This window comes from Canis aureus, chromosome 13 (assembly GCF_053574225.1).
Source record: "Canis aureus isolate CA01 chromosome 13, VMU_Caureus_v.1.0, whole genome shotgun sequence".
In the NCBI taxonomy this organism is placed as follows: Eukaryota; Metazoa; Chordata; class Mammalia; order Carnivora; family Canidae; genus Canis; species Canis aureus.
The window spans coordinates 67,989,086-68,277,443 of record NC_135623.1 but is presented as its reverse complement, the minus strand read 5'-3'; the positions used below and the strand labels follow the sequence as shown (position 1 = coordinate 68,277,443).

Here is a 288,358-nt window from a genome sequence, read left to right as displayed (position 1 = left end):
TATGCCTATCTAAAAATCAAAACATACTTATATTCTTAAAAGCAGGATAACCATAGCATTTATTGTCTGAACTTGCATACTTTCGAGATTCAAGGGGGACGCTATTAATAATTATGCCAGGACAGCAGAGTAGACTGAAACGGTTTTGCCCAAATCAAGTCTTAAAAACTCATCTCACCTAAAAATAACAGTTGATCAATTTGGCTTTGCATTATGCTCCATTTTCTACTGATATTGTAAAAGGGGAAAAAAATTCCTTTGCCTTGCTTTTTTTTTTTTTTGCCCCTGCACAATGAGGAATGCTACAATTAACTTCTTTTCCAGGAAACAGTCCCACATAACTGATAAATGTGAAAGTAAGTCTGATTGTTTATCCAGTCTTAAGTCATAGAGACCCCATTTAGAATCCATACTTAGTTTCTTAGCCCAGCCAGGGCTAGTTGGTAAATAAGGCCCTAACAAACTGTTAGCATTTGGATTTGGCCAAAAGCAAACCAGGCCTTGGAACTGCCCAAGTGCGGTGGACCACAGCCTCTCCCCTCTCCCACAGCTCTGGAGATTTCCAATGGGCTGAGGCCTCTGTCCAACAGCAGAGCTGAAGCCATAAATCAGACTTTCCTTGGAATCATGGGGAGAGGACTGGGACCGTTACTGGCCTATTTTTATTCTCAACAAAGACCTTTCTATCCTGTTGAGAGACCATACTTTCAGATTAAAACAAAAAGGAACGCATCGTCTGAGCGCTGTAGGCACTTACTGTGAAGAAAGAAACGCAAAAATCACTTTGAAGTAATCACGTTTGCCAGGATTACGTACGGCTTGAACCTCCATTCCAGGTCCCTTTCTGTTCCCAGCACTCGCTGCCGTTACCCACTTACCACGGCCAACAGCACAGATGTCCAACCCGGGCGCTAAAGGCAGCAGGGGTTCTGCGGGCTGGGTTCCTGCCCCTCAATCCCAGCACTTCCTTTACTCTCCAAAAAATGTGAAGATCAAATATTTCTTAGTAGTGATCATCACTTAGACCTTTTGTAGATGTTGGAAAAACTCTCCTCTTTGTAAATGTTCTTTTCCCCCTGTGATCTGCTAAGAAGTTTCTCCCACCCTCTATACGTAAAGCAACATTTCGTTTAACTATGCAGCACATTTTTTATGGACTCCATGGCCTGTAGCCCATAATTCTAAAGCACTGAAACAGAGACGCCAGATTTTAGATATATTTCACTCTCTTCCTGAATGGAAGGTTCGGAGAAGCAGGTAACATTTTAGAACGCCGTTTGCAAGAAATCCCTGGCTGGCACCTGAGTGTTGAAATATGAAGGAAGGCCAGTGGTGCGATCACACACTATTAAAACCCTATGAGTGAGTAGGGATTAGTCCCTTCTTCAGGACCACCACTGTGCTGGATAAAGCCACTTTAAAGTGAATTTTCTCACCTTGGGAAGACAAGTTCTCCAGTACCCTATGCGTCTTTCGAAGTATGATTTATCGCCTCTAATAGCGCTTAAATATAGGATGAAATTATCCGATCATTTTTCAAATAAATTTGTCAGGAAGGTATAAATCATCGCTCAGTAAGAGACAAGGAAGCTCATAATATCCTGCCCTGCCTCCATTCAGAGTATGAATCAATCGATCATGCTCAGAATGAAGTGAGCAGCTTACAGGCCTCACACTATTCAAATGAACTTTAGCTTGTGAATCACGCAACTTTCTCATCCACTCTCAATAGTCTTCTGTAAGTTTGTGAAATATGTTAAATGCTAAAGGGCGAGGCCACGGAGCACCGTCACACACACACGCATGTATACGTACATGTGTTTATGTGTGCACGTTGTGTGTTCCCACACGGAGACACAGGATGAACTGGGATAGAAGTACAGAATCAATAGGTATAGATACCTGGAGAGGGTGTCTAATATACATTAATAAAACAAATATAGAGACAGATGTTTGAATGGATTAATCACAAACAATCCAAAAAAAAGGGGGGGTGGTGTTTAGGGCTAAAACCATTACTGACCAGTGAATCACATGATGCAGTGCTTGGTGCCTGCCAGCTGAGCGAATGATCCTTTCCCTCCCAAGCCTGCGAGGCTCTGTGGCGCTACGTTGTTGAATTCGGTTTTCCACACTTCTAAAGGATATGCTCAGTTAACGGTCAGGAGCTCTTAACCTTGGAAAGTGTAAAAGGCTCCTGGACACCCGAGATAGGCAACCTAAGTCATCTCTTCAATAATAAGAGTCACTCGGTGTTCATTTGGGTTTTTAAGGCCTGAGGATTTTTATGTGTTCAGAGAACTTTTCGAGTGATCATAAAACTGAGCCTAGAGCTGCCTCCAACAGTTTGTGTTTCCTCTCAGCATCACGACTGTGACTAATCCCCTAAATTAATTTAATTTCATACAATGAAGCATCTCAAAATACAGAGTAGAATCATTTTCTTGAAGATGAGCCAGATCGTATATCCACTGTTCCTGAATGCTGTGAATTCATCTGGGGACACTTAACATTCCACAGTTCAACAACCCTGGCAAATTTTTATTCCTAGGGAGTAGTAAACTTTCACTTTCCTTCTTAGAACATTTTATATCTGAATAGAGTGTATGCCCCAGGTTTTTTTTCTTTTTTTTTCTTTTTTTTTTTTTTTTTTTGCTTTCTTGTCTTATTAATAACTTACTTTTAAATAGAGATAGAGACACTCAAGTGAATCCCAACAGAAAGGAACAATAGACACCAAAAAGGCTTCTTTTCTTATTTTTCCATTTCAAGTATTATGGGCTTGGGTTTTTTGTTGTTGTTGTTGTTGTTGTTGTTATTTGTTTGGTTTTGGTTTTGTTTTGGTCATTTAAAAAATACTTTTATGGAACTTGGCTTGTTCTCTACATATTAAGAAATGGATGAGAATTTATGTTCTAAAGCATAATGTACCCACACAGCAATGCGACTGGAAAATACTTTCTTACTGATCTCTGACTCTCAACAATTCACCCTAAGCTACAAAAGCAGGTAAAATAAATTATGAGGAGCAAAAGAGAAGGTAATAAATTTTCCATAATGTAATTATTACAATTGGGTTACCTACCTACAGAAAAATGCAAGTTTAAATGTCCAGTGTTCCAGATGCTGGTTTGATAAAAATCTGAAAATTAGCTTTTAATAAAAACTGGTAGTAATTTAGCCTAAGGTATGCCAGTGAACCGAATGAACATTATTGAAACTTATGGGAAAATGTTCTCTTGGAAAGGAACATCTCAATTTTTCTAAAAAGTATTTGGTGAACATTTCTCTAAAAGTTTCATAATTTGACTCATTATAGAGGCCCTTCAGTCACCCTCAAATTATAGCCAAAACTCAAAAAACAAAAAATAACTCCCTTCGGTTGCCAATGCTGCGATTGCTCTTCCTGTTCCAACCCCCTTGCTATCTAAGGGGCTCCCTGAGGCAAACATCTGAATCCAAGGAGGCTTCCTTCAGACCTGAGACTGTAGTTGCCCAAAGTAAAAACTTAATTTCTCCCCAGATTACTTCCTAGGAATCGTATTGTTTATTTTTATAATACGGGCAAGCTTACCTGTCTCGACGTAACTCTGGCTAATTGACTTGGTGTCTATTTCCCCAATCATGTTCCGCTATCCTAACCCTTTACCTCCCTGGGCCTTACTATTCACGGCTCAGCAATTTGAGAAGAGAGTGAATCTAAACTCCTCTGGGTAACCAGGAACCCCCTGCTGAATTCTGGGGAACCCAGCCCCTACCCTCCCACCCCCCAACCCCCCGCCAAGGTTTAGTAAATGCACAGTTTGCTAGATAGTACCATCCGGCCTTAGGAAACAGCGTTTTCTCATTTTCTTTCTTTCTTCCTTCCTTTTTTCTTTTTTTTTTTCCTTCCAGTTTACCACACCATAGAACTCTAGTGAAGAAATAGCTCTCCTTTTTTCCTCACACTAGAAAGAGTTTCTAGTTCCTTGGATGTGAAAAGATTTGGCTCCACTACCTAATAATGGTGATCCCTATATACTTAAGGCTTTTTGTTGTTGTTGCTACTCAAATTATTCTATTTTTCGGCAGAAAGTAGGATCAAAAACTAAGCAGAAGACAACGTCATCGTTATTGGAAGCATTGAAGAACATGAACAAACAGCTATTTTCAGCCGTCCTCTAATTTTTCACTGTTCCTACAAACATGTCAAAAGCCCTGCAGGGCCCCCACAACATTGAAATAAATATGTACATTCCAAGTAATACTTTAGGAAGAACATGCTATAGGACCACCCTCCTCCACAAAGGACACAAGAGCGACTCTTTTTGCACTGGGAGAGGAAGTCGATTCAGGTCTAGGCCTCCCAGATGTGCGAGAGCCTGAGAATCAAGACGCTGCGAGGTCCCCATGTGGGGTTAGCAGACCTGCTCTCATGCTTCGGTGATGCCACTTCACTCGCTGTATGGGGTGGGCCACGGAAAGGGCGCAACGTATAAAATCTGATGGAACTCCCCAGAAGGAGAACTACCTTCTAGAAGCAAATCGATTGACGCCTGCCTTTGGTTATAAAATGACAGCCCTCAGCTCATCATCAGGGTGGTTAGAGAGAGAAAAAATAAAAATCAAATGTTGCCACCTCAAAATAAGTGAGGGTTTCCCACAGCAGCAGAGAGGGAGGGGATGGGGGCAACGGTAGGGAGGAGGGCAGAGACCCGTGGGCAGGGCAGTGGGGGGGAGCCCGGGCCAGCCAGAGGGCAAGGGCCCGCCTGCGACTCCAGGGCACAGAACCGTCCTCGACCAGCGCCCGGGCAAAGGGAGGGCTGCTGGGATTTTAGGACCAAGGAGGTTTGATAGTCACTGTGAAGGATTCCTTTGCACGTAGGCTGTGCTGTACAACCGCGACAGCCAAGGGGGCCGCCGAACCACGCTTTCCAACCTGTCCACGGCCTGACAAATCCCTAGCGGCCTGCCTCCCACTCTACAGGCCTGGGGTTCAGGAAATGCCAAGAGGCTGCCTCCTGCTGACATGGAGAGGAACGGAGGCCACCGGTAGTCTGAGGAGAAAGAAATGCCAAAGAGAAAAATGTAGAGGAAAACGTGGCTAGGAGAAATTGCCAACAATTTGTGGGGGACGCGCTGGGTCTTCAAGCCATTTTTACTGAAATAATCAAGGGACCATGTTCCTCCAAACCCTGCGACTTGAGGAAGGCCAGGCAGCTGGCCTCTGCGCTACGACAGGGAGTGGGCGCTTCGGGGTCGTGAGCCCAGGTGGCACCCATTAAGCCAAAGGAGGGCACGATGGTGTATGTGGCTCTTCTGGGGCTCACGTTAAAAGCACACAGCTGCATCTTCTCTCAGCCCACCTACCCATAAAAATACAGCTTAAAATAGCAGAGGCCTCTCTAGGTTAGTAGAGAATGTGATCATTCAGGAGCCGTAAGCAAAATAATCTGCTCTTGTCAAACTGTATCTAGAAGGCACTATCTCTAAAACCCTTCAGGCCACTAGGCTGGTAATAAACCAGACTCATAAGTTAATTAATAGGGAGGCACATTTATGTATATACAGAGAGAAATAAAAAATGTTGGTTCCTACAGCTGCCTACCCTCTACCTACAAGAACTTAAAAATAAAGGAAATAATACGGTGCTGTGGAAAATAAATGGTAAATTCAATCCACAATGATCCAAAGCAGAAATAGTGCCAGAGTCACTTAGAGAGATGTAATAACACAACCCAAGAAAGAAAATATTAGAAAAGGATATTTTCAAAGACGGAAGTTGTGAGAACCTACTGGAACATTTGCTGAGAAGATGGTACATTCATCCTTAAGGCCTCAGCTTGTTGAATCAATGGATGAGAGGTACCTCAGGCTTCCTCAGTTGGGCATCTTGAAACGTTCAAATCATGGAACCAACTCCACAATTACTCAACAAACAAACTCTTGGGTAAAGTTTGGCTTTCCATGCAGCTTGTTTGGAAGGAGTTAAAACATTACTGTAGGTTAATAAATTGGCCGTTCTGTTTATACATCAGGGTTTGGAGTTCATAGTATAAGTTTCTCCCTGAGAGGCAAGGCCACTTCCAGGGAGCTGAAAAAACAGGCTGCTGAGTCTGGAAAGCTGAGGGCCAAGTTCTGGATCATTACAAACAACTCAAATAATAACCACCCCGAGAAATACCTCGGGAGGTAGCAAGAGAAGCTCCATCAGGTGCGAGCCTCATTGTTCCAAGGTCTACCTTGAGATTTAACACGAAAACACCGAACTAGCACGCATCATTCTCTAAATCTATAATGACTCAAACTACTGCTATCGAGTATTCTTACCTCAAATAAAGAATTAGAAAATAAAAAAGTAACTATATTCCATACAGTGCAATAAGCTATCAAAAAAACAACAGAAATGGAATGGCTAGATTAAAATATAGCCCCCCAAAAAGCCCTGAGAAATTGAACTCGTCATTTTGATTTAGTTTGAAAACTAATATTTCTTCATCTGTTACTATGGTACCGTTTCGCTAACCGTAACATAATGAAGTAAGTTTAGGTTTTCCGTTTTTTAAAATATGTTATGTTCAGAGATCTAGGTAGCACCTTTGTGATGTTTTTCTATTACTTCCCAAGTAGAGAAAAACTCTGTTATCTGGGAATAACATTATTTTTGGCTTGACCTTGTGTGGAAGACTGTAATGACACATGCAGCTGTTGAAATGTAAATGAGAAATAGGTTAACCGCATTTGGAAACTACACTTTTTCCTCCAGCCTTCTTCTGCTCCTTTCATTTGGCCTGATAAGCTGTCCTTAACCTCTGTTTAGCATAGAACACTATTAGGCATAAGCGATTTAGCTTAATTTCTGATATTTCATATTAATTATTCTACTTTCATGGGGTGGAATTTAAAAAAGATCAGATAGTCAAACTAAAATGTGTATTAAATGCTATTCCATCGAAGGATACACGAAACACAGTTTATTTCCTCGTCTGGAACAGTAAGCGTCACTCTGTGTAGAAGTCGTGTAAACTGATGTGAAACGTCCTCCCATCTCCAGTCCGTTTCACCCACTGGCCACAAGAATCAAAACAGCAGTCGCAGGGCTTTGAGACCAAAACTCATGGAGTTTAACACATAAAAGTGAAATACAGATTACAAAACTTCCTTAAAATCTGAAAGCATTTCTTTAATGACTTATCCTCAAAGTGCCAGTCGTTATTTTGGTGGGGGAGACACAAGTTCCTGGAGCTTGTATTCTCGCATGGAGATAGACCCTAAACCAAATAGAATGTGTTGTCTGTTAGGTATGATCCACGATAAGGAGAGAAACAGAGAAGGGAAAGCATAAGAGTTTTGGGGTGGCGGGTTTTGCAATTTTAGATAGGAGAGTAAGGAAGACTTTACTAAGAAGAAGACATTTGAGTAAAAAAAAAACTAAAATAAAAAAAAAAAGGTTGGGGAGGAAGCTATGCAGGTTTGGGGAAGATCGCTCTAATCGGAGAGAACAAGTGCAAAGTTACAGAGATGGAAGCAAGCCCAGCTATTTCAAGGAATAAGAAGCAAGTCTGTGTGTCTGGAGCAAGGTGAAGAAGGCATGAGTAGGAAGAGGTGTGGCGAGAGGGGAAGCAGGCCAGGGTGAGAACCAGGGTGAGAACCTCTAGGACCTTCTGAGTAGCAAAAGGACTTGACTTTCTGCATTTTGAAATGAGAGCCATTGGAAGGTTTTGAGCACGAGTGCCATGATCTGACTTCTCTTTTAAGCAGATTTCTCTAACTGCTGTGTTAGGAAGATAATGAAGGAGTCAAGAGACCTACAGCTGGAAAATGCTGGATTTGGAAAGCAGCTCATAAAATAACTAGTGATTAAAAAAAATTATATGTATTTATGTGTGTAGTGAGAGTATATTAGGCTTCTCCAGAGGAGCAGAGCCCATAGGATGTACGTATACATGACCACGGAGTCTGAGACTCCACGATCTACGCGATGAGTTGGCGGGCTGGAGACCCAGGAAGAGCCTGATGTTTCAGTTCAAGTCTGAAGGCAGGAAAAAAGCCAAAATTCCAGTTCAAAGGCGTTCATGCGAAGAGAATCCTCTCGTACTCTAGGGAGTGTCAGCCTTTTTTGTTCTAGTCAGGCCTTGAAATGATTGGATAGAGCCCAATCACATTAGGAAGGGCGCTCTGCTTACTCCGTCTGCCAATTTACACGCTAATCTTATCCAAAACAGTCTCACAGAAACACCCAGAATAATGTTTGACCGAATAGCTAGGCACTCCAGGAGCAGTCAAGTTGACACAAAAAATTAACCATCACAAGCGCACCCCTTGTCAACATGGCCTCACACACATCTCCAAGATTATTTGGAGATTAAACTATACCTAATCTCCAAATGCAGATAATAACGGGTCATTATCCCATCTAACGTGATAAACTATCTTGCATACAACCAGGTATGCACTAACCCTTCCCCCAAAGGAAGAAGTAAAGTCCTTGAGTGATGTTTACTCTTCTTGTAACTTAATATTATGCTATAAATCGACAATACTTAAATACTATGATATTAAGTCAATGCATCTCATATCACCTGATAAAGGGGTAAGAGAAAACAAAGACATTCATTAAGAATATTGTTGTGAATATTTTGTTTTTGTGAATGTTCTTGTGTATACACACAAATACATTATTTGCAAATGCATATACACACGCATACTCACAAAATAGGGAGACTATATTCATGACAATCACAGTCCTCATTTCTGTAACTGGTCGTATGGTCATAACTGGTTTTTAGAGCTACTTTTCCTATTATTCATTCTGTATTTCTTTTGCCCTCATCAAGCCTCCCAGCTGGTCGTGATTCTTTATCTGATGAGGTAACTCAGAATTTCATTCCTAAAGCGTCTGGGTCAGTAGTAGTCCTGCCTGGACTGTGTTGTAGTTTTTCATAGACCTTAACCACAGGGCACGGTAACATCAAGAAATGCCCTAAAGGAACTCTATTCCAGACCTACTCTCCCTTACCCCCACTGTGACGTAATAAAGCGATTTCTTCAAGGTGGTCAGGATCATTCATTCCAGTCAGCACAGTAACTCTGTTTTGTCTATTGATTCAGAGGCCTGAGGCGCCCAAAATAGCCAGCCTTCAGTCTTAACTTTAAGTTCAATGAAATCATCGTGTCCCCTGATGGAAGCAGTCCTCCCTCTGGAACTCGAACCCCTAGGCCAGCAGAGCATAAAGGGCGTGTGAACAGGAAGCAAAACTTTTGCTATGAATCACTAGAAGTAATGATGAATGATGCCGCTCCCATTTCCACCCGTTGATTCCTGGACCCATGACTCCTGGCTATTGAGAAACAGAAAAATTGGACACTGATGCAGAGAGCATGCAGCCTTCTGGAAAACCTTGCCCCAGCCCTGTGAGGTATTGTCATCAAGCTGGCACTAGAGTTGAGTCCTCCTCAATGGCCGTTCCAACCTTCTGTCAGGTGAGCTGCTTTGAGGAGGTTGGGAAATATGCTAAGGCCAGTGAATTTTATGAACATAGGCCCACTTCATTTTCTACGAAGCGAGTTCCTTGATCAGAGGCAATGCGGTGCGGAACTGCAGTAGATAAGGCATTCTATAAACACCTGAATAGTGATTTTGGCAGAATCATTGCCCTCAAAGAAGGCAAATTTGTTTCCAGTGTGTCTATTCCAGTTTTAAAAAAAAACAAAAATGCTGCCCTTTTCATGAACAAAGCAGAGTAATGTAATCGACCTGCCACAGGTAGCTGGATAATCACCCCGAGAGATGGTGCCATGCTGGGGACTTGGTGTGGATCTGAGCTGTTGTCAGATTGGGCACTCAGCAGTGGCTATAGCCGGGTCAGCCTGGGTGAGTGGAAGTCCTTGTGGCTGAGCACGTGCATAATCTCCATCCCTGCAACTGTGGTAATGAGAGGGATGGTGGGGGAAAGCGGGGGACTAGCATCCACAGCATGGGTCATCCTGTCCATTTGGTTATTAAAACTCTCCTCTCTCGAGGTCATCCTTTGGTCTCATGCCCATGGGACACAAATACCCTCACATTTTTTGGCATTCGGAGAAGTCTATCCACATATCTCTTTACCAAGCTTCCTTCTCACTAAATTTTCTAATCACGTTCCTTCCAAGTCTCCGACCATCCAACTAAACCATTGGCAACAGCCCACGGATTGGTATATGATCATGCATCTGTTTCTCCTTTCACGTAAAGTGAACAGCCAGGTGCACTATTTGGAGTTCTGCCTACTGGGAGGATTTCCCTTCACTGCTGACCTTCAGGGATGTCCCAGAAAGGGACAGGAGGGTTACAACTGTCCACTGAAGGTGGTGCCTGCACACCATACTGAACCATCCGCAAACCAGGCCTAAGTTCACTCTTCCTCTTCAGCTGATCACAGGGAAATCCTCATGAGGCCATAGGTACAGGCTTAAGAGAAGGAAAGCAGTATAGTCGGAGTGGGGACCATAGGCATTTAAGCCACTTCTTTCATGTAACTTGGTTGGGTCTTCAGGGCTTGGTCAATCATAATCATATATGTATCACTTCTATTGGGCAATGGAGTGCTGCTGTGTACACAACTCTATGGCTTGGTGGATCATAACACGCAGTTCATGATGGGCAGGTCACATGGTAACTTGGTGACCCACAGAAAAGCATTCAATCTCTAAGAGCAGTCTAAAAGCTGTTTCCTAAAAGAAGAGTAGTTATCTGTGATGGATGACAGGGCTTTGCTCCAAAATCCTAAAGGCCTATGCTGCAATTTGCCTATAGGGGCACCAAGCAGCATCTCTATCCGCCATTGCCACTTCAAGCACCATTGGATCTACTGGATCCTATGGCTAAGGTGGCAAAGCAGCTTGTACAGTAGCCTGGACCTGTTGCAAAGCCTTCTTTGTCCTGTACTTCACTCAAAACCAGCACCTTTTTGGATCACTAGATAATGAGCCAGAGTAACAGACCCGAACGAGCACTGTGTTGCTTCCGAAACCCAAAAAGGCCACTAGGCATGGTATCTTTTCTTGTCGTGGAAGGGGCCAGAAGCAACAACTTATTCTTGAAGTTATGGAGAACCTTTACCAGGAACATTTGCCAGATCAATAGCTGTATTCCAGTATCAGAAGATGTGTTAATTTGTTCAAGCAATGAAACCACCTCTGGTACAGCAGCTGCGATTGGAGTCACCACCTGGTTAAGCTTATGAAAATCCACTGCCCGTCTCCAAAATTCAATTGTCTTCTGCGCAGGCCGAATAGGCTAGTTGAATGGGGATGTGATAGAAATCACCACTCCTGCATCTTTCAAGTCCCTGATTATAGGCTAATCTCTGTAATCCCTCCAGGGATGCAGTGTTGCTTTTGATTTACCATTTTCCTTGATAGAGACAGTTCCACTTGCTCTCCCACCAGGATAGCCTTTACTCCCCAGGTCAGAGAACCAGCGTGGGGATTGTATCACCTAAGTCTGTCTAGTCCAATGATGCATTGTGGAACAGGAGAGATAACCACAGGATGAGTTTGGGGACCTGCTGGGCCCATGGTGGGACGGACAGGAGCTAAAATGCCATTCAGCACCTGACCTTCATAAGCCACTACTAGCAGACCACAGTGATGTTGTGGGTCTCTTGGAATCAAATCAGAATCAGTATCTAGTAGTTCCTGAAATGTCTGATTACTTCCTTTTCCTCAGCATACAGCTACCCTGAAAGAAAGCTATAGGTCCTTTTGGGGAAGGCTGGAGAAAGATTAGCAGCGTTTTTTGGCAGTGTTCCAGGATTCTTCCTCAGGGGGACTTGGTCTTCTCTTCATTCAAGGAGCTTGAGGTCTGGCTCAAGTCTGGGAATTTACTGAGGGGCCATATTCTGTTTTTAAGAGTCAGTTTAGACCTTCGTTCACTTAAACGAAAACTTTTCTGCTTATATGTATCAGGTAAGAATTCAGTAGGCTTCCTATCTGTTTCACTTCTAGGAGCATCATGATCGACTAGCCAACACCATAGATCTGTGTGAATCGGATTATTCTGATTGCCTTCACTCTGCTCTCCATTACACTAACCACAACCACCTTGCCTTTGGTGGTTAAGTGCTGCACCTTGACTCCTACCACACAGAGATCCAATTACTGCCATGCATTTAGGTTTCCCAATCCAGGGACCTCAGTTCCCACCATGAGGTCCGTCCTACAGAGAAGGGTGGTCACAGAGCTCTTCAAGGATGCTGGGGCTCCCCTCACAAATTTATTTCTCAGAGTAGTGGTGAAAAGCATGACTTCTGGGCCCTCCCAGAGTGGGTGAGGGGGTCTTAAATGACAAATCCATTCTAATGTTCTAATTTCCCTGAGCCCTTGAATCCTCTACATTAAACGAAGGCAGGAGGGGCATTTCTAACTCACTCACTGAGTCCACCATTTGGTCCACGTCTCAGCAACAAACTGTTTGACCCCTTTGAACTCCCAAAACTACCATATTAAATGCATAATGTCTGCTCAGTCAGCCCCTGTCAAAAAATGCAGCCTGATCCAACTCAACAGTTCTACCGTTAGCCCAATCCCAAGTATCCATTCCCGCGAACGTTCCCCAGATTTCTATCTGTAGAAATAGAACGCTTAAGCAGTTATTGTCAAGTGCAGCACACCTCCCTGTGAGTCACACTTCGTGCCTCACCTTTAAGGGCCTGGCTGGGGGGCAGCCCGGGTGGCTCAATGGTTTAGCGCCTCCTGGAGACCCGGGATAGAGTTCCACGTCTGGCTCCCTGCATGGAGCCTGCTTCTCCCTCTGCCTATGTCTCTGCCTCTCTCTCTCTCTCTCTCTGTCTCTCATGAATAAATAAATAAAACCTTTAAAAAAGGGGAGGAGGGCCTTGCTGGGACTTGAGTCTAGTTATGGGTCTAGAAGCGAAGACGGCTGGTGGGAGTGGGTCCTAAGGAAAATCAGCATCATCTTGCAGGCAACCACCTTAGGGAAAGCCACTACTGCTTCTTCAGGTGATGCAGAGTTAATCCCCTCAGTCAGGGTGCGGTGGCCTCTTCAACTAGCAAAGAAGACTCATCAGAATTCAGGGGTTCAATGTCCCCAGTTTTGTCAAAGTCTTCCCACACATTCCCATTCTCACTTTCCGGATCCCATCCTTCTTCCATCAGTGCTCTTACTTTGCAAGTGAACATATCGCAAGGCTGGGATTTCACTTGTATTACAGTTCAGCCAGCTGCAGGGTGAGGTTCTGGGTTGGATTCATCAATCTCACCCTGCAGCTAAAGGAGACAAGGGGCTCCTCCTAGGAATACATCGAAACTTGCAGGTCACTTATGCACCTCAGCTGGGAATTTATATCTCTGAGCTCATCCTTTGTTTTCACCATTTTTTCCAGAGACATGAGGAGCAATCAGCCAACCTCATTATATTTATTTGTTTGACAAAAAATAGCCAACAATATTATACACATAGTCACCCAGATACTTGCTTCTGGGCAGTGATTGATTATCAGTATCAAATGGTAATATTTTGTGTATCTCTATTGCCAGATCATGCCAGAGTATTAGTGATCTCCTTACTACTGGAAATAGAGTCATAATTAATCATAGTAGAGAGCCAATCCCAAAAACCCCAGAACCAATTCAGAAAACTCATCCTTAAAGTTCTATTTCTCTAGAATCACTCTTGGTACCAAAAACTATAGTAGTCAAGGTTCTTTACAGAAACAGAACTAATTTTATACACATATAAAATATATATTATTATTATAAATATGAAATAATAATTATTATAAATTTATGATATATATAAATATAGATTAAATATATCTATCTTAGAAAAGGGGAGAAAGAAATTTATTATATAAAATTGGCTCACATAATTATGGAATCTGGCACAAGTCCCAAGACCTGTAGGGTGAATCGGCAAGCAGGAGCCGGAGAAAAGCCAGCGACGCAGCTCCAGGCTGAAGGCTGGCAGGCTTCATGTGCAGGAAGAGTTGATGTTTCAATCTGAGTCTAAAGGCTGGAAAAGGCTTCTCTCCCAGTTCAGAGGCAGTCAGGCAGAAGGAGTGCTCTCTTGTTTAGGGAAGGGTCAGCCTTTTTGTTCTCTTCAGGCCTTCCACTGATAAAACGTGGTCCACCCACATCGGGAGGCAATCGACTCTACTCTGTCAACCTCAATGTTAATATTCTCAGAAACACTCTCACAAACATGCCCGTGATAATGTATGGCCATATAGCTGGGCGCCTTGCGGTCTAATCAAGTTGACACATAAAATTCACCCTAACGAAGAGGTTTTAATGATTAAAAAAAAAAAAAATGAGCAAACATTTCTCCCTCATACACATGCTACATATATGCAGGCAAACCTCATTTTATTGTGCTTCACTTTATCGCATGTCACAGACACAGCATTTTTTTTTTTTTTTTTGCAAACTGAAGGTTTGTAGCAACCCTGCATCAAATAGGTCTATCAGTGCCATTTTTCCAACAATATATTTCATTTCATGTTTCTGTGTCACATTTTGGTAACTTTCACAATATTTCAAACTTTTTCACTATTGTTATATTTGTTAAAGTGATCTGTGATCAATGGTCTCTGATGTTACTACTGTAATTGTAACTGTGGTGTTATTATTGTAATTGTGGGGTTCCGCAAACTCTGACCGCCATAAGATGGCAAACTTAATAAATGTGTCTGGTCCAGTGACGAGCCTTTCCCCCATCTCTCTCATTCTCCTTGAGCCTCCCTATTCCATGAGACACAATAATGTTGATATGAGGCCAATTAATAACCCTACAATGGCTTCTAAGTGTTCAAGTAAAAGGAAGAGTCACATGTCTCACCTTAAATCAAGAGCTAAACATAATTCAGGTTAGGGAGGAAGGCATGTCAGAAGCCAAGACAGGCTGAAAGCTAGGCCTCTTACATCAGGCAGCCAAGTTGTGAATGCAAGGAAAAGTTCTTGAAGGAAATTAAAACTTCAATGCCCGTGAACACACAAATGATAAGAAAGTGATACAGCCTTGTGCTGATATGGAGAAAGCTTCAGGGGTCTGGATAGAAGATCAAAGCAAAGCAACAATAACATTCCCCTAAACCACAGCCTGATCCAGAGCAAGGCCTCACTCTCGTTAATTCTGTGAAGGCTGAGACAGGTGAGGAAGCTGCAGAAGAAAAGTTGGAAGCAGAGGTTGGTTCATGAGATTTAAGGAAAGAAGTTAACCTCGAAGTTCAGGGTGAAGCAGCAAGTGCTGGTATGGAAGCTCCAGCAATTTATCCAGAAGATCTAGCTCAGATAATTAATGGAGGTAGCTCCACTAAACATTTCCAATGCACATAAAGCCTTCTATTGGAAGAAGATGCCATCTTGCACTAGAGAGGAGAAGCCAATGGGAGTCAGGTTGAGTCCCATCTTAGAAGATAATGAGGCTGGTGACTTTAAATTGGAGATAATATTCAGTTTCCAGTCTGAAAATCCTAGGGCCTTTAAGAATTATGAGGAATCTATTCCACTTGTGCTCTATAAATGGAACAGCAAAGCCTGGATGGTAGCATATCTGTTTTCAACATGTTTATTGAATATTTTAAGGCCACTATTCAGAACTACTATTCAAAAAAGAAGATTCTTGGGCAGCCCCTGTGGCTCAGCAATTTAGCACCACCTTCAGCCCAGGGCCTGATCCTGGAGACCCGGGATCGAGTCCCACGTTGGGCTCCCTGCTTGGAGCCTGCTTCTCCCGCTGCCTGTGTCTCTGCCTCTCTCTCTCTCTCTCTCTCTCTCTCTGTCTCTCATGAATAAATACATAAAATCTTAAAAAAAAAAGAAGATTCTTTTCAAAATATAATTGTTCATTGACAATGCACCTGGTCACCCAAGAGCTTGATGGAGATGAACAATGAAATTAATGTTTTCATGCCTGCTAACACAACGTCCATGGATCAAGGAGTCATTTTGGCCTTCAAGTCTTATTATTTAAGAAATACATTTTGTAAGGCTAGAGCTGCCACAGATAGTAATTCCTCTGATGGATCTGGGCAAAGTCCACTGACAACCTTCTGGAAAGGATTCACCATTCCAGATGTCATTTAGAATATTTGTGATTTGTGAAAAAGGTCAAAATATCAGCATTAACTGGAGTTTGGAAGAAGTTGATTCTAATCCTCATGGATGACTTTGAGAGGGTCAAGAATTCAGTGGAGAAAGTAACTACAGATGTCGTAGAAATAGTAAGAGAACTAGAATTAGAACTAGAGCCTAACATGTGACTGAATTGCTACTATCTCATAATCAAACTTGAAGTAATGGGGAGCTGCCTCTTATGGATGAGCAACAAAGGTAGTTTCTTGAGATGGAATCCACTCCTGGTGAAGATGCTGCAAAGATCGTTGAAATGACATCAAAGGATTCAGGATATTACATAAGCTTAGTTGATAAAGCAGCAGTAGGGGAGAAGATTGACTCCAATTTGGTAAGAAATTCTACTGTGGGCAAAATGCTATCAAATAGCATCACAGGCCACAGAGAAAGGAAGAACCAATCTATGCAAAAAACTTCATTATTGTCTTATTTGAAGAAGTTGTCACAACCACCCCAATCTTCAGCAACCACCATCCTGATGAGTCAGCAGCCATCAACATTGAAGCAACATCCTCTACCAGCAGAGATTACAATTCGCTGACAGCTCAGATGATGTTAGCACTTTTTTTTGGCAGTAAAGTGTTTGTTAATTAAGGTACGTACATTTTTGTTAGACATATGCTATTGCACACTTAACAGATATAGCAGAGTATAAAAATAACTTTTATACATACAGGAAAGCAAAAAATTTATTTGACTCGCTTTATTGGATATTTACTTTATTATGGTGGTCTGGAAACAAACCTGCAATATCTCCAAAATGTGCCTATACTCAAAACTGATTCATAATCTGCATATTAATTCTGGTATCCAATTTAAAGCAAATGCCTCCTCTTATAAATATATATTTAGTATTAATATCTCTTTCAGAGCATGTCCCTGACATTATGTGATAAAATAGTATTGTGAAAAAAAAATAGTATTATGAAATGTTTATTATGATTTCTCTCCAAGAATGATATTATTACTAAGTCTGAGAATGATTTCACAATCTTTTCAGCTAGAAAATACCTTACATGTTTTTAATATATGAACTAAAAATTTAAATCCACTTTTAGACTATTATTTATTTGGGGGACAATGCAATTTTTTTAATTTTTTCCTTTTTATAGAAATAATGCACTGGTCAGAGGTTTTGCTGCATAATTTTGAAAATTATATAAAACTCTGTGGGTTCTTTCCACTATTTGAAAAAGTTCTATAACACACAAGAGACCAGGGTCAAAAGGCCCATTGATCTAATGAAGTCTGATTTTCAAATATTCATGAACAGGTCTCCTAATTAGTTTGCTCTTTGGCTATCCTTACAAATCATCATAATTGTAATTTCACTTGTCCCAGTAGCAAAAGATTCACATTCCGTGATGAAACTGTAATTTCATGATTATAAGTAGTTAATGATCATAAAATATTTTTAATTACAGCAATTGTACTATCATTTTGTTATTAATCTTTTTAAAAGATTTTTATTTATTTATTCATGTGAGACACACAGAGAGAGGCAGAGACACAGGCAGAGGGAGAAGCAGGTGGGGGTGGTTTGGTGAGGAGCAGATACTGACCTCATTGTGCCCTGACACTGCTGTACCCTTCTACATGGAGAGAAGAGACTCAGGGTCTCAATTGGGAATAAAAATAGGTTCTCAAAAAAAAAAAAAATACTTGTCATTAATTTAATACTTCAGCAAAGTATATTTTAATTGTTGATCCATCTTGTGAATTCAGGATATACTTAGCGCTATGGTCTCAACAACAAAAATAATAGGATTATTAATAAGCAAAGAATAATATACAAATGATGTGATATAAGTTATTTAAATAGACTAATTCATTGCTTGTGGCACATATACAATTCTAGAAAACGTAATGATTATTCAGAACATAAAGAAATTTCTGTTATGAAAATCATTATTATTGTTTTATTTCAAATTTATGAAATGTATGCGAGCAAATATTTCATGTTCTTCTTCTGAATTGCCTAAACTCCTATGAATCACCCATAAACCATCAGGGACCACCCGTGTTCCGTGGACTGTGCTTTGAGAAACACTGCCCTCGAGGTTCATTGCAGATACTTTAGGGAACGCACCAAAAGGCAAGGGGAAGGAGAGGCTGGAAGAAGAGGAAGACATCTGATTTCAATAAGAGGATTCAGCTTTCACCTAATTTACATATTGGGTTGGTGAGAAATTTTTCTATTTCAAGAAATGTTTCTACTGATAAAAAAAAAGTTTAAAAAGCATAATCACTAACTTTGTTGAGAAGAGGAAATATCAGTCAATTGAAGATACATTACTTGGCAATATCCTATTATTAGCTAGTTATAGAGCTAGAAGAAGGATTTAAGTTCTCTTAATTCAAGACAGTGGTCTTTTCACTGTGTCATGTTCTCTTCTTCAGACAGGAAAAAACGGGAAAGGGGGTAGGATCTTTTGGGAGCAAAAAGCTCTTAAAACCATAGAAAGAGGGATGCCTGGGGGGCTCAGCAGTTGAGTGTCTGCCTTTGGCTCAGGGCATGATCCTGGGGGTCCTGGGATCGAGTCCCCCATCGGGCTCCCGCAGGGAGCCTGCTTCTCCCTCTGCCTGTGTCTCTCTCTCTCTGTGTGTCTCTCATGAGTAAATAAATAAAATCTTTAAAAAAAAAAAACTGTAGAAAGATCTAAGGATGTGACTAAAGTAAATATCATATAGCATATGGAATAATACATCTGACATGAGCAAAATAAAGGGAAGAGAAATACATGAAACAGTTTTTATATTATTTCTCGCTCTGAGAAAAGAAAGAAAATTAAGACAACTACTCCTGTTACACTGTTTCAGAAGTTAAAATCTACTTGAGAGATTGATTATAATAGATTAGCAGAATTTGATGTACCAAACTGATTGTTCAGTAAACCCAATGGATCCATCATCTCTTGCATCCATCCATTTTTTTTTTTTTGCTCTGATTTAAGTTATTTCTCTGGAAGACGTAGGATTCACTTGTGAGAGTTCCATTCTCTGAGCGTATCATTTCCCAGCCAGAACTACACTAAAAACAAGCATCAACTGCTGACCTTTTAAATTCATCACTCTTTGTAACTCCAATCACAGAAAAATACTTAGGAAAATGTGGCTCTTTCATCTCTGTGTGGTAGTGGATACATAGCTCTTCCTACAGAAGCTGGCAACCCCCAGTTCCTTTTCTCACTTGTGAGAAATGCTTTGAAAAAGCCATTTCCAGCCAAAGTTCTCAGCCTTCTATTTCCTCCTTTACTTAAAATGAGGAAATGATTTGTAGAAAGGGGAAAAAAAACAATAAAAGGATTCATTTATTGTCTACTTAGCTGGTCTGAATTATCTCCTGATCCACATCTTTGCTGACTTTGGGAACTCCTTGAGTCCATTCTCAGCATTCGACAGAGCCAGCTATTTTGCAAATTTTCATTCTCATAACCAACCTGGGAGTTTGTAAGACAAAATGCTAAACTTGCTTCAACAGATGCCAGATGCTAAGGCTAAAATTACTATATAGAAAGGAGCCAAGAAACAGATAAAAGTCTAAATTGTGTGCGTGTGTGTACATGTGTGTGCGTGTGTTGGCATGTGTTGAAACATGCGTTCAAGACCACTATGTTTCATTTATTCCTACATCAAATTATCTTTGTAACCATAGTTATCTGACCTAACACTGAAGTGTCTTTGCATTCCCCAAGTAACAACAGATTAGGAAGATCTAAAATTTATTGACCACTTTTCACATGCCAGTTGTGCTGGGCATTTTATGTGCATTGTCCTATTTATTCCTCACCTTAGGCTACGAGGTGGACACACTTTGCAAATGCTAAATGTGGAACTTAAATAAATTAAATAAGTTTCCTGAGGCCACATAGCTATCCTTAAAGTACAGAGCCTGGATCCAACTCTAGGTCTAACTAGCCAGTCCATAATCATATTCTGGCCCATAGCAGATAAGGATGCTGCAAGAACATTACTCATTAAATTGCCATTTCTTCTTTATAAAAACTCATATATCACTGCTGGTCTTAGCATCAGGACTAATTGAGTTTCTTCTAAGCAAATGATTATATTGATGAATATATCCTTATACTATATGGATAGTATATGGATTATAGGAATATTATATATTGAATTATAATAAATACATCCTTATATTACCTACTGAAAAATGCACAGCCAAACTCATAGCCCTCTTAAAACAGTGAAAAAAACCTTTAAGAACTTACTCAGAGAGAGAAAAAAAAAAGAACTTACTCAGTCACATCTTCCTGACATTTTCATTTTGTTCCTATTCCCATATTCTTTGAGTCCATTGTCTTCATTTCTATAATGTGTTTTTCATTTTATCTTGTTTTGTTTTCAGTGTCCATAATAGCTATATCAATGGTTTTCTGGAACAGAAAGGAGATAAATGTATAAAAACCACATAAACAAAACTGGGATGATAAGAGTCTCGAAATGTGAAAGATACTATGACAGAAAAGGTATCACCCGAAGATGAAAAAATTATTGCATATGACTGACATATGGATAACTGACAAGTGTCAACATGAGAAATATTTTTAGAGACTAACAAGTTGTTGGTAAGATTCCTTTCTCAGATGGTAAGACTCCAATTTATCACAAAAGAGCTTTGCCATCTCAAGAGAAAATTGTACATTTTAACCCAGCTTTTCTTCTGAAGCTGTCTGGAAAACATAGAAATGGAGATCAGCGGTGAGGATGAGGGAAGGCTGATAAGACAACATGTTACTGCTGATATTTTGTGAGGTTTTCCCTTCAATGAGCACAACAGGTGAACCGGGTTGGGTTTTTTTCTCTCTAAAACTTTTTATTGGAGTATATCTTAGCGTATAAATGAACACTTGCATTACTCTTCTCTTTAAACAAATTAAATAAAATTGCAGAAAACTCCAAAACAAAGAAGCTCCACTTCTTCCTTTGGCAGTCCCTAGAAAACCAAAATAAGGCCATTTTTCCAGTATAAAAAAAAAAAAAAGATTTATTTACTGACCATTTCAGCAATGATAGCATTTTGTAATTATTTGATATTTTGAGATCATCAATAATATGACATTACAATATGTCAATATTGTTCTCATTACAATAAAAGAAGACCGTGCAAATTACCAACAATTAAAGGCTTTTTCTTTTAATATACTCTACAGAGTATATTACAATTAAAGTCATTAAAGGATAGTGAGTATATCTATGTGAACCAGTACAGAAAAAGCTCCAAAATTTATCAGATTTCTCTCCTTCTCTTAATATATATCCTTTATGATATCTTTCTAAATAGGTAAAAATCACAAAAATTTAATGTTCTACTTTTTTTGACAATCACAATATCCTCTCTGCAACTTTAATTTATAAAGTTGGCATTTTAACATATTGTTGAATAATATGTATATATTGCATTGACCAGAATATATCCCCCTGAAAAGAACTCATTCTATTTATTATGCTAGATTAAAGAGTACCAAAATGACTTTTATTTTTAAAAGTCAAAATGACTTTTTTTTTATTAGAAATTTTCTAAGGCAGAATTATGCCCATAGAAAAACTCATAACTGAATCCATTTCAAAGAATAATAAAAGTTCTGAGATGAGCTATTGGCCTTTAGTTCAGTACTTTCCTTGGACAGCTTACATCCGGATTCTAAAACTTACTTTCATCTAATTAAAGTGTTCAGCTGAGAACATTTTCAGTAAATGTAAAATAAAGGAAATGTGTCTGAGGATTCTCTGACCATTTAATCATCCACATTTGGCCAAATCCTTAGAATGAAGGTCAATGAGTTATCTGAGACCTCCTCCGCATCACTCACGTTTTCTACCCAAACCAATCGATCCCAAGATTCTTATAAAAAGGAGCGAGCATAGACAGCCCAGACTAACCTGGCCCATTGGAATACACACTGAAGAGCTGTCTAGAAATCCAGCCTACTAAAACAAATACCCAAAACCCAACGTGGCTTCTTTCATTTCTAAACTCATCTTTCTTTCTTACAGATAGACTTGTTTTCTTTACCGAGGCTCTTAGATGAAACTTCTTGGAAAGAATTCAAGCCTGGGCTGAATGTGGCTGGCGTGGGCCTGTAGAGGGATCCCTCCATGACCACCGAGGCCAGCGCTACCTGTGGACGACCACAGCAGTTGTGTAATTAGGCTCAGCATCACGTGAGGAGCAATTTCTGATGGGAAACGAAGCCTCTACTTGAAATGGCCAGGGGCACTGGACAAGCAAAATGTAATTATCTGAGCTGAAACCCAGCTGACAACTCAAACAGCAAATGCCAGGGGGTCTTGAAGGATCAGATGCTTCATCTGCGTCAGGACTTCAGCCTTCAGCATCCTCTACTCCCTGTCCCCCAGAGTGGACAGAGCACTTAACACCCAGCCACCAGCACCGCTTAGTTTGGCGGCCAACTCCTGCCAGCACGGCGGAGGCCAGCTTTCTACTAACCGAGTAACTGAGACGAGGATCCAAATATCTAACACCAGATGAATTTTGATTCTTTCCAAACTGGGAGGATTATATAATTCTTCCTTCCTGCCCCTCCTAACCCAGAGAGAACCAGTTTTCCTTGCTTTTTAAGGTATACAGTTAGAGATAGGACAGCTCAGATGGGTCTTTTTCTGGCGCCCAATGAAGACATTCATTTAATTTACGTCTTTTGTAAGCTCATATGTTAAGAAAGAACTCTTGGGCCTTTAAGCCGCAGTCTCTGCTTTTTTTTTTTTTTTTTTTTAAAGTCAGAAACAAAGTGGACAGATGAAAACTGGGATATGATCGGAGCCACGCCAATGTTTGGTCTCAGGATTTTCTGTGCCTCTAGTGTGCTTAGTGACCACAATCACTAAGACAGGCTCTTTGCCCTAAAAAAATAAAATAAAATAAAGATAAAGATAAATAAAAATAAATGAATAAAAAATAAAAGTTCAGAACTTTTTGAGATATTAAGAGCTAGAGGTAGAAAAGATTTTCCAGTTCAATGATCTTATCCTGGTGAAGGCCTATTTCTTATCATATATACACATACACATTCCCCATTTTAATTTTCAATATTTCAGCTCATATTGGCTAAAATACCTTTCCCTAGGAGTATCTTTTATAATCAGTCTTGGCTATTAGAAATTTTTCCTGGTACTTTACTTAGCTCAATTATTCCTTTGTTTACCTTTATGCTACTAGTCTTAATTACACCCCATTGGACTTCTCTAAATAATTCTTTTCTTTACCCTTTGATTCATCACAGGAAAAACACTGTTCACATACCAGACATATTTATCATTCTCCTTCACATCACTTTTTTTTTTTACTTTGGATGGTCTCCCAAGTGCCCCTTTAAGACAGTGACCAGTGGTCCTGTTTTGTGCCTGTTATCCCAGCATAATTGTTCACACCAGGGGATTGATTTGAATGAGGAATAACACAATTACTTTAATTTTATAGCAGACAATGTACTTGAGATCACTGTCACACTCTGCAGAAGAGAGGATGAAACTAAAGCTAATGTCCACTCTTTTATGTTCTACTTTATAGCACTCATCACAATGCTAAGATATTTAGAATCAATTATATAGCTATTTGTTTAATATCTGCTTTCTTCTTTAGACTGAAGCTTCATGAGAGCAGGATCATATTTCTCTGAATCTTTCCACCATTCTCGGGACCAGCACAGTGACCATCACACTATGGGTGATCAACAAATATTTGTTGAGTGAAGAAATAAATAACTTTGGATCTCAGAAACTCACAGAGCCCCGTGTAGCCGGCAATCTCCTCTATCTTCTCTGTATTACTCCAGCCTCTCACCAACCTCATTTTTGGTTTGGTTTGGTTTTATAAAATTATTTGTCCTCTATTTGCTTGGATGTGGCTAATTATTGACAAACTTTGTTCCTGCACTCCTGAGATCCTGAAATTAAACCGAAAGGAATTTTTGGTATTGGATTACTGTTTGTCAACTATTCAATAGAATGAACACATCTAGAAATCCCAGATCCTATAAGCGAAATTAATCTTATTTAAAATCTTATAACCCACCCACTCACAGCACATCCCACTCACAGCACATCACAGCACAAAAAAAAAAAAAATCCTAGATTTTTTTTTTCCCCAATTTCCAAAAGATGTTTTCCGGCATTTATTCATCTCCAATAGCTCCTTTCTCTACACCCTTTTCGCAATCCTGTATTGACTCCATCACAACCTGAGAAATGTATTTGCTGAATCCCACTGCCTTTCCTAAGTAATGTGCTCTTTGTTTCTTCCTTTCATTGCCAGACTCTTTAAATTACTGGTCTTTGCTTTCATTGAAAATGTCCACTGGGACATGCTGCTAGCTCGCCCCAAGCTTATTGGACATGTTGCTTGTTGTCTTCTGGTTGCCCGTTAGCTTTCTTCTCAATAGTGCCACCACAGAGTTCTTCCAGTCAGCAAGACTCAAGGCTCTAAGATGGTCTTTGGGTCACCCTCTCCTTCACCCTTAGGTCCAATCAACCAAGACTTCCATTCTCATCTTCATCCCCACTGATGACACCCCAGTGCTGACCCTGATTGTCTAACCTGTAGAATCTATTGCACACGAGTTCCTGAGAGAAGCCTCATAGTTTTGAGTCCAACCTGCTTATTTAAATGTTACCTTCAGGCGCCTTCAGCCCAGGGCATGACCCTGGAGACCCAGAATCAAGTCCCATGTTGGGCTCCCTGCATGGAGCCTGCTTTTCCCTCTGCCTGTGTCTCTGCCCCTCTCTCTCTCTCTCTCTCTCTCTCTCTCTCTGTGTGTGTGTGTCTCTCATGAGTAAATAAATTTTAAAAATCTTTTAAAAAAATGTTACCTCCCTCATGTACTAAGCATCATCCCTGACTTCAGCTTCTGTTCTATCCTCATTTTTCCCTTTCTTGCCCAGGCTGCCTCTCTGAAGTCATTTCCTCCATATCCCAGCACCTTGCTCACTCCATCCCCACTGGCATAATCCTACCTCAGGTTTGGTGTACTAACTGTTCCTTTTGCCTAAAATGCACTGTCCCTTTATGTCATAGCTTGCTCCTACCGTGTTCAGGTTCCTGCTTCCTTATCAAAAAAGACTGTGTCTCATACTCTGTCACTCTCTATTCTCCGACACTGTGCTTACTGGCTGCCTATGATGTATTTATGTATTTACTATTCCAGCACCCCTACTCTCTAGGATGCAAACTTTATGAAAAGGGAATTTTCTTTCACTTTTTTATCTTTGTTTTCTGAACTATCTCCAGAAACTACAACAGAATAGGAGCTCAATAAATATTTGTTGGATGAATAAATTGCTATTTTGTACCTGTTATAAAACAATGAATTCTAATATTCTCATGTTCTCCATTATTCTGGGATCACCATTTCCTTTCCGTGCTGTAGTATAAATGTAACTGCTAGATGTTTTTACAAAATCCAGAAAGTTAATGCGTCAGAGGAGGAAGGAATTACTTAGCTTCTTCTCAATGATTTTCCCCTCTTGCATCAAATTGTTATACCAGGTTTCCCTTCAATACCTCTGGTTGTTATATAAGCCATAACCCTCACTCATCCTCACTCTTTCAAATATACTTTCTTAGAAAAAGTGGACCAGACTCTCAGACTTCCTTTATATGAACAAAGGAAAAATTTTTCTAAGATTATTTGTTTGAGAGAGAGAGAGAGCAAGGGAAAGGGGCAGAGGGAAAGAGAAACTTAAGCAAGACTCTGTGCTTCATGTGAAGCCCAAGACAGCCCCAACTCATCTCATGACCCTGAGACCACAATTGAGCCAAAACCAAGAGTTGGAAGCTTAACCTAATGCACCACCCAGGTGCCCCCTAAGAAGGAAATGTAATAGGGTCCCCCAAATAAACAAATGAACCTTGCTACCATCCCTGTGCATTGTTAATATCTGACAATTTTCTTCCTGCTCTAATAGGTGATTAAAAACTAGTAATAGTGATTAACATGAGTTATTTACTAATTTCCCAACACACGTTCAGACCTTGCAACAACTCGATCAAGTAGGTGCTGTTATTAAAGTTCCTGGTAACAGAGGAAGAAAATTAGTATTAGAAATCTAACTAACTAGCTTAATGCCATGACACACGTTTGTGAAAGAGTCAGGAATCTAGCTGAGACCTGTCTAACCGCAGAGCCCACCACCCTATACTACTTCCATCATAAAGTACACTAAATCTCTTTTGTATCAAGTGGGAAGCAAATTAATGAATAAATGATCAATTGTGTCTATTTTCTATCCTATTAATGATGTTTAATAATCTATTTTCAAGTTAAGTCAGTGGAAAGACTGGTTTTCAACCACGGAGAGCCACAAGTGCCCTTTGCCAAAGATTTGGCAGAGGATGTTTCTGAACTGTGTGGGAGGCATAACTCCATAATCTTTAATGTCTCTGCAAGATCAAGTGATGCATTCTGTGATTCTAAGAGGTTCTTATAAAGTGGAAAATTTGGAATCATAAATGACTGGCTATCGTCTACACAAAAAGAAGTAAAATTAATCTGAGTTGGTCTTTTTATGCTCTTCTAAAAACGAAAGAATCATTTTAGGATGAACCCAGGAGATAACAATCTGAATATCAACATTTTGAACTCTATCAGCTTTAATTCATTTTTTCCTTTAAGTTTGCACTTTTGTAGCACTGACTTTTCTCAAGAGTCAGAGAAAATAACAATGGTAAATAATGAGCACTTCGTGTTCCTGAGACAAACTACCCAGTGCTAGAAACGCCGGCTTCGGCATGTGCTGAGAAAGCATCCAGATGTTAGCCAGCTGAAACAATATGTCCCAGTGCATCTAAATAAAAAAATTATTTTCATCTAAAAATTGGAAATCGAAATAGCGTTCTGGATTTCTAATAGGAGTCAAGAAACTCCAAATGCTAATGAATCTGTGAACCTGCTTTTGTCAGAAGTATCTATATTTTTACTAGAACACTGAAAATGAACAAGTAAATACAATTCTGGGTATGATAGCTTAACAACTCTGATTTCTGAACCTTGAGTTAATAATCATAAAGATGCCTAATATTTCTTTGGTTAATTATGTGTGATTTTCTCATGCCAGATCCTGACCATGGGTTGCTTAGAAGAGTGAAATCATATGCTCCAGTACAAGGAGATGCAGGAGAGATGAGGAGAGACCCGTGGAAGAGCTGGGAATGGGAAGGGGCATCCCCACACTCCTCACAAAACTCTCTAAGAGGGGAAAATTAACAAAACTGTCAGACAAACAGAACAAAATGCTGAGGAGCCCTGAAAACTTTAGAAGTAGGCTTTGGTTCTCAGGGTCACAGAAAAACAATAGGCTTACTCTCATAGAAATCAGTTGAAGGAAAAATGGGATTCAACTTATAAATTGAAACGTAAAGCATGGATACTTCGGTGTTTGACTAGAGCTCATTGCCATCTGATGAGCTAAGATGGACTAGAGCATGTTTTTCAAAGTGTGGCCCATGGATTCCTAACATTAAAATTATAGGGGAGTGGATAAAAAGAATAAAAGTAAATGCCAACTTCCGAGCCTCCCATCAGACCCATGAACAAACAGTCTAGAAGGAGAGCTCAAATGGTCTGTATTTTATAATAATACACCAGTAATTTTATTTGTACTACAGTTTGAAAATTTAGGGGGCTTGAATAATATCTTTAGGTAACAAATATTATTTAGAGAAATCTAAAGTGCAAGGCTATGATTAGAGCCAGCTTAGCATGTAACTTTATCCCCTAAATACTTTAATAAAAAAAACAACTGACTGAAAGACCCAGTGATTAAAAGGATTCAAATGAGAAATACAGTAGGAAGAGAAGAGGGATGTCAAAATGTAAGAAATTGAAAATAACTTCTACCTGACAGCATTTCCAAGGTCCATCTTTGGAATTTTCTCTCTAATATTTGGGGTATTCCGAAGTATTTCTGATGGTCAGATATGTGAAAGATCATCTCACAAAATTCTCAAATTTTAGGGTTAATATCAGGAAAAAGCAAGATTTTTAAAAAGCAAAAAAGTACAAGCACATATAGGTGCACACAGGGTCATATTCTGTATTCAAGTCTTTGAAGGTCAGTTTCATAAACCAGCCATACTGACCTGAAACCAAGTCAGCCCAAGGAAATCTATAATTCGACAAGTCAAAAAAAAATGTATTATATGATCAATTTAATAGAATTTCAAGTGGAATAGAGTTTGTAACATCTATTTCTTTTTTCATTTCCTAGTCATTCACATCAATGGTCTCCACAGCAGAGTATGCAAGAAACTGGAGTAAAAAGGAACATCTACTTACATTTATTTTTCATCTTAAAAGAAATCAAGCTTTCCTTACATTTAAAATATAGATTAGTGTCTCTATAACTTAGAAGTAGAAAATGTGCTTATTGAGATACATGCTCATAATGTTTTTACTTATAGGGATGCCTGAGTGGCTCAGCAGTTGAGCGTCTGCCTTCAGCTCAGGCATGATCCTGGGATCTGGAATCAAGTCTCCTACTGGGCTCCCTGCAGAGAGCCTACTTCTCCTTCTGCCTGTGTCTCTGCCTCTCTCTGTGTGTCTCTCATTAATAAATAAATAAATCTTTAAAAATATATATTTTTACTTATATAGATGCGTGATCCGAAGACTTTGGAGCCCCTTAATTCATTCAAATTTGTAGTAATTTAAACAGTTCTTTCTTGTAAAAACGTATATCTCTAAGCTTATGGTTTTCAGATATCTGAATTTTATATGAATATAAATTGTATGGCATATATTTCATATCCATTCAAATATGGGTATAAATTATATTAAAAATCTTGGGATACTCCCTTTGGGTCATTGTAGACTAATTTTGGTTCACATGCTCAAGAAACAAACAATTCAATAGTATGATACTTGCATAAAAGCTCCCAACAAGTCACATCTCTAACAAAATATCTTCCAACAAAATCATGCTCCAACCATATAGTTTAGTAGTTTAGAAAATATAGACAAAGGAAAAAGTCCAGTTCATTGATTTCTCCAGCCCTCATAAAATGTCAATATTCACTCAAGTTACATACAAGACATCCTGGAATTTAAATATTGCAGTCTAAAACACCAGAGTTATTAGATCCTGCATATGATAAATTCTCTTCCCTCCTTGACATTTCTTATCACCAGAAAAGCATGTGAATAATCTAAAGATTCGTCCCAACAATTGACCAATTTCTTTTATGGGCAAGAACCACCTTTCACTTGTTTTAAATCTCACTATAATATCTGTCCTCAACAGTAGTGTCAAGACAAGTTGATGTCATGGTCACGTCATTGGAGAAACAATTTGTGCTTTCTGCCTGCCACCATCCCCTCTCACTCTTCTAGTGCAGGATCCCTCTTTTTTGTTTTATAAACTACCTCATGGTTTGCTTGGGTCTGCTGTTTCCCCTCCTAGGAGTGGGCACATGACTTGAGTTGCTCAGAGCTTCCAAATTCCTGGACACATTTATTAGCCCAGGGATGGACAATTATTTAAACAAGTTCAACAAGAATCATTTTCAGGATTGAAAAAATACTGGGGAACTGAAGGAGGATTTCTTTTCCTGCCAGGATCATTGCTGCTAAAAACTATGCCAGCTTGGTGATACCAGAAACATTTTTTGCTACCAAAGGGAAAAAATCTGCTTAAGATAAATCAACACAGGGAAAAAAAGAGCTGAGAGATGGAGGGAAAGAGTGCCCAGCTTCACCCTTTACTTTTACATTGCATGGAGGTAATAAAATTCCATTTGGGGTTGGATTTTCATCAGCTGCAACTAAAAAAGTACTATTAACACTAGGATGATACACTAGAATATATTCAGGTAATTACTATAATGTTATTCCTACTTTCTAGATACATTTTCTTGAACAGGGAAAAGGTAAACCTCCAAATAATCTTAAATCAATCGCACGACTGTGGCTGCATTTCTCAAGTGTGTCAAACATGTGACCATCATCCATTAAACATCTCTATTCACACACACACACACACACACACACACACAGGTCACAGAGTTTTGCCCTAAAGTAGCTTAACAAAGAGCACTACATAGAGTTGTGTATCCAGCAAGTACAACTGACTGACCAACAATAATATAATGCTTGAATTTCCTCCAGTAATACCTACCCATTAGGTAACCTGTTTATTTCTCCTTTGGCATTTATTTTCTTCCCTTCTAATTTTTTATTGTCCTATACAGCTTCTTCTAGGCCATACCAATGAATCCAAATCTTTACAATATTTTGAGATTTGACAACTTTTACCTACTGAAGCTTACAGAATGGAAATAACCATTGATCAAAAAAAAAAAAAAAAAAAAAAAACACCAACCTCAAACATTTGTTCAAACCCGAAATCAATTTGAAATATTATGCTATGTCAACTATATAAGCACTTTTCTTTGAAGAAAGCCGCCAGCAAACGATTTCACCTTTTCTTAGATTATCTATTACCGGCATTTCTTAAAGAATAGGGCCAAAGGGAAGCATTCCTTTAAAAGCGAAATAGAGTAAAATCTCTTTTAGATCTTTTTCAGTAGTAAAAGCTGGTTCTTCTATGAACCTCCATCTCTCTGCTATGATGTATTATTAAAAATGGAAAGACATTGTTGATGGTATGTATTGTATCAATAGCATTGTGGGATACCATTTATTTCACTTTAAGGAGAGTTTATTTCATCTTGAGCCAACTTGGAAAGCCTTTCAGAGGCCATCAGCACACTGGCTTTCTTCATATTAGATAAAAGCAAGGACACTGTGTATACACATTGATCTGGAGTCATTCAAAGACTGGGTTAGGGAAGAGAGAATTTCCTTCCTTGGTACAGAGGAACTTTCATATCATATCAATACCTTCGAAAATCTGCAAAGGCCTTTTTAAATCAAGAATGTCAGTGGGGAAATTTCACCTTTTCTGAGGTAAACTGGAAACTTGGAGACAAAGTTTAATCGGAACAAAAAGGAATAAAATAAAAATAAAGTTAATTTCAAGAAAATAAAAATAAATGTCAACTTTAAATGTCAATATATTCTATAATATAAATAGTGAAAAACTGAATTTAAACCATACCAATTACTTGAGAGTATCTTTAATTAGTTATTTGTATTTCGAAAGTTGTACGTTAATATATACTGTTCACTTAATAGAGTGCTAAGCATAGGACTCCAAAAAGGATACTTTTCTGACAAACTTTGTATTTAAATGGCCAGATAATAAATACTTTAGGCTCTATGAGGGCATCCAATCTCTTCTAAACTCTACAATGTATCATGAAAACATACATTACAATTCACAAACAAATGTGTATGTTCCAATAAAACTTTATTTACAAAATCAGGTACTGGGCCAGATTTGGCCCACAGGTTGTAGTTTGTCAACTCTGTCTCTATGCCAAATTCTAAATTGCTATATAAGCTGTAAAGGATAATAAGAGTAGTTTATATGTTTAATAAATTGAAACATTTTCCTTAGAATCATATGAATTATCTAACTTTACCAATAACAAGTTTTTTTTTATTTTTACCAAAAGGTGGTCTTCTAAGGCTTAGTTTTCTTAAGTCGAGAAGGGGAGAGGATATTTTGGTAAAGAAAATGAGCATTATTGGTCATGATCTGCTCTGAAGCCGACCAATTCTGCTTTTGTCTACTTCATATATTTGAGTTGTGCAAAATCTCATTAAAAATGACTCTACTTGGGTGCCTGGGTTACTCAGTCAGTTAAGTGTACATCTCTTGATTTGTGTACAATCTCAAGGTTGTGAGATCAAGACCCACCTTACACTCTGCTATGGACAGGAAGCCTACTCAAGATTCTTTCCTCTCCCTCTGCCTCTGCTCCTCCCCACCCCTCACTCTCTTCATAAATAAATAAATAAATAAATAAATAAATAAATAAATAAAAAGAAAGAAAGACTCTACTCAGAAAGGTTGGAAAATCACTGCTCTAAATTTTTTTGGGTAAGTTGGATCCAGCCCTATTTGCCACAAGATAGTATACTGTTGACCCTTGAACAACAAAGGTTGGAATTGCATGGGTATACTTATACACAGATTTTTTACAGTATGGCACTTAAAATGTAGTTTTTGCTTCTGCTTTCTTAATAACGTCTTCTTTTCTGTACCTTACATCATTGTATGAATATAGTATAGAACAGAAAAAAATATATAAAATATGTGTCAATCAAACATTTATGTTATCAGTAAGGCCTCCAGTCAGTAATAGGCTATTAGTAATTAAGTTTTGGGGAAGTCAAGTTATATGTGGGCTTTCAATTGCATGGAGAAGGAGTCAGTGTCCCTAATTCCTATATTGTTCAAGGGTCAACTGTGGATGTCTTAAGATCAAAGGGACAGATGCTTGAAGTGTAAAGTGAATCTTGTGTATAGGAAACTTTAAGAGATCATTATTTGAGATGAAATGAAGATCTAGGCACATCCAGTGTCCTAATAAAGAAGCCAAGAGCACTGAGAAATAACAATAGAAGACAGATGCTAGCAGTGTCAATACAAGGACACAGTCACCCTAGTGCTTATTGCTGGCTTGTGAGGAATATTCCATCTTTAGCTTTTCAGACGCTGATTCTTATAGGCAACATGGAGCAAAGGCTGCAGCCTTTCCGCAGTGCTCAGATCACATGTGACAGCCATAATTGAGTAAGCAAAGGGGGTGCTGAGAAGAGGGTAATGGGCCATGCAGACAGAGGGAGAGCTGAGCAAGTACTAAGAGATGATTCCCACTGACAGTGATGTGAAACTGGTAGATGTATATTGAGTTTCAAACATGCTTCCGATCCAGAGATTGAAATTACTATTATCATTGTGACAGATCTGCAAAAGGTGACTATTGTCCAAAGACCGCCATGCAACAAGAATTAGAATTTAGGATACAAATTCTCCCTTTTAGAAGAAGGAATTGATATATGTGATGGAATTTGAGGTAAACAAAATACTTCTATTTATATTACAATATATAAAAATATTCACTCACTGACCAGCTCTGGAACTCAAGAGTTTTGGAAAAGAATTACAACGCTGATACCCTGATTGTGTAAAACAGTATAGAGGTTCCTCAAAAAAATAAAAATAGAAATACCATATGATCCAGCAATTCCATTACTGTATATTTACCCAAAGAAAATGAAAACACTTATTTAAAAAGATATATATATATATATATATACCCTTATGTTTATTGCAGCATTATTTATAATAACTAAGATAATGGAGGCAACCCAGGTGTGAATTAACAAATGAATGGACAAAGATGTGGTATATTATACATACATATAATGGATATATGTGCATCATGGATAAAGAAGATGTGGTTTATATATATTATGTTTATAATGTGTATGTCATACCTAATATACGTGTTCCATTATACATATTCCATATACATATATGTATGTATGTGTATAAAAGAATGAGATCTTGTCGTATATGACAACATGGATGAACCTTAAGGGTATTATACTAAAGGAAATAAGTCATGAGCATTAAGTAATGTATAGAATTATTGAATCACTATGTCATACACCGGAAACTAATGTAACATTGTATTAACAATACTTCAATAATAAATTTTGTTTAAAGAATTTTAAAAAACTGAAACCCTGAGTAAACACAATTTTATCATCTTCCTAACTCTCACTTTCAGGCTCTCTGTTTATCTTTGTTTGATTCATACTTCACTCACTAACAACATTTATCTACCTCATAGAGAGAATAAAAATAAAAGATCTAGAGGTAGAGCAGCCCCTAAATATGATTCCCTGAAAATGGAGAGAATTCTACTCAGTTGGACAAGTTTCAGCTTCTTTGGATCTCAAGAACTGAATGAGAAAATCAAAGGAATACAGGTATAGGATTACCTCTGAGCCAGGACAGTAGGGAAAGTTGCTCTACAACTTTCATCTAAAGCACTGGACACGTGCTTTGGTTAATGTGCCGCCAAGTGAATGGTAATGCTTAGTCTAAGTTCTTAAAATCTAAATAGAAGGGCTTTCTATAAACATGATTTATGGATTCAAAGAAAATGTAGTCCAATACTCCAAGTTAACAGTAATGTCCTAGAAAACTATGTACTAGAATAAATGTGTAAATATTAACTGCCATTAATGTAATATGTTTGTATGATATATGTTATATATCATATATATGTTATTATATATTTATTATGTATATACATATACAGAGAGTTGAGAGCAAAGGCTCCCAAGCTTTCTCTATTCAAGGCATCCTTAGTGTTTCAGTAACTTTTCCATGGCACCCCTAAGCCGAAAGAAATGACTAACAATTCCATGTTTTATCTTGTCAGGAATCACTAAAAGCCCAGCTTCATGATGTTATGACATCAGCAAATGGAAGTAAAATGATCCAGTGTTGACACTGTGAAGTACCTCAAGATTCATGTGGTGATCAACTATCTTTACCTTGAAATTCTAAAATATCTCAGTGGCCTTCCCCTGAGTTTGATGCAACCCTGGGAGCCCTGAGCACATAGTTCAGAAACCAGGGAATGATTTTGTACCTAATCTCTCATCCCAATTTAGTCACACGACACTGAAAGCTAGCAACTTAACACTCTCATTCTCTGCTCAATCTTAAATTGACCATTCCTTCAAGTTTAAAAAGTAAATAAACTTGAAATTGACTTTACTTTGAGGTTTCCAAGAAAGCCCGTGGTTCTCTCAGACACTATCCCTCTAACCATCTTTCTTCTTCAACAGGAGAATCTCAACTGACCATCATAATTTATCGAGGAAAAAGCTGCATCTGTCCTGCAAAGGTCACAGTAGTTATTTTTCCCCAGGAGCAAAGCTGATGAAACAGATGTAGATTTATTTTCTTCACTCTGAATATATCCCTTCACTGAAAAATCTCAACGGTCTCCTTCGCTGATCAAGATATTTCTAAATTAATAATCCCTCACCACACAAGTAGCTTGTCATTCACACGTGGTTTCCTCATATGTTTTATTTTTTTTTAATATATTTTTTTAAATTTTTATTTATTTATGATAGTCACAGAGAGAGAGAGAGGCAGAGACACAGGCAGAGGGAGAAGCAGGCTCCATGCACCGGGAGCCTGATGTGGGATTCGATCCCGGGTCTTCAGGATCGCGCCCTGGGTCAAAGGCAGGCTCCAAACCGCTGCGCCACCCAGGGATCCCTCCTCATATGTTTTAATGCATATTCTAAGATTTCTTTTTTTTTTTTTTTTATTCTAAGATTTCAACAACCCTAACTAACACAAAGAGATCATGGTTTCCTCTGGCTAACTTATGTTCTTCATCAAGTGAGACTCTTGAAAATAAAATATTTTTAAAAGATAATGATTCTTCACAAAATATAAGAATTGTCAAATACTCTAATTTTTTTTTCAAATAATCTAATTTGACTAGAGAAGAATCCTGCGTGCCTACGAAGAAGATGCCTAAGAGTGTGTGTTCGTGTGTGAGTATGTGCTTGAGCACACCCACACGCGTGCATGCCCACGAGAGAATTAAGAGAGAACAAGGATACTTATATTCCTTACAGGTATGTGAACGTGAACTTAGGACAACGTTAAGGTGATAGGATGAGTGTAGGCACGCAGGGAGAAGGGAGGAGTCTACATGCAAAGTGTGGGCCAAATAATCGCAGCAGGCCAAAAGATTTTCTCCAAACACGGGGAGTTTTCAGATGGATCTAAAGTGATTCAATCAAAACATGTTAAATAACAATGATAACCAGGGGCAAATTGCAACATTCCGAAGCAATCTGAATTAAACTACATCCTCCTTCCTCCACACATTCCTGGGAGGCTTATCACAACAGCAACCATGTGCATTATAAACACTATCACCCTTCAAATGGACAATTGGCTTCTTCCCCTGCAGTAATGTGATTTGAGACTACCTCGGCTCCAACAATCGGTGAGATGTTTTGCATTAACTTTTGCAGCACGGATATCCTCCGAAGGCAGAGACAGGATCCTGTTGCCTTCACAATTAGCCAAAGTGCCAAAGGCAACACCTCTAACGAGGGCCACAGGAGGACATCACTTGGTATCGATAGTTTCTCTCCAGTACAATTCCGAGTGCGCTTGCCAGCGTCTATGAAACATGTCAGTGCACAAGACCAACAAATCATGAGAGTGTATGGGGGATTAATTACTGGGTTCTGTTTATTTAAACACAAACTTTCAAACTGAAGGCAACTGGTAGAGCGATCAAATACGGCATTCATCACATGTAGAAAGATGTTTGAAATGGATATAAAAACATGACTACCTTGCAATTTAAACTTAAATCTCAGTAAATACTCATATTTAAGAGCCCACAATAATTACTGGATGCATAGCCTTAAGTGAGACTAGTACCGTATTCATGCATTGAGTAAATGCTGATACTACACTGTGCATTTAGTAAACACTAATTAGTTGTCAAAAGCAATTCTTCTTAACCTCTTCACGGTGTAGTAAAGTACGGGTAATGCATATCACATAAAGTGACTGAGGGTGGGGTCTGGAAGATGCAACAAGCAAAACTAAAGCCAGATGTCGGTGAAATGATCCCCACACTGGGTCTGTCTATCTCTTCCCTTGCTATTTCTCTATTATTATATTACGAAACTCCACATGGCAGAGAGCCATTATAGTTTAGTAGTAGAACCACCCAAAAGAAACAGATTTCTAAACTTTTTTTCTAACCTACTTGGAACTTCCTAGAAATAGTAGCAGTAATATTATAAATCCCAGAAGTTTTAACATGTAAGTATTCACTGTAATCCCCCTTTTCCTCTGGTAACTCTAAAAAAAAAAAGTGTCATGAAGACTGATAATGCTTTAAAAAAAAAATTGTTTTCAAAGAATTTATAACCAGAAAACCGCAGACTTTAGAACAGCTGCTATTGGTAAATAGTCCTTTACTGACCTCTTTGTTTTAAAGTCTTCCTTTATAAAATGGAGGTAGAAATAGTGCCAACTTCAAAGGGTCATTGTAATGATTAAATGAATTACTATATGACTACAAATTCTCATAGACGGGTATGTCTCAGAATTTAGAGTTATAACTTTTAGAGAGATAACATTGTGTATATGCCATGTGTTAGGTGACACTATAATCAATCACAGTATTTCTGCAGAGTCTGTAATATATACCTGGATAGGATAAAGATTATAAATTTAAAAATGCCCACTCAGGACAGTTCTTGCCACCAAATTAGTTCAGACCATGTCAGATCTTGCTGCTAATTGAGCTTAAAACAAAACTTTTTGAATTTTAGGATCATAGACGAAAATCGCAGTCCCATATACATAGAACACTTAGACACTTAGCACAGAATCTCACATATAGGGAGCATTAAGCATATGTTTCTCAATTGTTGTATTTTATATTATTATCCAATTTGGAACTCAAGAAGTTTCCTTCCTTTTCTTCCTTCTTTCCTTTCTTCCTTCTCTCTTTCAACAAATAAATATCCAGGGCATTTTACTTATAAAGCACAGTACCTCATGATGAGATAATTTGCCAAGGGTAGCACTTCCATAAAATACAGTTCCTTTCCCGGTAAGATTCCTAAAAATATTACTTTGTATAGCTGCATATGTTTTCTCTTGCCAAAACCAAAACTTAAACACTTTCTATAGCCATCCATACTCCACAGCTATCACCCATACATTTATAAAGTCAATAATTGGGTTAAATTAGTAACTAAATAGCAGTCATTTAATGGTGTTACTATAATTGTTGACATAACTTTGATTACCAGGGTTTTCTCTGATCCCCACTTGTAACAGGAAAAATGAAAGCTCTTCTGGAAGATTCTTCATAATTAAACTATTCTTAAAACGAATTGACTAGGGCTGCCTGAATAGCTCAGCAGTTAAGTATCTGCCTTCAGCCCAGGGCGTGATCCTGGGGTCCCGGGATTAAGTCCCACGTTGGGCTCCCTGAGTGGAGCCTGCTTCTCCCTCTGCCTGTGTCTCTGCCTCTCTCTCTGTGTCTCTCATGAATAAATAAGTAAAATCTTGAAGAAAGAAGAAGAAGAAGAAGAAGAAGAAGAAGAAGAAGAAGAAGAAGAAGAAGGAGAAGGAGAAGGAGAAGGAGAAGGAGAAGGAGAAGGAGAAGGAGAAGGAGAAGGAGAAGGAGATGGAGAAGGAGAAGGAGGAGAAGGAGAAGGAGAAGGAGAAAGAGAAGGACCTAGAGTAATACTCCATACTTATCTGAAGAATTTCAATCAAAACCAAATCCTAAAAAAAAATAAAAAAATAAAAAAAAATCCTTATTGAATAACATTTTAAGAGTTAAAAACTACAAACTCCCAACTATAAAATAAACAAGTCATGGGGACATAATGTACAGCATAGGAACTACAGTTAATAATACCACGTTGTATATTTGAAAGTTGCTAAGGGAGTAGATCTTAAAAATTTTCTTCATAAGAAAAAAAAAGTGTAACTATGTGTGGTGACAGATGTTAACTAGACTTGTGATGATCATTATTTGTATACCTGAAACTAATATAATGTTATATGTCAGTTATATCTAAATTAAAAAGAACAAATCCTTATTAAATAACATTTTATACTCAAGAGATGAAAATCTTCAAAGCATTCCCCATTAATTCCATAAGAGAGTTACTTATGTTTGGTCCAAATCTGTAGAGAAAAAACTCTTAGGGCAAAATGCTAAGTATGTCTTTTAACATAATAACAACCAATCATAACCTCAGATTCTCTCTAAATCCAGTTCTAACTTCCAAACAGGACAGACCCTTCTGCTGAAAGCATTTGCACCATTTTTCCCAGTTATTCAACTGCTCTACTAACATGGTTGAGATCTAATTAAAAGACTAATCTCAGGCTTTTTGCATTTATAACTAACTGCCTATATTGAATATAATTCTCTGAAATGAAGATAATAAATCCTACCTCTAGAGTTACTATGTGGATCCAAGTCAGTCTCAACGCACATTTAATTTCAACTACTACTTGCCCAATAAAGATATGAAAAGGGCTGTGTAACCTGTTAAGCAACATAACATGGTAACATGTCTTACTCTTTTTTAAAAAAAGATTTTGTTTATTATAAAGAAAGAGACAGAGAGTACGAATATGGGGAGGAGCAGAGGGAAAGGGAGAAGCAGACTCCCCACCAAGCAATAAGCCCTACTGGGGGTGGGGGCGGGGGACTCCACGTGGAGCCCCACTAGGGGCTGATCCTGGACTCTCAGATCATGACCTGGGCCACATGCAGACAGTGACCAATGGATCCACCCAGTGACCCCATGTGTTTTACTCTTAATCTACTGCAAATAGTGAAAAAAAATTGATGTAGATAATTACATTTATACATTTCCGTTAGATGGGGACCTGTGGAAGATTCATCTTAAAATTCTTTAATTTGTGAGAATTTTGTGATTTTCTAAACAGATAGATAGAGACTATTTTGCATGTATCATCTTATTTTACTCCCCCTTAAGGAGAAAGTTCCTAAAGAAATCTAAGTATCATCCTTGAACTTCAGATTTACTGATAGACCAAAGGTCAGATAACAAGATTTATGTGACTGCCAAGGTTGTTCCTAGCTGAAGCAATGTGCCTCCCTAGAGATGAGACCTAAATTCCCTTGAGGTCCCAAGGTATCTCTAGAGCACGCAATTCAAGCAATTGGAGTGAATCAGATTTTATCCTCAGGTAAGATGAGAATCACCCACTCCACTTAGTTTTGCAATTGCACTATTACTATATTACACATTTATATGATGGCATAGTATAAATAGCAATAGAAATAAAAAGAACAGAGCTACAATATATGGCATATGTGATAAATTCAACAAAAAATATTGAACAAAATGGCAAGTTTCGGAATATATACAGTATATGTATATGCCATTTAAAATATATACAATATTCTATATTATATATATATATAGTAGAATTATGAAAACTTAGGTTAAAATAATCAAGAAAATTCAGCATGGCTTATTCCTAGGATTGGAAAGGGCTGAAGGACATAACAGAAGGGACACAGGGAGGGCTTTAACCAAATCTAAGATACTTAACTTCTTAAAAAAAAAAATCTGATATAATTATAACAAAATACTAACATTTGTTCAAACTAAGTACGGATGACCATTTGCATATATTTGCTTCATAAATTGTTATACTTTTATATAAAAATATTTCATAGTTTAATTTTAAAAATGAATGAATATGTGCATGGCAAGGGGAAAAAGTAAAACAAAGGAAGAAAGCATGTTACTCCTAATGCATTTTCTCTTGGAAACTGGCAACTTATACACATCCCTCTGATTTCCTAGTAATCTTTTTATTAGCAAAACAATGCCAGATTTTTCTGAAAACCAAAAGAAAACACTATAATATTGGACACTTACTATGAATCTAATTCTATACTGCACGCTCTCATTTAATCATTCCAAAAATTTTGTGATAGTCGTTATCATCCACATCTGGCAGGGAAGGAAATTCAGAAGCCAAGTAATTTGTTCAGGGTCATACAACTGAGGCAGAACTGAGCATCAAACCCACCCAGGTGTTGACCCAGGGCCCATTCTCTTTGGTCAGTACTGCATCAGGAAACCCTAAAAATCAGAGGCAGAAGTGAGCAACCCAAGCAAGTAGGTTAGAATGGGAAGAACAGGAGAGATCATTCGAATTGAGTCAGTTAGAAGCCAGCTTAGGGGGAGAACTGCTTTTAAAAGATGAGATCTGAGCCATGCTCTAAATGAGATGTCTTTAGTGACTTAGAAGAATAAAATGGAACACAGACAGTGAAGCAGAACGGGAGGGTGAACTCCTGGGAGGGGAGGTTCATTTTCTCAGAACAAGAATGGAGAGTGCAACTGACACAAACAGGAAAACAGACAAAATAGAGAATAGGCCTAGTGGAAATTTAAAGAGAAGAGATCCAAATCAGAAGAGAAATTAAACGATAGAAAACATATGAAGACTATTAAGACAGAAAAATAGGCAGATTGAAGAATCAAGCATTAGCTTCTGAAACTTGAATCAAACCAAACTCTGAAGGCAGAAAGGAGAGCTGAATCATCTGATTTCAAAGGTAGGAAAATTGGAACAAATGATTAGGTTGAGGAAAAAAATGGGGAGCAGAATTGTGGTTTGTTTATTTTTAGAGGTTAAATGGAATATTCTTTTGAAACATGTATTAAAAGCATCTGATTCCACATAAGGAACTTTGAAAAGTGGAACAGGGAAAAGAATTCTGCTTCTGTTTCCTGAGCCTTCTGAAAGTACTTAGGTGGGTGTGTTTGGGTGGAAACATGAGCTTTTTTTTGAACACCCTTCTGATCCTCCCCCACCTCAACCTGAAATCCTAACGCTGTGTTCATGACAACACAATCATTTCTCCAGTAACTAAAGAGCTGTCAGCAAAAGAGGATTATTACTTAAGTTGAGAAATAAGCAACTAAAAAAAACCGTAAACCACAAAGAACAGGTTCCCATGCCAATATTGAAAGTGACAAAGCCAAAGCAATGCAAATACGGAAAATGTTACATGCTGGGCAGCCCCAACTGACCATCTAGTGATTGGTTTCCAAACTTTAGGAAAAGATTTCTCCAATTTAACCCAACAGAGTCAGACTTTGATATATTTTGCTGACTCCTCAGATACAGATTTATTAATGGGTATCCACATTCAATGGGAGGCATCTGGTTTGTATGCCTTCCCACCCACCTGTGATATATTGAATTCAAACTGGACCATCTGGGCGCTCTGTGATAAGAATTATGAATTCTTTATGAAGGTTTGAGATGGTCCAAACTCCACCAACATAAATAAATGAATCACAGTTTGTTGAATGAATGTGGCCCAGGAGTTCTGGGGGGAATAATGATATATTACTATTCCAGGAAAGCTATCAGACCATTTCCCAACATGGTAGTAGGAAAGCTACCACATGGTTTCTGCAGTTAGCTCACTTTCCTTCTCTTTGCTAATTCAGTTTAGAGTACCTCACCCTTCTCTTTTTTTTCCACTTTTTGCTACCAATAGAGAAGAGTTTTAATATTATTTACAACAAATTGTTTACATATTCAATAAGTTATAGAATAAGAAAAAAAAAACTTGCAGCAGGTCTGCTATCTCATGCCAAAGAAAAAAATAATTGGAAAAAAATGATTTATCTACCTTACCTAATTATTTATTCTAAATAAAAGAATCTATGAATAGTCCACCTTACATTTTTTAGTCTTGAAAACATGTTTTAGGCCCTGTGTTTCGATCTGCCAGATAGCAAGTGATAAATTGATAGGGGACATGCTGGTATCATGAAAGCAATTTACTTCCAGTAACAGTAACTACACTACTGGAGATTTATAGTCTTCAAGGAATATTTTCAATAATTTTTATCCCATCATTTGTATAATTATAAAATAAACTTAAAATTTAGGATTTCTCTAATGCTGAATAGATTCATTCTATAAAATGTTGGAATTTTTCATTCCTCAAAATTTTGGCAATTTAGGAAGCCAGATTAACTCTGTTAAGCCAGTAGGGTCCACTTTACAAGAGAGAAGCTTTTGCTACATCTTAAAAAGTTAAGGGGCTTCATTGAATGGTTCCTTGGAAAGCAGTGGCAGAAAAAGTTAGTATGGTTATTTCAAAAATGTAGAATTGAAGTCATAAAATCTAGAATCTAATCTAACCCTAGCTATTTTTACCAGCCAGGTGACCTTGGTTAAATAAGTCAGTATATTGTTTTCTTCATCAGCAAATCAAGGACACCAACCACACTTCTCTCACCAAAAACCAAGTGAAAAACACTATGTTTAGATAGATCCATCTGTGTGCATATGCATGTACATAGGATTGAAAGGATTTCTGTGTATATGTGTGGGCAATAAAAATGTAAAAATTCAGACAAACCGTGAGTCCCAAAGTCAGAAAAAGCCAGCAGATTGGCAAGTGAAAATGCACGCCAAAACAGATGCAAAAATGGTAGCAAGAAAGGGGTGCACATTTGGCAGAAAGATGGTTAGATTTCAAGACATCAAGGTTAAGGCAAGAAAATGAGAGAAATTGCAGGATTCCTGATGTCCATCCACAAAAACAAAACAGTGACGGAGGTGAGACCAAACTCTTGATGATACTAAAATAGAGAAATTTGTCTAGTGGGGCCTTAAAAAAACGTGTGCACTATATAAATAAAAATCACCAATATCCTCCCAACCATCTCCTTGAATTCATAAGATGATAAATTTCCCAGGGCTATGTATTGTATTGAATCTTAGCACAGGTCAACACAGGATCATAAAGTCAAATCAGTTTAATAGAAGCAACTTTTTGGTGTCTCAGAAACAGTGTGGTGCAGGTACACAGCTCTTTATTGGCTGGTGTTAATACATAGAAGTGTATTTACCTCGAGCAGCAGATTTCAAATACGTGGGTCTCAGAATCCCTTCATGTTTTTGAAAATTGCTGTAGCCCCGAAGGGCTTTTGCATACCATGGTCATAAATATACCAATATTAAACACATTGAAAATTAAACTGAGAAAATTTTAAAATGCAAAAATACATCAGAGTGATGATATCTTCACATGCCATGTAGCCTCTGGAAAACCTCACGGTACACTCATGAAGGAATGAGAGGAAAATGACAAATAATACCATAGTGTCATAGAAACAGTTTGACTTCGCAGGCCTCCAGAAAGTGTCTTGGGAAACTCCAAGAGCTTCAGACCATCCCCTGAAAAGAGCTAATCTAGAGAAATTGTAGATCTATGTATGCACCCTTTGAGCAAGGCTTCATCAATATTATTTCTTGGAATCAAACCTTTAATAACTAGGCAGCAGGAAATGTGAGCTTATACCTCCGAAAAAAAATTAGATGGCAGGTATTTTATGTTTCTAGTTGTGAGAAATTCCCTCTACTTACAGGATCAACTGAAGAACATTTTCTTACTAAAATTAAGAAGCCAAACCAAAAGTAAAACAACCTTACCTCCATCTGAAGAGAGACCAAGACAATTTCTCACAAAATTAGTTGGGATGTTACGGCCAAGTGTTCTCCACTGGACAAAACCATATACGTACAACGTTAGTAGTTATTACACTCACTCACCACGGCCATAAAGAACACATTTAACTAAAGCACTCAGAGAATATTTAACTGTAAGCAATGCATCCCCCTGGTAAATCCTACAAATTGTCAGACATAGTCCCGTAGAGTGGAATGAGTGAACCTGAGAGAACTAGTCAATACTCCAAGTAAATGTTGGAAGACGTCTCTTGAAAATCATAATTTTGATTTTGGAAGAGTCGAACTTAATTCATGTTTTACAAATACTAAATTGTCTTTGAACCATTCTTGAGTGCACAGTGATACAGTGATATCGTGAACTGAGGGAAACCTCTTAATTCTGCAGACTGGAGTGGAGATAGAACTGGAAGTGCGCCTCGTTTATTCAGAAATAATATTGTGGTTTTTACAATATAAGCCTAACAGTTCTGATTCGAAATATCTCCAAGAAACACTTTAGCTTGTTTCTAAATCAGCTTAACTAGATAAAGAATTTCCAGGATCAGAGGGGGTTTGGTGGGCGGGGGGTGGGGGGCTAGAAAGATAGCAAGGACTTCACAGCTGGGCAGTAAAATGCTTGCATATCCCAACTGGAATCTGGGGTGCCTTGATCTCACACTCCAAATTCAGGCTACAGAACATCCGCACAATCAGTTTTAATGTTTACCATATCTTCCTAGTCAAATTTATCATTCTTGTTTCCAGGGTAATGAGAACTTTATAAATAAAATTGAATTTGATTGAATTCTGAGTAATGTCTTCCAAATTTCAATTACCCATGACTCTCACAACCAGCAGTCCTCATGGTATGAGTCAGTTGGAGAATGAGCTCTACGTTTGATAAATCCAAATTAGATAACATTGGCTTAAATTTAAGAGCAAATCATTAGTGAAAAGTAAAAAAGGAGACTACTTGTTCCAAGCACCAGAGGCAGAGTTCTGAGCAACCCTCACATAGCAACAGATCAACATTGGGATCCAGCTTATCTTTCCTAAGACTTTCTTATTTTTTCCAGCTTTATTTAAATATAATCGACATATACTATGGCATAGGTTTCAGGTTTACAACATAACGGTTTGCTACACATCTATACTACAAAATGATCACACTATAGTTACCTGCTGTGAATGTGTGTGTGTGTGTGTGTGTGTGTGTGTGTATGTGTTGAGAATTGTAAGGTCTATTCTCAGCAGTTTTTAGGTCATACAATACATGCGTGTTAACTGGGGTAACCTTCCTACACGGTATATCCCCAGAACCTATTCATCTTGTAACTGGACGTTTGTACCTCTTGACCACCTTCAACCATTTCTCCCAACGCACCCCCCCGCCCCCCAGTAGCCACCTGTCTATTCTCTGCTTCTATGAGTTTGTTTTTTTAGATTCTACATAAAACTTATTTCACTTAGCTTTTGCCTTTCTCTGTTTAACTTATTTCACTTAGTGTAATACCCTCAAGGTCTGTCCATTTTGTTGCAAATAGCAAGATTTTCTTCTTCTTTGACCAAATAAGGTAACATTGTGTATACATTTCACATTTTCTTTGTTCAGTCATCCATCAGTGGTCCCTTAAGTTGTTTCCATATCTTGGTTATTGTAAATAATACTGCAAGGAACATGGAGTGCAGCTGTCTCGTCAAGATCTTCATTTCCTTTGGATATATACCAAGGAGTGGAATTGCTGAATCATATGATAATTCTATTTTTTAATTGTTTAGTGGCTGCACCAGTTCGTATTCTCATCAAAGGCACACAAGTATTCCCCTTCCTCACATCCTTGTCTGCATTTGTTATCACCTGTCCTCTTGTCTGTAGTCATTCAAACAGAGGTCAGCTCAGGTGATATCTCATCATGCTTTTGATTTGCATATCTCTGCTGATGAATGAGGTTGTATACCTTTTCATGTAACTGTTGGCCATTTGCATGTCTTCTTTGGAAAACTGTCCATCCGGTGTCTTTACTTAGTTTTAACCAGATTATTTTTATATTATTGAGTTGTATGAGTACCTTATATATTTTGGATATTAACCTTTTATGAGATATATGATTTGCAAATGACTTTTCCCATTCTACGGATTGCATTTTCATTTTGTTGATTTTTTTTTTTTTAGCTGTGCAGAAACTTTTTAGTTCAATGTAGTCACATTTGTATATTTTTGCTTTTGTTGCCTATACTTTAGGTGTCATATCCAAAAAATCATTGTCAAGACCAATGTCAAGGAGGTTTCTTCTAACAGTTTTATGGTTTCAGGTTTATATTCAAGTCTTTAATCCATCTTGAGCTAACTTTTGTGAGTGGCATAAGAGAAGAGGTCCAGTTTCATTCATTTGCATGTGCATATCCAATTTCCCCAACACTGTGTACTAAAACACTATCCTATCTTCACTGAATATTGAAAATATTTGTCAAATATTTGTTGACCATAAATGCATGGGGTTATTTCTGGGCTTTCCAATCTGTTCCATCACTCTGTGTGTCTGTCATTATGTCAGTACCATACTGTTTTGATAACTATGGCTTTGTAAGATAGTTTGGAATCAGGAAGTGTGATGCCTCCAGCCTTGTTCTTCTTTCTCAAAATTGCTTTGATTATTGTGGGTCTTTTGTGCTTCCCCATGAATTTTATGATTTTTTTTTCAATATCTATAAAAAAATGCCATTGGAATTTTGATAGGGATTGCATTCAATCTATAGATTGCCTTGGGTAGCATGAACGTGTTAACAATATTAATGTTTCTGATTCATGAACACAGGATATCTTTCCACTTATTTGTGTCTTCTTCAGTTTCTTTCTGTAATCACCTCTGGCTGAGAGAGTCTGCCAAGCTCTTTTCCCTGGCGGGATAGTACCACTGGTTGAACTTCCCAATTCATCAGGACTGCAGGTGGGCTCTGCAGTTACTCCTGGCTGGGTGGGACTTCAGCCTGTGTTCCCCAACCAGACAGTGTATGTGGCTGCACTCCATGTTCAGACAGGGTGCAGGCAGGGCTTAGTGGTTGGATGGGGCCTCAGATTGTGCTCTGGCATTAGGCAGACCACAGGTTGTACCCCAAAGCTGCGTAGGGCTGCAGACTGGGCTTTGCAATCAGGTAGGCTATAGGATGTCTTCCATGATGCTGAGCATCTGTGGCCACACTTCCCAGAGGGCAAGATTAGACATTATTCAAGGAAGTTGAGTGTGGCTTCGCATTTGTTCTCTGCCTGTGTGGGGCCATAAAATGGACTCCATGGCAGTGTGGCCCTTTTGCTGGGGACCAAGTCAGGCAGTACTGTTAGCTGAGCTCTCTGGCTAAATAAGGTGACCAGCTCAGCTCTACAGATAGCCTGAGACACTGGCTGGGATCTCTACTCAGACACTGTTGTAAATAAGAACTGAATCTACCAAGATCTGAGTGCTGGTTGTTGAAAGCCCTGCTCCCCTTCTCCGTCTCTATCTGATCCCCAGTGGTCAAGCCCTGAAGATTCCCCCTGTGATCCCTGTGAGGTGAGATTTAAGCAGGCATCCCAGAAAGCATGTGCCAGTGTTTATGAAACTGGATGTCTACTTTGGGCTCTCTTTTTGCACCAGAAAAACTAGAGACCCAGGGCAGCCCTCTCAGTGCAATGCTATGCCAGCCTGCGGGAGGAAGTGAAATTGTTACTCTTGCTCTTCTAATGGGGTCCTTTCCCATCTCTGTGTTCCAGGAGGGTACTTCAGCCTTGCTCTTGGGTTTGGGGATTTTCACAATGGTGTCTTGTATATGAATACTTGCTAGTTGGTCTTCTGGGACTGAAACTGGAAATGACCTATGCCACCATCTTAATGATATAATCTAGTTGGGTTTTTTTTTTTGTTTTTTTTGTTGTTGTTGTTGTTTTTATTTCCACAGTAGGCCTTTAAACTTTCCACTCTTCTGGTGCTCCACTGGTGCGGGGTCTGAAAAGCATCATGTATTTTATTGCTTAGCTCAAATACATCCTACTCAGGTACCCACTCTCTTGACTTGGTGGAAGATGTCTCAAGACTCCCTTACTCTTTTCAACCATTAATTTAGACAAGTACAATTAGATAAGCAACACTGTATAAAATAAATAGTTGTTGATTATAAGAAATGAAAAAGTTAGAAAAGCATAAAAAATATAATAAAAACTGTACTAAGAGCTAATCTTTAGCATTTTGATATATATCCTTCTAGACTATATAAGTATATATACAGATAGAAATTAATATACAAAAAAAGAAATTAATATACACATAGAAACTAGAAGATAGTAGTGGATGTATTCATTTATACAATTAGCTTGATGCTGATATTATGCTAGCATCATGCGAATTATATATTAGCTGTACTCATTTTTTTAGCTGTACTCATTTTTAATTAAAATTCTATAAGAAGCATTTTTCAATCAATAAGCATCTTTAGAAATAATTTTTAACTGAATAATCATAATTTTGATTTTTTATTATTAACCATTTGGGTTATTTGAGAATGCTTTGCAACTGTAGATCACTTACAAGTGTATAAATAAAAATTAACATGTGTATCATTGAAATAGCCCCAGAAAGATGATAGTATAACTTGACTTTATCCTTTGCTCTGAAATGATGGCCATGCTACACTTTAATATATGAATAAGTTAACTTGCTGGAGAAAATAATTTGTTTGAAAATAAATGGTTTGACACCTAAACAAGTCAGCTAAGTTTTCTATAGAGTAACAGAATGACTATAGAATAACTACCCATTTTTTCCTTAGTTAGTGTGGTTTCCTAATGAATTTTTCTAAGTGGTTTGTCCTGTCTAATTTTATCAGTCTAATAAGAATCCATGCTTCAACTTTCTCACTGCTTTAGGCAGAAATTCCTGTGAACATGTCAAATGCATGAGTGAATGGACAAATTGGCATAGTGGGAGAGCACACACACAAAAGTGAGATGATGGCTGACCGATTTCCCTAATTACTGGAGTTTTAATGAGACGATAAAGCCCTTGCTAAGGATTTCCTAAGTTTTATTAGAAGTCAACACTCTTTTTCTATTTGCAAAACCAGGGCAGCTCAAACCGACTCACAAAAGGACAGTGTCATATTCAGTTTACAGTTGATGGTCATAGTTAGTGCCAAATGAAGCACTGATGCACACGCTGCCGAACATGCAAACAAAGCGAAACACAACAAAACAAAATTGAAAACGGGGAAGTGATCTCACATGGTAAGCACGACAAAACGGTGAGGCCCAAATGACTGGATCTCACCTCTCCTTTAAAATAGTAGCCCTGAGTCTTCACTCATCTGAGCATCTGATCCCACAAAAACCACTGAATCAGGTTAATTCTCTTCTAATTCTATCATGACACATCCCTCCAACAACTGAAGATCTGAAGAATGTGCTCCTTTCTCACCTAGAGGATTTGTGTGTCACTTAACTTAATCCAGTTGACATCCTTTGTTCATTAGGCCTACCTTCCTGCTATTAGTTACTTACTATAGTTAGTTACTTACTGTTATTACTTAATATCTTAAATATCTTTAATAAATATCTACATATTATCTCTAAACCCTGATTCTTATGATTTCTCTTTACAAGTTGCTCTGATGTGGTTTCACAGCCACGAAGAGTTATTTTTTTCCAAATCAACGGAACAAGAAGAGAAAAATTATGAAGTCAGCAATATATCTCCTTTATTTCTCCATATTTCTGAATAACTCTTACCTTGAGACACAGGGTGCTTAGTGGCTCTTACTATTAGTTCAAAACTCATACAGCAGGGGGTCGCACTTCAGCTCCCTGCCCTATAGACAAAGTGTAGACAGGTACGCCTGTTCAAGAAAATTGCCTAGCTTCAGACTACTGTGATTTAGTTTTATGATCCTTAGTTCTCTAGTTAATCTAAAAAGCAGGATCATTTGACATGAAGGTGTAGTAAGTGATTTACATAGTCATTATCCCAGAGAGAAGGTGGCACTCTCTAATTTCTTACCCCAAAGACTGGTTATTGATTTTATCAATTGCATAAATGATTTTTAAACTTTTTAAAAGACTTTACTTTGTTCTTTATAAAATGCATAATTCAAAATTTGCTAATAATAGGCATTTACTGAATGTCATTTTAGAAGGTGTGAAATGCATACTTAACTTCTTGTAACCAATTACCAAAATCTATTTGATGTGCACAAAATACTGGCTTTGGGGGTAGGCTCATTTATTGAGTGTTCCTCCTCTCAGGAAAATCCTTTGGGGGTGGCCTTGGTGATCATGTTTGTTCAGGCAACACTAATTGGCTCCCACAGCCCTAGAAGATTATGCCAGGGATAGACATCTGACTTACATTCTCTCTCATAGGAATTTGGAATTGAGACCGAGAGAAAATAGTTTCCCTAGTTTGTAGATGGAACTGAATATTTAAACGTGGGTGGCATGGGACAGCCATGTTTGTGGAGAAAACCATGCTACACACAGAGTGAGTTTTGAAGATACACACAGAAGGAAAAAGAGACACAAGGCCATTAGATCACAGTTCGAGAGGCTGCGAGGAGAGCTTGCTTAGTTTCTAATGGTTTTCTAATTCTTGATTCCAAGGTCTTTGTGGTATGATTAACTCCTAGATACTTATATTTCCTTTTCATTTTTAAGATCACATAAAAGAGATTGTGTTTTTTTGGTTGGTTGGTTGGTTGGTTGGTTGGTTGGTTGGTTGTTTTGTTTTTGTTTTTTTGTTGTTGTTTTTAGAACTGAAAGGACACTGAAGTTTATAGCTATAGAAATGATGATATTTTCATTTTGTGTATCATATTTTTCAGTTCAACAATTCTACTTGGTTCACTATAATTTCCATTTTTCTATTGTTTCTTTTTGTTCCCCGATTATATCCATCCTTGCCTTTAATTTCTTGAATATGTTTGTAAGAGCTATTTTAAAGGCCTTGTCTGCTAAGTACATTATTTCTGTGACACTGCATCTAGTTGGGGTCTTCTGCTATTTTTTTTCTAGCTGTGGGTCACTCACATTTCTTTGCTTCCTCACGTATATAGTGATTTTTTATTGTGTGCTGGATATTATGGGTGTACACTGTTGCGTGTCTAAATTTTATTGTCTTCCTTGAGTTTTAAAGTTTTTTCTGCCAGGCAGTTAATTATTTGTAACTCTGCCAAATCTTTTAAAAGGCTTGTTTGTGAACTTTGTTAGGGTGGATTCAAGTCATCTTTGCACTAGAGATAGATTGGCTCTCTTCCGAAAGGGTGGTCTGCCCAAGAACTCTACTGAGATTCTGAGTGTTCCCTGAGATCTCGCCCCTCTTTTTGATTAGTCAGAAATTGGGTATCTCCCAGCCGTTTGCCAGCTGCAGAAACCATTGCCTTCACAGCTTCCCAGAAGTTTTCATTCTCAATCATGGTTTTTTTGCTTGCCTATTCTTGTGGAGTTTTGTCCTGAGCACGTGAAACTTGAAGTTTTATGAACTCCTTTTCTTTGTAGTGTCCTTCATTCTGGTAACTTTCCTCAGACAAACCAGCTCCTTCATTATCCCAAACCCTGATCTCTGATGCACCAGCTCGGCAAGACCACTGGGTTCCCCTACTGGCACAGTAGATCAGAAAGTATCTCCCAACAGAAAGTCAGGGCCGTAATTCAGTTCCTGTTGTGTATTACCCACAACTGAGGAATCGCCTTCCTGCACCTTTTATCCAGACTCTGAAAAGAATAATTTCATATCATCTACCCTGTTTTATGATCACTTACGGTGGGTATCTAGTCTGGGGCCAATTAGCCTGTTACAGAGAGCATTTAAACAGACTTATTGTAAAAAATGTTCCTTAAAATTAATGTTATCTAGAATGAATCTATGTATTGACTGTATATTTTGCTTACTTGCTTAAACAAAAACTACGGCGTTTTTATCTTGCTTAATATTGGGTTTCCTCATACATTTTTAAAATTATATTAATAGATTTATTGTGACTCAGAGAATTTCATTTACGTTGATGTTATTTTTGTTTCCTCTATGCTTCTCCTACCCAGCCCAAGGGCTGTCTTTTCAGTACCAGGTCTTGTAAAAGTATTTTGGGTCACCTGTGCGGCAGTGATATATCAAATCTAGACACAGAGCATATGGGTATTTTCATTCATTCAGTCCCGATCACAATGATCTTTGAAGGTATCTTAACACCCTCTTATTGGCCAAATCCCAACAGTGTGCAAAGCTCTCATCACTGTCCCCAAGAACCTGTTAGTGCCATTTGCAATGCAGGAATAGAACTCAAAGTTACTATTACATGCTTGTGGATCTAAATCCCTATAGGTCAGCCCCTTCCATCATTGGTCCACAGTAAGATTTATCTAGTTTTTGACAAACTCTTTTATAATTTATCTATAATTGCTATGTACTTGGAGAAAAACACGAAATCACTGAGCCATCCTGACCAGAATATACCAAGCAGACTTCTTTCTCTGAAGTTCCCATAATTTAAACATGAAGCACATAAGCAGTTTTGATTTTATAGGCTAAAAGCCTTCTATAAAAGAATCAGAAAAAAATAATAAATCATCAAAGAGTGCCCTGACCAGAAAGTAATACCCTCTGTATAAAAGGAATAGAATCAGCATATGAATTGTAACTAAAAAAGTTTTTAAACCTCAAAACACTATCACTTTAGTTTTTTTAAAGTGTTCTCCTCTCTTGGGGGGATGAGCTCTGTGTGTTATACTATTTCTAAGCAAACTGAATTTAAATGAAATATTTTTAAAAATAAGTAACATAAAGTTATCTCCTTTCTGTACTCACAATGAACTGATGTCAGTGAAAAAAAAAATGAAGTATTAGTTAGAATTACGATCATACGATTTATGTTTTGACACAGGTAGGCATAAATTTCAAAATCCGTCCACCGCTACATATCCTCCAAGGTATAAAATGTTGAACCTGAAGAAAGTGATTCCTACTGACTCTCCACCTCTCCACCCCTCCTGGTCTCCATATAGACTTATTGTGTCAACAGGCAATTACCATGATGTTGTGGTAGCCTTTGAGTTTATTACTACTAGGCAAACTGTTCCAGAAAGAGTCATTGGCCAAATTAAAACACTCAAATCACAGCTTATTGAATAAATTTAAAACAAATAGTGAGAACCAAGAGAAAGATATGGGATACGTTAAAACACTCAGGACCAGATGTTAACTAGACCTACTGTGGTGATCATTTTATAATATATACAAATACTGAATTGTTATGTTGTACACTTGAGACTGATATGTTGTATGTCAATTATACCTCAATAAAACATAAACACACACACACACACACACACACACACACACACACACGACAGGGTACAAATGGTGTAGAAGGACCACACTACCTGAGTGTTTCACTAGGCAATGTGTATGTACGCTCCTCACTGCCTCTCCTTCTTACCCCCCAACCCCCCTCAGCAGCCAGTAAGGTTATAAATACCAACATTGAGACTGAGTAACAGAGCTTGGCAGATGAAAGATGTCTGGAATAAATACAGTCTTTTTCTATCAGAAACAAGTACTTGCCACAACTCTAACTCACCAATAACTCGCTGAGCAGCCATAGCTTCGATGTGTTTGTTTTGGGAAAGGATACACAGGATCAGAATGGGTGCCACCAATGGATGCCCAGTGGTGCTATCACCTGAAAGTCACGAATGTTCAGTAATTTTGGGGGGTTCTTCCCCCTTTTATTGTATGTATGTCTCATATATAAATGCTCTCTTTATTAACTCTTTTGGCTTATTCTACGTCTAGTTATGCCTCAGAATTGACTTCCTTACTTATTATCAATAGTGACTTTCATTTATCTTCCTGATTGATTTCTCTTATTCTCTACAGCAGAGTTGAATGTTCTTAATGCAATAAACATTCATTTAAATGTTTTCCGAAGTCCTAATAATTTCTAGTAATTATTTCACATTGATTATGCCAGGCATTTTAGTAGAGCATCACATAGTAGCGTATCATATAGTAAGGTGTCATATACTCTGACGGACGCACTTGGCTGCCTATCCGACAGTCACTTGCTTCCACAGGAACAGGACCCGTTTGAAATAGTGTCCCACCATCACCCTGCGCTTATGGTGCTTGACTCCGCTCCAAGCACAGGAGCAATGTCGCGACAGGTCACAGCTCACTGAAGCAACCTCTTGTCCTCCCAGCCAGGAAGTGGCATTTGACACAGTCCTAACCAATAAGATCAAAGGGGATCTGCTGCGGGGATTCTGGAAAAGATATTCCTCACTGATAATAAGAGCTTAGTAAGAACTAACTATTCCCTTATTTGGACATTATTTTACCTTTATTTCACACTTAAATCTGCAGTAGCCTCTTAGGACTGTAGTGACAGTTTATGAAAATAAGTCAAAAAGATGAGAATGGCAGAGCAGAGAATTTGATAATTCTGTTAAGCCACTGAATTAACCCTGGAATGATCCAGTCTCCAATATTCTTGTTATATAAAATTTTCCTTAATGTTTATGGTACTTATGATGGAATTTTCTGTGTACAGATTTTTTTAAATCCTCACAGATATAAAAAAAAAAGATGCCATTTAATTCTCCCAACACCCCTAATACCCTAACATAACAAAACTTATAAGTTGTAGGTCTATGATTTTTTTTAAAGATTTTATTTATTTATTTATTCATGAGAGACACAGAGAGAGGCAGAGACCCAGGCAGAGGGAGAGGCAGGCTCCATGCGGGGAGCCCGATGTGGGACTCGATCCCAGGACTCTGGGATCACAACCTGAGCCAAAGGCAGATGCTCAACTACTGAGCGACCCAGGTGCCCCATACGTAGATCTATGATTAAAATACCACTTTATCTGCTTCCAAAACTCATATCCATAAATGTCACGTTAAATCAATTTGCTAATAATATATTTGATACAAACAGTTCAAATCTTTTCATCATCCTTGGTTCCTATAAGAGGATCTCTTGACTATTAGTTCCTGTTCTCGACTTCATTTGTGTCTTAGTGTTTTCTCACCATCCCCAATCTCTTAGCTGAGCTAGTGGTCTTGTCACTCTTCTTTTCCCTTACCCACCTTCCATTCCTTCGAATTTTTGAGATTAATGACACTAAGTCTGATAAGGTATATAAGATGCACAGCCGGCTGTCATCTTTCCTTTATTAATATATTCATTCATTCATATTTTTCTTTTCATTTTGTCTTAGACAAACCACATCATTGATCCCTGAAGACCTCTACTACTACTAACTAGTAGTTACTAGAACAACTGGTGTCTTCTTTTGCAACTGGACCTTTTTCATATGCTAAACGCAGCCCAGGGGGGTGGAAAGGCCTGCAGAGGAAGGTGCTCCCTTAGCAGAAACCTTCTGTGATACTCTGGACGGCACCGGAATCTTTCCTAAGTGACCTTGACTGTCTTTCACTCTTTTTTTCCCCTTAAAAAATCAGTTGGTGATTCACTATCAGTTCCTTTCGGGCCTTACACAAAACTTCTTCAATTCTAAGTGGCGGAACTTGTGCTGTTCATCCAGAAGATGACAAACACGCAGCTGAGTCACGTGGATACGAGAGGCGACCTTGCAGAAGTCCCGGCACATTTCCTGAGGCACAGAGCCCTGCTCCCTGGGAGATGCTCCTCTCCAAGAGTTGAGTCAGACTGTCAGGAGGAATTAGCAGTAAATGCGACATTCCTTATCCCTTCAGTTTTCAAGAGGTGAGATGGAAGATGCAGCCTCTCTGTCGAGGGAGATTTGTCTTTTTGTGTAGTGAAATCAACCGAGGGGTCACAGAGAGGCCTGAGAGGACACATTTGAAAAAATCCTATATATATATATATATATATATATATATATATATATATATATATTTTTTAGGCGGGGGGAATATCAGAAAGGGAGACAGAACATGAGAGACTCCTAACTCTGGGAAACGAACTAGGGGCGGTGGAAGGGGAGGTGGGGGGAGGATGGGGATGACTGGGTGATGGGCACTGAGGGGGGCACCAGATGGGATGAGCACTGGGTGTTATTCTATATGTTGGCAAATTGAACACCAATAAAAAATAAATTTATAAAAAAAAAGAAAGAAAAAATACTAGCTAACATTATACGTACGTGAGGTCCCAAACATCTAAAGAGGAGCCAAGGGATCCCTGGGTGGCGCAGCGGTTTGGCGCCTGCCTTTGGCTCAGGGCGTGATCCTGGAGACCCGGGATCGAATCCCACGTCAGCTCCCGGTGCATAGAGCCTGCTTCTCCCACTGTCTATGTCTCTGCCTCTCTCTCTCTCTCTCTCTCTCTCTCTCTCTCTCTGTGACTATCATAAATACATTTAAAAAAAAAATTAAAAAAAAAATAAAAATAAAAATAAAGAGAAGCCAATAATAGTACATACATATTTGGCCGACGGCGCCAAATACCACTCGGTGCTCATCACTTTGAGAAGAGGCCTTCGGGTTCCCGCTCAGAAGCCATCACTCTTACTTTAGGCGTTTTTATAATAAATTGGGTTAACTTGTTCTTGGTTCCTAACAAACGAAACTCACAATATCCGAAGGAATGCATTATTTAGAGAAGAGGAAGGACTCACTAACGGGCACCTGGAAAGCAAGGGCAAGAAAACAGACAAACGACACACAGAAGCGCCACTTCGCAAAAGCGTGCGAGCCTCTGGCCCTTTATGAAGTGTCAGCAGATCATCAAGCCTTGAAATCGTCGCTATTTTATGGCTCAGAATCATAATTAATATTTGACTTTACAGTCACAAGAAAAATCAATAAATGTAATATAAATGATTTTGCAGCTTTAGCAGTGATGGCTGAAGGAGTAGCAGTGACAAAAAATCCATGTAAAATAATTTCAGTAAGAAAATATCCATCACTAAAAAGATGAACAAATTATATTCAGATATATATCATTGACCAAAACTAAGCATGGACCTAGGTAAGTATTCCTCAGCCATAAAAATCCTAGGAATAAAAGCAATAAAAATAATAGGAATTTCAGGTGACAAAAGACTGGATTTATACAGTCTGTGATGTGGGGAAGGGGGAGACAGCGGGACATCTCCCATCAAGCGGGATGTGGGGACATCGCTCTCCCCACAGACGAACAGAGAGCTCCCCGCGGGCAAAACCAGGCCTGGGGGGGCCCGGCAGGTGGGGGACAAACTGCAGCTGCGGGCCCAGGGCTCAGGGGTTGAGAGGCTGCCTTCAGCCCAGGCCCGACCCCGGGGTCCCCGGATCAAGTCCCGCATGGAGCCTGCGTCTCCCGCTCCTGTGTCTCTGCCTCTCCCTGCGTCTCTCATGAATAACATAGAAAAAAGAAACTTACGCAGCTCATTGAAGCAAGAAGCCTGACAACAACCAAACAAGAAGAGAAGGGAAACAGCTTCCCTTGGCCTGATTCATCCTGCTCCCCACCCCAACTTGCCCCACCCCAACTTGACCCCCACCCCAACTTACCCCCACCCCAACTTGACCTCCACCCTAACTTGCCCCACCCCAGCTTACCCCCACCCCAACTTGACCCCCACCCTCGCTTGCCCCACCCCAACTTACCCCCACCCCAACTTGACCTCCACCCCAACTTGCCCCACCCCAACTTGACCCCCACCCTAACTTGCCCCACCCCAGCTTACCCCCACCCCAACTTGACCCCCACCCTAGCTTGCCCCACCCCAACTTACCCCCACCCCAACTTGCCCCACCCCAACTTACTCCCGCCCCAACTTGACCCCCACCCCAACTTGACCCCCACCCCGACTTGCCCCACCCCAACCTACCCCCACCCTAACTTGCCCCACCCCAACTTGCCCCACCCCAACTTACTCCCACCCCAACTTGACCCCCACCCCAACTTGCCCCACCCCAACTTGACCTCCACCCCAACTTGACTCCACACCAACTTGACCCCCACCCCAACTTGCTCAGAGCTGGAACTTCCCAGCCAGGAAAGCAGCCCGCACTTGGAAAAGAAGAGAGGACCGAGCGAGGGGCTTCCGCAGCGGTCCTGGCACCGCGTGAAGGGCCTGCTGAGGCCTTGCTCAGCTCCTGGCAGAGCCCAGGCGTCGAGGCGGCTAGAAATCAGGAAGAAGAGCAGGGGTTTCTCGGAGCAGCCGCTCAGCAGGAGTGATGGGGGTCCCGTGCCCCCTCCAAGGACAAATCCGGACCCGCCCCAACCAACGACCCCGCGGGCAGTGCAGCCACTGCAGACACCTGCGGGCTCGGCCAGCGGCACGACCTGGGCCCCTGGGGACCTCGATGACCTGCCCCTGGGTCACCGGGGACCTCGTCGGCCCTGCCCTGGGTCACCGGGGACCTGGACGGCCCTGCCCTGGGCCACTGGGGACCTCGACGGCCCTGCCCTGGGTCACCGGGGACCTGGACGGCCCTGCCCGGGGCCACTGGGGACCTCGACGGCCCTGCCCTGGGTCACCGGGGACTTCGAGGGCCTGCCACAGCCCTGCTGGAGCCCGGGGTCAGCCCAGGCCCAGCACCCCACTAGCGCGGGACACGGCGGGGATCTCTGCAGCAGCCCACGACCCCCCCACCGCCCACTCAGCGCCCCCCCCACCTGCACAGGCTGCACCCCCCCACGCCATCGCCTCCCTCCAGGGACCTGCGACAGTGGGGACGCCCCTGGACACGCCCAGCCTCCCCCAGACCCCGATCAGCCAGCTGCCCTCGCTGACCCCGGTGCCCCCCAGACCCCGAGGGCAGGGCCATGCGGACGCGGAGACACCTGCGCTGCGGGGAGCCCACCGTCGGCCCCGCCCATGCGTCCTGCCCGGGCCGCCACCCGCCTGGGGTCTGCGCCCCCCCGGGGCCCCGCACCGTCCCCGCAGACACACTGTGCGCACACCCCTGGCTCTGCCCATGGCCCCGGGCCCCCTGCTGCCTACCTGGGGTCTGCACCCACACGGGCACCTGCACCGCCCGCAGACACACTGTGCGCACACCCCTGGCTCTGGCCACTGCTTGCCTGGACAGGTCCCTCGCCTGGACCTTGAGGCACTGCTGAGGACCCCCGCAGCCCGGGACCCAACTATGCCACAGTCACATTGCCAATAAATAATAAAGATTCCCAAATAAATCCAAATGAATGAGATAAAACCAACCGCTGGTGGAGTAATAAGATCACTGAGTACGAAGAGCATGGAAATCAGGCATGTTAGAAGAAATAAGGAATTTAAATAAAAAACAAATTCATATCAGTTTCAAGCACAAAATCATATTTGTTCATATGGGATAACGTATCACCCACATTGACTGAATATAGACAAACTATCATTCATCTGTTTGCACAACGAAAAGATATTTTCAGGTTTAGCAAAACCCTGGAAAATACTAAATAACTTTTTATAAAAATCATGAATGTGCATTCCAGAGGACTAATGATTGCATTTAAGAAAGAACACACAGGTGAAGAGGCTCCTGGGGGCTCAGCCTTGAGCCACTGCCTTGGGCTCAGGGTGTGGACCCTGGGTCTGGGGAACGAGTCCCACAGCCAGTTCCCGGCACGGAGCCTGCCTCTCCCTCTGCCTGGGTCTCTGCCCCTCTCTCTCTGTCTCATAAATAAATAAATAAATAAATAAATAAATAAATAAATAAATAAATAAATAAAATCTTTAAAAACAAAACAAAAAAAGAACACACATGTGAAGACACTATTATACCACAGATATATAATGACAATTGAACCTCTGCAGGATGAGAAGATTGATAGGAGGAGAAATGTTAACAAATATCATTATTAAACTTTTTGTGTTAAAATTAAGTCATAAAAGAGTATAGCTGGGGATGCCTGAGTGGCTCGGCGGTTGAGCATCTACCTTTGGCTCAGGGCGTAATCCCAGGTGACGGGATCGAGTTCTGGGAAATGAAAATACTTCGATTATGAGGGTTTTCACAGGAAAAAATTAAAAAGTAAAATTAAATTAGGATATTCAAAGAATTCAAAATGTTTGACAATGTTTTTTTTTAAGGATCACAAGTTAATATTAAGTGTCACACTGTAGATCAATCTTTATTTTTTTTTTTTAAACAAGAATAAATTGAATACCAAGAGGTTGACCCAAATTACTTTTTGTGGAAAAAAAGGACATCGTAGCGTAACAAATTTTAAAAAATAACACCAAAATCATTTTAAAAATACCCCCCCCCAAAAAAAACCCAACTCTACTAATTACTTAACATCTCTATAATACTTCTCTTTTATATCTGCTATTCTTTCTTAAAATATCTGTTATTCTTGATCATCTCTTCATAGATGATTTTTTTGTTTTGATTTAATCCATTTTAATTCACATACCGTAACATGTACGTACATTAACTGGACCAGTTCTGAGTTCGACACTACAAAACCCAGGCACAGAATAGTTCCATTGTCCCCCAGGAATGCCCTCCATGACCAGCCCCTCAAAACCACTAACCCATCTCTCTCTTCCCATGACTCTACGTTTTCCAGAAATTGGAATTGGAATTGGTGTCTTGGAGGCCTGCTACTTCCATTCGGCCGAACGCATTAGAGGCTCCCCCGTGGCGCTGCATCCGGCAGGAGTTTTCTCCTTCCTATTGCTCGATGGCATCGCAACGTGTGCAAGTGCCCTACGTGTTTATGAATTCCCCCTTTGAAGAACATTTGGGTTATTTCCAGCGGGGAGAATTATCAATAAAATACCTGTAAGGTTTTTTGTGGGAACACACGCTATCTCTTCTGAGTGTAATACTGGGGCATAGTTTCCAGGTCGTGTAGTAGGTGTGTGTTGACCGCTCACAGGACTTCGCAATTATTTTCTGAAGTGTCTGTCCCTCCTTTTGCATTTCCACGGGCAGCATATGGGAGCTCCACTTGTATTTTCTCGCCAGCACTTGTCTGGGGTTTTTGTTCATCTGTTTGTTTTTCCCATCCTAATATGTATGTAGCGCTGTCTTACCATTTTAATCTGCATTTGTCTAATGACTAGCCTTTTTATGCATTTATCTGTCAGCTGCGTGTGCTCTTTGGTGAAGTGTCTAATCTGATCTTTTACCCATTTTTAATTGAGCGTCTGCTTTTTTAGTATTACTTTTAAGAGCTTTCATGTAAACTCACTACATCTTTATGAGATTTGAAATATTTTCACCCTGTCTTTGGTTTGTCTTTTCATTTTCTTGGAAGCAACTTTTGCAAAGAAATCTTTAATTTTGATGAAGTTTGACTTATGCATTTTTTTTTAAGATTTGTTTATTTATTCATGATAGACATAGAGAGAGAGAGAGGCAGAGACACAGGAGGAGGGAGAAACAGGCTGCATGCCGGGAGCCTGATGTGGGACTCGATCCCGGGACTCCAGGATCACGCCCTGGGCCGAAGGCAGGCGCTAAACCGCTGAGCCACCCAGGGATCCCCGACTTATGCATTTTTTAATTGTGCTTCTGTCATCGCAAAGACACCAAATAATTAATTCTAAGAGCTCTAAATAATCCAAGATCACAGAGACTTTCCCCCGTGTCTTCTCCTAAAAACTTAACAATTTGAGTTTTCATCTTTAAGTCTATGATCTGTTTGAGGTTAATTTTTGTATAGAGTGCAAGGCACAGGTCTGTTGGGGGTTTGTTATTGTGTGTGTTGTGTTTTTCTGTTTTTGCTTTTGTCTTTTTGCCCATGGATGCTTAATTATCTTAGCACTTGAAAAGACTCTCTTCTCCATCGAATTGCTTTTGCACTTTTGTTAAAAGCCCTTGACCATATCAGTGGGGTTCTGTTTCTGGACTCTCCATTCTGGTCTGTTGACCAATGTGCCTATCCTAGGTGTCTACGTGCTACCCTAGTACCACACACTCTTGATTTCTGTAACTTTATAATAAGTCTTAAAATTGAGTTTTCCTAGTATTTTTCTTCACATTCAAAGCTCTTTTGGCTGTTCTAGTTCTTTTTCCTTCCCATATAAGTTTTGGAATCACTTTGCTACTAGGTACATAAGAAACATTATTTCAGATTCTGATTGGAAGTGCATTAGATCTATAGATCACCTGAGGAAATTTGAGAGGTTAACAATACTGGATCTTCAATCCAGGAACATAGATTTCTTTCTATATATTTGCATCTTTTTAAAATTTTTTCTATCAGTCTTTAGTGGTTTTTCCAGCATACAGATTCTGTATGTATTTTGATAGATTTATACCAAAGGATTTTATTTTTTGGCATTATATTTTTGGAGGTTTTTTGGTACCATTCTCATTCAGTTTTCAATTATTATTGCTAATATATAGAAATATAATTTTTTTTGTACATTTACCATGTATCCTGTGACCTTTCTAAACTCACTTGTTAGTCATGAGGGCTTTTCTACAGATTCCTTAGGAATATGTACATAATTCTGGAGTGTATAAATAAGGAGAGTATCATTTCTCCCTTCCTAATTTATATACTACTTAATTGATTTTTCTTACATTATTGCTCTGCCTAGGACTTTCACTATGATTTTGAACAGTAGCAATGAAAGAGGGCATCCTTGCTTTGTTCTCAATTTTAGTAATTCAATCTTTCACCATTAAGTCTGACGTTAGCTGTTGTGTTTGTTGTTTGGTTTTTTTGTTTTGGGGTTGTTGGTTTGTGTGTGTGTGTGTGTGTGTGTGTGTGTGAATGCCTGTATTAGTTTGCTCAGGCTGCCGTAACACAGTACCACAGTCTAGATGACACGAGCCAGAAGAGGGTATTTCTCACAGCTCCGAAGGGTAGAAGTCCAAGAACACAGTGTCCGAGGTCTGACTTCTGAGGCCTCTTTCCTTGGCTTGCACATAGCTGCCTTGTCATTGTGTCCTCTCACGGCTTTTTCTCTATGTATCCAAATTTCCTCTTCCTATAACAAGGCCCTTCGTCAGATTGAGGAAGTTCCTTGCTATTCCTAGTTTGCTGAGAGGTTTTTCATGAACGGATGTCAAATTTTGTTAAATGCTCTTCTGATTATATGATTTCTCTTCTTTAGTTTGTTGATGTAAATTATAGTCATTGATTTCTTTAATGTTTAAATAGTCCTGCATTCTCAGTATAAACCCATCAGTCATGCTGCATTATATTGTATACTATTGAATTCGATTTGCTAGCATTTTGCTAAAGATGTTTGCATCTGTGATCATAACAGGTAACGATCTTTAGCTTTTATTTTTTTTTTTGTAATATCTTTTTTTTTTTGTAATATCTTTGGTTTTGGAATCAGGGTAATGCTAAGCTCATTAAATAAGTTGAATTTTGTGTTTTCTAGAAGAGATTGTGTATGAATGATATTATTTCTTCTTTTAGTTTGGTAAAATTTGCCATTGAAGCCATCTAGGTCCAAAGCTTTCTTTGTTGGAGGTGTTCATGGATGAACTTCTTTGACAGAGAACCCTTCCAGTATAGCAAAGTTTTTTACTACCATTTCCATAGAAGAGAAAGAAAATTCAGCCTTTTTTCCAGTGTGTGGTTCGTGGATATTTGCTATTTTATTACTGATAGTTAGGATGCAGAAAACGTGAGCCTTCGCACATTGACATGTTCACCATTTGCAGTACCGCTACAGGTTTTTGTCCCTCACCCCACGAAGTCTGATAACATTTTATACAATTTTTAAACAATTCTCATCAAAGAAGAAAATGTGTGGTGTTATTATGAATGCTACTTTATTTTATACTTTATTAAATATATACTCTATATATTTATAAAAGAACACCTTATAGTTTTATTTATATTATTGTAATATATATACAATATACATTTTATTTTCAAGTGTATATCTATATTCATGATATAACCAACCGCTAAACCACAAAAAAAGTTAACTAAATATAATACATGGGTATATTGGGGCACCTGGGTGGCTTAGTCTGTCAAGTGTCTGCTTTCAGCTCAGGTCAAGATCCTGAAATCCTGGGACTGAGCCCACTGTTGGGCTCCCTGCTAAGTGGGAAGTCTGCTTCTTCCTCTCTCTCTACCCACCCCTCACTCATAGGTGCATGCATGCACGTGTGTGCCCTAATAAGTAAATAAAATCTTTATAAATATGGGTATATTAATTCTTACTTTTAATACATTGACTACAATATATCAATTTGTAAATTAAAAGAAAGATATCTGTAAATGTTTAAAAATATTTCCTAATAAAGTAACTAAATTGAAGAAAAATCCAGAATTGAGAAAAAAATGAAAACACTGAATGTAAATACAATAAATGCAGTTAAAAATTTTTATTAAAAATAATTTTTTAATTTACATTCTCTTACTATTTAATAGGCAATTCAACTAAAGTTCTAAAAAAATTGTGGTTTAAAATTTAAAGAATATGAATACAAATATAATAAATTGGGAAATCAAAATGAGAATGATAAATTTCTAGCAAAATTTAATATGAACTCTCCAGAATTAAGCTGGAAACCTTACAAAAAACTATTTCACTGACAAAGTGAAAAAGTCATCCAAGAACTGCTCCCAACCACAGTTGGGGAAGGAAGTCAATTAAACCTGACAAGCCCTGTAGAAAAATCTTTCATTCAGGCTTTCAAATTGATGATTTCCTTGTAATTCCCACTTAGAAGCCTAGAAAAAAAAAAAAAAAGTCTGAAATTACTTAATTTATTTCACAAAACAAATGTGGTCTTTCACACTCAAATCTGTTTAATGCCAAAACACTCTATCTCACTTATGAACATAGGTGTGAAAAATCTATTTTTAAAATGATGAACTAATATACAGAATTTAATTATACGATATAAAATAACCCACTATAACTAAGTGTGGTTATCTCAGAGATGCAAAAATTTCCCAATAGGAAGAAGCAGTTTTAGGTAGCATTTTAGTTCAACAAGAAAAAATGTATATAATAAATTTAGCAGATGCTGAAGAGATTTAGGAACAGACTGAGACATGCCCAGGACCTGTCAAGAAGCCCCAGAGAGCAGAAGACTGGCATGAGGGTTCCAGGAGCCCTTGAGAAGAGGTCGCTGGCCTGTGTTTGTCTCTGAGTGCGGGGAGGCAAGAGGAAACAATGGCAGCAGAGTCTGGGAATAAAGGCAGCTGATTAGAGCTGGGATAACGGCCAATAGCAGATTGTGCTCAAGAAAGTTGGTACCAAGAGGAAAGAGAACATGAGAATCACTGTTGATGAGATGGATGGTGGAAACCGAGTAAGGGCCAGCAGACTGATAGTCAGGAGGCAGATCTACAAACGCAGGCCTAGGTCACTCAGGTTTTTCCTCTCAGGTGGTCTTGTGGGCTTTTCTTGGCTAGAAGAATCTTCCTAAAAATACTGGACTATGCCAGAAAAGTTATCTGATAAATTCCAATACATCATTCCCCATGTTCAGTAACATGATAGAGAATACCTACGTTAAATATTGAAATGGCATCTTAAAGGTGTTTCCTTTAAATAAAAATAGAAGCTTAAATTTATTAATCATGTGTTTAAAATTCTGGTTTTGCAATCAATGAACAAATGAAAGTTCTGGTTATAAAAGAAAATGAACAGAAATACTGTAAATACGGAAAGAAAAGCAATCATTTTTAATTATAATTTTATCTGTAAAACCTCCCAAATCAACTAAAACAAATTATTAGAGGGGCACCTCGGTGGCTCAGCTGGTTAACCATCTGCCTTTGGCTCAGGTCATGATCTCAGAGTTCTGGGATTGAGCCCCATGTTGGGCTCCCTGCTCAGTGGGGAGTCCGGTTCTCTCTGTTCTTCTGCTCCTCCCTCCCCTTCACGCTCTCTCTCTCTCAAATAAATAAATAAAATATTTTTAAAAGAAAATAAAACAATTTATTAGAATTATTCCAAGAATAAGATATCCAGATTTTTAAGAAAACACACATCAAATATGAGTCATATGATTTGAAATATTAAGGGATTTTTCTTTTTTATTTGGAGAAGTAAAGAATGCACACTTTATTTCTGGATATGAATGCTATAGACAATAAAAAATCAGCTAAGTTAATGTTTAATGTAATGTTAATAGGTTTAATGTAAGATCAATCAATTAAAAATAGGTATATAGATAGAGATACAGACAGACATAACTATAGACATAGATGTATTCAAATAAAGATATAGCTATAGATTTGTTTGATCAAAGAGAAGCCAGAAATATTAGGTTATTATATAAAAGAAAAATTTTAACATTTTATTTTACATTTTAATATTTCAGAGCCTAAATATAAATCTAATCATACAAATTTATTATATGATAAAATATCTGCAGAAATCAATGAAAGAAGTCTTTTTTTTTTTTCCTTTGAGTTAGCCAGCTATAAGTTTGGGAGATTTTTTTCTGTAATATATGTCATAAAACAAAATGCAATTCTCTGTGACCACAAAATCTTAACTTCCCACGCTTCCTGCTGTTGCTACAGAATATGCCCTTTAATCTCATCATGATCCCTAGTCTCCTCATCCCTGGCATCATTTCATTGGCTTCTCTGTGCATTTGGGGGAAACAATTTAAAATCGCTAGCAGGACAGGAAATTTCCCACTTCGCACAGTGCCAGTCTTGATTGAAATCTAACTACCAGTTTACGTTACGTGAGAAAACATGTGTAAATGCACTTTATAAACTGCAGGTCACTACATGCATGCTGCCTATTTTTTTAAAGATTTTATTTATTGATTGATGAGAGACACAGAGAGAAGCAGAGACCCAGGCAGAGGGGGAAGCAGGCTCCATGCAGGGAGCCTAATGTGAGACTCGATCCCAGGACCCCAGGGTCATGACCTGGGCCGAAGGCAGATGCTCAAGCACTGAGCCCCCAGGCGCCCCCATGCTGCCTATTAATCTCATTTCTTGATCATGGTCCCAGGCCCCTAAAAACTGCCAGAGACACTGACAAACCTCAATGGGAAAAACCCAAGTGCTCCAAGATCACATGGGCACGCTGCTACCTAGACACCGTGTCGTCTCCCTGGGTGGAACGATGTCCATCCTCCTCCCACGTGATTTTCACACGCCCTTTGCTATCCTTCGGTAGCCAATCCCATCCGTTATCTTTGATCCTAGGCAGGGGACCTCATTGCCTCTGTGAGCAGTACAACGGAGACCCAAGGAAACAAGCTCCCTGGCTTTCCCCATCTCGCGCCGTGTCTATAAATTCCCACTGGGTATCAGCGATCCTCTTGTTGGCTTTGCCATCAGAGGGGGAAGAGGTAATACCTCTCCTCGTTGCCGAAGTTCACTCACGCTATTCACTTTTGGCCCCACTCTGAACATCCCTGGGATTTGTTCCAGCCCTTTCTGCCTCTCTCCCTCATACGCTTCTTTACTGCTGATTTATTTCCCTGTACCTCACACCCTCATCCCTTCACCATAGAAATCACCTTCCCAATCATCAAACCTCTTGAAAGTAGTCTCCTCCTAACCTTGATTCACATCCACACACTCTTCACAGTTCACAATCTGGCTTCTCCTGCCACCGATTTTCTGAAATTGTGGATAAATCCTTAGCACCAAGTCCAATTACCTTTTCTCACTCTTTGCCCTCCTTGGCCTCTCAACAGCATATTAGGTTTTCCTTATTTTCTGGAATACAGTATCTTTCTTGCTCCCGCGAAAGACATTTTTGGGTTTCCTTCTCTGATTCATTTTCCTTTTCATTTCCCCTAAATGCTGATGTTTTCACCAAGACTGCATTTCTCCTTCATTCGGAGAGATTGTACTCACTCACTGCATCTCCACAGTAGCTTCGGTTGTTCCTCTTTAGCAAAAGCTACCATCCCCATAGTTCCACTTTCCTTATAAATGTTATCTATGTCATCCTGACACCTCAAACCCAGGACAGACAAAGTGAAAGTCGTATCTCTTTATCCTGTGTCGGATGAATCTCAGAGAAATGTACTCTTCTCCTTGAAAATATTTGCCAACTCAACTGTTTGTGCATAAACTTGATCTAGAAACTCAAAGCCACTTTGCCTCTACTTACACGCTGCTTGAGTCACACAAGACTCCTCTGATTGGACAGACACACCTGGGATTCCCAACTTTTCTGGGTTTTCCATGTTCATTCCTATCAGTCTCTCCACACCACCTCCTTTAAAAAGGCTTTTTTTTTTATTACTTTGACCTATTCATATTTTTCTTTTATCAAAATTAATATATACCTAGCGCCTAAAATTTGGAAAATACAAAAGGATTTTTAAAATAATTAGGGGCACTGGGTGGCTCAGCAGTTGAGCATCTGCCTTTGGCTCAGGTCATGACCCTGTGGTCCGGGGATCGAGTCCCGCATCGGGCTCCCTGCATGGAGCCTGCTTCTCCCTCTGCCTCTGTCTCTGCCTCTCTCTCTGCATCTCTCATGAACAAATAAATAAAATCTTTTAAACATATATATATTCTTATTAACTGCTCTATAGTTGTGCATAGCATGAATGACAAAAGGTATTTACCCTGTTCCCTATTTCTTGATATTCAGTTTGATTCTAATTTTCCACAACGACAAATAATGCTGAAATTAATCTCTCTGTGCATGTCTAACAATCATACTTGCCATCATTTACTCACTGCTTCCTCCGTGCCAGTCACGGTGTTAAATACCTGCATTACCTCCCTGAGCCCTCACTCTCGTGAGGCCCATTCCATACGTGAGGCAGGAACAGCCTAGAGGGGGGTAGGTCACTTGCCCAACGCCAACGGGTGCGTGCAGAAGGCAGGGTGTGGCCTCGACTGCTCTGACCTACAAAGTCTATGCCTATAACCACTTCACACACTGCCGTCTCAGGCTACTGACAAGTACGCATTCCCCAAAAAGGAATTTCTAAAACGAAAAATATTGACATTGGTTAAATGTCACAAAACGATTTAAAACTTCAGGCCAAGTCACTCCCACTAGCTGTCTGCAGGCTCACGCTCGGGCCTTGTTAACCGTAGCCAGTTTGCTGTTGGGCAAGGTATCCTATTGTTGTCAGGGGTGGAGGCTTTCCCGGCTGCACTGGGGTCTTGGGGGCACTGGGAAGGCCTGAACCCCTTCTGCGGGCAGCGCTTCCTCACTGTAAGGTTTCTGAGGTGACATGTGCTTAAGGAGGAATACTGAGAGAGAAGCAAGGATCATTTTATTACTTCTCACTGCCCAAGAACCCTCCGTGCTCTTGTTCTGAGAATTAGGGCTTAGAAAATGCCAGAGACCTAAGCACGAATCCATTCCCCACTAATTGGATTTCTAATCTGGAGATCTTATGATCTCTTGGCTCTCCGTGTGGACGGAAAAAATGGAAGACTTGCTTTAAGCCATTTGTTTTTTTCGTTCATTCCAGAAATTTATTAAGCACCTACCTTCTACTAGGTTTGCTCTGGGAGCTGAGGATACGGCAGTGAACAGGAGTACACCGGACTCCTTCCCTTTCTCAAGCTCACATTTCACAGATGAGGTCGACATTTGTCATTTCCTGGTTTACATGTTTTATCTGTGGAACAAACAAAATTGTATTTTATTCAAAATTGTATTTATTTTGTATTCAATATAAATCATGTAAAATACTATATATTTAAAATACATATAGTGTACATGTAGTGTAGGATGTAATACGTGGTCTGTGTAGGGACAATTCCCTACTGTGTTAGGATTATGAAGAAAGTAAGTCGAGGCAGGGAAAAGAGAGTGATGTGGGCTCCGATCTTCTATAGGTGGCCAAGGTGGGCCTTACTGAGCCACAAGCCTGACAGAGGGAGAGATAAACTTGGGAATTTAAAACAAATTCTTCCCACTGCATTTAACTCATATTCCTTCGGTTATTAGTGAGGTTATATATGTTTCCGTATGTTTCTCGGCAATAATTACTTATCTGTGTCTGAACGTGGTGGTGGTGAGGGGAGCTATGGCCCATCATGAAGTCCTTTTTGATCCCTAACCAGAACTGACTTAATCTTACTTGGAAGTTAAGGAAGATTGTATTTGCGTGTCTTGTGTGCTTATGATGCTCCGCTTAGTACTTGAGGTATTTTTTGCTCATTTTATCTTCAAAGTGTAAATCTTCTGGGGTCCGCAATGATTTCCTTAATCTGTATCACCCTTTCCAGCTGTTGTATGTGGTGGGGAATAAGTCTTTCCTGAATTATGCGGGATCATGAGCGGACAGGGATTTGATCGCAGATAACCTGCGATTAGATGGTCTTTTCCAGGTCTTTAGGTATTTTTGCTTAACTCTGTTATATGAGCTTAGTAATGTGACTGTGTATGGATCACAAGGAAATTTGTCACATTATTTTAAATTTTCTTGATGTTAAGATACAAGTTTATTTCAATATAACATAGTCCTCTGATTTCTAAATATTTCTGCATAAATATTTCTTCCTTCCTGTGATTGGTTTTCTCTCTCTCTCTCTCTCTCTCTCTCTCTCTCTCGATTTGCATTTGCCCTTTGTCCACACGCCGATGTTATCTATCTAGGCAGTGACTGCTGCAGTCACCAACCCACTCTCAGGGTCACTACGAGGCCCCATCTTCAGCATTTCCCCCTTATCCCGAACTGGTACAAAGGCCCAAATAACATTTACAAACACAACAATGTTAAATTCAATTAATACGTTATTTTAATGACAAGGATATCCACATCGAGCGCACAAGATGAAACCACGTGGCTTACCTGGCATTGGCCTAACGCTGGTTTCTGCCCCTCTCCGGGGGTAGAGTCCTCCAGGGAAGGCCCTCATAAACCAAAACGACAGGAAGCAAAGAAGGAAAGGCAGAGAATGTTTTGAGTGTTGCCAGATTCAAAAAGTATAACCTGTCTTAAGCTCTTCTGACACCTTAGGAGACCTCCTGCGAAGGGATGCACAAAATCAGCGGAGGCAGAGCCCAGATGCTCGCACACACAATTGGCAGCTGGCAGCTGAGCCTAATTCCCAGGGGAGCAGGGCCACACTCACTGCCACCGGGGCGCTTGCTGCCTCCGTCAGGGCTCCCCGGGGAACCAGTGCTGAGCGCTGCTTTCACTCTGAGCCTTTTTCATAAAAGCAAAAAATCCTCTTCAGGTTTCTTTCAGTTAACGAAAACAGGTACCAATGTAGATCTCTCATAAAAGCAAAGTGGCCTAATGCGATCTTTTGAAAAGTGAGGGATACTCACTATATAAAAATAAAATGTCGTGGGGCCCCGGGTGGCTCAGTCGGGTAAGCGTCTGCCTTCAGCTCAGGTCATGATCCTCGAGTCCCAGGATGGAGCCTGCATCAGGCTCTCCGCTCGGGCGGGGGAGTCTGCTTGGGTTTCTCCCTGTCTGTCTCCGTCTCCATCTCTCATAAATAAGTAAAATATTAAAAAAAAAAAAGTTTAAAAAAATTACAAATAAATGTTGTAATGAAGGAAACATGTTACTAAATAAAGCCAAGCTCCTATACTATTAGAAATGGTGAGGTTAGAGCCTGTTTGCCTCTTAGCATCACAGTGTCTAGAGAGTCCGACTTTCGGTGGTCCTTACTGCCTATGATCTTCCAATACACTGATGATAAAACCGGAAAGAAGAGCGCGCCTGAGTGGGCTCAGAGTGGGCCGAGGCCCGCAGGGGTGTGAACAGCCCAGGCTCAGTGCCAGCAGGGGCCACGTAACCAAGCGCGGAGGCTCCCCCCCTGCAGCTGGGACACCGGCAGCCAAGGGATCCGGAGACAAAGGGGGTCAAAGGGAGCCAAGTGGGCCAAAGAGGTGGCTGCTCTGGACCCCCTTCCAGTGCCGATCGGCCACCGACGGCGGCGTCTACATCCTGCCGTCAGGTCAGGCAAGCAGGCCCGCTGCAGAGAAAACACAATTTGAGTGAGGTGTGTCCCTGTTTCTGTTACACGAGGAACTCCACCGTGAAGCAGGAATCAGCTCCTCCTTCCAGGTGGTGGATCCACCTCTTGTGAGGCAACCCAGGGCCTGTCACAAGGCAAATGTAGCATCGCAGAAACGCAGACTCTACCTCCCTTAGCCGCAGGCTCTGGCCTTCAGGACCCAAACCCGAAGTCTAGAGCAATCACTGCTACTAAAGAGAAGGATCAGAGCGGTCGCTGCTCCCTGGTCTAACTCCCTGACCAGGGCTTCTGACAGCACACCCACCATACCAAACTGGGTCTTCCCTAGGCTCTCTGGCACCGGCGGGGAGATAGGCCGCCTGGATTCGGGCCCCTCCGTGCCACACCACAGCCTCCCCAGCCTCCGGATGTGCCCTGGCGACCTAGGACCCAGCTCCTAAACACAAAGGTCTCGCCACTGGGATGGAGCCCGGTTGGCACCTGGCCTCACAGAGCTGGCTGCCCCAAGTAGACCCCCTTGGGCTGCACCGGGGAGGACTGCTGCGGGGGGTGGGGGGGGGATGCAAGGTGCTGAAGTCCTCAGCACAGCAGAGCTGCCCTCCAAGACCCATAGCAGGAGTGGGGGCCCGGCCTCTGCAGTGGTCTTTCTCCCCCCAAGAAAACGTCAAGAGAAAGTGCACCCGGGACCAGAAATCACCCACTTGCAGACAATAGGTGCTTTTTCTGGGAGTCCAATATGCTGTCCTGCAACTGGATGCAAGTCCTGGTAATCGTATGCCTAAAACAGAGCTCTGAGCCAACCACTGACTTTTTTCCTCACTGCTTAAATTTAGGAGACTGAATGAGAGGCTCCTTTTCTTGGAGATTTCAAGGTCATCACTACCCATTGATGTCTGTGTGTGCTTGCTCTGTCTAAAATGACGTTTCTGATTTTCATTCATCAAGTATTGAAAGAATGTACATTTGTCACAAAGGTCTTATGCTCAGCACTGTAGAGGATACCAGAATGTACACGAGGCACGCAGAGCTCACCACCCCTTCCATTCATAGATAGGGAGCAAAGGAGTTTGACAGTTTTATAGAAATACGGACATTTATTTTAGGTACAGGCCTGTACCTAAACTCAGTATCTAGGAATAATTAATGTATTCAGTTCTGATGTCTGAGAAATATTCTGACACTGTGAGAAATACAGTATAGACAATGACCTATCCTTACACACATTCGCACAGTCTACTACAATTCACCAGACTAGAACTGAAAACGATGTTCTGTTTCGTTAACTGCACAATTATCAATTATCTCAAGACCACCCATGTGGATCAGTTCTAATTCAATGGAACCAACTGAGAACAACAGGTAAGTGAAGAGATAAAAATGAGTAAGAAAGGAAACTCTCAGATCACACGTTCTTGACTTCATAAGGGTCTCGATGACGCACACAGACTGCACCAACAAACTACGGGGCAATTTGAAATTACCAACATCCATCCTTAGAAAATATACTCATGACTTTGTACATTGTGTAGCACACTTATAAGAAAGAATTACAAAAAAAAAAGAAAGAAAGAAAGAATTACAAAATTCTTTTTAAATATCAACGTTAGAAAATACTAGTGTGCTATTCCAACTGTATTAATGAATAAAATATAGTATTTAAGAACTGTAGAAATAGCTATATCTACTCTGATAATTGTGTTGAAAAACATTCAGATAGTCAGACATAAGTATAAGCTCAAATCTGCACCGGGTCATTCTTCTACTATATCTACTTTAGTACAGAAAAAGACCTCAAATATCTGCTCCAAATTTTTGCTAAGATCAGAATTAAAGAATTCACATGAGGATCCACCAAAAAGTCAATAGAAAAGAAAAATAGGTGAATGTGATCTCTTTATGAATAAGTTCTGGTCTAATTTTAGAAATGTGAGGTATCTATTACTTTCTAATGTTTTTAATATTTGCACTCCAACGTTGATTTTCCTCCTTATCCCGAGAACCCCTCAAGTGTGACGGGATAAACATTTATTAGGCAACGACCTAGAGTCCTGTAAGTCTAGAGCACGCCAAATGATTCTAATTTACCTTTTGACAGATTTAATTCATGATTATTATGATGGGCTGAACACTATCACCCTCAAAATTCTTTCCCACCCAGAACCTCATACTGTACCCTTACTTGGAAATGGGATCTCTGCAGACATCATTAGTTAAGGAACAAGATGAAATCATACCAGATTAGGGTTAACCCTAAACCCAGGGAAAATGTCCTTACAAGAGTCAGAAAAGGACCCAGACAGGCAGAGGGAAAAGGTCATATGATCAAAGACGACGGAGGTTAGTTACGCTGCCGCAAGCTAAGGAATGCCAGGAGCCACCACCAGCTGGAGAGGCGAGGAAAGAGTCCTCCCCACTGGCTCTGCCAATGCCCCACTTTCAGACTTCTGGCCTCCAGAACTGTGAGAGAATAAATTCCTGTTATGTTTGTGACAATTTGTTACAGCGGTCACAAGAAACTAACACAAGGGACATGATCCACTTCGGTGCCTAAGTCCACTGACGGAAGTTTAACCTACAGGCAGACAGACGTATTCCCCTTACTACTGGGACCTCAATTTGACACAGTATTGAATCGATTATACATAGTGTGTAACAATGGTGCCAAAAAAATTAATTATTCTCCTAAGACTCTTAAGTGGGGAAAAAAATTAGTTCAATAAAATGCATAGAAGGATCTTTATCCACCTCTATTTTATGTGTTCTCCCATTTAAATATTTTTGAAGTCAAAGCTAATTTAAAAGTTATCTTAAAGTTCAAAGTTAAGCAGACTTTATAGAATAACCTTTTTCAAAATACTATGTATGTTAGTCTCAAGTTGGCCTTCACGCTCTACAAGATGTGATGATCAAACTGCTTTTTTTAATTTACATATATGGTACTTTATCTTCTCTTCAAAATCATCAAAGAACGAAGCGTAAGTTCCACCCTACACTTGCCGTAGATGAAGTGATCTCGACTGTCACTTTGCAAGTTGAAGCCAAGAGTGACTTTATTTATTCCTCCCTAATGTATCTTGTCATGTATGAAATGGCTCCTCCAGACTTTGCCATTCTCCCATTCTTTTCCCGTCCACGGGCCAATAAAGGTTGGCTCCACTGGGGCTTCCTCAGGGTATCCTGCTCTGTCAGAATGTCAAGGCCAGCAGGGTTCCAGTATTACTTACCCTTTATGGGCTATTGTTCCCACCAACTGTACTGTTGTTTTACGTTGTCATCTAAAGGGCATGCTAAGATTTATGGCTAATTCAATGGTCCTAAGCCACAGTAGCAAGAAGGAAATTATAGAGCTGGCCATAATTGGCTGCCTACAAAACCTACCCGACCAGATGACAAGGCCTACGAAAATTAAAACCAAAGTGGCACTGCCTACCATTTGAGATTGCTATAAACAAAAGAGATACACCCGGCTGAGAATTCCAGAAGTCAGAGAAACAAAGAAAAGTCTTTGTTCTTTAAAACAGAACCATGACAAAGTTTCCAGAAGGTAATCATATGGTGACTCTCATAGGCGAACCTAAAGCAGAGAAGGACAACCTTTCAGTTGCAATTTTTCATATTGTCCGAGAACAGGGAGAGTTGTCAGCATTCAGCGAAGTGAGCCCCCGAGTGCAGATGGTTGAGTCCAGAAGAAGGTGCTGGCAGGGGCGAGGCCGAGAGAACCCTTAAGGGAAACGGTGCCCCCTGCCTCGGAGTCCTCTGCTCCCGGAACACGCAGAGAAGAACAAAATGACAGGACAGGTTGCTCTGCAGAGCGAGTACACACCTCAGCACCACAGTCTCCATCTCTCAAGCACCGAAGGGTCCATTTTATGAGAAGGAACAACAGCTGGCTCCTGTCCCATAAAATGTCAGAGCATATGCCTGGAAAGATAAAGTGCCAATAGAACTAAATGGGGCCCCATGAGTTTCTGATATCTGCCATGAAATATATTTTTAATCACTTGATTTTGTTTTTTTTTATTTCTGCTTCGGCTAAATTACTACATGCTTTAGGATGTTGATGAGCTCTGCTTTACACTGAGTAGATGTTTGGATGATAACCAAAGTCCTTATGTGAGTTTTTTGAGATCCTCCATAATCTGACCCCTTCAAATAACTTTCATTTTTTCCCCCCTCCTCCCCTTGACCCTGAGCTCCAGCAAATCTGAAGACGTCCAGGTTTGGAGGCCACCAAAACTGCCAGCATGTCAGGTTACAGTCATTCCTGTCTTCAAGGACATCAACAAGAACTGCAGTAAGTACAGTAAGAGCTACATACAGACAAGGACAGGACCCTTGACCCGGTGTGGGGCCCAGAGAAGGCTTTCTAGGAGAAATGTCCAGAGCAGCATCTGAAAGGAACCAAGGGTTTGCCAATGTAGGTTGAATGCACAAGTTTTCTTTCCAGAGGGAACAGCCTGTGCAAATGCTAGGAGGTCAGAAATTCCTTGCAAACATGACAAACATTCTTTAGATTACCCACAGCTTCAATCTGCCAATGGTATCTAAGTGCCATTTACTGTGGATGAATTTGAGATGGATTCTCGACATGAGTTTTCCCCTCCTATACCCACGCCAGCGTTAGGACACAAGACACAAGCCTACACAAATGAGGCGTGGGATGCATACGTATCATTTTGTGAATTGCTAACCCTAAGTACAGGATGCTTCCCTAAACCGTAACGCCAGGCCCCATGTGGCTCTGTTAATTGTTTGATTTCACTCACTGTTCAAATTATTCTCACTCTTCATTAGATTGAAGGCCTGTGGTCTCCATGAAAGACATGCCCTGAAAGCAAACTTGGCTTTGAGCAGCTGTTTCTCTTCTGTAATCTTTTACATTTCATACAATTCAGGTTCATTGGTCTCCCTGGCAATACCCTCATTTGAAAACACAAAGGCAGAGCAGGAACAATGCCATCAACCATGCGTGTTAAAAGCATGACATCTCCCCACCTCCATTTTGGCCTGACCCCTCTCATTTATCATCCCTTGGCCTCATTCCCAAGTTCTTCTAGTCATCCCCTAAGCTACTAGAAAAATATGTTGGATGAGAACTTGGCAAGATATGGTCCTTCTTTAGCTAAATATACATGTGTAATACACATATGTGTTCAGAAAAGAAGTAAGCAGAACTAATTTCACATACACTACAGTGGCACCACATCTGTTCTCCATAAATGTCAGTTAAGGGGGAGAATTAGCTTGGACTTGGCCCAGAGACGAGAAACTTGTGTGTTCAATTCCTGGCACTTTCTTTTGACTGACAATGTGATGCTTCACAAATATTTTACACTTTCGGCCCTCAATTTTCCTCCTCTGTAATGTCTACTGGTCTCTATTCTCCCTCCCACTGTGTGCACTTCCTAATTTCTATGCATAGTTTTCACTGATTTTGATGGGTGTTCGAGTTGGAGGGAGAAAGATGGTACATCTGCATAAAACAATGGAGCTCCTGCTGGTTTGCAAAACTACTCGATTCAAGTTCAGACATGAGGTACAAATATTGTCCATGTAAGGCTATTTTTAATGCCAAGTTCTGATGCTGAAATATGCTCACATTTTTACCTATCACTTATGGCATGCACTTTCTACTCCAAAAGATAAAATGTTACAATTCTAGAAGTTTTCTAGGAAATAATCAACATTCTTCAATTTAATTTTTAAAATATATTTCTTTTACTCAGGCTCACACACAAAAACATAAATCAGTCCATTTTTTTTAGGCTCCAACGGTATAAATAAATTGTGATTCTAAGTATCTTTATGTGCTGCCTGGCTTTTAAAAAATTAAAGGAAAAATTTGAAATAAAAATGAAAATCTGTGGCAACACTTGCCTTAGAAGAGCTCAAAGAAATTTATAAATACTTCTTCAACCATTTCTGGTTTTCTAATTTAAAATGATGCATCATGCAGGAGTTATAAACAATTGTTTCTTATAAAATTACTTCCCATACAAAGCTCGGTATCAGCCCTTATAAGTCATTTCCTATGACTTCTGAATCATTTGGCGAGTAGTTATGCATCTGTGCGTAACTGAATGACCTAAATTACTTTAACTTCTGATTCATCACGCCCCCATCCTATTTTATATTTAGCTGTATTTGATCCCCAAATGTGAATGTCAACAAGGAGCAAGGTCATACGTAAATAGTCTCCAACCTATAGTTTTATTGTTCACATCTCCCAAAGACATTTTTGCATCTTTTCTTCTCCTAAATTTTTCTTATTTTAAGTTCTAAGCCATATGGTTTTATCAGGTAAACATACAGAATCTGAAGGCTGGAAAAAAAGTCTCAAGGTTGACTAGTTTCCATCAACTACTAATGTGGGAGTATCTTCTTAAACTCCCTGGAAGGTAATCCAGACACTAAACAATTCTAGGATGGTGGATCCACAAAATCACAAAGAAGCCAATTTCTTGTGTTCCCAAATTAAGACTACTTGCCCCTCCCAGTGCTTGACGGGAACAACATCCCTACAGGCCTTTGCATGACCTGCTCCCTAACTACACTGAGGTATCTGCTTGAATGTCACCTTGTCGGAGAGGCTTGCCGGTCACACTCTCCTCACCTACCCATCTTTATTTTTCTTCTTATTGCTTCTTGTCACTCGACATTAAGATACAGATCGATGTGGGTTTTCATTGATTATCTGATGCAGCACAGAAAATAAGCCCCAAGAAAGGAGAGGCTGTATATTATTACCACTGTATTCCCAGCTTCTAGAATAATGCCTGGTATATAGTAGGTGCCAGAAATAGTTGCCAATTGATTGAATATTGAGCGTAAATGGGCATCCCTGTATCTTTTACCCACTGACCCAAGTTCTGCTTTTTGGAATCAGATGAGAGCAAACATTCCTCTACCTAATAGCCAATATTCAGATATTTAAAAGCACTTTTCTATTTTTTTTAGGATTTATTTATTTATTTTAGAGAGCAAGAGAAAAAGAGAGAGAGTGGAAGAGGAGCAGAGGGAGAGAGAGAACCTCAAGCAGACTCCCTGCGGAGCACAGAGCCAGATGCCAGCTCAATCTCACCACTCTGAGATCATGGCTGAGCAAGACAAGAGTTGGACTCTTAACCGACTGAGCCACCCAGGCACCCCAAAAACACTTTTAAACTCTTTCCTTTCAGAACTGTAGTACATGGCAGTAGAAAGCATTTTCAAGAGGATGATTTTTAGAATGCAATTTAATCACCTCAAAGCAACCAACCGGCAAAGTAAATTTGAGAAGCAGGACTTGGGATTCAAGATATTAGAGATAACATTATGATTTTTTTTTTTTTTTTAGGAAAAAAATTAGGGAGCAGGGAAGAAATCTGGTCTATTGCTATTTTCTCTATTTAAGGGGTGGTAAATTAGCAAAAGTGAATTACCAGGTCAAGACAACAGCTTTTTGATGGTATATTAGATATTAGACTCAAGATATTAGAGATAACATTGTGATTTTTTTTTTTTTAGGAAAAAAATTAAGGAGCAGGGAAGAAATCTGGTCTATTGCTATTTTCTCTATTTAAGGGGTGGTAAATTAGCGAAAGTGAATTACCAGGTCAAGACAACAGCTTTTTGATGGAATCCTATAAATTCCTATAACCTGTTGGAATAGTGTTCCATGTTACCTAGGGAATTAACCCATAGTTTCTTTATCTGTAAATTGAGGAGCTAGACAAGACGATGTTCAAACTTCCTGACAGCTTTGAAATTAACAGCCAACGTCCATCTAGTTAGTACGTGACACCTGTAAGGAACACAAGTCTTCTGCTGATATTGGAGATACGGAGGTGGGGCTGAGGACCTGAGCTACATGAGAGTTTGAGAATAGCCTTTCTCAGACGTGAGCTAGGGAACTTTAAAGTAACTTAAAAAAGAGGACATTGTGCATCCATGAAGAGCCCATTTAGGGATATGGAATTAGAGTCAGCTAGCATCTCACAGATTGGAGTCTTTCTCCACTATGTTCTATGGGACGGGAGGGAGAGAAGGGAAAGCACATGGCGTGACTGGCCCAGGTCTGAGGCTGGTCAAAATGGAGGCCATGACATTTTAAGATAGTCATGAAGTCGGTGTTCTGGTCATGAGAGTACTTCTTGGGATAAGGACGAATGGTTGGTCAAACTGAAAGAAATGCAACAGAGTAAATGAATAAGTTTGCTCAACAACACAATATCTTACAGGAATTTGAAATATGCCCTGCAACTGTTTACATTCATGGATATATGTAATGTATAGTCTCCATTCCTTGCCTCACCTCTTTAAAAAAAAAAAAAAATATCATCCCTGGCTTTCAAAGTACTTTAAATACTTGCACTAGACTAAAATTGTCTCTAAAATCCCACTCTTTTTTGGAATGTCATAACTTTTTATTCTACTTTTTAATGAATCTATATTTGGAAGATTCTCTTTATCTCCTATTCGGGAGTCAAGAAAATGTTGTCAGAATGACCAAAACTGGGTATTGTGTAACATCCTTTATATCTGATATGTGTAGCGCAGTCTGGTTTGACTTTTTCTATGCATCTTCCTTACTAAAGAGAGTAGAGCTAATTTCCAATGACAATGATGGAGGATGATACTGACATGGATAAATTCTATCCACACGCCTCATTTTTAACATTACGACCTCCTCTTCAACTGACTTTTATATGCGTTTCTATGACTCGCAAAATAATTGGGCTTTGAGGTCTTATCTACCTACCAAAAAGGCAAGCAGCCAGGAGTAGAAGAAGGCCAAGTGTGCAGAGTTGACCACATAGCCTGTCTTCAGCACAACCGTGCCCTGCCTTCCTAACTGCTTATAAAAGCCGTACCCACATTCTTCATCCTTTGGAAAGTCAGCTAGCAAATACTAATTAAGCAACCTTCCACACTGACCAAATTCTTTTCATTTACCCTGCTGATTTTCTCCTGAGATTACCTCCATCTTCTCATTGGAAAATAGGTCCAGCACTAGGAACTCAAACTAGTATTATCACAGCATATTTTTTCCATGTTTCTAGTCCTCTTTGCAGATCTCCATTTATTATTACCATTTTCTTTTTTCAAAACAATGAGTACTTCTCTAATGACTGGACTGTGGCCCCGACTTCTTCACCTTTCCTTCCTTACAAGTATCCACAGGACCCTGTCACCAAAATATTTACTGATGGCAGCAATTCCTTCCTCATGTCCCCAGTGAGCCTTCTTCCCCTCTGCCAACACTATCTACCATCAGATAAAGACATTGTCACCTGGAGGAAACCCATTTCCTGTCTGCAATTTGCTGAGTCACATCTTGCCACTACTCCGCTATCATCACCCAACACTTGTTTTCTATTTGCACTATTCCCTACAAAAAGTGTTGTCTGCTCATTCGACTCTTTATGGTTTCCTCAGCCAAAATACAAAGTTCAACTTCTGCAATGTGGGTGCTTCCTTTAACTTCTCACTGGCCATCAATCAGATCAACTCTTTTCCTATCTACTCACCACCCATGCCTTCACTGTTGGCTCCATTATCTGTGGGAGCAGCATAAGTAAGTGTGGTCATTCCATACTTCACAGGAAGGAAAACTGAGGCCTTGACAGGATAGTTAATTACCTAAGATGGTAGTAGACTAGACAAGCGTTCATACGCTGCAGGTGGTGGTGACTCACTCACCATGAAAGGAACATTGATGTGTTCAAGACAGAAACTGTTGGATAACATCTTGTGAATGTATTTTACCAAGAACTTAGGTGAACACATTCCTGATTTTCCTCTGGTCTCCTCCCCATCTGAGCACAGATGTTTATAAAGGTTTAACTCCTTCCCAGAGCCCAGACCGGAGAATGATTAAAAACACACACACACACACACACACACACACACACACACAAAAAAAAAAAAAAAAAAAACCGGAGGCCATATTCGCCAAGCTCCCTCTCTAGAACTCAAGCATCCAGCCTGTCCCCAGGTCTTTGTGCATGAGAATCATCATCTTCTTTAGAGTTGCTTGAAAGGCACATCTTTCCTATTATTTCATCCTCAACATGAGGAGGTCTTCCCCTTCTAAATCTCCACTTCTCTCTTTTCCATTAAAAAATAACTTGCAACAAAGTCCAAAATAAAGTATTTCACTCAGAGAGCTCTCAAATCGATGGAGATTATCAGTGTCCTGCTTTACGAAACGCTGTGCCATGCTCATATTGTTCTGCTTTAGGTATTCAACTTCCTATTTCCTTAGATAACATGATGACTAACATCCAATAATATTTTGTTTAAACGAGATTTCATCTTAGGTAGCCTATCTGATGGTGCCCCACATTATGCCATATGTAACCTGAAAACTTTCAGAATACATGATAGAATTTGGATTTCTAGGTAAGAATGATTTGTATTCGTTTTCCATTGCTGCGTAACAAATCATCACAAACTTAGCAGCTTAACAAAAGACCCCTTTATTAACAGAATTTCCGAGGGTCAGGACTCCAGCACATTTCTGTTTGGCCCTCTGTTTATGGTCTCACAAAACTGCAAACTGTCAGCCAGATTGGGACTTCATCTGAGGTCGAGGGTGTTCTAAGCTTCTTGGTTGTTGGCCGAGTTCAGCTCCTTGTGGTTACAGGACTGAGGTACTCTTTTGATTTCTGACTTCTACCTGAGGCCCATTCTCAGCTCCTGGAGGCTACCCATGGTTTGCTGCCATACGGCCTTCCCTACATTGTGGCAGATTGCATCTTCGAGGCCAGTAGGACAGAGCCTTTCTGGCTTTCCATCTCTCCCTCCAGACTTCTAACACAAGGTCTTACATAGCATAAAAGAATCATGGAAGTGACTAGCCCATCATATTCACAGGTGCTGCCCACCATCAAGCAGAAGAGGTTGTATAGGAAATGTCCACCTGTTGGAGGAGAGCAGGGAGGACGTGTCTCAGAGCCCACTTTAGAATTCCATCTAGCAAAATGGTTTGGACAGGTCATGCATTTTTTCCAAGGTTATCCCAAAGGACAACCAATTGAGTTTTTCCGAGCTTATCCCAGAGGACAATTAGTTGAGTTAGACAAGTCACGAATGCAGCAATTGCTATTGTCAGTGGGCATTTTCCCAGTACTGGGACCCCAGCAGGATGTTCAACTGCCTGTGAGAGGCTAACTAACTGCTGTTCACAAGTTCTATCACCATTCCAGAAGTCTACAAGATAAAGAAAATCCAATCACTTACTTTTTAAAGTTTTTATCTGTTTGAAAGAGGGAGACAATGAGAGAGAGCATGAGCAGAGGGAGAGGGGGAAGCAGATGCCCCAATGAGCAGGGAGCCCAATGTGGGGCTCAACTCCAGGACCCTGGGATCATGACCTGAGCCAAAGGCAGATGCTTAATTGACTGAACCACCAAGGTGCCCCTCAATGACTTATAAATAGGTACTAAGTATTTTCATCTTAAAGCTTTTGAACATGGGGGATTCTTTGTGCTGATAATTCTAGACAAGCTTTGGGGGGAAAATTCAGAAGATAGACTTTCAAATAGTCTAGTGCTTTTAAGGCTGCTTTGGGCATGAATTATCAATAGCCTACTATAAACCTTTTTCCATAAAATTTTAAGTTTAGCCTGAAAAATTATGATGTTTGAATGAAAGCAAAATAATGATAGTCTTCCTTGTTAGAGTTCTAAAAATGCAAGCTAGCAAAGCTTACAATTACTCGGTCTGTGGTTGCATATGCGGATAAAAATTAATAAAAATGTGCCAGGAAAACATATCCTATTTGCAATGTTTAACTTCCCATTAAGCAAAATGTAACATTACTTCTGTTTGATTTTTTCTAGTTATTAGATAAAACTTTCCACAAATCTTACTAGATTAAAAGACATATTTTGCCCATAGTACTTGTGTTTTGAGCTTTAAATATGTATGGTTTTGATAGCACTAGCTAAGTCGATGAAGACAGCGAGCTAATGCTGTTTCCCTAGACCCTGAGGTCGATTGCTGTCAGGTGTAATCGTCCTTCCCCAGGGTCATAGACCCTAAGTCTCTTGCTGCCAACTGCCAATCCATGCCAACCACTACATGGTAGTGGTACCATAGGAACATGGTAAGAAGAGGCAGATTTAGCACAAATCCACTCTGTATTACCAAGAAATAACTCCATGCCTCTGTTCAATAGATATCAAAGCAGTGTCTTCGTCTTTGAAAATGAGGCACCATATTCATATTTGAACCTTAAATCAGATGCTACAGGTTTCTCTTCATTAGGGTTTTCTAGTTTGTGCAACTTCTGCCAATTCAGTCAGAACTAAGAATTTTGGCAGTTTTTCCCCCTCCTCCACTTGGATTTGGGAGGTTCTTGCTGCACTATGGGATCTTTCACCGTGAAGCAAATCATTCCAGGCAATGTGTTCTATGGGGACACCTGAGCCAGAGATGATGCTGGTGCTCAGAAGAGCCTGCCTTGCTGGCACTGTTCTTGGCTCTTCAAGAACTTCTCAACAGTGTCCAGGTTCTCAAGCAGCATCCGCTCCTATCCAGGCCTCCTGAGGATCTCTGCAGCCAGTCTCACAGCTCCCACTGCATTCTCCGCATTCTGTACTGTCTGTGGCTCTGGCTCACGGCAGATCCAGAAAGCGCCTTCAGACTGCTCTTAGCAAATGTTTGGTTTTATGCATACCCTCTCTCTGTGGCTTTTATTTCATACCTATACAGATCACAGGCTTGAACCTTGGTCTTTGAGGATGTGCTCTCTGTGTCTAGTTTCTTGCCATTTTTCTAGTGTGCATGTGGGAGGGGAGGAAGTAAGAGGGGGCAGTCTGGGCAGTTCAGGCTTAGACTTGAAGAGGGATCAATCAGATGACATGGAAAATAATGTCAGCATATTTTCTAGATATGGGAATATTCTGGGAGAATATATAAGAAACTGTCAACAATTGTCGCCTTTGGGGAAGACCAGAGAATTGAAGAGATCATTGATTATGCATCCTTTTGTCCTATTTGAATGTGTTCTGTTCATTTTACAAATGTTTGTGCATTTAATTTTTTTTCAATTAAAAATGAAAAAAAAAAGTAGAAAAATAATAAATACTCAACAGGAGCCCTGTGCCAACCAGTTAGATTTAAGAAGAGAATAGACAAGTCCATTGATGTGAATCGACATCAGTTAGAGCTAATGTGACAAACCACCTCCCCTTCTGCAGAAAGGAGCATTTCTCCTCCATTCAAACAAAACCTTGCCAAGCACTCTTCTGGGTGCCATGAAAATTCACACAAAAGACATCATACCATTTTCATTCCCCAGGAAGCAGAGATGTGACAAACATGGCAACCAGAGAGTAGAAGTTGAGGCAGTTAGTGCTTAAATGCCAGAGAGTTGTTTCTGGCACTAAATGCACAATAGTTGGAATCCTACTGTTAGGACTTGAACCGCATCCGCCCTAAAAAAGGTATATTGGAGTCCCACTCCCAGTACCTCAGAATGTGGCCTTATTTGGAGATTAACATAACAATTAAAATGAACCCATCCTTCCTACTCAACCACAAACTGGCCTTGAAAAGAGAAAGAATGGAGAGCCATGTAGATAAAACCCAAATGTGTTCATTGTAGCTTCCTTTCTCATCGGTGGTTTGCAACCAGAGGAGACACGCCATCCAGGAGACATTTGCCAATATCTGGCAACATTTTTGGTTGTCACGACAGGGGGGGATTGCCACTGGCATCTAGTGGGCCTAGCGGCCAAGGATGCTGCTAACCACCCTACAGTACACAGCTAACCCCCAACGACAAAGATTCATCTGGCCCAAAACATCAAAAGCGCTGGCTGATAAGCTCTGTGGCTGATGACATTAAACCAAATTTTTCTTTCTACATGATGTATTCGTGCAGTATTACATAATACATACATAATAAATGGTATTTTCATTCAACCACTAGTTGAGTGCCTACTATATTCCGTGTGCACATAAAAGGGCATTTGTTAAAATATATATTCATTCTGTATCCGAACAGCAGGCACGACATGATCTATCGTACGTGACAAAAAGTGACTCTTCTCCGAGCCCCATGCCCCCGTCTGCTTGCCGCCCCCTTATTTATTTAACTAACGTGAGGCTCACTGTTGTGTTGCAGTTTTGCAATCTGGTTAAAGCGATACATCCTCCCCTCCATGTGCCAACTGCAAAATCATCTCTAATAAATTAGCACATGTCTGAAGGAAGAGCCGCTCAGACGCTGGTTTTAGATTCCCTGCGCTTGTAAAGCTCGTGGGAGGTGACTCGGGCCGAGAGAAAAGAAATCAACAGACAAGCTGCCACCGTGTTCTGATCTGATGGGGCTGAGGACACATGCTCCGCGGTTTCCCTCGCGGGTCTCTGTGCAGTCTTCCCCGTATAGTACATCTGTCTTCCTATTCCACAAAGGGACTAAAGCCTTTTTTCCCTCCATTTGAAATATGTCTAAATCCTTTCATTCAACTGTCAAAAAAGTAAAATACTGATTTTCTTCTTTAAAGAATGTGTAATGTGTTAATAGGTCTTTTTTTTTTTTATTTCTTTTGAAGGGCTTGGATTTAAATCCCAAATTGAGCTGGCTGCTGAAAAGATGTCTTGTAGTTTCATATAAATGCCTGATGGTCTTTTATCCACATTAACCATTGTATATTTGAACTTGATGGACAGTCTTTTGCAAAAAGAAAAAAAGGGGGGGCAGGTTTTAAATTACCCCGAAGATCAGAATGAAATGCACGGGCAGCCCTACTCCATGCATATTAGCATTTACTCATTTATTCATTTATTCCCTATACCTTAGAACAGTTTCCTGCGGCATTTGAGTTCGAGGAATCCGTCTGAACGCTTCATGCTGTTCATGAAAGGGGACTATTTTTTCCCCCATAAATGTTTTAAAGCCATTGGCCTGACTCGCACGGACTCTAAATTGACGAGTTTTAATATAAGACTTCACAGGTGAATGGTCTGTCGAAGACCAAAGTTGGCTGCATGTAAAAACCTAACTGAGGAACAAGCATCACCTACGTTAGGCACAACAGAGCTGTGTACACACGTGAGATATGACAAGCACGTGGCACCACTCTGCTGGACTGTGATGCCATCGCAAAGTTCTTTCAGAAGCCGCGTGGAGAGCCTAAAGGGAGCTCTCCATCCCCGGAAGAAGAAGGGCCACATCTTTGTGGTTCTGCAGGTTGACGATGGTTCTGTTGCAACCTTGGAAAGCTGCCAAATAAAGGAAGAGAAGAGACTTAAAATGCCACCCAGAGGAACCCTGTGGGGTCTGTGCCTTGCCTTGCGTGCCTGCGTGCGTGGCTCCTGGGGCTCGGGCCCTGTGAGCTCTTCTGTCAAATACCAGTCTTGCTTCCAAAATACAGGGTTTCCTCGGGGTGGGGGGTGCGGGGGCAGGAAAGAGGTAGCTCTTGTCACGGAGCGGGTCGTGAGCCAACAGAAGGGTGACCGAGTCGCACGGCGTGTGCTTCAGGACGAAGGCCGTGAGCATAAACTAGGTGGGGCTCCTCGGAGCCAAACAGCAGCAGCACCAGAAAGACAGTTATTTGCAGGCTTGGAACTGAAAAGCGAATGAGAAAATGGAAAGACCAGACAGCGGGTGGGGCAAAGCTTGGAGGGGGCGGCCTGCGGCCTGCGAGGAGGAGGAGGAGGACGAGGAGGAGGAGGAGGAGGAGGAGGAGGAGGAGGAGGAGGAGCGCGGGCAGAGACTCCTGGGGCGGGGGCTGGGGCTGGGGGGCGCAGGGGAGGGAGCGCTCCCAAGCAGAAACGTCAACCAGAAACAGGGAGTTACGGGACAGGGGGACGGGGACGGCTGAGAGCCCCAGCAGACAGCAGAGCTGCGGAAGAGCTGGGGTGCACGGAGACGGGGGAGCCCGAAGGGCCCTGAGAGCCAGCCCGGCCGAGGAGGTGCGCGGGCCCCAGAGCGGCCTGGAAAGGCCTGCGGAGCCCACGGGGTAGTGGGAGCCGGGACCTGCCATAGGTTCCCCGGGAGATGGGACCGACGATCTAACACCAAACCGCCGCCCCTAGAACACTCTTCTCATTTGTTCTTAGATTCGGGTGAAACTAAGTCAGGCTGATTATTCTGGTTCTTGGCAAGGCGCCCCTTGGGTTCAAGGATCACTTAAGGTCCCCTTCACTGGGCAGGCAGAGTGGGAGCCGTCGGCCGCGCTGGGAGCAAGGCCAGGCCAGGACCGCTGCCCCTGCCTAGTGGTCGGGGTCAAAGGTCAGGTGGCTGAGCAACCGCGCCCCAGATCCGACGGCTGCCCGGCAGCCTCCGGTGCCACTCGGTGACCCCCCTTCTGTGGAAGGCAAGGGATTCTCTGGCCCAGAGACGGGCGGGCCAGCTCCTTCCTGCCCCCTCCTGCCAGAGCGCCCTGGTCTCGGCCGCGTCCATCCCGACCTTGGCCCCGCTCCTGTGACCCGGAGAGCACCGGGCCTTGGGCCATCGGCAGCACCCTGGGCACCGCCCCAGAGCTCCCTCACCCGCCCCCAGCACCTGGCGGCCACGGAACAGGCCCCCCGGGTCCCTAACCATCAGCGCGACACTAACCATCAGCGCCACCAGAGTCCTCCCGACGCCCAGAGGGGGCAAGCGCCTCTGCCGTGGAAGGCCCACCAAGGCCTCGTGGGAGAACCAGACGTGGAGTTGGGGGGATGCCCCTCAAAAGGCTGAGATGTCAGACAAACTAAGGCCTGCTTGTTACAGGGGGGAGGGCCCGAATAATCCAAAGGGCCACATGGGGAAAGCAAATGTTTAGGCAGGAGCCTAAGGTCGCCTCCAGGACCCCTGGGTGGCCCAGCAGTTGAGCCTTCGGCCCAAGTCATGACCCCGGGGTCTCAGGATTGAGTCCAGCATCAGGCTCCGTGCATGGAGCCTGCATCTCCGCCTCTCTCTCTGCGTCTCTCAGGAATAAATAAATAAAATCTTTGAAAAAGAAAATTAAGGTCGCCTCGAAGACGGTACTCTGTGAAGCAAGCAGAAGAGAGCAGACCATCCGGGGGGCTGGGGCCTAAAAAGGAGACCTTGGCCTCCCCAGTGGAGCAGGAAAGTTAGCGGCAAAGGAGGAGCCAGGGGAGGCACCTGAGCACAGGAATGACTTCAGCAAGACCGTCTCAGCACTGTTTTGAATGGACTGGTGCACACCTCCAGGGCTACAAAATTCAGTGAGCAGAATATTCTAGCCAGGTAGGTATACACTGTATTGGAAAAGCTTCTGATGGTAAGATCTGTCCTCTTTATCTCCATGGCACCTAGCACATTCTACAAAGACACTAACTGTTTTGTAATAAGCAAAGATTTAGGAAATGAATCGGGAACACCCACAGAACAATGAAAGCCAAAGGGCGATCCATGCCAGGTGCCACGGCCTGGTAAAGAAAGACCTTTCCAGAAAGGCTGGAAAATGGCCAGTGGATTTTACAGCAAGAAGGTAACTGGTAACAATGGAGAGAAAAATAAGTGTTTAATCACTGGGTGGCAGGAAGAGGGGAGGCAGAAAGTCTTTACTCCCAGTTCAAGAAACTTGAAATAAAAAAGGAAAAAGATTCTCCGCTAAGAGGTAAATAACGAAATTTTTTTCTTTTCTTACAAGGCTTTGTCTCTCAAAAAGGACACCTGAGAAGGATTTACCTGATGGGAAAACCTAGTGTTCAAGGACAATGAAGGCTCCAGCGAGAAAGCAGTCAACTAGATAAAATTAAATAGATATAATCCAGTAATGAATATTTGTTAAGCCCTATTATGAACCGAAAACTATGCTAAGCAATGGAGATATGAAGAAGAAAATAGTTTCTGCCCACACAGGCTCTATAATCACAGGAAGAATCAGATAGGACTCACACACAATTAAAATGCAATAATGACTTTAATTAAGGATGTACCACTTACAAGAGAGGAGAAGGAAACAGAGGCAGCCCGGGGGAGTTATAGAAATTGCCGTGGACCCACTGTCTCTTTTTTTGTGTTAATTGAATTCTTCTGCTTTTGCAGAATCACTCCACTCCACAGGGTTTGGTGAGATTGACCAAGCTCGCCAGCTCCAAGGTAGTTACAGGAGCCTGGGCCAGCCAATCGGAATAATACCTCCTCCAGTGATTAACCTGGGGATGGGCTTGGCATCCAGGCCCGGCCAATCAAAATCCTCCCCAGAATATTGTTTAACTGTGAGTAGCAAGAAGAGCCATTTTTTCTTTTAAAAATGACATATGGCGGTACCAAGCAAGCCTTGGCTGCAGGGGGTTCCCTTTGCCAGCGCAGAGAAGACACTGCCTGATAATGAAGACAAACAAGTACATATATATATATGTACTGTATATATATATATATATATATATATATATACACAGCAGAAAAAGATAATAAAAAAATATTTCTAATAACATTTAAAGACCCTTAAGACTTTTTATGCAGGTAGCATAATTAAGAACAACCATGCAATCTTCATACAATCTTATTAGACTATTTAGTTTGACAAAAGTGCTCTGAAGTGGCTACGGATTGAATGTTTGTGTCCCACCCACATGCCCCCAAATCCATAGACCGAAGCCCTAACCCTGTATGGCTCTGATTAGCTGGCCCTAGATCCTATAACTACTTAATGATGTTTGGGGATGGGGTCTACGGGAAGTAATTAGGGTTAGTTGAGGTCATTTGGGCAGGACTCTGGTCTGATGGAATTAGTGCTCTCATAAGAAGAAACATCAGCAAGCCTGTTCTCTCTCTCTCCTCCCCCACATGCACCAAAGAAAGGGCATGTGAGGACACAGCAAGAGGGCAGCCATCTGCAACCCAAGCAGAGAGCTCTCACTAGACACCAAACCTGCTGGCAGTTTGATCTTGGACTTCTTGTCGCCAGAGCTGTGAGAAATACATTTCTGTTCCTTAAGGCACCAGTCTATGGTATTTCGCTATGCCAGCCCCACCTAATTATGCTAAGTTTCAAATACATAGTCACCCAGAACCTTATCTATTATAAGTATTTGAGTGGCAGCATCAATGGTGATTTGTGTCTAGATCATGCCATGGACCAGCGATGCTCCCTTTATTGCTGGAAATAGGATCATTGGTGCCTTTAAATCTAATAGAAGTAGAGAATCAATTCCAGAGGCCTAAGAACCAATTCAGAGAATTCATCCTTAAGATTCCGCTTCTCTAGAACCACTCTCTGTACCAAAATAGAGAGAAAGAGATTTATTTTAAGGAATTGTCTCATAATTGTGGGAGCTAGCAAGCGGGAAATCCGTATGGCAGGCTGGCAGGCATGCAAGAGTTGATGTTGCAGTCTTGACTCTGAATCCCATAAGGCAAAGGGCTGGAAACTCAGCTGAAGTTTCTATATTGCAGTTTTGAGACAAATCCCTTCTTCAGGGACTTGTCTTTGCTCTTAAAGCCTTCGAGTGATTGGATGAGGCCCACCCACACAACAGAATGCAATCTGCTTTGCTTAAAGTCTACTGATTTAAATGTTAATCACGTCTAAAAAGTACCTTCACAGTGACACCTAGAACTGCTGTTTGACCACACCTCCGGGCACACAGCCTAGCCAAGTGGACACATAAAATTAATAATCATCTCCCACAAAAACTTCTCCACAAATGTTCACATCAGCTTCATTCATAGTAATTCCAAACTGGAAACAACCCCAAATATCCACCAGTCGGTGAATGGATAGATTGTGGTAGAGTCATACAGTGAAATACTGCTCAGTAATAACGAGAACAAACTATTGATATAAGCACTATGGATGAATCTCAAAATCATTATGCTGAACGAAAAGCCAAAGAAAGAAAGAATATACACCGTATAATTCCAGTCAACGGTATTCAAGAAAATTCAAATCAGTCTATGGTGACAGAAAAAAGTGGAACAGTACTTCCCAGAGATTCGAGGTAGAAGGGGGAATTAATTATAAAGGGACATAATAAAACTTTGCGAGGGTGATGGAAAGGGCAATTATCTTGGTTGCGGCAATGGTTTCATGGTGTAACCCTACGCACAAGTCATTGTGGTAGGCAGCCTCAGAGAGGCCCCCACAATCCCCCTCCTGGTCTTCATATCCTTGTGGAACTCCCTCTGCTTAAGTCTAGGCTGCATTTAGTGACTCGCCTTTTTTTTTTTTTAATTGACATACAACTTTGACCTTTGCCTTCATGGTTCTATACGGCTAGTCAAAATATTAAGCTCGTCGATATGAAAAAACATGGTAGTCGATCCATCAAATACCAGAATATGCTGAGACCATTCAGTAACTGTTCTATTACCATAATAACAGAGGAAGGGGGAGGAATAGCTTCCTTAGTGATTCTGATAACGTCTGTCCTGGGTAAAGCAGGTGTTGCATAGAAGACTAGAGGAACGTATAGAGGCAGAAAGGTCATTTTTCCCAAATGCCCAGCTTCTGAGTTGCCCCAAGTCCCAGAACGTGGTTTTGTTTTCTCTTCCCAAGGGAATTAAAGAGGAGCTTGTCTTTTTTATAAGTCGAATTCATTGCTTAGTAACTTTGCTTTTTATTTATTTAAAGATACTCCTCCATGTGCTCACTCATAAGCACACAGTACTTTTTTCCTCTTCCTAGTCTCACTCCCTGAGTGAGCTCATGCACACCCACTAATTTAAGCACCATCCTCTTGTTTACCCTCAGATTGCAGCCCTGACCCCTCTCTTGAGCTTTAGAATTCTATACACACTATTTGACATTCCTTGGATATCTAATAAGCATCTCAAACTGAGTAACTTCGAGAAGCCTTGCTTCCCTCCTAAAGGAAATCCTTCTTTTCACCCCAATATTACAGTACCGTCACCCAATTGACCAAAAAGTCTAGGAATAATAGCGGATTCTCTCTTCTTGCTCACCTCCACACCCAATTCATTACGAAGTTAACTTCATTCTATCACACATCCCAGGTCTCTCTGGTTCTCATCACCCCCTACCATTGCTCATGTTCTCCAGCTGCACCTACAACACTTCTCGACAGGGCAGCTAGAGTGAGTTAAAAAGAAAAAAGAAAAGGAGAAAAGAAAAGAAGAGTAAATCAGATCCTACCACACCTCTTCTCTCCATTTAACAACAAAATTTAAGATCCTTATCTTGATAGCCTCCGCAAGCGTTTAAACCACCACTACCTACCACTGTTTCTGGCTAACTCCCTCTGGTTCCCAGCTCTGCTAATTTTGGACCCACCATGGTCGACAGAGATCTCAGTATCATTCACTGTCCTTCCCCTCTCATCTCCTCGTTCACTCCTCTGACCAGCTTGAAATCTTTGACCAGTAATTACCATCAGTTTTTTGCATATACTTTCAAATTCCTTCTCTCCTACTTCATATTTACTTGGCAACCTTCTACTCTGGGTTACGTCTGACTCAACTGTTTTACCTTGTCTGCATCCACACAAAGCAAATGGGACCAAAGAAAAGCACGTGCCCAAACCCATGATTCCTCTAGCATTAGGAAGGCTGTTAGTGCCGCCTGGCAACCCTGCTGTGTGCCTTTGGCCCTTTCCCTTTTCCACTCCTCCAACCTCTCAAATAAGACCCAAGAGTCCTATTTCTCTGAGAAAATAGAAGCAATCAGAAAATCTTCATAACCTTCCACCATTATATCCACCGAGCTACTTGTATCTATGCCCATAAATTGTCTCTTCTAATAACGTTGGATAAATTGTCCATGATTTCAGCAAAGCAAACCAACTCTTTATCTATGCATTAGATCCCATTTCCTCTGATCTACTCAAAAAACATCACTTCATGTCTCTCCCACTTCTTTCCAGGACCATCATATTTTCCTTCTGTGCTGGATCTTTTCCAATAACACATAAACATATAATTATTTTCCTCCATCTTAAAAAAATTCTGTTTGGTCTAGAATGCTCCTCTAGTTACTGCTCTATTTCTCTTCTCTTTACAACAAAATACCTCAAAAGAGTTCAGTCTTCAATATTCCTCTTTTCAATCTTTGAGCCCACTCTGGTCAGCCTTTGCAACTACTGAGTAGGGGAAACACACGCGTTCTGTGTGCTTCTCTCGCTCTCAGACGACCACCACATTCACAACGCTCTGGCATCAGATGTGTGGGGTTTTATTCCCAAGATATCCCCCAACAGCAGCTGAATGTCCTACAATTTAAATCATTTCTGACACTGTCTACCTGGAGATAACATTAGATCCCACAGGTTAAGGACTCAGTCCCACAAGACTGTCTGCCCCCTCTCCAGATACCAACCACAAGTCTCCAGTTGTCACCCGTATCTCTGACAACCACCTATAATTTGGCATTCCCATAACCCGCTCTTTGGGTTCCATTACTTGCTTGAATGGCCCACAGAACTCAGGGAAATACTTCCTTAGATTTACCAGCTTATTAAAGGATATGATAAAAGATACAGCTGCGCAGCCAAATGAAGAGCTACACAGGACAAGGTCTGGAAAGGTCCCAAGTACAGAAGCTTTTGTTCTCGTGGAGCTGGGATCTGTCATCTTCGCAGCATTGAAAAATTTTCACCAACCCAGAGACTCTCTGAACCCCATGCTTTGGGGATTTTTGTGGAGGCTTTCTCACTTAGGCATCATTGATCATAAGCCCTTTGCCCCTTCTTGAAGGAAATGAGGCAGGGGTGAGGAATAGCCGAAAGTTCCAAGCGTCTAATCGTGACCCGCTCTTTTCGGGTAACCAGCTCCCATCCAGGAGCTAGCTATTCAGGAGGCCACCCAGAGTCACCTCGTGAGAACAAGAGACACTCTTATCACCCAAAAAAAATCCCATGGGATTTAAGGGCTCTGTGTCAGGAACCTGGGTTGAAGACCAACTATCAGACCTAGTGCTCTTATAACGTAGGAAATTACAAAGTGCTTAGCTCTGTGCCAGGAGCCAGAGGCAGAGACCCACACATATTTTCCCGATTATTTTACAACTACCATCCCCCTAAAATGGCTCTTAACCTCATTCCCAACTTACCTCTAAGCTATGAAGATTCACTGCTCAGTTCTCCGCTTTCACCTGACTTCAGCAGTATTTGAGGCAGTTCTTTACTTATCCCCTCATTAACACTCAATTTAGTTAATGTCTGGCAAGCCACACGCACCTGCTGCTCCTCTTCTTCCTCCGTCTCCCTTACCTGTTCCTCCTCTTCTCTCCAATCTACTCATATTGATGTACTCTAGGGTTGAGCCCCGGGACCATCTCTCTCTCTGACACTTGCTGCAATGATCCCATGTGGCTTCAGGGCCTTACACATCATCCCTATACTGATAGTTCTCAGATTTATAACCTTGGGCAGGACATCTCTGATCTCCAGACTCACACACCCAAACACACCTACTCGATAGCTTCACTTAGACGTCCGATAGGCATTTAAAGCTTAACATGTCCCAACCTGCGCTCTTGATCTTCCCTCTTAAACCTTCTTCTCAAAAGACTTCTGCATCTCAGTACACATCAACTTCATCCTTCCAGGACCCTAGGCTACAGTCTTTCTCTCTCTTACACCACACATTCCCTCTCCGCGTGCCATTTCAGTAATAGGGAAAACCAAAACCCGTAGAATGGCCTGCAAGGTCTTAGGTGATGTGTCCCTATTAGTGCTCTGATCTCATATCCTGCTACGTCCAAAGTCTTGCCTTGTTCACTCCATTCCAATACATGGGTCCCTTGTTTCTGAAACAAGCCAAGCACCACAGGATCTTTGTACATGCTATTCTCTCCCTACCTCATTCTTTCCCCAACTATTCACATGGTTCAATCCTTTATCTTCTTCAGGATTTTTTCAAATGCTATTTAAAATTGTAGCCTCTAAAAAAAAAAAATTGTAGCTTCTTATCCCCCACAATACTCCCTACTCCTCTTTTCTGCCCTATTTTTCTCCATAGCACTTACCAACTTTAGTCATCTCTGAATTCACTTCTCTGGAATCTCCTCAACTCCTTTACATCTGTGCATGTGTGTGTATGTGTGTGCATGGGTGTGTGCACATGTGTGTGAGAAAGGAACAGACCACACTGGATCCAGTTCTCTCATCCGAATGCAAGCAGAGTAGAATGAGAGATTTACTTCTGAGTCTCTCATAATTCCCTAGTCAATGACCTGGTTAGTCTAGAAGTCTAAGGAATAGTTTGTAATAATGATTGTTACCACGATTTTTGCAGATGAGACTGTCTCACAGAAACTTTAAGTGACGTGCCTAAGGTCACTCCACCAATAAAGGAGGCTGAGCCACAGCTTCAGCCCAGGACTTTCTGACACCAAAGCTCACAGACAAAAATCACTTTTCTAGGCCATATTGTCCTAATACTGTGTTAATCATGTAACAAATAACATCCATGCAAAGGCAACGTAACTAAAGGTTATTTTGCCTACACCTGCTTTCATACATGGTCTGTAATGCACCTCTTTGTCCTTTTTCCATAATATGTAATCCTCTGTAATTATAACCTGGAAATACCATCCATTCTAGACAGACCAACTGTTTACACCTTCAACACAACAAATTTTTATTTACCTTAACAACCTGCTTTATTCTTTCTACTGTGCCTATGATGCTCATACTTGCCATGCTATTAGTTGAGGCTAAGGTCCATCTTTCACAGCCAGCCAAGGCCAAACAACAGACACGGACCTGCACTTTGTGACACTGAACTGTGACTTACATTATAAGTTTCTCCAGACTTTATTTGGGAAATAGCTAAAGATATCTAAAGCTGTGTCCCAGAAATATTCCGACTCCCTCACCTCCCTTCACCCATCCCCAGATTGATGACATTGATTGCTGCTTCTCAGCGGGGAAGCAACAATAGACAATGTTGCTGACACCTCATATGAGATGCACTACGAACCCCCGTGGTGAAGGCCAGGGCCAGTTCTGTCTCTTCTGATCAGGTCCTTTCCTTCCCTGCTTCGCACTTGGCACCTGTTCCCAGACAGCTGGCTAACACCGAGCTGCTCCTGAGTACAACTGCCTATACAAACACCTTCTATTTTATGGAGAAAGAAAGCTTTTGCAATAATAGGGGTTCCTGTGGTCTGGAATAGATAACAGTCATTTTGTAGGTACTTCGTTCCCCCATCTCAGCATACACATATGCACTGAGCTTTGATAGAAAAATCCTTGCCTAAATTCTTTGCTCTATTGACCCAAGAAGCCTGAAAGTTTGCTCTTTCCTCCTTTTTCCTTGATTTTAGCACTGAACCCTTCCTGAATTTATTTTAAATGTAAATATTTCTGAAGGAAGTAAAATTTTGTTAGTCACTTTAGTGACACTAAAGTGTTAGACACTTTACTGCTGTCTCGTTTATCAGATGTTTTCATATGACAGAAGGCATACAGTTGGCAACAGGATATCTTAAGAGAGGGTTGGTTCATACCTAAAAAAATAAAAGTGGGAGTACTAACCCAGAAAAGGGAAATCAGAGATGCAAAAAATAAATGTGGCCTTCCTCCAAAGCTCCTACCACCTGTTAATTGTAGGAAGGAAGGAAGGAAAAAAAGAAGAGAAAGAAAGAAAGATCCAATATAGTTGAAACTTAGACCAACCTAGTAATTTTAACAGACCCCTTAGTAGTGCTCATGATCTCTTAGAAAACCACACGTGCATCCACATACACACAGAATCCCAAGTAGCCAGTGTCTGAGTGTATAAACAGGAGGGGTACAGTTCACATAACCTCCTGGTGTGATGGAGAAGATTGGGTGTTAGTATCTAAAGCTGCCAGATATCATTCCGGCCTCCAGTCATGGAGATCACATGATCCACTCATTTTGTTCATGAAATGCCCTTGACAAGCTCCTGCACTAAGACACATCTTGACTCCCACTAATTCATGAGGTCTCTCTAAAGGCCAAGCCTTGCATTCAGACCACACCAAGGCAGTCTACTCTGCAGCCCTAACTTATATATAGTAGCTACTTCCCCCAGAAAGAGCAACATCCCCATCCACACCCTCAGCTGTATCTAAGATCCATTATGTCACCCAAGAACCAAGTTGTAAGTGACCATCCCACAAGAAGCAGCCTCTTTTCCAGAGTCCTAAGGTACAATGACCACAGTAGCTCCATCCCCTTGGAATCTCTCCTAACACACTAAACATGGGGAGAAAAATTAGGACACACAAACCTAAACACTGTACATTCTTTTCTCTTCTCCTCCATTTTCAGCAAGCCCGGACCTAGAAGGGATGGACTTTCCCCTCCATTATATTCTCCTCTTATTGAATCCAACCTCTTGGCTTATAAGGGTATTTTCTCTGTACAGTTGAAGAACTCAGTGAGATTATTCTTCAAGGATTAGATGTTGATATTTTAAAGGGAAAAATAAAGAGGTTCAAAATATTCAAGAAAATGATCTGATTGGAAAGGATATTATCTCGCAGCATGTTATTTTGCATGTCAAAAGCTTAATGATCTCACATTCATCCTATTTACATTTCTCCCATCATAAATCCCCTTAAGTGAATAGATAGATATCTGAAGACAATTAGGGCAAAAATCAGTACTCAGAATAGAAAAAGTCAAGCAAGTCAGTGATTTTCAAAATTATTTCAATGTGAACAGAATTTCAGAGAGAAAGCCAAAAAAATTATGTAATAAATATTCCTTAAGAAATATGTCCTCTCAACTAATTAAGTTAAAATTTTGAGAAATAGAAACGTATCTTATATTTTCATGGAAATGCAATGAACCCAAAGATTTTTTTCTTCAGTCTTTTAAGGATTAGGTTTCAACAGGACTCAATAATACTTTTCTATCCCATATTCAACATTTCTTTTCTCTAATAATAGCTTGAGTCCAATGTGTCTTTTCAAATCTTTCCTGACCCTTTCCTCACCCACCATAATAACCTCTGAAAAATTATTGTTCCGTCTCCAGGAACTGGCCCACCCTCCCCTTTCAGATACCTACTGCTTGAAAAGTAGGTGTCAATTGTCAGTTTCCATTCCCACCTCAACCCTTCCCAGGACTAAGTTACTCTACAGAACTTACTGGATCCTTGCCTAAAGACCTTGGGGGCAATCTGCATGCTTTGTACTTTTCCTCTGTGCACAGGGCATAGCAATGCCTTGAATTCTAGAAATTTATTCAGATTCCCTGACATCAAGGGAATTACCTCAAGCAGCTGTCTGGAGCTCACACAACCCCGATCACTCCCTATGGAACACTAGAAAAGACTTCAACCATCTTAACTTCTGTTTGTCCAGCCCCTATCAGTAGTTTACTTTACTTTCACTGAAATTGTCTAAGGATTCACAAGCAGTTGGCTGTAAGGAGAAAAGATCCTATATAAATACTCACATTGTTTTTTTTCTATTTCCTTCTTGCAAGTACACTCGAAAGGACAGGATTTCACATAGGAAACACTGAATGATAATATTTGGGGAAAACCTGCTGACTTTGTAAGACGCAGTTGGCCAAAATTCAGGTCAGAAATACCCAGGGAAGTAAAAGGCTCCTAGAATTACGGGGATGAGGTTTCTGCAGGCAGTGAAGCCCTCTGTAAAGGACAAGGGATATTTATGCTTACAAAGGAAAAAATGGAAACATTAGCAAGGCTGCAGGCAGCCCAGGAGTGTGGTGTACAGGTATGCCAAAAAGTAACTACAGTGTGATTTTGCAATGAGTAAAGAGAAAAAGGACCTTCAGACATAACAATAATAGGAGAAGAAGAAGGAAAAAGAAAGGGGAAAGGGAAAGGAAAGGAAAGGAAAGGAAAGGAAAGGAAAGGAAAGGAAAGGAAAGGAAAGGAAAGGAAAGGAAAGGAAAGGAAAGGAAAGGAGATAAAGACAAGAAAATATAATAACTATGTAGGGAGAAATTCAGGAAAATAAGATCCACACTCTATTATTGAAAGGATAATTTTCAGAGATGCCAGTTAAGAGATATCTAAAAGAAAATCCTTTACTAATGGACTTTGGAGAGTGTTCTGTAGTCATTTAGTCATTAACATTATTGATAATTATAAACTGCTGAGCCCAAGGGTAAAATCATCACTTCTTTTGTTTCCTGAGGGCATAAGTACTACAGGGGACATTCATTTATTTCCTTCTCAGGGAATATGAAAAGAAACATGTTTTTGCCCTATTAAACTCACTGGAGAACAAGTCCCAGTTGGCCAATATTGTAATATATGGAAGGACCTGTTTGATGTTTAGACTATTAACATTTCATAGCCAACAAGTATCTTAAATGTTCTGATGGGTTAAGAAACAAAAGCTAAATGCCAACCTAAGGTCATATCTAGTCAGGTAGACAGATGAAGTTTTAATATCCGATGTTTGTGAGTGGTGACAGGGGCTATTTCAAAAGAGTGTTATGAAGGGTAAGTGAAAAAAAATCCCACTACCTTCTCAGCCCCGTCTGCTGGTGCCAGGCTCTGAGCTAAGGACTGGAGATGTTAAGGTGACTCTTCATGAAGTTCAAGGCCCAAAGGAGAAGACAGGCATGAGACAAGCACTTACAAATAACCACACACTTTGAAGACATACACATGGCGATACGACAGCGCCCAGCTGGAGCACCTATTCTGAGGGTCCTGGAGAATGATTATAAAGAAATGGATGCCTCAAAAGCAAATAGGTATGTTAGGAACAGAACTGCCATCTATAGAGATTAAATCCTAGTTTACGACCAAACAGAAATAGCTTTTGCCTCTTCAGCTCCTCAGAGAGGTTGAGCAGAAGGAGGAGGAGTGGCCTTTGGGTTTGGAATGTCCCTGTCTGGACCCAGTGGATCTGTGATCCAGCATTTAAAATTGGAACAGAGCCCAGGCTTCCAGCTGACAGGTGTGTGTCCAGAAGGGCGAAGGAAGGCCTGTCCTGCGTGATATTTTACATGCTTCACTCTTAAAACTCTTTCCTTAATGCAAATTTCAGATGTAAAATCACCACTTCCACTAACTCCTTGCCAGAAGAATTAATTATGCTAGTAAGTGCTGGTCACATAGCCAGGATGTGATCTCAGAAGCTTCTGAAAATCAAACACATTCTCTAAAGCTTTCCCTGAATTAGGGAGCTTCATCTTCAGTAATTTTATTACTGAGCATTCAGGTCTTGCTAAGAGGCCTGGTCTTGGGTTTACTCCCAATGGGCACAGGACATGGGCCTAAATAAAGAAAGAATGTTTCTTTATCCTTCTAAAAGTGTTTCAAGAGTCTTGCATACATGACAAAGTTGAGATAGAGGAGCCAGAACAGAAATTCCCTCTAGGCTTGGAGATCCTGACCTTGCTTCAGTTCAGCATGTAGGACAAGGAAGTATTTTTGCCCCGGAGCTGCTTAGTTCTGAGACAAATACATATCACATCATCAAGGCTACTTGATAGGGGCTAGAATGGGAGTTAGATCAGGAAGGAAGTCATGATGCAGTGATGTGATCTAGAAGGTAATAGACTTAATACTTTCTGTATGGGGAGTGTGAGGGAGGGGAATGTTGTGTTTTACACAGTCCTATCATTCATACACTACGAAATAGCACCTGAGGATGTGTTCATCTTTTGGATTTACAAAACAAGCTCTAAAAGCCCAATGTAGAGACAAGGCTTTCACTTGAGAAAGCTAAGCTTTGCTCCAAAAAGAATTTGTGTAACCCGAGGAACCAAGATGGAAGACTAGAACACTGAGATTTAAAAAGTTAACTAGAGCACATGAAAGAATGCAGGATAGTACAAAATAGCCTTTTACTCCCCACTAGAAGGAGAAAAGACCCTTCTTGGATTAGGGAAAGATGCGGAAGAAAGCTAGAGAGAGTTGAGACATTAGTACAGAGCCTGTTCCCTTCCTCCAGATTGGGTTTGAAATTTCCAAAACATGTTAGAAACACCAAGATAGGTTTATGATTCTCATACCAGAATATATGAGAGGAGACTGCTCCTCCTCCAACTGCACTAAGGCAGAGCTCAGGAAGGAGAGGATAAAGGAACTTGGGGGGAAATCTTGATTGTTCCTTACTTTGGACAAGCTACCTACAGAGCACATCATCATATGAATGTTCCTTTTCTTTTTCTGCCTTGCTCTTAAACATTGGTCTTTGGAACGCATAGTTACCCCATCTTCAAGATTTCAAGTGAAGGAACTCCACCTAGAGCAACACTTTCAGTCTCTCCAGCCCCTCCTCATTCTTCTTCAGGAGAAGCATGAACTATGTTATTGCTGAGTGTGGGAGAGGGACAAAGGTCTGTGACCTCTGGATTTTTTTTTAAGGTTTTATTTATTTGAGAAGGAGAGAGAAGAGCATGAGCAGGAGGGGGAGGAGGGGAGGAAGAGGCAGACTTCCCACTGAGCAGGGACACACACACACACACACACACACGCACACACACACATGCACACACACAGCCAAAGGGGCTCAATCTCAGAACCCTGGGATCATGACCTGAGCTGAAGGCAGATGCTTAACTGACTGAGCCACCCAGGCACCCCTTCCTCTGGATTTTTATCCAGAAAGTATGCTTCTGGGCTGACTTAGATGACTATGGTGGTAGACTGTGTGGGAGTGTGAGGTGGGGGATATATGCATATATAGAAGTATCTTCTGGGACTTGGGAGCCAAAGAAGGCTCATCATTACCATGAGGATAGTATTTTTCTTATATTGGGTAGTTTAAAACTTGTTATTATTTCTTAAGAGGTCTTCATATTCAGAAACAACCTTTTTTTGTAAACATTATGTGGTTGAGCACTATCGCTATGCAAGAGGCCTGTTGCATGTGGATTGTGTTGACTAGTGAATGAATGCTTAATGGTATTACATATTTAATAGCAAACCAAATGCTAGCCAAGTGCTCTGTTGTGTTTACCTGGGAGAACAGAGTGGGAGAGAGTACATTAAATGGATGAGTAAGCAGGTTTCCACTCTTGATTTCGCTACCAGAGCCATCAGCACTTTTTCAAGCATATTCTTAAGAACCTAGATGGCACACCATTGCTAATTTTCTATACAGTCAGAAGCACCTACTGCCTGTGAATTAAAATCTGGCAGGTAAGAGAAATGACAGAAATTTCAAAATTTACAGATGTTGATATCAAAGATCTTCAGAGGTGCAGAATGCTGTAAATTACAAAAGCCTACAAGACCGTTATTACTTGTTCTGGGAGACCAGGGCCTGCTGCGGTATTCTTAACTTCTCTATCAAGAAACAATTAAGGAGATACACACCATCTTGAAATCTCCAAATGAGACTAGCAGAAGAAACTGCAGACAGATGGCCCAGGTGCAGCATCCTAAGAGCAGCGCACACTGCATCGCAATGAAGGAAACTATTACCTCACTGAGTATAATTTAGAACTGTGTTTTCATTAAGTCAAGAGATTTCAACATGTTTGCCTTAGCACGCAGTTCAATGTGAAGATGTCTAGATCTCACACTGAAGCCCTACAATTTAAGCCACAGGGTTCTTCAAAACAGATATTTCACAAAAGTAATAGGGACGTCTGACTGATTTCCCAATTTTTCACAGCACAGAGATCCAAGAAATCTCATTCACAAGATGGTGTTTTTACTGGCGTCCCCAACTGACAATGACAGCAAAGATGAAACTCAGGGAGCCTCCAAACCTAGTTCAAAGGTTCATGATCCGTTGCATCCTTCTAATAGCACTGCAGGGTACTATGGGGGATGTATACGTTAGTCACCCCATGAGAGAGAAGAACTAGGGTTACAAATGCTATTTTAATTCTTTAAGGCAAAGGCAGGAGCCAAATCCCAATCTCTTGATAACTCAGTATCAACTCACATTCTCACATTGGGTTGTACAAAGCGCAATGGAAAATGATTCATTTGATCTTTGTAGGCAACCAAATTAGATTTTTTTTTTAACTTGAATATCCATTTAACACCATCCAGGTCAAATTGAGTGTTAAAGGCTGTGTCTACACAAAGGAAACCATTGCACTTAGACTTAATTAAACAACAACAACAACACTAGAATATAGGAAATTGATTGATTCAAGATCTTAATGTATTTACCTTAATGCTCTCATCAATTTGCTCTCTCCATGTTGCAGTCTTAGGATAAACAATTGTTTTGTTCTGCTTTGTTTCCTTATATTTTGAAGCTCATCACGTCAACAGTGAACAAGTCACAGCATGGAGCTGAAGCTCTGCAGCTACATCTCCGACTGCACTTGATGCTGACCACATGACCCCCTCCTGTCTTGGATCACACCATGCCACTCTTCTGTTTGTTATTCTCCTCCTCCTCCACCTTCTAGGAATATTATTTCTCCAGAGACCAATTTGTGAATCATGCTGCCTGGATTCAAATCCCAGATCTGCCACTTACTTGAGTTTCCATTTCCTTACCTATATCTCACGGTTATTGTAAAGATTTAAGAAGTCAATGCTTATAAAGAACTTGGAACCATGCCTGGCAAATGGTAACTACTCAATACATGTTCATATAGTCATCATCATCATCATGCCATGATCTCCTCTCAAATGTAGGCCATGTATCCTGACCCCCAGTTTTCATGTCAAGGAACATCACCTAGAGTTAACATTTCCAGTTCTTTTCAGCCTGTCTTCACGTCTTTCCCATTAAAAAAAAAAAAAAATTGAGTGGCTTACTTGATGATGAGCTTGGGAGAGAGGAAGCCCACCTTTTATCTAATCTGCCTGCATGCATAGCCAATGTTCTGATTCACTCTCCTTTCAAAAGCCAGGGTAAGCAACTATGTCTAACTGCTGGGTGAAATATTCACAAAGCTTTGGCCTCAGAAACAGCCATGTTCAGCCAACTTTATCAGCAATCAAGGTAGTATTTCCATCGCTGTCTGTCTGACCCTGTGTTTGACTCCATATGGGTATCAAACTCTGCAGGGGAAGAGCAATGTTCCCCGTAGGTCAGCTACAGGCTCGGTAGTACCCGGCAGCCCGATTGTGTCCTTTCTCCTGCATGCTCAATCCACTATATCAAGTTCCATCTCTCTTCTGAGGGCACAGCTGTGTATCCACATCTGGGACAGAGCTGCCCCAGCACTTCAAACACTGTCCAAAACAGAATTCACATCTTCGCTCTGGCTACGACCGCCTATTCCTGACCTTAATGTCTCTGACATTCACCTTATCTCCCAAGCCAAAATCCCTGGTGTTTTTACTCTTGTTTGCTCACCTCACATGTTCAATTTTACTTCCGTTATGTATCCCATATTCTTTCTCTCCTCTTCATTTACTCTTCCACATCCTTAATTTAGACTCTCCTCATTTTGTATACATTATAATCTCTTACTCTTTTGCACTATCACCAATCTTTCCCCCTTCTCTCCATTTACCAACTGCTAGAAGAGTGACCTTGCTAAAACAACAGCAACGACAACAAAATAATCCAATAGCTTTCCTAAGTTAAGTGTGAACTCCTTGGAGTAACACTTGCCACTATTTCAACCCTGTCTAACTCTCCAGCCCAATTCTTCATGACTAATCTCCTCCAGGAGAGTAATCTGATATGCCTTATGTCTTGGCCATACTGCACCCTTTCAAGAATACTGAGATTTAGTCGCATACCTATTTGGAGGTTTAAGTAGAAAAATAATAAATGTCATCAAGATAAAATTAATCCTATCGGGATCCCTGGGTGGCGCAGCGGTTTGGCGCCTGCCTTTGGCCCAGGGCGCGATCCTGGAGACCCGGGATCGAATCCCATATCAGGCTCCCGGTGCATGGAGCCTGCTTCTCCCTCTGCCTGTGTCTCTGCCTCTCTCTCTCTCTGTGACTATCATAAGTAAATAAATAAAAATTAAAAAAAAAATTAATCCTATCATCACTAAAAATTTCATCCCACCTATATGAATAAAGATCTTTGAGTACATCAAACATGCATTCAAATTATGGGTTGAACGATGTTTTCCTTTATGTCACATTAATTTTAGCATCTCTTGTAAGTGAAAAGAAATCCAACAAGTTAGTCTCAAGTCCTAGTTCACACTGTCCTCATCATGGAGCTCACCAGGCTCAAAATGTGGTCTTCCAGGCCCCTAGGCATCCTATGGCTGTTCCCTTTGTCTGCAGTCTTCTTTCCTAATCTCTACCATACCCCAACCATAATCCTCACAGCACCCATTATTGGCTCTATTAGGACCCTAAATACATGCTCTTGAAATGCCTCTTTATTTTGCCTGTCTGCCCCCTCCAAACTCATTTAAGTCAATATCTCATTGACCAGTGAGTCATTAGCACTTACCATCACTCTTGCACGTAGTAGGTGTTCAATAACAGCTTATTAAAAAATTAATGAGTAAAGTGTTTACATTATACCACACATTATGGTAAATATAAGAGATAGAACAATGAGGTAGAGGGACACAAAACCAAGCAAAATGTACTATACTGACTTTAAGAAGTTTACAATATACTTTGGAGAACAAAATTAAGTGATACACACCAGCTCTATTAATGTTTTTTCCCTATTTTTCAAATAATATCAACAATACTTCTTCAATGTATTTGGATGCAGAAAAAAAAACATGAAGAATTACATTTATTGATAACAGGGAATTCAATGGAAAGTCAATCATTGTTTTTGACAGTTTATTTCAGAATTGTTTATTGCCTTTAGTGACTCCTAATTGGGAAAAACTGACCGTTCCCTTCAGCAGCCATAGCTACCATTGTCCTTATTTTATGTGAGCCATACATGTGTGCCAAAGCTAGTTTTATGTGCAGTGGGTTTATGTTTCATTAACTTTGACAATAGCTGTTGATCTTTTTCCCCATGCTCTTAAAATTTCACTCTTGCACATACCTATAAATAATGTTACCCTGTCTTGGAACATGGACTCTGAAACACGTCATCTTGAAGCTAATCATAGATCATGCTGCTGTCACTGATTCCAGGCTTCAACTCTTAATAGCTTGATAAAGCTGTGGCTTTAAGTCCACCACTGGTTGAGTACATTACTAGGGCAATGTCCCTGATTTTATCCACACTAAAAAGTCATCTTTGAGTCATTTCACTTTTTGAACAGAACATCGTGAGCATTTTCCACCAAAACTTAATTAATCATATTTTAATCAGGCCCTGTTACAACTTGCATGCCAGACTGTTCTAGGAAAAACAGTAGGTTAGTCAGCCAGCTAATAAAGCTCAACTGGTAAATTGCTGAGTTTACTTCTTGCTGCATGGATGATACAGTCAGACATTTCTGGGTCCTCAGACATGACTCAGAGGCTGCAAATGTCCTGCAGGCACATTCATAGACAACTTACCAAGGACCATTGAGACACTTAGACTCCTTTTTCTTTTCTTTTCTTTTTTTTTTTTTTAACCTATGTCTCTAAAAAGCTATAAGGATTGGGAGAAATCAGTTGTAAGGCCCTTTTACCTGATGACAGCATGATTGCATTGTGCTGGTCGTGAGCCAGGAAAGAGGAGAGTGGCCATGGTCAACCAGACATGGGGTCCCTGGAGGTTTGTGCCTGGACTCGCAACTAACCCATTAAGTTAATTCAGCACGTCCAACATAACTATTTAGGTTTTGAGAGTACTAAACGTAACCAACTCAGAGAATAGAATTCCAAAGAACATCTAAAGATTGCTAACCACTAATTTTTTCTTACTAAGCACGTCTCCAACTTGTGAGCATTGCCAGTTGACTTTCTATCCTCTCAGAACTTTGAGTCAAGGTAATAATAGATCTTCTACACAGACATGACTAATATGCCACAAACTCAAGGTCTCCACTGTGCTGTTTGTGAGAAGGTATAGCAAAGAAAGAAGAAAATGGAAAGATTCTGAATATTTCGCAAACACGGTCTATAAATTTAAAATGCATATACAGAGCTTAAAAATTGTTATAGATCCTGTTTGGTAAACCACTCTATGAAAGACCGGTCCTTTGTTATTTAGATAAAGTTTCCCAAATATATCAAAACGTCTCAACAAGACATGCTACCTGAATAGATGTGTCTGGAGGGAACACACAAGCTAGGGCAAGAGGCAACTTAAAAAGAACAATTAAATGTCCTAATAAACCAAGTAACAGTTGCTACAAGGATTATGGTCGGGGAATGGAAAAGGTTAGCAAAGGCTCTTTAAAAGAAGTGATGTCTATCTCAAGACCAGAAGGTCAAGAGGACTGTGAAGGTGAAAATTTCAGGGAAAAGAGACAGCCCACGCAATTCCTAGAAGCCAGATTGTGTTTTGAGCCTGGGGAGTTCCATGGTTCTCACACAAGTTCCCCCAAAAAAGTCCACTAACTATATTGGCCAAATACATGGGGGCTTTGTTGGAGAAACGTGTCTTTTAGGTCTTTGGACCACACAGGAGACCTTGGTTAAACTGAATTCCAGTCTCTAAAGCAATGCATTCGCAGCAGGCTCTAGTATATCACATTCCCCTGCCCAAACCTCCCCCTCCCTACTCACACATAAGATTTCCAGATTTTTAGAAAATTGTTAACCTAGAACCAAAATCCAGACACTTTACAGTTTAAGCAAAATACCAAACTTTTTTCTTAATCCTCCATCTTAAGATACGCTCTCCACTGGTTTTTCCTCTGACATAATTATAAATCCACATTACAAAATGAAACGACTGTCTCATTACCGGCCACCTTCTCAACTGGAAATTAAACATTTCTTTCTAGTGGCATTTCTGTAATTGCTTTTAACTTGATACATTTGCCTTTCTTCTCTTTGACCATGAATTCAGTAAGAGTTAGGCGCTCCTCTTAAATGTCTTTGCATTCCTCATGGGCATAATAAAATTTCTTAAAAACAAGTAACAAATGAATGCTGTTGATTGAAAAGACATACGATATAACTATAATGGGTTTTATTCAGAGCCCAAAGCTGGAAATAAGCTTTCCAGCCAGGAAGGACAGAAAAGCTTCGAGAATAACAGATTTCTTCACACCTTCATTTTGTATCTCAGCAAAAAATACGATAGTTTTTAAACCAAAATGATGACCAGAACTATTTCAGATATTTCAACCCTAGATCTCAAAGCAAAACTAAGAGAATTTGTAATGAAGCATACAGAATCTTGCCTGTGTTACAAACACTATTGAAATTTGATCGTAAAAATGAAAAGCTTGAACATCCATATTACCTAAGCAAAGACTTGGATATGCCAAGAAAACCACATTGTACTCCTGCTAGATACATCCCATCCCGCGTATGTGTGTGTATGTGTGTGTGCGATTAGTATTCCTACTTTAAATGTACACCTATGAAAAAAATACAAAATAAATGTATACCTATGTTTCTTAAAGACCCAGAAATCACTACTAAGTTTGAATCAAAAAGTAGCCTGTAATAACAATCAAAATTAGCATTTATAGAGCGCGCACTCCATGCCAGGTACTATTCTAATAAAACTCTGCATATATTAGCTCAGTGTATTACAACAACTCTATACATTAGCTGCCCTCAAATCTTTAAAGATGAAGGGATGGAAGCACAGGAGTTCAGGTCTCTTCTCAAGTAACACAGCTAATATTTGGCATGGTGGGAATCTAACCTAGCCGGTCTCCAGCCCCCACTTAGCCACTATACTAAAATATTCTTAAAAAAGAAAGACACGATTTCTGAGAAAGGAAACCAACTCTTTATCCAAATGATTACACAGTAATCTCCCAGCATTGAACTAGATGGCCAGACAGATGATGTGATGTTTGATAAAGGAAGGGATCACCGAAGAAAATATTTTGAATGTGTCTAAAAGCTTAATGAAATAAAATGTTTATTTAAAAGGAACTAATTGGGGAAGAAATATCTCAGATTATTCTTTTTTATAGGTTAATATTTAGCACAGTAACACATAGCTATAGTTGTGACCAATGTTTTAACGAGACAGTTCTCAGAGCTGCCTTTTCTTCTTGCCTCTGCGTCTACGATCTCAGGCAGCCACTGGCAACTCGGCTTTTGCATTGCTTACTTCTCTATTTCTAATGCTATACTATTATTGTTTTCTTTTCTTGACCTTATCAACTGATTTCCTACTGTGTAATATATGTCTTCATGGTTGGTGAGCATCCAATATTGCTGTTAAGAAAAACCAATGTCATTCTGACTCTTGGTCCTTCATATTTGACCTTTCTCTCTGGGTCTTTTTCTCTCCCTCTCAAAGGTTTTAGGACATTGTCTTTTTTCCCCAGGCTCAAAAATTTTAGAACGATGTCATTTTATGTGGGCTTTCTTTGAAATGGCACTCCATGCACCCTTTCAGAATGGAAAAAAAAAATGTTATTAGGTCCTAGGGAATTTTCTTATATTACTTCTTTGATGATTTTCTCCCTTCCGTTTTCTCTTTTCATTTTGGATCCATTTTAAATATTCAACCTCATGGACTGATTCTTGAATATTCTTATCTTTTCCCTCCTGTTTTCAACTCTGTCCATATTGTACAAGATTTCCTCAAGTTCTGCTTCTAAACTTGCTATTTATTGTTCTGTTCTCAGTCATGAAAGCTACATTCTTTTATCTCTCTGAGAACAGCTTTTGTGTTTTGTGGTTGTTTTTTGTTTGGTTGGGTTTTTTTTTTTTTTTTTTTTCTGTTTTAGTTCTGTTCTCTTACTTGCATTATCTCCCGTTTCTGAAAGCCCTGTTTTTTCCTAGTTGTTTTGGTTCCTCTTTCTGTAAGAGCCTTTTCTCAGATCCCTGGTACCATTGACAGTCTAGTGAGAATTTACACTTAACAGTGAGATGCTAAAATTCAAATAGAAGCTCTTTGCTTGTTAACAGGTAGCTGTCACTGAAGGGTTTTCAGGCTAAAATCCCTCTCTTAGTAGGGGGCTCCCAAATATTAGTACCACCAAGACTTTTCCCTTAGGCCAGTTGAGTCCTCCCAGGAAATTACCTAATCTCAGGCCTGGAGGGGCAGGGGGGAGGTCAAGGGTTGGCTGGTATCTCTGTACTGTTTCTCTAATTCTTTGCCTAAGAAGAGAAGGGAAGAAAATAAGTGCACAAAGCTCACCATGTTTAACTAGAAGACAGACACGTGAGACTTTATTCTTCATTTCAGGAAGTTAAGATAACTTAAAGGGAAAAGAAAATAGCTTTTTATTTATCCTGTTTTTCTTAGGCAAAGATTATTTATGACCCTGAGTCATCATGTGAGCTCTTCAAGCCAATGCTTTTTAAGATACAAACTTAACAAACTCTATTAGGAGTGATGGTTAGATTCGGCAACTCGAACAACATAGGAATTGCAAAGATTTATCAGTAGCCCCTTTTAATTGCTGCTATCCCAAAAAATGGAAGAAAAAAGTTTGATGTTTTTTAAAAAATGAATAAATACATAACAGTTTGCCTTCCTCAGATTTGTGCTGCACTGACTTCTTTAATTCAGAGTAAAATGTCACAACAGCATTTTGCATATTCCTTCCAAATGTTTTAATAACTGTTTTATATATTCTCTTTTATAATTAACCCATCTTTCTTTCTTTTGCATCTATGTTATGTCTCTCTTTTGCCCCACAGTTGTCTTTTCTATGAAACAGAGGAATAATGCCTAGTTTTAGAGCCAAGATGTTCAAGTAATGCTCCAGAGGTAGTTCTGCCTTTAGGAGAATCCTGATCCAGTGGTTCAAATCATGATAATTTCTTGTAGAGTTTAAACCCTCTTCACCTTTGTGATGCTGTCTCCTACCACTCACCTCCTTGTTCATTCCATCCAACCACGCTGGCCTCCTCCGCATATCTTGAACACATGAGCTCATTCTATAGCTTTTACCATACAAATTATGGCACCCCAGTTTCTGGTCAGTTCCTAGACTGGTGTACAATCACGTGGGAATAACATTAATGTGAGATAAAGCATATATGCAGATAACCATTACTTGATTTTTTAAAGTAAGCTCCATGCCCAATGTAGGCCTCTACCTCACAATCCCAAGATCAAGAGTTGCATGCTCCACTGACTGAGCCAGCCAGGCGCCCCAACCATTATTTAATGAAAATGGAATGCTTTATTTTAAAATTATATAATTGATGACTTTTTAAAAATTTTTACCTTTGTTTCACAAACTAAACATAGAACCAGATTTAAAGCTGTAAGTATATGCATAGATTTTTGTTTTTAAGAGTTTTGTTTTTACTTGTTTTAAACGCCACATGTCTTGAAAAGTATTAGATGTTGGGCATGGGAAGGAAGCTTTAAAAGCTTTAGCTTGTACACCTCTATGTTGTGTGAGGTTAAAATATTAAAGAAAAGCTTCAGTACTATTGTATTTAATTTGATAAGCTGTACCTACACAAGCACCAATGCACGCACGCACAAATTAAAGTACTATATGGAGTAAATCAAAGTAGAACAATTAAGGAGAAACACCTATTTGAAAGAATCAGAAAGAAAAGATTATTTTAAGCACTCTGGATAGCTATAGAATCCCTGGAAAATGATTTTTTGGTAAAAGTAAAACTGGAGAAATGGTAATTTTTTTCATTTTCGGAGATTTGCAATGTGTCACTTAAAGCCACAGCTGTTTACTTAATTTTCCTCCAGATTGGCTCACCGGTCTGAGAACAGGATCATGACTTACTTCTTTTCTTAAGGTCAGAAAGGACTGATCACTCTGGTCTCAGGGCAGCTGCATTTTAGCTTGGTGCTGAAAATTTATTGCGTCAGCAGGCTTTTCTGCTTCAGCTTATTAGAAACCCAAGCAATATCAAGAGCAAATTCTATTTATTTGACTGAACTAAAAATAGACATTTGCTCTTGGCTCTAATTTTTAATTCAGTTTTTACCAGATGGGTTAAGACCCTTGCTCTGCTACCCCCCACTGTGTGGTCTGAATCATCAATATGGAACCTAACATGCCCTTCTTTCCAGAAAAGTCCACTAGTCAGTCAGATGTGTGTTTCCCTTCTAGAGGATATTTTTGTCACAAATCATGGGCATCAGTTCCATTAGGAACTCTGTCACCAGCTATCTTAGTCCTCCCATGGGAAGGAACCTGGGTGTTAAATTATTTTCACAAAGATACAAACGGTATTTGTGTTAGCCATGGAAGTCTTCTGCTCTGACGTCCCTTCAAGAGAACCTGCTGAGATGGAGGTAATTGGGCAGACAAGCTCCAGCTTCCACATCTTCCAATCAGCTGGAATTGTCACCTGAAGCCACCTTCTCCTCAGGCTGCTATCAGCCAATGACTGATCATAGCTGGGACAATAGAGTTGGGTCTTTACAACTCAGGACTCCCCTGACAGACAGTGTCTGCTCGGGAGCTGCCCAGCAGCCCAGCTAACACTGAGAGCCACCCTGCAGCCTGAAACGCCACCTGCCCCAACCTTCTTCCTTCCTTCCTCTTGTCACAGGTGTCACATCAGCATGGTGGCCCAAAGACGTCCTCTCCTGTTCTTTCCACTTCCTCTCCCCTTTACCCTATCACATCAGTGAGCTCAGAAGCATTTGGTAAATCGGGCATTGATGTTAATATAACTTGGACGTTGTGGGGATTCATACGCAATTTTTTCCTGAGAGGTTGGATAACCTTCAACTGGAAAAGAAAGAGTCATCCATTCTGCTAGTGTTTACCGTCCTTTCCAGATCTACCGTAAGAAACCTTAAAATGAGCAGTTATCCTCCGAGTTGCCCGGTCAGGGAGCCTCACACCATCTCTGCACCCCACACTTGGGCGGATTTACCCTTCCTCCTGGGCAGCTCTGCTCTGCGAAACTCCACTTCCATCTCTAGTATCTTGGCACCACGAGCAAGTGTTTACATTTCACCGGTTTTTACCTTCTGAGTGTCCCCAAAGCAGCTCCCAGTCACCCTGAGTCAGCCAGCTCTGCTCAGGTTATCATCTGAGATCATTTTCTGTGGTGGTTGTCCGTTCTTTGGTTACACATTAGAGAGGCGTGCGGGCTACGACATTATTGTCTTTCAGCTCCAGACCCACCTGCATCTGTTCCCTAACAGCCAGCTCAGTGCCTTAGAACGCCACTCATTTAGGACTCCACATTTTCCACGTGCCCAGTGTCTGGGCGGAACTAGACCTTCTGCTCAGGATCTTGCAAGGCTGTTACCAAGGTGTCAGCCCCGCTGTGGTTGTCTTCGGGAGCTCAGAGTCTCTTCTTCTAAGTTCATTCAAGGTGTTGTCAGGTTGCCTTTGAGAAACTGAGGCCCTTGTGTTTTTTCTAGCTGTTGGCCAGTCTCAGGTCCTGTAGGCTGCCCCCAGCTCCTTGCTACGTGGTCCCTGTAGGCAGCTCACCCCATGGATGCTTCCTTCTTCTGGGCCCACGGGGGCACCTCTCTGATCTCTAGTCCCTCTCCAGTTGGCCACGACAGAGTCTGTACAGCTGCACCGCACTCCGAGGAGGGCCTATATCCCATCCCTACTTGCCATATAACATAACCCAGTGCAGGGGCCACTGTCCCATGACGTTCCCAGGTCCTGCCACACCTGCAGCCCACCCCCGAGCCCAGCTCACAACATTGCGGGTCGCGCAGAAGGATCCTTCTGTGCTCTGCTTTCTGATGCCGGAGCTGAAGCTCTGCAAACCACACGTCCCCCTTGCCATCTGGCCCTCTGAGTTTCTGACGGTGAGGGCAGGAAGGGACGGAAAGGCTGCGGAAGAGAAAGGTCTTATTCTTCTTTGTTTGCTCGCTGTTCCCGTCAGCATCGCCCCGGCGACAGCCTTCTCCTCTGGGGCAGCAGCTGGGTTCAGTCTGCAGTGTTGCAGCAAAAACCACCTCACTGTATCCCCTCAGAGATCTGAAACCCTGTTCCACGGGACAGCTCCGAGCTCCCGAGACCCCACCGTGGGTGGGCTAGCGCTGCAACTCCAAGGTTTTGTACTGACCTCACTGGGTCCCTTCTCATTTCTGATGAGCCCATTTTCCTTTCTTGTTCCCCCAAACCTAGAGTCAGAGCACTGTCTTTCTGTTATTGTTTTGTGTCATCCCAATTTCCCCTTTTTTACTTTTTCAGTTCTCCAATACTTGTTTAAGCGATTGCTCATAATAAATTCTTTCTGCAAAATAGCTGGTGTGGTTTCTGTATTTCGGATCTGACCCCAGCTGACACAATAGGTTTTGAATAGTCTGCTCTACTGCTACTTTTTCCAGGCCCTCTTATTTTGTGAGAGGTATTGTAAAATACAGGTTATTCAGAAATGTATATATTGGATAACAGCAAAATTGTTTGTAATCTTCTACATTTCTAATGTCTAAGGTTCTTCTTTCATATGTATATACAGTAATTTATTCATCTAGTTTCCTATCTTAGATTATTTCAAATATTTTGCTATTATACATAATCCCATCATAAATACCCATAGATAAAAATATATCAGCTGATTCCTTACAGTGAATTCTGAGAAGTGAAACTATGAGGCTAAAAGGGAAAAACATTTTTATAGCTTTTGATGATAGCAAATTTTCTTTCTGAAAGGTTATAATAATTTAAACTCTACCAGCCATGAAGGAGAATGTCCATTCCCCTATGCTCTTACCGACCCATTACTTTCTTCATCTGGTAAAATAGTTGGCATTTTGATAAATGGAAAACGGCATCTCATTTTAATTCATCATCAATAGTCAAAACCTTTTCCTTATGTGTGTTTGGACTGTTCACTTCTTTTGTGACTTGCCAGTCACCGTGCCTCTTCTAACCCCTTCAACCAGAATGAATATTATGCTCCTTTCAGCCTCAGTAATACTTTATTTGCATTTGCCATTTACCATACTCAGCTACTAGTCCACCATTGGTTATGGGCACCTTCCTCTGTTTCTTTTGGTCATTATCACAGTCTATTATTTTTCACCAATGGCTTACTCTTCATACTTCTTTACTCTTTCCTACACTTTCTATGGATATAAATCTACATGGAAGAATGTGTGTTATACAAGTGGCCCCTTCTTATGTCAGAACAAATTTGGAAGTTGACCAATGGTTGTTAGACTATAAGATACCTTAGACTTTTTCCAGCACTTATGGTTTATGTTTCTCTGGTCATACTTCAGGCTGTGCTCTGGTAAACTAGCTTTCTTCAAATAATTGGATAGTTTCTAAAGACATATTATACATAACTTTTAGAGATCAGATCATTCTAGTAAATTTGGGTGAAGTCTTATAAATGAATCCTATAATACTGAATTACTTCCATGAAATGACAATAAAAGTCAAATATTTAATAACACTCTGGTATAAGATATAATCAAATAGTTTTGTTGCTCACTAGCTTCTTGATTGTAGATAAATCATTTAACATCTTTAATCCTCAATTTTCCCACCTGAGAGATGGATATAACAATAAATACTTAATCAATATTAATTGGATAAAAAAATATTAATTGGATAAACAAAGCACTATTCAGAAAATTAAATGATGAAATGTATGTCAAACCTTTAGCACAATTTTGACATCAGTCAGTCAACAAACAATTATTGAGTCCCTATTATGTTTCAGGCACTCTTCTAGACTATGGGGATATAAAGCTTAATAAAGCATAGGAAGTATTTGCCCTCGTTGAGCTTAAATTCTTTTTTTTTAAGATTTTACTTATTTATTTATGATTTTACTTATTTATTCATGACAGACGCACAGAGAGAGAGACAGAGACACAGGCAGAGGGAGAAGCAGGCTCCATGCAGGGAGCCCAATGTGGGACTTGATCCCGGGACTCCAGGATCATGCCCCAAGGCTGAAGCCAGGCACTAAACCGCTGAGTCACCCAGGGATCCCCTCATTGAGCTTAAATTCTAATGAAAAGAGATAAACAATTAACAAATAAATAATAAAATATGTAATGTACTTAATGGAAGAAATAAAAGGGAAGGAAAACAAAGCAGTTATCAGTTCTACTCTAATACTGCAGTAATCAAGTTAGGCAAACTGACCAAAGTAAGGGTTATAGGATGCAGAAGCAGTCCCAACGACTAGAAGTAAATTTAATTTATGAAAGAGCATACTCTGCAGATTAGTGCAGAAAGGATCGACTCTTCAATAGAGATTCTAGATAAACCAGTTATCACATGGAAAAGAATGAAATTTGATCTATACGTCCCACCATTCACCAAAATTTATTTGAGCCAGATTAACATCTTTTTTTTAAAGGAAAAACTATAAACTGTTAGAAGACAATATAGAAAACTCTCTGCAAGACCTTGAGAGAACAAATAATTTCTTGAAACAAAACAAAGGCTAACTGCATTAGCCAGTGTTCTCCAGAGAAACAGAACCAATAGGATGTATGTATACAAAGAGAGATTTATTATAAGGAATTGGCTCACCTAATTAAGGCCAACTAGTTCCAAGATCTGCAATCAGCAAACTGGATACCCAGGAGAACTGCTCATGTAAGTTCCAGTCTGAATGTCAGTCCGCTTGAGACCCAGAAAGAGCTACTGTTTCAGTTCAAGTTGATGGGCAGGAAAGAACCAATGTGCCACCTCAAGGCAATAGCCAGAAGTTCCTTCGTATGTGAGCGCCAACCTTCTGTTCTATTCAAATCTTCAACTAATTAGATAAATTCCATTAACATTAGGGAGGGCAATCTACTCAGTCTGCTTATTCAAATGTTCATGCCGTCCAAAAACATCCCAGAGTAATCCTCAGCCAAATATTTGGGCACCCTTTTGCCAGTCAAACTGATACATAAACTCATCTGTTACAAGTCCACCCCTTGTCTGGCACCCATACGCATCTCCTTAAATGGTACTTAATCTCCAAATAAAGACAATAACGAGGTTATGATTCAACTTAACATAATTCAACTGGCCTGCCTACAACCAACAATACACTAACCCCTTCCCCAGAAGAGGAGATAAAGTCTGTGAGAGATGTTTACTCTTCTTGATACTCTAGGACTTAAATATTATGATATAAAATTAACAGTGCTTAAATACTATGATAAAGAGTCAATATATCTTATGTTACATGATGAGGGAATAAGACAGGGAACAAAAACAAAAATACCACATATATATACATATATATATATAAATGTATTCTATATAGTACACAAACATTTTCATAAGAAAATAAGGAGAGAATACTCTTACAGTCTTTGTTTCTGTAAATGGACACATGGTTGTAGCAGGTATTTACAGCAACTTTCTTCCACTACTCATCCCATATTCCCTTTGACCTCAGAGCAAACATCTCAACTGGTTATGGTTCTTTACCTGATGGGGTGACTCAAACCTTTATCCCCGAAGGGTCTGGGCCATGAGTAGTCACACCTAGATTGGGTTGTGGTACCTTTCCATTGACCTTAATCACAGGGCAAGATAATACAAAGAGTTACTCTAGGGAATCTCTGTATTCCAGACATACTCATCCTATAGGCCAACAGAGCATGGAAGGCCATATAAAGGCCATATGGGCCAATAAAGTCATGGAAATAGGTCACTAGGGATAACAATAAGGGGTGCCACTCTGATCTTCACCATCCCTGGACCTATGAATCCTGGCTATAAGAGAAAAATATCATGCGTTGCGTGCTGATGCAGGGCATACAGCCTTCTAGTGAAACTTGCCCCCATTTTAAAAGTGAACTCCCTATAAAGCTGGGATTTCATCCTGTGTTATAATTCAGCCAGCTACAAAATGAGATTATAGATTTGACTTTCAGCAGTCCCAGCTTTGTGGCTACAGGAAATAAGGCTCTCTTTCAAGGCACACATAGAAGCCTTCAAGCAATTTATGTGCTTCTTGAACTGAGACTTCAAATCTCTGAGCTCATTTTTTTTTCACTACTTTATCTGGTGACATTAGGGACAATGAGCCAATCTTGTCCTATTCATTAGTTTGACAAAAATGTTTGAAAGCTTTATATACACAGTCACTCAGCTTCTTGCTTTTTACAAGTGTTTGATTAGGAGCATCCAATGGTGCTATTTTGAGATCTATATTGACAGATTATGCCATGAACTACTAGTACTCTCTTTACTGCTAGAAATAGAGCCATTATCATCTTTAAATCTAATCGGATTAGAGAGCCAGTTCTAGAAACCAATTTAAGGAAACTTGAATTTTTACCGGAACCAATTCAGGAAACTCATCCTTAAAATTCCATTCTTCTAGAACCACTTTTGGTAGGAAAGTCTGTATTGGGACATCCCATGGCCCAGTCAAGTTGACATATAAAATCACCATCACGTAACCGCAAAGCAAAACCTAATAAATTCAGCCACATTAAAATTAAGAACTTCTGCTCATCAAAAGATATCACAAACAATCTGAGAAACAAGCCACAAATTAAGAAAGGACAATTGCAACATAAGTGACACATAAGGATTACTATCCAGAATGTGTAAACAGCTCCTATGAATCAATCTCACTTATAATCAAGGCAATGAAATGAAAACCAAAAAGAGATAGCATTTCACACCAGGGATTGGCAAAACAATTTCAAGTATCAGTAAAGATATGAAGCAACTCATACCCACTCTAGTGGGAGGGTAATTTGCTATGATCACTTCTGAAAATTATTTCACATTTCTAGTAAAGCTGAATGTGCACATATCCTATGACCTAGCAATTCTCTTGGGAATATACCCTAAAATCCTAGAACAACTCTTGCTCTTATGCAATAGGACCTGTACAGAAGTAGTCCTACCAGTAATACCCATTACTGGTAATGGGTGTGCTAAAAATGGGTTAGCTAAAATCTGCAAACAGATTGCTTCCCAATGTCCATCAGCATTAAAATGAACACAATAATTACTATATATACACATATATATATGTATATATGTATGTGTGTGTGTGTATAGTGGAATACTGTATGTCAGTGGCAATAAATAAACTGCAGCTACATGCATCACCATTACATGGGCATTGAGTCAATGAAGAATATAATAACAATAGTAATAAAGATGAAAACAGCAGGGGCACTTGGGTGGCTCAGTTGGTTAAGCGTCTGCCTTTGGCTCAGGTCATGATCCCAGGAGTTCTGGGATGGAGCCCCACGTCGGGCTCCCTGCTCAGCGGGGAGCCTGCTTCTCCCTCTCCCCCTGCCATTCCTTCTGCTTATGCTCTCTGGCTCTCTCTATCTCTCTGTCAAATAAATAAAATCTTTAAAAATTAAAAATGATGATAATGGCTAATATAGAAGCTCTTTATTATTACCAAGTTTTTCTCTAAGTGCCATTTAGATAGGCATACCTAAGAGATATAGGTTTGGTTCCAGACCACTGCAGTAAAGCAAATATTACAATGAAGTGAGTCAAATGAATTTTTTGGTTTTCAGAGCATATAAAAGTCATGTTTATACTCTACTGCCGGCTGTTAAGTGTGCACTAGCCGTATGTCTAAAAAACAATGTATCTATCTTCATTAAAAAATACGTTACCGCTAAAAAAGTGCTAACGATCATGCGAAGTTTCAGTAGGTTGTAATCTGTATGCTGGTGGAGGGTATTGCCTCCATATCAATGGCTGCTGACTCCTCAGGGTGGTGGTTGCCGAAGGCTGGGGTGGCTGTGGCAACTACTTAAAATAAGACAATGAAATTTGCCACATTACTTGACTTTTCCTTCCACAAATGATTTCTCTATAGTGTGCAGTGCTGTTCGATAGCATTTTACCCGCAGTAGATATTCTTTCCAGACTGGAGTTAATCCTCTCAATCCCTGCTGTGCTTCATCCACTAAGTTTATGTTCCTTTGTTGTCACTTCAACAATCTTCACAGCATCTTCATCAGGAGGAGATTCCATGTCAAGGAACCACTTTCTTTGTGCAGCCATAATAAGCGACTTCTCATCAGTTCAAGTTGGATCATAAGATTGCAGCAATTCTCAGGCTCCACTTCTAATTCTAGTTCTCTTGCTATTCCCACTTCTGTAGTTACTTCTTCCATTGAAGCTCTGAACCCTCAATGTATCCATGAGGGTTGGAATCTGCTTCTTCCAAACTCCTGTTAATGTTGACAGTTTGACCCTTCTCATGAGTTTTGAATGCTCTTAATGGCATCTAGGATGGTGAATTTCTTCCAGAAGGTTTTCAATTTACTTTGCCCAGGTCCATCAGAGGAATCAACCTAACTACGGCAGCTACAGCCTAATGAAATGTATATCTTAAATAATAAGATTGGGAAATAAAAGTGACTCCTTGGCCCATGGGCTGCAGAATGGATATCGGTTTAGCAGGCATGAAAACATTGATCTCATTGTCCACCTCCATCAGAGTTCTTGGCTTACTAGGTGCATTGTCAATGACCAGTGATATGGTGAAAGGAATCTTTTTTCTGAGCAGTAGATCTCAACAGTGGGCCAAAAATATTCAGCAAACATGCTATAAACAGATGTTATCATCCAGTCTTTGCTATTCCACTGATAAGAGCATAAGCAAGGGATACAGCATAATTCTTAAGGGCCATAGGATTTGGGGAATGGTAAATGAGTGTTGGCTTCAACTTCAAGTCACCAGCTGCATTAGCCCCTAACAAGAGGGTCAATTTGTCTTTTAAAGCTTTGAAACCGGCAATTGACTTTCTCTCTAGTTATGCAAACCTTCCAATAGAAGGCTTTTTCATCTACGTTGAAACTCTGTTGTTTAGTGCAGCCGCCTTCATTAACTCTCTGAGCTAGATCTTCTGAATAACTTGCTACAGCTTCCACATCAGGACTTGCTGCTTCACCTTGCACCCTTCTGTTAACGGGGACAGCTTCTTTCCTTAAACCTCATGAAGCAACCTGTGCTAGCTTCTAGCTTTTCTTCTGCAGCTTCCTCACTTCTCCCAGCCTTCAGAGAATTAAAGAGAGGTAGGGCCTTGCTCTGGATCAAGCTTTGGCTTAAGGGAATGTTGTGGCTGGTTTGATCTTCTATCCAGACCACTCAGACCTTCTCCACGTCAGCAGTAAGACTGTTCTGCTTTTCTATTGTTTGCATGTTCACTGGAGAAGCTGTCTTAACTTCTTTCAAGAACTTTTCCTTGGCATCCATAACTTGGCTGTTTGGTGCAAGAGGCCTAGCTTTCAGCCTATCTTGACTTTCCACATGCCTTCTTCACTAAGCTCAATCATTTCTAGCTTTCAGTTTAGAGATGTGTGACTCTTCCTTTTACCTGAATATGTAGACACCATTATAGGGTTCCTAATTGGCCTAATTTCAATATTGTTGTGTTCCAGGGAATAGGGAGGCCTGGGGAAAGGCATAGAGACTGAGGAACCAGCCAGTCAATGGAGTGGTCAGAAAATATACAAAATTTATCAATTAAGTTTGCATCTTATATGGGCATCATAATAGTAACATGAAAGATCATTGATCACCGATGACCGTAACAAATATAATAATGACGGAGTTTGAAATATTGCTAGAATTACCAAAATGTGACACAAGAGACACAAGATGAGCAAATGCTATTGGGAAAATAGAGACAAAAGAGTTGGTCAAGGCACAGTTGCCACAAACCTGCAATTTGTGGGGGAAATAAAAAGCAGTATCTGTGAAGCACAGTAACATGAGGTATGCCTGTAAAACTTAACCCTGCAAGAATGCTGTGAGCTATGTACAATTATTGTTCTCATTTTACAGATGACAAAACTGCAATCAGAAGGATAAAATAATTTGCTCAAGTTGACCCAGCTACCCAGTGAAGCGAAGCAGGATTTCAAGCTTGGCGAATATGAATAGTCCATGGAGTGTAGCTATGTATGTTCAAAAATTGGCATTACCAAGCACTGCATTTGGGGATACCCATATACATGCTTATTATATGAAGAAATATATGGAGGACAAGGGGCATCTGGGTGGCCCAGTCAGTTAAATTCCAACCCTTGGTTTCAGCCCAGGTCATAACTTCAGGGTTGTGAGATTGAGCCTGGAGTAAGGCTCTGTGCTCAACAGGGAATCTACTTGAGATTCTCTCTCAAGTAGATTCCCTGGCCTCCACTCCATTCTCTCTCCCTCCACTTGTTCTCTCTCTCTCTCTCTCTCTCTCTCTCAAATAAATAAATATATCTTTAAAAGTATACACGAGAATGAGTCACATGATATTTTTCCTCTAGGTGAAGTAGAAGGGGGCATATTTTGATAGTTTCAAAATTACTGGAATTCTTTCATTTCTTAAGCTGAGTGATGGCTATGTTTTCATTCATTTTATTGTAATTCTTTAATCTAAACTTCTATATTTAATCTATACATATACATATACATTCATTTTATTGTAATTCTTTAAACTTCTATATTTAATCTATACATATATACACACATGCACTCTATGTGATGGTTGAATATGCTTTCCTGCTACTCATCTTTTATCTCAGATTTAAGCAAGATTTCTTTTTTTTTTTAATTTTTTTTTTTTTTATTTATTTAGTCACAGAGAGAGAGAGAGAGAGAGAGAGAGAGGCAGAGACACAGGCAGAGGGAGAAGCAGGCTCCATGCACCGGGAGCCCGATGTGGGACTCGATCCCGGGTCTCCAGGATCGCGCCCTGGGCCAAAGGCAGGCGCCAAACCGCTGCGCCACCCAGGGATCCTTAAGCAAGATTTCTCCTTAGCATTTATTTGAAACTCAAAGCCACGAGGAGACTCCTTTCTCACCACATCCCTTCCCAACTAAAGTGAGTCAGAATGACCTGGTCCATAAATGGGGATAAAGGAAAAACAAAAAGAAAAACATGGAGGGAAGATTAGTTAATATTTTTGAACAATTATATTATCACAGAAGAAGGAAATGTGGGAGAAGAGAAAAAAAATAGATAAGGTAGGAGGGAAAGAGTAGAAGTGAAAGAGGTGAAGATAAAATGGTATGGAAGAAATGAAAAGGGAAGGGAAGGGAAGGGGAAAGAAAGAAAGAAAGAAAAGAAAGAGAAGGAAGGAAAAGAAAGAAAGAAAGAAAGAAAGAAAGAAAGAAAGAAAGAAAGAAAGAAAGAAAGAAAGAAAGAAAAAGAAAGAAAGATGATAAGAAGATCAGTCAGTGTTCCTGTGAGCAGATCATGTGGTTCACATATGAGAAGCTGAAAGGGACACACTTTTTGCCACTAGACCCTTGTAAAAGGTCAACTGATAATTGCCTGCTAGGAGTGGTGTAGTATAATCCAAAGATCCAGTGGTCTATACTAAACACTAAATGACCAATTTCTACATTAACTTTGAGTAGCCATCATATTCCCCATTCATTGATATTTTGATGATATATTTATTTGACATCAAATGTAAGAGGAAAATTCAAACAAATCAAGGAATGGGTTTAAATAGATGTGTATATCGGTATCAACTTCGGCGAATCGATCAGTCTCACTCTGGGAGGGAGCAGAAATTACTGTGCTCCTAGCAAGGATGTATTTGAATATCTTATTTCCTTAAAATTCTGTACACTGGAAAGCAGTATTCTTTGGACACCAACAAGCAAGTTTATAAATTACAGTATTTCAAGTTCTGGTACTTTCATTGTACTGGGTATTTTTCAAGATAAAATAATAGAAACCAAGAATCTATGAAAAATTTTGAACTTATAATAATCAAAAATACAAATATAAAAAACAAGATTTCATTTTGATACATCTCAAACAGATTTTTTTTTTAGAAAGAGAGAGAGAGCATGCATGCAGGCACGTGCAAATGGGGGTAGGGGCAAAGGGAGAGAAATTTCAAGTTAGTTCCCTGCTAAGCATCCTCACCGGACTCAATCTCAGGACTCTGAGAACATGACCTGAGCCAAAACCACGAATCAGAGGCTTAATCGACTGAGCCACCCAGGTGCCCCAAATAGAGATTTTTTCCATAACACCCAGTTTTGTAGAAGATCAGAGGAAATGTGTACTTTCACATAATAATGCTTGACAACAAGTATAAGAAGCCTTAACGATATTTCTACTTTTGGTATAATAATTTCATATTCAAGAATATACCTTAAGGAAGTTATCATGAGTATGTTGAAAGTTCTAGCTACAAAAGTATTTCAACACTATTATAATATTGAACAACGAAAAGAAATGTCCAGTTCCATGGGATTAAGTGGCGGCACACTTACTGAGTAGAATGACATGCTTTTAAATGATAGTAAAGAACAGAAAGTAACATCAAAAATTAAAGTACGCTAAGTGGAAAAACAAATAAGTTTTTAAATCCATACATACATATTGTCAGATAGTTGGCTTAAAATAAAGATTTGAAGGAACGAAACAAGAAGGAAATAAGATTTGAACTATGGCTGGCAAAGAAAACTTGAAAGCCTCACCCATTGCCTGAGTCAGTCTCTGGTGAATGGCTCAAAATAAAGTCTAACTTCTTTTTTCAAAACAATTTCTCAATGAAAGATAAATTATGTTCCCATAAAGTGCATTAAATTGTGTAATAAAAGATTAAAAATATTCAAATAACCTTGGGTCATTGATAATGGAAAAAGAAATTCAATGAGAATGTAGTTTGCGTGCTGTCCCATTGAGACCTTTCTGAGCATGGCTGATGTAAAAGACTAACACGATCAATGATGCTGAATCCCACAGGGTGAGCAAAATCCTGGGAGGGCCACAGCTCTGTAATCACAGATGATCACTCATGAAAATGCCACTAGCCAATCTCCATAAGTGATGCATTAGCCCTGGGTAATTGATCTAGAACTTTGCTTAGGCTAATTCTAAGTATTTATGCATTTTATTCAAAGGAAAGGAAAGTTTCCCTCACTTGCTTCCTAATGGAAGTTTGCACTTTCTTTTCCATAGAAAACAGGATTGGGATGGAAAGCTAATGGTATTCAGAATTGTCAACCCCTCTCACACATGTGTAAAGAGAAAATTATCATGGACTAAGAAGGCAAAGATTTTCACATCTGAAAAACAGAATAGTTGAAGGGATGATGTGTGTTAAAAAAGACGTTCAAGTCATGAAGAGCATGCATTTGTTGACCATAAACACAAACCACCAAATCCCAAAATACTAAAAATGAGCCAGCAAGGAGGTAGTTCTGGAACAACTTTACTAAACATGTGGAACTCATTTCCCCAAATAAATAGTGTGAAACAAAAATGGAATAGTCTAGGAAGAGATTGGTTAGAGCTTCTTTGTCCATGGATTTAATGTTATTAAAAAAAAAAAAAAAGGGTAGTAATGTCAGTCCATGAAGACCATCAGAGCAGGAAACAGCCAAGCTCCTCCCAGCACATGTTCATGTGCCACTGACAGTCTCTGCATAATGCCGTCTCTTGTGTTTTTACCTGCACTGGCACAGTGCCTGGTACATGGTGGATACTCAAGTGGATATATTTGTTCAATGACCTCAAATGCAATCTGTGTAACCCGGCACCCTCTGAACCATTAATCGTCAATCTGCTGTGTCATTGTTCTTAGGGAGAAAAAAACCTGAAAGCCAAGACCTATTCAGAATTGCAATCCCCTAAATACTTCTTAAACTCAGTAATAAAAGTCAGACATTCTCCCTTTAAAGAAACATTTAAAGGGTCAAGATAGAGTCATTAAAGTACTCTTGATGAAGAAAAGGTAGTAAAGTAAGGCCAAATTCTGAGATTAAAAGGAAGCACATAGCAGGTACTCAATTAAGGCCTCTCATTTGTACCTGGTATTCGAATATAAAAAGTCCATTTCACAAAGAATCCCGTCATGCCACATCTCCTCCCTCGTCCAGCAATTGTTTAATGAAATCCTATAACTTCCCAGTCAGTCTTTCACAAGATCTAGGACAACTGTAAAGCTGTGAGTTGAGTTCCATCTTAGCTTTGGAGAAATAAAATTCATGAGAAAATAACACCCCCCTTCCCATTTCTTCTCCCGTCTACCACCTTTTCTTGTATGAAAGGCACCCAACGACACCCCTTGCAAGCACCCCAAGCAAGTTCAAAATGCATGACTACCTTTGTAAGGCTGCCAAAACCCGTCAACGAAAGGAGACAAAGTGCAGTAAAAGGCACTAACATGATGGCTTTAGCAGACACGCATGTAAAAAGTCTCGAGGTATTTCTCTCCTACCCGTTCCAGAGATCTTTCAAGTCTTCCCCGGAACCATAAGGAATGTGCCATGTATTTTATCGCATCTCTTCACTGGCCTCTTGGAACCCACTCTTGCAGCTGCAGGGAATAACAAGAAGCGAGGCCTTCTCAAGATCCCTCGCTGTCATTTTGTATATTAATCAAAGAAGAGTCCCTAAAGAAAGTGTATCCTAGAAATCTAAACTCGCTGTCTCTACAACATCCTCATCACTGCTGGGAAGTAGGGTGAGTCTAAGTCCTCAGAGCTAAATTCCACACGAGGGACAAAGCTAACAAATCAAAGCAGAATTTTCACTTCCTGGAATGATAACGAAGTGTAGGAGGACAAGAGGCACGAAAAGTGGATGGAAAAAATATTTTCTCCCAATGACTGCCATATATAATGTCATTTTTACTGTGGAAAAATAAAAATCATCATGTCTAGCGTTCTGATTCAGTAGAATCACGAATCAGACACTTCGCCGAGGAACCCTAATTCATTTCGCTGGGTCATGAGCACTAGGTGTGTTCACACTGAGGAAGAGTCTGGTATGAAGATAGAAGTCCACGAGGATATCAACCAATTTCAGAATTTAAAAGAAGGCAATGATTCTGGCCCAAATTTCTAAAGAAATAAAATCAACAGTGAATTCCCTTTATTTTCACCCCATACCATGCATAACACGCTCAAACAACATTCAGAACTGTGCGTGCCCAGAAACTGAAAATTATTCTTGTTAATAAAAAGAAGCATCGATAATACGAATCGATGAGGTTATATCAGATACTGGAACTGATTACACGGATTATATCCTGACACTGACCTCGTCCCCCAGGTTATATTTGGCTTAAGCCCATTAGAACAGTAACTCGCCTTCCAGAGGTCCACAGCGGCCAAGATGAGGCAAAAGGTATCGGAGCCTCGTCCGGATATGGGGACGGCCACCGCAGGTTCAGTATCTCCTGGGGGCGATCGTCCAGCAAGTGGACTCCCTTACTTCACCCTTATTTGCTTTTTTTCACCCTAACTTAGGAGCTCACGGCCCCTCACCTGGACTTGAACATCACCTCCTGGCATGTTCTTACTCTGAGGATTCATGTGTTGAAATATTCGGAAGGGGACAGTCACGAGGCCTCCTTCAAATGGTTTGGGGGGAAAATACGTGAAACAAACACGGTGAAATGTTAACAACTGAATCTCGAGGCTACGTGTACGGGTTTTCACTGCTCGGCTCTCTCAACTTCTGTGTCTGAGAATCTTCACGCTCAAATAAGGAAAAATAACTGCCGAACGGATTTAACCTATTCATCCTCTAAGTCTCTGCGAGGCAGTCGCATCGTCTTCTTTATTATTTTTTTTTCTTGAGTGTAGTTGATGCACCATGTTACATCAGTTGCAGGTGTTCAACAGAGGGAGGCAACCTCGCCCTCTGCTGTCTCCCCACCAGGGTGGCTACCATCTGTCACCGTGCCACCCCAGGGCGGTGTCATTGACTAGATCCCCTCCCGTGTCTCCTTGAAACCTGATGGTGAGCGTGTCATTGTCCTGCTCAGACGTTCAGGAGCTCCCGTTCACCTCACTGCACTGCCGGCGCTGTGCTTCCACTAATTAAAAACAGGCCTGCAGTCGGACCGCTTGGGTTCAAGTCCTGGCGTCACCACCGATTAGCTTGCGATGCATTTCTTAATCTCCGTGTGCCTCAGTTTCCACATATATGAAATGAGGACAATAGCTGCCCCTAGCTCACAAAGTGTTATAAAGACTGAATGAGCAAATGCAGGGGACACGCACGTAACGGCCTAGCAGATCTTACGCTAGTGTTAACTGTGTGAACCCAGGGTACTTCTTTCCATTATTATTATTATTATTATTATTATTATTATTATTATTATTATTTTAAAGGATTCTAAAAGCCTTTATAAAATGCCAGGTTAAATGAAGCAAAGCAGGAATCCTCGTTAGATCCCTGAATATTCTAATGTCCATAATGAATCCTCCCACTGGGCACATCTCCTGGCAGCAGTTCTTTGCAGACCTGGCCGCGGGGCCTGCTGACCTAGCGAACACCAGCCGAGCTCCTTCGCTGATGGCACAGGGCTCCCGTCACCAAGCTCTGCCCGCCTGCCCCCGCGGCTTCCATTGCTTTCACCCACTCTGCTCCTGGCCCAACTTCAAACCCTGCTCGTGCCCCGGGTGCACCTTCTGCTTCCCCACATGCACTGTGCTTTCTGCCCATCGAGCCGGTTCAGAGGCCGCTGCCTCCAGGAAGACCACCCAGACGCTCCCAGGCAGAATTGACTCCTCTCTTTCTGCTCTCCCTGCGTACTTTGTCTGAAATTCTATGAAAACACATGACCTTTTGCCTTATGGCATAGGGACATCCGTCTTCTGAGATGCCTTCTTTGGGTCACTTGTATCCAGCGAGGCCAAGGCGCACTGGAGCTGGGCGGCCTGGCTGCGTGCCTGGGCGCGCAGACCGGGAGGGGTGTGCTCCGCTCTGGCGGCAGCTGCTGTTGTCCCAAGTCACGAGTTCCTAGAGAGCAGACCACGCCTTGTCCGTTTTTGTCTCTGTCACCATAGCTGGCAAAGTGCAGTGGACACAGTGCTCGCTGAATACACGCGGGCCGAGTCCCTCACCGTGCGAGCCGTCTCATGGCGCAGGTTCAGAATCTGACTTGACCTAATTCAGAATCGGGGGGGCGGGGGCAGCCTCAGAAATACCAGACACGGACGTGAAGGACTTGGCTGCGTCGTCCCTTCCTGAAGACTCCTTGGTCCTGAACAACGTAAATCTAAGGAACCTTCTCCGCTTCTTCCTCGGATGCTGCAAACTCGGTGAGGACAGGAACTCGGTGAACAAACTGAATGCTGTCGTTTCAATGTCGTGAGCGGCCACAGGCAAGATGCAGGAGCCAGAACTTTCCAGGGAGAAGGGCGAGGCCATCCAGGCCGAAGCCGGGCCCCCGGTTGGCCCCAATTCCAGCGGGAAATGGCAATTAGGGATGTGCGGGTGCGGACCATCTGGAACTATAGGAAGCTTCTAAATTTGATTTGTGTCGGAGGACCTGTGGTCAAGAACGGAGCATGTGCGTGGTCATTTAGATGCGCTCCAAAATGTGCCTGTCGGACCCCAAAATGTGCGCTTCTGGAAGACAAATGTGAGCGGCGCTCCCCTCCGCCCTCAAACCATTGCCTCGGCCTGTCTGGGGAGCACAGAGCTAACCAGCAGGCGCCCCCCCAGAACCTCTCATCTCACAAGCAATAAGCATTTGGACATTGTCTTTACATCAAAACCCAGATGCTCCGCCAAACAACCTCACGGGGTCTCGGCTAATCCCGCTCACCTCAGGCAGCGGGCAGCAGCGAACCGGAGAAGCAGCTACTCTCAGTCCCGGTTGGGGGGACACCAGCCCAGCCAGGTTCCCGCAGTGCAGGAGGCCTCAAAGACAGGATTTGGGCTGCTTTCACCAGGAGCCAGTAGCATTCGTAGAAAATAGGAATATCGACGTGCACTGGACCTACAGAGATCGCATCCCAGGCCGACCTTTCTGAAGCATAATAATACTAAAAGAGGTCCTCTTGGGGCACCTGGGGGGTTCAGCGGTTGGGCGTCCACCTTGGGCCCAGGGCGTCTCCAGGGGTCCCAGGTTCAAGTCCCACGTTGGGCTCTCTGCATGGAGCCTGCTTCTCCCTCCGCCTGTGTCTCTGCCTCTGTCTCCGGGTCTCTCATGGATAAATCAATAAAATCTTAAAAAAAAAAAAAAAAAAAGAATCTCCATAATTAGACCGCTCCTCCACCTTTCACTGCATCGGTGCATTAGTGCATCAGTGGCACCACCAAGCCAGAGAGCTCTTCCCCCGCAGGCCACGAGCTAGCTTACCCGTCCCTCAGGTCCCCGCTGCAACGGCACTCCTCCAGCGAACACCCCACACACCCCTAAGTCCCCCGTTCGTTGATCAGGACTTGCAGCTCTTGGCACCGTCTAAAGGCCAGTTCCAGACGTAGATCTCCAGCCCAGCCCAGACGAAACTAGACGTTCATCCTCAGAGGCCTGCCACACACCCCGAGCTCCACACGCCCCAACCTGACCTCCTGGTCTTCGCCTGAGCAGCTGCTAGCCCTCAGCCTTATCCACCTCAATCGGCGGCTCCGCTACCCTTTAGCTGGTCGGGCCAAGCACCTGGCGGTCATCCACCAGTCCTGTCCCTACCTCTGTAAATCTCATCCAGTCCATCAGGAAATCCAGGCCCAGCCGACTATTACCGTCTCCTGGATGGCTGGTCTCCTGCCTTCCCTGTTCACCAACCCCTAAAAATTTTATTTAATGCAACAGCCAGGATGATTTATGAGAACACAAATCAGATGATGTTTGGTATCTGCTAAAACCCCTCCGTTGCTCCCTGGATCAGTCCAGGTCAACGTACAACGGCCTACAAGATCCTCCGTGATCTTCTGTTCATCACCCCCGACCAAGTCCTCCAAACCACCGTAGGCTTCCTGCCGGCCAGTTAGCCTCCGCGCAGTTCCGTGAACTCACCCACCGTGTTCCCGTCCCAGGGCCTTTGCACTTGCCACTCCCTGCCTACAGCTCTTTCCTTCGTTTCTTTCAAGCTTTCAGCATCTGTTGCCTTTTAGCTGGGCTCTCTATGGCTGCACTATTCAAATTGGTAGATTCCTCCTCGATGCTGCTTGTTTTTCTTCCCTGCTGTAGATTTCTCCATCGCACTTACCGTCAATGTACTGTGAGGTTACCTTATTCTGTTTGTTGTCTGTGTCCCCCAACGACAACAGCAAAAGAAAATTGCCACGTAGACAGGAATCTCTTTCCATTTGGCTCCCTCATGAGTCCCTAACGGCTAGAACAGTGCCAGGCAGAGTAAGCAGCCAACATGCATTTGTTGAATGAATCAAATCCGACCACCCATTATACGATCACTTAGCCCTGTATCCTTCTGTAACCTTTCTCGTAGTTATAATTGCTTTTGACAACTGTCTACTTACTGTCTCTCTCCTCGATCAGAAGTAAGATGAGGTCTGAGACTGTGTCCTCGTGCCCATTACTTAGCCGATGCTTACTAAATGAATTACTAAATGAATTGTTGAATTAATGAACTGGACTGGGCAGCCGTTAGCATTACGTTCTGTGCAGGCTTTATGCTCCTGAACAGTGTTACAAACAGATCATCTGCTCCAAGAAGTGCCCTGATGAGACAACAGAGGGTTTCTATGTACGGGAGGAAGAGACTCAGTAGGTGAGAAGGTACGTAAGGCAAGCATGCAGGTGGTTATGCCCACGTACGATCCAGCAGTGTTATGTGGAGCGGGTTGTTAGGGTTGGGATATAGGGTTTTTTTTTTTTCTTTTTTTCTTTGTAATCAAAGCAATATCATCATTCTTCAAAAGCTTGTGTCTGGGAGGTCTCAAGACTTCTGGGAATAAGAAAGAAGAACTCTACAAGATTTTTTCAGGTTATTTCAGAGGAAAACCAAGTTACAAACCTGAATTGTTTGAGGGCTAAACGAGGAGAGATAAAATGACTTTTCACTCTTAAGATTCGCACTTATATTTTTTAAAAACAGTTTGCACATTTTAGACTTTTTGTACACTATTACCTCTCTACTGAGAATTTTCTTTAAACTAGCCTAGTATAAAAATAATTCGACTTGCTTTGAAGGTAGAAAAATTTACTTTTAGCTGTTTTTTAATTGGTGTTATACTGTCATCTAGTGGCCACAGAATGTATGCCTCACCTGTACAGCTGAGGCTCTACAGCCGCCCAAGGCACTTCACCTGGGAGCTGACCCAGCTGCCAAGATCCCTTTCCATTAGGCACCCCCGTTCCGACAACCCGCTGTATCAGAGTTCCCCTCTAGACTAACACTTGCCCTTGGCATGTCGCAGCATGAAAATGATTGTTTTATGTTTATTATCTTCTGTGTTCCAAATAGGCAACTTTTACATCCTTTATAAATCACTTGCATTGGACTCAGGAAGGAAACGCCCAATTTGGGGGCTAGAATTCATTCGTGTCCCTTCCACTTCTGACTTCATAGCAATCGGGGGATGTTTCAGATCAGGTGAACCTCAAACACTTTCCTAACCACTTCAATATGGAGAAGCTATGAGACCGTTGCGGTAAAAGACGGGCTTAAGGCAGCCTCTTTCTAGCTAAATACACGTGAACACAAATATTTCTGCATATATTTCTGGCAGCAATTATAATCATAAAATGCCTGAGCTCTGTAAAAATTATTTATTTTCTTAAAAATATATATTATTGCACTCAACTGACACTAATAGTCTCTGGAAATGACTATTTGGCTTTTGTGGATTGAAAAAAAAAAAAAAAAAAAAAACAGCCTTCAGGATTACAATGTACTGTAGTACACTCCCAAGACCATAAAATCTTTAGAGAACTATTCTCTATCTGCCAAATAAGCCCAGGCTGTGGTTTGTCTGCCATTCATTTCTCACCACATTTACTTTGTCTAATAAAGGTGACTTGTCATTTGATTGGCTTTATCTTTTTCTCAACAGTCTCCACATCCATTTCTAAAGATAACTTAGAAAAAAGACAAATGACACAAAAGTTGGAATATGTTCACTTACTTGATTTTCATATAAACAAAAAGGAATTGGTGTGCACTGGTAAGATCATCTTGTCTGGCTAACATGTGGCATGAATATATCTAGAAAATGCAGAGGCCTCCAACTTTCAACCGCCAAGGGAAACCTCTACAGGAAAAAAATGGAAGCACATTTACAAGATGGAACAGAGAATGGTAGCGCAAACCTTATAACCTAGCAATCCATTGCCATCAAAGAAGCAAGGACTTCGCGTTTTTATTCAAGGGGATGAAATGCATGTTTCCCACGAAAAAAGATCATTAAAATTATAGACACTGCTTACTATCTCAGTCCATTCAGGCTGCTGAAATCAAACTGGAATGACTCAGTTTTCATATCAAGAGGATCTTTCCAAGACAGAAGACTGTTAAAACAGAAATAGATGCTGTCCTAGTGCGATGGTAAAATCGTGAAATAGGAAGCCTGATTCTTAAACCAAGAAAACAGACTGAGGAAAGGTTGGATGGAATGAGCCTTTTCCACCAAAACAGAATACAGCAGAAAATGTGCGTGTAATGTTTAATTTTAGCAGCAGTTTCTCCCCTGTGTATATCAGAAAAAAACAGTAACAACAAAGGGCTTGAAATGCTGTCATTGAGCTACCTTGAAAATAAGGTTTACAGAGTATTATTTAACTTATGGGTAAAAATAGGTGACTAGAAACCTAACCTTATACCTTATGAAACTAGAAAAAGCAGCACAAACTGAGCCCAAAGTTGGGAGAAAGAAGGAAATAACAAAAATCCAAGGAGAAGCAAGATGAAAATAGAGTAAAAAGATGATAGAAAAGATTCATAAACTAAAAGCTGTGCTTTTTTGAAAAGATAAACACAATAGACAAATCTTTAACTAGACTCACCAAGAAAAAGGAGAGGATTCAAATAAATAAAAAAAATGAAATAAATGAAAATAAATAAATGAAAGAGGAGACATTGCAACTGCTACCACACTAACATAAAAGATCATAAGAGATGCCTAAGGACAATTATACACCAAATTATCACCCAATTGGACAACCTAGAAGAAATGGATCAATTCCCAAAAACAGACAACCTACCAAGACTGAATCATGAAGAAGTAGAAAATATGAACAGACCAGTGACTAGTAAGGAGATGGAATCAATAATCAAAAACCTCCCAACAAGCAAAAGTCCATGAACGGATGGCTTCATAAGTGAATTCCACAAAACAGAAGAATTACCCTCCACCCCCCAAAAAAAAAATTCATAACAACTCTTCTCAAATTCTTCCGAAAAATAAAAGAGGATGGAGTATTTAAAAATTCATTTTTTCAAGGCCAACATTACCCTGATACCAGGCAAGGACACTACAAAAAAGAAAACTATAGGCCAATATCCCTGACAAACATAGATGTAAAAATCCTCAACAAAATAGCAAACCAAATTCAACAATACATTTAAAAGATCACACCATGAGCAAGTGGGATTTATTCCAAAGATGTAGGGATGGCTCAACATGCACAAATCAATCAATGTGATACACCCCGTTAACAAAATGAAGGATAAAAATCACAATCATCTCAGTAGATGCAGAAAAAGCACTTGATAAAGTTCAACATCCATTCACGATTTAAAAAGAAAAAAAAAAAAAAAAAACCCTCTCCACAAATTGGGCACAGAGGGAACATATCTCTACATAATAAAGGCCACTTATGACAAACGCATAGCTAACATCATTCGCAATGGTGAAAAGTGTAAAGCTTTTCCTCTAAGATCAAGAACAAGAGAAAGACACCCCCGTCCTGCCACTTTTATTCAACATAGTATTGGAAGTTCTAGTCAGAGCAATTAGACAACAAAAAGAAAGAAAGGGCTTCCAAATTGGCAATAAAGGAGTCAAATTGTCTCTTTTTAGGCATGACATGATCTTATATATATAAAAAACCATAAACACACAATCAAAAAAACTGGTAGAACAAATTAACAAATTCGGTAAAATTTCAGGATACAAATCAATATACAAAGATCAGTTGTGTTTCACATCATTTATAATCACCAAGATACAGAAGCAACCTAAGTATCCATCAATAAATGAATGGATAAAGAAGAGCTACTATACATATATTCAATGGACTATTACTCGTTCATAAAACAGAATGAGATCTTGCCATTTGCAATGACATAGATGGACCTAGAGAATATCTTTTTAAATGAAATAAGTCAGAGAAAGACAAACACCATGATTGCACTTATATGTGGAATCTAAACAACAAACAAATGAAGAAACAAAAATCAAAGAAACAAACAAATGACTCTTAAATACAAAGAAGAAACTGGTGGTTGCCACAGGGGAGGTGGGTGGGGAGACTGTTGAAGTAGATAAGAGGATTAAGAGGTACAAACTTCCCACTATAAAATAAATAAGTCACAGAGATATAAAGTACAGAATAAGAATAGAGTCAATAATATTGTAATAATGTTGTTTAGCAACAGATGGTGAATACACTTACCTGGTGAACAATGAGTAAGGTATTGAATTGATGAATCATTATAATGTACACCTGAAACTAATATAACACTGTATGTTAATTATACTTCAACAAAAAAATCTGTTGTGTTTCTATTCACTAACAATGAACTATCAGAACTATAAGAAAGAGAAATAAGAAAATAATCCCATTTACAATTATATCAAAAACAATACATGGGAATAAATTTAACCAAGCGGGTGAAGGTCTGTACACTGAAAACTGTAAGACACTGATGAAAGAAATTGAAAAAGACAAATAAATAAGAAGACATTCCATGTTCATGGATTGGAAGAAATGATATCGTTAAGTGGTCTGTACTACCCAAAGCAATCTATAGATTCAGTGCAATTCCTATCAAAATTCTAGTGGCACTTCTCACAGAAATAGAACAATCTTAAAATTTTTGTGGAACCATAGAAGACCCCAAACAGTCAAAGCAATCTTGAGAAAGAACGAAACTGGAGGCATCGTGCTCTGTACTTTCAAACTGTATCACAAAGCTATAGTAACTGACAGTATATTATTGACATAAAAACAGACACATAGATCATGGAACAGAATTGAGAACCCCCAAATAAAACCCACGCGTATATGGTCAAGTAATTTATGACAAAGGAGCCAAGAATATCCAATAGGGAAAAGACAGTATCTTCAATAAAAGGTAATGGGAAAACTGAAGAGCCACAGGAAATTGGACAAATATCTTACACCACACACAAATATTAACCCAAAATGGATTAAACACTTGGGTCCAAAACCCAAAATCATAAAACCCCTGGAATAAAACACGGGGTCATGTCCTTGACATCAGTCTTGGCAATAATCTTTTGCATTTGATATCAAACTCAAAAGGCAACAAAAAACAAAAATAAACAAGTGGGACTACATCAAACTAAAAAGCTTCTGCACAGCAAAAGAAGCCATCAACAAAATGAAAAGGCAACCTACTGAATGGGGGAAAATATTTGCAAGTCACAAATGTGATCAGGGGTTAATATCCAAAATATATAAAGAACTCATACACCTCAATGGCAAAACAAAATAATATGATTTAAAAATGGGCTGAGGATTTGAATGGGCAGTTTTTCAAAGAAAACATGCGGATGGCCAACGGGCACATGAAAAGGTAATAAGCAGGGAAATGTAAATCAAACCACAATGAGGTATCACCTCACACCTATTAGAACGGCTGTCATCAAAAGACCAGCGATAACGAGTGTTGCAAAGGATGTCAAGAAAATGGAACCTCGGGCACTGTTGATGACGATGTAAATTGAAGCAACCACTATAGAAAAGAGTATGGAGGCTCCTCAAAAAATTAAAATGAGAACGACCGTATGATTTCTCAATCTGATCTCTGGATTTATATCCAGAGGATAAAGATGTGAGATACGTGTACACACACTGGAGTGTTCCTCAGAAACGAGAAAGAAGGCAATCCTTCCATTTGCAACAACATGGTTGGGTCTTAAGGACATGATGCTAACTGAAACAGCCCAGACAAAGAGCCAAATACTGCGTGGTATCATGTATATGTGGAACCAAAAATGAAGACAAGTCAAATAGAAACTGAGGATCTAATATATAGCATGATGATGACGATTGACAATGCTGTATTGTAGAACTGATATTTGCTAAGAGAGTAGAACTTAAATGTTCTCACACACAAAAAAAAAAGAAAAGAAAAGAAAAAATAAGTGAGGCAATAGATGTGTTAGTTAACTAGACTAGGGAATTCTTGACAGTGCATATGTGTATCAAATCATCCCGTTGTACACATTAAATATCTTACAATTTTATTTGTCAATTGTATTTTAATAAAGCTAAAAATAAAAAGCGGAGGTGGCTTTAGGATCCTTTACTGACTGCTAAATGGTAAGATGTGGGAAGGATTCAAGATAGTCAGAAGGACACTGAAAAATAAAAGAAAAGAAAAAAAAAGAAGGACACTGAAATACGATTATTATGGAGAATAAAATATAAAATACAACGAGAGCAATCTTTTTAACCCGCCCCTCGGATCACACACTCTCTCACTGCAAACTCTCCCCTTGCTTGTTATCTTCTATATTCACACTTTGTCTTATTTTCTTCCTACCACCTATCACTGCCTGAAATGATATATGTTCCTTTTATAATTTTCTTTCTTCCCTTCCCATTACATGGTCTCTAGAGCTTAAAGGAGTGTCTGATATATCACAAGCATTTAATAAATAATAGTTGAACCGCAAAATGTTTTATTATAGGTTTGAGCTGTTGGAAACAAAGTTACATCCAGAAGCTATTTTTTGTAGATAGTAAAACAGATTTATATGTACATGTGGTGTAAAGAACCATTGGTCACTTCAGCCCACATCTGTTGCCATTGCCACCACCACTGCAACTCCTACGACCTCTACCTTACTGCTGCTATCACTAAGTATTGCTGATAGCAATAGAAAGCTTTTTTTCTTGAATAGTAAACCTCTTAAGCACTTAATATATACAAGGTGTTACACTAAGTACTTGACATATGTTAAATCATTTAATCCTCACAAGAATTCCGTGAGGAAGTAAGTTAATATAAAAGATGACATTATTGAATCAGATTCATGACTCCGAGAACTCACCCAACGTAAACTCTACTAATAACTTCAAGCATATAAGCCATCAAAGGAGACCAGCAAAGCAGGGAGTTGTCTGGGCCATCCCAAATAAGAATGTAAATCAAAACCTAATGAACTGTGGTACATTCAATGAGAGAGCTGTATTATGAGAATACGAAAATTTTGAGTCATTCAGAAAGAGGAGGGGAGGAGGACTTGGCTATGGAGTACTCATGCGCGTGCACACACACGGGGAGTACACATCGTCGTAAACACACATGTTCGACAAAACCCAAGCGTGCTGTAGCCTTTCAGAGAGAACGCTCAGGATCTCTCAACACCAACTCAAAGGCCAAGCTGGGCAGCAGTTCTTTCGGGAGCCGGGGGGACACCAGAGTGAAGCCCAAAGCAGTGCAAATCAAGCATCATAACCGCCTTTATATGAATCTCTAAAGTTTTCAGGGCACATTCATTTTATTTTTTAAAAAGCATGCTATCTCTCTCTCCATATCATTTATGATTTTGTTAAGTGAAGTAAGAAAAAAGTAAATGAATACAACTTAAAATACACAGATAATCACTTTGAAATTGTTGCCTGTGAATTTACCCTGTGTTTAGAATAATGGACTTCCCTGAAAAAGGAGGCGTGGGACATACAGAGACCAGGATGAGGAGTTATGAAGATATTGCTACCTTAGAAATACTTTAGACTCGGGATTTATTATTTCTTCAGAATGATATATTCTTATTTCTCACACATGGTGTTTATCACAGAAGTTTTATCACCGAGATGTAAATGCAACTGATGAATCACCAAATTCTACCCCTGAGGCTAATAATGCACTATACATTAACTAAATTGAATTTAAATACATTTTTAGATTAAAAAAAATAAAAGATAACTGAGATTTCAAAGAAAAAGTAATTGAAAAGATAGATAAAACTTTTTCATTCTTTAAGTCTAAGATTATACACCAACCGTTCACAAGTCTGTGACCTAGAAGAGGTGTGATCCAGGCCATAGAAGCAAGTACCTCAAAGGAAAGACGGAGAACACACCTGACTACCATACACATATGATCATACATGTAATATATGTCATACATATGTACACACATCCATTTTTTTATGTCCGTCCCACAAGAGAGAAGGCATAGACCAGAAGTCAATATTCTAAAAGATCGGTTAGAATCTTAAGAGATCTTCAAATCCTAACCCTGGAAGCCCCAGAAATCTGCAGGTGGGAATGTGTGTACATCAGATGCAACTGCACATCAGATGCAGTTTCCATATATTGTCCCTAGTGACTAAAAGGGCTGCCATTGCTCTTCCAGGAAGCACAAAAAATTTCTTTATCCTCATGCACCTGACTTTCTCAGAATTACTAAGTATTATATTTAATTAATCTAAAAGCTCATTAACACCGCTTTACTCATCTACGACGTGGCAAGGGGCAAGAAGATAAACCAGATCAGTGAGAACTAAAGATGAAATAAACTGCAATTAAACTACAAGGAGAATCTAGTTTTCAAGGACTGTGGGGAAATTCTAGATGAACTATCTGCTTTACATAAGTTTAAAGCCAGCACTCAAATCTTAAGTTTTTTTTCTTTGGGGAACTTTTGGGGTGGAACACACATATCTCTGGAAAAAGCATCAATTTGAAACTACAAAGTGCCATTATTATCCCCAGCAGGAACTGTGTGTCAGTGAAAGAAGAGCGGGAAACCCACCTGTCCCAGATCCTTCCATGACAGCAGACTGAAGCCATCTGCTGCTGTTGGCGGGGAGATATAGGCAAGAAAACCACTTATCCCAAACCCTGCACTCATGGCAGGCCCCACGAAGAGACAACTCTACTCCAGACCCAGTATCAAGTAGGGAGGCAGGGGATGTGTGCCACTGGGGAGGATCAGGAATTTTGATCAGCCACACAGGGCCTCCTTAAGACTGAGACTGGGAACAGGAAATCCTAAAAACCTTCCTGTCATGACTACAAGTCTGACACCACACACCGAAGCATCATCACCTACTATCAGCAGGAAGCACGGAGAGAGACCCTCTCCATGGCACAGTCATGCCGGAGCTGCTGAAATCTGAGGCTGGAACAAAGATACTGAGAGGAGCCCTGGCCTCCAGGTCTCATCCTAAGCACAAGGCAGCAGCAGCACCCCCAAAAAGGAATTTAAAGACGCTGATGCACAAAAGCACCTATAAACCCAACCCAAACCCAAACTCAACTATTCTACACTGACTTGCTTTCTCCCCCACACATACACGCTAATGGCTTTACAGAAGAGTCACGCCATTACAGGACAGGAAATGATTTACCTCCATCTCTATTGCTCTTTTACACATAATTCCCAACATTCAATAACAAAATCATACAACATCCAAAAGAGAAAAAAAAAAAAAAGCCATTGTCAAAATATAAAATAGTGACATTGTCAAGAGATTAAAAAGCCAACAGAATCAGACCCAACCCAAAAATGGCCTAGGTTGCTGACATTATCAGACTGAGACTTTTAAATAACTGTTATTAAAATTTTACATGATCTAGTGGAAAAGGTGGAGAATATGTGTAAACAGAAGAGAAATTTCAACAGAGCGATGGAAACTCAAGAAAAAAAAAAAAAAGAGCTCAGTGGAAATGTGTGAGGGAAAAACACGGTTCCAGGGATGAGCGATCCCTTCAGTAGGCTTGACATGACAGAGGAAAGGACAACGCACTGAAGATAGGTCGGTAAAAATGATCCAAACTGGAACAAAATGAAGAAAAAAAGTTAAAAGGAAATGGGCTTCTAAGGTTTGTGAAACAACATTAAATGATTTAAAGAAACAGGTGACTGGAGTCTCAGAAAAGGAAGAGAGGAAATCATGGTGGCGGCATCTGAGAAGAGAACGGCCAACAATTTTACCACAAAATATGCAGTTAAAGGCCGGTTGTGTCCCCCCGTGTCCTGCATTTATCGCGAAGGCATAAGAAAGCTCGCAGGGCTCAGACAGACACACGGACACGCGGACACGCGGACACGCGGGCGCTCGGCTCTGGAGAGGAGCTCCTGGCCTGGGCTCGCGCTCTGGCCCCACACGCAGCTGCCATACAAGACACGCGCTGGAAGGTTCCCTTGACCTGGGACTCCCTGAGGTACGGAGGGGAAGAACCAAGGTCACGAGCACCCGTGGACGCCCCGGGCCCTGGCACCGTCCTCGTGAAGCGCCTTCACGCGCCTGTCCGCACCCCTGAGCCTGTGGCCCGGCTCCTCACAGCTGCCCCCGGGCCCAGCGTCAGCTTCCAACTAACTCCCCTCTGCGGCCCTGCGGGTTGCCGCGCTGCCCCCGCCACAGGCTGAAGCACCAGAAACTACTCTGCGAAGCGAGCGGAGGCGCTTGGTCTCGAGGTGTGGCTGCCCCCCCCCCCCGTGGGGACAGCTCCACGTGCCAGCCCGGGCGGGCGGGCTGCTGAGGGGCCCAGGCCCACTCCCCTGCTGCGGCCGCCTGGCAGCGAGGGCCGAGGGCCCAGGTCCCCTTGCCTAGGTCCCCTGCCACCGACACCACCCCTCGCTTCCTTCGCCCCTGCCTCGCTTTCTTCATTTTGATGAAGGTCGCCACCGTGGGCCACCCGGACAGATGGTGGCCCCGCCGCGCGCACCTGCAGCCGACGGCCAGCAAGGGGCCTGACGGATCCCCCGTCCCCACACTCGTTTTCCCAGCGCCCCCTCCCAGCCCCTGAGGCCCTCAGCAGCTCCCAGCCCTGCATTCCCCTATTCAGGGCAATGAGGGAGACAGCGTGACCTCTGCGCCGTGCTAGGAGACCTCGGGAGACACCTGGGAAGATGCGGATTCACTGCCCCACGCCTCTTAGAGAAGGAAAGAATTGGGGCAGCCCTGGTGGCTCAGTGGTTTAGCGCTGCCTTCAGCCCAGGGTGGGATCCTGGAGACCCGGGATCGAGTCCCACGTCGGGCTCCCTGCATGGAGTGGAGCCTGCTTCTCCCTCTGCCTGTGTCTCTGCCTCTCTCTCTCTCTCTCTCTGTCTTTCATGCATAAATAAATAAAATCTTTAAAAAAAAAAAAAAGAAAGAAAGAAAAGGAAAGACTTGTAAGAGGGACGCGCCGCAGTAGCGCTCAGAGAGCACTGAACAGGACCGCCGCGTCCGTGACGGGCCCGCCAGAAGGCAGAGGCTACGCCGCATGTGGGCGCCGAGATCATTAAATACCAGAACCGTTCACTAGATGAAGAGCTGCTAACCAGGTAACTAGAAGGGCACAGAGAGACATCGTGGAGGCAGTAACTGCAGGCGGCAATTACCCTCTGTAGGACTGAAGGGAAAAGGTGGAAATTATTCAAAGTTAGAGACCTGGGGCAGGGACCCTACAGCTGATGTTCACGACTTCCTTCTTTCATTTCAAATTCCACGATTTTCTTTTTTGCCCTCAATCAGGACCTCGGTTACTTGGGGTTCTTGACTGATAGGGCGACCAAACCTCCACATGCGAATGGTCTGAATCCTTGGTATCCTGCTTTAGTTCTTGTAGTTTTTCCATTAACTTTTATAAATGAGTGTGGAAACACTAAGAGACACCCCAGCGAGTCACCTGAGTTCCAGAGCGTCCTCCCTGTCCCCTCTGTGGAATACCAACCAATTCCCCCTGCTTTCCCCGACAGAAAGTCCAGATTATCTCTCTTTTCATGTGTGTCGGTTACGTGTTTTGCTGATGATGAACAGTATGATTAGGATACTGATGCTACTGCTGGGGACTGACCCCAAAGGTACAGATGCAGGGAAACGCCGGGACACCTGCACCCCGATGTTTCTAGCAGCGATGTCCACAATAGCCACCCTGTGGGGGGAGCCTCAGTGTCCATGGACAGATGATGGACAGAGAAGCTGTGGTCTGCGTCTACAGTAGGACATTCCTCAGCCATTAGAAACGACAAATACCCACCACTTGCTTCGACGTGGATGGACCTGGAGGGTATGATGCTGAGTGAAGTACGTCAGTCGGAGAAGGACAAACATTATATGGCCTCATCATTTGGGGAATATAAACAATAGTGAAAGGGAATAAAGGGGAAAAGAGAGAAAATGAGTGGGAAATATCAGAGAGGGTGACAGACCCTGAGAGACTCCAACTCTGGGAAACAAACAAGGGGTAGTAGAAAGAGAGGTGGGCAGGGGGTGGGGGTGACTGGGTGACGGGCACTGAGGGGGGCACTTGGCGGGATGAACACTGGGTGTTATGCTGTATGTTGGCAAATTGAACTCCAATAAAATAAAATTTAAAAAAGGAAAAAAAAGATATTGATGCTAAAATATTATATATATTGGAGCAAAGAGGAAATATGAGAAAAATTATTAAAGAGCAGATCTTTTAAAATGAGTAGAAAAAGTAGAAATGGAGATGTCTCAGGAAATTAACACACATTCCATCATGTATGGAAGTTGGTTACCAGTTGGCTTAATTGTCACACAGTTTAGTTATATACCATTAACATGACATTTTTGTCACGAGTTTCATTTGACCAGAAAAATCAAACTACACAGGTACGTTCACACCTCACAGTCCGGGCTTATACAGTAAAACCATTAGTTTATGATCCCAGCACAAGGTAGAGGAGCGGGTTGTCAACCCACGTGTTAATCCGTGGAAAAGTAACGCTGTCGGTTGCAAATTCCAAGCTGCGCTGGAAATTCGGGTGTGTCTCGCCCACGGCCGTTTGATAGCGACGCCAAATTTCCTTTACCTGAACATCTGTGTGGGGCAATCTTCACCAGAAAAACGTGGGATATGTTGCCCCGATTCCTTTTTCGATTCGTAAATTTTTTAGGCAAGTTAAGACAGAGTGTTTCTTCAATTAAAATGTTTAGAAACAGCTGGTGTGATAAAGTCGATAATGATCTGCTAACAACCTCCAAACTGAATAAAAGGACAGTGAGAGATTCTAAGATCGCTTCAGTAGGAGAAAACATATCTATGCTCACTTCATCTCTCCTGTTGATCATTTGTAAATTTGCCAACAGCAATTTTAAAGAGATTGTCCCGTTTCTTAATAATATTAGCAGAGCACGGATATATGCGAAAACAAATTGGTAGTGATTTCTGAAGTTGTCCCGGAGGCTTTAGCTTTCTCTCTTTGAAATTTGCAGCTCTGCAGAGATTTGCATTTGGCATCAGCGGAGCTGCACGCCGACTACCTCTGGATGCCCAATTCATATGTCTAATTCAGTAAAAAGTTAAAGCAACAGACATTGTGTGTGTGTGTGCGCGCGCGTGTGTGTGTGATGCCAAGTGCTAACTCCGGTAACTAGACAAGAGTCGTTTCCAAAGAGAATTCTAGTCTAAGCAGCAACATCAGGCCCACCCGGTTTGCTCTTCGACTTGAGACCCGCTGACATCTAGCGCACAGTAGGTACCAAAGTCTTCACGGGAACCGAGGGGTAAATCTTAAATGCCCGAAGGCCCCTGTGTGGCTACCTCCGCGGACACTGAAATCGCTCCTTCGAATTCTTCTTTCTTGCCGTTGCAAGCTGCGAAACTGGACAGTCCTAGGCTTCAGGGTTCTATGTTGAGGGTAATGGTGGTGTCGAAACCAGGCATAAAACTCCGAACAGCACAGCAGCCAGAGTCCAAAGAACTGGATCGTCGATTACTCTATGACGCAAATATCACAGAGTAGAAACTACTTCCGAGGGGAACCCTGAGCATCTTCCACGCGCATCCCCGAGACAGCGCTTCTGGGTTCTGGGTGTAAGCTGTGCAGCGTACAAAGGAAATATAAGTGAATATATTGATACCTTTCACTGAAGTTTATAAACTGGAATTGGATCTTTCCCAAAAAAGGAGAACGGATGGTCGGATAAGTTGTATTTAGTAAGTAGACGTTGAACTTACTCGAATTCTACACATTTGGGCAAGATTAGGGGAAAAGACACACGCACACATCATAAATCAGAGATCAATTCGGAGCATACCTCAGAATTTCTTACTTAGGCCCCAAAGTCAATAATTCCCTGGGATGCCCTGAGGGTGTAATACATTTCTGAATTATATTTCTAACAGGCAGACAGTGTAGAATGATGAGATGGTCAAGATTTGGTAGCAGAAAGGTCTGTGCTTCAGGGCTGCCTCCACCATCTTTTTACAACCTTTGGCAAGTCGCTTAAGTCCTCGAGCCTCCATTTGTCATCTGTAAAACAGGGGCACTAATACATCCGTAGCAGGTTGATGTGAGGGTAAATCAAGGAGGAAAAGCGGCCGGTACAAAGCGGCATCCAGGGATCCAATTTCCTCCATCGCCCTAATCCCCCGACTACGTACGCAGCCACCTCGATAGTGTTAAGACTCTCTCTTCACTTGAGAATACACTCAAGTACCTCATTCAGATGTTTTGCTTCTAATAGAGCCAGACTCCTGGACCAAATGGTCTCTTCCAGTTTGGTCCAATGATTGATTAAACTGATAGCTTTATCAGACCACCTGAAATTTAAACAGAACCTTACAGCAGATTTTACTGAGGATGTTTACGACGAAAGGAAACTTCATTGCCTCGCTGTGTAAATCCTACACTAGCTCCGAGGGAGGGGCTCTGTTGGTCTCGCAGCTGTACTCCTTTCCGGGAACACTGAAGTTTCGGGAAGAAAGCAGCAACAATTTGTGGTCCTATAGAGAAAAGGTATGGTGATACCTTGATCTCATAATTTATCGTTCCGGTTTAGTGTAGGCCAGAGCCTACGGAAATGGGTATTAAAATCCACAGCTGCTCTCTGACTTCCCCATCTTCCCTCTCTTGTCCTAAGGGCTCTTGCAAGAAAGGCTAAAGAGGGCTCAGCGGCCTCCACTTCGGATGGATGGGAGCACTACCTCTGCACACCTAAGGGGTTGCCCGTAAGTGTGTAAGCTTAGGACTTGTGAGCCATCACCCTGCCTCCTGCCACATGCCAACTGATCCAACTCAAGATCTCCCAATCGCCTCCTCTTGGTGCCGCTTGCCTTATCCACCTGGTGGACTGGCTTCTCCATATTCCCTCCCACTTTCTAGATGCTCTGATTACCGCTGCTGGTACTCAGCCTCCAGGCTGACTGATACTTTGTGACCCCATAACCTCCACCCTAAATCACATGGTTGGTCCCTTGGGCATGGCCAGCCACCACTCAAAGACTGTCGGGAGTGGTCAGCCTCTACCCTAAACAAAGATATTTTATCAGGCATGACATAGCTTATCTCCTAGAAGACAAGGGCAAAGGCCAGACCGCTCTTTGGGCAAGGCCAAAGTCTTTACTGCACAGACTTAACATCTCCGAGAGCCGGTTTTCTCATCTATAAAATGAGAACAAAGATGTCTGCCCCATGATTTGTAAGCTTTAATTCATACCAAAAAAAAAAAAAAAAAAAAAAGCAACTGTTCTCTAGATTCAAAACCCCTACCTTACGGAAGAATCCTTGAGTTTTCTGCTCCACTGGAGTCATTGCTCTAGGTCTGGTTCAAATATTGTCAAATAGCTCCTGCCTCTGAACCCTACTTTCAAAAACGATCTTTGGTCATTCTGATCGTACAATGTCCTCAGGAGCCTATGTTCTCTCTGTTGTCAGGGGAAATAGTACATCACGGTGGGAAGTGCACTGGTTCAGGCCCTGGCAGAGAGGAGCCTGGCTCAAGCACTCATTAGCTGTATGATTTAACTGCTCTAAGTCTCCATATTGTCATCTAAAACTGGAGGTGTCGGGGCACCTGGGTGGCTCGGTTGGTTAAGTGTCCAGCTCTTGATTCCAGCTCAGGTCATGATCTCAGTGTTGTGAGATCGAGCCCCACCTTGGGCTCAGTGCCGGGCATGGAACCTGCTTAAGATTCTCTCTCTCGGGATCCCTGGGTGGCGCAGCGGTTTGGCGCCTGCCTTTGGCCCAGGGCGCGATCCTGGAGACCCGGGATCGAGTCCCACATCGGGCTCTCGGTGCATGGAGCCTGCTTCTCCCTCTGCCTATGTCTCTGCCTCTCTCTCTCTGTGTGTGTGACCATCATAAATAAATAAAAATTTAAAAAAAAAAAAAGATTCTCTCTCTCTCTCCCTCTCCCTCAGAACCCTTCCCTCCCTCTCTAAAAAAAATAAAATAAAATTTTAGAAAATGGAGATGTCATACCTGTCTGGTCTATCCTACAGGGTTGTTGTAAAATAAAATGAACTCATATATCTGAAAATGCTTGTTAGGCAAACTTTATTGGTGAAGTCGAGCCCTCGGAGGCTAGAACTTCTAACCTCCAGGAGTTTAGACCTAAAAGGCTGAACAAAGTGGCTGATGTGCCAGTATGAAGTGTCCTTTAGGTCACTTCCAAATAAATAAAACAGTGTGCAAATGGGTTGCTGAATCTTCTCCTCCATCTCCCCCACAGAACTTGTAATATGTTCTTCATTTCTTGATTAAGTAGCATTTAAGATATTTTATTTCCTACACTCTCTCCTTAGCACCTGTCCCGTCATAAATACCCAACCAGACTGTAAGAGCTTCAAAGACCTTTTTTTTACGATATATATTACTTTAACAGATAAGGGTAGATTCCATCCCCCTCATAACTTTCTGTCCTTTCAGGAACTCTGAGGTCCCTTTATTCACGACCCCCGATGCTAGGCTTGGTCCCCGTCCCTGGCTGCCTGGAGGGCAGAGCCCGGCTCCAGCCAGCGCACAGGGTCCTCGAGCCGCATCCACTTCCTCTCCAGCCCTGCTGAGCTGGCTGGGCGGCCAGGAGAGGAGGGTCCCCCAGAGCCTTAGCAGCCAGGCCCTCAGGCCCGGTCCAGCACCTGCCACGTGCACAGAGCCAAACAGACGAGAGAAGCAGCGGGGGGGGGGGGGGGGGGGGGGTGCTGTGCCCAAAGGTGCTCCAGACACTCTCAAGCCAAAAGTCTAGGAACAAACTTTCCACAGCCGACAAAGCTTCAGCCGAGCTCCCCAACCCTGCCACTCCCCCCTCTGCCTCCACGACCCACGACGTTTTCTCTCCTCTTTCCCCCCTTCCAGCTCTGCCCCGGCTCCTTTCTTCCACTTGCCTTTAAAATCAGGGAAAATGAGGAGAAAGGGAAGAAAAGGGAAAGTGAATATTTATCACGTGCTGCCTTTACCAGCAAGGTGACATTCTCTCCTGCTCGCCGGCACTTCTGAAGACTCCAGTGAGGGGGGTCACACGTGGCCCAGACCTGGTCCATCCACAGAGGGACGGACGTCCGTGCGCAACGTCCACGCACAGAGAAGGGACGGGGGAGCCACAGGGCCCCGGCTCTCACGGCGAGCGGCCCTCCACGCACCGCGGCTTCGGGGACCCAGCTTGGCTCGGGTTGCCACGGGCCAATCCAGAAATCCGAGTCCTTCCATTGTATGAAGGCCTGTGGCCAAACTCCAAGCAGACCCATTTTCCTCACCTGCGCTCTCCCACAGCCACGTGCACGTGAGACTTCCCGAATAGAAAGAGGGGACAGATGCAAACAATGAGCTCCTGAAAGGGAACACTGCCCCCCTTCAAGGCCAGCGCCGCGTTGCCACCATTGTTCTAGAAGACTCCACCGAGGGGACTGCACGTCTGCATCCGAGGCGGCCCAGGGCCAACCCGTCAGGAACTTCACGTGCTCCTAGAAGAGGAAGAAAGAAATGTGAATTGGGACACGGTTTTGCCGTAACTTAGAGGCAGGCACGGACGGCATCCCTAAGCTGTTACCGCAGGGTCCAGCTGCCGTCGGGGGGTCGGGGACACCAGCGCGGGCGCCCCGGGGCCGGGGGACAGCAGCTGCGCGGGAGCCAAGGCGGCGGGGCCCAGAGCCAGGGCAAGGGGACGGGCCGGGCGAGGGCAGCTGCGTGGCGAGGGCCACCTGCCGGGCCGCGGAGCCTGGTGCCAGGCACGTTCCTCGGACCTGGGCCCTGACGTCTCCCATGGTGTCACCTACTGACAAGTCCGCAGGCCAGGCCGGGCACGAAGGCAGAGGCCGGCGCGGGCACAGGGGGCAGAATCCACTAGCCGGGGGTCCGCGAGGCTGTCCTGGCGGGTCCCCCAGGAAGAGGTTCAGGCCCGACCCGGGCCACTGCTGCGCCCCGGGCAGGAGTCACGGGTCACCAGGAGGTCGTCCCGGCTTAGGGCAGGCCCCGGGGCGGCGGCTGGTGTCCCGGCAAGAGGGGAGATCCGGGCCGGCCCGGGGAGGACCCTCAGGGCTCACAAGGTGAGGGACCCAATGCCTCGGATTGCCCGCCACCGCCAGGACGGACCCCCACCCCCGGGCTCTGCCCCCCCAGCCAGCACTTCCAGTCCTCGGGACTGTGACAGCAAGTACCCGCGACTCGGGCGCCCGTGTCCGTGGGGACCAGCAGCCCTGGGGGAGCAGCAAGCCCACGGGCCGCCCACGATGGGCCCTGCCTCGGGTCACACGCGGGCTCCTGCACGGACGACAACCTGTCCCCACAGTAACCGGTCGGGGAGGGCAGCGCCGCAGGGGTCCACTGGCGCCCACGAATGCCGTGACCGCTTGCGTGACCTGGGCGCTGGTCACCGTTCCCGAAATCCGGTCCCTGGGTGGTGGATGCTCCTAGAACTACCCGAAGGTGGCCTTTTGTGATTCTCCTAGAGCCACCTGGTGCGTCCGGGGACGTCTCCGGTCGTCGTCCCTGGGGGTGCGCCTGTAGCGGGCGCGGGGCCGGGGATGCTGCTCAGCATCTGCAGGGCCCGGACCGGCCACTGCCATGTCAGGGGTATCGAGGCTGGGAAGCCCTCATCTGGAGGAACATTCCAGACTGTGAAGGGGGCAGACTGTTTGGACCGACAGAAACGATGAACAAGCCCCACGTCAACCTCCCGAGGAGAGGAGAGTTAGCGGGAGGTTTAGGAGGGCACGTGTCAGAGATGCCAGAGGACCGCCTGTGACCGGCGACAGGAATACAGGCTTCCCCCGGCCTGTCCCTCACCGGCTGGGCTCAGGTGCAACGGCTCCTTGGCTGTCCTGCCGGAGCAGCGGGGACCCAGCTCAGCACCTAGATCCGAGGGGGGGGGGGTGCGCTGTTCTCCAGTCCTGCGAACTACGGCTGTTACAGGGTCGCGGCCACCAGGGTCCTGGGCCACAGCCCTCCACCACTTTGCCCATCTCGCGTCTGAGCGGTCTCGGCTCTGACACCACCTGACTCTGGAGAAATGACCTGCTGATCTTTGGCCAAAATCCTAGAGTCAAGCCCAAATCCGATTCCACAGAACCATCTCTAACTGCCGCTAGATGCTAGATGGGAAATCTCACTCCTTGAACTACTGCGTATCATTATCAAGACAGAGTCAGACTTCCGTTCACCTTTCCTTATTTTGTAAATAAAAAGGGGAAAAACCCCTACTCTGTGCTTGTTTCTTTCTTGGTTCGCCTGAATCATTCTGGCTTTTCCAAACCATTCTGGCTTTTACGCTACCCAGTTATGCATCTAAGAAATGTTTCTGTTATTTTATGTAAATTAAGATAGTTACATGGTTACAAGTAAATATACTTGTTTATTTTTACTTTTCACAGTTCTTTTAAAAAGGCAGATCATTGCTTCCCCCCATCCTGAATTTGTCCAGGAAAAAGACATTGATCGCTCTCGATTGGCAGAGGTGTTGTGTACTTTATCGCAAGTAATTTCCATAAAAACCAGGCAAAGGACATGTTCTTATTGGTGTCTAGGGGGGTTATGAACCTAAGTCTCTGAGCAATTAAATAACTGGCCAGAGATCCCCGGGTGGCGCAGCGGTTTGGCGCCTGCCTTTGGCCCAGGGCGTGATCCTGGAGTCCCGGGATCGAATCCCACATCCGGCTCCCGGTGCATGGAGCCTGCTTCTCCCTCTTCCTGTGTCTCTGCCTCTCTCTCTCTCTGTGTGACTATCATAAATAAATAAAAATTTAAATAAATAAATAAATAAATAAATAAATAAATAAATAAATAAATAACTGGCCAGAGGCACACAGTTTGCAGGGATCCGAGCCCCGATTTGGACCCAGAGGTGTCCTGCTCCAAAGCCTGCACTCTTCCCTGGACCCATCGGGCTCCCCACTGGAGTCTGCACCCTGGGCGCCCTGGTGGTGGAGACAGACACCCGAGGTCAGCGCAGGGCACTGGGAGGGGTAGCTGCGGAGTGGGTGTCCACCGCCTGTGTTCCCATGGGGGGGGGGTGCTCTGTAGTTAGAGCCCACCTCCTGAGCTCACCACGGTCTCTCTCTGTCCCACAGCCTTACAAAGCAACTCGGAACACCCCAGTCCCTGCCAGCCTAGCAGACCCACAGGTATCTGCCCCCAAGTCACAGGCATGCTGTTTCTTGCACCTGCTCTTCAGCCCGGGGCTGCTGGGCTCGGAGGGAAGGGCCTGTTGGAGCAAAAGGACTCGGGTTCTCCAGAAGCAGGGGAGGGAGAGGAAGAGGGGAGGAGGGGGAGGGGAGGGGAAGAGGGGGAGGAGGGGGAGGGGAGGAGGGGGAGGAGGGGAGGGGAGAAGGAAGGGAATGAGGGGAGAGGAGGGGAGAGGAGTGGGGAAGGAAGGGGGGAGGAGGGAGAAGAAAGGGGGACAAGGGGGAGGAGGAGGGGGAGGAGGGGGAGGAGAGGGAGGAAGGGGAGGAGGAGAGGAGGAGGGGGAGGAGGAAGAGGGGGAAGAGGGGGAGGGGGAAGAGGGGGAGGGGGAAGAGGGGAAGGGGAGGGGGAGGAGGGGAGGAGGGAGGAGAAAGGGGGGACAAGGGGGAGGAGGAAGGGAGGAGGGGGACAAGGGGGAGGAGAGGGAGGAGGGGGAGGAGGAGAGGAGGAGGGGGAAGAGGGGGAGGAGGAAGAGGAGGAGGGGAAGAGGGGGAGGGGGAAGAGGGAGAGGGGGAGGGGAGGGGTAGGAGGAAGGGGAGAGGAGGGGGAGGAGGAGGAGGCGGGGAGGAGGGGGAGGGGAGGGGAAGAGGGAGAGGAGGGGGACGGGAGGAGGGGGAGGAGGGGAGGGGAGAAGGAAGGGAATGAGGGGAGAGGAGTGGGAAGGAAGGGGGGAGGAGGGGAGGAGGGAGGAGAAAGGGGGGACAAGGGGGAGGAGGAGGGGAGGAGGGGTAGGAGGGGGAGGAGGGGAAGGAGAGGGAGGAGGGGGAGGAGGGGAGGAGGAGGGGGAAGAGGGGGAGGAGGAAGAGGGGGAAGAGGGGGAGGGGAGGGTAGGAGGGGGAGGAGGAAGGGGAGAGGAGGGGGAGGAGGAAGAGGGGGAGGAGGGGAGGGGTGGGGGCTGTATGCCCCAATCGGGAGGCTACGGAACCCGCTCACCCTCGCCCGCTCCCTTCCCCCCTTGGCCCCCGCCCGTCTGCCCCAGGCCTGCTCCCTTCCACCCTACCCCCTTCCTCCTCCCCGCCCTCCCCTCCCCGCCCCCCCCTCCCCGCCTCATCCTCCCGAGGGCCGCGGTCCCCGCGCTCCCGGCCTGGTCTCTGCGCAGCAGCGCGGGCGGCGGCGGCGGGGTCCCGGGGGCGCAGGAACTCTGGCCTTTTCTTACTTTGATCGCACACCCTCGGCTTTGAAACACGTCCGCGGATTCAGTGCGTCAGAAACTACATTTTGGGCTCAAGGCGAAGGACGCCCGCCGCCCGCGCGCTCACCCTCCCCAAGCAGGCCCCGGGCCGCAGCCAGGCCCTTGCAGCCAGACCGGCCGGCAGCGAGCTGATGAGGCCGGTGAGGCTCTGGTGAGGCTCCGCGCTGTGTCCTCGCCGTCCTGCTCTTCAAGTGTAAGGTTTAGAATAAACAGAGGGAAAGCTGCAGGGAAGTTTCTGGAGCAAAGGGCCGCTGTAGGCAAGTGCCTGTGCCCAGCTGCTTGGAGGGTTTCCACTGCAAGGGCAGGGAATGGAAGGGTGCCTGGTAGTGTCAGGGCTGATTCTTTTCTTTTTTTTTTTAAGGAATTTCTAGAATAAATATCAGTGTAAATGTGGGTAAGAAGAAATGGCAGTTTTAGCCAGAGGGTCCACCGAAAAAATTGTAAGTCATGTAATCAAGACAACCAGAAGAATGTAGTATTATGATACTCAAACTCCTGAAACTTGGCTAATCAACTGCTGGTTCAGCTATTCAAAAAAGCCATGGTATCCTTTCCTGGTTTACGGATTTTATACACGAGTTCTGTCTCCTCTTACAACGATCGACCGGGCTTAGTCATTCACTAAATATCCTATGGATGTGTCAGGTTTCTTAAGTCTGCGAAGAGGATTCCCACCACGTCAGTTCGAAGACACAGAGCCAGTAAGGTCAAGTTTGAAAAACTGTATAGAAAAAATTGTATGAGAAAAAAACCATATCTCCTCCTGTTTTGTAGCAATTGCGGTGGGTAAATGTGTGTTCACGAAGTTGACGGAGTAAAAGCGCAGGGTCGTGTTGATGGCTTCATGACCTGTTTCCTTCCTGCTACACTTCTGTGTCCGACCCTCTGCTATTGACAAGGCTCTGGGTTTGTTTGTTTATAGGTCAGTGCTGGAACACCCTAGTCAGGTACATGGCACTCACCTGCCCCTATGCCCCCTCCTCCCTGAACATGAGTCTGCCGCTCCGACAAGTACCTGCGGACAGACACACACGTCCCATCACCCAGAATTTCCGGGCAGTCTCTCCATCTTCGGTCGCCGTCATCACCGGATGGACACGTAGGTGATGACGTTCCAGAAACACTTAAGTTTTCACCATGCAGGTTGGACACTAATCTCACAAATCCTAAAGTTTAATTTCATTATGGTTTGACCTTTTTTTATCATCTGACCTTCATATTGCTGATTAAACACAACAGTGAGTGGAAACCATACAAATAATTATTTTAATCATTTTTAAGTCGGTCAAACGCGACTAGAATTAATACTAACATTATTGCTAAAGAATACCCTCCTCCAGGAGGCCCAGCCAGTTGCTATAACTATTAACAATAGTAATAGTAATAAAAATAACCACACTTTTTTTTAAGATTTATTTATGTGAGAGGGAGGGTGGGGAAAGGGGGAGAGGGGGAGAATCTTTCAAGCAGACTCTACCGAGCTTGGAGCCCAACATGGGGCTGGATCCCCCAACCCATGAGATCATGACCTGAGCCGAACCCAAGAGTCAGATGCTCAACCAAAGGAGCCACCTAGGTGCCCCCAACCACACGTTTTTGAACAATCATAATGTATTGTCAAATAATAGTAATTACATTTTTGAGCACTTGCTACATGCCAGGCAGTTTTCTAAGAGCTTTATATATATGAATTAATCTACTATGTGCACCACGGCCCCTTCTTGCCAGGATCATAGACCGGACCCTAAGCTGACCAGGAACCCAGGTCCAGGAGCAGAAGCCTCACTCCGCACGGATAGCCTCATTGAAGCTAAGAGCCTGTGTCTCTTAATTTATTCGTTTATTAAAGCATTGCCTTCATCAACTTTCTGATTTCAGGGACCCTAATGCTTCACTTTTACCCTCCCATGCCACCTCACTATGGCCCCCTTGACCACAACTCCAGGACAGAACTTCTGCAGCCAGAACCTGCAGCTAGTCAGCTTCCCAGGAATTCTCTGGTCCCATTGAGAAAGCGAGGGGCAAGGAGGCAGTAATAATGCCACATCCTCCTCTCTTCACCTGCCCTGCTGCCGCCCGTGGCCTGGTAAATCCTGCAAGGTGTCCCTTTACAGCATTAATGTTGGGGTCAAGCACAACACCTGTGCCAGACATCACCAGGCCCCCTGGGCGCTGCATCACACCAACTGGATTCACAGTAATTCCACAGAGCAAGAAGCTATAAAACAGGAGCTTGTTGTATGTACTTACAAAATGTTTTAAGATTGTCTGTAAAGAGTAGATAAGAAAGCCTGCCCAGAAACCCCAAGTATGGTGATCGGCAAGTGTGAAGTCGTCAGAGGAATAGAAAATAAAGATGTGCGTGTTTAACCAAGAAGACAGCCCTTTCGGGGTCAGCCCAAGGAGGTGAGTAAGGTCAGAAAGAAAGATAGACTTGGCGCCAGGCAAGCATGAGCTCTGATCCTGGCCTGCCACGTACTCTTAGCTCTGAGAGGTCAGAAATTGAACTGAACTCCTGAATCTGTTTCTTCCTCGTAGGCAGGAAGGCTGCAACGCGTCCTGTCGTACAGCTTCATGGTGGGGCTTCCAAATACTGCAGTTCACGCCAATGCCCAGAAGAAAGTTTGGCACAAGACACATGCTTGATAATGGTGATGACCGCCATGGAACTGGCCGTGGCCATAGGCCGTAGAGGTGTGATATTCTCATCTGCTCGGAATGCGTATTTAGTCTGAATGAAGAATGAATCTTCAAAGGGAGAGAACAGAGAAAGGAAAGAAGGGTAAAGGGGAAAAAAGAGCCTAAGATAGCTCAAATATTGGAAGGAGTAGAAGGAAGAACAGCACCTACAAAATGAGCCTTGTGGCCCCTGGCGTCCTGAAAATTTATAGTAAGTTGATTTTTCTTTTCTGAGCCATTTCAGGCCAGATTCACTGATGACTCTTAACCCAGGTAAGCCACATTCGGCCCTGCTTTTAAAAACACTGATTCTCAGGGAATTTTGCAATGATTTAAATTAATCACATAAGACGCTAGAAATCCAGGCTGTAGGTGAACTGATTCACTGGCTGACGGTCTAGTAGAAGAAATCGAGAGTAAAGAATCAGAACATCTGGAAGTACCTAGAACGACATTTACCCAAGAACAGCAAAACCCGGATGGAGTGTGTTTATAAGGGAGGCCGTTCTATCGTGACATTTCTGAGGCAGGAACTCCAAATGCTGGCCAGTTCTAGCCACAGAAGAAATCCTCTTGAGAAATTTGAAAAGAGAAGTTGAGTCATATGTTGGAACAACTGATGACTTTTTAGCCTCCCACACCACCAAACCATGGAAAGATTTCAGAGCTTGTGTAAATAAAATATGAATATCAAAGTTCACGGCCCCCTTTCTGCCAGTAATGTTTGTCTTTGTTTATGCAACATGTGAGCGAGCGGAGATTAGCTTCCATAGTAACGTGTCTGGTTTTCACTGTGGATGAGGGGGCAGAAAGCACAGTTTCAAATGTGCTCCTTATCTCATGAAATTCAACTCCGCGGTGCCCCCCCCCCTTTAGGATTTTTGTCACCTGCAACAATTTAGCCCCGCTGGTGGTGACCCAGCTCGGTGTAACCCTCAGCCCTCACTCGGATCCTCCGCAGTCCTGCCTGCTGTAGCATTTAATTTCAAACCGAATCAGAAACTGTAATGCAGAGTTCTCATTTATGCCAGGTGAGGCCACAAGGTGACCCAAAACCTCCAAAAACTGTCAGTCCTTCTTAGGTTGTATTAAGCGGGCTGCGATGTTCAACAGGAAAGACTGAGCCCGCTGGACTCTTGGGAAAAAGAACAAAAAACCAGACAACAGGTCAGGCATGGAAGTGCTGCCTGGGGCAGTCCGAGCCCGTCCTCTGAGCGCCCTCGGGGAGGGCCTGGAGCTGCCCCTGCCCCGCGGGAGGGGGGCTGCGGTCCTGGGGCACGAGCTCCGCATCCCTCAGCTCACCTGGCGTCACCTGCGTCACCGGCTCGGCTCGGGCGGCTTCGGCGGGGGCAGGGAGGGGACGGGGCCCGGGCCCGCGGTGCTGAGACCGACCAAGGGAATCCCCTGCCGGCCGCCCTCGATTCCAGCCCCTTCCTTTGATAAAATCAGAGCGTGTCGAGAGCAGAACCGGGACAGCGGGGACGCCTGGGAGCCCGGATCACGACGCCACATACGAGGCCGCGCCCCTGGGATCGCCACCCGCCTGCCCACGGCCCGGGGCGCGGCCTCCTGGGCCCCTACAGCCGGCGGCACCGACAGATGTGCTCCCTCCGTGGGCCCCGTGCTCCTCCAGGCCCCTCCGTGGCCCCCGTGCTCCTCCGCGCTCCCCTGTGCTCCCCCCGTGCTCCCTCCGTGCCCCCCGTGCTCCCTCCCTGCTCCTCCATGCTCCTTCGTGCTCCCCATGCTCCTCCGTGCTCCTCCGTGCTCCCTCCGTTCCCCTCGTGCTCCCTCCGTGCCCCCTGTGCTCCCTCCGTGCTCCTCCATGCTCCTTCGTGCTCCCTGCGTGGCTCCCATGCTCCTTCGTGCTCCCTCCATGCACCCCTGTGCTCCTTCCGTGCTCCTCCGTGCTCCCTCCATGCCCCCGTGCTCCCTCCGTGCTCCCTCCATGGCCCTCGTGCTTCTACGTGCTCCTTCCGTGCCCCCATGCTCCTCCGTGCTCCTTCGTGCTCCCTCCGTGGCCCTCGTGCTCCTACGTGCTCCTTCCGTACCCCCCATGCTCCTCCGTGCTCCTTCGTGCTCCCTCCGTTCCCCTCGTGCTCCCTCCGTTCCCCTCCGTGCTCCCTCCGTTCCCCTCGTGCTCCCTCCGTGCCCCCTGTGCTCCCTCCGTGCTCCTCCATGCTCCTTCGTGTTCCCTGCATGGCTCCCATGCTCCTTCGTGCTCCCTCCATGCACCCCTGTGCTCCTTCCATGCTCCTCCGTGCTCCTTCATGCTCCCTCCTGGCCCCCGTGCTCCTACGTGCTCCCTCCGTGGCCCCCGTGCTCCTACATGCACCCTCCGTACCCCCTCATGCTCCTCCGTGCTCCTCCATGCTCCCTCCATGCCCTCGTGCTCCCTTCATGCTCCTTCATGCTCCTTCATGCTCCCTTCGTGGCCCCCATACTCCTACGTGCTCCCTCCGTGGCCCCCATGCTCCTACGTGCTCCCTCCGTGCCCTCCATGCTCCTCCATGCTCCTCCGTGCTCCCTCCATGCCCCCGTGCTCCCTCCGTGCTCCCTCCATGGCCCTCGTGCTTCTACGTGCTCCTTCTGTGCCCCCATGCTCCTCCGTGCTCCTTCGTGCTCCCTCCGTGGCCCTCATGCTCCTACGTGCTCCTTCCGTACCCCCCATGCTCCTCCGTGCTCCTTCGTGCTCCCTCCGTGGCCCTCGTGCTCCTATGTGCTCCTTCCATGCCCCCCATGCTCCTCCGTGCTCCTCTGTGCTCCTTCGTGCTCCCTCCGTGCCCCCCGTGCTCCCTCCATGCCCCCATCTTCCTTCGTGCTCCTTCCGTGGCCCCCGTGCTCCCTCCGTGCCCCCCATGCTCCTCCGTGCTCCCTCCATGCCCCCCGTGCTCCCTCCATGCCCCCCATGCTCCTTCGTGCTCCCTCTGTGCTCCCTCCGTGCCCCCATGCTCCTCCGTGCCCCTCTATGCTCCCTCCGTGCCCCCCGTGCTCCTTCGTCCTCCCTCCGTGCCCCCTGTGCTCCCTCCGTGCCCCCATGCTCCTTCGTGCTCCCTGTGCTCCCTCCGTGTCCCCCATGCTCCTCCATGCCCCTCTGTGCCCCTCCGTGCCTCCTTGTGCTCCCTCCATGCCCCCCATGCTCCTCCGTGCCCCCCGTGCTTCCTCTGTGCCCCCCTGTGCTCCTCCGTGCCCCTCTGTGCCCCTCCGTGCTCCTCCGTGCCCCTCTGGTGTCAGGCTCCCTGCTCAGCGGGGAGTCTGCTTCTCCCTCTCCCTCCGCACCTCCACCTCCACCCATCCATGTTCTCTCTCTCTTTCAAATAAATAAAATCATAATTAATTAATTAAAAATGGCGAGGTTTAACAAGTAAAAGGCCGTTATCAAGGAAATACACTTTTTATCACAAAACAACTCTAGGCCAAAACCCATAGAGAATTAAAAAAAAGACCACAGGGATTCTTTTTTTTTTTTTTTTAACTTTTATTCATTCAGAATGCAATTCTAGACCAATCTACAACCAAGAGAAAATCCTTAAACTTTTAAACAGTGTTAACAGGCTAAATAATATAGCAGTATAGCCCCCGTATGTACAAGCAAGAAGTCGCTTTCCATCCTTATCATAAAGCCTCTTCCTAAACATTTACGTTTCCTTCCCATCCAAAAAATGCACTAACAAGATCATGCTCGTGTAGCTAGTCAGCACAAGACAAGTGGCAATTCACACTGAAGTATCAAAGTCTTGCGGTGTATGGTGCCCACAACTCCAAGCTGCAGCTGTTGACCTTCTCAGTGGCACTCACTATGCGGCAGCGTCACCAATTAACATTAGAAGGACTTCGTTCATTTTTAAAGGCTAGAATTACTCAAAAAAAATCTCTGTATTGTAAATAGCATGTGAAATATTGCATTTAAGTCTAAAACGGCAAGATCGCTTAAACTTTTTCTACAGTCCTCCATGATTAATATACGTACGAAAATCAATGTTATATGAGAAGAAACAGACCAAGTTCTTACATTTTACCTAAAAGTCTAATTGTTTTTAAGTAGTATCTATTAATATTTAAATGATTACAAAATAAATCAATGTTAAATATTGCACAAAATCTAAAAGAAAATGGCCACATTACATCATACTATATAATATAGATTGATTAAAAGCAGCTAATTAGAAGCTTCTTTAGAAATTTAAAGTTTCTGACATCATTTTCCACCATTCCATCAATTCTTCCTTTTCCTCTTCTTTCCTTTCAGAAAATGACTCCAGTTCAAAATCAACCTAAAGGAGAAAATCAAGAATATGTTGTTACCAAATTGCAGGTATATTTTTAAAAGCTGAGTTTTTTAAAAATTTAGCGCAGTTCTAGAGCTTATAGACTAAGTTCAGTAAAGCCACCTGAATTAAAGGATATCCTAAAAATCTCTTGTGATAAATAAAAGATACTTTCAGGGGAAAAAAAAAAACAATCAGAGGCCATTATGTTTGAAATGTGCTTTGATCTTATAGCCTTGTAGGATTATTTAAAAGCAGATTGTGTAAAGGCAGTCTATTTAAGGGCAATCTTCCCCTCTCCTCAAGAAGAAGGTATAATTTATAATTAATTTTCTGCCTTTGAGTATTCACTGAGATTCCATAAACTTTGAATTTTCTCCTAATAGCCGGGGAAACATGGAAGAATGTAGCTCAGTTTCCTCGTGTCCTAAACTACAGGTTCTGCTTTCCAGAATCTTGAATCTGCTAAGGAGACTGAGGGAGACACACACATCTCCAAACCACCACAGGGACCAGTGGCCCAGGAACTCAACTCTCTGGGTGGACTGGGAGTTCCCAGCAGGTCTCTGCAGGTCCGTGCACTCCTGCATATTCAAAATCTGTACGTCCAGCCTCAGTCCTCCTCCGGCCCCTACGTTCCTCTGCTCTCACTGCAAGTAGAAGCGAGGGTTCCTTGGTCTGGCCGCTTGAGCCCCTAGTCAGTCAGGAATCTGATAACACTCACTACCTCCTTGAAATCACACGGGGCAGGCTAAGATCCAAATAACTGAATATTTAACAACCTGGTCCTGGAACTCCTTTTTCCCAGGTTCCATCTGCCCAAATTTATCTCCTCATTTTACTACATATGCAGCCTAATGTACACATACACACGACGAAAACCAAAGCACCAGTTAGAAACTCAAGATGCTCTGTTTGCATAACCAAGCACGTTAGACTTCAAACTTTGGATTCAAGCACAAAAACGCAGTAAATTATTTTTCAGGAAGCCTTGCAACTGGAAATCCTGCAGGCCATTCCCTGGTTGCAAAAAGGTGACGCCAAGATAGCAGTAGAATCCTGCTCCGAGAGCAGCTTTGGTCTCCTCACCATCACCTTCCTAACTAAATAAGTCGCACCTACTTAAATAGGACGCACTTTTTGATAGCTCTTAGGGTCTCTCTCATAATATGTGCTTAATAAATGTTTGGTTAATGCCCAAGATCACCTGGCAGGCATAATTAACTTTTCCAAATACTCACTGAGTATTGTACTGGATGCTAGAAATAAAAAAGATAAATGGAACAGAAATGTCATTTTAGATTGCAATCAAGGTGGCAAATAAAAGCTTCATTTTTTTTTAAGTTGTATTCGATTTTCTTGCGGATGTCTTCAAAAACCGAGAAGTGATAAGGGAGCTTCACATTGAGTAGTATAAAATCAACCAAGGAGCCCTTGGTCAAGTTACTTGACTTCACTAGGCCTCAGTTTTCTCACCTGCTAAATGGGGTAACAGCGGTACCTACCTCACAGGGTTATTATGAAGACTAAATAGAAATGACTTGAATATGTCCGACACATACAGAGCACTCCATAGATCTTAGAAATTATGACTTCTTACCCCAACAGCAGGGCTGTAAGGAACTGCTACTTTCTTTGTGGTTGCCAGATAGCCTGGAGCTGAGGCTGTGAGCTTATAGTTTCCAGGTACAAGCAATCGCCAGTAATCACCATCCTTTGCTGTAGGGAAACAAAATACCAAGTCACAGATTTAGGCCATTTTAGAAAACCCAGCATACCTCAACTTCTTTGATTCCCTATTTTTAAAGCAGCTGTTTATGGAATTTGATAAAGCTCCACTGAAATGAGTGTTACACTCTCTTAGAAAAAGTTAGAAATTTCTTTTTTTTAAGATTTTTTTTTTATTTGTTCACTTGCGAGAGAGAGAGAGAGAGAGAGAGAGAGCGAGAGAGCGCACCAGCAGAAGAGGAGGGGAGGAGGGAGAGGGAGAAGCAGGCTCCTCGCTGAGCAGGGCGCCCAAGGCCAGGACCGGAAGGAGGCAGAGGCAGCAGGGCGGGAGCGAGGGAGGGACACAGGAGGCCCCAAGAGCAGAGAACCGCGGCGGCCACAGCAAGGACTCATGCTCCGTGCACCCCCTAGGGCCTCCAGGCCACGGCAAAAGCACCCACCAGATGTGACGTCGTGGTCTATTCCTTCCACGGAGATGGTTGCGTTGGCGATCGGGTTCCCCTGAAGGTCGCGCACAAAGCCTTTAACTCCCCGGTGTATCTGTCAAGGTCAAGAACAACCAAAAACGGCAAATTAGAAATGATCCAGGAATACACTTCGCGTCAAGAATGCCCGCATTTCCTAGCAAAGTCCCGTTAGATCCCCCTTGCCTAGGATCAGAAGAGGCTCAAAAAGCCGCTAAGTATCTTGAACGCTCTTTACGCTGATCTTTCCTCAAGTGGACAAATGAGAGGTAATCCCCTGAAAACTGACATCTCGTTCTGAGCCACGGGACGCCAGCGAAGTACCCTCCTGACCACCAAAACCACCAAACCAGGTGTGTCCCACCCGGACGCAGCGCGGGGCTGGGCAGATTTCAGTACTTTCTCCTTCTGACGTTTGGCCCTCGAGTCCTCGCTCCTGCTGAATAGAGACACACTGTGGCCGCCCTTGCAATACACCCAGTGACGACATGATTCCGGTTGAAAATAAGTGACATGAAAGACGAGATTTGGACTTCAAGACTGAAGACGAGATTTGGAAAGGCAGGAAGAGATGCCCTGGAGAATAACGCCCGCGAACCACGTTGCAGTCAACAACTAAGGCGACGCAAACTACGAGAGCGGCTTTTTCCTTCATTTTAAGCAGAACTCAACTAAATCCATATGTGTTTCGAGTGACCGAGGTCACTTCAGGTTCCTGAGAAAGTGCTGCTTCTGGAATACCAAATGGTGATTCATTAAGCTCAATTCCTTAACAGAAGAGGCCCCACTTCCCAAAGCCTCAGCTCGCCCCTCACTCAGTCTCACCCTCAAAAGTGGATTTTCTTTTGCTACTGAGGCTACTGACTGGAATATTTCCTACAGGAGGTTGATTAAGTCTTGGGTTTGCCTTTGTCATCAGAATAAATCTGACAGTAGCACAAAGTTTTATCAAAGAGATGCCCCTGATTACCAATCAGCAAATCTTTTTGCATTTGCTATTTAAAAAAAAAAAAAGCAGAACTTCTAAAACTCTATAAAAATAACATGTACTCCCTTTCCCCAAAGGCAATTTGGGGATCAGAAAATTTTTAAGGGGGATCCCTGGGTGGCTCAGCGGTTTAGCGCCTGCCTTTGGCCCAGGGCGCGCTCCTGGAGTCCCGGGATCGAGTCCCACGTCGGGCTCCCAGCATGGAGCCTGCTTCTCCCTCCTCCTGTGTCTCTGCCTCTCTCTCAATCTCTGTGTCTATCATGAATAAATAAATAAATAAATAAATAAATAAATAAATAAATAAATAAAATAAATCTTTAAAAAAATTTTTTTAATTTTTAGGGAAAAGGAAGAGAGGTACACAGAGAACAGAAAATCAGAGAAAACATACAAATTTTAATTTCTTAATATGAGGGTTCTTCAAAGAAATTTAGAAAGCTTATAAACAAGCAATAATTTACCCACATGTACTTTATGCATCTTGAGACACTATAATCCTGGTATGATCAATATTATCATAAATATTCAATATTATGAATAAACCTGATCAATATTATGATCAATATTATGATCAGGTTAGGGAAACCTTAGGGAAATGAAAGTTTTAAATTTCCTTGCCATTGGACAATAAGTCAATCCCTTCAAAAACATATAGCTTGTCTGCATTAGGCACAAATATACCCAGTTAATATTCATGTCTTTACTTTTTTCTGTCTCTGCAACCCCAAACTTAGAGTATGCAGTTTAAGAAGTAGTGAAATAGGTAGATATCTATCTGTGAGATGGCAATTTTGGAGCAAACATCTCTGAAAAAACTGCCACCGTAGCCGTAAATCTCAGTGGAAATGTTACGGGGTCTCGTAACTCCACGCGAATGCAGATCGGGAGCTGTGGCCATTCTATGGCTTCTGCAAAGGAAATCACAGAAATTCACATTTCACTCGCGCTTGAAGAAGCTATTCACTCTACTTGTCCCTCCTATAATGCTCTCTCCTCAGATTCCAGGACGTCAATCAACAAAGACTGGAAAAAAAAAGGAAACCGAAACCCCATCCAGAAGATTCTCCACTGTGAGTAGAACTGTTCGTGTCAGTGACCCTTAGGCCCTCCCGTGCCCAACTGCCACCCCGAGCGCTTGCTGGGACGGAGACTCTGAGGTCCTGCGATGCAGGGAGTGGGGCTCATTGGTGGGGCCGGAAGCTCGTTTTTAACGAGAACCTAGGCGATTCTGATGCAGGTGCCCATGAACCAGTCTTCGTGGATTTCTTTGGGAACTTTGGGAACTGGACTGTTCCAGAGCTACCGAGTGAGAGGCTCAAACTATTTACCCTAATTCACTTTACAATTCCAGTTGCTGCAAACATCCCTTTAAAACTCTGCAGGAGATTTCCTCTCAACCAATTACAGAATTAGAGATTACAGGTTAGATCCCCTAATCTCCTATTTTCCACGAGCTGTCAACTAGTCCACACTCGGACTTTGGGTCCAGGTGTTTAATTACTAAGCCCCATCGTACTCTGTCCCACTGTCGATAAAATAACTCCAACACAGAACGTCCGGCCGTCTTCACTGATCTGTCATCAGCCCTTGACGCCCGGGACTAAGTGTCCCATGAAGCAAGCTGGGGGAGTTCGGTGTAGACGAACTGCATCTCTGCGGCCTGCACGGTAACGCGGCCGTCCCCCAGGGTGGAGCCCGTGGGTGTGCAAGTTCTCATTCCAAGTGGCGTAAGACAGGTCTGTATGGCCAGCCAGCTCCCTCTTCTTTTCGGCTTATTTCTATATAAACTGAAGAACTGACACACGCCTACTTGCTACCACAAATATCACACACATTCTCCTTCCTCCTGATGGTACACACCCGTGGGGTTTGTTTTGTATTGAGTTTTTCCTTAAGAACTGACACTTCAGCAGCAGCTGAACCTGTTTTTCAATTGATGATCAGAGTAATAATCTTATCGGCGTCAACTATCGTAAATCTTGCAAGTTCTTAAAGTTCCAAGAAGACTTTTCTGAACCCCAGGACTGAGTTAGGGACCCAGAGTGCTGCCATTACTCTTTGTAATTGACCTTTATTTTAGAATTTACCATCCTCTCCTATGGTTAGGTATTGACCCAATCTAATTTCTGACCTAATCTAATTGACCTAAGTTCTGAACTCCACTAATAGGAAGACTTCTTGAGGGCAGTCACTAACTACCCCCAGTGCTTAACGATGTGCCTAAGACCCTAGAGGAGCTGAATACATTTTGGTTGAAAGAACCACAAAGGGGGACCTGGGTGCCTCGGTCTGTTGAGCGTCTGCCATCGGCTCAGGTCATGATATCGGGGTTCTAGGATGGAGCCCCACATAGGGCTCCCTGCTCCATGGGGAGCCTGCTTCGCCCTCTCCCTCTGCCTGCTTCTCCCCCTACTTGTTCTCTTTCTTTCTCTCTCTCTCTCTCAAATGAATAAATGAAATCTTAAAAAAAAAAAAAGCGCTATGTAAATAAAATGAAAAGCACTATATAGAGGAGACATCATTTAATGTGTAAGTGGAGGACACACCAAATAACCCCGTCTTACTTCCTCTGCCCAAAAAGCATTTTTATAACTCTCCTCAAAGGAGATCCTATTCAGGAGCTCTTATTAAAGTTGTTCTAGGGTCCACATAGCTAATTATCCTTGGCTTTTGTTGGTAAAAATGCCTTTTTCTATTAACATGCAGGATTCCTCTGATTGAAAAAATCTTGTGTAATGAGTAATTTTTAATTATTGTAATTAGTGGATATATTCCCTGAGACTCACTTTTAGTAAGGTTTTATGTGGATATCTGACATGTGTAGAATACTTTTACATGTCTTCAAATGCATCAGTTTCCTATGCATATGTTGTCCACATATATGCAAATAGTGTCATGTTTACTTAACAGCATTTGTTCATATCAAATTCGTTTTTAAATTAGTCTGGACTCTCTGCTGGCACATGAAACGGACACCACTCTACCTGACTTTGGGTGTAAACAGCCACACATGGACTGGAACTTGAAGACTGTCAAGGCCCTGCAGGCGAGGAACGGAGTCTTTAGGTCTGGTGCCAATGTCAGCACACTACAGAGACGTGGGGTGGCCAGGGGACTGGCCTGGGTTGGGTCTCAGTAGGTGAGACGTCTCGCTCCAGCAGATGGTGAGATTCCCCCCAAATTCTGTACAGATCCCACCGGAATGGCTACGTAAGCGCCTCTCCAGCACAGAGCTAGGCTTGTGCCGTCAGAGACCACACGGCACGGTCATTCTGGAATGAGACAGCCCAGGTTCAAATACTGCCCGAGTGACTTCAGGCAAGCTGTTTGCTTTGTCTGCGTCTCCGATCCCTCATTTTTAATTCGGGGATGAGAATGTTGATGAGGATGATGATGATGACAGTACAACTTCCCTCATAGGGTCTGTTGTGAAGATTAAATGCCTTAATGATCACAAGGCACTCAGAACAGTGTCTGGCAACCCGGAACGGCCAGGAATGGTCAGCTGGCATCACGATGACTGCCTCGGGTCCCGCTGAGTCGACGGGGAGACAAGTGGGGCACGTGGGGCACAGCGTTTGAGAAGGTGCTCGCACCTGGGGGGACCCTCTACCCACAGGCCCCGGCGACGAGCGCCTCCTAAGGCCTGGAGCCCAGGGGCCTCGTTCCCCTGCCGTCGGTCGCCCTGCTCCCGCGGGGGGCACCCGACAGGCCCGAGATGGGGGGCAGGAGGGGCTGGGGCAACACGACACACACAGGCTGTGCTGCCACCACCCGGGGCGCCCGACAGGCCCGAGATGGGGGACAGGAGGGGCCAGGGCAGCAGGAGGAGCGCAGGCTATGCTGCTCCCGCCCGGGGGTGCCCAACAGGCCTGAGATGGGAGGCAGGAGGGCCCGGGGCAACACCACACACACACACACACACACACACACACACACACACACGCTGTGCTGCCATCGCCCGAGGCGCCCCACAGGCCCGAGATGGGGGACAGGAGAGCCCGGGGTAACAGGACCAGCGCAGACGTGCTGCTCCCACCCAGGGCGCCCCACAGGCCCGAGATGGGGGGCAGGAGGGCCCGGGGCAACACACACACACACACACACACACACACACACACACACACACACGCTGTGCTGCCATCGCCCGAGGCGCCCCACAGGCCCGAGATGGGGGACAGGAGAGCCCGGGGCAACAGGACCAGCGCAGACGTGCTGCTCCCACCCAGGGCGCCCCACAGGCCCGAGATGGGGGGCAGGAGGACCGGGCGACAACAGGACCCGCACAGGCCGTGCCCTCGCCCTCCCACAGACCCCGTTCAGTGGTTCCCGGTGAATAGTCAGGACAGGAGCCGCCAGGCCTGCGGCGGCCCAGCACCTGCCGCGACCTCCCCGACAGGCTCGCCAGGCCAGGTCAGTGGCCCCGGGCTGGGCCCCCCTGGGAAGCCCCACTCTGCGCCCGAGGCTGCTTACCTGCTCGAGGTAGCGGACCAGGGAGTTCTTGTTATCCTCCCAGTAGCTCCTCAGGCTCTCTTCAGGCGGGAACTTTTCACAGCTCAGCTCCACGGTGATCTCGAAGCAGTTGCTGCTGAGGTAGTTGAAGTCCTGCATTCCTGCCAAAGCACCAAGCGGAGAAGTCGGGAGACACCTGCGGCGCCCCCCGCCCCCCGCCCCAGCACCGAGCGGCCTGCCGCGCCGAGGGCCAGGCTCGGGGCCCACCAGTGGCCACCGGGCAGCCCCCCCAGGACACACCACTAACCAGGCGGCTGTCTCTGCCTTCGAGCACCCTCATGGGCTCCCAAGCCCTCACTCGGGCACCCCGCGGCCCTGGAATGGGCAATGCGAACAGGGACAGGAGGATGACAGAGGGGGCATCTCCTGCCCCCCTAAGACAGCACCCCGTTGGGACAGTGTCCGGTGGAGCAGAGTGCCCTCGTGGAAGGCTGGGCGGCAGTGCAGCAGTCCCGGGGCGCCACAGGAGGGGGAAAACACCCAGACTGGATGCCCTGGAGAAGTGTGAGGAATGGTCTGGCTTCACTTGCAGCCCCCCTTCCCTGAGAAGGCACAGCTCAGCGCCAAGAGAGCCTTTAGGTCCATGATCTCTCCCATGAGGGAAGGTGGGAATGTGTGGGTGAGCCGTACCGGACACCACTTCTCTCTCACCCCATCAGAAAACTAGAGGAGGCCCATGACCAGGGCAGGGAATGGCTGGGGGAACAGTAACCAAGATTTGCAGAGTGTAGCAAAGGGATGTGGGCCTTACTAACCATGCCACAGATGCCATCAGGAAGCCTGCCTGTTCACCACTGGGGACACCTCGCCTGGAGACCCCTCAACCGGCCCACAGCTCCCCTAACAGCTCCGCCTGCGAACCACTGACAGTCGCAAGGGGAGCCTTTGCAGATGCCTAATGAGTGTGCACAGCAAGCTGGCCCAACTCTGCAGGGCTGAGAGAAAGGACACAAATCGGAACATTCAGCGCTGCCCTAAGGAAAGCAAACAGGAGGCTATCAGCAATAGGCCTGACCTTGTCAGATCAAAAGAAGCCATAAAGTCTTAAGAATTCTCTCCTTAAGAAGTATGGAGGAGGTATAACATAGAAAAGGTCTGGGAAAGCCTCAGAATCCCTAACAGGACTGAGAGAAGTTATTACTCTACCAAAACCAGTTGGTAAAGGCAGAAAGAGGTGACTGCATCTTCAAATGGGAAGGCAGTAAACAAGACTTCAAGGAACATGAAAAATCAAGGAATCATGATCCCACCAAAGGAACACAATAATTTTCTAGTAACCAACCCCAAAGAAACAGAGATCTATGATTTTCCCAATAGAAAAATTCAAAATAGTTGTTTTAAGGAAACTCCGTGACCTACGAGAAAAAACAGAAACAATTCATGAAATCAGGAAAACAATTTATGAGCAAAATGAGAAGTTTTGAAAGATAGAAATCATAACAAGAGCTAAAAAAAATCCTGGAGCTAAAAATATATGTATATATATTATATATATGGAATTAGAAGGAGGAAAAATGCAACAGATAGCATTAACAGCAGACTGGATCAAGGAGAAGAATCAGTAGGCAGAAATAGGTCATTTGAAATTATCCAATCATATGAAAACAAAGAAAAAAGAATGAAAAAGAGTGAAGAACGCCTACATGACTAGGGGATATCATTAAGAAAAAAATCTACACATCACTAGAGTCCCAGAAGGCAAAGACAGAGAGAAGAGAAAGAAGGCTAACATCAAGAAATAATGGCTGAGAACTTCCTAAATCCAGGAAGAAATTTGGACATCCAAGTTCATAGGTCTCCCAAATATTTTAATTCAAAAAGATCTTCTCCAGGACATATTAGAATAAAGCAGTCAAAAAAAAAAAAAATCAAAGACAAAAAAAAGAAAAAAATCAAAGACAAAGAGATGATCTTAAAAGGAGCTAAAAAAGGAAAAAAAAAAAAAAAAGCTTATGACCTACAATAGGAAATTCCACCCTTCCACCCCACCCCCGCACCACCCATGAGGCTATCAGTAGATTTCTCAGCAGAAACCTTACAGGCCAGGAAACAGTGGGATGATATGTTCAAAGTGAAAGAAAGAAACTGTCAACCAGGAAAACTTTACTGAGCAAACTTGTCCTTCAGAAATAAAGGAGACAGACTTTCCCAGATAAAAGCTGAAGGAGTTCATCACATTAGAACTGCCTTACAAGATACGCTGAAAGGTGTTCACTTGAAGCTGAAATGAAAGGATACTAATTTGTAACATGGAAACATATAAAAATATGCAACACACTGGTAAAGGTAGGTATAGGGTCAAATCCAAATCCATAACACTGTGTTATGGTAGTGTGTTAATCACTTAACTCTAGAATGAAAAAAAAAAAAGACAAAAGCATTAAAAATAACTATATCCACAATAATTTGTTAATGAATACACAACAAGAAAAAAATGTAAACTGTGACATCAGAACAAAATATTGGTGGGGAACAGCATAGAAAGGGCTTTTGCAACTGATCAAAATTAAGCTACCAGCTTAAAATGGATTATTATCTATAAGATGTAAACCTCATGCTAACCACAAAGCAAAACTTACAGTAGAGTCACAAAAGATAAAGGTATAAGCACCAAAGCGTATCACTAAGGAAATCATCAATTCACAAAAGAGGTCAGAAAGAGAGGAAGAAAGGAACAAGGGAACTACAAAACTGCCAGAAAACAATAAGATGGTATTAATATGTCCTTTAAATGTTAATGCTTTAAATTCTCCACAAAGACATAGTCTGACCAGATTTAGAAAAAAATAAATAAAAGAAAAAAACAAGACCCAACTATATGGTGCCGACCAGAGCCTCAGAGCCTCTCGATCTTTAAGGGTAATAAAAGCTCATAGTGAAGGAATGAAAAAAAAAAATTCCATGCAAGTGGAAACCTGAAAAGAGTAGAGGTGGTTATACTTTTATCAGACAAAATACACTTTAAGCCAAAAAGCTATAACAAGAGACAAAGATGGTCATTATAAAATGATAGAAGGGGAAATTAATCAGAGGACATAACTCTTTAAAATTATATATGTGCTCAACATAGGAGCATTTACATATATTAAGCAAATACTAACAGATCTGAAGAGAAAAATAGACAACAATATAATAATAATAGGAGACTTCAATATCCCAGTTTCAACAATGAATAGATTATCCAGTTGGAAATCAATAAGGAAACAATTGCCCTTGAACCATATGTCAGACCAAATGTACCTAATAGACATACATGGCACACTCCATCCAATAGCAGAATTACACATTCTTCTCAAGCCCACGTGGAATATTATCCAGGATAGATTCACAATTATGTAGAAAATTAAAACAATGCCCTTCTGGACAACCAATGGGTCAAAAAGGAAATCAAACGGGAAACCAAATATCATGAAACAAAAAAAAAAGAAAGAAAGAAGAAAGAAAGAGAGAGAGAGAGAAAGAAAGAAAAGAAAGAAAGAAAGAAAGAAAGAAAGAAAGAAAGAAAGAAAGAAAGAAAAGAGAAAAATACAGCATACAAAAACTCGTGGGATGAGGTAAAAGCAGTTCTAAGAGGAAAGTTTATTACAATAAATGGCTGCACTGAGAAAAAAGAAGGATCTTGAATAAACAATCTAACTGGATACATCAAGGAACTAGAAAAAAGAAGAATAAACTAAGTCCAAAGTTAGCAGAAAGAAGGAAATAACAAAGATCTGAGCAGAAACAAATGAAATACAGACAAGAAAAAAGGAAAGATCAAAAAAATCTAACAGCCAGGCTGTTTTTTTGTTTTGTTTTGTTTAAGATAAACAAGACTGACAAACATTTTACTAGAGTAAGAATTGAGAGAGAAAACCCCAAAAATAATCAGAAATGGAAGTGGAGACACTACAACTGATACGACAGAAATACAAAGGATCTTAAGAGACCACTATGAAGGATTATTACCAACAATTGGATGACTTAGAAGAAATGAGTAAATTTCTAGAGACATGCAGCCTCCCAACACTGAATTATGAATTATGAAGAAACAGAAAATCAATTACGAGCAGGAAGACTGAACCAGCAATCAAAATTTTCCCAATAAAGAAAAGCCCAAGACAATATGGTTTCACTGATGAATTCTACCAAACATTTAAATAAGAATTAACACCAATCCTTCTAAAACTCTTCCTTAAAAAAAGAGGAGGAAACCCTCTCAAACTCATTTTATAAGTCAGCATTACCTGGATACCAAAGCCAGAAAAGGACATTATAAGAAAAGAAAACTACAAGCCAATAACCCTGATGAATACGGTTGCAAAAATTCTCAACAAAATACTAGCCAACTGAGTTCAACAGCACATTGAAAGGATCATACAGAATGAGCAAGTGGAGTTTATATTTGGGATGCAAGGATGGTTCAACATACGCAAATCAACAAATGGGATGCATCACATTAATAGAAGGACAGATAAAAACCATGATCATCTCAAAGATTGCATAGAAAGATTTTGACAAGATTCAACACCTTTTCATGATAAAAACTCTCAACAAACTGGATGTAAAAGGACCGTACCTCAACATAATAAAGGCTGATTATGACGAGTCCACAGCTAACATCATACTTAATAGTAAAAGGCTGAAAGCTTTTTGTCGAAGATCAGGAACAAGAAAAAGATGCCCATTTTCACCACTCCTATTCAATATAGTATTAGAAGTCCTACTCAAAACAATCAGGAAAGAAAAAAAAATAAGACATCCAAATTGGAAAAAAAAAAAAAAAGGTGAGGTAAAACTGTCTGCAGATGATACGATCTTAAACGTAAAAAGTCCTAAAGATTGTACTAAAAAAGCTCTTGGAACTAATTAAACAAAATCATTAAAGTTGCAGGCTACAAAATCAACACAAAAATTGGTTTCATTTCTATAACTAACAGTGAACTATTCAAAAAAAAAAAAACAAAGAAAACAATCCCACTTACAATAGTATCAAAAAACTAATACTCAGGAATAAATTTAACCAAGGAGGTGAAAGATCTATAAACTGAACACTATGACACTAATGAAAGAAACTGAAGAAGACACAAATAAATGGAAAGACATCCTGCGTTCACAGATCAGAATTAATATTATTAAAATGTCCATACTACTCAAAACCGTCTACAGATTCAATGCAATCCCTATCAAAATTCCAATAGCATTCTTTTACAGACAGAGAAAAAAATCCTAAAGATTATATGGAACCACGACAGGCACCAAATAGCCAAACCAATCTTGAGATATAAGAATAAAACTGGAGACATACTTTGTGATTTCAATCTATACTCACAAAGCCACAGTAATCAAAATGGTATGATACTGGCATAAAAACAGACACATAGATCAGAGATACAGATTCAGGAGCCCAGAGATAAATCCTGACACATAAATATTGACAGTTAATAATATTTGACACAGTTAACTAATATTTGACAAGGAAACCAAGAATACTTAATGGAGAAAGGCTCATCTCTTTCATAAAAGCTGCTGGGAAAACTGGATATCCACATGCAGATGAAACACATTGGAATTTTATCTCATACATACACAAAAATTAACTCAAAATGGATTGAAAAAGTAAATGTAAGATCAGAAATCGTAAAGCCACTAGAAGAAAACATAGGGAAAAACCTGGTCATTGGTCTTGGCAACAGCTTTTTGGATATGGCAACAAAACACAAGCAAAAAAGGAAAAAGAAACAAGCAGGACTACATCACACTGGAAACTTCTGCCCGACTCACCGCCAGGTACACTATACCAAGCAGCACCGTTGGTTGTTCCATCTATGAAGCTGCTGTCGTCATCATTCTTGCGACACGGGGGCCGGTTGGGGTCAGACATGGGTGGGTTAAAAGAGGAGTACGCCCGAGCCAAGCTTTGGAAAATGGCATCATCCGGGCAGGAGCTATATTCATGGGCACTACCTGGAAAATAAACCCACAAGATGAAAGAAATGTACATTCTACTTATGCCTTGAAAGTTTCATGAGAAAAGGTGATAAACTTACGGTAAACTAGACCTGAGTAAACAGGAGATTTCCATTGTTAAAAGTTTTAATTAAAAAAAAAATTTTTTTTAATTTATAAAGGGTAACCTCAAAACAACAACAACAGCAACAAAAAAAAAGGTAACCTCATAGCCACCATGAAGCACTCTCACACATAATTTTCAGGATTTGAGTTTAAAGTAGAAAAAAAAATACCCTATGGGGGATCCCTGGGTGGCGCAGCGGTTTGGCGCCTGCCTTTGGCCCAGGGCACGATCCTGGAGACCCGGGATCGAATCCCACGTCGGGCTCCTGGTGCATGGAGCCTGCTTCTCCCTCTGCCTGTGTCTCTGCCTCTCTCTCTCTGTGTGACTATCATAAATAAATAAAAATTAAAAAAAAATCCCCTATGGGTAATATGGAACTAAATAATATATATTTTGATACACTGTGTTCTTCTTCATATCTGATCAAATATGCCAGACTTTTAAATTTCCCAACTATCGAGGAACTACAAAATCTCTCAACTGTAACGATGTCTCACCGAAGACTTTCTTCGGGGCTCCAAGTTTCCAGTATCTAAAATCACCATGATGTGCCTACAAAAAACCAATTCCTCAGAGGCCCCGGGAGATCCATACAAAGCAGGAAGTTTCTTGGAGCAACAAAGAGCACTTTGAAAACCATTATCTGGCTAAAGCTTGCTGGGCCTGAAATTTAACTAAAACTAGCTGGAGAAAGTCAGAGCACCACTTCGCCTCCCTGACACCACTAGAAACAGTTCCAAATGCAGAAGCGTGAATGCGTGGAAAGACATGGAGAGATCCACCTGGGCCCTGATCAAGCTCCAAAAAAAGGCCACTTCCATTTGTAAGCCATCTTGCACACAAACCTATGTAATTTCCGTTTCTCTCGATTCATCCAGGGTTCAAGAGTGACCCGAGCTCATGAAGTCTATTGTCTCCCCTTCTCTTGCATTCCGTCAAGATCACATTTCTCTTCAACTAAACTTATTAAAAAGTTAGTTCTTTTCTGCCAAATATTTATACCAATGCCACATGAAATAAACATACATAGTTCTACAGGTAAAATCACTGAATGGCCTGTTCCTTGAAAGAATATTATAGAAATTCATGAGGCAGTTGTAACCCTTGAGCCGTTCGAGAAGCAGGAGGAACACCTACCACTCCGGGTCTCATCATAGGGGTAGTTGGCCACGAGGTCTCCCCCGTGGAGATTGGCAGAGAGCACGAAAGGAATATCCATAATCCAATGAATGACTGCCTTGGTCTCAGGAGCAAGCTGTATGAAAGATTAGAGATGAGAGGCTTATAAATTTGGTTATCAAAAATAAATAAATAAAAATGAAAAAATAAATTTGGTTATCGTTGGTGGGATCACTTGACAGGAAAGACATAGAGAAGGAAAAACAAAACCAATAATCGAAAGCTGGTCACATAGGTCACATTTCAAGCGCTTTGTGGTGGTTGTCATAAAAATAAAAAAGATTCCAGCAAGACCGTTTCCATCTCTATCTTTCTCATTTATAATAAAACATATTTCAATGCTGTTTGAATTTCCTTAAAAGTTGTACTTTTGTGAGCCACCAGCTATTTTTCCTCTTTGTGTTTTCGTTTAGCGTTTTTCTCTTTGAAACTTGAAAACCATCCTGCAAATTCTGCAACACTTCCATCTGATCTTGGTTAATAAAAGCTAAGAACAAGACAAGGAGAAAAGAAAATAGTGGGACTGAAGACAACAAGGTTCTCTATGATAGTTAAACGCTAGAAATATATGGTAGATTTTATTTCCTTCATTATTACTAATTTTTATTTATTATTTTCTTTTATTGCTTACTATTTTTCCGATTCCCTCCAAGTACCTCTAACATCACCCCTATAAAAAGATATCAACTGGGTCTCTTTGAAAACTCACTGTAAAATATCAGCTTACTTTGGGAAAACCATCTTAAAGGCAGAAGTTTCAAAAATTCATGTTGTTTTTTTATTTTTTTATTTTATTTTTTTTACGTAAATTCAATTTGCCAACATACAGTATAAAACCAAGTGCTCATCCCATCAGGTGTCCTCCTTAGTGCCCGTCACCAAGTCACCTCATCCCCTTATGCTCTTCCACCTCTACAACCCTTTGTGTCCCAGAGTCAGGAGTCTCTCATGTTGTCTTTTAATGACTCACAGCCCCTCATATCCTGATAGCAAAAGAGAAGAGGAAAGAAATTTATACCAAGAATTAATTTGGAGCCAGATGCTTGATTCATATGGTGAGTTTTTAATAGCAACAAGAAAGACTCTCAAACTCCCAAATACCTCATTGATTTAAAAAAAAAAAAAAATTCCTGGAGGTGTGATCCATACTGTTCTTTGGGACAGAAACTCTAACAGCCTCAGTAGGGTTTGATGGTTACAAGATCTTATATTTCTGTATCGCTGTTCAGTTTATGAATGAGCTTCACAGCATCCCTGGTGGAGAAGCAAAGATAGTCATCCCCCTCACGGGAAGAACCTAGGTGCTGAGCACTAATATGTCCAAGTTCACACAGCTAAGAATTCAAATCTGGTCTACAAAACTATAAAGACTACGTCTTTGTCAGTATAGCAACTTTCATGTAACAAAACTAACCTATTTTTCGTAGGCAACTAATAATCGTGAAAAAGTGTGACTTAGAATGGGGTGTTGTTTTAATTATTGATTTGCTTGGTTTATCTCATTCTGCCTACAAAAAAATGTCTTGCAAAAAATGTAAAGGAGACAAACACAAAGAAAGAAGATTATAATGACCCATAATTTTACCATCTAAAGATACAAACTGCTTTTACATGTATCTTTCTCAGTCTTTTTCCAACACTCTTATATAATTTCTTAAATGTGATAATTTATGTAAAATTTGATACGTGGCCTTTTTTGTTTGACAACAAGTAATAAATACTTCTGCATGTCCTTGAATAGCCTTCTAAGTTACTATGCTAATAGCTGAGAAGTATCCAGTATATGGATATAACATTCTTAAACACGAACAGAGTAATAGCTAATATTTACTATAGACTTTCTGTGTGACACATTGAAGTCTCACATCCACCCTGTGAGATAAGGATGACACGTACTCCTATTTTGCAGATGCGTAAACTGAGGCACAGAGAAGTCAGGCAATAGCATGAGACCAGTCGGTTCTGATTGGCAGAGCCTGGACTCCAGCCCAGCCTGGACTCAAGCTCCAGAGCGCTAACAACCTCCAGTTGCTGGGAGGGGTTGGGGAGAAGGGGAACATGTTGGTCTGAGGGTACACACTTTCAGTTATAAGACGAATGAGCTCTGGGGATCTAACACACAGCATGGTGACTTCATAACACTGTGTTGCATACTTGAAATTTGCCAAAAGAGTAGATCATAAGCATTTGCACCACAAAAGAAAACTAAAGTGACTATGTGAGGTGATGGACATGTTAATTTGCTTGACTGTGATAATCAATTCATAACGTCTGCTCCGTCAAATCATCACATCGTACACCTTACATCTATACAATTTTTTATTTGGCGATTATACTTCAATAGAGCTGAGGGGTAGTTCTCCAACTGTTGGGTACTGAGTTGTTTACTATAGAAAAAATATTCTACGAGAACAGTAGAATTGTAGCTACTCTTTGTGCAGATCTGCACTTTCCTTTGGGAAATTTTCCTAGAGATGGAACAACTTAACCAAAAGCTAAGCATAGTTTTTAATTTCATAAAATGTATCCCACATTTCCTGTCTATAAAATACAGCAGTAGCATATTAAGCTTGCCACTTCTTATCACTCTTACCAACATGGGACATGTGGTTTTTTTAAAATATGTCACTTTGATACATGACAAGTTAGAATTCTTTTAAATGTGCATTCTTTGATTAACTAATAAAACTAGAACCATTTTTACGTGTTTAGTAACCATTTATGTTTATTCTTTGGTGACATATTTATACATGGTTTAACTGATTTTTTACTGAAATGCTGATCTCTCGCTAATTGCAAGAGTTATTTATCTAGTAAAAACACTAACCCTCTATATTATGGATATTTTCTGAGTTTTTCATTGGTCTTTCCAATTCATTTTTTCAAATTTAATGATAATGATAATAATTAAAATACAAAATATCAAGATATTTACGTTGTCAAATCTACTGATCTTTTCTTTATGGTCTCTACTTCTGCATTTTATTCATTCAATAACTATCAAATGGTCACCATATGCCAATTCTTCTATATAAGGGATTTAGAAAATTCTATCCCCTTCTAAAAATTGTATACTTACCAAAATTTTCTTTTTCTAGGTTCATACTTTTAATATAGATTTTATGTTGATCTGTGCTGAATTTGTGAGATGGATTCCTCTCAATTTCATTTATTGAATTATCCTTTCTTTCCACAGTGGTCTGAAAAACTCCCTTGCTATACGCTAAATTCTTAGACGTACTTAAATTTGTTTTTGGAATTCAAATTAATTTAAATTAAATCCAGTTCAAGTTTTTATTTAAATCAACATTAAAATAACTAATACAGAACATGGACTCAAAAAAAATCTTTAATCTAAAAAATAGCCATGCTTTTCTTTGCAATTAATTTATGGTTTATTAGACTCAACTGCTCAAAAAAATGGCAATAATATTATATGTAGGAGTTTAACACATTCTTTTATATTATGTTCAAAGTTTTCCTTGCAGTGCTGAATTTCTTTTCAACCCTCTCCCTTATACATCTCTTTCATTCCTCCTATTTGCTCTACCCCAGTGAATGGTACCAACAAGTATTTCTATGAGTTCAGAAGAGACATCTCTGTGGTTTGGAGAATCATTGAAGACTTTAGGAAGGAGGTGGAATTCCAAGATGCCTTGGGGGAAAAGAAGACAGGCTTTGGATAGGAGGAAAAGAGTAGTAAAAACTGAAAGGAAGACAGTACAGTGGGGGAAGCAAGGACTGGTTTGAGTGGGAGTTCAGGAGGCAAAGCCATACTGTGGGAGACTACGCTTCTCTATTATTCACCTGAAAGTGTTCAAAACAGTGTGCATGGTATGCTTCCATATATTTATAGATTGGTACACGCATAAAACATAATTCTAAAGGATACATACCGAGATGCGGATGCTGGTCATCTAAGACTATAGGGTAATGGGTTATTTTTTCTCCTCATTTACAATTACTAATTTTGTAATACAACATTTTTTTAAGAAATCTTTTTTGGAACAAATATAACACACAGTCCTGAATAGACGAAGTCACAGCTGGCGATTAGGTTCAGCCTATCACTAATTCTTATCCATACACTATTGCCAATATACATGCTACCAATGTGTTCAAAAGCAAGTGAGTAAATTCCACAATTTGACAAATTAAATTCAGTTTGTCTCTGGCTACTAACAGAATTTTTTAGGCTGATTAAATGCTGTGATCCCTGGGGTACTGTGATTATGTATTTAAGTAACCCATAAAGAAGCCTCTGGAATATCTCTAAGATTGAGCCCCAGGAGAATCTAGAACCAATTATGACCTATCTTTAAAATTTCCATTTAAAGACCGTCAATATAGCTTAAATGTTATGCTCTATAATTAGATGGCTTTGGCTCTTAAAATATATTAAAGCTATATTTATTTCCTTTTCTTCACAACTCTAGCCATTAGAGACAAGTGTAAATTTAATAAAATTGTTTGACTTATTTTAATCCACTCTGTTTTCAAGCAATCCAGGCCCAGGCTCATGTCCTGAGCCCAGAAAACAGTGGAGGTGACCCGGCCAAAGAGCTCAAGAACAGATGAGGAAAGACAGCAAGGAGAACTCCAGGACAGGAAGAGAGAGCTTTTATTCAGAGGTTCAGAGGAACAAGGAAAGCATCTGGAACATGTGGTGAAAATTCTGATTTCTTTTCATCACCCATTCCCACAGCATACACACCCCAGAACTCCCCAAATCATCATTCGTAAAAGTCTTCATTTTTAACCTCAAATTCCTACAAAGCTTGAAATGCTGAGTGAAATAAGTCAATCGGAGAAGGACAAACATTATATGGTCTCATTCATTTGGGGAATATAAAAAATAGTGAAAGGTAATAAAGGGGAAAGGAGAGAAAATGAGTGGGAAATATCAGAGAGGGAGACAGACCATGAGAGACTCCTAACTCTGGGAAACGAACAAGGAGTGGTGGAAGGGGAGGTGGGCCAGGGTGGGGGTGACTGGGTGACAGGCACTGAGGGGGCACTTGGCGGGATGAGCACTGGGTGTTATGCTGTATGTTGGCAAATTGAACTCCAATAAAAATAAATAAATAAATACATAAATTAAAAAAAAAAAACATTATAAGGGCAGATTGGTGGAGGCCAGAGACAGCATTGGGGGGATGGGGAAGGAAACGGGTAAAGGTGGTCAGAAGTTATAAAAGAGGTCATGGGGAAGTCATGTACAACATGGTGACACTGTATTCTATATTTGAAGTTTTAAGAGAGTAGATCCTAAATATTCTACCACAAGACAAAAATCACAACCATGTATGGTGACTGATGGTTACTAGACTTACGGTGGTGATCATTTCACGATCTGTACAAATACCAAATCATCTTGCTGCACATCTGAAACTAATAGTATGTTACGTCAACTACATCTCAATAAAAATAAAACAAACATAGAAGCTACTGTAAGGGATAGAGAAACTGAGAAGAGGGAGTAAAAAAAGGCCAGATGTGTCCTGACATTAACAAAATGTCTACTACGTGTCTCCTACCAGGCAGCATCTTAACACGGTCTCGATCTTAACGACAAAGATGGAAAAAAAGAGAAGATGAATAATATGAATAATATCATCCCAGGTTTACTGAAGATTCAGTCCAATGCAAATAAATCTTGCTACTGTTCCAGAAAAGAGACTAAAAAAAAAAAAAAAAAGACTAAATTTTAATTTTTACCTATTTCTCTTTAACTTACCTTTACTCAGAAAAGATAAGGTTTTTAATTTTTTAAATAAAAACTCAAACTCTAGTTTTGGGGGGGCACCTGCCGTGGCTCAGTCAGTTAAGTAGCAGACTCTTGATTTCTGCTCAGGGCATGATCTCAGGGTCATGGGATCGAGCCTGCCATCGGGCTCCACGCTCAGCAGGGAATCTGCTTGAGACTCTCTCCCCCTCTCCCTCTGCCCTCCCCCTGCCCACTTGCATGTGCACGTGTCCGTGCTCTCTCTCCAAAATTAATACATCTTTTTAAAAATCCTAATTCTTTTTAAAGTGCCATGAACACACATATCCTTAAAAATTACTGCTTAAACTAGAAATAAGAAAAGACCTAACAGCGATCATGCAAATACTGCACGGGCTGTGCTGGGGAAGGGGAGGGTAGTGCTGATGGAAAGCCTACAGCCCTGCACGGAGGCTGCCCATCAGATATCCCACGGACATGGGTTTATTTCAGAGATTCTTCTACGGAAGGTGGCAGGCATCACCTTCCCACCGCTCAGACTCACTAAAGACAGCACAGGCCCGAGGGCAGTGGGGAGAGTCTGCAGGCGGACATCAGCGCGCAGCTTCCACCACGTGTTTTCATTTCTGCCCCACCCCTCATAGCTTATCACATAGGACTGCCCTCTTTTTACCTCTGGGGAAAAAAAAAAAAAAAGACAGTCCTCTGTCTTTCCAGCTTTCCCTTCAGCCAAGAAAGATGTATCTGTGACTCAGACGCAGGAACATTTAAGTCCCTCACTTATCAGGTTCTACTGGAATCCTCAGGCCCTGGCAGCCCTTTCCTGAGACCAGTTTCCACTTGTAGGCCTCGCCTAATTTTTCTGGAGTGAATCCTAAATATAGGCAGGAAAGTTTTAAGAACTTTACACCAATAATCCAGGACCCTCCCTATGTCCTGGTTCCTCTGTCTAGTGCCCAAGTCATGATGAGTGCTTGTCTGGAACTCCAGCCGTGGATTTTTAGATACTGGGATTTGCTTGCCAGGCTGCATTGCATTCGTTCATAACAGGTTTTCAAGCTACTGTGTGTCAGACTCAAATATAAACTATGATTCTTGCAACCAAAAGACTGAAATCTAGAATTAAAAGGGAAAAGAGCTACATAAATAATTATAAGAAATACAAAGCTCTACCCAGCCACAAGCACCGTGCTGGATGTATTTTTAAAGGATGTAAGGGAAGCTTAACAGGGTCTGTCTGGAAGAGCAGAGGGCTTCACAGAGGAGGTGACGCAGAAGGAAACGGAAGAGCATTCCAGGCAGTTGGAGCAACGTATACAAAGACATAAAATTATTAGAAAATGGTTTGTTTAGGGAGCAAAATGGAGTCGGTGGCCTCGAGTACATGGAATACCAGAGCCCGATTAAGGACAAGTGAGCCAGCAGCTGCCAGGGGCCAAGGGCACTGTGATCAAATGGAGAAATTGTATCCCATGTTCTCACTTAGAAAAGGTACAAACAGGGGTTGATGAGCCAGAGCAGAACTGCCTGGAAAAACAGAAGCGGAACTGAGAGCTGCCAACAGCAGTTCGCCACCTTCCCTCCACTATGGGCCCTGCCTCTCCAAGCAGTTGACAACAATGTTCAAACAATACTGGTTCGAAGGAGCATCAGATGTTCAGTGAACGTGTCAATGCGTCCATCCAGCTCTGAGGGACATAATACAGTACCAAGAAATTAGGCTGAAACGGTAATAAAAGTTGTAGGTAGGGCCTGACTTGAAGCACTTGATAAATGTTAACTCACTCAATCCTTATAACCCCCCTGGGGGGAGATACCATTATCATCTCCCTATTGCAGATGAAGAAGCAGAAGCACATAGTGGTTAAATATAATTTTCCATAAATAAGTAAATAAATGAATGAATAAATGAATAAATAAATAAATAAATACATGAATAAATAAATAAATTTTTCCAAAGCGCATGCAGCAAATAGGGAGCCGGGATTTGAACCAACGTGGTTGCCCCCAGAGTCTCCAGACTAAACCATCACACGATTCTGACATATTGAGCTTTTGCTTTATCCTCTGGATGGTGGAGAGCCGGCAAGGTTTTTTAAGCAATGGAGCAATCATTTGTGTATGAAGATCACCCGGGAGGAATTCAAGAAGACTGAACAGAGTTGGGAGAGGCCGAACCCAAAACAAGAACAGGGGGCGACTGTGCTCATCAGAGCAGGAGACAATGGGGGCCCAAACCGAACAGTGGAATGAGTCTGCAGAAGAGGGGAGCTTAGGGCTCTCACATCACTGAGATCTGCCAACAGATTGCTGGTGGGTGGTGACAGTGATGGAAAAAAATCAAGGTTCTGATGACAGGATAAAGGAGAAAACACTGTTTTCTTATGGAAAATGTTTGGTTTTGAGGTTCTGGGTGTCATCAGATAAGGGACTCAGTGAGCAAGTAAAATGGAGAAAGAGAACACCACAGGAGATGGATCTATAGGGAAAGAGATAAAGGTAGCAGATGGCACCCCGAAGGCCAGCACTTAGCCAAGTAGGGGACACGGGGAAAGAAGCTAAGCGGGAATTGGAACAGCAGTAGAAGGGGCAGGAGAAAGCAGAGTTGTACAAAGCAAAGAGGGAGAAGGTTCTGGAAAAGAAGAAAAAGATTAACAGTGTGGAATGCTGTGATGTGCTGATACAGGGCCTCTGAAAGGGCCATGACGACGTCCAAGACACCCACAATGGGTTCCTTCCATCTGTCCCCTCCCCCATGTCCTATTCTCCTGACCCCCTGCCCAATTCCAGGGGCTCCGACCGTGACTTTCTCAGAGCTGGCTGACTATCCCACACAAGCTGTGACATTACTGCTCCAGCCTCCATTATGATGAAGATACTAGAACATACTTCCTTAGGCTAGAAGACCGAACCCGAGACAACGATACATGTTCTCTACCTTTGTGTTCTGATCCACAATCTTCTTCAGATTTTTCAACAGATGATTATTCGGACCACCTTCTTTCTCATTAACATAAACTATCCTATCCAGGTCTGGAAAGTTCCGGTTCAGATCTATTCCCTGGGCATTGCTTCGACCCACAAACCAGTCCTTGAGCTCACCAGGCTAAAAAAAAAAAAAAAAAAAAAAAAAAAAAAATCAAAAGGAAACATAATAAGTTATTTATTATTGTTTTTATTATCTAGTTAAGGTCTTCATTAATGATTTTTAAAGTAATTTACTAGGATCAGTTATTTATTTCAACAATACCCTCTCAAACTGTATTTTCACTCTTGCTGACAAATCCATGAATGTATCAGGTTTAAAGTATTTGTTATGATTATTTTGAAAATATTTTCAATGAATAATACCTTAAATATTAATAACAATCACATTTAAATGGTATTTATCATCAAACTGCAAAAAAATCTATATATGTTAGTAATAGATGATGCCTTTCAAAGCATGCCAGTCCGTATTTGATTTTAAGTAAAATATTCATTGGCTCTGTAAATCAGAGCAATCTATTTTTTAAATATTCAAAAGAACAAATTACTAAAGAAGACTGAAGGTTTAAAATGAGTTTAACATGAACTATGTACATATTAGATACCTCTCTTTTACAGTTTTCATGAAAAAAAAATGAGCCCTAGAACAAAGATCAAGAGCTTTGTAAGTTGAGAAATGTCTGTTCAATTTCAAATCGTACATTTCAGTATTGGTATAATCTAGAAATTTAAGGAATTTTCAAGACATTTAGCCATATTCCACAATGCATATGTTCTTATTTTACTATTAAGTTATACATTATCTATGATATAGAGCTAATTCCCATATCTTGAAGTTATATAAGCTCAGATACCTTAGACTCCAAAGAACAAGAATCTGTAACAGAAAATAACAATGATAATCTTTTACCCGTTCTTACAGCTCCAAATACCACCTTTAAAATAGTATACAACTTAATTCTCTATGTTGTTATAATTTTTCTTTTATGACTTTAGAAATTATATCAATGTTATTTCCAGAAATTCTCTAGGTTTCTTACAATGTCAAACTGTCAGGTCACTGGATGTTTTATTTTTAAGGTACAAACTGACTTCCCAACTATAAGTAAAATACTAATACTCCCATAAAATAAGGAAATTGCTTCAAACTGTGGAAAACAGCTCATGTCTTCCACGCCTGTGCAAACAAAAAGGGAACACAGGCCATTTATCTTCTCTTAAGATGTCTTACTTTCCAGCGTCTCTAACAGTTAAAATAGCATTATAATTTAATTTTAAAGGCATAAGGGGTTGTTGTTGATGGTGGTGGTGGGTTTTTTTGTTTGTTTTACTTCCCTCACCATATGTACCAGAATTAAACACCAAGGAAACACTGATCCGGCCTCACTTTTTCTTCCTTGATGTCAGCAGAGGGCGCTAGGACATCACCTCATTCAGAGACCTCCACTGTGTTAGGGCCCCAACCTTGGCGGTAGTCAGGCTTTCAGCTTTTTAGAGCAAAGGAAATTTAGTCACAAACACGGGAGAATAAATATGGTTATTTACCAGCAAAATGCAATGCTGACTTATTAACAAAACCTCTCACTCCCAATCCCTGCTGAAGCCACTCTCACCAGCCAGGCCTTATCTTCTGAAATGTCTTCTCCTCGGGAGGCAGGGGAGCATCTATCACTTCCATCACCTCCCCATCCTACCTGTGAGATTCACGTGCGTGTGCTACTACAGAGGAGCACACACCTATGAACACCAGGAAAGGAAGCATGCCCTGCTCTGGGCTGGCGGGAACTCACCTGAGATGCGGCCTTCTCGAAGCCGTCCGGGTTGAGGGAAGGCATGATGTGGATCCGGGTGCTGTGGATCAGCTTAACGATCGTCTCGTTGCCCTTCTGGTACTCGTTGCACAGGTACTGGGCCAGGAAGATGAGCAGTTCCCGTCCGACAGCCTCGTTCCCGTGCATATTCCCAATGTATTTAAATTCAGGCTCACCTAAAAGAGCAAAAATCAATGACATGAGGACACTTTCTACGGCTCCAAATAGAAGACAGACGGCACACGGCTAGGAGTACATTGTGTCTCTACTGACTTACTACACACAGCTGACGGCTTCTTCTCTTTCCAGAATTGATACCTAAGACAAATCTACTTGAAATGTCAAAATATTCCTAACACTTCTGCCCTTCTAAGTCTGTCTCCCCAAGGACTGAACTGTGTCTTCCCCAAATTCCCCAAATTCATTGGAGGTGAAGCCTTAACCTCCAATGTGACTATATTTGGAGACAGGACCTATACGGAGATAATTAAAGTTAAATGAGATCATGAGGACGGGACCTTAATCCCTACAAGAGGAGGAAGAGACACCAGCACTGGCTCCCCTTTCCCCCCAGGTGCGTGGAGGAAAGGCCACGTGAGGACACGTACGGGGAGGAGAGCACCTGCAAACGAGGACAGGGTCTCAGAAAACCACCTTACTGGTACCTTGACCTTGGACTTTGAGCTTTCGGAACTGTCAGAAAATTAATTTCTGCTGCTAAAGTCATCCAGTCTGTGGTGTTTTGTTAGGGCAGCCTGAGCCGACAAATATACCATCCCACCCGCAATAAATAATAATAATAACAATAATTCATCGCATGCCTTCTGCTGGCTGAACACGGACCTTTGCATTTTTTCTCATTTAGTTCTCACCAAACATCTAAGAGTCGGTATTATTTTATAATGAGCAAAGTGAAGTTCAGGCTGCTGAAGAGGTCTGACCGCGGTAACATGCCCATGAAGCCAGGATCCATAAATGCTGATCTTCGCATTTAGTTGAAAGCCTATGCTTTTTCTTTCTTTCTTTCTTTCTTTCTTTCTTTCTTTTCTTTCTTTTCTTTCTTTTTTCCTTTTTTTTAATCCTTAGTGATTAAAAGCATGAACTTCTGGAGCCAGACTGCATGGCTTCAAACCCTCACACCAACTCTTACGGGTTGGCCTTGAGCAAGTTACTTCGGCTCTCTGTGGCTCTCTTTTCCCACCCCTAAAATAAGAGAACAGATCCTACCCGTAAGATTATGGTAAGAACTAAGTGAAAGAATAAGTATGAATGCGTAGAACAGTGCCTGGAAAATAACAAGTGCTAAGTGTTTGCTATGATAATTATTATTGTGATGACAATGACGGTGTCATAATATCGGCGTGACATGCTTTACCACGTATAATCTAATTTTCTCTTTATAACAGCCCACTAAAATAAGGAAGACAGACATTTTTATTGTCATTATTGTACAAATGCAGGCCCAAGAGAATATGTTTTGCTGAAGGGCTCAGAATTCAGACTGAAGTCACTATTGCCTGTTTCTGCTGTTCTCCACTGTGTTTAGGAGTAATTAAATTGCAAGGCATAGCAGCAAATGATCCAAATTAATCCTGTTGTTTGGCTCCCTCTGCTTCATCCATCCCCCAGGCCCAACCTCTGCAGTGGAAAGGATTTTTCCACCTATAAAACCACTAGGACTGCTTACCCCCCGGTAAAAGAAAAACTGGAATTATTTTTCTCCTGGAAAAACATCATCTAAATATCCTTTGCGTGAGATTCCTGATGGTGTGACTTAAATGACTGCTAACCACAGAAAACCACGTCCTTGTGTGACCTCTCGGCCTGCATCTGAGTTAATCTTAATCTAAGGATCAGGCCGGAGCAGGATCAGGGCTATTTATATGCCCCTCATTTTCTTACTTTGAGGGAGAGGCGCTGGTAACACTATGCCTGGGCACGTACCCGCATAATGCACGAGAAGAGATGCTTTCTTTGCTTCTGATTTCAAAAGTCATAATGACCTTCCTCCTTTCTGTCAAACTCATGTGCTTTACTCCTTCCCCTTACTGGATATTAATTTGATCGAGGCACAGAAGGGAGGGTAGCAGCGCGTTACAAAAGGAAATGGAGATCAAGTGGCCAGAGGAGCATTACAAGCCTATCTTGCAAAGGTATTGAGAGAAGATTCCACTGTGGGAGGCAGGGGACCCTGCCCGTTACCCCACCCAGCGCTGTCTGAGGCCTCAGTCACTCGAAGGAGCTTGGCCCGTAACCCGTAAGAGGAGATGAGCTCACTGAGATTTCGTATTTCTTTTCCCAATTCAAAAAAAAAAAAAAAAAAGATATATTTCATCATTTAAGGGAGACGTAGCAACGTCATACCCTCTCAGCCTCCCCCAGGGTGTGTCTGGCAGTCCGTGCACGTGTCTGAATCTGAATGCGCTCCCAGTTCTGCCACAAGCCACACCACCCCCTATTGCCCCAACGCTTGATTTTCAAAGTGAGAAAATTCCCAGGGTGGCTTTGTTTCTTCAGCTCTGTAGGAAATTGCTCTCGAAAGCAAATCTGCCCCACGACGTCTGCCACATTTGTGAGGAGACAGCAGTAAGAGTAACAACAGCAATGCTCTCGTCCGACGCGAAGATAGAACCGTAAAGGTCATTTTATAGAAGACAATGTATGGAAATAAAATTCAAGGCATGTATGACTTGGCGAAAGAAAAGGCAAGTGTATTTGCATCCTCCTCTGACTCATAGAACGAGTTATGTTGCTAGATACGCTGTCACCAGAATCCAGAAGAGCTGCCCTAAGCCTACGGACGCGTCTTGTGAGGTGTCGAGGAGCCACGGTGTTGTTGGAGGTACACACATCCACCCTGCCGTTCGACGACGCCACAGGAGACCCGCAAGCCAGCAGAGCAGCACCTTAAGCTCAGGGAATGTGGGCTCTGGAGGAGGACACCGGCATGCACGCGGGGTTCGGCAGTGGGGCGATGATGGGGGGACGTTGGGTACATGACCAACCAGCTACAAGGTTCTCAAGTGGAAGAGTCCCATCACCTTCTCCAGCCCTTCGCCCTCCCCTCTTCACCACCCACCCCACTGGGTCCCCTCTACCCAAAACCCATCAGCTAAGGAGCCTCCCATCTGCTTTCACCATAAAAGCCGGAATCCTCTACAAGAGCTGTAGCTCCCCCGGGTGTGGCCTGGCCCACCTCCCAGTCCCCTGAGGACCTGCTCACCTGTCCCTGGGCCGCAGGGCTCTGGCCCACCAAGGCTGTCCTCCTGGTCACCCACAAGTTTTGCCCTGTCCTTCCCTGATCTGGAGAGCCACCGCTTCCTGGGCCACCTGAGGTCTGCATCCAGCCCTTTTGTTCTCTCCAGTACCTGAGTGTGAGTACACACCTGCCCCCAGGTGACAGTCCCCCAGGCTGCGAGGACGGCCAGAGCTCGGGGGCAGGCTCCTGCCTACAGCACCCGCATGGCTCACAGCCAACGAGCTCCCGAGGGAACGAGTAAGCAGCCCCCCGGGCGGCTGAGGGCCCCGCGAGCCCTTGGGGCGCAGGTGCAGCCGCGCGGGGAGCAGCAGCCAGGAGCTGGACGGGCTGGGCGGGCAGCGGGTCGGCACCCTGGGGGCAACACTTAAGGACCTCGGGGCTACTGGGAGCCCCCCCCACTGTGAGCAGCCGATGTCCCAGGAAGACAGCAATCTCCATGGTCACAAGACGCCCCAAAACCTCCAGGCAAGGACTCCCGAGGCTGGCTGTGTCCAAAAGTCTAAACAAGGAGCTCAGGAGACATTCTGCTCTCCGGACCCTTAATTTAGAAGGAAGAATAAAATCGAAGCCGTTGGCCTTTGAATAAGCCCGTGTGTCAGCTCACCAACCCGGAGGGTACAGTCCGCGGATGACCTAGGCACCCCTGTGTGCGGCCTCTGGGGACAGAGGATGGCGGGGACACCTGTGTGCGGGCCACTGAGGACACAGCCCGGCGGGGACACCTGTGTGTGGGCTGCAGGGGATGGAGGTGGTGGGGACACCTACCTGTATGCAGGCTGCTGGGGAGGGAGGATGGCGGGGACACCTGTGTGCGGGCTGCAGGGGACGGAGGATGGTGGGGACACCTACGTGCGGGCTGCTGGGGACAGAGCCTGGTGGGCACATCTGTGTGAGAGACACTGGGGACACAGCCCGGTGGGGACACCTGTCTGCGGCTGCTGGGGACAGAGCCCGGGGTCAGCAGGTGCCCATTCCCAGGGACGGCCGGCAGCACGCCCCCAGGCTCAGCCCATCCACCTCCGAGCCGGGAAGGACCCCGCTCCGGCCCCTGGGGGCTGCTCGGTTTGCATTCCTCTTAGCTCTGCACCCGCCAGTTAGTTTTTTTGCCTTTTCACCCAGCGGTTCCCGAGTCCCTGATCCCCCGGAGGAGTCTGTTCACAGGGTGCCAGGGTGCCGCACTGCCGATGGCCTGGCTCGGGAAGTCCAGCTCCCCTGCTGCACCAGCTTTTCTGCAAGATCACATAACCCTCTGTCCTGGGTGCTCCGCGTGGCGCACAATCAGCAATCAAGCCACCGTTAGAAGATGATCACCTGACGACCAAATCCAGCCTGGCTGGGCCGAGTTTCCATCGTACTCATCTGTGTCACGGAACAACCAATGTACATGATTGGACTTGTACTCTCATCAGAACAATATAAGAATAACTGATGGGTGTTTTAAAATAAGATCCAAAGCCTTACTGAAATCATAAATAAATAAATAAATAAATAAATAAATAAATAAATAAATAATAACTGGAGCAGGCAAGTTCTTTTAAGTTTCATACTTGTAACAACTCATTTGTTCCAATTGTTTATTAATGTGATTTGAAATAACCAAATCATAAAATGAAAAAAATGTACAGATCTATTGCTTCAAAATAAAACAGAAGCATTTTGCACCCCCAGAAACACATATCCCTTAGCCTTAGCATGTGGGTAGAGTCTGAAGCTGACAACAGTCTGGCAAAGCTCCCACATGGTAGGAATCAATGGTGTTAAAGTGACCAGAGAGACCCTAAAGCAGAAGTTCACAGGCCCAGTAGGCTAAGCCTTGAAAAGAAAAAGAAAAAAAAAAAATCAAATAAAGGGGTAAAAAATATATATAATAATACTCAGCCTTTTTCACAAAAAGGAAATTTTACTTTCACTGCGTTATTTGACCTAATGGTCAGCCTATCTGTGTCTAATATTTCTGCTCTTGGAAATAGCTGACAGGCGGACCATTCGGTAGAGGGCTTGATCAGATGACTTGGAAGGCCCTTCCAAATCTTAGAGTCAATTATTCCGTGACCTCTATATGAGAAGAAAAGAGCAGAGGTCAAATATCTAATGAAAAATTAGATAATGAATAATGAATAATAATGAATAATAATGAATAATCTCATTAGAAAAATGAGATAAATGTGAAAATAGGTTGTAAATTGTGAAACTTGGTGTAAGAAGTGTAGCATCATTTAGAAAAAAGTAAGTACGTGAAGGGTATTTTAAGAAAGAACTCGATTATAGTAACAGAACTCTTCCATCTTTCTTTCTGTAAATAGAGAGGAAACTCATACTGAGATGAATCTCTTCTTCCTCCAACATCAAATTATTGCAAAAATATAAATCCACTAACTCATTTGGAAGGTGTACTTAACTCACTGATTTCACAATTCCTAGAGCTGGTGACAATGTCAAAGTACATGTTCCCGGTACACGTAATATACTAAACACATGGCTGAATAACCAGAGTATCCAAAAATAAAACCCTATTTCTCAAAAATATCATGGTAAAACGTGCACCTCACCAATGATTTTGAGAAACAGACCTATAAGTAGCTACACAAGCAGCACAGTCACTGAATGATTTGATTTACAAATGGCTTTGCAAGTTGGAGACATCTCTGGAACAGATGGGCCTTCCCATCAAGGATCTCCCTCTCTCAGTGGTAAACTGGGGGTTAAGACATTAGTGCTACTAATTGTTTCCACTTGTTTGACGTTCTAACCTATTACAGCTTTTAAATCACTCTTGCAGAATGAACCCTACAAGTTTCCGAACACTTGTCAATGAATACGTCATTAATTGGCTCGTGTTTTAGGATATTTTAGCAGCCTAAAATGCTCAGTGTATTCCTAAAAGAAATCCAAATCTCCGAAGGCCAAATAAATAATAGAAGAGAGTGGGTATGGATACGAAAATAGAGCCTCCTTCTAGCAGAGTAGATGAAAAGAGAACAAAGAAGGGGAGAAAAAAATCCAAAGAAAGGCAAAAGAATAAAAAACAGTTGCAGAAGACAATACGGAGTGTAAAAGATTACTTCTCCTTGTTTCCGCCTTCATCGTCATATTTTAAAATAACTAAATTTACACCACATCTTGAAAGTAATTTCTCACTTCATCTGATTTTTTAATGGGCAGCCAACACAGAACACATTACAGAACTATTCTGCAAAGATGCATTCCAGAATTCTTTTTCAAATATTAATTATGCATTAGCCACACATAGCCTCTCAAAGTTCTCTTACAAATGACATCTAGTGTATATCTAGAAAGATCCTAATTGAAGAAAGAGGGATAAACAGAAGAGCAGAAGAAGGTTAGACTTGCTAACCTTGCAAGTCTATAAAAATGTCAGAGTTCGAATATCAACAAATGCCTTTAATTTTTTTTAATTAAAATATTTGTCTTTACACAAGTATCTTAGAAACTTTTTACAAATATCCATGTACGATGATGAGCACTCCAGTGTTTAACAACCAGCTCCGAGCTGCTGGCTCATGGTACAAACGCACTCCCTATGGACAATCTGAAGTTACCAACGTGAGGTCAGTCGGCTCACACAGTTCCGGAAAATTAAAACTAGGTCTCATAAACCAGTACAGCCCTACTCCGACATACCACTGCACATGGAGAGCAATTATTTGAAATATGTAACTTCCGGTTTTTTCACGGGTTCTCCAGAAGGTGAATCTGAAGTCTAAGAAAGCAGAAGGATTTTCAAACACATAACGAAAAGTAGAATCAGGCTAGCCTCTACCATACTGCCTTTCTTTATGTTTCATTTTATGTAGTAAGAATTAAAAGAGGTTTGTTTGGGGGTTTTATTCATGTATTGAGATGGAGCTGTTTTCTAAAGCACCGCACCAGTATCCATCTATTCTAGGGGGAAGGAAAAGAAGAAAGGAGTAGGGGGTTTTACTTTGGCTTCATGAATTACTCTAGCAGTTACCAATGGACTGGATTATGTTACTCTTTGCTCTATACCTAATCATAATAATCAATGAAAAAAATCTTACTTTGACCTAATAAGTAGTTTTTCTAAAATATTTATCATTCTAGGTATTCAAAATTCCTTCTGTTCTTCCTACAGTCTTGACCTACAAGGCTATCTTCGACATGAAAAAAACCAGTATAATTTCTGTGCCCACTCCCAGAAATTCACAGTTTAAAAATCACAGACATTGGTCATTTAAAATTAGTAACATGAAACACTTTATAGCTATTATCCAAGGAGAGGCTGCCTGCAAAAAGCCATACAGTCAGAAAAAAATCGTTGACTTGTTTAAGAGCATCGTGACATGAACACAGAGTAAATTTTAACACAAATCAGGTAAGGCAGAGATTGTTTTAATGATGTAGTTTCATGATGTGAAATCTCTCTGTAGATATAGTTTTTAAGATTTTATTTATCTGAGAGAGGGACAGCATGAGCGGGGGGGGGGGGAGAGGCAGGAGAAGCAGACTCCCCACTGAGCAGGGAGCCCGATTCTGTAGATATTAATCACCAGGAAAGACAGAATTATTTTTAAAGTACTCTAATAGTTACAGATCACATCAAATGGTTACCAGGATGCCTTTGTGCAAGTATTTACTGAAGATGGATTTGGGCCTTTAAGTATCTTTTAAAAGTACCAATATAAATAAATAAATAAATAAATAAATAAATAAATAAATGTATGTGCCAATTTTATTTTAGATGATTCTCTTAGAAGACTCTGTTGTCTTTCACCAGTATTTTGATAATATACAATAAAACGTGAAGATAAATATATCTAAGAGGCCAAAACAGAACAGAGTTAAATTGGTACCAGAAAAGAGAAAAGAAAGTATGAATGGACCAGGTTTCTGACAAGTGATTATGGTTCAGTCTTTGCCGGCTCTCTCGTTACCATATTTGGTTGTGACTGGTAGGTCAGTTTTGGAAAATAATGCCCATGAGGAGTTATGTTGTAGCTTGGAAAGAGGCTTTTAGGTGTAGCATGAGCCTCCCAGGGGCGGTCGTGTGGCTAAGGGTTTGGCTAATTCTGTAAAACTCCAGAGGACAAAACTAGAATCCTAACTAGAAGATCCAGAGAGAGCATTTAGCACAGCTGAAGAACAATCTCTCTCTCCGGGAAAGCTGCTGAAAGCCCGAACAGCCGTTGTGAAGTCATCAACACCCCTCAAAAGCACAGAGGTATCTCGAAGCTATGCTGTAGGTGCTGTGGATGACCTCACACCTCCTAGCATCCCAGAGAAACAGAGCCTGATAGCTTTTCTTTGACAAACTATTGGTATTCAAGCTTCTAAACTTGCCCTATACAAATCATAGCTCTCAATAAATGTTAGCTGACAGTTCTCTGGAACAAAGAGAAAATGGTAGATCATCATAGTGAAGTAAGGCCTGGTTACAAAAAGTAATGAAAAACCCCAAGTCCCTATCCCCCAATCACCACTCTGTACGCTCAAGAAAGAACAGCCCATCTCATGCCAAAGGTGAACAGAGGATGAGCAAAGTGATGACATCAGAACCTACGTGGGTGGAAAATGTCAAGTATCTCTAGCAGACACAAATGAATGGAGAAAAACTTCAGTTTACTAATAGGCAGGTGAAGTGGGAGCAATACCAACGACCTAAAACTCCATCAGCAATGTCAAAACTTAGTCTAACAATCTCTTCCCAGAAACAACCTGGGAGCTTTCTTTTTAATTTTCCCAGGAAGAGGATAACTCAAAAGTCAAGCCCATTTGTCAAAACATCTTCAGGATGTCATTCTCTCAACATCGTAACTAACGACTGGCAGCGCTGAAGGTGCCCCAGTCTCAGAAGCAGTGAGCTACACAATAGAATCTTTCCCACGAGGGTAAAGGGTGAAATGGAGCCCCCAGGTCTTTCTGCTTGCCGCAGTACCTTAGAAATTCCAGCCCACATGAGCTGGTGAGGATCCCCTGTGGGAGGACTGAGTCCGCTCTAGGTCTCCCGCCAGGAGATTATTCCATAATAATAATGGGGTAATCATGAAGTAACCTCTTTTGTGCAAAGTTCTTGAAGGAAATTGTGCTCACTTACTGCTCTCTAGGTCAGCTGTGGGCTTCTTGCAAATGCAGGGTACTGAGCTCTGTTCCCAAAGATCATACTTCAAAACCTCTAAGAAGGGGCCTGAATCTGTATTTTATTCAAAGATCGAGAGGTGATTCTGATGCCCTTCTGGGATTGAGAATGAACCATTTGGGAGTTGGTACATGGAAAGTCCAGCACAGCGATGGGGAGTCCAATGAGGCCAGCAGACAGCTGGGAATTCCAATGGCTGAGAGTCAATGGGATACAGATGAGAAGGGTGATAGTTCTTAATTTATGGATCATTGGTTTTGAGAATTTGATTTAAGGGAATGTATGAATTCTCTTCCCTCACATTTGCAAAAGAAAAGACATAAAAGTATGCAAAGATCTTACAAACTTAAGGAACCTTCTTATACTAGACATTGGAAGTCGGAATCTGGAAAGAGAGAAATCACAGCCACCAGAAATATCTACATACATTTCTACATAAGCTTGTTTCCTGATCCAGACAAATGGACTATTACATGCCCTTCCTCACTGCAAATGGAGCACAGCAGCATGGCAGCAATAGAGCACTGTTTAAAAGAAACAAGGAGGTGGGGAACATGGGCTTAGATAACACACACTTGGTTTGGATTTCAGCTCTAACATGGTATATCCAACCTTTTGCCAATAACCTCTTCCCCAAGCCTCAGGATTCTTTTCTCTAAATTGGCTCACCAAAGCCTCTTTTGTTGAGTTGCTTAGAAGATTAAAGGAGAAAGTATCCAAATGAGACATTCTGTGCCAAACCCAACAACTAGTTGGTAACCAATAAATCGTTGCCCATGACTCATGTTATTAACACAGTACGAACAATCTTCCATATTGGAAACATAGAAGCTAGAAGCTTCCAACAGTATTATGTATGAGGTGATCCTGAGATCCTTCAAAGAGCTGTGCAACTTAAGTGAATTGGGAAAATTAACCGATCCTTCTAGGAGTACAGATACAGATATCAGCCTAGAGTTGACCTACGCCATACGGCAGGCTCCTCAGACTTGGATGTGCAACCGAATCACCTGAAGATCCTATTCAATGCAATTTCCAACTCAGAGGGTCTGGAGTGGGGCCTGAGAGCCTAAAACTCGAATGAGCCCCCAGGGGATAACTGGTGCCTATCTGTGGACCACCGGAGTGTAGAAAGACTCCAAAATCAAGATTGGGAGACAGAGAGAAAGAGAAAGACACTGATTTTGAAATAATAAAAGACTTTAGAAACTTAAGTGCTTTTTCTTAATGTTGGCTTGCTCCAACCACCTTGAGTGCCCATTCTCCCAAAAGCACCCAGCATAATTCTGGAGGCTGCTACATGGCCTCAGGCCTGAGATGCACTATAAATGCTAGCCTGCATGAACAACAAAGTATCTGCTAATGTATATTGAACCCAATGTCAGGTGCAAGAGCATGGGAGACTGTCATAGGGCTTATTGGTACATCCCTAGAAAGCTCCAGAACTATTCAGATTACAGGAAAGTATATCTCTCTTCTCAGTTTTAAATTAAATATTTAAATTTTAAAAGTACATTAAATAATTATGCACAGTCTTATATTTAATGTAGTTATGAATAAATTATGAATAACCGTGGATACTTACCGGCTATGTATTATCATATTTTGCTTGTAATTCTCTCATTAAAGAACTTTCAAGATTTTTACTCACTACAACTACTCTAATTTTATCTCCCACTCCATCTCACCCATCTTCTGCTAGTCTTTTATTTACTTCTTTGGGGACTAAGATACGAACTTTAGGGAATTTTTTTCTTTTTTTTTTTTTTCTTTCTTTCTTTTTTTTTTTTTGCAATGAAGAGAAGAGGGTAGTACAATGAGGGGCAAAATCTCATACAAGGAAAAGTAAGCAACTAAAGAGATACACACAGCCCCCCCAAAAAGACTAGAGATTTCTGCTTTTCAAAAAATTCTGCATTAAAATTCAATTTGCCAACATGTAGTATAATACCCAGTGCTCATCTTATCATGTGCCCTCCTCAGTGCCCATCACCCAGTTACCCTATCCTCCCACCCACCACCCCCTCTGCAGCCCTTTTTTGTTTCCCAGAGTTAGGAGTCTCTCATGGTTTGTCTCCCTCTCTAATTTTTCCCCACTCAGTTTCCCTCCTTCCCTCATGGTCCCTTTCACTATTTCTTATATTCCACGTATGAGTAAAACCATATGACAATTGTCTTTCTCCAACTGACTCATTTCACTTTCTGCTCTTTTTTATTTTACTTTATTTGACAGTGAGAGAGAGAGAGAACATGAGCACAAGCAGGGGGAGCAGCGACAGAGGGAGAGAGAGAAGCAGACTCCCCATTGAGCAGAGAGCTGAATGTGGGGCTCCACCCAGGACACACAAATCATGACCTGAGCTGAAGGCAGATCCTTGCCCAACTGAGCCACCCAGGCATCAGCATCCCCAAGATTTCTGATCTTAGAATACATCTGATTAATTTGTATTAGTATGTCACCTGACCCTTTACTTAGGGATTCCTTAACGTTAATGTAAATAAATACTCTGCCGGCATTCAAAATAAAAATAACATTGAAAAATTTTGCTAAATAAAATAAAACCACCTGGCTCAATGAAAAATTAGACAGTTACAGAGGCACCTGGGTGGCTCAGTTGGTTAAGTGTCTGCCTTCAGCTCACTCAGGTCATGTTCCTGGGATCCTAAGATCTAGCCCCATATCAGGCTCCCTGCTCGGTGGGGAGCTGGTTTTTCCCTTTGCTTCTGTAGCTCCCTCTACTTGTGCTCATTCTCTCTCTCTCTCTCTCTCTCTCTCTCAAATAAATAAATAAATAAAATCTTAAAAAAAAAAAAAACTAGACAGTCACTAAGCGTTTATCATCTTTAATTTCACACGACCCCAAGTACACGATATCACAATCTCAAAACATCAATACAAAATTTTATATCAAACCCTGTCATTTTCTTACTAGTAAGTTGATGATTCTTTTTAAATTATTTAAGACTCTGTATTTGGATGGTTTGAGATATCTTGTCCAAAACAATCTTTTTTAAAAAAAAATTATTTATTGAGAGAGCGAGAGGGTGAAGGGGCTGAGGGGGAAAGAATCTCAAGCAGACTCTATGCTGAGCACAGAGCCCCACATGGGGCCTAGTCTCATGACCCTGAGATTGTAACCTGAGCCAAAATCAAGAGTCAGATGCTTAACCGACTGAGCCACCCAGGAGCCCTTTGTCCAAAACATTCTTATCAAAACATTTATTTGTGAACAAAATAAATAGCTACCTGTTTTCAAGTTTAAGGGTAAAAATCATCATGTATATCAAAATTTGCCATTTAAAAATACTTTCTGTTTAACAGCTCAAAAAAAAAAAAAAAAAAAAAGATAAATAACTGTATCCCAAGCCCAGCAGGAGGAGAATTTCTTCTTGGTAAGATAATTAAATAACAACAACGTGAAATTGTATGACACCAAAACAAACAAACAAAACCCTTTATAGCCCCATCTACATAGTTTTATCACCTATCTCAACTTAAAGGTAGAAAATATAGTTATTTTCTTCATATATCTGGTACTCTCTTTTTATCACTCCACCAATCACTTTGCTATCTTCACACTCACTTCTCTAATCTCTGGATGTCTCATCCCCACAATATGTAAAATATGAAAAGACATAGCCAACAGAGCAACAAGGGCAGTCATGAAAAGAAATAAAAAACAATTAGATCCCTCCTTAAATAAACTAGTATTCTTTTTTAATATATAAAGATTTATTTGTTTGTTTTAGAGACAGACAGCATGAGTGGGAGGGGCAGAAAAAGAGGGAGAGAGAATCTTAAGAGGACTCTGTGGCTAAACATGTAGCCCAACTGGGGGCTCAATCTCACAACCCTATGGTCACAACCTGAGTCAAAACCAAGTCAGTTGCTTAACCAACTGCACCCCCCCAGGCACCCCTAAACTGGTGTTCTTGAAAGCAAAATGGCAACTCAACATTTCTGGTGTTATTTGTGAACACATGAACATACATGGCAGTGTTCGAATGTTTACTAACGTCTATTTCGTTACGACATTGGTAATCATGTCACAACTACATCATCTAATTAGACCTAGAATCTAAGAGTTGGTGATATTAGCAATGGCCTGCATGTACTAAGGGCTTTCTGTTTATTAATTCCACACACACACACACACACACACCCTATGACGTAGGAACTATTTTCATCTGTTTTACAGATGAAGAAAACAAGGGTGTTGGGAATCTAAATGATGTCCTCAATACCACACAAGTTACTAATAGCAACACAGGGATCCAACACCCGTGACCTACCACCATAGCCAAATTATTTAACTACCCCGCTACCTGCCTCAATCAAGTTTTGATATCTCATTCTGCTTTGCCCTGAATATCCAAATTCTAGTTTACCAATATGCAATAATCCAGTGGACGGTGGATGAAAGATCACAAATGTCTTAATGTGGCAGCCTATTGGTATAGGTGTGTTAGAGCAAAGGAGTCGGTTAGAAATGGTGATAGCGCACCCAGTAATACACAAGGTTGGGTCTTTTGCTTTATTTTTTATTAGTTCCAACGAGGGCCTGAGCCACCACTCTCTCCTTTATATGGCTCCCTTTCCTAGACAGAAATAAGGGATTGCCTGTCCCAGACATCAGATGTAGCTACAGGATGGCCTATCAGAGATATTTGCACTCCCATGTTCACTGCAGCACTATTCACCATAGCCAAGAGGGGGAAACAAGGTAAATGAACACTGACAGATGAATGGGTAAAGAAAATGTGATGTACACATACAGTGGAACATTATTCGGCCTTCAGGAGGAAGGAAATCCTGCAATATGTGCCAGCATGGACAAACCTTGAAGACGTTATGCTAAGTGAAGTAAGCCAGTCTCAGAAGGACACATCTTGAGCTTCGTTGGAGCATGTTGTCTCCAAAATGCTCTAATTCAGTAGAAGCAAAGAGGACTGTCGTTGCCAGGGCTGGGGTAGGGGAAATGAGGAGCTGCTTACCAACATGTATTAAATTTCAATTATGCAAAATTAGTAAATTCTAGAGATCTACTGCACAGCATCATACCTGTAGTTAACAATATTGTAAAAAAAATATATATATTGTACACTTAAAAATCTGTTAAGAGGACAGATCGCATGTCGCATTCTTGCACAATGATAAAGAAAAAAACCAAAGTAACTAAAAAATGTCACCCAATTTTTTTTTGCAAGATTTTATTTGAGAGAGAGAGAGAGAGAGTGAGCATGGTGGGGGAGGGGCAGAGGGAGAGAGAAAAGCAGACTCCCCACGGAGTAGGGAGACCAACCCGGGGCTCCATCCCAGAACTCCAGGACCATGACCTGAGCTGACGGCAGACACTTAACCAACTGAGCTCCCCAACGCCCCCCAATTTTCAATATCAAAGATCTTGTTCTTCACTTGCTACAGCCATCCTCTAATTCATGTGGATGGTGCAACTGAACACTGGAACAGCCCGACATGAATCCCTCTACTCACTAAAACTGGGGGAAATGCAAGGAGGGTGGGAGGAGAGACTACGGCTGGGGTAGCAGGAACTCTGTGGGAATGAAGAGTCGGCAAGTACAACAAAGTACCGAAACCAGTGGCAACAATAGCTGTGCCTCGTCTTCCCCACTTGGCAGTCATCACCCGCCATAGTCCACCTCAACCGGCAGTTATTTCTTCTTCTAATTAGTTCCAAACCCAGATGGGTCGCTCACTTAAGGAGATGCAGTACCTCTCCCTCGTAAACATGCAAGCTCTGAAGCGAGGCTGGATGTCTAGCTGCGTGTGTGCCATCATTTACCAGCTGTCAGGTACAGGCGAGTTATTAATCCTCTCTACCTCGATTTCTTCAACTCAGATGTGGGCGTGACCGTAAGACCTACCTCACAGGATTATTGGGAGGATTAAATTTTTAAAATCTATTGAAGGCACGTAGATTGGTGGCCTGTGTGTCATAAATGTCAAAAACAGTCAACTACTTGATCGTGATGACAGTGATGGTGAGGGAAGAGGAAAGAAAAGGCAGAGAAGAAAAAGGAAGAACCACTCCAAAAATCCTCTTTGCTCTGTTCTCTGTTCTGACTTCTACACAGAAGACTTTTCCAACGACCCTCACCTCCTCCTCCCCATAACTGCCGGAGAGCACTTGACACGCAGTGTGGTGCAGCGGAGACCTGGATTTTTAATTATCCTCAATTGCAATCATACTTCAGTAGCTGTATGTGGCTACCACGTTGAACAGCACAGGACTAAATTCTTTTTTTTTTTTTCCTCTGTTACAATCCTGAGACCTAACTTGGCTCTTTTTGTATGAATCCCCTGTACGCTAAGTTTATTTACATGGCAAGAAGACAAGTTCGAAGAGTATCAGAAGGAAGTTTGGAAGTGTACTATGGACCACCAGTATGATTCTGTTTTGGAATAAAATGGTTCTATTTTGGAAGAAAAACTCATTGTTTTGCTATAGGAAAAAAAAACTTTCCTTATTGGGAAAATTTTAGAAGGTCCTGCCAAACCAGAAACGTGATTTAAATAGTAAGTTACAAAAAGAATGTTATATTTTATTTTAAAAAAAATGGGGAATGCATTCCTTACTGCCCTTTTATAGCAGAAGACATGGTTGGTCATGATTAGAACCACGTACAAAAGTCACTTTGAATCTTCTGTGCACGCAACCTGAGGCAACAGCAAGAGAACTGAAGCAATGGTGGTCATTTTGGTTTCATCAGAATGCCAATGGGTCCTCAACCATGACCCACAGCCTCCAGCCAGGGATGAAAGGCAAACCCAAAATTTTGAGTGGACTCCGAGCCAAAAGAAAATTAAAAAGATCTGTCAAGGAAGTGCAAATATGATGGGTTTAGTGACTGGGAGTAACTGAAACCAGGATCTCATGGAAAATGCCCACCCCGGAAGTTATAATTATTGGCTCTAGACTGCTACTTGGAAAACAGGCGGGCGAGTCTAGAGAGTGCCCGGAAAACTCACGGGCCACAGTGGTCTGCTCCGGAGGCAGGCATTGACAGGTCATTCAAACGATGGCATCGTTCTTTAGCAAAATGGGGCTGAGTCATCGTGATGTCCTGTGTCACGGGAAAGGTCCACCAAGTGCTGCCAATCAGGCCTCGTGAGGGGCTCAGGATGTATGGGAGCCACCTCTTCTCCAAGTTGCTTCAATTCTCCAGATACCCAATACTCCTAAGTTTCCTTATGCCCTTTGAACCAATAAAAATCATGTCAATATTCATCAGATCACCAACCAAATCAGAGGACTCTGGAGAGCAAGGGATCTCAGCGTTTAATTACTCCAGGAAAACTGTCCTAAACTGGGCCACTGTGAACAAGCCAGGTCGTGCGGTCACCCTGGCAATCCTGGGAACTGGCACAAAGGCCCCAGGTCTGCAGCCAGAACATGTTTCAGCAAGTGCATCTCCCCCTACTTTCTTTCCCTTGGGATGTGTCTCTGAACTGATGAGTTTTCCATCCAGAGGTATCCTGCAGGCCCTTTAATGTAACAGTAGTTTACATTCTTTTTTTGCATTGTTGAGATTAGGTTGCCAGGGCTGCATTCTAAGAATTCATGTCACACTGACATTCGCTGATGCTGTCCAGGAAGTAAGGAGCCTCCCTGGGAACCAAGAGGTCCCAATCTCCGAGGACATTTTCAAGCACTAATTAGCCAGTGCTTCTTAAGGGCTCACAGGACAAAGTCCCTCAGGCAAATACTTCCCCATCTGAGAACCGGGGTCGAGGTGGTGGCCTCGGGCACATGCCCTGCAAGCTCCACTCCCAGCACAGTGAGGCCTGTGGGTCGTCGTGGCCCCAAGGGAACGCAACTGGAAGGGCAGGAGGGGGGTATCTCGTAAGTGGAGAAGGCTTAAATATCTAAATTACAGGAATTTACTCTTGTTTATGCCCTCGTGCTCCCGTGAATCGGGAACTCAGCGCTGCTTGCCAGTCCCCCCGCTGCTCCAGAACCTGCGCTCGGGAGGGGATGGTGGTGGCTGGGTCAATCCTGGAACAAACGTTCGCCTCATTTCTGCTACGAATAAGTACCTGCCGACCTTCCGGGTGCCCACATGTGTATGATGGCAAGTGATCTGACTTCTGCAAGGAATGTTTTCTAGACTGACAAAGGTTCACCTTAACACCGCCACTCCTCCTGCCTCCCAGAGATTCGGCCCCCACGAAAACACTGGGCCTTTCTGGCTAAAGACGTCACCGCATGAGAGGCCTGTGGAGAATCTGGAAGGACACACGGGGAGTGAAAACAGAGAAATAGACACCTGCACACAGTATTTTAGCAGGAACCCCCGAAGGAAACGGGACAGGTGGCCGCGGGGTGGAGGCGAAGCTGCACGATGGGCATGAGGCTGTGGCCCAACCTGAGCCCCAAGCGCGCTCATCCGCTCGGAGCTAAGGGATCAAGAGCTAAGACGATTCTAGAAAGCAGAGAAATAAACTCGACAAACCAACTGCACCTTGCTCCTTCGTCGAGCTACAAGCCAACTGGAGGACTGATTCGGCTCTCGTTATCCACCAGGGCCATCACCTCAACACTTTTTTTTTTTTTAGGACTTCATTTGTTCATTTTAGAGAGAGAGAGCACAAGCAGAAGGGGTGAAGGGAGAGAGAGAGAATGTCAGGTAGACACCCCGCTAAGTGCAGAGCTGGATGGGGGGCTCCATCCCAGGGCCCTGAGGTCATGACCCCAGCCAAAACCAACAGTCGGAGGCTTACCCCACTGCGCCCCTGGGCACCCCTCCACGCTCTTTTATCTGGAACACTGGTGTGTACAACTTAAGAAAGCTACTCCCCTTTTCTAATCGGATGGCTGCCCCAGTTTGTTGGTATATGGAAAGTTCTAGCAGCTGCTATAAAGACATATTCTCATTAGCAACAGTATCCTCTGCTGGTAGTCTCTCTGAATTTTTCGTAAGAATGAAAAATATAGCATGAACCTCCTGTCACCCTGAGATAGAAGATAAAAGTTTGAAACTGAAGACTTCAAAGTGTTATGAGTCACATAAAACAACCGCTTCAGCAGATTTCTTCCACCACACACTGTTCCTTCTGTGTGAATAAATTGGCAACAGAGAACACAGATGGCTCCTCCATGAATAATTTATTTCTAACAATTTAACTAGGAAATGAATTCCTCTTGACTTGTACAACAGAATGATGAACACCAAAGCCGTGGTCTACTACCTTCCCTCAGTTAATTCCGTGGGTTTTTTTCCTCCTCGTCTCACACCTTATCCACTTTCCTTTTCACATGTTTTGTTGCGTGAATTTCAAAGTTGCCTCCACCCAAGGCTTCCTTCTGGCAATTGCCAGACAACTGGTATTTATGGTGTTACTTGGGGTTGGGGCTTTTGTTTGGGGTTTGGGCAGGGTTGTTTTTGTTGTTGTTCATATTGGGTTGGTTGGATGACTGTTTAGTTTTTTCAAACATAAAGCTAACTATTTATCCAAAAACACCTTTCATGAACCAGGCAAATGACATGTTCCTCATTATTCCCTTTCGTCTAAGTCAGAATTATAGGAGCCAGATTCTCCGAGGTTGAAGCCTCTTCCTGACTACCAGTCAGACATCTTGGAAAACTATGCACACTCTTTTAAAATTCCAGGACACATATTCATCAGGAGAGCCTTGCACAAAATCTGCCTAGTGTGAAAGGGCCAGATCTTCACACCACAGCTTGGTCTAAGGATCTCCACCTCTGTTTTTGGCTGGAGGTGCTCATCCTTTCAGCAAGCGCTCCTTGAAACTCTATTAGGAATCTGCCTTCCATGAGTTTCAAGAAACCCAAAATCAGGTCCATACATTACCCCCATTGCAGCCACTGGCATGAACCTTTACAGTTCTTAATACACAGTAGCCTTAAAGCCAGAATGGACCCTTTCACTGCATTAGATCTATTTTATCTTTTTATTTATTTTTTTTATTTTATCTTTTTAAAACCGTATTTATTTCAGTGACTTTGTAACACTAATGTTTAAGATTGCCTGTTCAAATTACCCACTTGTCTTCCACAGTAGGCTATAGGGTGCATAGAAGCAGGGATTATGACTGTTGGGCTCACTACTAAGATCCCAGCACGGTGACCAGCATAAAAGAGAATGCTCAATGGATACATGTTGATGAAATGATCAATAGAGGGGGAATGTGATGCAGCACTACTGTGCCTCAAATAAAGAAGAACAGATGCCCAATTACTTCCCCTACTCCTTCCTCACAGGCTTGTTTGTACCTCCAAATATACCTGTTGCTTTGTCTAGACCAAAATGACCTCCCTGACCTGAGGACTAGTATCTGGAGGAGACATGTACTGTAAAGCGACCACCCCCTGCCACATAGATCCAATTACCAAACTTCTATCCCTTCCCTTCTGAATACTCTTCCGTTCACTACCCTCATCATCTCTCACTAAATTTGTTAAAATAGTCTCCTAAGGTGACTTCCCACCAGAACTGACCCTGCCCTCATCCATCCTCCACACAATGATCTGAAATGCACGTCGCGCCATCCTTCCCCTCACTGAGCTCCTTTAAAATCTCCTTAGCCCTCACAGGATAAAGTTCAAATTATTTTGTACTTGAACTTAACCTAAACTCCAGGCAGCTTATGTTGGTGCCCAACACCTGGCCCTCACCCACCCCTTCCAGCCTCTCTCTGACTCACACTTCACCCTCAGGTAACACAGTAAGTCATTTGTAGCTCATCACATTCACTTCGCTCTATCACATCTCCATATGGGTGTACATTATGTTCCATCTGCCCAGATACCTCATTCCCCACTTTCTTATCCAAAAGCTCTTACTCAGACTACAGGATTCAGCTCAGATGTTAGCTCCTCCAGAAAACCTTGCCTAAAATTCCTTCCGTTATCCACACTCTGCTTCCAGACTGGCTGTATGCCCTGCCTCCCATGATACCCAATGCATGATGACATCATAGTAAGTCTTACATTGTCTTGAATTCGTATATTTAAGTGTCTTTTATTAGACATAATGATTTATAGAGCCACATCAGTGCCTTCTCTATATCTTCAGGATCTAGCTGACTGCTTGAGTTATTCCTAACAAGTACTGACCAAGGGGGTTTCACTTTAATCCTCCCCCCACCCCATCTCCTGGCCCTTAGAAAACAAACTCAGAAGCAAGGAGATTGAAAGAAAAGAGCTAATTCATTCAGGATTCAGCCCCTCAATAAAGATTCCTGAAAATACTACTGAAATGGTATCTAAAATGAGCATCTGATGCTTTTGCTGATCTAGAAATCAATCCCCTTTGTTGAGTAATAGCAACATGATTTTCTCCACTTTCAATTCACAGGAACCAGACTAGCCAATCAGCATACTCCCTCTGACTACAACAACTGTTTCAGATCTGAACATGTGACACAAGCCAGACCAGTAAGATTCAATTAAGAATTGTGGGAACTTATCTTTCTAAGAAAAGTGTCTTTCTGAGAAAGGAGGCAATACAGAGAAGAGCATTCCCCCTAACCAAGGACTTGAGATCTCACTTTCTCTCTGACCCAACCATGCACGAAGCCAAATCTATCCTAGAGTTTGTCATTTCCATAGACCAATATATTCTCTTTTCCCCTGCAGTTGGGCTGTCTGTCATGCACTATGAGAATTTCTATACAGTGTCCAACTTAAATAACCACTTGAGATATCAAAGTTACATAACCAGACTAATTTTGAATACAAAAAGTAACAAAGAATAGTAACAAGTGAAGATTAAAATTCTTCTATATGTCAAAATTAAGGGTTTTTTTTAAGTACCTGAATTTCTCTATAAAACACTTTAGTCAAGATACAAAAAAAAAAAAAGGATCATTAAATAAATCATTAAAATCTGTTTTATATTGGACTGTCTCTAAAATAGACTAAATAAGAAATTGGCTGGTCTTTGGAAAACTCGGGCCCAATAATAACGTAATGTTATTCTTTAAATGTGTTTTGATAGGAAACAGACTAAACGTCTAGGGGCATTTTAAGCAGAGCAAAAGCATCATACACAAACCTCAAGAAAAAACTGTTTGATGGCAGAGTTTTAAAGGTAAAGTTATATAATGATACAAAACTTCCAGATACAAGGTGAAGTCTTTCATGATGCCAAGAATCAGAGGCACCTTTGGTGGCAGGGTCTTTAGAGGCCACTGGCTTAAGGGCCATCTCTGACCTCCATCCAGATGGGCAGGGGTCTGGGCTGGGAGTAGAGTGGGCTTCTCACCCTCACCTTAAGAAGATGAACTGTCCTAAGGTTCTCATCTGCAGCCAGGGCAGCCATCCCCAACTAGAGAACAGACATGAAGGGGAGACCGTGTGGTATTGAGGGAGCAGCACGAGAGAGGACCCCAGTGGAGGGTGAGTCGTTGGGACATGCGAAAGCTCAGACACAGCATCAGCCTTATGTGGTGACCATGCCATTCAACTTGGCACATAGGACTGAACACAGACAATAGTAGAGGGGCACACCCCTCCCAAACTGGTTCACACTAAACAAAGTAGTTGAATTGGTTTTACTCAGAATACAACTTGGCAGTTGTTAGTCAGAATATTGGTGAACTGCAGAGAAATCAGAAATAGCAATTTTTGTACATCAAGCCTATAGCACACATAGATTAAAAGAAGCAAGTAGGAAAAGAACTCATTAAATTCAAATAGTGCTCTTCAAGTTATGGAGTGTTTTTTTAATACATTATTGTTCTATTTGAGCATCACTCCACCTTACTACAAGTCTCTGAGGTTGTGCAGAGCTGGTGTTAATAATCTCACTCAATAGGTAAGAAAACAGAAACTGAGTAAAGTGACTTGCTCAAGATTGCTGTGCCAGCAAGTTGCAATACTAGAAGGATTTGTACCCTCCTATCCCAAAAGTAGATATCTTCACCATATCAAGCCATGCTGTTACTCTGAAAAATACCAAGTATCCACACAACTAAAAAGCATTTGTTCTGGCTCTATACAAGAGCACCCCTTTCATCCATGATATGCAGAAATTATCACCATTTCAATTGCTACATAATCAAGGTTACAAAATCAAAGAACACTGCAGGAATTTAAAATCAGAAAAAGTCACAAAGCATATTTTAGTTTGGAAAAAAAGAGTGTCATAATAAAAGAACACAATTGTTTTCCTTCAGGACAAAAGCCAGGAGTCTGACCTAATAATACCCATTATAATGTGAGGAAATATTGAGCAAAAGTCAATAAGTAGATCTTTTCTATGTCCACCATAAGGGGGTGAAAAGAAATGGGCTGCTGCTGTACCTGTAAGATATGTGTGAGAAATGTAGATAATCATAGGGCTGGTAAAACTAGGGTGGACATTCCGAAAAGAATTATGAAAGTTCTTTCCTTGGTTCAAAGATTAATTCAAAAACATATTTTCTATGTCTAAGATAATTCAAGAATGATTCTGCCAAAAAGTCTTTGGAACAGTCTAGTTCAGGGCTTAGCAAACCAAAGTCCATGATCTGGCCACTTGTTTTTGGTAAATAAAGTTTTTTTTTTAAGATTTTATTTATTTATTCATGAGAGACACAGAGGGAGCGGCAGAGACACAGGCAGAGGGAGAAGCAGGCTCCCTGCAGGGAGCCCGACGCGGAACTCGATCCTGGGTTTCTAGGATCAGGCCCTGGGCCAAAGGCAGCACTAAACCGCTGAGCCACCCAGGCTGCCCAAGTAAAGTTTTATGGGGAAAAAAAGCCACACCTATTCACTTATATATTGTCTATGATTGCTTTTGCACTACCTCAAGGCCAAAAATAATTATTATCTGGTCCTTTAGAAGAAAAGGCAAATGAGACCGTCAGAGGAATGAAAGTGACCCAAAGTGAATATTAGCCACCTCTCTTGAGGACGGACTGGCCAATCTCTGTTCCTCCGAGATTCTGTTTTGGACAAATTGAGTTTAAATGACCTATAAGAAATTAAAGCTACACTATATTACACTGGAGTTCAGAGAGAAATGCCTGTTGGATGGATCCAATATGCATGAATATCAGCCACCACCACGTAGCTAATCAATACCATGTCCCCAGCAACACGGTTCACATTTCAGTTACCATTGCGTATGAGGTGTGAGTGTTTACATAAAGTACAAAGGTCACTACTAACCCCCTGTCCACAAATCACTCCTTAAAATGACAGATGTGCATCACGATGACTGACCAATCATGTCACTTCTTTGTAAGTCTGTTGATGATTGATCTGTCATTCTGTTTTATCCCCAGACAGCAAAGCTTGTAGTTGTGTTGCCTTCTTGTCTCTCAGTATTAGAACATATGACTTTTCACAAATTAGATAATTAAAAGAGGGAACTGGCCAACAAAGATGAAACTGCACCAAAGACATGGAAAGGAATAACGCAGGAAGTAAAATTCAAATTGAATGCCACTAAAGGTCTTTATTTTTTTTTATTTATTTTAAATTTATTTTAGAGAAAGAGCACAAGCAGGGGCAGGGGCAGAGAGAGAGAGAGAAGCAGACTGAGCTGACCGTGGAACCTGATGCAGGGCTCAATCTCATGACCCTGAGATCATGACCTGAGCCAAAATCAAAAGCTGGACACTCAACTGACTGAGCCATCCAGGCACCCCTCAACTGCAATTGGAAGAAATAGCTAATAGTGGGAATATTGACACTGCTACCATCTGAGAGACTCTAGATATGTGGCCCGAGGAACTTAGTGAAGGGGAACTTATCAACATAAATGAGTAAAGTGGTTGTGAGGAAAAAGGATAAAGATGTCCCAGAGGAAGTGATGCTGGCAAAAAAACAACTTTAAAGGAAGTTTTGGAGACATTTTACACTGAAAGTGCAAAGAATAAAATGCTGGAAGCTGATCCAAAATCAGAAAGCAGTGACAGTGCTATGATTTACCAAGACACTGAAAAGATGTTCATTCTGTAAGGTAACTTATACAAGAAAAAGAAGCAAGCAAGCACAGTTCAAACTACTCTTGATCCACTTTTCACAAAAAAAAAAAAAAAAAAAAAAAAAAAAAGCCCACACACTAATTCTCAATATTTCTGTAATTTTCAGTTACAGTGTACTGAATAATATTAAGCTTACTATTCTCCATTTCCCTATATATTTACCCTCAGAAGTAAGAGTGTTTCATGTTTTAATGAGAAATTTCAAAGACTGTGACTTGTCCCCTTGACCATGAGGATAGCTTGACAAGCTTTCAGTTGGCACAGTCATTTTCGTGATCCTACACTCCTATGCACAGTGAAAACTGCTTATGTGTTACAACACTGTCTGCATAAAAGTGGCATCCAAAATCATGAGACTATATGAGACCTACTTAGAAAAATGTCTTTTCAACTGTAAGTTGTGTGACTCATCGAGTGGGTAGTGAAATCAAGTTAGTGGGTGTGAAGAGGACTTTTTAATGAAATAGAAAAGATTAGAGAAAAGAATATATCAAAATGTTTTGTGAGGACTTCGATTCAGTGTGTATATGTGTGCATGTACCCAGCAACGTTCTAAAATGTGTTTCTTACCGCACACGGATGAAAATAAGTTTGAAAGTCATTGACTTAGGAAATGTGCACAAAGAAGAGATCAAGGACAAAGTCCTAGAATATTCTAAATATTTGAGTTTGGAAAGTAGAGAGGAAACTATAAAAAGGGTAGAGAAGAATCAGCCAATGGGGGAAGAGGAGCGGTATGAAACCAAGTCAAAAAGTGTTTGTTTTTTTACAAAGAAAAGAATGATCAGGGGACACCTGGGTGGCTCAGTGGTTGAGCATCTGCCTTTGGCTCACAGCGTGACCCTGGAGTCCCGGGATCAAGTCCCACGTCAGGCTCCCTACATGGAGCCTGCTTCTCCCTCTGCCTGTGTCTGTCTCTGCCTCTCTCTCTCTCTCTCTCTCTGTGTGTCTCTCATGAATAAATACTTTTTTTTTAAAGGAATGATCAATGAAGTCAACTGCTAATCCAATTACTCTTACATTTAGCGGCATGGCACTGCTGATCTTGACAGGGATGGAGATGGCAACCCTCAGTAACCTTCAATGGAGTTGTAAGAACAAGAGCAGAATTGGAATTTATTCAAACCAGAAAGGAGAGCAAAGGTTGCGAGACAAAAGTCTTGCAATAAAATGGCACAGACTGCTATTTAAAATTCGTAAGGAACATGATGATATCAAAGTGAATAAATGTCAACACACATCATGTCACATATGTATAAAATATGTTCAAATTTATTATTCTTTTTGCTCCCCTTCTACACTTTTTCTGAATCATAAAACCTAGAAGGGCACACGAGAGGTTATAGTCTTTGAATTCCCAAAACTTTCAGGGATTGTTAATATTTTACATCACATTTATAGTTATTTACTATTGTTAACCCATAACATGTTCGCTAATTGGCTAGCCAATTAATTATTAGCTGTTCTTTAGAAGCACAGACTCAAGCTTTCATCCTTTCTTCTTTTGTTTCTCTGGATAAGTATTTTCCAGGGATGATTTCTCCTGTAGCCTGGAAACGATTAGCATCTCAATTCTCCTGGAAAGTCATACATATAAAATCACGGTCCCTTTTCATTTCATGGAATCTGTATAAATTATTTGAGACATAGTTACCTCATCTTTTTTTCCTACAGTTTTGACCAAGTAGTTCCAAAGACCTGTTGTTACCATGAACTCAGTGCCCAGGTGCTGCTGCAGGTCTTCTTGCTTATACCCTATTGGCAGATTCCCTCACTCTTACTCTCAGGACCTCATCTTCATCAAGAGCTTATGAAATACAATGTTCCATGCAACACAAGCCAAGTGGGAACTGTGACCCCAGGCTGGCGTTCATGGGTTTCATTAAGTCTCTCAGGTGCTGGAAGTAAGTAGCTCTAAGAAAGAGGGTACACCAAATATTTAGCATTAGGTTGAGGCACATGAAATTGCCTTTTCTGTAGTCCAAGAATAGTCAAACACAGGCCTAACATGTGGTTAGGCCCAAAAGTTTTTCTTGCAAAACCTGTGCCCTCCATAGCTGTTAATCAAATGCCACAGCACCTCTGTTTCACTTTGATTCTCCAGCGGGCAACAGCTTCTTTAATATTGACTTTCACATTGCAGATAGACATTATAGTTTGAGATGTACTCATTCAGCAACTAGTTGCCTACTGTCCAAGGCACGAGATCTGATGCTGAGAAATCACAGTCGAAACCTCAGTCAGACATGTTCCCTGACCCACAGACTTCGTAGTCTAGAAAGGAGCAAAAGTCAGGCAATCACACCAGTATTCATTTCATTAAAATTGAGATAGAAGTTATGAGGTAAGTATGGAGGTAGCAGGAAGCATCCAAGTTAGTCTGAGAACATAGGGAAGGTTTCCCTGAAACCACACAAGCTGAGAACAGAAGGCTGAGTGGGAGTCAGGAAAGTGAAGTTTTCTAGGGAGAGGAAAACAGCTTGTGTAAAGGCCCCAAGTCAGGAAGGAACTCGAAGCTTTCATGGATCTGAATGAAATCGGGCCAATAAGACTGGCTCAAAACGATCAAGAAGGAAGGGGCTCAAAATAAGCAGAATAAAGGAGCAATATGCTGCCAATTTTTTCCCTTGAGCAGTGAAGTAATTAAATAGCTTCAAGCAAGGGTCTGATGCCATTCAGCTCGTATTTAAGAAGGATTACTAGCCACCCTGTAGAGCAGAGATCCTCGGCAACCTGTGTCTAGAACAGCAACCCTACTGCTATCTGGTTGGTAAATAAAATGTTCCTGGGCGACCACTACCATTGGCTTATGTACTGTCTCTGGCCACTTCCCCTTCAGATGGAGCAGTTCAGACAGAAACTGTACAGATGGGCACCGGGTGTTTGAAGTTTTGAAAAAAAAAAACTGAAGAGAGAGAAAGAAAGAAAGAAAGAAAGAAAGAAAGAAAGAAAGAAAGAAAGAAAGAAAGAAAAAGAGAGAGGAGAGGAGAGGGGAGGGGAGGGGAGAGGAGAGGGGAGGGGAGGGGAGGGGAGAGGGGAGAGGAGGAGGAGAGGAGAGGAGAGGAGAGGAGAGGAGGGGAGGGGAGGGGAGGGGAGGGGAGGGGAGGGGAGGGGAGAAGAGAAGAGAAGAGAAGAGAAGAGAAGAGAAGAGAAGAGAAGAGAAGAGAAGAGAAGAGAAGAGAAGAGAAGAGAAGAGAAGAGAAGAGAAGAGAAGAGAAGAGAAGAGAAGAGAAGAGAAGAAGAAGCTAACTTACTTTATGGCCAACAAAGCCAGAAATATTTATGACCCGGCCCCTTACAGAAAAACTTTGCCAACCTCTGGTGTGGATGATGAATTGGAAAGACAGAGAAGGTGACAAGGAAAGGAGACAGGAGACACTGTGGGGATGCTACTGGCTTGGACTAGGATAGTGGCGGGGTCACGGAGAGCATGCACATTCATGGACAGAATGGAGGATGATTAAGCAGTAGCACTGGCCGGGCTTGGCGATGCCCTAGGAGAGGTGAGGGAAGCATCCAGAGTAACCCCCAGACCTCTTGTAGGAGCAGCTGGCGGCGTGCCGGTGCCACTTATGCAATGAGGAAACGAAGGATAAACTGAGTTTAAAGGGGGTGGGGCATCAGGAAATGGCCTTGAACTATAGCTGTAAATACGAATTATCCATCTGGAACCTGTGACTCTGGCCAATGTGTCCCCTGTGCCCAGCATGACCGAAGGCAGGCACAGACCAATCTGTCTACACCAATCAGCTTCTCACTTTTGAAGCACCTAAAGGTTTGGGAAGTACATTGTCTTCCCCGACCTCTTTTCTTTTTCTTTAGGGGGGAGATGTGTAAAGAGGAGAGAAAGTTGAGGCTTTTTGTTTCATGTTTCTAGCTATTATATTCACCTCTCCTACCTTTGTTGCCCGTGTTCCCCATTAGCCACCCCAGTGGGCAGGGGCGCCCACCTCACACCAGAAAGCCTTCAGCGTGCTCCCCTCCCTTCACAGCTCTTCTCACATATTTAAACATTCTTATTACTCTCTGGGACCTTCATCACCCTCCCCCTACCTTAGTGTTCTCAGGCTCAAACAGAAATCTAACCAGTTGTCACCTATCTCTGCTCCAAGTGCCAAGCTCTTTAGTACTTAATTCCACTCACTGCCCTTGGATGGTATACAGAGAAAGCAGCATCTTTCCCCTTCAGAGGTTTCTAACTTGTGAGGAAGCAGCAAAAAAAAAAAAAAAAAAAAAAAAAAGGCTTGGTCTTCATCAGAAAAATCCCCCCTATTATTAACTCTGTGTTCTTACTTACTGGGGATATTAACACCTCTTCCTAGAGAACTATGGGAGCTAAACATGGAGATTATATATGGAAAGTACCTGGCCTAGCGCCAACACACTTTCCTCCCTCCCTCCCTTTCTCTTTCCCTCTCTGATACAGAAAGTCCGGTCTGCTAGCCCTTCCCCCTTTTTTGCAAGGGTGATTTTGTAGCCCCGACATGCCTAAACTATAGGATGAAACAGATACAAGAGCAGATCCTGAAGCTAACCCAGGAGGCATAACGTAAGCGTGAACAGTGGAGAACAGTCCTACCACATGAGGACAGAGACGTCCCACCAGAGAAGGAAGTGAGAAATATGGAGACAACCCAACACCACAACTCTTAGAGCTTAGTAGAAATATGACTCATAGCTCAACATAAGGACATCCAAGGTAAGGAAGCCAGGAGGCTGGGAAAAGGCAGGGCACACATTGGAAACACCAGGAATAGGGCGCAGGCTCCGTTCCAGACCGAGGCGTCTCAGCAGGGAGCTGGAGCAGGTGCTGAAGAACCGTCTTTGCAATGATCACAAAGTCTCCACTCAGGTGAGGCAAGTTCATTGGAAAAGACCAAAGACAGAGCTGATCATGAGCAACTGTGAAGGCCAGAGTTTTTTCTAGTCAGGCAAAGGGGCTACATTTGTAGTGCCATTAGGCCTTAGCCATGGTTGCATTCAGTCCTTGGTTTCCCCTGCACTGTGCCAGCGTTCTTCAACTTGGGCATCCAAACATTTAACTCGAATCATTTCCTTTTTTTTTTAAGATTTTATTTACTTACTCATGAGAGACACAGAGAGAGGCAGAGATACAGGCAGAGGGAGAAGCAGGCTCCTCGCTGAGAGCCTGATGTGGGACTTGATCCTGGGACCCCAGGATCACACCCTGAGCCAAAGGCAGATGCTCAACTGCTGAGCCACCCAGGCGTCCCTCAAATCATTTTCTGATTGTTCTTTTTGCTTTTTCTGAAATATAACTTCCTCACTCCAAATGCCATTCTCTTAGTAGGCCTGGAAATATATATCCTTTTTCTTTTAACAACTTTTTAAATATTTCTTCTGTGAGCCATATATTAGATATAAATAAAAATCACTTTCATATAGATCTAGATTTTTTTCAAACTTCAACAGAGAGTAAAAATTATATACTTTACTACCATCCACTTGCAACCATCAATCATACTATGCAAAAGTCCTTACCTTCCTTTGGGGATTTGTGCTAGAAATGATGAAGTTTGAATATTAACTGACAACACTTCTAGTCTGTTTCCTTCAAAATGTCACTAAAATGGGATCCTGCAGAACATATCTATAAACATCACTGTGAAATCCCACACAAGTACTTAAGTTTGTAATCAGGCCAAAAAAAATATTTTTAATGTTATTTTTGTCACATGTTGTTTTGCACTACTTTTTAAAATTTTTATGCAACCTTCCCAAAGTGACATTTTCTTCAGAGAACAAGGAGGTCTTGTAGTAAGTATGGTTAGGAGTACTTCTTCCAAAAATTGAGTCAACACATGCAATCAATTTGGTCACATATGGTTACTTGCAAGCAGTAATGTTTTTTTTTAATGAAAACTACCTCTAGGCTATGTGATTTCTGTAGCTATTAAAAACTGGTAGAAAAATAAAAAGACTAGACTCAATCCATTTTAAAAAACCCAGTAGCAATAATAATAACATTATTTCTAGTTTTCTTTGGTATTTCCACTCAGCTTTCAAACAATTAGATTCTCCAGGTGTATGAAAATTACCTGCAGAATGACTCCCAAAATAGTCATGGCTGGCCTCACGTCAGCTGAGGTTATGACTTTCCTAGGGATTAGATGTTAAGCATAAAATTTTTCTTACCTAACTATGAGTAATATACACAGCATGAAAAAACAACCCAAAAGCATAAGCAGAGCATAAACAAGCACTTGTAATAAATACTTATGGTTTATCCAGGTTGCTTATTATTGCTTTTATATCATGTATATGTATGTATATATGTGAGTGCATGTGTGTATGTATATTTGATTTTTCTTATACATTTGAAGTGTTATTAACATGGCAGAGCTTAATCATCTTTAAAGTGAATGTAAAGGACTCTTAACTATAGAGAACAAACTGATGGTTACCAGAGGGGAGGTGGGTGGGGGGTAGGTTAAATAGGTGATGGGTGTTCAAGAGAGCACTTGCTGTGATGAGCACTAGGTGCTGTATGGAAGTGTCCAATCACTACCTGGTACACCTGAAACTTATATTACACTGCATGTTAACTAGAATTTAAACACAAACTTTAAAAAAATAAAATAAAATGTGTTTAAAGAACAAAGAATCTTCCCACTAATTCTGGGAACTGTTTTGTAGAGACTTGGATTTTTTTTTTCAAATTTTAATTTTTAAAAGCATTAGAAACAAGAGTTGCAGGGAATTAGAAATTGTTAAATTAATGGTCCTCAGAGCTACAACTCCCTGAGCCGACACCCATGTAGAGTCTCCTCTGACTGCTAGATATCCAGAACCTGCACAGGCAGGTATAACTGAAGCCATTTGAACCAGCCAGCTTCTAAGTAAACTACAGCAAACTAGCAGAACTACCCAGCTGAGCCCAGCTAAAATTGCTGACCCACAGATTTATGAAAAAGGCAAAGGATTGTTTTTAAGCCTCTGAGTTTTAGGGGTGGTTTGTAATGTAACAATAGTTAGCTAATATAAGACAGAAGAATGACAGGATTGGTTAAAAAGAGTAAAGATTGGTGTTGTTAAAAGATAAACTGAGGCACATTAAAAATTTTAAGAGTTCATTTGAGCAAAAATCAATTTGAATCGGGCAGCATCCAATCTAGTGGATAGAGAGGAACTCCAAGGAGCTGTACAAAATGAAAGATTTATAGGCAGAAGGGAGTGGGATCAAAGAAGCTATACTAGGCAAAAAAGAAAAGAAAAGAGCAAGCAGACTGGTTACTGAAAGGTTACTTTCCTTTAGGGGATGGCAGGGGTCTATCAAGCAGATTACCTAACTAGTGCTGTTCTGGTGACTCCTGATAGACTGGTTTAAGATTTGATTTCTGGGAATGGTGAAGCTATAATTAAATCTCAGGTTTGGTGACATGGGGCTTAGCACAAGCAACTCCATTTGGGGCGTGTTGTCTTGTTTTTAACAGTATGGTAGGCTGAAAAATGGTTCCTCAACAGATACCCATGTCCTAATCCTGGAGCCTATGAATGTTGTCTTATCATTGCAGATGTGATTACATTAAGACTCTTGAGAAGGGAACATTATGTTGGGTTATCTGGGTGAGTCCTAAGTGCAACCATACATGTCCTTATAAAAGGGATATTTCCCATTCAGAAGAGGAGAAGGCAATTCTACTACAAGCCAAGAATGGGAAGCTAGGAAAGGAAGGGAGCTGTGGCCTGCCCACACCTTGATTTCACCCCAGCAATACTAATTTTTAAATTCTGGCCTCTAAAACCACACTGAATAAATTTCTGTTGTTCTAAAGCACCAGGTTTTTGGTGATTTGTTATAGAACTCACAAGAAACTAATACAACGGGTAATGGAAGCATATGAGAAACAAGGTAGTCTTTATGTTGTGATGTCAAGGGAAAAATTACCTCCCACGATAGACAAGTCTTTTTCTTTGAGCAGTAGGACTGTTTGGGTATTTTCACATTGGAATATTTAAATCTTGCCAAGGAGTTTAAGAAAATACAGCATAGGGGCGCCTGAGTGGCTTGATAAGTTAAGCATCTGACTCTTAATCTCCTGATTTCAAGCCCCACATTGGGCTCCACGCTGGGAGTGGAACCTACTTTAAGAAAAGAAATACACCATAAAATGTATAATCTTAAGGAAAATTTAAGGGAAGTTCCCATTTCACTAGAAAGCAAAAAAGAACATTATTTTTGTATTTGTAGAATGAAATACAAATTCATATGAATTTTTTCAAGAAGATAAGTATATCTAAAATATAAATAAATATATAAATAAATAAATAAATATCAAATGTGTAAAATATAGGTGCTTTGGACTACACCCTGACATTGAGGGAGGGTCTAAATCACTATTCTATACCCTATCGCTAGAGGAAATTCCATGGAAAATATTGGGAAGTACTACATCCACTTCTATTTCATCGGACTAGCACAATGGGATACTTCTGACACAGCTGTGTAGAAATAAAGCATCACAGACAAGGAGTTCCATACATCCTATAGAGAATAGGGTCTCCTTTAAGGAATCTAATATTCAGAAAGAAATAATTGAAAATTTTTGTAGATTCTTACCCAATGCCTATTTTTTTTCCTTTCATTTAGGAATTATCCTCCACAAAATGACTAAATTATGCTGCATCAACAGAATAAAATATCAGCAACCATTAATAGGTCTTCCAAATAATTGTAGAAAATAGTTAAGAAAATGTTTGTGATACAATATTTTTAAAAGGCAGAACAAAATTATAATATATGCGAGCAATGCCAATGGATTGCCACAGTTAACCTATTTACCCTTTCTTTTAGTTTTCCCAAATATGTGTCTCTGTATGTTTCTTTTATAAACCAGAAATGGTCCACCTCAGAAACAAAAAAGTTTTACTACTTCTTGCTTCTAAATGAATTTGAGGCAGCTTACACAATTTAACATTATATCAAAACTAGACCACTGAAATGGAAAATAAAACCAAGGCCAACAAAACAAGTGTGTCTCAAACTTTGCCATGCATATTAATCACCTGGGGACCTTGTTTACTTGCAGATTCTGATTCAATGAGTCGGGTCTGGGTCCCAAGAGCCTGCATTTTGAGCAAGACCTATGTGTTGGTGATACCATTGATAGAAGGGACACAGGTGGGCACCACACTCTAAGCAACAAGAAAGGAAACAGGGAGCAGATGGCATGGAGCACCTGAGATGACTCGATCACAATAATGGGACTGGATTTAGCATGTTCCCCAGCTCTTTAAACAGACTATGTCACTATATATAACAAAGGTAACCTTAAACTAATTCAGTAAAAAGAAATGCTCTAATAACTTGGCCTTCGATTTTACTTTTTTTGAAAAGTACAAAACAAGGGCACCTGGGGGGCTCAGTCAGTTAAGCATCTGCCTTCAGCTCAGGTCATGATCCCAGGGTCCTAGGATCCATTCCCACCTCGGCTCCCTGCTCAGTGGAGAGTCTGCTTCTCCTTCTCCTACCCCTGCTTATGTTCACTCTCTCTCTCTCTACTCAAATATATAAAATCTTGAGTGTGGAAAATTATCACCTATTTCGATTTGGCTGAAGATCCTAGATCATTGCTAGTGAGAGCCCTGAAATCCAAAATGCAGAGAATAGTACAGAATAGTTTATTACTGAAGTCTTCGGGTCATTCTTTCAGCACTTATAGATATTTAGATGTCTGCTTCTGTCTTACAAAAGACCTTCTGTTAAGGAGGGCACATGATGTGATGAGCACTGGGTGTTATACGCAACTAACGAATTATTGAAAACTACACACCTGATGTGTTGGCTAATTGAATTTAAATTTAAAACTAAGAAAATATAGTCTGTCTTACGATGCACATCAATATTATAAAAATCTATATTCACTATTGTACATAATCATTTAATCAAAGGTGTCAACTAAGCCAAAGCAGGTATAACTGGAGCATTATTGACCTTTGGGACCAGAATACTCTTTGTTGGGAGAGGTTGCCCCAAGCATTATAGAATGTTTAGCAGCATCTATGGCCTCTAACCAACGATGCCAGAAACACCTCTCCATGAGTTAGGACAACCAAAAATGTCTCCATACATCGCCAAAGGTTCTCTGAGGAGCAAAATCTCCCTCATCGAGAACCACTATCTAAAACATCTACTTGGACTTTACTGGTATTAAGTGATGTTTAGGAGAAATATTTTGCTTTTAAACAGATCTGACCTTAAACAATCTTTGTATGATTTGACTGCATTGTCAATATAGTATTAACTCTGGCAGATTATTTTTTACTTCTTGCTCATCTTTATCCAACTAATAAATAGGCAGGGGGAATTTTCTATTTTCCCAAATAGAAAGTAGGCAAACTTTTCACCCTATCTTCTATCTGTAGGTACATAAAGGGAACATTGATCTAAAATATTACTTCAGCAGAGTTCCATAAATTCCTTAGACTCAATAAATTAATTTAAGAACTAGAAGAAGTAATAAAGAAGGACCTATAGTGTTTTTTTAGCAAGATAAAAATATAGAGACTTAAAAATCAGAGTAAAAACTCCTGAGTTAAACACAAAGGACCAACAAATGTTAAAAAAGTAAATAATATAGATTTATAATCTATTATTATGAAAATATAAATCTTATGCTATCTTTATGGTAAGCCACAGTGGAATTTAAAAAAGGTTTCTACTTTTTAAATCATTACAGAAACTGAAAGGAAAGAAGATGGCATTCATTGGAGGGTGCAAAATAGAAAGCAAACAGTAATAAAAATAAAAGCATAGAAATAATGATAGGATCAAAGTAGTAATTATGGCAATTAATAGAAATCTTTTATATTTTACTGTCAAAAGGAAAAGAAGTCTAAGACATGATGAGAAAATAACTGATCCTACAACTTCTGATAAATATACCTAAAATAAATGACATGGAAAGGCTAAAACACAAAAACAGAAAATACGAACATCATAGCAAGCAAACCCAAAAATAAAAAACAAGAAAAGCTAACTGCTTATGCAAGTTGACTTTAACTTTAAAAAAAAAAAAAAAGAAGTAAGCAGTATTTTGTAAAGTTACAATATCTACTGAGCATGTAACTCTGAATAATGCATTGAGAAAAGCATATGCAACAAAAACCCTTGGAAATATAAGCAGAAAATAGTCAAAGCACAATTACATAAGAGACCAACATGCCTTCACCAGTTTAAAGCAGGTCAAGTAGAAAAAAAGAAAGATAGTGGAGATTTTTAAGAGACAGATAAAGTTAACCAAAAAATATCCAACCTAATAATCTAGAAATTACTTTTTAATGCACATATGAAACATAATGGCTAATTACATAACTGGCCATAGAGAAATATTTAATACATTTTAAAAAGCAAAATTTTACAAATAAGACTATAGATCACATTCTCCAATAACCATACAAAGAAACTGGAAATTAATAAAAATTTGAAAAGAGGCATACAATTAGAAATCATTAAACTTCTTTAAAAATGAGATGAAAATAGAAAATTAAAAAATAAAAAGTGTATTTATAAAGTAAGTTGCCAAATATCAAAACCTACACAATGAGTCAAATGCATACTCAGAGACAGTGTCATAAGTTTAATTTTTATTCATGTTTAAAAATTTAAATAGATGAACAAGACTATTTTTAAGTTGTAAAAAGATGGGAAAATTACTTTAAGAAGTAAAAAATAATTAAAAATAAGTAAAGAATAATGAGAAAGAAAAACAATGAATTGAATAAACAAATTCCAAACTCCTTATTTGAAGTGATAATAATAATGGAATAGGCTAGCACTTCTCAAACTGGTGTTAAGAAAAAAATCACTAACTGTGCCAAGAAAAAGTCTTCTTCTACACAAATAAGTTCTTTATTTTTAAGTTCTTTAAAACATTAAACAGACTTCACAAGTTTTCTTTTTTACTTTAAAACTTCTCAGATCTTTTCTTATGTTAATATGTACTTTGAATCCTCAAGAGGGGTATTTAGTACAATTTCCCAAGCTCGCCTGCCATTGTTTAGTATTCTGAGAAGAGTTTTGCAAAATGCTGAACTAGACAAAACTCTAGCAAAACTAATAAGGAAAAAAAAAGTAGAAATAGTTAGATTGGAAACAATAAAATGGAAATAATGTGTTAAATGGAATGCTATGCACAATTACACACTAAAATGAGAGAACATGATTTAAGAAATCATTCACTGTCAAGATATGCCTCCTAGTTTATATAACTTGTGCTCTAAAGCAAGATATGATTTTAACTAAAATTATGAAATGGATGAAAAATCTAAGCCCAAAATATTAGCTTAAATCAAACATTAAGTAAGCATTTTATAACTACAACATGAATTATCCTTTCCTGGGTGGAAAGTTGTTAGTATTGAGGGAAGAAAAGGAACTTCAAGGGTCCCTTGTAAAAGAAGGAAGGAAAGACAAATGTTGAGTCCTCTGGGCATACTTGGAGAAGAACAAGAAACCCAGCAATCTGGGAATGAACCCTATCTCTTGATGGGTAGACACAGGACCCGTGCTGTAAACTGCCGAGTCTAAAAGGTGGTGTAGAGGCAGAGGTGATTTGGTGCCCAACCATACAAGGGACATCAAAATTAAGATTCAGTACATTCTCTGCCCACTGGAGGACAAGTTGCTATAGCCAGGCACGTAGGTCCTGAAAGTACACTTCTCAATACATCTGTTGTTTTCTATCCTGCAGAGCACTGCAATGAAAGGTCTCCAAATCCGAGGGGGCCTATAAAATATTCTCTAACCTTACTACTGCACACCCAGTAAGTTTCTGCCTAAGGAGAATGCTTAATTCAACCACTCCTAGGCTGTTAGAGGGAAGTAACTAATACTCTGGCAGAATGTTAAGAACTAATTTTCCTGTATGATGCAGGCCTAAATAGAGCCAGTCACTCCTTATTACGTTAATAAATAGGTAGGCCTCAATGAAATAATTTTCTCAAAATAAATTATAACTTTAACTCCAAATCTCAGAAAAGTTATATAAAGCAAAAAAGTACAGCCAATCTCCTTTATGGATGTAGATACTAACATCTAAATAAAACATCAGAAAGTAGAAATACATTAAAAGAATAATCTACCCAAATCAATTTATTCCTAGTATCCCTTATTTTTTTTTCCTAGTATCCCTTAAATAAAAATTTATTTCAAATCAAAATGACATTTGATAAAACTAATTATTGCAAAGATGAAATGTATATAATCTGCAACGAAAGAAGCATAGACATTTATATGCTAAAGTAAGCAGAGGAGCCAACCATTCCCAAGAAAGGCCCAAGGGAAAGATAACTATTGGTGTTGTCATGTAACAATGTACTACAAATTCTGTACTTTTAATATGAGTGTGTGAATAAACTGGGGTATATAAACTTTGACAAATAATGCAAACATTGTATACGAACTATATAGTATACTCAGAAAAACTGAAAGGAATCACTGGACAATCACAAGAATAGAAAGCTTAGCGATGTCCAAAAGAATATATATGTATATATGTATATAGATATATATGTATATTTATAGAGAGAGATATGAAAAATAAATAGTTCTATCACTTCAGAAATAGTAAGTTACAAATATAATGAAAGAGAATTTATCCACAGTAGCAAGAAAAATAGTCTGCATAAGCAATGACTCTAATGAGAAGTATATTACAAATGCTAGTAAAAATGCTAGAATTTTCTGAAAAAAGACGTAAAATATTTTCATTTTTTCCCAGATCCATACTTTGATGTATTTTTAGTCAAAATATAAGAGGATATTTCTGTTATATGATAAAATGATTCTTCAGACCGCTTAAAAAACAAAAATGGCAAAAATAACAAAACAAAATCATTAAAGAGATCTGAGAATGAGGACGAGGATGGCACTAATCCTTTGAGATGTTAAGAGATACCCATGCATATAAAGCCATAAAAGTGAAAACTTCACGTATAAGCACAAGAAGAGAAAAACAATTATTTGTAGTATACATATATATAGCTCCCAGAAATAACCTGTTATATTTCTTAATCACTGGCAAAGACATTCTAAATCTAAAGTTAAAAAATATTATTCAGTGAAGGAGGCTGGATCAATTGGCTAACAACTTGTAAAAAACAATGTTTAGATCTTCACCTACCACCATACAATAGAGACAGTGGGTAGGGTTGGTTGGTTGGAGGGTTTGGTTGGTTTGGCTGATTTTTGAAACTTTGCATACAGCAGTTGCCAACTAAAGGTTGGAATCGGAACCTTCTCTGAAATTTTTTCAATATGCATATGCCTAGGCACTACCCTTGGACAAGTGCAAAAGACGAGTAGTCTACTGGACAATCTAATTAAGTAATGTGATGTGCAATACCCTTCCCTTGTTAAGAAGCACTGACCTAATGGAAAGAGTCAGAAGACATACAGAACTGAGTTCAAATCCACTCCATTACTTAGTAGGTATGTGACCTTAGGACACTGACTTGGTTTATATGATCCTCTGATTCCCCAATGATAAAATGAGGATGCTAATACCTATGTTCAAATGCTACCTTGAAGATTAAATAGCTTCTGGAAAGTGTCTAGGTTTCATTATTCTAGTTCATTTAAAAAGTATACTTTTAAATACATAAGCTTTTTTCTCTGAGAACCATGTTTTTAAAAGTAAAACAAACTTTCATAGTATATTCAATTCTTTGCTTTGGGTTCTCAAAGAAAAGGCCAGAAATATCATCATGTAATCCACTTCCCAGTCCTTGACTTGATTCATTCCAACTTAAAATACAAGACTTACTCTTAGGTAGGTATGGTTAAAAACCAAGACCAAAACAATGAAAGACAAGAATACAATCTATTTCATTATTAATCACTTCTTCTAAAGAAGGAAAACGAAGCTTCTAATATGTCTGATGCACAAAATCAAAGACTTATTCCAGCACCTAGCAGAAATGCTTCAGTGATCCAGAAGAGGGTCGTAAAAACCCAAGCTCACCTGACTCCTTAAGTTGGATGTTGCTATAAGAAAATGGAATAAGTAGTTCTCAATTAAGATTTAAGCAGAGAAACCTATGTCCTTCGTGTAAAAACTATCCCTGAGTCTAAATGTTCAACCACAGCTATTCCAAAACAATGGCAATGAATTTTTTTTTATCCATTCTCTCAATACCATTTCAAACCATCAGTTTTCTCTGCTACAGTCTCAACTTTCCAATTAATATTCTTCACTTTAAACCTCAACATTGTTACTTACTTCCTATATCCCATTCCAAAGATCTTTCTAAGAAAAAAAGAGAGACAGAGAGAGAATGTTTTGTGTACTCTTTCAGTCAGAAAATTATTTTGCTACCTTAGTAACCCATTAATATTCTTAGGAGAATTCTTTCTTACATCAGAAATGTGAAAGGCACAGATTTAATAAAATTCCAACTCTTTTTATGCAGAACAAAATACATTTTATAATTTTGGTCACAATCTCTAAATAAATAAAACTTCTGTTCTAATAGAATAATGCATCTCACATTTCTATTATCCTGACACAAATACGCACTTACTTAATATTCTGTTTCTGTACCAATCATCCTTTCTTGTAATACTAACAAAGAGTTTTCGTTTTTCCCCGAAACCTCAAACTACAGATGGATAATTTTACAGTCTTTGTGATTTTTTAGCACAATCACCGCTCACTGAATACTTCCTGTCACCATCTGCCTCTTTTAAGGCCAAATAGGACATTTCTTGGCTTGTTTATTTTTCTCCACAGTCTGTTGTCTGGCATTTTTCTCACCACCTTCTGGCCTTCTGTGATTTTCAATCTGATTGACTCTGGGCTCTTTCCACTCTTGTGTTTCCTGATTTTTCCAATGGGCCTTGAATGTCAATCAGTGGGCTAAGTTCTCATTCACACAAAGTCTGTTTGCCTCACTGCTGGCTGATGATATTTGTATTTTAAACCAACACATTTATTATATTCTTGAATCTGCTATTCTTCATGACGACCTACGTTGGTGTCATGTGCCTTAAGGTAAATGCTTAGAAGACAAGAAATGCTCATATCCCCTCAGAATTCAATTCCAATGTGAGTGTAACTGTGCCACGTGAATTTGATCCCTGAAGTCCTTCATAATTAATGTACACTTGGTGAAATGCTTCTCAAGAGGGACCAAACCAAAATACAGGTTCTAAACCAAAATATGAAAAAAAATTAAAAAAATTAAAAAATTAAAAATAAACCAAAATATGCCAGACTTTGTTAGTACTGAACAGAAAATGATTTATGGCCCTGACTTCTCTCATCCACTATCAATCATTTGCTAAGTACCCACCACGTCCCAGGCACAGTTTCACAGTTATACTGATGTGATCTACTTAATTTCATGTATCGTGTTTATATAACTCTCTCTGGTTATCATGGTTCGAAGTGAAAGGCAATTGTTACCATCGGAAGATACAAAACCAATGACGAAAAACGTTTACTGCCAATAAATATTTGTTTATGAATGGACGAATAAATGAAAGCTCCAGCTCTACTGTTCATGACTGTAAAGTTAATTAACCCCCTTGAACCTGTTTCCTTATCTATAAAATGAAAGTACAGCTTCCACTTCATCAGATTGCTGTATTAAAGGAGGTAATCCATATGAAGGCCTGGCCTGTAGACACTGCTTAATAGTGGCTCTGTCTCTAAATCAGATATTAATAATATCAAGGGAGTCATACTTAACTTAGTCCAAATATTTTTATAGGGCTACATCTGACTTTTAGGAAATTCATTCATTACAAAAAAAAGTCGCAACTAGGGAGAATTGGACAGTTTCCCGATTTCCATAACCATCAACACCCCACCTGCTACTGATTCCCCTCCCCTACTCCATCCATATTATTTTCTAGTTTGAGACAATGGGCCTATTATGCTAAATGAGATAAGTCAGACAGAGAAAGACAAATGCCATATGATCTCACTCATACGTAGAACCTAGAACAAACAAATCGAACTTATAGACACAGAGCACAGATTGGTAGTTGCCAGAGGCAGGGTGGGGGACGGGTGAACAGAACAGGCGAAGCGGCCAAAGGCACAAACTTCCAGTTAGAAAATAAATTAACTCCTGCGGATGTGATATCCAGCATGGTGACTATAGTTAATAGTACTGTGCTGTATATTTGAAAGTTGCTAAAAGAGTAAATCTTCTTCTCATTAGAAGAAAAAGCAGTGTGTAACTAGTGTGTGATGGACATCAACTGGAGTCACGACTGGTCATTCTGCCTCAAATACAAATACCACATCATCACGTTGTGCACCTGAAACCAGTACCATGTTCTATAGCCATTTGATCTCAATTTTTTTTTTTTAAGATGAAGGAAAAGAATATGGCCTTGTCTCTCTCTCTCAAATTCAGTGGTTGACTTGTACTTTTTGGAAGGAAACTCATCGCTTTTCTACATAAAACCCAACCCCAGTCTTGCATGGCTACATAAGGGAAGCACCCCACAGGGTGAAGGGAAGGTAGGTGTCAGAGAACTGACTCTTTTTCTCTGAGATCCTGAACATTCATTTACTGACTCGTTCAAAAATACGTGTTGAGTGCCATTGTGTGCCAAGCGAGGATGTGGGGCCACACATCTGTGGAGGTGAGAGGATGCGGGACTGCACACCTGTGGAGGTGAGAGGATGCGGGGCCGCACACCTGTGGAGGTGAGAGGATGCGGGACCGCACACCTGTGGAGGTGAGAGGATGTGGGGCTGCACCCCTACAGGTGTGAGGATGCGGGGCCGCACCCCGGGGCAATGAGGGGTCACGTGGCAGGCTCCCGGGGCGCAGGGAGCCAAGGCCCCGAAGCCCAGCCTGGAGAGCGGGGTACATCACCCAAACACCTGCAGTTCCATGGAAGGTCCACACTGCCTCCTGCATCTTCCCCCCTCGCTGGCTTCCACAGTTACTGCAAAGCCCCCAGCTCCCTCTCGTACAAACCCTCACCCTGCCAGGACCTGTGTCCCCACTTGGGGCCGCGCCTCAGGGAGCGCAGTGGCACCTAGCAGGATGCGCAGCAGGTGAGTGGGGGGCAGAGTCGGGCCAGGGGCTGGGCTAAGTCCTGCCCATGCACCTTCCCTGTGGCACCTGGCTCGGCTCGATTAGGGAAGTGGGGAGTCTCCTGGCAGCTTCCCCACCTGAGGGCACTAATTTGGTCTCATTGATAGTGACAGGCGAGCTGGCACAGGTGTGACGGTGGCTCAACTGCGGGGGGAGTTCCGCACCTGCGTCTCCCAAAGCCCCCACAAATGCCATGCCTAGGGCTGCAGGACCAAAGCCGAGTTCCAAATCTTCAGTTTGCACTGAGTGTTCCCCTCTCGTGGGTCTCAATCCTAAACAGAACTAGAAAACCAACTGAAGAGATCCACCCCTCCAAAGAGTGTTCATAATGGTGCAAGAGTGCTTAGTCCATCTTCCCGTCCTACTCTGTCCAGTCCTTACTTACAAAGCAGATGAAGTCCTATGTGTGACGAAGATAACATGTCACAAGTCACCAACTAAATGTATTCGTGTTAATTTTGATCTATACATGCTACATAATAGAAATGACACACTCTCAATTTATAAAATCATTAGATGATGATAGGGGACAAGAGACACAGAATACAAACATGCACCAATGAGCTCATACTCGTGGCAAAAATTTAAATATAAGTTCATGGTTAATTGTCCCCAAACATACTTTCATGGAAAATAATACTGAGGAAATATGAAAGATTGTGGTGACAGTTACTTTGAATAATGCTGTTTTCGTATGGCTGTATTTAATCCACATGATAAAAGAATTTATTTATTTGAGACAGAGAGAGCACATGAGCGGGGTGAGGAGCAGAGGGAGAAGCAGACTCCCTGTTGAGCAGGGAGCCCGATGCAGGGCTGGATCCCAGGACCCCTGGATCATGACCTGAGCCTACAGCAGCTGCTTAACCAACGGAGCCACCCCCAGGTGCCCCGATGAAAGAATTCGTTAACATTACCCTCCAGGTAGCAGTAGCTCTAAAAGATAATTCAAGTCAGGGCTTACAAAAGAGCTCCCCAGAGCACAACAGAATCCCACAAAGTAACAGAGGAAGAAATACACTCCGTCTGCTTCTCCCCATAGAGGGAGAAGTGGATTAGCTCCCTGCTGTGGAAACCTGAAAGACTCCTTCTTTGAAGGCTTTTCCTCAAATCAGAAGATCAATGGCCCACGGGTAGTTTCAGGTTTGGCCCTATTGACATATCCACTCATTACCTGTTTATAGTTTGTGAGTCGAAGGGCTAAGAATGAAATAAAGACTCCAGACCAATGTCTCAATCAACATATTCACTTGGAATTCATTTATAAAAATTAGGTGGTTATAGGAAAACTCAGTCTTCTAGTGTTATTTATATTTTGTTTAAAAATAATTGGCCTCCTGTCTCCCAGTCTGGCACTTTGAAGTCACTAGAGTTCACTTCAAAATGCAAATATTATCCTAAGCAAATAACCAGCTCGCCCTCCCTCATGTGAGGTGGTACTTTCCGAGCTCAGTTTTATTTATTTATTTATTTTTTTCGAGCTCAGTTTTATTTCTGGATGCATTCTTCTGAATTAATTTACTCTGTGTGTGTGTGTGTGTGTGTGTGTGTGTGTGTTTGTCCAACATTTCTTGGAACAAACTGTGTAAACCAGTTGATTTTCACCAAATACGGTGATGATGGAGCCAGGTAGCCTACAAGGGAACACTGTTCAGGACATTAACACATACACACAGTTTATTTAAGAAAATATTCTTTTTTTTTTTTTTAAGAAAATGTTCTTAGCTTCCTGATTGCATCACCATTTTCATTTTTCTTATATAAAAACTATTCTTAGAAGCATAACAAATTTTGTTTTTCAAGTAAGAACATCTGGCTTTAAATTGCATACAAATACACTAAGATTATTTAATTCACCCGTCTTTAAAACAGACCATCCTGTTCATCATAAGATTCTTAAAAATTTATAGCTTTGCTTTTATTTGTCATGGAAAAAATAAACTTTCTTTGGAATAAAACAGATTGTATCCGAACACACAGAACAATTTTCAAGATACATTCATCTGGTCAGTTTGATAGATGAAGACTCTCTTCCAGTAGTAAACCCTCAAGTTATTTTAGGAAAACTACTAAAACAATAAAACCTTAAAATATGAATTACATAAGCTTTAAATATTCTAAATCTTTTGTGGATTTTATTTTTTGCTATTATATTGCAGGAAAAAAATAAATATCTTGAGATAAAAAATAAAGCTAAGATTTTTTTTTCTCAGTATGCTATAAGCAAGCTCAGGAAATGTTTCAAAGTGAACATTCTTCTTGTCCATACTAAAAATAGAATATTTCCCCAAATGCTATTAATAATTTAACTTAGAATAGAATCATAAATATGCATGAATGGAAGATCACTTGCTCTATCCCCATGCTCAAAAAGACCTTGGATGACACTTTTTCATAAAGATGAACAGCCTGCCAACTTTCAGGTATCTCAAGGCACGTCTATGGTGGAAGCTCTGAGGAAGACAAAGGAAAGGCTGCAAAGGTATCTTCCCTGACCCCTTGGGCTCTGCTCGCTGCCCCTACTCTGCATTCTCACAGGACTGTGACTGTGCCTAACACATAGCATGTGCCATCATTACCTATGGACAAGTCAGTTGCCCAAAGTTTCCAAGCCATTTTAGTGATCCTTGCTTTATATTTGAGAAAACAAGCACAGAACGGTTAAGTAATTGGTTTAACATCCCAAAAGCAGCAAGTGATAAAACTAGAATTCAAATAAGACCTACCGGATTCCAGAGTCCCTCGAGCTCCATGATAGTACACCTCTGCTCAACATCTAGCCCCGTACCTGCCAAGCTGATGCTCAAAAGAAGTCCACTCACTGGTTAAGTGTATTAACGCATCACATTCTGTGTTAGAGAGAACTGTGTGAACAAATTCCCACCCCTCATCCCCCCACCTTGCACTTGGGCCCCATTGTCATGGGGTTTCCAGGCCAGGTAAGGAAGTGATGAGCATACAACACATGGTGGAGAGGTGGCTTCTAGGTGGAAATTGAAAAGGAAATAGGATTTAGCCACTTTTAAAAGAAAGGTAGAGGAAGAGGAAGGAAGGGAAGATAAGATGCTTGAGACAGAGGAAACAGCGTACGGTAGGGTGGAAGGGGCAAGAAAGAGGGTGTCTTGTTAAAATAAGCATAGTAGGGCTAGAGCTCAGAATGGGAACAGGGAGTGACAAGTGATGAAGCTGCAGAGGTTGGCAGGGACCCATCAGGAGGTCTCCACAGGACTACATCCTAAACTTCAGAGCTGCTAAGAAACTAGATCTTAGTTATTCTCACCACAAAAAGTAGAGATGACAATTACGTGAAGTGGTAGCTAATGATACCATGGTAACCCCACTGCAACAGGTAAATGTACCAAATCGCCATGTTGTACAGCCTAAACTTACTCGACATTACCTGCCAGTTATACCTCAATTTTTTAAGAGAGAGACAGAGAGCAAGCATGGCAAGAAGTATGGTTTGTTCCTAAGAGTACAAGTAAATCATTGGACGGTTTTAAGCAAAGAGCAAAACATGGATCTTGTGTTTGAGAAAAATCACTCTGCTACAAATGGGAGGAAGGGGATTGGAGGGATGTGACTGAGGAGAGGCTGGGACGCCAAAGAGAGGACAGGCATTGATGAAGGCAAGAGATGAAGAAGACTTGACCACTTCTTCCTGGTGTATAACTTTAAGCAAGCTATTTAATTTTTTTTTTTTTTTTTGCATTTTCTTAAGTGTGAAGAAAAACAGTCTCCCTCACAAGGGTTACTTTTAAGATTAAGTGCACAGTGACAGAGCTGGCGGCATGAGATGGGAGAGTGTGGAGGTGAAGAACATGGGCACTGGAGTACAAGAGTGTGGCCTTCACCCTCAGTCCTCTACTTCCTAACTGAAGCTTTGGGCAAGTCACATAACCCGTCTGTGACTCGGTTTCCTAACACATAAAGGAGAGGTAACAATGGAACCCGACTCGTAGGGTTTGTTGAGAGGATTTCACAGAACAATGCCTGTTTTATTTTTTGTCTTATCTCTAGCATCTTGAATTCTGTTTGGTAAGCAAGTATGCTTACTACTATTAGTAATTATTTGAAAAGCATAAAGAACTATGTCATTGTAAGGTGCCACCATAACTGTAAAATATAATTGCCTAAAATTTTCCCACCTCCAAACTATATTTTTAAAAACCTAGTCTCTCCATTAGCCACACATCTGTTCTTTTAAACCTAAAAGTCAGTTTACATTCTTCTCTTTTGTTTCTTTCTTAAGTTTTCCGTATCAGACTTTACTCTTTCAAACAAAACTTCTTCTGTTGAATGAGTTTGTGAACCCTAGCTTTCGGGCTGGCAAGGACCCAAGTGCCCTCTAAGGTCACCTAAGTCTGTACTGCATGTAGACAGATGCTGTTCCACTGAAAAAGCTGTCCCTTGGGTGGATGGTCAACACCTTTAAAAGCCATATTAATTAGCTCAGCCAATGAGACCTGTTGAGTAGCAATTTGCTGTACTAAAAGTAACAACTGATTACAAAAAAGACGGATCCCTTGTGTTCAGAAAAAGCTTTCATATTTAAATAGATGATTTCATCCTCATGGACTTCATCCTAAGAGACACTCGGGCCCCATCTCTTCCCCACGCTGCTCTTCTCCTCACTTCTGGTAAAGAAAGGTCTGCTTCTCAAATCATAAGCAACAGGTGCAGAGTTTCAAATAGCAGGCCCGAATCCACTGAACAATTTACCATATACTATAATGATTGCACACTCTTCACTTTGAATAAAATTATTGCAGTCATCGTTTGACCAAATAAACAGAATATGCCATGTAGCCTACACTCTTCAGGTATCTAGATACCCGTGAGAAAATCACTGTCAGCACATCACAAGGTTTCCATTGTGTATTATAACGAATTAGAATTCAAGTGGCCATACCCCCCTCCAAAAGAGGAGAAAGCTGGTTTCCATCTTCATTCAACAGAGAACGAGGAGCGGAAGCGCATTCATTGATCAAGTCTGTGCTTGGCCGATGACTGAGCAAGCATATGACTCTCAGTTATCAACTGTGTGGAATGTCAAGTATACTCCACCCAATGGACTGTGAGTTCCACAGAATGAGATAAACCAAGTAAAACGAGGAATCAAGGGAAGCTGGAAGGGAAAGGAGTGGAAGGAAGAATTGGACAGAGAGGGGAAGGAGTGGGTGGGGAGGGAACAAAGAGAGGGAAGAAGGGAAGGATGAAAGATAAAAGGTTGTCCAAGGAACACCTGGGTGGCTCAGCAGTTGAGCGGCTGCCTTTGGCCCAGGGCGTGACCCCGGGGTCCCAGAATCAAGTTCCCCATCGGGCTCCCCGCAGGGAGCCTGCTTCTCCCTCCCTCGACCTGTGCCTCTGCCTCTCTCTCTCTGTCTCTCATGAATAAGTACATAAAATCTTAAAAAAAAAAAAAAAAAGTTGTAAAAAAATCCAGTTTTAAATAAACAAAAACGATAGCACCTCTCTTATATGAGAGAAAGAAAGAAAGAAGAAAGAAAGAAAGAAAGAAAGAAAGAAAGAAAGAAAGAAAGAAAGTCCTTTTCCAATAGTGTCTTTTTGTTTTAATAATTTCTCTCCAGAGAGGAGATAAGAGGGGGAAAATATTCCCTCTAGAGAGGAGAAAGAGATCAACTCTCAGAAATAATGAGCTAGATTTTGATCTTAAGTGATACGGGGATCAAGATCCCGTGAGATATTGGAAGAATTTACTTCCCTATTTCAGAGAAGCCTGGAAAGACTATAGAACATCCTACATTCACCACTTTCTCTGGTTCTAGATTCCTCCACCAGAGCCGCCAGGAGAGGACTGTGGACACCCCCCAAAACCAGGCTTTCTGCAGCATTAGTGTCCGGTAGCCTCGGATCCTAACAGCATCCACAGAAACCTCAACACATACACAGGCACACACACACACACACACATACACAAGACATGGCAACACCACAGGTGAAAAGAAAATCCATTCTGTGCAAGATTTTCCCATTCTGTAAACTAATCCCAGGTTTTCTATTAGGCCTTTAAAATACTCTGTAAGGAATTATCCCACCTTCTATTATAGGAAAGGAACAAATGCAAAGACAAATATGGTCCCTTCTCCTCCCCCTTTTTTTTAGTAACTGCACGTATAAAACCTCTGCCTCTTAAATCAAGTTAGTACTGAGATTCTATTTCAGCACCCTCTGGGATGACAAGATTCCAAATGTGCAATAAAAATAAATCTCCATTAATAGCTGGGTCTTTAGCAGCTGAGAGAGTCCCTGGTCCCTTTCATTTACTCACCCAGCTCGGGGGTGAGTTCTACTTTGGGCACAGCTGTGAATAGGTCCATTACTAATTGGGATGCGTCAAAAAGGGATCAGTTCAAAGCACTAGGTTTCAGTGATTTTTTTTTTTGACCCTTTATAAATTGAAATCGTTCTCCTGAGTGAATTGTTCATACTGTTCAAAACTGACCCACTATCACTTCTCGGCCTTTTGGCTAAGATCAAGTGCAAAACTGACTGATTTTTTTTTAATTAATTAACTTAAAAGTCTTGTATAGTTAACAGACAAAACTCCTTCAGGAAGAGGAACAACTGTTACACAATCCTAAGATTATGCACATCCCATTAATGTCGCCTTATTCTACGATCGCATTAATTTAGCAATATGAAGGTTACCGAGTGAGCACACACCCTAGATACACTATAGCGTTGATGCTATGCTGGGGAGGGGCACCTGGGTGGCTCCGTCGGTTAAGCATCTGACTCTTGATGTCAGTTCAGGTCATGATCTCGGGGGTCATCAGATCGAGCCCATGTCCAGCTCCATGCTAGGTGTGTGGCCTGCCTGAGACTCTCTCCCTATCCCTCTGCCCTTCTCCACTCAGCTCATGTGGCACGTTCTCTCCTTTCTCTCTCTCTGTCTCTCTCTCTCTCTCTCACCAAAAGAAAAAGATTACCTAGGGCTGGTGGGGAAGTATGGGGAGGAAATGGGGAAATGGAAAGTGACCTGCTGACGGGCAGGGGGTTTCTTTTCCAAGGAATGAAAACGTTCTAAAATTAAAGGTGGTGGTGGCTGCAAACCCCCTGAATACACTAAAACCCACTGAATTTTATCCTTTAACTGTGTGAATCGTTCAGTGTATGAGATCTCAATAGATCTCTAATAAAAAACATATCAGCAAGGACTTTCAGCCATGAAAAGAGGTTAAGTTTTAGGACAGAGTTTGAGAGCAGTATGATTCTGAAATCTCAAGAAAAAACTGTGAAGTCAGTTCAATTATAGTCTCCTTGTTATAATGTATCAAAAGAAATATGAAGAAAAGATGAAAATAAGATTAAAAATATGAATTATAAGACATCCTTGACATCCTCTTTTTATATTACTAGCAAGCCAGAAAACACATATTGGTGGCATATGTGGTAACTTGCATTTTAACAATGAAATCTCTGTCACATTTAACAGTGGTGGCAGGATTTTAGAGCTGAGGCTCTAGTGCTTGTCCATTCCAGCTCCCAAATTTTACAAAAGTAGACTTCTCTAACATTTTCCATTCCAGTTCACATTTCTTCCCCACCAGTACGCAAACAGTAGTTTCTATTTCATACAGTTTAATAAACCGCCTTCTGGAACATAGGTTTCATGACCCCAAGAATGTAGTTGTTTTTGTTTTTGGGGGGTTTTTTTAGATTAATTTTAGAGAGAAAGAGTGTGTGTGTTAATGGGGGGAGGGATAGAGGGAGAGAGAGAATCTCCAGCAGACTCCCCCTGAGCTGGAGCCCGATGCAGCGCTGGATCCCACAACCCTGAGATCATGACCCAAGCCGAAACCAACAGTTAGACACCCAACTGACTGAGCCACCCAGGTGCCCCTAGAATTTTTTTTATCTTAAATTTCTTCACTGTCTTCTTCTCACACTTGACTAGAGCCTTTATTGCAATGGTTTCCTTTGTAATATAAATGTATCATAAACCATCCACTGTTCAAATTTTTCCTTTTGACACCTTGTCTGGACAGTTATACAGAGCTAAAAGAATCAAGTAGCCATCTAAATACTCTTCATAATCACCATCAATTTTTAGTAGTTTCTGAGTAGTACTTTTTAAATCTGAGCTCCAATTTGGGCTGTCTGCTCTTGAGTTCAGAATCAAATATTTCCCAGCATTTGGTTCTCTCAAATCCTGAAAAGGAGAGGAAAAGTCTGCCATTTTACCTTCCAGATTTCAAAGCAGCAATTACTCAAAAAAAAAAAAAAAAAAAAAAAAAAACGGAAGGAAGGAAGGAAAGAAAAGAAAAAAATTCATAAATATTTTTAAAGACATGGGTATTTTTCCCTTTCCATTTTTCACCTTGTCAAATTTCTGAGGTTTTCACATTGACTCTTTCTTCTTCAGTGGAGAGTAATCTTCCTGTGACACATATAAACGTTTATATATTAATTCACATGATGTCATGCAATGGGCCAGAATCACTTAAAGTACAAACATCCTCCAAGAGTGAGCTATGCATCACCAGCAGACTCTGTAACTATGAGAATAATAAACGTAGCACAAATGGGACCAGTGCTTCACAAAATCCATTCAAATGATGGAAATAAAGTTCTAGTCTTCTAAAGAGCTAATAGGAAAAAATAATCTGTAGATATTTCCTTACCTATATTTTCCTCCTCAAATTATCCTACTCTTACTTCGACAGCCTCCTGGCCAGCCTCCCTCCCCACCCCCACTTTTAAGACATCTGGCTTAATATTAAAATAACTAATTTTACAAACACACCACTTTTCATAGATTCACCATATGCTTCAAAGGTTCCAGAAGTCCTGGTTACATCTAAACTCCTCTGTCCAGCTTTTAGGGTCTCCCATTTTGACATACCACCCAATCTTTTCAAAAATATTTTGTGTTCCCCCAAACATGGGTCCTCTTCCACTCAAATAGGGGTTCCACATTTCATCAAACATGAAATACGGAAGAAGAATAAGGCTCAGGGAATAAAAACAATCCCTATTATTTATAAAACACACACTGTGTGCTATGAGCTATGTAAAGCACTTCACGTGTGCTATCTCATTTTATCCCCACCTAAATCCTGTGTGATAGGTTTTCTGATTCCATAGAATGAAAATTGAGCCACAGAAAGATTAAATATCTTCTTCAAGTTCTCTAAACTACTGCATGGCAGAGGCAGCAACCCTCCTGCATCCTACTCCAATGCTCAAATCCTTGCCCAGATGTTGAGTTTCCCTTACAGTAAAGATGTTCACGAGGCAGCTGGATATGCAAACCTGAAGTCCAGGGGGAGAAACCAGAGCTATGTTTTGTAGTCATTGGCTTGTAGTTAGCTGCCCCTATATCTGTGAATGAGCTTGTCCAAGGAGGTGGTGTGTAAGGAGATGAGAAGAAACCAAGAACAGAAGTCTGGCCAATGCCACCACTCAAGGGGTAGACTGAGGAAGAGACCTCAAAAAAGAGTGAGAAGATAAAAGGAGAACCAGGAGATTTACCCACACAAGTCAAAGAAGAGCCTGCAAGTCACAATAAACGAGTGTGATCAACTGTATAATGCACATGTAAATAAATAAGGTCGAGTATGATCAAGATTGAAAATTGCTCAGTGGAATTAGTGGTTAAGAGCCAGGGTGACTCAGAACTTACCACCCAAACCAGCACAGTTTTGAGAGTGAAAAGGGGCTCTATTAACCAATACCCAAGGAGCACCGAATACGGCCCCAGCGCAACCCAGGACACAGGGTCACCCTATGGGATCACGAGTGTTCTTCATGGGAACAGTTTCAATAGCATGACGCCATGGAAGCCACACTGCTGCGACTTCAGAATGAGTGTGATGAAGAGGTAGAGAGATTCATCTTTCCAGAACCTTGGTTGGATGGATGAGTTAGAAAAGGCTAGTGTTTGAGGTGCATCGGCCCTCCACTTACTCCTTATTCCTTGGCCTGGCTCCCTCCTCTCAGTTCTGCTGAACCTCCCCACACACACATTACAGGGATTTCCAACCAGGAACCAGGGCAGGAGTGACTTTTATGGAGACCTCTGTTTCACCTACTTCCGCAGCCCCGATACTGCCTTCTGCCCCCAGCCCCTGCAACTCTCTTCCCATGATTTCTATGGCACTGAATCTCATTGACTGTCTCTATTCCTCTGACTGCTCTTCTGTTCTGTCTACCTCCTCTAATCTTAAAAATGTGGATATGTCCTAGGGTTCTTCCCCGGGACACCTTCTTTCCTCTGTCTATTCCCTCTCCCTCGGTGGTCTCATCCACAGTCACCACTTTCACTTTCACTGGTCATGCAGATGATTCCAAAAACTCTTCCTTTGTCCTCAAACTCTCCCCTGAAATGCAGGACGTCGTTTCAAACTAACGACTATACACCTCTCTCCTGGGGGTTGGTCCACAACACCTCACTAGACCTGTCAAAAGCACATTTTACCTTTTGCTTAAATTGGCAGCTCAGATATTTTCTATTCACCCTAATACAACTAAAGTCTGTCTTGTTAAGATTTTACTTCTTTCACGTGTGCAGTAAGCGTTGACCACAAAGTCTAATGTTCTCTGAACATTAGTTACCTTGGAACCCGCTCTTAGAGGGCTTGGGGTTATAATTTTAACGAGTGTTAACTGCTTCTTCTAGAAGCCTCTCTTCATCAACCCTTGCTAGAATCTAGGCCAATCAGGCCCCACTTCTCTACAGAGGTATCCTTATTGAATATATCTTCCTCCATTCTTTAAGCTCAAACTTCACTTTGCATTTCTCTTAAGGTACTTGCCGTATTTTGTCTTGATTATCATATATATGCATCTTATCCCCTCCTACTACATTGGAAGCTTCTTAAAAAGAGAGTATGTTTCCTTTTTTTCCCTCTGAACACAGGCAGCAACCTCTTTGAACTTGGCTGCGGCAACTTCTTACTAGATACGTCTCCAAAGGCAAGGGAAATAAAAGCAAAAAAGAACTACTGGGACTTCATCAGGATAGAAAACTTTTCCACAGCAAAGGAAACGGTCAACAAAACTAAGAGGGTATGTTTCTTAATATATATATATATATATATATATATATATATATATATATATAACATATTTATTATTTAGAATGGATAGTTATCATTTAGATAACAGATGCATTTGACTCCATTTCACTTCATACTTGAAAAAAATCTATTATCACTCTCAAATACAAAAGAAAAACTAACAATTGTTCCAGTTTTAATATGTTAAAAACTGACGATTGTTCCAGTTTTAATATGTTAAACATCTCCAGTGATCATTATTTTTATAATATAACTAACTATGTGGCTTATAGAGAGACCATGTGAGAGAACAGTTTATCAAGTGGGTCCATTTTTAGACACATCCAATTAATATGCTCATGTAAAGGTGTATATTGAGGCCACCAGATTTGTATAACATAAGTGAGCTCCAAAGTAAAGCCTTTAATTCCTATTGTCAAAGCCTAGAATTATGAACTAATATGATTGATTATAAAACGCAGTGATTTGAAGTGGAAGTTCTTAGTCACCCATTAGTTAAAGGAGCCAATTCCTGCAAAACCTATTTTTAGCACTTCAATGTGTACGTCACCCAGTACTCTGTCTACCGGAACCGTACCTTTAAATACGGCTTAATGCCAGATGGTCTCCTCAATAAAAAAACAGCAGGTGGCAAACATATTAATGTTACTCAACAAGCAAGTCTGCAGACACTCAACCAATGAAATCAGTCTTCAGTGGCTAAGCCCTTCTGTCACCATGGCAGCGCCTGCTTCAGAAAAAATATCGGATTTTCCAATGAAATGAGCCACCCATTCTTAGAACTCCAGTATGTTTCAAGCTACAATGATCAGATGCACTAAAGTGACCGACTAGGCCTTCGAGTCGCCTCGTATCAGGTCTACCAGCAAAAAGTCATTCGCCCTTCTATTTTAAAATACTGACCTATACTCCGTTTCTAACGCCCTTGATCTCCTAGATAAACACACTCCATTGAAAGGTGTGTGTAAATGTGCCCGTCCCTACACTTGGAGGCTAGCGGTCCTAAATATAATGACAAGTGTTCATGTCTTAGGAGATTTTCACTGGTACATACTCCTCTTAGGAGTCTGTTGTTAATATTATATCTGATTAAAGAGATTAGTCAAGGAAATAAATGTAGAGAAGACCAGAATGATATTCTTATACGGTTAAAATTACAGTTAAATCTTATTTTTTAATATAGCTCCATTTTTAAGTTGAAATGATAATCTGCCCCAAGGCACATGATCTTGTTTTACCTGATGAAAATGCAGAGAACCTAATGGTTGGAAATAGAGGGTAAAATAAAGATCCGGTGGCGGGGTAGCAAGGAGACTTTGGAGGCAGGGAGAGGGGTGTTGAAGAACACGGCAGCAGCTTCCACTCCACTGACATGAGAGAATTTCTCCAAAAAGAAAAGAGAGAGAGGCAAGAAGAGAGGAACTGGTCCCAGAAGAAAGGAAGGGGATGAAGCAAACTGGTGTCTTAACGTATTGATTTTGTGAATTTGTTTAACAACGTAGCTGTATCTGCGGGTATATTCTTTTTTTTTTTTTTTGCGGGTATATTCTAATCTTGATTTCGCCACTCACCAGCCTGGGATGTTAAATGTCACTTCTCTGTGCATCTGTTTCCGAGTCTGTAGAACGGGGATAATAATAGTACCAATCCCACAGAGGTTCAGGATTAGGGGAGTTAAGCCTCTAAACAGCGTTGGGCACATTCTAAGCATTACATGAGTATGAGCAAAAATAGAAAATAAACTCCTGTTCTTTTCACACCATTTCAATATTTTCACTTACATGTTCTATTTCATCCTACCTTCTTTATGCCATTTAGTGGTTGTTTTTTCTATTATTATTTTCGACTTTGCTTCCTTTTCTTTTATTTTAAATGCTACATCTCCGTCTGTCTTAACCTTTCCAACCCTCTTTGCCATCTTCTTATCTGACACGTGGAACATTCGATGGCTCACTTTCCCCGAGCGACCTCACAGCCAGGCTGCAGAGGCCACGGCAGTGAGACCCCCCACTGTAAACCACGATAAAGCTGACCCCAGTTAACAGGTTCCCAGTCCAGTTAAAGATGACTCCAGAAACTAAGTCAGACACAGGATGTACTCTGTCTCCCAGGACCCAAAAGCCTGAGTACAAAGGACACATTTGATTAACTAAGAAAGGGGCACTTGGGTGGCAGCTAAGGGTCTGCTGCGGCTCAGGTCATGGTCTGGGATCCTGGGGCTGAGCCTCGCATCGGGCTCCCTGCTAGGGGAGCCCCACTTCTCCCTCCCCCTCCCCTGCCGCTCCCCCTGCTTGTGCTCGCTCTCTCCCTCTGTAAAATAAAAAAAATCTTTAAAAAAAAATAACTACTTTTTCCTGAAAACTCTACTAAATTTAAAATTTCAACCTACAGAAACATATAAACATACACAATTTTCTTTCCTTTGAAGGGAGGAGAAGAGAGAGGGCAAACTGAACCTTGGTGGGGTGGGGCGGTGGAGGAACTCTTTTTTATGAACAACAACAAAAAAAAAAGTGCTCTTCCTTTTTTTGAGAAGAAAATATTTGCAATGGTCTTAGAATAACTGACTGAACGGGTGCCTGGCTCACCTGGTCAGTCAAGCGTCTGACTTCAGTTCGGGCCCTGATCTCAGGGTCCTGGGATTGAGTCCCACGCTGGGCTCTATGCTCAGCGGGGAGCCTGCTGTTCCCTCTTCCTCCCTCCATCTTGTTCTCTCTCTCTCTCAAATAAATAAATAAAATCTTAAAAAAGAAAAAAAGGAAGAAGAAGAACTAACCAGATAAAATGTCAACCCAGTTATTTCCTTAAAACAAGGGATGACTCTTCTTTTTATTAGAATTAGCCCCGTCCCTGAGCCATACCTGCAAGAGGGGGTTGTCACCAACCCTTCACTGTAATGTTTTTGAGCCACTCTGCTTCGGACGCACTTCCGTCATCAACGGGCCTAGTAGGTGCCCAGTTAGCATTCTCTGAAAAATACCTGTCTGTCTGCACAGCAGGTGGAATTTAGTCCACACTCTCTTCATTCTAATCCATTGCTATAGAGGAACTTGGAAAACGACCCTAGAAAGTCACTTTTTTATTAGTTTGGCAAAGAACGAGCTGCTAACAAAACTGCCCGAGCAAATGATTGCGGGTATTATTCACCAGCCTGGGACACACGGAACCGCCTCCTGCCCCTTCTTCCTGGCCTGGTGCCCACTGAGCTCTGGGCTCCCACTCGCATCGACACCGGGGGACCACGCACGGGATCGGATGGGGAATTACAGCACAGGTCCAAATAAATCACACCAAATACTTTCACCGGAACCAGTACGATGAGCAAAAGGGAAGTATTTACCCTGAATTAACTACAAAATTATCTCAAGTCTTCTCGTTGCATTGTTAGCCCATTTCCCGTTCGTGAGAACACACCCTCTCACTCAAGCATTGTCCTGAAGATTCTGGTATTTTTATTGCTTGTCCAAACGCTGCCTGTAAATTACCAACAGAATCTATCACCTAATCATCTTGGTAGAGTCTCACAAATGGCAAAAAACAACACCAGAAGTTTCACCCATATAGATTTCATATACGTTCTTAACTCCTTACACAACAATGCATGCCATTATTTTCTGTACAATAATTTAAGGGGGCACGTTTTTCCAGGTATAGTTCCTATGCATATTTATTCTTTTTTTTTTTTAAAGATTTTTTTATTTTATTTATTCATAGAGACACAGAGAGAGAGAGGCAGAGACACAGGCAGAGGGAGAAGCAGGCTCCATTCAGGGAGCCCGATGTGGGACTCGATCCCAGGTCTCCAGGATCGCACCCTGGGCTGCAGGCGGCACCAAACCGCTGTGCCACCGGGGCTGCCCATATTTATTCTTTTAAGATAGCTTATTTATTAGATATGCAATATAATACCAATAATTCTTCCACCATTGTAATGTTTTATAAAACATTCACAAATATAAAGTTCTTTCTTTAAGAATTGTGTACTTTAATAAAGTGCACAATTCAGTGGTTTTTAGTATATTCACAAGACTGTGCAACCAGAAATAAAGGTGTTTAAGAAACTCTGGCTTGAAAAAAATTCTCAAAAAATAGGTACTCTTCTTTAGCACAGGTAACTTTTTTCATATCAAAATTTAATGTAGACACATGAACAGGCCAACCCAAGTACTATTTTTAGAAGGAAACCTCACCCAGTATTACTTATTTATATTCTGTACCCCTAACCTCCAACGACACGATTCATTCTGCATGGGGCGCATGAACCTATCCTCTCGAGCACCCTCCCCCAGTGTTTACCTTCTCCAGGGACTAGGGTTCCAATTTAGAATACACAACTCAGGAATCTAAAACTTTACTATAAATGGTCAGTGAGATGGGAGATGTCTGGATTACATCCCCCCCACAACCCCTGCCTTACGTATTCCAGGAAGCACTGTGCATGTCTGACCTTTGTTAATAAATTCTCGTAAGTGTATCTGAACATCTATCTAACTGCCCTTCCTTGGACAATCTCTGGTTTTGCCAGTGCTCATCTTGAAGCAAGACTAAGTACCTCAGCTCATTTCCCAAAGTAATGTACTCCACAGCATCGCAGAGCAGAGTGGATGACTTCCCCATTCGACATTTCTGTCCTCCCCAAGGTTTCTCTTAAGCCACCAGCCACTAAGTCTTTCTCTCCCTCTCTGACTGTCACACAGTCCCTGAAACTGTGCTCCTCCTTCTTATTCAGTTTAGCCCATTCCTCAGCACTGAAGGCCCAGACCTCAAAAGAGTTCATCAGAGCAGTCTTCCAACAAAAACCTATTTCTTCCTAGAGAGTGGATTCTAGTGCCCCCTAAAATTAACATTTTCTATATATATACTTAGAGTATGCTAAAGTGACCTATTTCAGTTCTTTCCTGATTTTGCCACTTAACACACTCTCTGGCCACCCCAGGCCCTGTCCATCCACCCAGGTGCACCATACCCATTTACAGCACACAGGGCAAGAAATTCTGCTCTAAGGAATTGAAAACGCTGAAAAATTATGTTCCTGTAAACTCCTTTCTGGACGGCAACCCATGCAGTTAGCTCATAACCCTCAACAGCCACATAAGGAATAGTTATGCTGCTTCCCCTTTCTGTATACATTGTGATGGGAAATACTCTAGAAAGAAGGTTCAACTGTCTATCAGGAAATGGGTTCTAGGCCTCCTAGGCTACACAAGGAGCCCAATGCAATCATCTATAAAATGAGAGTGTTCCTTCCAGATCGAAGGAAAAAATTATATGATTCCATTTCACAATTCTATGTAACACTAATAAAGATTGGGTTTAACAGTAGGAGCAATTTAAAATAATTTTACTCTAATCAAAAACCTATAATTTGAAAAAATTAAATACTAAATATTTCTGCACAGTGAATTTCTCTCCCAAAAGCATCCGACAAACTACATGATCATTATTCAAATGCTACACAAATGCATCTGGATGAAAGTTCTGGAATGTCTGCCAACAAATGGAGAAAAGCTATGGGCTGACTTCTCTTTCAGTATCAAACTACATCATTTTTCTGTTGTTGGTTTTCATTTTGTTATTAAGGACAGTTTTTGAAATGTATAGTCAAATATAATTGTGCAATGTCTAACTGCGGGAGATTAGTCAGACTAAATCAAAATTACTTAACATCTTTTTACTCCATAACTTTTAAAGAGTGTCCAGTAATAGCTACATAGAGGTGAAAACATACTGGTAATCAACTGCTTATTACAATATACTATATATTATATGCTTAATATAATTGTATGATATCTAATCTAACTGCATCATTTTATATGCTTAATTTATACACATAATACATATAAATGTATACATGTTACATTGTATGTAGGTTGTATTATATACACACACATTATGTTATTATATCGAATGTTAACATAATCTCCATCCCAACTAGTTTTGTCCTCCTGAGGAGGGAAATCGACTTCAAGGGACAACACCCTAAACATTATATTCTAACAAAGTGGAAATTTCACATGTCAATGGAATGCAATTAACTGTCACGGCAGTTACTGAATACTTACCCATCACCACTCACTGGGGCAGTGGAGGAAAAGACACAAGACTCATCTAATACTGGCACAGAATGAATTCCTCTCTCCTACTTTCCAGATTCGATTCATTGTTAAGACCTGCTCAAGTCCCCCTCCTTCTGAAAGCCCTTCTGGATTGCCTCTCTCAACTCCTCGTAGAATTTGAGTCAATACCTTCACATTAAGTACTTGGTAAAACACTGCTGTGCATTGCTCCCTTCTGCAAGAATCTCAGTCACAGAGCAAGTACTTGGTTATTATTGTTAAATAGCTACATTAGAGATTTTAAAATGTGATAAAATACAACAGTAACAAAAGAGGCACTTCATTTACTGACCTCTACTACCCGGAGTCTGACTTCCAATCGGGAAGTGGTTTAAAAGCACTTATATCTGGCATTTCTGAATGCCTAGTGAATGAATGTCTTTGGTTGTCCAATTAGGGTGATTTAACGACCTGCAAGTCGTTAGTAGGGCCTTTTTGATAATAAAGTGTTCTTGTTACCGCGGTCTGGGAACTGAGATCATGGAAAATGTGGCATGGTTTATAACTGTGAGCCTTCTTGGCCTCACGGCAATGTTGGCAGAGGTATAAATGCTTTGCTTATGCTACTCTCTTTATGGAGTCCATAAATACATTAACTCTACTTACTCTATGAGTTCTGGGGGAAATACCAGCCAGTCTCACCCTTCTGTACATTCATTTAAGAAACACACTCTCTCATTCATTCCCTCTCCCTGCACACCCAGGTCACTGAATTACAGCAATCAATGGCTCAGCTTCAATGTTAAAATAACAACAGCACCAACGATAAGAGTTTTAAAACTACTCAGGAAAAAAAAATGCTTCATGCTCCTGAAAGTTATATGTAATTTTTTAAGATACAGTTTGTGCAAACTGAAATAGAGTCAAAAGAGAAAAAGAAATGTTTATTAGAATAAGTACCCCCAACTCCCACCTACCCATCAATCTGACTCAACAATAAAGTATACCCAGAAGTCTAAAAATAATAAGAAAAAGGTCTCAGAAATAGTAAAAATAATTGACATATAGTTCATGGTTTTTATTGCTAGTGCAAGGCTTAGAGTTGTCCTCAATAAACAGACCACCAATGCAGACACGGGCCTGAAGCTGCTACACTCTTTTAGTGAAGGTTCTCCAGTTCCATCCACAGGGATCAGTGGAGAGAAAATTAGACGTTGACATGGATTTGAGAGGTACAGAAGGATCGTGTAAGCACTCACACGTACACAAACATGAAACTCTTTTCATCCCAGACACTACAGTGGATGGTGGAAGACGGAAATCAGCCGAACACCAGTTAAGCATATTGGGGAGATTTGGAGAAAGTCAATTTGAGGAGCACTTATAGAATCCTTCCCATGCATCGACCATACGAGGAAGCATTTTACCGGATTATTTTGCAAATGTTCAGCACCTCCAAAATCTCCTGCAGCTTCTGAATTTGGAAGCTTTTCCGAGGGGAAAGGCTCCCTACACTGAGCTCTGAGCCACCGTATGCTGGAACTACGGTTAAATTCAAGCTTTCCGATGACTTAGAGAGTGCCTTGGGTGAATAGAAAAGATCTAGAAATTAATTTGTTTTTTAAACGTCGACATTCAACTTATTAGAGTTATGAAGCATAAGTGCAAAATCTTAGTTATTCCATAAGTATTGAATTTCAGTTTACTAATCATATTGATGCATTTACAAGTCCAGCAGCTTCTATAATCTTAACCGTAAAGGGAAATTTGGTCACTTCAGTAAACTTGTCTTAAAAATTTCAATCCGTAAAAATAAATTTAATACATTCAATTTCTCTTTTAAGCTCCTTGTTTGACTGACACACAATCCTAACTTCTTAAATGATATGGCAAGTCTAATACATTAAGTGTACATGGTCATTCTTTCTTTTAATTTTATCAAAACAAAACGGTTCACCTATTTCTCCTACTCCCTCCCCCATGCATGGTGATTCTTAGGTTCTATTAATGTTCTAATACAGTTTACAGCCTGGTTAAAATTTCAGCTTAACAGTCATAATTGACATTTTCCTACTGGAATTACAAGGTTAATCTTTAGACATCGGAATCTACCGGATTCTATTAAGCATTTTAAGTTTTAATAGTACTTAATATCCCATTGATATATAAATTATTTCTAAAGCTCCTTAGGGTTTAAGATTCTTACTCCAAAGGGAAGCAGCTATGTCAAGCCACACAGTTTTGAGGTTCCTTCCCAAAGAAATGTGGGCAGTGTTGGGGGTGTTACCACCTCAGTGCACTGAAGTTCTGGTCAAATGTGACAGCCAAAGCTGCAGGTACTTGGGGCAGTTTTTCTCACCCTCTCGACTGCCACGTTGACCCACTGTAACCGTTTCTATTTCATGAACTGCAAAACTTAGAGAAGAGAGCAAGGAAGACTTACCCACAGCTTACCTTTAGCTTTATGACCTATCTTCACCTAATTTCCAAGATAAATTGGAGCTGGTAATTCCCTCCCAGATGATCATACCACTAATTTGGTTTTGTATTTCCTTGGCTCTTACAATAATTTAGTAATTTCCATCCTGTTTCAAAGACAGTTTCCTCCTTTTCAGTACCACCCTCGTTGACAGGACCACACAACTCTTACAAATACCAAAATAGCATTCAACTGCCCGCTGATGATGGCTCATGGCTCTCTTTGATCTTTCGGTCACGACTTCAGGATCATCCTTCTGATGACTAAGGGCCTTTTGCACTCAGAACTTTGGTTCTGATACAGGAAAAGCAGCCAGAGTGATGTGGCTTCAACTCAACACAACACCGACCAGCATCTTACCAAGAAGCAGATCAAGAGGCAACACAAAGTCAAGGCTCTGTATAGAAAGGACCAGAACAAGAGAGCGAGGCTGCTGTGGTGCATTAACATCAGACCCAGCTTGTGGTCAGACGCAGATGCCAGGCACCTCAGATACAGCAGGAAACCTGCCAGAGATGCCCCAAGATCACAGGGGGCGGGGGGAAGCACGACTCTGCACTGCCGTGACCTCTACCTGTGGTGGAGACAGGATGCGCCTCCTCCACGGCCACAGTCGATGGTCTGGCAAAGGGTGTGCAACTGTGCCTAACGTGTGTTGTCCACTCTGAAGTGCTCGTCATCCTCAAGACTGCATTGAGAACCTTCTACAGGCGCAACACACACCAGACAGTCCCCACTGAAATGTGCAGTCGCCAGCCTGGTTCCACAAGACAACAGGCAGGTTAGGAAGCCTTTCTTTTAAAAAGGGGAGGATATGGGGCGCCCGGGTGGCCAGTCGGCTAGGCATCTGCCTTCAGCCCAGATCATGATCCCAGGGTCCTGGGATCAAGTCCCGTGTTGGGCTCCCTGCTCAGCGGGGAGTCTGCTTCTCCCTCTGCCTCCCTCTCCCTCTGCTTACACTCTCTCTCTCTCTGTCAAACAGATAAATAAAATCTTTTTTAAAAATAAATAAATAAAAGAAAATAACCCCCTTGAGGAGTGCCTGGCTGGCTCAGTCAGTAGAGCATGTGACTCCTGAGGGTCTTCATCTTAAAAAATAAACTCCTCAGGTTTCCTGTCCTTTTTACAGTGTAACTATTCTTAATGTACTCACTAAGTGAATCTTTCCTCATCCACAAATAACAGCAATTTATGTGCATTGTACAGGGAATTAATTAAGGTCCCTTGTGACGAGATCTTAAAAAAAACATTTATTTTTTAAATTTTCCTTTTAAGTGCCTTTTTTTCCCGACAATAGGCAGATTCTTTCTGCATCTTTAAGTTCCCATAAAGATAAATATTCTTCAATACCCACCTGTGGCAGGTTGGAAAACCAGGTCAGGTAGGACCAAGCTGGAGGGTGTTTACAAAGAGATACAGAGCTGTGGAATAAGTGCTCGGCAGTACATGAGCCTGGACACGTCCGCGCGTGTTTACAACCCAAAGTTAACAGACAAAAGCCTCTCAACTGTTATTCAGATGTATACAAAGAAAGGAAAAGCCAAAGGTGGAAGAGGAGAAAATGAGGGACCCCATTTACTGGTGAGGTTCTCCACACCTCGCTAGACTCTTCATAAACGTAAAGGCAACTTTGGCCAACTATTTAAAACCCTGGTGGAGTATCTGACCAAATATAGAGAAAGCAGCAATAACTCAAGAAAACTTCCTGAAAGAAGAGAGCTTATAAGAAAAGACTGTTTAAGATTTCATGGTTAAGTTATCTCTCCCCCCACACGTGAGGCCCAAACTCAACCGTTGTAAGCTCTGCTGACGGAGCCAGCGAGCCACCCCAAGGCTTGTTCTTTAGTAGGCCACTTATACAAAAGAGAAGATTCTTTATTTCCTGATAATAGCTATGGGTAGGAGTAAAAACAAGGAAAATGAAGGCTATTTTACAGATGCACCTGAAATCTGCAAATATAAATAAACCGATGTGAAATTCAAAATAATTTAAAATGATTGCTCCACTCATGATTATCATGCCATCATCTAGACAAAACCTATGCATCCATATAGTATTTTAGCCTATTTGTCTATATGGTACCATTCACTATATATCCATATAATATTCACCTGAGAATATATTTTGTATTGCTCTAGCATTTTCCAAAGACTAAAACTGACCCTTGAGAAAAATACATCTAATAAGCAGATTTATTTTCGTGTGAGCACTATAAAGGTCCCGTTGACCGTGCAGAGTTAGTGCAGTTTCCCAAAAGTCCATTAACTTAATTCCCATAAAGCTGATTATGAGAAGAAGCTGGCTTAACATTTCCTGAGTTCTCACAATGAATGAGACTGGTTTCTTCTAGTAAACTTCAAAAAAAAAAGTATCTGTGCTGAACAATGTCACAGTTTTAAGAGAAATGAAACTATTTCAATAAGACTGTACTTTAAAATATATGTCCCACACTGCACCTGAAACACAAAAGAGGACAGAAGCCATTTTATTTTGCAAATGCCTGACATTTCCAGCCAACACCCCCCCACCCTGTTTCTACGCTTGCTGCCTGAGGAACAGCACAGGGAGCTCTGCGCCCCTTGCATTTCTATGCAGCGCACATTTTACAGACAGAGTAACACGACCGCTGGTTGTATGGCATGTAAATTAAGCTCAACACGTGGGAAAGAGTGAACCCAAGGGCCACATGCGTGGGTCAGCCCGTTACGTGTCCAGCTTTTGATCTGGGCTCAGGTCAAGATCTCAGGATAATGGGATCGAGCCCCCGGGGGGGGGGGGGGGGGGGGGCTGCGGGGAATCTGCTTCTTTCTTTTCCCCTCCGTCTGCCCCTCCACACAGTGTGAGTGTGTGTGTGTGTGTGTGTGCACGCACGTGCAAGCGCATGTCTCTTCGTGTGTGTGTGTGTGTCTCTCTTTCAAATAAATAATTAAAATCTTCTTTAAAAAAGTGAATTCAAGTCATGAAACTAAATAACTCATTTTAAGATATGCAAAGGCACTGCCTGGAAGGGTGACTGGCAAATAAAAATAAAATAGCATATACATACTGGGTATTCACAGTCCATATTCTCTGAATTGTATTAAAAATATCAGCTACGCTGACAAAAGCCTGCATTTTCTTTCCATCTTGAAAAGATGCCTTTACCTTGGAATGTTACCTAGCAATTTTTTCCTAATGGTTATGAGAAAAGGCCATTTTTAAGACTACCTCTTGACTAAGAAAAAGGAAAGGGAAAAGGTATTCAGAATTTTGGCCAGGGAGGTAACAGCCCAACATTTATATCAAGCCATTCCTACCCCGAGCCCATGGTCAAGCTTATGATTTGTGCAAGTTGTTTAACTGAGCTCTAGAAACAGAATATTTCTTGGGGGGTGGGGGGAGGAGATGTACAATGGCAGTGGATAGCAGCTGCATAGTAAAGCGATTTCCTGGTTTTTAATAATTTAACGTAGTAAGAGAAACTGGGTAAGTCCAATCAGACAGCACCACTCTGGGATGGGAGCATCCGAGCAGTCGCCTACATGGGCAAATACATGAGATGGCGGTTGTTTTTCCCAACTCCCTGAACACACATAACCACAGCATGGGATTCTTTTGGGAACCTGGATTTAAGTTAAAGGTTATATTTAGTCTTATTTTTTTTAAATGAGTGATCTGCCTCTGGTTTTTAAATAATCCGTCTTCATTTGAAAGCAAATGTCTTAACAAGAGGTGTAATTGTTGTCATTATTTGAGAGAAGTATGATGCTCAGCAGTGACTCTGTAGTAAACAGATTTCTATTAAAAAACACAAAATATTTACTGGCAGTGGAAAGTGGTTGCTGAGCTTACTGTAGTAATTCATTTATTTCCTGTTTAAGAATCAGCTCTCTAACACCCTCACAAAAGCCACCTTAACCTTTCAGGATTACGATTTGAAGACATTTAAAGATGTAGGTAATCATTTGAAAATAATAAAAGGCACTGGTAATACAGACAGGATCTGCTCTTCAGCCACATGTTATCAGAAAGAGCTGGCTGCTGGATCGTCCACAAAACACCGTATCCTGAATTTTGAAAGAAATTGAAACGTTCAGGGGAACAGACTGGCAGCAATTCCAGTAATAAACAAGAAGGGGCTGAGTGAAGTAAGTCAGTCGGAGAAGGACAAACATTATATGTTCTCATTCATTTGGGGAATATAAATAATAGTGAAAGGGAATATAAGGGAAGGGAGAAGAAATGTGTGGGAAATATCAGAAAGGGAGACAGAACGTAAAGACTGCTAACTCTGGGAAACGAACTAGGGGTGGTAGAAGGGGAAAAGGGCGGGGGGTGGGAGTGAATGGGTGACGGGCACTGGGGTTTATTCTGTATGTTAGTAAATTGAACACCAATAAAAAATAAATTGAAATAAAAATAAAAAAAATAAACAAGAAGGGAAGGAAAGAGTAAATTTAAACATATTTCAATTTTGAGTTGATTTGACCCATCAGCTGGCTTTCAGATAAACCTCCTCCTCTGTGGCATTTTCAGAGGCATAACTTGAATGCCATTTCATGAGGGAGGGGGAATTGAAACCTGGGATGCACGCCTTCTTCGTCCAAAAGAGCTCACAGTTCTTAGTACACAACACAAAGGGCTCATGTAGGTTTTTTAAAGGTCAAAAATTTTACTAAGTACATTTTTACTGGTTATCTTTAGAGCTTTTATCAAGGGGTGCTTGGGTGGCAAATTTGGTTAAGTATCTGCCTTGGGCTCAGGTCATGGTCTGGGGGGGCCTGGGATGGAGCCTAGGGTTGGGCTCCCTGCACAGCGGGGAGCCCCCTTCTCCCTCTGCCCTTCCCCTACTCATGCTCCCACACACTCTCTCTTTCTCAAAAATAAATAAAATCTTTTTTTTTTAAAGAACTTTTACTTAATGCTTAAAAAGCCACCCAATTTTCTAAAATGTCTCAAGAGGAAGAATCCAGTTATGGCAACGAACACAGCAAGCCGTTCCTGAAATGTGCAGTCGATGGATTGCCCTGCATCGTGCCAAACTGGACACATCACAACAAAACAAAAGTATATATATAAGAAATACCAACTCTATCCTTTCTTGTTATCACCCTTCCGGTGTGCCAACAGGCATAAAATCAGCACTGGGCTTCAATAAAGCCTTGGGTCGTGATGCACATTTTTGGTCTGTTTGAGAAACTCCATTTACACCACAAACATCTGCTGAGTGGCCACTAGGTCCTATCCGGAGCACTAAACTTTGGGATAAAGACAATCTCTGACCAAAGGAAGCTCACAGCCTGTAGGGCTTTGAGAAAGACCATAATAGAGGCCATAGTATGGGCAGCCCAGGTGGCTCAGCGGTTTAGCGCTGCCTTCAGCCCAGGGCGTGATCCTGGAGACCCGGGATCGAGTCCCACATCAGGCTCCCTGCAGGGAGCCTGCTTGTCCCTCTGCCTGTGTCTCTGCCTCTCCCCCTCTCTCTCTGTGTCTCATAAATAAACAAAATTAAAAAAAAAAATTGAGGCCATAGTAATTGTCAACACCTGTTGCACTGAGGGCTTTATACTTACTACTTTACTGAATCATCAGGTTATTGTCAGTTCCTAGGTGGTGAGTTTAAGACTGAAAGAACAGTTAAGTAATTAGCCTGAGAGCAATTAGTTAAAAACAGGAACAAAAGCCCCCTGCCGTGGATGCAGGTAGTATAAACCTTTCTGCATCAGCTCTGCAAAGAATTCTGGGAAACAAACAAACAAAAAAAATGGGAGTAAGAAAATGAGGGAGAGGAAGGAGGTTCTACAAAGCTCTCACTTAGCGCCCAGTCTGTAAAAAAAAGAAAGTCAGGGCCTGAGCATGAAGTTTTTGGAAAAGTAAGTTAGTTTGCCAAAGTCAATTTGGGGATTACCCTGGGCTTATTTAGCTCCATGGAGGAGAAGGGACCGGAAAGGAAGACACGCTCAACACCGAAAGGCACCCACTGTTCCGACTGAAGTAAGAGGTCAAACTGAGGAGAAGCGGGACTGCCTCCCCCTTTAAGAATGGATGGAAGGCAACCATCGGTGAGGCAGGAACAGTGAGGGGGGCCCTGGGGCTTGGGGGCCACCAGGACGGGCGGGCCCAGGGCGCACAGCCCGCGGAGCACACTGGCCAGGTGTACTGCAAGGGCAGAAAAATTCCAACAAACTCGCCCATCTTCTCTATGACTCGATGTCAACAGCTCGATGAAATTATTTTCTGCGAGCCATGCTGCTCTGGCCTCCAGGCAGCCCTGCGAGGGACCGTCTCTCTGTCTTCCTATTTCACAGGTAAGAAAAACAGGTGAACAGAAGCTAAAAGCCTAAAGCCACTTATCAATAAAGGAACTGGAATGCACTTGCTACTTTAACCTTTCCTGTCAAAATTATCTGTCCCCTGCCTGATGGCCTCAGGACCACGTTCTCAATCCAATGAGCATATCTTAAGATTTTACACAAATCTCTAAGCTAGCTGTTTGAGGGGTTGGGGTGGGGGGCAGGGATATGCTCTCCTCGTGTGAGTCCCTCTGCTACAGAATTGCCAAATTAACCCTGCCTAATATGTTAATGAATGATAATGTGGTAATGCTCTGTTTCTCAAACTAATGAAATACTAGTTCCAAAATCAGTTTCTTGGGGGGGGGGGGAGGGAGGGGGTTCCATGGGGAAAAAAGTTTGTAAAATACTGTAGAGTATATATCTAACTTGGAGATTTAAAATACGGGTTAGCAAAAAAAAAAAAAATAGTAATAAAAAAATAAAGTACAGGTTAGCTTATTTAAGGGCTCTGATTAGGTGTGCAATATACAAACCTATTTATTTTTGTTTATCAAATATTTCTCAAGCCAAGTTGAACTAATGTTCCATTGAATATACTTTAGGAAAGTCTGGGTTATATGTCACCCCAATAGGGGCTATTCTTGTATTTGTCAAAAATATCTTTCCCAAAGGAAGTCATTGGAAAGGTGAGGATTTCACCCCCATGCTGTGCCAATAAGGGAGATGCTGCAAATGATTCCTTTGCCATCTCTCAAATCGGTTTCCAGAGAAAGCTGGTACTTTGAGCACAGGATATAATGTTAGAGGTCAGTCCCATTGCCTCTCTTCCATAAGCCAATCACAAGTCAATCAAATACACAATTTCTGGCAAGAGCTGCAATGACTCACTCAGGTCTAAAAATAACTCTTGACCATATGTGGTACACATCTAGATCCTTCTCCAGAATCTAACATCTATGTTCACCAACTATAAGGTGTTACTCAGTTATAAGCATTTCCCACTAATACATACTAATCTGGTATGAAAAAGGTCATACAAAATGATCAAAACCCTCACTTTTTTTATTTGTATAGAAATTTTGCCAACATTAAATGTTCCATCACAATATTTGGCAAATACATACTGGCATTCATACACTTTAAGTTTTAACAGATTTTGGAAGGAATAGGTCCAAAATAATCATTCCAGCCTTTGAAAGCAAAAAAAAAAAAAAAAAAAAAAAATATGCTCTAAAGAATGTTTCTAAGATAGCATTTTAGCTATAAATCAAATTTACTTCCCAAGAGCAATGTTAAACTGCATGTAAAAGAATTCACGTTTTAAATAGACTAATCTTATCTCCTGTTTAATTCTGGAAGGAGTGGTCTGGGAAAACAGATTCCACTGATTAGACACAAATTAATATAGGTTTCTTTCATGAAACCTGTATCATTTTCTGTAATGATGGATATGCACACCTAGGAGAGCATATGTTTGGGTTTGAGAACATGAGTTCCTATGCACAGGAATAGTTTAAAAGCGTTAAGATATAAGCAAACAGATAGAAAAATGAGGAACATGATGAAGCCTGGCAGGTATCATATCTAAGGAAACATCCAAGCATCCAGAATCAGCCCACAGCCCAGTTTGACAAAGACTCAATCTTAGCCCAGCCCTCATCCTACTCCTGCATCTGGAGTCCAGATCCCTAAAGTGTGAGGAGAGGAGACAGGTTCCAAGACCACTTGCAGTTCTTCTGGTGGAGAATGGCGGGTGCCCACAACACTCTTCCAACACAGTTTTACAGGCTTCACGTGGTACAGAGTAATAACTGAGACCCCACATCCAACTAGTCAAGAATCAAGTTGATTCCAATGGTGTCATGATAGAATAGGTATGGATAGCCCTTGCTGACCAATTCAAAATGGAATTTTCTTTCCCTTTTGAGGAATTCAAATGTAGAATGTCTGACAGGATGAATGATTTTCAGAAGATAAGTTCCAGCTCAGGCCACAACCTAGTACCAAGCAAGTATGATGAGCGCTTCTTTCTGTTCAGGAAGAGAGCGGGCGGTATGAATGGATACCTTTGATCCATAACCTGCTAATTTAACCGAGTAAACCTCTCATTTCCCAGTTCTACCACAGGGGAAGCTTTATGTAGAGATGTTTGGTTTGGAGAGAGCTCTTCTACTACAATAACCAAATCCCTAGACATTAGCTACATTTTCTTAAAGTTCAGAAAAAGAGTTTTCTTTTAAGATTCTATCTATATACTTATTCATGAGAGACACAGAAAAAGGCAGAGACACAGGCAGAGGGAGAAGAAGCAGACTCCACGCAGGGAGCTCGATGCAGAACTCGATCCCAGGACCCCGGGGTCACGCCCTGAGCCGAAGGCAGGTGCTCAACCACTGAGCCACCCAGGAGCCCCAGAAAAAGAATTTTTGATTAGGAAAACTAACAAACTTGACACTTCTCTCTTACTGGAAGATAAAATGAATACGGGCAAGTTGATCAAAGTTTTCATCAAATAAATGAATTTGTTAAGCCAAATATTATTTCCTACTAGCTTGCTCAGAAATAGTATTTCAAACAAACAAAACAAAGATACGTACAGGGTGAAAATGGTTAAGACATTGCCCTTAGATGCAGTGGCCTCTGCTAAAACATACACCTGTACGAGCTACACTGGAACTGGTAAATTCTAGGAACTGCACATTTCCTGCCTTCTTGTCATCCAGTCGTCAATAACCTGATGTCCCCAGTGTCCTTTCTCCAGTCCTCCCACACTGTTCTTGCAGCCTCCATACTGCTCAACTCCCATTTCTTAATTCCCCAGAGGGCAAGGATGGGCTTGCGAATCATTGCACAGCCCACTGAACTTGCCCACCTAAGTGTGCGGTGCTCAAACACACACTGTATGCATCCATTTCTACCTCAGAATAAGTGTGCATATGCCTCTTACATTCCTTAAAACATTTTACTCTAGAAGGAATTTCAAAACCATTTAAGAATGGTGAGTACTCTCCAACATCCTAAAAAATTAATTCGTAGAGTAGTATCAAACTTATATACTAATCAGACCTCTCTGCTTACTAGGGTTAGAAATAAGACTGGGATCCCTGGGTGGCACAGCGGTTTAGCGCCTGCCTTTGGCCCAGGGCGCGATCCTGGAGACCCAGGATCGAATCCCACATCGGGCTCCCAGTGCATGGAGCCTGCTTCTCCCTCTGCCTGTGTCTCTGCCTCTCTCTCTCACTGTGTGCCTATAATAAATAAATAAATAAATAAATAAATAAATAAATAAAAGAAAGAAAGAAAGAAAGAAAGAAAGAAAGAAAGAAAGAAAGAAAGAAAGAGAAAGAAAGAAATAAGACGATGGGCCCAAAGTGGAGTCACTTATGCTAAGCCCCACATCACCAAACCAAGACGTAGGTTAATCGTAGTCCCAGAAATGGAATCTTAAACCAATCAGGAATCACCCGATGAGCGCTAGCTAGGGATCCTGCCTCAGAGAACTCTGCCGTTCCCTAAAGGAAAGCAACCTTACAATAATGAATCTGCTTTTTTGCCTAGTGTAACTTCTTTGATCCCGCTCCCTTCTGCCTATTAAAATCTTTCATTTTGTGCAGCTCCGCGGAGTTCCTTTTTATCTGCTCGATTGGATGCAGACCCATTCATGAATCCGTAAATAGAGCCAATAAGATCCTTAAAATTTACTCAGTTGAATTGTGTTTGTTAACACTAGTTCACTGAAAATTTCTAACCTACTTATCTCCTCTTATAAAGTGATGGAGAGAAAATCACCCTTGTGGCTTTTTAGTGTTGGTGCACAATAGTTTATTTCTACCTCTAAAAATAAACGGATAGGGGCACCTGGCTGGCTCGGTCAGATAAGCGTCTGCCTTCAGCTCAGGTCATGATCCCAGGGTCCGGGAATCAGGCCCCACATCGGGCTCCCTCCTCAGGAGTCTGCTTCTCCGTCTCTCTCTCTGCCCCTCCACTCATGCTCTCATTTGTTCTCTCTCTCTCAAATAAATAAATAAATAAAATGTAAATAAACAAACAAACAATGGACACGTTGCCTGGCTGGCTCTGTCAGTGGAGCATGTAACTCTTGATCTAGAGGTTATGAGTTTAAGCCCCACAGTGGGTATGGACGCTACTTAAAAATAATAATAAAAAATAAATAAGAAACAATGGATAGACATTTGTATTTCATTATTAAGTAACCATGAACTTAAAGTTCCCTTCTTTTAACAAGGAACTATAAAGCACATAATGTAAAACATCTGAGTTCACTTTTGTGAAACTGGGGTTTGTCTTTATGAGGAATACATTTTATTTTAAAACTCTTATATTCAGCTAATGACGGATTTCATTTTTTTCCATAGTGTGTATTGCATGCCTGCCGTGTGCCTGATTCAGGCTAGGTGCTGGAGACACAGTCCCCCCTCATACAGTTTGCAATCCAAAAGAGAAGTCTGCAAATCTTGAGAGACCATACATTCCAGGCACTGAAGTAAAAGACCTATTGTTTTCTTTTTTGTTTTTTTAAGATTTTATTTATTTATTCATAGAGTCAGAGAGAGAGGGGCAGAGACACAGGCAGAGGGAGAAGCAGGCATCATCATACAGAGAGCCTGATGAGGGACTCAATCCAGGGTCTCCAGGATCACGGCCCGGGCTGCAGGCCGCGCTAAACCGCTGGGCCACCGGGGCTGCCCAAGACCTATTGTTTTCATCATCAAAAGCCTATTGCATTTTAGCAGTAATATGCACTTTAGAATCTTATTTAACTTGAAACAAAACAACAAAATGGTTAAGGTTAGTTTTCATATAATCTTGAAGAAACAGTGTAACACATTCTGAGGAGCAATCTCTAGTAGTAAAATAACACAAAAGGTTCTAAGTAAGTAGGCAACAGGAGAATCACAAATATTTAGATTAGCTTTATCTATGCCTAGGATGTTGTCGCTTTAGTTATTTGAAATGCCTAGGATCTCTTGGCTTTGGTTATTTGAAATAATTGAAAACGAGTCATCATATTTCTAATTTTTCTTCTTCTTCAGAGAACGGTATGAAATTAATCTTTAAACTTTCTAAATCTACATGCTGAGTCCTGCTGGACCTCAATACATGAAATGTTTTCTAGGATCTCATTTTAGGATTTTGACAGCAAGCTTATATATACCTTTTCCCTCCTATTAGTTGAAGGTAAGAAATGTTTCCTGTTTGAAGAATTATTATTGATCAACCCATACACTCTGCATTTGAAGATGACAATGTCTCTGTTAATCACTTACTTTACTATTTTCTCAGTCTGATTCCTAAAATAGCATTATAAAACTATTCTGGCCCTACACTGAGAATTTTTAGCCTATTTTTTAGCTTTCTCTGTCATTAAAAAAAAAAAAAAAAAAAAATCAGGCATCCTCTGCTATTTTTATTAGCCCAGAGTATTTTAACAGTATCTTTACTATTCAGATAAAGACCAGGCCTCATATCAAGAGTCCCATCATTTCCAAAGAGCAGATCCATGGAAAAAAGCCCCAAGAACATGTTTACATCCTTTTATTAATACTAAATGAATCACATCTAAGGTAAATAAAATGTGCCTTGACATCCTCAGAAGGAAGCTGCATGAGATGGCTGCGTGGTTATCAGCCGCAGTGAGAACCTGGTCACGGACAGACGGCGCACCTGCACTGGCTGAAGCTGAGCGCGCGGGACACTCCTTTCTCCTTAGGCCGCGAGCGGTTCCGGGACGGGAACCCGGGCAGCGGCCCGTGCACACCCGGGGGGCAGCCCCAGACCGCACCCCCCGGGCTGGGTCCTCCGGGCTCCGGCCCCTTGTGCACATGGGAGGGGGCAGCCCCAGCGCCCGCACACGCACCCGCACGGACAGGAGGAACCGCGCTGCGGGGCTGCGGCCCTAGGGCGCGCGGCCTCCAAGCTCCGGTCCCCGTTTCCTTCGAGTCCCTGATGGCTGCACCTGGTCCTTCTAGCCGGGTCTGCGAGGAAGGCCGGCCGCCTCCCTGAGGACCTCGTCTCTGCCCTCGGGTCTCTGGTAGGACCAAGTGAAGGTGCCCGCCGGGTTCTGCTCCGTGCCCCGACGCCCCCCCCCCCAACCTCTGCCGCCAGCGCTCCCCCGCAGAAGTGAGACCCGGCGACCCGCAGCGCTCTAGGTCACGTTCCCGCGCATCTCCACCCCCTCCCGCACCTTCCACCCCGCGCATTCCATCCCCCCACCCGCACCTTCCGCCCCGCGCATCTCCATCCCCCCTCTCCGCCCCGCGCATCTCCATCACCACCCCCCCGCACCTTCTGCCCCGCTTATCTCCATCCCCCCTCTCCGCCCCGCGCATCTCCATCACCCCCCCCGCACCTTCCGCCCCGCGCATCTCCATCCCCCCTCTCCGCCCCGCGCATCTCCATCCCCCCTCTCCGCCCCGCGCATCTCCATCACCCCCCCCCGCACCTTCCGCCCCGCGCATCTCCATCCCCCCTCTCCGCCCCGCGCATCTCCATCCCCCCTCTCCGCCCCGCGCATCTCCATCACCCCCCCCCGCACCTTCCGCCCCGCGCATCTCCATCCCCCCTCTCCGCCCCGCGCATCTCCATCACCCCCCCACGCACCTTCCGCCCCGCGCATCTCCACCCGCCCCCGCACCTTCCGCCCCGCGCATCTCCACCCCCCCCGCACCTTCCGCCCCGCGCATCTCCATCGCCCCTCTCCGCCCCGCGCATCTCTTTCACCCCCCCCCGCACCTTCCGCCCCGCGCATCTCCATCCCCCCTCTCCGCCCCGCGCATCTCCACCCCCCCCCCCCGCACCTTCCGCCCCGCGCATCTCCATCGCCCCTCTCCGCCCCGCGCATCTCCACACACCCCCGCACCTTCCACCCCGCGCATTCCATACCCCCACCCGCACCTGCCGCCCCGCGCATCTCCATCCCCCCAACTCCGGCACCTTCCGCCCCGCTCATCTCCACCTCCCCCTCACCCGCACCTTCCGACCCGCATCTCCACCCCCCCCCGCACCTTCCGCCCCGCGCATCTCCATCCCCCCTCTCCGCCCCGCGCATCTCCACCCCCCCCCCCGCACCTTCCGCCCCGCGCATCTCCATCCCCCCCCGCACCTTCCGCCCCGCGCATCTCCATCCCCCCTCTCCGCCCCGCGCATCTCTTTCAACCCCCCCCCCGCACCTTCCGCCCCGCGCATCTCCATCACCCCCCACCCCCCGGCCCGGGCACCTTCCGCCCCGCGCGCCCTTCTCCGGCCCGCAGCCCCGGCCTCCCCGCCGGCCCTCGGCGGCCCCAGCACGGCGGGCGCCGCGCCCTCACCAGGCTCGTGGACCCCGGGGCGGTCGGACAGCTCGAGGACCAGCAGCTCCCGGCCCTCGACGCTGCGCCCCACCGTGTAGATCCGGGCGACGGCCGTGCACTGCAGCCACACGGCCACCAGCGCCTCCCGCAGCTCGGGGTAGCGGTGGTACTCGAACGAGATGCCGTCCTCCTGCTGCAGCCGCCGCCGCCGCCTCACGCCCGCCGCGGGCGCCCCGGGCTCCAGGGCTCCGGCGCCCAGCAGCCACCCGCAGGCGGCCAGCGCCCCGCACAGCGCCAGCAGCGCCCGGCCGCCCCGCGCCGCCATCGCCCCGCGCCCGCCCGGGCCTCCGCGCCGCCGCCTCTTTGTCTGCGCGCCCGGTCCGCGGGCCGCCCGGGTCCGCCGCCGCCGCCGCCGCCCGCCTCCGGCCTCGCCGCCCAGGGACAGCGGGTGCGCGCCGCGCGGGGCTCCGGGAGGAGAGCGCGGCGGGAGGGCGGGGCGGAGGGCGCGCGGGCGGCGCCAAAGGCCCCGGGCGGGGGGAGGGACCGCTGCGCGCGGGGGCGGAGCCGGCGGGATGGGGGGGAGTGGGGAGGGGAGGGGGGAGGGAGGAGGGGAGGAGGATCACTGCGCGAGGGGGAGGAGCCGGCGGGGTGGGGGGGGAGTGGGGAGGGGGAGGGGGGAGGGAGGAGGGGAGGGGGGACCACTGCGCGCGGGGGCGGAGCCGGCGGGATGGGGGGGGAGTGGGGAGGGGGAGGGGGAGGGAGGAGGGGAGGGGGGACCACTGCGCGAGGGGGCGGAGCCGGCGGGATGGGGGGGAGTGGGGAGGGGATGGGGGAGGGAGGAGGGGAGGGGGAGGAGCCGGCGGGGTGGGGGAGAGTTAGGAGGGGATGGGGGGAAAGTGGGGAGGGAGGAGGGGAGGGGGGACCACTGCGCGCGGGGGCGGAGCCGGCGGGATGGGGGGAGTGGGGAGGGGATGGGGGAGAGTGGGGAGGGGAGGGGGGGTCCACTGCGCGAGGGGGCGGAGCCGGCGGAATGCGGGGGCGGGGGGAAGGGGGAGGGGGGAGGCCGGACCGCCGCGCGGGGGCAGAGCTGGCAGGATGGGGGGAGGGGGTGGGGAGGGGGACCACTGCGCGGGGGCGGAGCCGGCGGCACGCGGAGGGGAAGGGGAGGGGAGACTGCGCTCGGGGGCGGAGCCGGCGGGAGGCACGGGGGAGGGGGGAGAGAGAGGGGACCACCGCGCGGGGGCGGGGCCGGCGGGTTGCGGGAGGGGGGAGGGGAGGGGGGACCACTGCGCACTGGAGGAGGGGGTGAGGAGGCGGGACCACAGTTCAGGGGGGCGGAGCCCGCGGGATGCGGGCGGGGGGGGGCCCGCGGGATGCGGGGGTGCCCGGGGTGCGGGACTTCTCCGAGCCGGGGGCGGCGCGGGGACACGCAGGTGAGGGGCCGCCCAGGGCCGCGGCGGGGAGGGTCGCTGTCGGTGAGAGAGCCCGGACGAGGCGCGTGGCACAGTACTCCCGGACCGCTAGAGCGATGTCTGCTCAGAGCCGACTGAGGTTTCCATCTTCCTGTACCAATAATTAGAGAAAATTCCGGAAAACAAAAAAAAACCCTTAGTATTGGCAGCCCCTTGCCTCCTCCGCGTGGCGCGCCCTTGATGACTGTAGTGATGCCCCAAACACACACCCAACACTCGGCTTTTCGTTTATCGCAAGGCCTGGCTTGCACTTTGATTTACAGGCTTAAATCAGGGAATAAAAATGCAGCGTGTCGCTTTGCGGATACTCCTTCATAGTATTAAACGCACATTCCTGGATTCTTTCAGGAAAAAAAAAAAGATGGGGCGGTCGTTTGGCAGTGCCTGTGCCAACCCCGGCTGTGCGCTGGACAGAGGATTTAGTCCGGTATTAGGATTGAAGCCTCCAGGAGCAATTTATCTGGGTAGTTCTGGCTTGGAGCTTCTTACTAGACGGTAACCAGGATGTTGGCCAGGACTGCAGTCCTCTGAGTGCTTGACTGAGGCTGCAGAATCTTATCCAAGAAAGAATTTAAACTTAAAAAGATTAAATCCAGTCATAGAAAAAAAAAAAAAAAAAAGACCTCTGATCATGAGAAATGAGGTCTCCATAACCCTCCGAAAGCTCTTGTCAAAATATATGATCATAGAGAGCTTTAAATGCCCAGCCTTTAGACCAGATTTATATTCCTGCAGCAACTCTGAAACAGATGTTGTTCTGAAGACATTGCCATCTGGATTTAAGAACAGTACGAATCTAAATAAATAAATGATCCATCGAGTCCTCCAACCAAGCAAAAAAACTGAACACTGTGCCAGTAATTTTTCACGTTAGGCTTTTTTTTTTTTTTTCCTTAACTTGCTCTTTCTCCACCAGTCGAACAATGCACCACACTTAATAAAAACTTTCTCCTGGAAAAGGACATTTCAATGATTTTATTGGAGCAAAGGAAAAATGTTTCTGGAAAAACTGGCTCCACACCCCTTTGTCTACATTGCCTCCAGCATCCTTTTTGGCTTTTTGTGGGGGAGCGAACTGCCACTCGGAAGACCTGCCCCTCGGTTAGACTTGAACCCGGCCTTGCTCCTTGTCCGTGTAGGCAGAGCTAGGAATCGTGTACTTTCCACTCTGATCGGGCTGGGTTTGATTACACAGTCCAGAGGAATAAAACCAGAATCATAATTACATTTCTAAAATCAGGCCCCAAAAGAGCAACCTTGGAAACCTAGAAAAAGAAGACAGAGTAGCTAAAACCAGTAACTTCAGATGTGGAAAAGTTAAGATTTTCAAGTTAGCAATTTAAGGTGACCGCACTAACTGGCGGCGAGGTGGGGCCCGGGGGTGAGGAGCTGCCGCGTGGTCACCACGGTGCCCATCGAGGTCGTGTGTGGCCCTTCAGCCATCTCTCTAAACAGAGGGTGTGCTTTCTATTTTTTCCCCAATCTCGATTTTTATGGGTGGTTTTCCTTTTTCTTCTGTGCGTGGAATCTTCCTAGTTGTGTAGACTCACGGAAGGGGGAATCCTTTGCATCTTGGAAGGTGCTTTCCTTTAGATATGAAACAAAAGGTTTTGACGGGACGGCTCGTTCGGGTGCAGCAGGAGCATCTAGAGGTCGGTGAGCTGCGGGCTTTGCCAGCCGCCATCACTCCGGAGGTCCGAGGTGCGCTCGGGGATCAGCAAGGCTCCGGGTGCCCCTGGGGAAGGGCTGACCCTGTGCTCCCTGAGGTCTTCTCCAGCTCTAGAACGTGGTCATTCTGCACGGATTTTTTATTTATTTTTTTTTAGAAAAAAATTCCTGCTCGTCTGATAGATGAAAGAGCCCCTTGCTTATTTGTGGGCACAGCACGCACACCAAGAAATTGGTTTCAAGGACCAGAAACTTGGGCTTTGAATTTCTGGGCTATTTTAGGGGGAGGGCGTCCTCCCTGGGGCGCCTGTTAGAGGCCTGTGGTTCCAGGGGTAGGGGCAGGAGATGCCCCGCGTGGCCTGACTGCTCCTACCAGGTCCCCGAGTGGGACCTAGCCTGGAGGCTAGCCCCGCCCGCCGCACTGGGGATGCGCTGCAGATCCAGGGAGGGCCAGGCCACTGGGGGGAGGGTGGCCGCAGCGGAGTTCAGACCCTCCAGTGGGGTGACCTCAGTGTGGGCCCGAGGAGAGGCGGGCAGAACACAGGGCCTCTGTCCTCCTGCCTCCCTGATGACCTCAGGGCCAGGCCCAAGAAGAGGGGGTCACTGTACGGGGACTCCATCCTCCTGCCTCCCTGCTGACCTCGGTGCCCGGGCCCCAGGAGAGGTGGGCAGAGCACGGGGCCTCACTGCAGGCAGCAGGGTGTAGGCGACACTGTGGGACTCGTGTCTAAGGAGCACGACACGGCAGGAGCAACGCCTGCCAACATCAGGGGCGATGAAGAGCTCAGCTTCCACCTCTGTCCCCCCCTCGCACCCTTTCCCTGCCATCGGTCCTGGGCCCCTCGTACAGGAGCTCACCCAGCAGAGATCCCGGGGACGTCTCCAGCAGACACCTGAGAGGGGGCGGCCAGGCCGAGGCCCTGAGCTGCCTGATCCCGATGCCCATCACCAGCCTCCACAGACAGCCTGAGAGGGACACACGTGCTGAGGTCCTGGGCCCTGGGGTCCTGCGGGGAAGGGACTGGGTGGGAGCCACACCTGCTGGTCCCCGCGGGGAAGGGGCCGCTGGGAGCCGCAACTGCTGCGGTCCTGCAGGACAGGAAGGGGCAGGTGGGACCGAGTCCCCCATGGCCCTGCGCCCCCCGCACTCTCAGGGCAGGGTGAGCTCTGGTCGCAGTGCTTCAGGCCAAGCCCCCAGCCCCTCAGGGGTACAACTGTCCCCCCAGCCGCGCTCACCGCCGCCTGTCACCGGCACCCAGCGTGGAACCTCCCAAATGCCCCACTGTGGCCTCCAGACCCCAGCACATTGCTCGCTTTACCTGGATTGTCCCTTTCCTTCTGCCCGACCCTTCTCTGGGTGACACGGGTCATCGTTCAGGGCTCAGGTCAGACATCCCACAGGGGGCACCTTCCCTAACAGCTCCCTTCAGGCAAGGGGGTCCCCACGACTCCCACAAAGTGTTTCTCTCCTTTCTAAGAATTTTTGAATGATTATCTAATCGACCTTAATCTCCTTTATTCTATAAATTTTGTGAAGGCAGGAATCATGCATCTCGTGCCTTCTAGTGCCTTCTAGTGTCTTCCAGAGCCCAGTAGGGTTTGATACGCAACTGAAACTAAGCAAATCTTCATTGACCAGATGAGCAGGGAATTATTGAAGGGAGGAGCAAGCTGTGCTCCTCGGTTGAGATCTGATACTGCAGCCTTTAAGTGGAGCCTCACATCCAAAATACCTTGCTCAAAACCCGCACCCAGTAGGCTGCACGGGCCTCCAAACCTCAGGACCGGCCAGTGGCCTGCATGTAGCGCCCCGGGGACGTGTCCTGAGCTCCAGGAGGCAGCCGCGCCCCTGCCCCTTTGTCCCAAGGCACGTGGCCCCTGCCCAATAACTCTATGGACTTTCAGTCCTGGGAGCTCAACGGGTCAGGACTTTCTGAATAAAGTGACCTCCACGTGGCCTAAGGAGGTAGGACGGAAGGGCAGCGGGAGGAGGAGAAGCGATTCACGGATAGAACGGCCTCCTCCCTGCCTCTTCCCGGGATGCCCCCAGCGAGCAATCTGCCCCCCAGCTGTCGGGCCACCGGGGTCCCACCAGCCTCCTGCGTGTCAGCCTCATCCTGTCCGGTGAGAAGGGCTTGCACAGGGATCTTCGGACATGGTCAGCACAGTCCATGCCCACACGGAAGGTCCAGAGGAAACGTCGTGCAGCAGCCTGTACCCTGGGCCAGGGGCCTGCTCTCAGGCTAAGCACTGGCAAGAAGAAAATAGGCCTAACAGTAAGTTGCACCCACAACTTGTTCATCTAAAAGCCTAGAATAAAAAAAAAAAAAGAAAAAAAAAAAGAAAAGCCTAGAATAGGGGCACCTGGGGTCTCAGTGGGTGAGCACCTGCCTTGGGCCCAGGGCATGACCCCGGGGGCCTCGGGATTGAGTCCCGCCTCGGGCTCCCTGCATGGAGCCTGCCTCTCCCTCTGCCTGGGTCTCTGCCTCTCTCTGTGTCTCTCAGGGATAAATAAGCAACAAATCTTACCAAAAAATGAATGAGTAAAGGCCTAGAACAAGTGAAACCCCAACAGAGCATCTGTAAAGACTAGAAACACAGGTAAAGAAACCTTATGTCATCAAAAACATTCACTCCATAATGAACATAAAGTGATATTATCTGTATTTTCAGGCTTTACAGACATCATTGACTAGATGCTGGAGTGGTGCCTTTAAATAATATTCATTAGGTTAAAGTCAAGATTGTTTTGTGACTTTTTTCTAGCTCGACCCTTGTTCCTGGAAGACTCTCTGCCAGCATCCCGGGGCGGGAATCGGATGGGGACTGTCGCCAAGGTCTGGGCCCTACAGCTCGAGGAGTCCCAGCCCCAGACCCTGGCGATCGCCCCGTCTGATTCCAGCTCCGGGATGCTGGCGGAGAGTCTGGCAGGAAAGGGGGGTCTGGTTGCGAAGTGAGGCCGCAGACTCGGAGGCCCCACGAGGGTTCTGCTGCCTGGCGACGGGGCCTCGCTGCACGCAGCCCGTACCTTAGGAAAGTGGCCTTCCTCAGCCCTCCAACCTCGAGGCAGATGGAGGCTGCGGGCCGCTGTGGGCTCCGTGTGGGAGACGTCCACCAGGAGGGAAGGAGCAAGCCTCCAGGCCATCACTTGCTTTGGCGCCCCAAAGCGTCTGAGGCCCAGCGCCCTGGACTCTGGTGCCGGGTTCCTTCGTGCTCTCAACCCAGCCCAGCACTGCTCAGGCGGGCAACCCCTGGCCTTCCTGGGGAGGTGTAAGAGGTGCTGCGAGGTTATACACAATTCATTCGGGCCAAAATAGGACAAACTGATAAAATGGCTTATAAATACAATTTTCCTATAAAACTTCCCATCAGGTTGAAAACAAAATTTTTAAGTTTTCATTCTTAACGGATCTGCTAAGTTAGAGTGAATTAATAACCGTTGGAACTTTAAGTGTGCATTTAGTATTTATACCGACTCCGTTTAATTTATTGAATGTGTCTACCCTCCACATTTTATACAAAGATATCAGTAAAAGCTCTGTATATCAATTGGCATAAATGTGGGAAAATAATAGCTTCCAATGAAAAAGTTAAGTCCTGGTTCTGAATTTTCCGTTTCCCTGACAGTCCACTTGAAAAATATTAGTCAATTAATTCAGAAAATCAAACCATAGTTGTCTTCTTTAATTTTCAGCTTTGTGCAGCTGTTGTTTCTACTTTGTGCTGGGCAATTATTTGCTGGGGGTTTTGGTTTTGTTTTTTTGTGGGTTTTTTTTTTTTTTTTTTTTTGAAGCTAAATGTGTTTAATCCTTAAAACCTTATAAGGTAAGCAGTAATACTCACATTTGATGGCCAAGGACACAGACACACCAGCAACCTGTCCAAGATCACAGGGCACCTGCAGAGTCTGCCTCCAAACTGCCGTGACCCCACGCATCTGCCCTTTCCATGGGCCTCACGGCCTCGGGCCCCGTACCCCCAGCAGTTGGCAAGGGAGCCGCTGCAGGACAGTCAAGTGGCTCTCGCGGCTCTCAGCCTGAAGCCTTTTCTCTTATCACAGAAAAGAGATTCAAGTTTAGATAGATGACCAAATTAAGGAACTTTTAAGGAATCACACAGAAGCATCATTTTTTTTATGTTTAACAAACCCCCCGGGTGCATCAGTGAACCCCTGGATGCCTTCCAGGAAGGTGGGCCGGGGGAACCCCACAGGCTTTAGCATCTGAACACCATCCTTGGACATACATCCAGGTGCTACGCTTAGTGCTCTAATCTTATGGGGAGAAAAGGACATGGCCTTTGGGGGCGCTGGTGTATATCTGCCTTCCTGATTCTTCTCACCTGACAGAAAAGCTGCGTCTTTCAGCAAATGACAAGAAAGAGAAGGAAGAGCAGTAATATGTGGTTCCGCACGTGATGACTGCCCGCAGGTCCTAGCGTCGGCTGCCTTGCCCACGCGCTGGGGCTTCGCAAAACCCCAACACGAGTGACATCCGTGCAGTTCTCTACATCATTCGTTCCTTCATCGGTTCCTTCATTTGTCTTTTATTCCAGATGACTTCAGATACTATGCTGGGATTCTTTATTGGAGAATAATTGACATACAAGACTGTATTAGTATCAGGTATACAACATGGTGATCAAATATTTATATACATTGTGAAACGGTCACCAAAGGATGTCTAGTTACCATCTGTTGCCGTAAAAAGTTTTTATGGTATTATTGACTATGCTCTGTGCTGTACCTGACATCCCTTGTCTTATCAATTTTATGACTGGGAAATTGTACCTCTTAATCTCCTTCACCTATTTCATCTTTCTTCCACTTTCCCTGCCTCTGGCAACCATCAGTTTGTTCTCTATTTTTTATGAGTCTGTTTCCATGCTGGTTTGTTTGTTTTTAAGATGCCACAAATGAGTGAGATGATACAGTATTTGTCCTTCTCTGACTTATTTCACTTAGCATAATGTCTCCAAGGTTGTTGCAAATGGCAAAGTTTCATCTGATTAATACTTAGGTTGTTTCTAGATCTAGGCTATTGTAAATAATGCCATAAACGTAAGCGTGCATATGTCCTTCTGAATTGGTGTTTTCATTTTCTTCAGATAAATGCCTACCAGTAAAATTGCTGGATCGTGTTCTGCTTTTAACTTATTGAGAAATTTTTATGCTGCTTTCCATAGTGGCTACACCTGTGCACAAGGATTTTCTTTTCTCCACATCCTCCAACACTAGTTATCTCTTTTCTTTTTTAGACTTGTGTATTTATTTTAGAGAAAGAGAGAGCACACAAGAGTGGGGAGGGGCAGAGAGAGAGGGAGAGAAATCCTCAAGCAGACTCCCCAGTAAGCCTGCAGCCCGACACTGGGCTTGATCCCAGGACCCTGAGATAACGACCTGCACTGAAATCAAGAGGCAGATGCTTAACAAACGGAGCCACCCAGGTGCCCCTCTTTTTCTAATAAAAGCCATTCTGACATATGTGAGGCAATATCTTGTGGTAGTTTTGATTTGCATTTGCCTGGTAGTTAGCGATGCTGAGCATCTCTCCATGTGCCTATTGGCCACCTGTATGTCTTCGTTGGAAAGATGTCTATTCAGGTCCTCTGCCCATTTTTTAATTGGACTACTAGTTTTTTGGCGTTAAGTTGTAGGAGTTCTCTATATAATTTGTGTTTTTTAAAAAAAAATAAAAAAATAATTTGTGTTTTTTTAAGATTTTATTCATTTATCCACGAGAGACACACACGGAGAGAGAGAGGCAGAGACACAGGCAGAGGGAGAAGCAGGCTCCACGCAGGGAGCCCAATGCGGGACTCGATCCCGGGTCTCCAGGATCACGCCCCAGGCTGAAGGCAGGTGCCAAACCGCTGAGCCACCCAGGGATCCCTGAGTTCTCTATATAATTTGAATGTTACCCAGTCATTGGAGCTATCATCTGGGAACATCTTCTCCCAACCATTAGGTTGCCTTTTGTTGATGGCTTCCTTTACTGTACAAAATCTTTTTAGTTTGCTGTTGTCCCATTTGCTTATTTTTGCTTTCGTTTCCCTTGCTTGGGGAAACATATCCAGAAAAAAAAAATTGCTTCACAGTTGAATTTTACCAAATATTTAAAGAAGAGTTAATACTCATCTTTCCCAAACTCTTCCAAAAAAGATTAAAGAGAAGGGAAACCTTACAAACGCATTTTACATGGCCAGCATTACCCTCATACCAAAACCAGACAAGGATACAACAACAACAAAAAGAAAATTACAGGCCAATAAACCTGATGAATACACCTGAGAAAATCCTCGACAAAATGTCAGCAAACTGAATCCAACCGTACATTAGAAGGATTATATACCACAGTCAAATGGGATTTATTCCAGGGATGCAAGGATGCAAATCAATCAACATAATGTATCACATCAACAAAATAAAACAAAATAAAAAAAAAACAATATAATCGTCTCAATAGATGCAGATAAAGCATTTGACAAAGTCAACACCCATTCATGATGAAAACTCCCAGCAAAGTGGAGACAGTGAGAATATACCTCAACATAATAAAGATCACGTATTAGAGTCCTAGAGCTAACATCGTAGTCAACTATGAAAGACCTGTGCGGAGAAAATTATAAGACACCGTCGAAAGACACTGAAAAAGATACAAATAAATGGAAAGACATTCTGTGCATGGGGATTAGAAGAATCAGTATTGTTAAATGTCCACGTTGCCTAAGTCAGTCTACAGATTCGGCGCAGCATCTACCAAAATTTCAACGGCAGACCTCACAGAATGGGAACAAATTCCAAAATTTGCGTGGAACTACAAAGGATCCTCAAGAGCCAAACCAATCTTGAGAAAGAAGAACAAAGCTAGACCCGCCAGTCTCCCCGATTTCAAGCCACGCAAAGCTGTCGTACTCCAAACACTGTGGTAGTGACGGAAAAACAGACACAGATCAGCGGAGCAGAATGGAGAACCCACGCATCCACGGACAGTTAATAGATGACAAAGGAGCCACGAACATACAACAGAGAAAGGACAGTGTCTTCAACGAGGGTCATTGGAAAGGTGGACAGCCACGTGCGAAAGAGTGAAGCTGGATCACTATTTTACACCATAGGCAAAAGGTAAAGACTTAAAGAAATTAACACATAAAAAACAGATTAAAGGCGTGAACGTAAGATCTGAAACGGTAAAATCCGTAGAAGAAAGCGTAGGTAGTGAGCTCCCTGGCCTTGTCGGCGCGGCCAGAGGCAAGGGAGGCAGATGCAAAGCTGAGCGAGTGGGACCACAGCCAACTGCGGCCTGGGCGCCGCGCGGGAAACGTGGCACGGAGGTGAGAAGGCGACCTGCCGCCCGGACGCACCTTCGTGAGCCTCGGAGCCTGTTGGCTCGACGGCAACAACGACCATTAAAATCTTAGAAAGGGGGATCCCCGGGGGGCTCAGCGGTTTTGCGCCTGCCTTTGGCTCAGGGCGTGACCACAGGGTCCTGGGGTCGAGTCCCGCGACGGGCTCCCCGCCGGGAGCCTGCTCTCCCCCTGCCTGGGTCTCTGCCTCTCTCTGGTCTCTCAGGAATAAATACATAAAATCTTAAAAAAAAAAAAAAAAAAAAAAAAAAAAAAAGACCTTAGAGGAATAAGAAGGTGGAGGTGGTGGGGTGAGGCTTAGGCCGGCCCTTAGGGACCTTGGGGCAGTTGGAGCAGCGCCGCGGCTAAGGTGCCCCCGCGCCCCTGCGGTCCGCCTCCCCGCCCCTAAGGTGCCCCGAGCCCCTAAAGTGCCCCCGCGCCCTGAGGTGCAACAGCGCGGCTAAGGTGCCCCGCGCCCTGAGGTCCCCCAGCCCCTGAGGTCCCCCAGCCCCTGAGGTGCCCCCGCGCCCTGAGGTGCCCCAGCCCCTGAGGTGCTTCAGCCCCTGAGGTGCCCCCGCGCCCTGAGGTGCCCCCATGCTCTGAGGTCCCCCAGCCCCTGAGGTGCCCCCGTGCCCTGAGGTCCCCCAGCCCCTGAGGTGCTCCAGCCCCTGAGCTGTCCCCGTGCCCTGAGGTCCCCCAGCCCCTGAGGTGCCCCCGTGCCCTGAGGTGCTCCAGCCCCTGAGGTGCCCCCGCGCCCTGAGGTGTCCCAGCCCCTGAGGTGCTCCAGCCCCTGAGGTGCCCCAGCCCCTGAGGTGCCCCCGTACCCTGAGGTGTCCCCGTGCCCTAAGGTCCCCCAGCCCCTGAGGTGCCCCCGCGCCCTGAGGTGCCCCGCGCCCTGAGGTGCCCCCATGCTCTGAGGTCCCCCAGCCCCTGAGGTGCCCCCGTGCCCTGAGGTTCCCCCAGCCCCTGAGGTGCTCCAGCCCCTGAGCTGTCCCCGTGCCCTGAGGTCCCCCAGCCCCTGAGGTGCCCCCGCGCCCTGAGGTGTCCCAGCCCCTGAGGTGCTCCAGCCCCTGAGGTGCCCCCGTACCCTGAGGTGCCCCCGTACCCTGAGGTGTCCCCGTGCCCTAAGGTCCCCCAGCCCCTGAGGTACCCCCGCGCCCTGAGGTGCCCCGCGCCCTGAGGTGCCCCCGCCCCTTAGCTTCCCCCGCGCCCTGAGGTGGCCCCGACCCCGCCGCCTGTGCGGAATCCGCCGGCCCCGGGGCCACTCCGGCGTCTCGGCCCAGGTGAGGCCCGGGTGGGGGCCCCGCAGGGAGCCCCGCCCCCCCCCCCCCCACCTTGGCCTCTCACTCCCGCAGGACCCGCTCCCGGCGGGCAGAGGGGCAGAGCCGCGTCCAGCCGAGGTCGCCCTCGGGCCGGGTCACCGGGTCGCAGAGTCGGAGGCGCGCCCGGTGCTCTAGGGGCGCTCAGGCCGCGGCTCCCCGACGCGTGGGGCGCGATGTCGCCGCGGCCTCCCCCGAGGGCCGCCTCCTGCCCGCCGCGCGAGGAGGACGCGGCCGCGAGGCTCCTGCGGGCGCTGCACGTGGCGGGGCGGCGAGCACGCGGCCTCCGCGGGCCCTGAGGTCGGACCAGGCCGCCCCCCCCAACACGGCCGGAGCTTCCAGGCCCGGCAGCCGCGGGCGGGCGGGGGCGGGCGGGGGCGGGAGGCCGCGGGCGCCGGGCCCACACCCCGCGCATCCTGGCGTCTGCTGGGTTGTTTTTTGTTTTATAAGATTTTATTTATTTATTCCTGAGACACAGAGAGAGAGAGAGAGAGAGAGAGAGAGAGACCCAGGCAGAGGGAGGAGCAGGCTCCATGCAGGGGGCCCGACGCGGGACTCGATCCCGGGACCCCGGGTCACGGCCTGGGCTGAAGGCGCCGCTCAACCGCTGAGCCCCCCCGGGAGCCCTGGATTTTCCTTTTTTTTCTCTAAAGCTGGTGGCCGAGGGGCCGGCGGGGGCGGGGGCGGGGGCGGGGGCGCGGTGGGTTAGGCGCCCTCCCTGCTCCGGCTCAGGCCCCGTCCCCCAGGCCGCCTGCTGCTCTCCGTTCCTGCCCTGCGCCCTCAGGCTCTGAAATACGTGATGTTAAGAAGAAAAAAAAAAGCACAAGCGCGCGGCACAATGCAGGAGACACAGTCAACTAACCAGTGTGGACAGAACGGATTAGGCGGGGACGTGTGGGGTCCGGGGTCGAGCCGCCTCGGGCTCCCTGCAGGGTCCTGCTTCTCCCTCGGCCTGCGTCGTCTCTGCCATTCCGTGTCTCGGGAATAAATAAAATCTTAAAAAAAAAAAAAAAAAAAAAAAGAATGAATTGGGCGAGCAAGCGGTTTAGCACCATGTCCAACGGTAGGGGTCACCCTCCGCCCGGTGCGGAGTCGCCTCTGCAGGACTCCGGCGTCTGCGGCCCAAGCACGGGAGAAAAGGCCGACAAGTTCTGATGACCTCGCGGTGGAACAGCACAGCCCCGGGCCCCTGACACCGAGGAGCGCACAGATGCACCCGCACCCACAGGAGGGGGCAAGGGTCACAGGATCAGGTCAAGGTACAAAACATGGTCTAGCAGGATAGTGTTTAGGGGCCCCTGGGGACTCCGTGCCTGGGCGCCTGCCTTCGGCTCGGGCTCAGGGAGTGACCCGGGGTCCGGGGATCCAGCCCCACGTCGGGCTCCCTGCAGGCAGCCTGCTTCTCCCTCTGCCTGGGCCTCTGCCTCTCTCTCATGAATAAATAAAATCTTAGAAAACAAAAGAGAATAATCTCAGTTTAACTTTCTGGGTCCTTATTTGCATCTCTTCACTGTGTGTTTTCAAAAGAAGAAGAAACGAGAAAATGGCTCCATACTATAAATTACAGTCTGGTACTACGGAACCCTAGGTTGGGATTATCAACTCTTTGAGCTGGAATCCAGATACCCTGGAGCCAACCAGTCCTCAAGTCCAGCTTCCTGTATTCTCCCATCTGTACAGCAAGCACACATCTAACCACAAAAAAGAGCTCTCAGCGGAATTCCCCACAATCACTGCCTGATAAATACATGTTGAAACTGCCAAAAAAGTTAGGCAAATGAGGCACTTTTTTAAAAAGCAGAATTATTCCTTTTATTACAAAACTTCGTGATTTAATGACTTCTGTGCTTTTCCTTATAATAAGATCTATAAAAAAAATCACTACTAATGTTCAAAATCAGAAACCAGATAATCAGACAAAAAAAATCACATTTATTTCAATTGTTCAAAGTGCAAATACAGCAAGTCAGTTCACAATGTTTCAAGATACAGTTTTAAGTATAATGAAAACTTGATATACAAAAATGAAAGGGTAAATAGCAGAAATAAAGCTCAATTTTCTTTAAAAAATTCAAGTAACCCGAAAACCTTTAGACTAAAATATCCCATTTATGACAATTCGGAAACACCTTAATTTATAGATACCAGTAGCACGTTGCCATCCGAAAGGGCTTCTCAAAGAAGGAGAATCACCCCAAACCAGTCAGCTCAGGACCAGAGAAGAAGTTCTTGGGGCGGGCAATTCCGGATTTGGCCACCTCACTCTCACTGTCGATCCATACGGTTCGACCCATGATACTTGGATGTTTAGGCAAATTCTAGAAAATGTTTAAAGTTCAATATGAGGCCAACACCCTGCTAAGAGATACTGAAATGGCCACTATATTTACAAGATTTTAAAGACCCATCTTAGCTTCAGGCCTCTGGTGTTACGGGGGAAAGACAGACTGATACTTCTTCCATTACTTAGAACCTTTCTGTAAGGTTAGCAACACGGCCTTTACAACCTCCTCACGAAAATCATACTTCGTTATAGATTTACTTATTTCTACACATACAGAACTTTTATGTAAAGTAGAAAAAGTTCCCGCTAGGAAGATAATTAAAGGTTGTTAATGTTCTTTGTATCACTTAGCAGCCAAGACACAGGTTTATTTCTGCTCCGCAGAAGCAAGGTTAGCTATTCGCTTCAATTCAGGGAGGTGTGTGCTTTCAGGATGGTGGAGAGGAGATATTTATTGCATCTTTTTCTCAATCTTCTTCATCTTTTCATTATAGGCAGTAAATTGAGAGTCTGTTCCAAAAATTCTATCCCACCATGTAAATGTGGAAGCATAGTTTCCGATGAAGTTCATGTGGTGGAAATCATGATGCCGAGAACCAGCATAGAAAGGGATCAGATTTAAAGGGTTCAGGGGAATGTCATAGCCACTGAAATGAAAATGAGGAAGACTGTTAAGGAAATGAATAGACTTCAAAAAACTGACGATTCCATTGGTAGCAACATGCCTGTTAACGAATTCAAGTAACATTCCACTTTACCTAAGTCCCTTTATTTCTGACGTGTTTACATAAGCCAAAAAACTCACACAAGAATGGTACATATTCTAGAAATCATTTTAAGAGATTAAAATAAAAACCTTGAAAAATCTATAGAACTTAATTATTATACAACTGGGGATGAAACAGAGGGCGTTTACAGTAATCAATCTTTAGATACGGAATTTCAAGAATTATTTTTCTTTTCGTTTTAGAGGAGCTTTCTCACCACAGTTCGTAATGGCCATAACAGTATGCCCATGATGTCCTTTGGGAAAGGTTGAATGAAACGAGTATCAAGCACCAAGAAGGTTGAATCTGCGAATCACTATGTAGCAACTCTTTTTAGAGGATCTTCCCTTATTTCCAATATCAAATCTAGAAGCTGACAGCCGTAACTCTACAGCTCTGAATCACCCACCCTCTTCTTTCCTCAGGAGCTGAAGGGACCAGCGGAAGGACATGAGAGAAGTAGACAGCTTTTACAACTTACCTGCAGAAGAATATCCCCTGCCTAGGACTGCAGGTGTTAATTTTGCTACCTTTGTGGTTTAAAAATAATTCTTAGAATTTGATATTCTGCTTTCACAGGTAAAGCAATGAAGTCCCAAGTCGAAATGCAATGAATATATAATAATCGTGAAACAGTGAGAAATTAGGGTATTAGGCATTTTAAAAGGCAGCAAAAAGAAATAATTTACCACGAAATAGCTTCCCATCAACAAGAAGGAAGCACATGAAATATGCACATGTTACAAGCAGTGTTTTCATCTCTGTTGGGAAGGAACCAGGAATACTCAGTGAGGGCTGTGTTTCAGTATTATTCTCAAGTAAGAGTTAGGTTTGAGTTCATTAAAAAAAAAAAAAAAAGTGTTGGTCCTAAATTATGGTATTTGACTACATTTTTAAGAAAAACCACAAAAATATTTCCATTTGAACAATGTTTCAGGAAGGCCTAAGTGAGACATGAAACCCAAAACCCAGAAAGAGAATGCCTGACAGTTTTTTTTTTTTGTTTTTTTTGTTTTTTTTTTGCCTGACAGATTTTGCCACATGGAAATGAAAAACTCGAGTACTACAAAGGACCAACGAGAGTTAAAATGCCAATGACAGATGGGGAGAAAATGTTTAAACAAATGTAATAAACAAAGCCAACATGAACCAAAAGGTTATGAGACATATAACCTAACAGAAAAATGGGCAAAGGATATAAGAGAGTCATTCAAAGAAGACAAAAATATGTTGGTCAATGAGCACACACAGATGCTCAGCCTCATGAGTCCCTGGAAAAATGCTGATCACAACACTGAAAACTCTTTTGCTCTCTTACAAAGATTATGATATTAACAAAATTAATCTGTCCTATTAGTCTGCTTAGAAATAAAGATCATCTTATGACCATGGAAACAAAGATATTTTATATTTTGATATACCTGATAGAGACCATAACTCACCTATGGACATCAATAGTTTCTATCAAACGGATGGTCACCCATGCCCAAAGGAGAATGACATGATCACATAAAAGCATGATTCCAATGAAAAATCCAGTTCCAAGAATCAGAGTTTCCAAAGGATGTGCATATTCAGCTTCCATTCCAAATGGAGCCTAAAATAGATACAAATTCTTTAATATATTATGACTGTTAACTTTACGCATCAGCTTGGCTAGGCTATTTTGCTAGATGCCCAACTGTTTGGTTGGTCAGACATCAGTCTGGACACTGCTGTGAAGGTATTTTGTAAATGTGACCAATATTTAAATCAGTGGACTTTGAGTCAAGGAGATGACCCTCCATAATGCAAGTGGGCTTTATCCAACCAGCTGAAGGCCTTAAAAGCCAAGACCGAGGTTTCATGAGGAAGAAAGAATTCTCTCCAGTGCAGTATAGAAACCCTGCTCGAACGTCCAGCCTGTGGTCTGCCCTATGCATTTCAGACTTGCCAGGCCCCACACGCACATAAGCCAGTTCCTTAAAATAATCTCTCTGTGTGTGTATCTCCTATTAATTTTGTTTGTAGAACCATAATAAATACATATATTCTAACTTATTTATGCATATAGTTTTATAAATCTGCCACGTACCAGCAGGATAATGGTCTGGCCCCAAAGATGAGAGACAGAACTATTTCATATAGCACTTTTCTTCAAGATTTATAGAACTGGCTATATGTTATATGTGTACGTGTGTGTGTGTGTTATGTTAACATGTTCATGCCAGAAAGAAAGACATACAAACATCACTGACCATTTTTTTTTTTTACAATCTCAGAAGATTTTTAAAAAGCATTTAGCCTCTAATAAAAAAAAGTATTAAAAATAATTCTAACATACCTGAAACTCATGATGAACTTTATGAATATATTTATATATTCTTTTGTGATGCAAGAGCCTATGCAGGAAATAGTGCCAGGTGTCCTCAATCACCGCACAGCCAAAGCATCTTGCCAAAAGCATATACCTTTAAGATGACAATACTGTAATAAGTATAGTAATGTTTACTTAAACAATCTGAACTTTTACTTGGGATCACTGCTTGAGGAATTACATGAAACCAAATACCCACTAACCAGCTTGACCTAACTGGATACACTGATCACTAAACTCAAAATTGCTATGTACGAGGTGGCTATATAATACCACCTCAAGAAGGGTTAGAGATTGACCACTATTCCAATCCTAATTTGTTTTTTAAAAACTCATGTATGGGGCACCTGGATAGCTCAGTAGGTGGACATGCAACTCTTTACCTAAGGGTCATGAGTTTGAGCCCCACATTGGGAGTGGAGCCAACTTAGAAAAAACAAAACTGAAAAAAATTTCACATGTTTAAAATCGAAGTTAAGAAACAAAATCCAAAAAAAAAAAAAAAAAGAAGAAACAAAATCCAAAACTTCTAGGAAAAGAGTAATTTGATGAAAGACTTGAGCAGAGATTATCAATAGTAAAATCATCACTTTTTTCCACGAGAGAGAGGGACAGAGGTGCAATGGGCAAGATATATTTTATATACAAATGAACACATACACAAAAACTTTTATATTACATATATTACAAAGAATAAGCATAAACCTATATGTTGGTCTAGCTATATTTGGGTTATGTCAGGAGCAGACAGCTGAATACAAATATTATTTGAACACAACTACTAGTGCTCAGGTAATCTACACTTGTGTCTATACAGACACAATTCTTATAAACCTCATCATTACTCTCTTCTTTTTACTCATTTAGACTTAAAATGTAATACAGTTTTGATAGAAGTGTGCTTATCTGTATAAAACCGTATAAAGGACGCTACTGAAACTTCTGATGTAAGAAATCACTTCTAATAAAATATTACATTAAAACATAGAAAGAATGGGCAGCCCGGGTGGCTCAGTGGCTGAGCATCTACCTTCATTTAGCCCAGGGTGTGATCCTGGGGTCCCTGCACGGAGCCTGCTTCTCCCTCTGCCTGTGTCTCTGCCTCTCTCTCTGTCTCTCAAGAATAAATAAATAAATCTTAAAAAAAAATATATATATATATATATGTATATATATGTAGAAAGAAAAATGGGAACATTTTTTAAGTTTCTGCTCTAGTTGACTTTCCTACATTTTATTTACTTTTAAAGTTTAGAATAAACAAATGAAGAAGGAAGATAAACATGACGGATATTTCAACTAGATCATAAACCAAGACTGGGTATCGAATCAAATATTTATCTACATACCATCTTGGCATTCTTTCCCAATCATAAGGTATATTAAAATACTCTGTAAAATAATAAGTTCCACAGATCAAAGGAAGCTGGATACAAAAGTGATTAAAGAGAAGTACTTTAAAACATTTCCATTGGTTTTCCCAGGTTTCTGGTTTATCCTATGGAGAAAAAAAAAAAAATCACAATATTTATTATTAGCCTCTGCTATCAAGTGTTTGACTTGAATCTTAAGGTAAATTCCTGACTATTTCTGTAATGTTTCTAAGTGACCTTAATTTTATGTTATTTAATCTTATGATGTGAATTCCGTATTATGCTTACTATGTTGCAGTAACTGAGGCCCACGAAACACAGCCTCCTCCCCTTCTAGACTCTTGACAACTATGATCACTAGTTTGAATAGGAGAAGAAACTGATATAGCACAAACCCAGGTGTAATGGTCGCAAACAAACCAAAGAAACACTAAAGAGTAACTGTCCAGTCCGTGCTGCCCATGGATGATTCTCTTCTGTCACGCAGGAATTTCAGAGAGGAAAAGTGGCACAGCACGATGACAGGGGAGTTCTCCAGACTGCTGCAGCAGCCGTCCACGTAGCACCGGAAGGCTTGGTCACACAGGGAAATCGGTGCTGCCAGCCGCTCTGCAGTGCTCATTCCCAGAAGCAAGCATATTTTGGTTCACATATGATAGCAGAATTACAAACTCTCTGAGCTGCAAGAACTTCAGAAATGTGTCCAGTGTTTCCCCAAAAATGAAGAGCTACTGCCCACCGATAACGACATTCAGAGATGAAAGTCAGAACAAGAAAAGTAAGATCAATGTAGTAAACGTGCAAAACCCCCTCATCGGGGTATCAACTTGCATAGCAAGCCATATAAAAATAACTCAATTTATTCAATTTAAAGGGCTGCGAAAAAAATAATAATAAAATAAAGGGCTGCAGTTAGGGGCGCCTAGGTGGTTGAGTTGGTTAAGTGTCCACCTTTAGCTCAGGTCATGATCCCGGGGTCCTGGGATCCAGCCCCACATGGTGATCCCCACTAGGCTCCCTGCTCAGTCTGCTTCTCCCTCTCCCTCTGCTCTTCCCTTCTCACGTGTGCATACATGCTTGCTCGCTCTCAAACAAAATCTTTAAAAGGCTGCAATTTGATAAGAAAAAGTACTTTTGGTTTTACAAACAGATGGTGATAATAAATAATAGTTATTGCTTTGTTTTAAATGTCCTTACTTAAACATTCAGACAACTACTGGTGAAACTCTTAACTAGACCACAGTATTCCAAGTATGGAAACTACTGCTCATCAGCAGAAGCCCACAGAGGTCGACTACCTTGTCCAGATCACAAATAGGTAGTTATTAGAACCAGGACTAACTCAAATCTAGGTCTCCTAGACTAACTTAAGTCTAGGACTTTAAACTTTTCTTTTTTGTTGTTTCCCACCCCCCCAACAAGGAAAAAGCATTCAACTGATAACCAATCTAGAGCATAAGTAAGCCTCCAATCACAGGGCCTTCACTAACTAGTTTTCTAGCTCTGTGATGCTCACAACTCAGTCTCCTCAACAGTAAAAGAGGGGATTAGGCGAGATAATTTGTCATTGGCTATCTCTTCTCTGAGATTATCTGACCTCACTACTCAAACCTCCAGTCTGTGACTGAGGATAAAATAGTCTAGCTTGGGCAATTTCTGCCTAGAAACTGTGCTTAGCAGACCTAATATCATAGCTTGATTCTGATACCCATTTAGCTGTAGAAATTAACACAGAAATTAATCAATTCTAACTACAAAACCACATATTTTACTGTTTAAAGTCTACACAAATTAGTTTAGAAGACAGTGAACAATGAAACACTCATACTGATTTACCATCACAATTCATGTTCGTATCAAAAAAGCTCAAAGCAGGGATTTTAAGGGTTGTGAAACTCAAAGAAGACAAGGCAATGTGAAACCACACTACCCAGGCTTTCTATTTCTGTTGATAGACAACTACCTGCGACCAACTAGACAACTACGTGTACTGTCTTTTGCTAAAGCTGAAAGTCATGCATAAAAACCCTGACTTAAAAAGGTCTTCCTGGCTCTGTAAAAGTTACCACCTCTGACCGGCGAGGGAATGGCAGAGGCCGGGAGGCCAAAGACACTCTGGCCTGGCCAGACACACCACGAATCAGCTCTATAAGCAAATGCAGGGGCGACACACTGGAGCCAGAATTGCCCCAACACACGTGAGAACTCAGACATCCAAACTGAACTCTGCCTTTAAAAGCAGGCCCCGTTACACAAAGCATTTTGGAACTTCTGTCCTTAATTTAGGGCGACAGGATACTCCTCTTTGGACACGTCCCTTTTTATTTCCTACCCCCTTTGGCTTAGAGTCGAGTGGCCTGACCCCTGCACTATCCCCAGAGAGAATCCATGAGAGCACATGAGTCAGCACCCAATGTGAGATTCACTGGGAGAGGCAACGGGCCAACAGACGGACGGGAGAGGACATGCACGAGGCCAACCGCCCGATGAATGCCCTCAAAGTGTCCACTTTCTACCAAGACCATGCGCCTCTGAGTCTGAGTTTGGCGTGACTTTTTAGAAGAGTAAACAGCAACTATTAGACACTACTATAGCACCTTAGAGTTTGCCAAGCGCTGATAAATCGTCTCCAGTAAGCTAGTCCAGATTCTGGTCTAGGCACCCCGTCGAGCTCCAGTCTACACACAGGCAGAGCTCACCACTTGCCCCGGGCCTAAGATGAGAAGAGCCACTGTGTCTATCTCAACACGTTGTCACGCACAGAGGCAATCTTGGGGAATTTAGTGCACCGAAGCAAATACCTAGAACCTCAGAGCATCAGGGCTTCCTCATTTGGGATAACATGAATCCTGCAGGACCCCCAGTATATATTTAAGTAAAAAAACATGACTTTCAATAGCCCTGATCAAGATCTTACAATATTAAACATACACTTAAGTGGCTGAGACATCAGGGGTTGGAATGAGTTGCCAATTACCTACAAATCTCTAACTTCTCTTTCCAGCTGGTTTAAAGACTGAAACTTATAAACCCATATTAGATAAATGTTGCATCTACTGAAAGCGAAGTTAAATTATTCTTGAAATATTATCAATAATGATCTAGGGCTGTACTATCCAATGTGGCAGGAACTAGAAATATGTGGCTACTGAACACTTTAAATATGGCTAGTCTAAATTGAGACAGGCTAAAATTAATGTAAAATACACACTCGATTTCTTCCCCACCCCCCCCACTGGCTGCTTAGAGTTACACCCGATTTCAGAGACATTGTGAGAATATGAACATGAAGTATTTCATTAGGTACTTCTAAATTCTGATTACTTGTTGAAATGATAATAGTTTTGATTTATTGTGTTAAATAAAACATAATATTAAAATTAATTTCCCTATTTCTTTATATCTTTTTATGTATTTTATAAGAAAACGATCCTTCTTTGTATTTCTACTGAACAGCCTTAATGTAGGTTCTCTCAAAACGAAGTTATATTTACTTTTAAAATATTCAAGATGAATGGTAATATTCCACTCCAAGTCCATCACACTCACCTTTTGAATTTTGTACTTTTTCATGAAAGGTATAAATTGAAACAAAAATCCAGGTAAACAGAACAAGAAATAAAGAACTTCGTGAACTATCAAGGATCCCCATGTTGCAATCTGGAACTTTGTATAATTATTCAACATATAGTTCCAAGCATTTTTAAATGGTTCTTGTAGAGGGTTCTCAGGTAAAAGTGAATCTACATACTCCACAGCCAAGGATGCTGAACTAAAGATGCTGATACTTTCATTTGTTGCCATTTTTCAAATCTCTGCAGAAAGCCTTAGAATTCTGTAAAAGCAAATAAATAAATAAATAAATAAATAAGCAAGCAAGCCAGCCAGCCAAACAATAAAATTTGAAGAAAATAATTTTTAAAATTCATCTTCTGATAATTTTTAAAACTAATACTAAAGTACCAATTCTCGGGTCCTAAACATGCGATTTAAAAAAAAAGTCTACGGGAGGTGATGTCATCACCATGGTTATGTGTAGGCACTGATTGAAAAGCCACATGCTGGGGCACCTGCGTGGGTCAGTGAGTTAAACACCAACCTCTTGGTTTTGGCTCAAGTCAGGAGATCCAACCTGGCCTCTGCCCTCTTCCCGCAGGGCAAAGTCTGTTTGAGATTCTCTCCCCGTCCCTCTCCTGCACTCTCCCCTCCACTACTTCCCCTCATTTCAAGGGCATGTGGGCTCCTGAGTGTGCGTGCTCTCTCTCACACCCGCGCTCTCTCTCTCTCTATATATATATAAATAAATATCTCTAAAAAATAAAAGACACATGTTAACTTTCAAGAGAGGGATCTAAACAGTTAAAGAATTTCAGACTATCTTTTTTTTTTTTTTTTTTAATTTCAGACTATCTTTAAAGAGACTTCTCGATGTGGGCTACATGGGAAAACTTGTAATTTAAATTAGCAATAGAGGAGTTCCAGTGTCACTCAAAACCAAACAAAAACCCAAAAAAAAAAAAAAAAACAAAAAAAACCCCTATAAAAGTTTGCCAAATAAGACTACACACACAAAAAAATACTTCTGATTGGGGAATAGACAATTATAAATAAAGTCAGAGATCAAATGACAAACTGGAAAAAATATTTCCAACACGTAAGACAAAAGGCTGCAAAGTATGCTTTGGGAAAAGACTAAAAATCCAACAGAAAAATGACAAAGACCATTCCCAAGGGGTTCATGGAAAAAGAAATATAATACAAATGTTCACTAGACAAATAAGCAGCTCAGTTTGACTCAAATAAAGAAATATACCCTGAAACAAAAATCTTTAAAAGTTTCAGTGTTTGGGACCTAGAATTGCTAAGGGCAACAATTTGGAGAAACAGGCATCATTATACACTGTTGATGGAGGGATTAGCAGGCCTTTGAAGAAAAATTCACAATATGTGCCACAATTCAAAATAAATATACCCTTTGACCCAGCAATTTTCTCACTCAGGCACCCTGAGACTGAAGGAAACATTGCTTAGCATATGCTAAGCATATTTTGCATAGCAGCAAAAACCAGGAGAAAACAACAGACAGAAGTCCACCAACAAGAAAGGAGTTAAATAAACCCTAAGTCCTTCCATAGACGATTACACAGCCACTTAAAAGAACAGGAAACTGGGACGCCTGGGTGGCTCGGCGGTTGAGCGTCTGCCTTTGGCCCAGGGCATGATCCTGGAGACCCTGGATCGAGTCCCACATCGGGCTCCCTGCATGGAGCCTGCTTTTCCCTCTGCCTGTGTCTCTGCCTCTCTCTCTCTCTGGGTCTCTCATGAATAAATAAATAAAATCTTAAAAAAAAAAAAAAAAAAAAGAACAGGAAACTGTATATGCTCTGGGACAGAAAGACGTCCAAGGCAAGATGTTAAACCAAAGAGCAAGCTACACAATAATACACATAACAAGGTGCCCCTCTTGTATTTTTGTGAAAAGGTTATACATTTGTGCACTTTCATGCCTATGGACAGACAGACAGACAGACACACACACACAGGACATGTATGTAAGGAACACTTTAGAGTGATGACCTTTAGGGAAAAGAGATCAAGGGGAAGAAGATGCGTGCATTGCATATGTGCGCATCCAGTGTGTGTGGGGGGGGGTGGCGGTCACGGAGGAGAGGAGAAAATCTGTACTTTGCATTTTATACCTTCCTACAATTATAATTTTGTCATGAGTATGCTTTACCTACATAATAAATAAGCACGACAGGTCACCAGATCAGAAAAGTTTATAAACAATGTCACTTTCCTAAAAATGTTCACTGTTGTTCCTAATTTACAAATTATGATGGACTACTTTGAAAACAAAATTTTAAGGCTCAGAAGCACTCTTAACAGCGCTTAAGATGGCCCACTTCCCATACCGACCTCTTACCCGTTCCTCACAGAGGATAGCGGGAAGCTGCCTTCCGTGGGTCTCGGACTTCAGTTCACATCCTTATTTTAGGTCCTACGCGTCCTCAACGGACTTCTACTAGGGAGGCCACATTACAGGAGGTGCCGTCCCAACGTCTGCATTTCCCACTCACGCTCCCGGACCCGGACTAGTCTTCTGTTCTTACCTTACCTGAGAACTTGCCCATCACTTACCCTTTCTCATCTTTCGTCTTTCCCTCTACTGAAGTCCATCCCCTCAAGTTTAAAAACATCCTCAAGTCTTCATTTCTAGTGAAAACTTTTCCTAACCTGTGTCCCTTCTTCCCCAAGCCCCTGTCCCTCTTCTTTTTCTTTGAACCAACTCCTCTCTCTAGGAAGAAATCAACAAAGAGCCTCCCTTTGTCTTGCTCTCACCCTCACAATCTCCTAACTTGCAAGGTAAAAGTCATTCTAATCCTCATTTTTCATGAGCTCACTGCTGAACCAACCCCTTACTAGCTGTGTGACCTGCAGCAAGTTATACAACCTCTCGGAGCCTGTTTTATCATCTGCAAAATGTACAGGAAAACAATAGTAAGTAATAGACGGTGGGGATCGTTTCATCAGGTATACATATATTAAACCACCACAATGTACACTTCAAACATCTTACAATTTTACCTGCCGCATGCTCTCTCTACATTAACCACTTTAATCCTTACCGCACCTTCATGAGGTAGGTAATTTTATTATCTCTATTTTACAAATGAAAAACTGAGGTTTAGAAAGAATAAACAACTTTTCTAACCCCACTTACAAAAACACTAAATGGAGGAGCCTGTGTACTCACCCCTTATGCTCTACTATAATCCAGAAATAATAAAGTAACACAATAAATATTACAGTAAGAAAGGAGTAATTCCTACAGCTTTCCCAAGGCTCCCTAAAGATATTTATTCAGGCGGTCTTCATTTTCACATTTCCCATTTACTCTCCAGCTGTTACAACCTGCTTCCTCTTTTTGTCACTGCAGTGAGTTTGTTCTTACTAACACGACCACCGAGGATCTCCTAGCTGCCAAATCCAACACTCTTTAGGGTTGATCTGACCCGTCTGAAGCCTAAAATACTCTCCTCCCTTGGTTCTCGGGACTCACAGGTACTCACTAGGTGCAGCTCCTGTGCCAGCTGCCGCCCTCACCCCTGACTGCAAAACAAACTCTGCTGAGGAACACACGGCAAGAACTAGACTATCACAAAGTTGGGTGATAAGAACAGTAACAGGTTGGAAATCGAGAGTGCCCGAACAGAGGGCCAGGGAAGTCCTTGAAGAAAGATGCCATCTCTGGATGCCTGGGTGGCTCGGCCGTTGAGCATCTGCCTTCAGCTCAGGGCGTGACCCTGGGGTCCCGGGATCGAGTTCCCCATCCGGCTTTCTGCAGGGAGCTTGCCTCTCCCCCTGCCTGTGTCTCTGCCTCTCACGAACAAATAAATAAAATCTTTAAACACAGGCACACATAAAAAGAAAGATGCCATCTAAGCTGAGACCTGGAGCGTAAGGGGGATCTGATGAAAGGCCTACAATGGAGAGCGGGGGGAGGAACAGGGAGTGTTGGGAGTGGAGGGCCCATCGGATGCAAAGACTCCAGCAGGAGAGGAGAACGAAGACAGCACCGGCTGATGAGCAGGTCCGTGCTACAGCTTTTGAGAAAGGACGGCCTGGCATGGAGGCCGGATCCCCAGGGCCTGCCTTTCTTCTGTCCCGGAGGAGCCAGTGACCGGCCCGCTTCCTGTTTGAAGGTGGGCTGCCCCCATCCCCTCCCAGGCTCAGGCTCTGATGGGCCGGGGCTCCACCCGCCAGCTCGCCGGCCAGGCTCCTCCGCGCCCGCAGAGCCCTGCACCTGCCCCGCAGCCCTCCGACTCTACCTTCTCTGACCTCTAACCTGCCCAACTGCACCATCACCTGCTGAGGCCCTGGCAGGGCGACGTTCCGGGTCGGCCCTGTCCCTGCCGCCCCCCTCAGCCTTCACGCCTGCACCCGCCCGCCCGCCGCACACGGGGAGGGGAGGGGAGGGGAGGCGGCCACCTCCGCCGCACGAGCCGGAGCAACTAGCAGGCCTCGCGGGGCGGAGGGACCCCTCCCTTCCCTTCTCCCAGGCTCGCGCGAGGCCCGGCGCCTGCTCCATCCCGCGGAGCCCGGGGTGCACGGGGCCCCTCCTCCGCCGGGCCTGCCCAGCGGCTCAGCTTGCCCCCGGGACCGGGGCGACCCCAGGAGGCACTAGGCAGGGCAGGCAGGCCGCGTCCTGCAGCACGTCCCCAGGGGGCGCCGCCCGGGACCCGGACCCGGCCTCGGGATGCGCGGGGATGCGCGGGGATGCGCGGGGCCGCCTCCGCCCCCCCCGACCCCCACTGCCCGCGGCCGGAGCGCACGTCCCAGGCCACCGCCCGGCCCTCCCCGGCCGCCGCGCCGCCCGACCCAACTCCTATTCACCCCGCAGGAGCCTCGCCCCAGACGCCCTCCGCCCTCCGCCCGCCCGCCGCCGGCCCCGAGGCCCCGACGCTCCCGCAGGCCGAGCCGCGCGCCCCAGCGCCGCCCCCCGCCCGGCGAGCTCGGGCGCCCCGGCCCGCAGCCTCCGTCCCGGGCCTCACCTGGCCGAGCGGCGGGAACGCGAGCCGCGGGCTTCGGCCGCCGCCAGGTGCCTCTGCGCGCCGGGGGCGGGGCCAGGAGCGCGAGGCCGGCGTCTGCGGCCGCCATTGGCTGCCCAGGGCTCCCGCCCCGCCCTCCCGGCGCTGCGATTGGTCCCCGCGCTCGCCGGCCTGGCGTGACCCGCGTGAGCGCAGCCCCGGCGGCCGCAGCCATTGGCTGGGCGGATGGAGTGAGGATAGTGAGACCGCGGCGCGCAGCCGGGGCCGGGCCCGGGGGCGGGGCGGGGCGGGGCGTTGCCCGGGCAACCGCGCGCCGCCGAAACTTCCGGCCGGGCCGGCGCGGCCC

General features: G+C 42.6%; 2 protein-coding genes and 5 long non-coding RNA genes across 14 annotated transcripts; 3 read left to right on the top strand and 4 right to left on the bottom strand.

Moving 5' to 3' along the window:
• Window positions 1-9,045: 9,045 nt before the first annotated feature.
• Window positions 9,046-23,981, top strand: LOC144282668 (uncharacterized). 4 transcript variants are annotated; one of them, XR_013351173.1, is made up of 5 exons: window positions 9,046-9,462; window positions 18,125-18,291; window positions 20,477-20,696; window positions 22,126-22,363; window positions 23,732-23,981. It is a non-coding gene; the product is annotated as an uncharacterized LOC144282668 (long non-coding RNA). The 4 variants fall into 4 exon arrangements; XR_013351174.1 differs by having other exon boundaries at window positions 18,125-18,295; window positions 20,477-20,597; XR_013351172.1 differs by having other exon boundaries at window positions 18,125-18,295.
• A 40,378-nt stretch (window positions 23,982-64,359) lies between these two features.
• On the bottom strand, window positions 64,360-117,368 carry LOC144282669 (uncharacterized). The gene is made up of 3 exons (XR_013351176.1): window positions 117,033-117,368; window positions 69,423-69,553; window positions 64,360-64,706 (listed from the first exon to the last, which is right to left on the bottom strand). It is a non-coding gene; the product is annotated as an uncharacterized LOC144282669 (long non-coding RNA).
• A 41,664-nt stretch (window positions 117,369-159,032) lies between these two features.
• CPE (carboxypeptidase E) lies at window positions 159,033-261,217 on the bottom strand. Its single transcript, XM_077846570.1, has 9 exons — window positions 260,896-261,217; window positions 185,276-185,472; window positions 183,436-183,603; window positions 174,731-174,848; window positions 173,302-173,484; window positions 167,500-167,639; window positions 162,015-162,114; window positions 161,447-161,565; window positions 159,033-159,852 (listed from the first exon to the last, which is right to left on the bottom strand). Exons 1-9 carry the CDS (start codon window positions 261,200-261,202, stop codon window positions 159,754-159,756), a joined length of 1,431 nt encoding a protein of 476 aa, XP_077702696.1. The 5' UTR covers window positions 261,203-261,217; the 3' UTR covers window positions 159,033-159,753.
• LOC144282665 (uncharacterized) lies at window positions 202,265-218,930 on the top strand. Of its 4 annotated transcripts, none has more exons than XR_013351168.1 (4): window positions 202,265-204,017; window positions 206,012-206,091; window positions 206,654-206,746; window positions 218,681-218,930. It is a non-coding gene; the product is annotated as an uncharacterized LOC144282665 (long non-coding RNA). The 4 variants fall into 4 exon arrangements; XR_013351170.1 differs by lacking the exon at window positions 218,681-218,930 and adding an exon at window positions 210,657-210,859 and having other exon boundaries at window positions 202,265-203,899; XR_013351167.1 differs by lacking the exon at window positions 218,681-218,930 and adding an exon at window positions 210,657-210,859.
• Window positions 261,218-267,471: 6,254 nt separating the features above from the next.
• Window positions 267,472-273,781, bottom strand: LOC144282667 (uncharacterized). The gene is made up of 2 exons (XR_013351171.1): window positions 273,543-273,781; window positions 267,472-268,597 (listed from the first exon to the last, which is right to left on the bottom strand). It is a non-coding gene; the product is annotated as an uncharacterized LOC144282667 (long non-coding RNA).
• Window positions 273,782-274,592: 811 nt separating this feature from the next.
• On the bottom strand, window positions 274,593-288,123 carry MSMO1 (methylsterol monooxygenase 1). Of its 2 annotated transcripts, none has more exons than XM_077846567.1 (6): window positions 288,016-288,123; window positions 283,010-283,295; window positions 279,437-279,585; window positions 278,055-278,181; window positions 277,174-277,328; window positions 274,593-275,611 (listed from the first exon to the last, which is right to left on the bottom strand). In XM_077846567.1, exons 2-6 carry the CDS (start codon window positions 283,262-283,264, stop codon window positions 275,416-275,418), a joined length of 882 nt encoding a protein of 293 aa, XP_077702693.1. In that variant the 5' UTR covers window positions 283,265-283,295; window positions 288,016-288,123; the 3' UTR covers window positions 274,593-275,415. The 2 variants fall into 2 exon arrangements, with proteins under 2 accessions (XP_077702693.1, XP_077702694.1); XM_077846568.1 differs by lacking the exon at window positions 288,016-288,123 and adding an exon at window positions 285,387-285,685.
• Window positions 276,080-277,771, top strand: LOC144282664 (uncharacterized). The gene is made up of 2 exons (XR_013351166.1): window positions 276,080-276,245; window positions 276,763-277,771. It is a non-coding gene; the product is annotated as an uncharacterized LOC144282664 (long non-coding RNA).
• Window positions 288,124-288,358: the final 235 nt, after the last annotated feature.

Bases quoted from the DNA above. Each gene is read 5' to 3' on its own strand.
- CPE (XM_077846570.1), bottom strand. From the start codon at position 261,202: ATGGCGGCGCGGGGCGGCCGGGCGCTGCTGGCGCTGTGCGGGGCGCTG. The intron at 161,566-162,014 runs GTGGGTGCTTTT...GTTTCCCTACAG, and splicing joins AGACCACGACGTCACATCTG to CAAAGGATGGTGATTACTGG. The intron at 159,853-161,446 runs GTAAGAAGTCAT...TTTCTCCTTTAG, and splicing joins CTTACAGCCCTGCTGTTGGG to GTTGATTTTGAACTGGAGTC.
- MSMO1 (XM_077846567.1), bottom strand. From the start codon at position 283,264: ATGGCAACAAATGAAAGTATCAGCATCTTTAGTTCAGCATCCTTGGCT. The intron at 279,586-283,009 runs GTGAGTGTGATG...TTTTCTCCATAG, and splicing joins AAAAGTACAAAATTCAAAAG to GATAAACCAGAAACCTGGGA. The intron at 277,329-278,054 runs GTATGTTAGAAT...TATCTATTTTAG, and splicing joins AAGTTCATCATGAGTTTCAG to GCTCCATTTGGAATGGAAGC.